At 43.8% G+C, this 228,287-nt stretch overlaps 3 protein-coding genes across 8 annotated transcripts in view; 2 read left to right on the top strand and 1 right to left on the bottom strand.

Moving 5' to 3' along the window:
* The first annotated feature begins 81,282 nt into the window (after positions 1-81,282).
* On the top strand, positions 81,283-204,824 carry LOC115111391 (zinc finger protein 385B-like). Of its 2 annotated transcripts, none has more exons than XM_065013722.1 (8): positions 81,283-81,569; positions 151,764-151,909; positions 160,200-160,310; positions 190,665-190,854; positions 199,576-199,956; positions 200,712-200,896; positions 201,439-201,540; positions 201,792-204,824. In XM_065013722.1, the coding sequence occupies exons 1-8, from the start codon at positions 81,545-81,547 to the stop codon at positions 202,014-202,016; spliced, it is 1,365 nt and encodes a 454-aa protein (XP_064869794.1). In that variant the 5' UTR covers positions 81,283-81,544; the 3' UTR covers positions 202,017-204,824. The 2 variants fall into 2 exon arrangements, with proteins under 2 accessions (XP_064869794.1, XP_029493268.1); XM_029637408.2 differs by lacking the exon at positions 81,283-81,569 and adding an exon at positions 123,279-123,447.
* Positions 203,889-212,597, bottom strand: LOC135563032 (octapeptide-repeat protein T2-like). Its single transcript, XM_065005714.1, has 2 exons — positions 212,521-212,597; positions 203,889-204,672 (listed from the first exon to the last, which is right to left on the bottom strand). The coding sequence occupies exons 1-2, from the start codon at positions 212,595-212,597 to the stop codon at positions 203,889-203,891; spliced, it is 861 nt and encodes a 286-aa protein (XP_064861786.1).
* Positions 212,598-222,831: 10,234 nt separating this feature from the next.
* Positions 222,832-228,287, top strand: part of sestd1 (SEC14 and spectrin domains 1) — a 38,838-nt gene continuing 33,382 nt past the window's right edge. For 3 of the 5 annotated variants that reach the window (XM_065013707.1, XM_029637388.2, XM_029637360.2), the window contains exons 1-4: positions 222,970-223,987; positions 225,508-225,560; positions 225,720-225,797; positions 227,981-228,089. In XM_065013707.1, coding sequence (XP_064869779.1) covers positions 225,743-225,797; positions 227,981-228,089 — 164 coding nt within the window. In that variant the 5' untranslated portion in view covers positions 222,970-223,987; positions 225,508-225,560; positions 225,720-225,742. Of the gene's footprint in view, positions 222,946-222,969; positions 223,988-225,507; positions 225,561-225,719; positions 225,798-227,980; positions 228,090-228,287 lie in introns of those variants that run through there. The other 2 variants (XM_029637378.2, XM_029637369.2) reach the window with 2 other exon arrangements.

Genomic DNA, 228,287 nt, shown 5'->3' with positions numbered 1-228,287 from the left:
GCCTACATTATTTGACCTTCAGCATTCTCCCTAAGGGTGTACTGTATGTATCAAAATACCACAGGGTACCACGAAAACTGGGTCATCTTTCATTTGTGTTTTGGCTAGTAGAATGGAAGATTTCTTCCGTTGGGATAGAATACGGAGTTCTGGGAAATCACTGGAATGAACTGGTGTCTGTCAGTAGAATCCTGCCTAGTGGATGAGAAGTGGATAGGAGGCAGATTCAAGCTTTGCTTTAAGATGTAACTGAAAAGTAGAAGCACAATAGAAATGATCAAATCAGCATAGACTACATATTCTGTTAAAAAGGACTAGCACTGTTAATATTTTAATTCATTTGGTTGGTTCTGTGCTAGGAAGGAAGACTGATGCCAGTGTTTTTGTTTTGTTATGCTGTTAAATTCTTTAACTACCAGTGTTCCTCAATTAAATTTTTCCTTTTCAAATATTAGATTCCAAGCGAAGAATAGGGTTCATTTCAACCGTCTTACGATTAATACAAACGGTTAAGAATTCATGGAGAACAATAGACAAGTTTCCCATACTGCAGATTATAGTGCCTGGTTGAGTCTCAGTGGGTTGTCTTGAAGGAATCTCTGACTCTTTCTCAGTTAATCTTTCCTTGAAATCTTGCATCGACCATCCTCTTCAGAATGCATTGCATAAGAAGGTCTGATAGGAGGGACCTTAGAACTCCAATAAGGTTGAAAAAGAAGCAAGGAGATAAATTGCGAGGAATGATAGGAAACTAATTGAGATAGAACCATGCTTTTCCGTTATCAGTTGCACTGGGTTAAGACTGCTCAACTCCCGAGACACAGAACAGTCTCTTTGGGGGGAATTCCGACCCGAGTTAAGCGCCAGTAAATGGAACGTAATTCCCGTTTGGGATGGTGTATCTACAGATACACTGTATTCTGGTTTTGACTTCATTTCTTCATAATTCCACCACCTTTACTCTTGATGAAACGAATAAGGTCGAGGCAACATCTGTTCCAAGTGGAACAACATTTACTTTATTTTTTATAGATTTTTTATTTTCCAATAATTTTGTTCTGAACTGAACCATTATTTTTTGTTCCGTTCCATTGTTCTGATCAGCAAAATAAAAATTCTGAACGGGTTCAAACACCCAAAAAGTATTGGTTAATATTGTTTTTTTTTCTGTTCCTTTTTAAACCTCTGAAATCGAAATTGTTTTTACATTTAGCTCAACATTAAATTACTTCCCCAATCAGTGCGGATAGAGCAGCGTGCTATGGAGAGGGTAAACTATTTAATCTTTAGAGGAATGTCTTTAAGAGCAAATTGTATATTGCATTAACAGCATGGTTTAATCATAATGAAAGACTATCACACACACTGTGCTGCCAGTAGAGGTACATGGGTCAAATCACTGGGGAAGCCAATCACGCTTGTAAGGTGGGTATGGTAACCTATGCTTCAGAGGGGAGGGGCAGATAAGCCTACACACTATGGTTGAATACTTATTTTCCACCATAATTTGCAAATAAATTCATTAAAAATCCTACAATGTGATTTTCTGGATTTTTTTCTCTCATTTTGTCTGTCACAGTTGAAGTGTACTTATGATGAAAATTACAGGCCTCTCTCATCTTTTTAAGTAGGAGAACCTGCACAATTGGTGACTGACTAAATGCTTTTTTGTCCCACTGTACACTTAGGTTGGAGTCATTAATTTAGGGCTGCAATCCCGTTAACGGGATCGATATGACAACAGCCAGTGAAAGTGCAGGGCGCCAAATTCAAAACAACAGTAGCTGATCGTGGACAACAGGAAAAGGAGGGCCGAACAGGCCCCCATTAACATTGATGGTACTGAAGTTGAGCTGGTCGAGAGTTTCAAGTTCCTTGGTGTCCACATCATCAACCAACTATCATGGTCCAAACACACCAAGACAGTTGTGAAGAGGGCACGACAACACCTTTTCCACCTTAGGAGACTGAAAAGATTTGTCCCCAGATCCTCTAAAAGTTCTACAGCTGCACCATCGAGAGCATCCTGACCAGTTGCATCACAACTGCTCGGCATCTGACCGTAAGGCGCAACAGAGGGTAGTGCGTTCTGCCCAATACATCACTGGGGCAAAACTTCCTGACATCCAGGACCTATATACTCGGCGGTGTCAGAGGAAGGCCCATAAAATTTGATTTGATATAAATCATTTGTTATAATTTACCAGTTTCTCACAGTTGTTTATCCTGGGAAAAGGGAGTGGTTTTGGATGGTAAATCTCGGTAACCGGGTTCCTGCCATTCAACCCTACTACACACACCCACACCCACTGGAAAAGATTTCCAGCTGGCAGGCAGACTGCAATACGTTTCTGAGTGACAGAGCGAGGGCTTTGCATAGGCAATTTTTGTGGGACTGGAAATAAAATGCTTGGAATGTTCCAGAACAGTTTAGATCACTTTCATTTCTGGTTCGTATTATTTTCCTCAAATAATTTAGTTATTGTCTGGTTTTCTGTTCTGTTCCCTGAAACGGTTCCATCCCTTGATAGAAATATCACTATTCTCCATGCACTCTCATTTACTAATTGATAAGAGGCTGAACTATTAATATGGGATTGTAAATATAAATTACAATTGTTTAATTGTATCTATTTAATCTATTTTACCTTATGATCGCTCGTGACAAATGTGAAACCAGTAATGTGGCAGCAAACTAAAGCATATCAACCAAGTTTATGAAATGCTGGCCTTATAACCTGCAGGGAGGAAATTTGGAGTCCCAAGCTATAGGCTTCTGTAGCCATGTGCAAATGACAGTTGAGTGCCAAACCTACCGAGTTGATTTATGATTTCTACAATGTTTTATCAAATCAAATGTATTTGTCACATACACATGGTTAGCAGATGTTAATGCAAGTGTAGCGAAATGCTTGTGCTTCTAGTTCCGACCATGCAGTAATATCTAACAAGTAACATAACCTAACAATTTCACAACAACTACCTTACACAAGTGTAAAGGAATGAGTACGAATATGTACATACAAATATATAAATGAGTGATGGCCAAACTGCATAGGCAAGATGCAGTAGATGGTATAGAGTACAGTATATACATATGAGATGCGTAATGTAGGGTATGAAAACATATAAAGCGGCATTGTTTAAAGTGGCTAGTGATATATTACATCAAAATGGTCAGAGGTGATGGTCGGATTTTTAATAATATGCCTGGACTTCTCTTTGTGTTCTTCACAATTTGTATTGTGTTAAATATTAGTACTATCGGTAGCCACCATCAATTATACCCACATACATTTATAACTGTCACTTTAGTGTTAGTTTCCTTAAATTTGAATCATTGTGTAATGCAGACCATAGGTAGCAGTTTAAATCTGGAGCCTGGCGCACAGTTGTCGATGACTGGACCATTGTCATCACAGTTCTGTGATTAGTGAGGTTTATTAGGTTAGATTTATAGGGCTACTTTTAACCACTATTGAACACTTTCTCACCTTCCAATATTTAATGGATTGAGCAATTGAATATGGCAACTTTCAGGATGAATCAAACCACTGTATTTTTGATTCACCGATATTTTTGGTGTAAAGCCTATCCGAACCTGTCTTTTTAAACTAACCCTAAATAATATACAAGATCAGAATATTTGTAAATCTACCAATTGGTGCTGAAAAGGAGACACTAACAGCTTACATACGGTAGGCAATACAGGTCACAGTTATGAAAACATAGGACACTAAGGAGGCCTTTCTACTGACTCTGAAAAACAGCAAAAGAAAGATGCCCAGGCTCTCTGCTCATCTGCGTGAATGTGCCTTAGGCATGCTGCAAGGAGGCATGAGGACTGCAGATGTGGCCAGGGCAATACATTGCAATGTCTGTACTGTGAGACACCTAAGACCGCGCTACAGGGAGACAGGACGGACAGCTGATCATCCTCGCAGTGGCAGACCACTTGTAACAACACCTGCACAGGATCGGTACATACGAACATCACACCTGCGGGACAGGTACAGGATGGCAACAACAACTGCTTGAGTTACACCAGGAACGCACAATCCCTCCATCAGTGCTCAGACTGTCCGCAATAGGCTGAGGGAGGCTGGACTGAGGGCTTGTAGGCCTGTTGTAAGGCAGGCCCTCACCAGACATCACCGGCAACAACGTTGCCTATGGGCACAAACCCACCGTCGCTGGAACATTTACATTACATTTACATTTAAGTCATTTAGCAGACGCTCTTATTCAGAGCGACTTACAAATTGGTGCATTCACCTTATGACATCCAGTGGAGCAGCCACTTTACAATAGTGCATCTAAATATTTTAAGGGGGGGTGAGAAGGATTACTTTATCCTATCCTAGGTATTCCTTAAAGAGGTGGGGTTTCAGGTGTCTCCGGAAGGTGGTGATTGACTCCGCTGTCCTGGCGTCGTGAGGGAGTTTGTTCCACCATTGGGGGGCCAGAGCAGCGAACAGTTTTGACTGGGCTGAGCGGGAACTGTACTTCCTCAGTGGTAGGGAGGCGAGCAGGCCAGAGGTGGATGAACGCAGTGCCCTTGTTTGGGTGTAGGGCCTGATCAGAGCCTGGAGGTACTGAGGTGCCGTTCCCCTCACAGCTCCGTAGGCAAGCACCATGGTCTTGTAGCGGATGCGAGCTTCAACTGGAAGCCAGTGGAGAGAGCGGAGGAGCGGGGTGACGTGAGAGAACTTGGGAAGGTTGAACACCAGACGGGCTGCAGCGTTCTGGATGAGTTGTAGGGGTTTAATGGCACAGGCAGGGAGCCCAGCCAACAGCGAGTTGCAGTAATCCAGACGGGAGATGACAAGTGCCTGGATTAGGACCTGCGCCGCTTCCTGTGTGAGGCAGGGTCGTACTCTGCGGATGTTGTAGAGCATGAACCTACAGGAACGGGCCACCGCCTTGATGTTAGTTGAGAACGACAGGGTGTTGTCCAGGATCACGCCAAGGTTCTTAGCGCTCTGGGAGGAGGACACAGTGGAGTTGTCAACCGTGATGGCGAGATCATGGAACGGGCAGTCCTTCCCGGGAGGAAGAGCAGCTCCGTCTTGCCGAGGTTCAGCTTGAGGTGGTGATCCGTCATCCACACTGATATGTCTGCCAGACATGCAGAGATGCGATTCGCCACCTGGTCATCAGAAGGGGAAAGGAGAAGATTAATTGTGTGTCGTCTGCATAGCAATGATAGGAGAGACCATGTGAGGTTATGACAGAGCCAAGTGACTTGGTGTATAGCGAGAATAGGAGAGGGCCTAGAACAGAGCCCTGGGGACACCAGTGGTGAGAGCACGTGGTGAGGAGACGGATTCTCGCCACGCCACCTGGTAGGAGCGACCTGTCAGGTAGGACGCAATCAAGCGTGGGCCGCGCCGGAGATGCCCAACTCGGAGAGGGTGGAGAGGAGGATCTGATGGTTCACAGTATCGAAGGCAGCCGATAGGTCTAGAAGGATGAGAGCAGAGGAGAGAGAGTTAGCTTTAGCAGTGCGGAGCGCCTCCGTGATACAGAGAAGAGCAGTCTCAGTTGAATGACTAGTCTTGAAACCTGACTGATTTGGATCAAGAAGGTCATTCTGAGAGAGATAGCGGGAGAGCTGGCCAAGGACGGCACGTTCAAGGGTTTTGGAGAGAAAAGAAAGAAGGGATACTGGTCTGTAGTTGTTGACATCGGAGGATCGAGTGTAGGTTTTTCAGAAGGGTGCAACTCTCGCTCTCTTGAAGACGGAAGGGACGTAGCCAGCGGTCAGGGATGAGTTGATGAGCGAGGTGAGGTAAGGGAGAAGGTCTCCGGAAATGGTCTGGAGAAGAGAGGAGGGGATAGGGTCAAGCGGGCAGGTTGTTGGGCGGCCGGCCGTCACAAGACGCGAGATTTCATCTGGAGAGAGAGGGGAGAAAGAGGTCAGAGCACAGGGTAGGGCAGTGTGAGCAGAACCAGCGGTGTCGTTTGACTTAGCAAACGAGGATCGGATGTCGTCGACCTTCTTTTCAAAATGGTTGACGAAGTCATCTGCAGAGAGGGAGGAGGAGGGGGGGAGGATTCAGGAGGGAGGAGAAGGTGGCAAAGAGCTTCCTAGGGTTAGAGGCAGATGCTTGGAATTTAGAGTGGTAGAAAGTGGCTTTAGCAGCAGCGACAGAAGAGGAAAATGTAGAGAGGAGGGAGTGAAAGGATGCCAGGTCCGCAGGGAGGCGAGTTTTCCTCCATTTCCGCTCGGCTGCCCGGAGCCCTGTTCTGTGAGCTCGCAATGAGTCGTCGAGCCACGGAGCGGGAGGGAGGACCGAGCCGGCCTGGAGGATAGGGGACATAGAGAGTCAAAGGATGCAGAAAGGGAGGAGAGGAGGGTTGAGGAGGCAGAATCAGGAGATAGGTTGGAGAAGGTTTGAGCAGAGGGAAGAGATGATAGGATGGAAGAGGAGAGAGTAGCGGGGAGAGAGAGCGAAGGTTGGGACGGCGCGATACCATCCGAGTAGGGGCAGTGTGGGAAGTGTTGGATGAGAGCGAGAGGGAAAAGGATACAAGGTAGTGGTCGGAGACTTGGAGGGGAGTTGCAATGAGGTTAGTGGAAGAACAGCATCTAGTAAAGATGAGGTCGAGCGTATTGCCTGCCTTGTGAGTAGGGGGGGAAGGTGAGAGGGAGAGGTCAAAAGAGGAGAGGAGTGGAAAGAAGGAGGCAGAGAGGAATGAGTCAAAGGTAGACGTGGGGAGGTTAAAGTCGCCCAGAACTGTGAGAGGTGAGCCGTCCTCAGGAAAGGAGCTTATCAAGGCATCAAGCTCATTGATGAACTCTCCGAGGGAACCTGGAGGGCGATAAATGATAAGGATGTTAAGCTTGAAAGGGCTGGTGAATGTAGGACTGGCAAAATGTGCTCTTCACTGAAGAGTCACGGTTTTGTCTCACCAGGGGTGATGGTCGGATTCGCATTTATCGTTGAAGGAATGATCGTTACACCGAGGCCTGTACTCTGGAGAGGGATCGATTTGGAGGTGGAGAGTCCGTCATGGTCTAGACCGGTGTGTCACAGCATCATCGGACTGAGTTTGTTGTCATTTCAGGCAATCTCAACGCTGTGCGTTACAGGGAAGACATCCTCCTACCTCATGTGGTACCCTTCCTGCAGGCTCATCCTGACATGACCCTCAAGCATAACAATACCATGAGCCATACTGCTCGTTCTGTGCGTGATTTCCTGCAAGACAGGAATGTCAGTGTTCTGCCATGGCCAGCGAAGAGCCCGGATCTTAATCCCATTGAGCACATCTGAGACCTGTTGGATCGGAGGGTGAAGGCTAGGTCCGTTCCCCACAGAAATGTCTGGGAACTTGCAGGTGCCTTGGTGGAAGAGTGGGGTACTTAATGCAGCTGTTGGCCACACCAGATACTGACTGTTACCTTTGATTTTGACCCCCCCCTCCTTTGTTCAGGGACACATTATTCCTTTTGTCATATCTATGGAACTTGTTCAGTTTATGTCTCAGTTGTTGAATCTTGTTCATACAAATATTTACACATGTTAAGTTTGCTGAAAATTAACACAGTTGACAGTGAGAGGGCGTTTCTTTTTTTTGCTGAGTTTATTTATACATGGATTTATTTCATTGATCCCTATTATTCTGAAACATTCTCTCCATAATTCATAGTGAGTCTGTCGAGAAAACTCAATTAAAGGTTCACCAAATTTAACTGGATGGCTTTAAATAATGTGCTGAAAACCCTATTGAATGAACACTCCAAGAAAAAATCTGTTGGCCAGCAAGTGGAAATGTGTACATTTCCTAAGTCTGAGTCGGGCCCTAAATCTGTAGAAGTGAAGGGGCACCAGTATCTGAAAGGAATGTAGCACCTCTGTGAATGGAGGTAATTTTAGATGCAGGAGTTTTAGATGCAGCCTACAGATTTTCACACATTTTCTCATTTGTCTCTTGGATGTGCTGGAGATAAGATTGTAGATCGACTAATTTTGCAACAATCAGGTATCTGTTTGATATTTTAGGCACAAGATGTGTACAATGTACTGTATATGGCATGGGTAACGTGCAATGTATGCATTGTGTAGATGTTTAATTGTGCCATGTACACTGCAGTGAAGGCTGCTGAGGGGAGAACGGCTCATAATAATGGCTGGAACGGCGCAAATGGAATGGCATCAAACCCATGGAAACACGTGTTTGATGTATGTGATACCATCCCACCAATTCCGCTCCAGTCATTATTGTGAGCCGTTCTCCCCTCAGCAGCCTACCACGAGCCCATCCTCCCCAATTAAGTTGCCACCAGCCTCCTGTGGTACACTGTTTTTTTTCTATACAGCAGTACTGTGTGCCTAAGAAAATATTCCCCCTTACGGACATTAACATTAATCCTATTTAACCCTTCAGAATACGTAACATTATAACAACAAGAGATGTTAGTTAGTTTGAGAAGTATTTACAGTGTGCCCTAAAGGATATATATGATATCCAATATATCGTAGTTATGTGATATATAACCTTTATTACCAGTCTCACAGATAGTAGATGTAAAGTGAATGAATGAAAGCAGCTGTAAATTGGTAATGGCTTTCTACTACCTATGAGCTTATTAAGAGGGGCATACTTAAGACAGAGGCACAAAGATACACTACATGGCCAAAGGTATGTGGACACCTGCTCGTCGAACATCTCATTTCAAAATCATGGGCATTAATAAGGAGTTGCTGCTATAACAACCATTTTTATGTGCTACACGCTTCAGCACTTGGCGGTCCAGTTCTGTGAGTTTGTGTGGCCTACAACTTCGCGGCTGAGCCTTTGTTGCTCCTAGATTTTTCCACTTCACAATAACACCACTTACAGTTGACCGGGGCAATTCTAGTAAGGCAGACATTTGACGAACTGACTTGTTGCTGAAGAAGTGTCTCACTGAAGAATGCCTCTACAGTAGGCTAGGTAGAACTAGGGATGTGTGGATGGATGTAGCCTAATTTACTATTTTACTGGAGCAGTGTGCAATTTCATGTACATTTACTGGTGTCCCACTGAAGAATGTTTCTCTCTGTACCGTAGGTCGGGAAGGGATGCATTTGAAGATGGATGCATGTAACTATAGTACCTGTCCGGAACAATTACTAAGTGTGCAAGTTTAATTCTAGATTAGGATTTTTTTTTACCCAAAATATGCTGAATAGGTGGTGTTCTATTAAAGAATGTAAATGTTACATTATAGATAGCCTACTACTAGAGATGCATTTGTGGATGTACAGTACCAGTCAAAAGTTTGGACACACCTACTCATTCAAGGGTTTTTATTTATTTTTTTACTATTTTCTACATTGTAGAATAATAGTGAAGACATCAAAACTATGAAATAACACATATGGAACCATGTAGTAACCAAAAAAGTGTTAAACAAATGAAAATATATTTTAAATTTGAGATTCTTCAGAGTAGCCACCCTTTGCTTTGATAAAAGCTTTGCACACTCTTGGCATTCTCTCAACCAGCTTCATGAGGAATACTTTTCTAACTGTCTTGAAGGAGTTCCCACATATGCTGAGCAATTGTTGGCTGCTTTCCCTTCACTCTGCGGTCCAACTCATCCCAAACCATCTCAATTGGGTTGAGGTCGGGTGATCGTGGATGCAAGGTCATCTGATGAAGCACCTTTGACTATTGGATGATCAAATAGCCCTTACACTGTCTGGAGGTGTGTTTGGGGTCATTGTCCTGTTAAAAAACAATTGAGAGTCCCACTAAGCGCAAACCAGATGGGATGGCGTGTCGCTGCGGAATGCTGTGGTAGCCTTGCTGGTTAAGTGTGCTTTGAATTCTAAATAAATCACTGACAGTGTCACCAGCGAAGCACCCCCACACCATCACACCTCCTCCTCCATGCTTCACGGTGGGAACCACACATCATCTGTTCACCTTCTCTGCGTCTCACAAAAACACGGAGGTTGGAACCAAAAATCTCCAATTTGGACTCATCAGACCAAAGGACAGATTTCCACCAGTCTAATGTCCATTGCTCATGGTTCTTGGCCCAAGCAAGTCTCTTCTTCTTATCGGTGTCCTTTAGTAGTGGTTTCCTTGCAGCAATTTGACCATGAAGGCCTGATTCACGCTGATTCACATAGTCTCCTCTGAACAGTTGATGTTGAAATGAAATGTGTCTGTTACTTAAACTCGGTGAAGCATTTATTTGGGCTGCAATTTCTGAGGCTGGTAACTCTAATGAGCTTATCCTCTGCAGCAGAGGTAACTCTGGGACTTCCTTTCCTATGGCGGTCCTCATGAGAGCCAGCTCATCATATCACTTGACGGTTTTTGCGACTGCACTTGAAGAAACTTTCAAAATTCTTGAAATTTTCCCCATTAACTGACCTTCATGTCTTAAAGTATTGATTGACTGTTGTTTCTCTTTGCTTATTTAAGCTGTTTTTGCCTTAAATATGAACTTGGAAAGAAATTCCATAAATAAACTTTTAACAAGGCACACTTGTTAATTGGAATGCATTCCAGGTGACTTCCCCATGAAGCTGGTTGAGAGAATGCCAATAGTGTGTAAAGCTTTCGTCCAGGCAAAGGGTGGCTACCTTGAAGAATCTCAAATGTAGAATATATTTAGATTTGTTTAACACTTTCTTGGTTACTACAAAATAGCTTCCAACACTCTACTCAGCAAACTGGATGCAGTCTATCACAGTGCCATCCGTTTTGTCACCAAAGCACCTTATACCACCCACCACTGCGACTTGTATGCTCTAGTCGGCTGGCCCTCGCTACATATTCGTCGCCAGACCCACTGGCTCCAGGTCATCTACAAGTCCATGCTAGGTAAAGCTCCGCCTTATCTCAGTTCACTGGTCACGATGGCAACACCCATCCGTAGCACGCGCTCCAGCAGGTGTATCTCACTGATCATCCCTAAAGCCAACACCTCATTTGGCCGCCTTTCGTTCCAGTACTCTGCTGCCTGTGACTGGAACGAACTGCAAAAATCGCTGAAGTTGGAGACTTTTATCTCCCTCACCAACTTCAAACATCAGCTATCCGAGCAGCTAACCGATCGCTGCAGCTGTACATAGTCTATTGGTAAATAGCCCACCCATTTTCACCTACCTCATTCCCATACTGTTTTTATACTGTTTAAAAAAAAATATATATATTTACTTTTCTGCTCTTTTGCACACCAATATCTCTACCTGTACATGACCATCTGATCATTTATCACTCCAGTGTTAATCTGCAAAATTGTATTATTTGCCTACCTCCTCATGCCTTTTGCACACATTGTATATAGACTGCCCATTTTTTTTCTACTGTGTTATTGACTTGTTAATTGTTTACTCCATGTGTAACTCTGTGTTGTCTGTTCACACTGCTATGCTTTATCTTGGCCAGGTCGCAGTTGCAAATGAGAACTTGTTCTCAACTAGCCTACCTGGTTAAATAAAGGTGAAATAAAAAATAAATAAAAAACATGATTCCATATGTGTTATTTCATAGTTTTGATGTCTTAACTATTATTCTACTATGTAGAAAATTGTATAAATAGAGACCAACCCTGGAATGAGTAGGTGTATCCAAACTTTTGACTGGTACTGTAAGTATTCTAACTATTTTACTAGAACACACTAAGTGTGTGCATTTTCAAGTGGCTTTACTCATGAATACATTTTAATCCAGAGAAGGAGAGGGTGTAGAACCACCTAACTAACTCGGCCACAGGAAGTTTATGAGAGGAGAGGAAGACCTCAGTGTGTGGGTTGTGTTCTGAACCCTGCATTTTACTTCTAAAATAGTAGGTTTACAGGATGACCAACACTATAGCATACAATTAAGTCTCATCTCCCAATAGATTGTTAATGTTGATTTTATTATTTTGAATACTTAAATATAGTTTATAACTGTGCGCATTTACGCATGTTTATTATAGTAAACACCAGCGATTAATGTCAAACTATTTTTATTTTTTAAATAAAGCTGAGAGAAATAAAACACTTTTTTTCAGAGCAGGAAGACAGAGTACTGGTAGCCTAATGTAGGCCATAGTCTACTGCGCGGGCTCAGGTAGGTCTGCTATTGCTGCCTCGGCCCCGGGATGAGCATGCGTGAAGGTTTTTTGGTCAAAGCAGAGCAAGCGCATGCAGCTCATCGCAGTCAAACATTCTGAGCGCGAGTCAGTGGAGAAGGCGTTTGGAACAACCCGCAAGAACAAAACGGAGACGGTTTTACTTTCCTGACATCCAAGGGTATCTACAGGTAATGCAATACACTGCAAGACGTGAGTTATTATCAAATGGATTTGAGCGGATTTCCTCATCATTTCACACCGAACCATTTGCAAGGTAAATAGATGGAGTCAACTGGACGTTCCCACTTTAACGAACTCCTTACATTTTTTCACTGAAATAATAGACATGGGGCATTATTCTTTCATTTTACGCGAAGTCTAGTCTGTTTTTGGAAGCAATTTTCTTAGTTGAAAGTTATTTGAAAGTTGAATTGCAATAAAAGTGTTATGTTGTGTCTTCAGAATTTGAAAGCGAGCTTGACTGCGCTGTGATGCGAGAATGTTATGTCAACTGAGCATCGTCGAGCGTAGTTTGTTCTCCTATTTTGCGGACCAGTAATGCACATGTTATTAATTTGTCTTGGCTCTTGCACACATGCCACCTGTTAGGAAATAAATCCATAGCTTCGTGTCAAGTGATGTCATATAATTTCCATGGTGGCTAAACATGGCATGCATTTAATCCAAAAAAGAAAGAAAGAAAATAAAAGGACATCTCCATATAATTATTAGGTTTTAAGGATTTCTGAGTCCGATTCAGTGATCGTTTTCAGGCTGGTCAGTTCACCTTGATTGTAGGCAATGAGTAAGATTGAAGAAATTAATAAATAAGTCCAGGGGAGAAGACTGAGAGTGGGCTAACGGTTTCGCTTTGTGCAGCCTAGTGATAATGCTGTCAATGGGCTACAAGCTTTGTTGTCATGAGATAATCCTTTACAAATCCATTATTCCGACGTAAAGTCTTGTCTTTTGCTGTCTGTTAGGTAAATGTGTTTTGTTTAAAATGAAGAGCTGATCTGCTTACAGTGCCCAGAATGCTGCTTGATAATTTTACAATAAGTGGATGATAAGTCAGTTAAGAACAAATTCTTATTTAGAATGACGGCCTACTGGGGAACAGTGGGTTAAGTGCCTTTTTCAGGGGCAGAACAACAGATTTTTACCCGGTCAGCTCGGGGATTCGATCCAGCAACTTTTCGTTTACTGGCCCGATGCTAGCCTACATTGTTACTGGCCCAACACTAGGCCACCTGCCGCCCGAATGAAAGTATATATCCACTTTTTGGATCTTGTCTGACATTGACAGCTTCTTCTTTATACACATTTTACTGCAGGGCAGAGTTAAGTGACAACCATTTTTCGCATGTTTCTGTCTATTAGTAGACAATACAGCTCTTAGAGCAGAATGCTTATCTTTAATGACATAAGTTTTATGAAGTATCAAAATAATGTCTTCTATTTAGATGTGCTTACTATATTTGGATATTTAGCCTTTATTTATTATTATTTTAAATTTTTATTTAACCTTTATTTAACTAGCCAAGTCAGTTAAGAACATATTCTTACTTACAATGATGGCCTACCAAAAGGCAAAAGGCCTCCTGCAGGGACGGGGCTGGAATTCAAAATAAAAATAAATGAAATAAAAATATAGGACAAACCACACATCACGACAAGAGAGACAACACAATACTACAAAAAGAGAGACCTAAGACAACAACACAGCATGGCAGCAACATATGACAACACAGTATAGTAGCAACACAACATGACAACAACATGGTAGCAACACAACATGGTAGCAGCACAAAACAGGGTAATAACATCATTGGCCACAGACAACAGCACAAAGGGCAGGAAGGTAGAGACAACAATACATCACGCAAAGCTGCCACAACTGTCAGTAGTAGTGTCCATGATTGAGTTGAATGAATGAAGAGATTGAGATAAAACTGTCCAGTTTGAGTGTTTGTTGCAGCTCGTTCCAGTCGCTAGCTGCATCAAACTGAAAAGACGAGGGATCCAGGAATGTACAGGGACTCATGCTGAGACCAAGGTCTCTTTCACATATGAGCACTGTATACACATCAATACACATCTAACACATCAATATACACTGAGTGTGCAAAACATTAAGAACCTTGACACAAACCAGTGCGCCTGGCACCTACCATACCCTGTTCAGAGGCACTTAAATCTTTTGTCTTGCCAATTCACTCTCTGAATGGCACACATACACAATCCATGTCTCAACTTTCTCAAGGCTTACAAATCCTTATTTAACATGTCTCCTCCCCATCATCTACACTGATTGAAGGGGAAAAACAAGTGACATCAATAAGGGATCATACTGTTGTTTTCACCTGGATTCCCCTGGTCAGTCTGTCATGGAAAGAGCAGGTATTCTTAATGTTTTGTACACTTAGTGTACACTATACATATCAATATGCTCATCAACATTCACATAAATTGCCCTAGAGGCACCAATTAATCCAACGTTAGTTTATCTTGAAAAGGGCAAAGCCAACAAATTAGCATCAACATCCTCTTTGATAACACTTGTTGCAGACGCTACACACTTTTAACTAACTTACAACAAAAGCTAGCTAGCTACTAGCTAGACCTTGGGACACCTACTGTTCACAATTGCAGTGACCTGTCTGCCTTTCCATTATTTTTCTTTACAAGTCAAAATGTGATTGGTTGAGACAACTGTTGCTCCAAACTTCTGCACTAATACAGTTGAGTGAGGTGATTCGATTATCTTCCACCGGGTGAAAAGTAATTGGAATTAGTTTTGGAATTAGTTTCGGAACAGGTCTGTCTCTGGGTGTGAAGCCAGGTGCCCTGTTCAAAGTCCACAGCTAAGTCGGCTCAAAACAAAAACATTAAGCATGTAGAGTAATGAATAGGAATCTGTGCAAAAGTGATTGCTTTTGATAAAGATGCTTTATCTGCTTCCCAATGAAAACTGGTTTGACTGAGTGGGGCAGATTACGGTTCGATAAGAGAAGGGTGCCCCTCCCTTACCTCTTTTTCCTGTTCATGTCATGGTCCATAGACCGATGCACCATTTTTCAGGTTAATAGAACTCCCTCAATGGCAGCTGCCTTCTATCTAGCTTCTGAGGGTTTAGCCAATGGCTGATTTAGCTAGCCAGGTTAATCTACCCAGAGACTACCAAAGAAAAATCCTGATTGGATATTTTTTCTCATCACCGTTAACCCTTTCCTTTCCAACGCAAGATTATATCAGAATATCATTGAAAAAATTCACATAATTACAATACCATTGAAAAATTATTGAAAAGATTAAATAGAAATTAAAACAACATTTTATATTTTAAAACTACAACAATTATTTTATAAATCCTTAGGGCTTCTCTGAAGGCGCAGGATGCGCTCACGGTTCCCCACTGGGTATAGTTAATTTAATAATAAGCTATTTTGATTGTGAAAAAATGGACTTGCTTTATTCAGTCAGAAATTATCATGCCAATATGATCCCCAGCCCCATTCCTCAATTCCAAATCAAGTCATGCGGGGCTGTTGTTAGGCTGAAATGAACTCAGGGTTGATTAATCGCCATCTAAGTCATAAGTAATAAGCTATTATCACTGCAAACTTCGCTCTTGTGCAAACAGTTAGGATAGGCCTATATGGTCCCTGTCCCTGTGACTGCTATTGTGTAGTGAGATGAGATAGCTTTTTAGGTGACTGGCAGACCTGGGTTAAAAATATATTTGAAATATTTAAAATACGTTTTAGCATTTGCTTTAAGGGAATTATATAGGGAATAGGGTGCCATTTGGGGTGCAGCCTGTAATTAGTCCCATTCTGTCTGGTATGATTTATAGAGCCTCCAACTCAGTGTGAAGGTGATCTATGGGATGCTTAAGCACTGTGTGTGTCCCAAATGTCACCCTATTCCCTTTATAGTGCACTAATTTTGACCAGAGCCCTATGGGCACTATATGGAGTAGGGTGCTATTTGGGACACAGACACTGTATCTCCTCGTCAGCCGTCCACCTGTCCTGTCCTGTAGCTATGGTTCTAATCATTCTCAGTTTATTGGAAGATAATTGTCTGCCATGTGATGGGGAAACAATGACATTGACACTGTTGACAGTGATATGATGAGCCTTGTCTAGCAGCACAACACTACTGTTTCACACCCAGAAGGAGAACCTGATATCACTGACACTATCTAACTATGATATGAATAAGTGATGCTGACTGTAACCAACTTCTTTGGCATTTATGGATTATATCAGTCAATGCATTTGGCATATTATAAACAGTACATTACTTGCATTAACTAACTGCAAGATGTTTTCTGGTCAAAGGTTACATAATTATATAAACTGTTAACAAAGTAGAATTAGCTAAATCAATTAATTGTTATATATATGAAATATGCCAATTCACACCTCTCTCTATTTCTCTCTCTCTCATTCTCTCTATGTCTCTATCTCTCTATCTTTCTTTCTGTGAATGCAGCAAATATATTCACATTCCGCAAGTAGGCCTATTTCTTCTTTTGGTGGAGCTGAGCCCAGGGGCTGCCTCTTCTAAAGGGGGCAGGAATGGGGCAGAAAGTAATACATTGCCTCCACATCTCTACAGCGCAAATGATAACTGACCGCACCGTGCCCAGGAGACTGGGTCTGTGTCCCAAATAGCCACCTATTCCCTTCCTAATATATCCCTATATAATGAATATGGTGCCATTTGGGTGGAGGGATGAAGAGATGGAGGGAAGGTCAGCTAGTTTTAGTAATTAGCAGGATGGAAGGTAGCGGAGAGGAAGGGGAGGAAGACTCTGATTTCTTTCTAAAGGGGTAATGAATCATATTGTGTTGTTCCTGACAGGACTAGGACGTTAGGTTATATATCAGGAGAAGAAGAAAGAGAGAGAGAACACAGTCTGTCAGAGAACAACCAATAGAGATTGTATGTGCAAAATCCATGCTGCAAACTTTTATATACCATTTAGCTGACTTGCAACTTACAGTTCTGTGAGTGCATATATTTTTATATATACTGTATGTGACACAAGCTGGAATTGAACCCACATCTCTGGTGTTGCTAGGACTATGCTATTATTAGCTGAACCACACATGACTATTCTTTTTTTTTATGCCTTTATTAAACTAGGCAAATTCTTATTTTCAATGTTGGCCTGAGAACAGTGGTTTGTTCAGGGGCAAAACGACAGATTTTTACCTTGTCAGCTCGGGGATTCGATATTGCAACCTTCCAATTACTAGTCCAATGCTCTAACCACTAGGCTACCTGCCACCTTCTTGTGTGTTTGTCTTAGGTACTTCTTCCCAGTGATATAGACGAGTCGCTAAACTTTTAGTCACTAAACTTTTAGTCCAAGTTGAGTCCCAAGTCCCCAGTGCTCGAGTCCAAGTCCGAGTCACCAATGGTCGAGTCACGAGTCGAGTGACGAGTCCCTAAGGCATTTTTTAAAATGAATAAATAATAATAATTTTAAAAATACTTAGCGCCGGTAATATGGGTCATAGCTTTTGAACAGTTAGGGCTAGGGTTTTCTCTGTAGAAAGAGAGAGGCTTGTCAGAACCTGACTATGGAATGAAATTGGGAAAGTGGGAGGGTTGAGCAAGACAGCCTACTTTTCTATACTCAAGGGGGAGAAATACAATCAAAGCTAGAGACTATTGTTTTACTTAATACTATTGTTTTTAACTTCGTAAAGCAGCTTGTGTTCCTTAACCAGACAAACCGGTAGCTAACGACTATGGAAGGCTGGCAGAAGTAGAGTCTGCCTGCCTTCCATTTACCAAACACTCTTATCCTGAGTGACTTACATTAGTAAGTGCATACATTTTCATCTTGTCCCCCATGGGAATTGAACCCACAACCCTGGTGTTGCGAGTGCCATACTCTACCAAGTGAGACACATCACTGCAGCTTCCATTTCAACAACAGCTTATTGCAGCCAATATTTCTTTCCTTCAAGTGGACTTTTAATTCCTCCCCTACATCGGATATTGTCAGTTTGTCTAGTTGTGCTGTGTGGCTCACTGGCATGACACCCTCTAACTAAGCTCTCTTTATGCATGTGTTATTTCTCTGTTTGTTTGTCTCTTAATCAAAATGCTAATCACATGGCACAGCTAGCACACTGCCACGGGCTGCCAGGAAAAATACTAATTTGGCCATTTTCTTCTTGTCAGGAGCTAAAGGTCATTATTCCAATATTTGTAATCTAAAATATTAAGATATGCACTCATTGGAAAAGGCAATATACTGATGATCAGGCGATGGAACTGCATTTCAGTACTTTGTATTATGTAATAAAATAGTGTATCATCAGTTTATCGTGACTCAACACTATTATGGAACGATATGCAATACCTCAAACATGGACATGCCACCAGTAAAAACAGAACAGCAGGTATTGGCACAGGTCAGGGCCGGTATTCACAAAGCGTCTCAGAGTAGGAATGCTGATTTAGGATCAGGTCCCCACTCGTATTCATTATGATTTAAGAGACAACACTGATCCTAGATCAGCACACTATACTATTAGACTCTTTAGTTGACTACCATGTAAATAGTCTGGGTGGCCATTTGATTAATTGTTCAGCAGTCGTATGGCTTGGGGGTCGAAGCTGTTTTTGGTCCTAGACTTGGCACTCCAATACCGCTTGCCGTGCGGTAGCATAGAGAACAGTCTATGACTTGGGTGACTGGAGTCTTTGACCATTTTTTGGGCCTTCCTCTGACACTGCCTAGTTAACTACTCATTCAAGGGTTTTCTTTATTTTTACTATTTTCTACATTTTAGAATAATAGTGAAGACATCAAAACTATGAAATTACACATATGGAATCATGTAGTAACCAAAGAAAGTGTTAACAAATCAAAATATATTTTTGATTTTAGATTCCTCAAAATAGCCACCCTTTGCCTTGATGACAGCTTTGCACACTCTTGGCATTCTCTGAACCAGCTTCAGCTGGAATGCTTTTCCAACAGTTCCCACATATGCTGAGCACTTGTTGGCTGCTTTTCCTTCACTCTGTGGTCTTCATCACTCCTTCACTCTGCAACTCATCCCAAACCATCTCAATTGGGTTGAGGGTGGGTGATTGGGGATGCCAGGTCATCTGATGCAGCACTCCATCACTTTCCTTCTTGGTCAAATCGCCCTTACATAGCCTGGAGATGGGTTGGATAGTCCCACTAAATGCAAACCAGATGGGATGGCGTATCGCTGCAGAATGCTGTGGCAGCCATGCTGGTTAAGTCTGCCTTGAATTCTAAATAAGTCATTGACAGTGTCACCAGCAAAGTACCCCCACACCATCAAACCTCCTCCTCCATGCTTTACGGTGGGAACATGTGGAGATCATCCGTTCACCTACTGCGTCTCACAAAGACACGGTGGTTGGAATCAAAAATCTCACAATTGGACTCATCAGACTAGATTTCCACCGACAATCAGACAATCCATTGCTTGTGTTTCTTGGCCCAATCAAGTCTCTTCTTCTTATTGGTGTCCTTATTGGTGTCCTTCAATTCCACAAATTTACTTTTTATTTTTTAACTAGGCACGTCAGTGAAGATCAAATTCTTATTTTCAATGACAGCCTAGGAACAGTGGGTTAACTGCCTGTTCTGGGGCAGAACGACAGATTTGTACCTTGTCAGCTCGGGGTTTGAACATGCAACCTTCCGGTTACTAGTCCAACGCTCTAACCACTAGGCTACCCTGCCGCCCCAAGGAACACCTGTTAATTGAAATGCTTTCCAGGTGACTACCTCATGAAGTTGGTTGAGAGAATGCCAAGCGTGTGCAGCGCTGTCATCAAGGGTGGCTACTTTGAAGAATAAATTTTTTGTTTAACACTTTTTTTGGTTACAACTTGATTCCATGTGTTATTTCAGAGTTTTGATGTCTTCTCTATTATTCTAATATTCTATTAATATTAGAATAATATTATATTATTCTTATTATTAAAATAGTAGAAATAAAGAAAACCCTTGAATGAGTAGGTGTGTCCAAACTTTTGCCTGGTACTGTAGGTCCTGGATGTCAGGAAGCTTGGCCCCAGTGAGGTACTGGGCCGTACGCACTACCCTCTGTTGTGCTTTACAATCATATGCCGAGCAGTTGCCATACCAGTCGATGATGCAACCAGTCAAGATGCTCTCAATGGTGCAGCTGTAGAACTTTATGAGGATCTGGGGACCCATGCCAAATCTTTTCAGTCTCCGGAGGGGGAAAAGGTGTGGTTGTGCCCTCTTCATAACTGACTTGGTGTGTTTGGACCATGATAGTTCATTGGTGATGTGGATACCAAGGAACTTGAAACTCTCGACCCTCTCCACTTCAGCCCTGTTGATGTTAATGGGGGGCTGTTCAGACCTCCTTTTCCTATAGTCCACGATCAGCTCCTTTGTCTTGCTCACATTGAGGGAGAGGTTGTTGTCCCGGCACCACACTGCCGGGTCTCTGACCTGTCTCATCGTTGTCAGTGCCACTGTTGTGTCGTCAGCAAACTTAATGATGGTGTTGGAGTCATGCTTGGCCATGCAGTCATGGGTGAACAGGGAGTACAGGAGGGGACTAAGCACACAACCCTGAGGGACCCCAGTGTTGAGGATCAGCGTGTTGTTGCCTACCCATACCACCTGGATGCGGCCTGTCAGGAAGTCCAGGATCCAGTTGCAGAGTGAGGTGTTCAGTCCTAGGGTCCTTAGCTTAATGATGAGCGTTGTTGGTATTATGGTGTTGAACGCTGAGCTGTTGTCAATGAACAGCATTTTCATATTGGTGTTCCTTTTGTCCGGGAGGGAAAGTGCAGTGTGGAGTGCGATTGAGATTGTGTCATTTATGGATCTGTTTGGGGTGGTATGCAAATTGGAGTGGGTCTAGGGTTTCTGGCATGATGGTGTTGATGTGAGTCATGACCAGCCTTTCGAAGCACTTCATGGCTACCGACGTGAGTGCTACGGGGCAGTAATAATTTAGGCAGGTTACCTTCACTTTCTTGGGCGCAGGTTAAGAAAAATATAGTTTTTCCCAAACCTTAACCCCAAACCCATAAACCTTACCCTAACTCCTAACCCAAAACCTAATCCCTTACCCATAACCCTAATTCTAACCCTGACCCTAAACCTAACCCCTAAGCGTGAAATAGCTGGCAAAATGTCCACACAAGGATAGTAAAACCAAAACACACACACATAAACACACTGATGTAGGAGTGAGTTTAACTGTACTGATGCAACGTCAGGTTATCTGCTTCTACAGTTCTTTATTTATTTAAGGAATATATGCTTTGTATGTTTTAATTAATCTATCTGTGACCTTGGTTGAACCTTTCAGTTGGTCTGTCTTCTTCTAGGCCCTTACTGATATATTGTTATGAGCCCTGATATCTTCCTCTGGACCCATTACTCTCTTTGAGGTCAATGTTGTTTAAAAGGAAAAACAGCTCTTCTAGTGGGGTTAGAGTGGAGTGAAACCTTTAGTGTTTTAGCATACTCATGCAGAGGTGACCCTGGTTAAATATATATGTGATAAATTATTTAGGGATTTCTAGAAGTAAGAGTTTCAGTGAGATGATCGGTTGAATGTTAGTTACCACTGACAATGAAGCTGTTGTCTTTTTTCACATAAGATTTTAGAATTTCAAAATGTACTTAATCATGTTTCACTTCAGTTGAAATTGCCAAAGGCTACAACTGCACTGTCACACTTATTCAAAGCAGACTTCCTGACTGACAGTGACTGGGTAAAAAAATGCCTCATACATACAAGACTGTTGTCTTTTTTTCTCACATTTGATTTTAGAATTTCAGTGAGTCCTTAATTATTTTCCACTCAATTAAGGTTACCCTAGTTGTAGCAGCAGCCGCTTCTTTTTGTATGGATTTCAGTAAGAGTGATAGAGTCATCATATCAGTTACAAAAGTGTGAATCATTGCAAAAATCACAGAAATCTTGTGGATGCACTGCATGCTAAAAGAACAGGGCTGCAGGCAGCTGAGCAGAAATGGAAGAAAATTCATGAATCGTTCCACTCCCTCCTCGAAACCTTCTCTTCCTCTCTATCTGCTGCTAAAGTCAATTTCTAACACTCCAAATGTCAAGCTTCTGTTTCCAACCCTGGGAAACTCTTCTCCGCGTTCTCCTCCCTCCTCCTTCTTCCACCTGCTACTTCCTCCCTCTCTGCGGATGACTTTGTCAACCACTTTGAAAAAAAGGTTGACGACATCCGCTCCTCATTCACCTGTAGCCTACTGAGCCCACTGATTCCACTCTCACAGAACTACCCTACGCCTTGACCTCTTTCTCCCCTCTCTCTCCAGATGAAATCCTACGACTAGTGGTGTTCACCCAACAACCTGCCCACTTGACCCATTCCCCTCCTCCCTTCTCCAGACCATCTCTGGAGACAACCTCCCATTACTCACCTCCCTCATCAACTTATCCCTGACCGATGTCTGCATCCCTTCTGACGTCAAGATGGCCAGAGTCACTCCTCTCCTCAAGAAACCAGCACTCTGCCACTCTGATGTCAAAAACTACAGAGCGGTTTCCCTTCTTTCCAAAACACTTGAGCGTGCTCTCTCTCACCAACTCACATTAGCTCTTTCAGAACAATCCTTTTGACCCTTATGGTGGAAATTACAAGATTATGTTATAATGCTGTTATTGCATCAAATGGTTGTTTTATGCAACAGAATAAGGGGTTGTTAGAACTCTCATCTGTGTGTATTCTACTGAGGATGGACCTCTAGAAGATTTTCCGATGTCTTAGGGTGATACCGCATTCCAGATCATGAGTTAATGTTTCTGTTCTATAAGGTACCAGGGAGAGATGACTCCAGGGACAGACGCTGGTCTCAGCACAGTGACATACTGTCTGCAGTGAATTATAAGTATCTTTCATACTAATCTTAACCTTGTGACCCATTCCTTAAATCTGTTGTTTGTCATGTAGACTGAAGGAGGATGGACTTTGATATAAAATGCTGTGGCTCAAACCAGCACGTTGCGTTCTCAGTGATCACCTCCACGGGTGATTACCGACCAGATCCATTACTGCACTAATTAAATAATAAAGTTAGATTGTTTTGAACAAATCTAAAAGTCTCTCCTTTTGATTACAATAATTCCACCTCACCCTAACCAGTCAAGGCGGCTCACTCAACTGAGACCACTCTCCTCTGTGTTACAGAGGCTCTCCGCTATGTGAAAGCTGACTCTCCTCTGTTCTCATCCTTCCCAAACTTTTATAGTCCCGTACCCCTTCAAACATTCATACCACCTCTAGCACCAGGGTCAGCGCACTCTCAAATGTTGTTTTTTGCCACCCTTGTAAGCCTGCTACACACACACACTATACAATACATTTATTAAACATAAGAATGAGTATTTGGCACAATCCGGCTCATGGGAAGTGACAAAGAGCTCTTAGGACCAGGGCACAAATCATAACATAATAATCATCAATAATTTTGCTCTTTATTTAGCCATCTTATATATAGAACCTTATTTGTTAATCAACAGTTGTGAATAACTCACCACGGGTTAATGAGAAGGGTGTGCTTGGAAGGATGCACATACAGTTGAAGTCGGAAGTTTACATACACTTAGGTTGGTGTCATTAAAACTCATTTTTCAACCACTCCACACATTTCTTGTTAACAAACTATAGTTTTGGCAAGTCGGTTAGGACATCTACTTTGTGCATGACACAAGTCATTTTCCAACAATTGTTTAAAGACATATTATTCCGTGTATAATTCACTGTATCACAATTCCAGTAGGTCAGGAGTTTACATACGGTAAGTTGACTGTGCCTTTAAACAGATTGGAAAATTCCAGAAAATGATGTCATGGCTTTAGAAGCTTCTGATAGGCTATCATTTGAGTCAATTGGAGGTGTACCTGTGGATGTATTTCATGGCCTACCTTCAAACTCAGTTCCTCTTTGCTTGACATTCGAAAATCAAAAGAAATTAGCCAAGACCTCAGAAAACAAATTGTAGACCTCCACAAGTCTGGTATTTCCAAATGCCTGAAGGTACCAGGTCCATCTGTACAAACAATAGTATGCAAGTATAAACACCATGGGACCACGCAGCCGTCATACTGCTCAGGAAGGAGACGCGTTTGGTGCGAAAAGAGCAAATCAATCCCAGAACAACAGCAAAGGACCTTGTGAAGATGCTGGAGGAAACAGGTATAAAATTATTTATATCCACAGTAAAATGAGTCCTATATCGACATAACCTGAAAGGCCGCTCAGCAATGAAGAAGCCACTGCTCCAAAACTGCCATAAAAAGCCAGACTACGGTTTGCAACTGCACATGTGGACAAAGATCGTACATTTTGGAGAAATGTCCTCTGGTCTGATGAAACTAAGATGGCCATAATGACCATCGTTATGCCACCATAATGTTTGGAGGAAAAAGGGGGAGGCTTGCAAGCCGAAGAACACCATCCCAACCGTGAAGCACGGGGTGGCAGCATCATGTTGTGGGGGTACTTTCCTGCAGGAGGGACAGGTGCACTTCACAAAATAGATGGGATCATGAGGCAGGAAAATTATGTGGATATATTGAAGCAACATCTCAAGACATCAGTCAGGAAGTTAAAACTTGGTTACAAATGGGTCTTCCAAATGGACAATGTCCCCAAGCATTCTTCCAAAGTTGTGGAAAAATGGCTTAAGATTAACAAAGTCAAGGTGTTGGAGTGGCCATCACAAAGCCCTGACCTCAATCCTATAGAGAATTTGTGGGCAGAACTGAAAAGGTGTGTGCAAGCAAGGAGGCCTACAAACCTGACTCAGTTACACCAGTTCTGTCAGAAGGAATGGGCCAAAATTCACCCAACTTATTGTGGGAAGCTTGTGGAAGGATACCCGAAACGTATGACCCAAGTTAAACAATTTAAAGGCAATGCTACCAAATACTAATTGAGTGTATGTAAACTTCTGACCCACTGGGAATGTGATGAAAGAAGTAAAAGCTGAAATAAATAATTCTTATAAATAATTATTATTCTGACATTTCAAATTCTTAAAATAAAGTGGTGATCGTAACTGACCTAAGACGGGGGAATTTCTACTAGGATTAAATGTCAGGACTTGTGAAAACTGAGTTTAAATGTATTTGGTGTAAAGTTCTGACTTCAACTGTAACTCTGCAATGTTAGGTTGTATTGGAGAGAGTCTCAGTCTTAAATCATTTTCCACATACAGTCTTTGCCTGTATTTAGTTTTCATGCTAGTGAGGGCAGTGAATCCACTCTCACATAGGTACCTGGTTGCAATGGGCAATGGTGTCTTAACAGTGCGATTTGCCAAGGCAAGAAACTCTAAGCGCAGCCCTATCCAGAAATCTGGCAGTTGCTTCTGATTCAATTAAATTTTCACAGAACCGCTTGTTGCAATTTCGCTGAGGCTCTCTTGTTCAGATATCAGTAAGTGGACTGGAGGCAGGTCATCAAAGGGATAACGAATCCAGTTGTTTGTGTAATCTGTTTTGGGAAAGTACCCACGTAATTGCACACCCAGCTCACTCAGGTGCTTCGCTATATCACATTCAACATTGTACGTAAGCTTGAGTTAATTTGCACACAAAAAAAACATACATTGATGGAAAGACCTGTGTGTTGTCCTTGTTAATGCAGACAGAGATGAGCTCCAACTTCTTAATCATAGTCAAAATTTTGTCCCCCACATTGAATATAGTTGCGGAGAGTCCCTGTAATCCTAGATTCAGATAATTCAGGTGAGAATAAACATCACCCAGATAGGCCAGTTGTGTGAGAAACTCGTCAACATGCAAGCGGTCAGACAAGTTAAAAAACGTGTCAAGACTTTGCCCCTCGTTATAACCAGCGTACTTCTGTATGTTGTAAGTGTTACATGGTCACTTCCCATATAATTGCATAATGCAAAAAATACACAAGAGTTCAGGGGCCTTGCTTTAACAAAGTTAACCATTTTCACTGTAGTGTCCAAAATGTTTGTCAAACTGTCAGGCATTCCTTTGACAGCAAGAGCCTCTCTGTGGATGCTGCAGTGCACCCAAGTGGCGTCGGGAGCAACGGCTTTCACACGCGTTACCATGCCACTATGTCTCCCTGTGTCACGTTCTGACCTTAGTTCTTTTGTTATGTCTTTGTTTTAGTATGGTCAGGGCGTGAGTCAGGTGGGTTGTCTATGTTCGTTTTTCTATGATTTGGTATTTCTGTCTTTGGCCTGGTATGGTTCTCAATCAGAGGCAGCTGTCAATCGTTGTCCCTGATTGAGAACCATATTTAGGCAGCCTGTTTTCACCCTTGAGTTGTGGGTGATTATTTTCTGTTGAGTGTTTGTATTCTGCACTAGACAGAATTGTTTCGGTTTCGTTCGTTCACTTTGTTGTTTTTGTTCAGTGTACAATTTATTTAAAAAAAATATGGACACTTACCACGCTGCGCATTGGTCCACACCTTCTTCCACCAACAACGGCCGTTACACCCTGTCATGGCTTTTGCGGCATCGGTACAGATATCACCACATCTTAAACACCAAAGTCCATTTGATGTCACAAAGCTGTCCAGTACTTTAAACATATCCTCTCTTGTTGTCCTGGTTTCCAGTGGTTTGCAGAAGAGGATGTCTTCCTTAATTGACCCTCCATAAACATAACGGACATATACCAGGAGCTGTGCCAGGTCCCACACATCTGTTGACTCATCCAGCTGTAAATCATATAATTCACTGGCTTGTATGCGAAGCAGTAATTGTTTCGAAACATCTCCTGCCATGTCACTGATGTGTCGTTTGATGAAGACATTGTCTGTATAGTTTTTTTGGCATTTTCCCCCAGCACTGTCCCAGCCATATGTATTTGACATTATGTTGTTATTTCACTGAAAACTAGATGGTTTAGTTTTATTTTTGGCTGTGAAACGAGGCTACTCAGGCGGGAAAAAACCTCACCCAAATGTATAGCCCCATTGGAAAATATAAATGTACTGTTTGAAAATGTTGTTTAAATACTGTTTAAATGTGGATCACATTTTTATTTGGCGTACCCCCGACAGGCATTGCGCTTACCCCAGTTTGAGAACAAGGGGAAATGCCCCTCCTTACATTCAGGCTATGCTTAAACCATACACCCGAACCTGAGCACTCCATTCTGCCACATCTGGTCTCTTGTCCCTCCCACCCCTACGTCTGAAACCCTACCTCTTTGAAGAGTATCTTAAATTACTTTGCTGTTAAATACTTTGTTGAGGGGAAATTTACTTGATACGATTGTGATGTGTTGCTTTCTCACCCAGCTATCTTAAGATGAATGCCCTAATTGTAAGTCGCTATGGATAAGAGCGTCTGCTAAGTGACTAGTATGTAAATGTAAATATAATGGATTCACTCTGTAAAACCCGTGCAAGAGAGAAGGAGTGAAAATCAGCAAGGCTCAAAGTTAAATGCATTAAAGAGGGGGGTTTCTGCCAAAGTAGGCATTAAGTTACATGTAGAATAATTTGTATGGAGAGAGAGAGAGAGAGAGAGAGAGAGAGAGAGAGAGAGAGAGAGACGTGTGAGTGCCAGACAGATTCCTCATGGGAATGCATGTGGGAAGCAAATTGAGGGTTCATTTGAATATTGAATCTAAATGTGATAATTTTACAGCTTCATCAAACTTGGGAAAGAGAGGTTGTTGACTCAGTTACAGCTGGGAAACATTACAGCACCTCTAATCCTTTTAACACTGACACCACAGAGCCATGCAGGGCAGGACACACACACGATTGAGGTTATGGGATCTCCCTCTTCGAGTGGACCTCCAGTCACAAGCGAGCGGCAGGAATACCTAGGATAGGAATACCTAGGATAGGATAAAGTAATCCTTCTCACCCCCCTTAAAAGATTTAGATGCACTATTGTAAAGTGGCTGTTCCACTGGATGTCATAAGGTGAATGCACCAATTTGTAAGTCGCTCTGGATAAGAGCGTCTGCTAAATGACTTAAATGTAAATGTAAATGTTATAGGGAACACACCACATTAACCAGGTCCTTATATGGGCCGAGAAACTGAGTGAGGGTCAGCTACAGTCAGTGGGCCACACACACACACACACACACACACATGGTCTGCTTCTGTCCCACAGTCCCTAACATCTGCACTGGGTCAATAGAAAAGGCCTTTTTATAGAAACATTCAATTTTGTACATTAAACATACTCCCTTATGGCAAGTGTACCACAGAGGGTTTTAAATAGAGTTTAACATACTGTAGGCTGTGTCTCAAATGACACCCTATTCCCTATATAGTGCAGAGGGCCCTGGTCAAAGTAGTGCTCTATGAAGGGAATAGGGTGCAATTGGGAGGCATCGATTGTCCCGTATGGCTAGTCGGCTACAGAGGGTAGCATAATGGTATCATTCTAATTCCCCTAGCCTGCCCTCCTTCTCTACCCTCAGCCTCAGGTAGGTGTTTCTGTCTGGGAGTAATATTACAGGGATCATGAAGACGTCCATTAGCCGAAGTGCATTGCTGTTGAATTTTTATGGTTCCACTATATAAATGGGAATTGTAGTAATGGTGAATGGCGCACTGCACCTCCTTCCTCTTTGCAAATGTTGTCATTATCCTCTCTGGGCCTGACAGAAATCACACAATCACACATAAATCACGTCTGAAATCACTACAGCCAGAATAGCCTTTATTTCTGTTGTATATGACTAGCCTGGGATATTCTGTTTCATTTTTTACTCTCAATGTTGTGGCTTAATATTTTATGAGGCTTTATTTTCCCTTTTTCATTCTATTTGTCTACTTTGAATCAAAGTGCAGTGCAAAGTGTGGCAGCAGGGCAGTCACAAATGTAGTGGTTAGAAGTCTATAGCTACAGCAGGGTTACCCAAACTCACTTCTGGGGACCCCTGGGCGCACGTCAAATTACCAAGTCATCATCAAGCTTTGATTAGTTCAATCCACTGTGTAGTGCTAGGGCGAAACCTATCTCATCCCCCAACTGACCTCACACTTACATCACAACCAGCTCTGCCATACAATACTACACAGATCTCACTGAACAACACTTGTAACCTGTCTGGTTCTTAGGGATAATCTATCCAGTGAGTGAGGATGCAAGTCAGTTATATTAGACGTAATCTGATTGCAGGGATGTTTAAATTCTAGCACAAAGGGCCCAGCTTGTAGGTTAACAACCAGGCTTGGTAAAGGCTGTGAGTTGATTGGTCCAGGCCAGATTAGGATTACTAACCCAGAGATAATTGTGAGGTTAAATAATCATAATCCTGAATGTGTAACAGCTGTCCGGCTCAACATCTCTAAAGCACGGTTATGATATTGAAAATAATTTCCCTACATTCCGTGGTGTAACGATGTAGCTAGCTACCGTGATAGTAAATCGCTTGTGATCTTTCATCATCTCTAATCCAGTGGGTCTCTTCAGTACACAAAATATGAGCGTAGTGTATTACATTATGTCACAGACTGTGAGTGATCGGTTTCCCCACTTCTGACCCTACTGTTGTGACACTGAGGAAACACAGCACATACCGTAGAGATAGATAATACACTGTTCTATTTCATTCTCTGACACAGCATACCATTGATATTTATGTGTGATAACTGATTATGTACATTCCTGGTATTCTCCCACATTTCCTCCCAGTATTTGAAATGTAGCTTTTTCTAGTATTTGCGTTTGATGGTGGTGTACACATTCAGTTGTTTGCTGTCTGTTTAATCTCCTGTAACTCTGTTAGTTCACTCTCACTTTCCACACAGTGTTCGTCCTGCTCCTTCATCTCTGTAAATAAATTGAGGCAGGACTCAGGACAAGGCAGCACTTGAATAGTGTCCTTAACCTTTTGTTATTTTGCTGCTATCCTGACTGTGTTGTCATCTTTTTTTAAAGCCATTGTAGTTCTCAGTAAATTGGCTTCCTTACACCTGCATCGTTGGTGGAAGCCAGCCAGTTCATTATAAAAGGTCAACCCAAGCTTATAATGTTTTGCCAAAACATGCACAGCACATGGCACACTCTCCTAGTGGCTTGTTCTTGGCCTGTCCCTGATTCAGTAGCTCTGACGCATGCTTCTCCAGGCACCTGCTGAGAGCTGGTCTGTTACCATCTGAGAGCTGCTCTGTTCCCTGAGCAGTAGTCTGTTCTCTAATCTATAGTAATATCAGTAGTGGTAGGATTATTTGTATTCACTGTATTGTCCTAGATGGGTAACTGGTTAGCAGCATACTGTGCACTGGTCTCTTCTTTTGTTCCATGTGCCTTTGTGTTTGGAGCACAACTGACTGACCGATTTTTTTCCATAGAAATATGGTTTCCACCCCCACAACACCCTGCCACCACCACCACCATGCCACCACCACCCCCCACACTACCATCACCACCCTACCACCACCATCAACCCCACCACCATGCTGCCACCACCACCATGTCACCCCCCCCCCAAGTTGCCACCACCACCACCAACACCCTTCCAACACCACCACCACACTGCCACTACCAACCTGCCACCTCCACTACCCTACCACCACAACCTTGGCACCCCCACCCTGCCACCACCACCATCCTGCCACCAGGAGGAATGTGTCCCATTTGAGACATGCAGTGTGATCAGAGCATGTTATGGGACACAGCCATCCATGATGTTAACTCGGATCGCCTGAATTGGTACTTGTCGTCCTCTAGAATGCTACTCTGACAGACTTGTCTCTCTAGAATGCTACTCTGACAGACAGGCAGGCATGGCTGCCCAGGCAATTACTGGGCCTACTGGGCACTATGACTTTCAGGTGTTCTCAGGGGGAGGAAAATCATTCAGAGAAACAAGTCTGATTTCCAACCTGTCAGAAAGCAAATGGAAATGCTTTGCCCTCTTGGTTAGGTTAGTCAGCTGCTTGGGCGAACAGCCTGAAGTTGTCAGGAATGAAGAGAAAAGTTTGAACATGACTGGAGAGTCACTTTCTCTACTCTTAATGAGAGTGCTTTCTCTTTCTTAGGCCAAACAACCGATCTTAATGTTGTTCCTCTTTCTGTTCTTAGTAATAGTGTCACATTCCACTCCTGTCTGTGGTGGGTTATGGTTATGTGCCTCTCATGTTAATAAGCTGCCCCTTAACCTCTGTGGCTTTATTGCCTAGCACCAAGCCATATGGTCCTCACAGCTTACAGGCAGGCCTCTCACTTTCTCTCTCTCCCTCCGTTTCTCTCTCTCTTTCTCTTACTCACTCTCAACTTTTATGTCACTGTGACTAGTACACAGAACCTGGCAACAAAGTGTGGCGTCATCGTTCTAGACAACAAGTAAATAGCTCATAGTACCATTATATATTGATACTTATTCACAGGATGGATGACTTTGTTCAAGGTGACTATGAAATGGAACTCGTTGCACACATATGTCATTACACGCGGTGGCAAATCCAGTGCTACTGGGTGCTATAGAGGAACCCACAGCGGGCCATTATAAATCAAGCAAGGAAACACTGTGGGAGACAGAGAGTTTGATATTCTAGCTTAAACATTGGAATCATCCCGTATGGCTCCAAATGTGGTTACATAAAACATTTGTTCTATTAGAATTCATGTGAAACCTTTGACATGTAATCTGACTCTGTGGGATATTTATCCAGTGTGTTAATGTCAGACTAACTCAGACTAGACCAGACTACAAATCCACCACAGGTCATTGAGCTCTGTTCACATTGTATTAACCTCTGATTCTAGACCAAACAGCTTTTTAACAGCTTGTAACCTGTGATCAAATGCCTTCCTACACTAAACCTGAGTCCTGATGGAAATCTGAACAGGGGTTTAGAAAGCCTGACTCTGCCATGCATAGATGAGAGGATAACTTTGTCTGAAACAATGAATGCACTGTACGACCAAACACGTCTTGATGTTCAATGCCTAGTGATCTCATGCATTTAGCTGATTATATAAGATTATATTAGGCAGAAACAAGCTTAGTGCGTAAATCATTATGTCATAAGCAGTGATGTAACTGTGGACTCAATCCAGGCTGTACCAGCCTAGCCAGTGGATGGACTTCCTCTCTTCAAATAATTTAATGAAGGGAGGGGAGGAGAGAGTATTTCTGTCTTCCTCAAATTCAGAATAGTGACAGGTTTCAGTCAGTGTGATGCAACTTGCCACTGGGAAGTTTCTGTGATTTTTATAGCCTACTTTTTGACACTTGGCAGCATACAGTACATACCATGCAATCCATGGCAAAGTCTACCAGGAAAATGTCCTCATGTTTCCACAGAACCTGAACATCACTTTTTAGAACATCGGTTTTAGTTGTACTATTTCCATCTAGGCCTACATGAATCCTCAACGACCTTGCCCACGCAAACCTGAAAAAGGTGGGAATCAGTGAGTTGGTGTCTGCTCTGCTGTTGACGTGCACTGAGGCTAATGGTCATGCTTTCCATTAAGCCTACCCACATTGAAATCATCACTCAAATACATGTACTGCTGTTTTCATAAAACACACCAAGGTAAAGCTCGGGAGGAAATTACATAATTGTGTAGTTTAGGAAGTCATGTACCTTTTCAGACAGTTAATGTATTCCATATTAAAAAAACGTTGGTCCGATGTTCATAGGTGGAAACACGAAAGCCTGAATCTTTGAGACCAAACGCCGGAATGAAGTCTCAAATTGGATTTGAGGCATGCATTACATGGGATATGTAAGAGAGGGATGTTTATCTCCAGGCCATCAGTCTGTTAAACAGTCATCAGTAGCTGACCTCCACATAGAACTCTGCCCTGCACCTTAGAAACTGCTTTGCCCTACATGCAGTACATACAGTCATTGAACACTGGTCACTTTAATAATGTTTACATACTGTTTTACCCACTTAATACAGTTGAAGTCGGAAGTTTACATACACTTAGGTTGGATGCATTAAAACTCGTTTTTCAATCACTCTACAAATTTCTAGTTAAAACGATAGTTTTGGCAAGTCGGTTAGGACATCTACTTTGTGCATGACACAAGTCATTTTTCCAATAATTGTTTACAGACTATTTCACTTATAAATATCACAATTCCAGTGGGTCAGAAGTTTACAAACACTAAATTGACTGTGTCTTTAAACAGTTTGGAAAATTCCAGAAAATTATGTCATGGCTTTAGAAGCCTCTGATAGGCTAATTGACATCATTTGAGTCAATTGGAGGTGTACCTGTTGATGTATTTAAAGGCCTACCTTCAATCTCAGTGCTTCTTTGCTTGACAAAAATAAAATAAAATAAAAAAGAAATCAAAAATCAAAAGAAATCAGCAAAGACCTAAGAAAATAAATTGGAGACGTCCACAAGTCTGGTTCATCCTTGGGACTCATTTCCAAATGCCTGAAGGTACCGTGTTCATCTGTACAAACAATTGTATGCAAGTATAAACACCATGGGACTTCGCAGCCATCATACCGCTCAGGAAGGAGACGCGTTCTGTCTCCTAGAGATGAACGCACTTTGGTGAGAAAAGTGCAAATCAATCCCAGAACAACAGCAAAGGACCTTGTGAAGATGCTGGAGGAAACAGGTACAAACGTATCTATATCCACAGTAAATCGAGTCCTATATCAACATGAACTGAAAGGCTGCTCAGCGAGGAATAAGCCACTGCTCCAAAACCGCCATGAAAAGCCAGACTACGGTTTGCAACTGCACATGGGGACAAATATTGTATTTTTTGGAGAAATGTCCTCTGGTCTGATAAAACAAAAATAGAACTGTTTGGCCATAATGACCATCGTTAGGGCCACCATAATGCTTGGAGGAAAAAAGGGGAGGCTTGCAAGCCAAAGAACACCATCCCAACCGTGAAGCACGGGGTGGCAGCATCATGTTGTTGGGGTGCTTTTGCTGCAGGAGGGACTGGTACACTTCACAAAATAGATGGCATCATGAGGGAGGAAAATTATGTGGATATATTGAAACAACATCTCAAGACATCAATCAGGAAGTTATAGCTTGGTCGCAAATCGTTCTTCCAAATGGACAATGACCCCAAGCATACTTCCTAAGTTGTGGCAAAATGGCTTAAGGACAACAAAGTCAAGGTATTGGAGTGGCCATCACAAAGCCCTGACCTCAATCTCATAGAAAGTTTGTGGGCAGAACTGAAAAAGCGTGTGCGAGGAAGGAGGCCTACAAACCTGACTCAGTTACACCAGCTCCATCAGGAGGAATGGGCCAAAATTCACCCAACTTATTGTGGGAAGCTTGTGGAAGGCTACCCGAAACGTTTGACCCAAGTTAAACAATTTAAAGGCAATGCTACCAAATACTAATTGAGTGTATGTTAACTTCTGACCCACTGGGAATGTGATGAAAGAAGTAAAAGCTGAAATAAGTCCTTCTCTCTACTATTATTCTGACATTTCACATTTTTAAAATTAAGTGGTGATCCTAACTGACCTAAGATTTTTACTTGGATTAAATGTCAGGAATTGTGAAACTGAGTTTAAATGTATTTGGCTAAGGTGTATGTAAACCTCCAACGTCAACTGTATGTATATACTGTATTCAAGTCATGGCTCATCATATATAACTACTACAGGGACTCTACAAGGTGTTTAAAGCGTGACACAGGGATGCTTGGCCCAAGTTGACTCTAATGACTATCACAGTTGTGTCAAGTTGGCTGGATGTTCTTTGGGTGGTTGACCATTCTTGATACACATGGGAAACTGTTGATCATGAAAAACCCAGCGGCATTGCAGTTCTTTACACAAACTGGTGCGTCTGGCACCTACTGCCATAACCCATTCAGAGGCACTCAAATATTTTGTCTTGCCCATTCACCCTCTCAATGGCACTCATACAGAATCCATGTCTCAATTCTCTCAAGGCTTCTTTGACATGTCTCCTCCCCTTCATCTACACTGATTGAAGTGGATTTAACAAGTGACATCAATAAGGGATCATAGCTTTCACCTGGTCTGTCTATGTTATGGAAAGGTCTTACTGTTTTGTATACTCAGTGTATATTCTGACATTGCTTATTCTGATATTTCGTAATTTCTTTCTTTTTACTTTTTGGATTATGCATGTGTTGTTTTGTGTTGCTGTTGGAGCTAGAATCACAAGCATTTCTCTGCATCTGCAATAACATCTGCAACTCTGTGTACATTACCAATACACTTTGATTTGATTTGAATCAGCAACTAGACGAAAACAAGCAGTCAGCTCAAAAGTTTAACCCCCTCCCTATGCACTATAATGGGATAGGAAACCCCCTCACTAGACATTCCAATGGGATAGGAAACCCCCTCACTAGACATTACAATGGGATAGGAAACCCCCTCGCTAGGCATTACAATGGGATAGGAAACCCCCTCACTAGACATTCCAATGGGATAGGAAACCCCCTCACTAGACATTCCAATGGGATAGGATAACCCATCTCTAGACATTATAATGGAATAGGATAACCCCTCGCTAGACATTATAATGGAATAGGATAACCCTCGCTAGGCATTATAATGGAATAGGAAACCCCTCGCTAGACATGATAATGGGATAGGAAACCCCTCGCTAGACATTATAATGGAATAGGATAACCCTCGCTAGACATTATAATGGAATAGGATAACCCCTCGCTAGACATTATAATGGAATAGGATAACCCCTCGCTAGACATTATAATGGAATAGGATACCCCTCGCTAGATATTATAATGGAAAGAAAATCACCCGCTAGACATTACGCTAGATATTATAATGGGAAAGGAAATCACCTCGCTAGGAATTACAATGGGATAGGAAACCCCCTCGCTAGATATTATAATGGGAAAGGAAATCACCTCGCTAGGAATTACAATGGGATAGGAAACCCCCTCGCTAGACATTATAATGGGATAGGAAATCCCCTCGCTAGACATTACAATGGGATAGGAAACCCCCTCGCTTGACTTTATAATGGGATAGGAAACCCCATCGCTAGACATTATAATGGGATAGGAAACCCCATCGCTAGACATTATAATGGGATAGGAAACCCCCTCGCTAGACATTACAATGGGATAGGAAACCCCCTCGCTAGGCATTATAATGGAATAGGATAACCTCGCTAGACATTATAATGGATAGGAACCCTCGCTAGGACATTACAATGGATAGGAACCACACTCGCTAGACATTATAATGGAATAGGATAACCCCCTCGCTAGACATTACAATGGAATAGGATAACCCCTCGCTAGACATTATAATGGAATAGGAAACCCCTCGCTAGACATTATAATGGAATAGGAAACCCTCGCTAGACATTATAATGGAATAGGATAACCCCTCGCTAGACATTATAATGGAATGGACCCCTCACTAGACATTATAATGGATAGGAAACCCCTCGCTAGACATTATAATGGAATAGGATAACCCCTCTTTACTAGACATTATAATGGAATAGGAAACTTGCTAGACATACTAATGGGATAGGAAAACTAGGACCTCGCTAGATTACATTATAATGGAATAGGATAACCCCTCGCTAGACATTATAATGGAATAGGATAACCCCTCGCTAGACATTATAATGGAATAGGATAACCCTCGCTAGACATTATAAATGCTAGACATTATATGGGATAACCCTCGCTAGACATTATAATGGAATAAGGATAAAACCCCTCGCTAGACATTATAATGGAATAGGATAACCCCTCGCTAGACATTATAATGGAATAGGATAACCCCTCGCTAGACATTATAATGGAATAGGCTAGACATTATAATGGGATAGGAAAACCCCTCGCTAGACATTATAATGGAATAGGATAACCCCTCGCTAGACATTATAATGGAATAGGAAACCCCTCGCTAGACATTATAGAATTGGAATAGGATAACCCTCGCTAGACATTATAATGGAATAGGATACCCCCTCGCTAGACATTATAATGGAATAGGATACCCCCTCGCTAGACATTATAATGGAATAGGATAACCCCTCGCTAGACATTATAATGGAATAGGATAACCCCTCGCTAGACATTATAATGGGATAGAAAACCCTAGACATTATAATGGGATAGACATTATAATGGAATAGGATAACCCCTCGCTAGACATTATAATGGAATAGGATACCCCGCTAGACATTATAATGGAGGATAACCCTCGCTAGACATTATAACCCCTCGCTAGACATTATAATGGAATAGGATAACCCCTCGCTAGACATTATAATGGAATAGGATACCCCCTCGCTAGACATTATAATGCGATAGAAAACCCCCTCGCTAGACATTACAATGGAATAGGATAACCCCTCGCTAGACATTATAATGCGATAGGAAACCCCCTCGCTAGACATTATAATGGAATGGAATAGACATTATAATGGAATAGGATACCCCTCGCTAGACATTATAATGGAATAGGATAACCCCTCGCTAGACATTATAATGGAATAGGATAACCCTCGCTAGACATTATAATGGAATAGGATAACCCCTCGCTAGACATTATAATGGAATAGGATACCCCTCGCTAGACATTATAATGGAATAGGATAACCCCTCGCTAGACATTATAATGGAATAGGATAAGCTAGACATTATAATGGAATAGGATAACCCCTCGCTAGACATTATAATGGAATAGGAAACCCCTCGCTAGACATTATAATGGAATAGGATAACCCTCGCTAGACATTATAATGGAATAGGATAACCCCTCGCTAGACATTATAATGGAATAGGATAACCTGGAATAGCTACATTACAAGACATTATAATGGAATAATGGGATACCCCCTCGCTAGACATTATAATGGAATAGGATAACCCCTCGCTAGACATTATAATGGAATAGGATAACCCCTCGCTAGACATTATAATGGAATAGGATAACCCCTCGCTAGACATTATAATGGAATAGGATAACCCCCTCGCTAGACATTATAATGGAATAGGATAACCCCTCGCTAGACATTATAATGGAATAGGAATAGGACACCCCTCGCTAGACATTATAATGGAATAGGATGCCCCCTCGCTAGACATTATAATGGAATAGGATACCCCCTCGCTAGACATTATAATGGAATAGGATAACCCCTCGCTAGACATTATAATGGGATAGGATAACCCCTCGCTAGACATTATAATGGAATAGGATAACCCCATTATAATGGGATAGGATACCCCCTCGCTAGACATTATAATGGGATAGGATAACCCCTCGCTAGACATTATAATGGAATAGGATAACCCCTCGCTAGACATTATAATGGAATAGGATAACCCCTCGCTAGACATTATAATGGGATAGGATACCCCCTCGCTAGACATTATAATGGAATAGGATAACCCCCTCGCTAGACATTATAATGGAATAGGATAACCCCTCGCTAGACATTACAATGGAATAGGATAACCCCTCGCTAGACATTATAATGGGATAGGAAAACCCCTAAGCTAGACATTATAATGGGATAGGAACCCCTCGCTAGACATTATAATGGAATAGGATAACCCCTCGCTAGACATTATAATGGGATAGGATACCCCTCGCTAGACATTATAATGGAATAGGATAACCCCTAGACATTATAATGAAATAGGATAACCCCTCGCTAGACATTATAATGGAATAGGATAACCCCTCGCTAGACATTACAATGGAATAGGATAACCCCTCGCTAGACATTATAATGGAATAGGATACCCCCTCGCTAGACATTACAATGGAATAGGATAACCCCTCGCTAGACATTATAATGGAATAGGATAACCCCTCGCTAGACATTATAATGGAATAGGATAACCCCTCGCTAGACATTATAATGGGATAGGATAACCCCTCGCTAGACATTATAATGGAATAGGATAACCCCTCGCTAGACATTATAATGGAATAGGATAACCCCTCGCTAGACATTATAATGGAATAGGATAACCCCTCGCTAGACATTATAATGGAATAGGATAACCCCTCGCTAGACATTATAATGGAATAGGATAACCCCTCCTAGACATTATAATGGAATAGGATCGCTAGACATTATAATGGAATAGGATAACCCCTCGCTAGACATTATAATGGAATAGGATAACCCCTCGCTAGACATTATAATGGAATAGGATAACCCCTCGCTAGACATTATAATGGAATAGGATAACCCCTCGCTAGACATTATAATGGAATAGGATAACCCCTCGCTAGACATTATAATGGAATAGGATAACCCTCGCTAGACATTATAATGGAATAGGATAACCCCTCGCTAGACATTATAATGGAATAGGATAACCCCTCGCTAGACATTATAATGGAATAGGATAACCCCTCGCTAGACATTATAATGGAATAGGATAACCCCTCGCTAGACATTATAATGGAATAGGATAACCCCTCGCTAGACATTATAATGGAATAGGATAACCCCTCGCTAGACATTATAATGGAATAGGATAACCCTCGCTAGACATTATAATGGAATAGGATAACCCCTCGCTAGACATTATAATGGAATAGGATAACCCCTCGCTAGACATTATAATGGAATAGGATAACCCCTCGCTAGACATTATAATGGAATAGGATAACCCCTCGCTAGACATTATAATGGAATAGGATAACCCTCGCTAGACATTATAATGGAATAGGATACCCCTCGCTAGACATTATAATGGAATAGGATAACCCCCTCGCTAGACATTATAATGGAATAGGATAACCCCTCGCTAGACATTATAATGGAATAGGATAACCCCTCGCTAGACATTATAATGGAATAGGATAACCCTCGCTAGACATTATAATGCGATAGAAAACCCTAGACATTTGGAATAGGAATGGACATTATAATGGGATAACCCCTCGCTAGACATTATAATGGAATAGGATAACCCCTCGCTAGACATTATAATGGAATAGGATAACCCCCTCGCTAGACATTATAATGGAATAGGAAAACCCCTCGCTAGACATTATAATGGAATAGGATAACCCCTCGCTAGACATTATAATGGAATAGGATAACCCTCGCTAGACATTATAATGGAATAGGATAACCCCTCGCTAGACATTATAATTATAATAGACATTATAATGGAATAGGATAACCCCTCGCTAGACATTATAATGGAATAGGATAACCCCCTCGCTAGACCCCTCGCTAGACATTATAATGGAATAGGATAACCCTCGCTAGACATTATAATGGAATAGGATACCCCCTCGCTAGACATTATAATGGAATAGGATACCCCTCGCTAGACATTATAATGGAATAGGATAACCCCTCGCTAGACATTATAATGGAATAGGATAACCCCTCGCTAGACATTATAATGCAATAGGAAACCCCTCGCTAGACATTACAATGGAATAGGATAACCCCTCGCTAGACATTATAATGGAATAGGAAAACCCCTCGCTAGACATTATAATGGAATAGGATAACCCCTCGCTAGACATTATAATGGATTATAATGGATAACCCCTCGCTAGACATTATAATGGAATAGGATAACCCTCGCTAGACATTATAATGGAATAGAAAACCCTAGACATTATAATGGAATAGGATAACCCCTCGCTAGACATTATAATGGAATAGGATAACCCCCTCGCTAGACATTATAATGGAATAGGATAACCCCTCGCTAGACATTATAATGGAATAGGATACCCCCTCGCTAGACATTATAATGCGATAGAAAACCCCCTCGCTAGACATTATAATGGAATAGGATAACCCCTCGCTAGACATTATAATGGAATAGGATAACCCTCGCTAGACATTATAATGGGATAGGATACCCCCTCGCTAGACATTATAATGGAATAGGATAACCTAGACCAATGGAATAGGATAACCCCTCGCTAGACATTATAATGGAATAGGATAACCCCTCGCTAGACATTACAATGGAATAGGATAACCCCCTCGCTAGACATTATAATGGAATAGATAACCCCTCGCTAGACATTATAATGGAATAGGATAACCCCTCGCTAGACATTATAATGGAATAGGATAACCCCTCGCTAGACATTACAATGGAATAGGATAACCCCTCGCTAGACATTATAATGGAATAGGATAACCCCTCGCTAGACATTATAATGGAATAGGATAACCCCTCGCTAGACATTATAATGGAATAGGATAACCCCTCGCTAGACATTATAATGGAATAGGATACCCCCTCGCTAGACATTATAATGGAATAGGATAACCCCTCGCTAGACATTATAATGGAATAGGATAACCCCTCGCTAGACATTATAATGGAATAGGATAACCCCTCGCTAGACATTATAATGGAATAGGATAACCCCTCGCTAGACATTATAATGGAATAGGAAAACCCCCTCGCTAGACATTATAATGGAATAGGATAACCCTCGCTAGACATTATAATGGAATAGGATAACCCTCGCTAGACATTATAATGGAATAGGATACCCTAGGGAATAACCCCCTCGCTAGACATTATAATGGAATAGGATAACCCCTCGCTAGACATTATAATGGAATAGGATACCCCCTCGCTAGACATTATAATGGAATAGGATAACCCCTCGCTAGACATTATAATGGAATAGGATACCCCCTCGCTAGACATTATAATGCGATAGAAAACCCCCTCGCTAGACATTATAATGGAATAGGATAACCCCTCGCTAGACATTATAATGGAATAGGATAACCCTCGCTAGACATTATAATGGAATAGGATACACCCTCGCTAGACATTATAATGGAATAGGATAACCCCTCGCTAGACATTATAATGGAATAGGATAACCCCTCGCTAGACATTTAATGGAATAGGATAACCCCTAGCTAGACATTATAATGGAATAACCCCTCGACTAGACATTATAATGGAATAGGATAACCCCTCGCTAGACATTATAATGGAATAGGATAACCCCTCGCTAGACATTATAATGGACATTATAAGATAGGATAACCCCTCGCTAGACATTATAATGGAATAGGATAACCCCTCGCTAGACATTATAATGGAATAGGATAACCCCTCGCTAGACATTATAATGGAATAGGATAACCCTCGCTAGACATTATAATGGAATAGGATAACCCCTCGCTAGACATTATAATGGAATAGGATAACCCTCGCTAGACATTATAATGGAATAGGATAACCCTCGCTAGACATTATAATGGAATAGGATAACCCCTCGCTAGACATTATAATGGAATAGGATAACCCCTCGCTAGACATTATAATGGAATAGGATAACCCCTCGCTAGACATTATAATGGAATAGGATAACCCTCGCTAGACATTATAATGGAATAGATAACCCCTCGCTAGACATTATAATGGAATAGGATAACCCTCGCTAGACATTATAATGGAATAGGATAACCCCTCGCTAGACATTATAATGGAATAGGATAACCTCGCTAGACATTATAATGGAATAGGATAACCCTCGCTAGACATTATAATGGAATAGGATAACCCCTCGCTAGACATTATAATGGAATAGGAAAACCCTCGCTAGACATTATAATGGAATAGGATAACCCCTCGCTAGACATTATAATGGAATAGGATAACCCCTCGCTAGACATTATAATGGAATAGGATAACCCCTCGCTAGACATTATAATGGAATAGGATACCCCTCGCTAGACATTATAATGGAATAGGATAACCCTCGCTAGACATTATAATGGAATAGGATACCCCCCCCTCGCTAGACATTATAATGGAATAGGATAACCCTCGCTAGACATTATAATGGAATAGGATAACCCCTCGCTAGACATTATAATGGAATAGGATAACCCCTCGCTAGACATTATAATGGAATAGGATAACCCCTCGCTAGACATTATAATGGAATAGATAACCCCTCGCTAGACATTATAATGGAATAGGATAACCCCCTCGCTAGACATTATAATGGATTATAATGGATAACCCCTCGCTAGACATTATAATGGAATAGGATAATGGAATAGAAACCCCTAGACATTATAATGGAATAGGCTAGACATTATAATGGAATAGGATAACCCCTCGCTAGACATTATAATGGAATAGGATAACCCTCGCTAGACATTATAATGGAATAGGATACCCCCTCGCTAGACATTATAATGGAATAGGATAACCCCTCGCTAGACATTATAATGGAATAGGATAACCCCTCGCTAGACATTACATTATAATGCTAGACATTATAATGGAATAGGAACCCCTCGCTAGACATTACAATGGAATAGGATAACCCCTCGCTAGACATTATAATGCGATAGAAAACCCCCTCGCTAGACATTATAATGGAATAGGATACCCCCTCGCTAGACATTATAATGGAATAGGATAACCCCTCGCTAGACATTATAATGGGATAGGATAACCCTCGCTAGACATTATAATGGAATAGGATAACCCCTCGCTAGACATTATAATGGAATAGGATAACCCCTCGCTAGACATTATAATGGATATAATGGACATTATAAGGATAACCCCTCGCTAGACATTATAATGGAATAGGATACCCCTCGCTAGACATTATAATGGAATAGGATAACCCCTCGCTAGACATTATAATGGAATAGGATAACCCTCGCTAGACATTATAATGGAATAGGATAACCCCTCGCTAGACATTACAATGGAATAGGATAACCCCTCGCTAGACATTATAATGGAATAGGATAACCCCTCGCTAGACATTATAATGGAATAGGATAACCCCTCGCTAGACATTACAATGGAATAGGATAACCCCTCGCTAGACATTATAATGGAATAGGATACCCCCTCGCTAGACATTATAATGGAATAGGATAACCCCTCGCTAGACATTATAATGGAATAGGATACCCCTCGCTAGACATTATAATGGAATAGGATAACCCCTCGCTAGACATTATAATGGAATAGGATACCCCTCGCTAGACATTATAATGGGATAGGATAACCCCTCGCTAGACATTATAATGGAATAGGATAACCCCCTCGCTAGACATTATAATGGAATAGGACCCCTCGCTAGACATTATAATGGAATAGGATAACCCCCTCGCTAGACATTATAATGGAATAGGATAACCCTCGCTAGACATTATAATGGAATAGGATAACCCTCGCTAGACATTATAATGGAATAGATAACCCTCGCTAGACATTATAATGGAATAGGATAACCCTCGCTAGACATTATAATGGAATAGGATAACCCCTCGCTAGACATTATAATGGAATAGGATAACCCTCGCTAGACATTATAATGGAATAGGATAACCCTCGCTAGACATTATAATGGAATAGGATAACCCCTCGCTAGACATTATAATGGAATAGGATAACCCCTCGCTAGACATTATAATGGAATAGGATACCCCTCGCTAGACATTATAATGGAATAGGATAACCCTCGCTAGACATTACAATGGAATAGGATAACCCCTCGCTAGACATTATAATGGCTAGACATAGGATAACCCCTCGCTAGACATTACAATGGAATAGGATAACCCCTCGCTAGACATTATAATGGAATAGGATACCCCTCGCTAGACATTATAATGGAATAGGATAACCCCTCGCTAGACATTATAATGGAATAGGATAACCCCTCGCTAGACATTATAATGGGATAGGATACCCCCTCGCTAGACATTATAATGGAATAGGATAACCCCTCCTAGACATTATAATGGCTAGACATTATAATGGAAAACCCTCGCTAGACATTATAATGGAATAGGATAACCCCTCGCTAGACATTATAATGGAATAGGATAACCCCTCGCTAGACATTATAATGGAATAGGAATAACCCCTCGCTAGACATTATAATGGAATAGGATAACCCTCGCTAGACATTATAATGGAATAGGATAACCCCTCGCTAGACATTATAATGGAATAGGATAACCCCCTCGCTAGACATTATAATGGAATAGGATAACCCTCGCTAGACATTACAATGGAATAGGATAACCCCTCGCTAGACATTATAATGGAATAGGATACCCCTCGCTAGACATTATAATGGAATAGGATAACCCGCTAGACATTATAATGGGATAGAAAACCTCGCTAGACATTATAATGGAATAGGATAACCCCCCTCGCTAGACATTATAATGGAATAGGATAACCCCTCGCTAGACATTATAATGGAATAGGATAACCCCTCGCTAGACATTACAATGGAATAGGATAACCCCTCGCTAGACATTATAATGGGATAGGATAACCCCCTCGCTAGACATTATAATGGAATAGGATAACCCCTCGCTAGACATTATAATGGAATAGGATAACCCCTCGCTAGACATTATAATGGAATAGGATAACCCTCGCTAGACATTATAATGGAATAGGATAACCCTCGCTAGACATTATAATGGAATAGGATAACCCCTCGCTAGACATTATAATGGAATAGGATAACCCCTCGCTAGACATTATAATGGAATAGGATAACCCCTCGCTAGACATTATAATGGAATAGGATAACCCCTCGCTAGACATTACAATGGAATAGGATAACCCCTCGCTAGACATTATAATGGAATAGGATACCCCCTCGCTAGACATTATAATGCGATAGAAAACCCCCTCGCTAGACATTATAATGGAATAGGATAACCCCTCGCTAGACATTATAATGGATAGGATACCCCCTCGCTAGACATTATAATGGAATAGGATACCCCCTCGCTAGACATTACAATGGAATAGGATAACCCCTCGCTAGACATTATAATGGAATAGGATAACCCCTCGCTAGACATTATAATGGAATAGGATAACCCCTCGCTAGACATTATAATGGAATAGCTAGACATTATAATGCGATAGAAAACCCCCTCGCTAGACATTACAATGGAATAGGATAACCCCTCGCTAGACATTATAATGGAATAGGATAACCCCTCGCTAGACATTATAATGGAATAGGATAACCCCTCGCTAGACATTATAATGGAATAGGATAACCCCTCGCTAGACATTATAATGGAATAGGATACCCCCTCGCTAGACATTATAATGGAATAGGATAACCCCTCGCTAGACATTATAATGGAATAGGATAACCCCTCGCTAGACATTATAATGGAATAGGATAACCCCTCGCTAGACATTATAATGGGATAGAAAACCCCCTCGCTAGACATTATAATGGAATAGGATAACCCCTCGCTAGACATTATAATGGGATAGGATAACCCCTCGCTAGACATTATAATGGAATAGGATAACCCCTCGCTAGACATTATAATGGAATAGGATAACCCCTCGCTAGACATTATAATGGGATAGGATACCCCTTCGCTAGACATTATAATGGAATAGGATAACCCCTCGCTAGACATTACAATGGAATAGGATAACCCCTCGCTAGACATTATAATGGAATAGGATAACCCCTCGCTAGACATTATAATGGATAGCTAGACATTATAATGCCCCTCGCTAGACATTACAATGGAATAGGATAACCCCTCGCTAGACATTATAATGGAATAGGATAACCCCTCGCTAGACATTATAATGGAATAGGATACGCCCTCCCCCTCGCTAGACATTATAATGGAATAGAAAACCCCCTCGCTAGACAATGGAATAGGATAACCCCTCGCTAGACATTATAATGGAATAGGATACCCCCTCGCTAGACATTATAATGCGATAGAAAACCCCCTCGCTAGACAATGGAATAGGAACACCCTCACCAGGAATTACAATTGGATTTTTAATTTTTTTAATGTTATTTATTTCACCTTTATTTAACCAGGTAGGCAAGTTGAGAACAAGTTCTCATTTACAATTGCGACCTGGCCAAGATAAAGCAAAGCAGTTCGACACATACAAGACACAGAGTTACACATGGAGTAAAACAAACATACAGTCAATAATACAGTAGAAACAAGTCTATATACGATGTGAGCAAATGAGGTGAGATAAGGGAGGTAAATGTAAAAAAAAGGCCATGGTGGCAAAGTAAATACAATATAGCAAGTAAAACACTGGAATGGTAGATTTGCAGTGGAAGAATGTGCAATGTAGAAATAAAAATAATGGGGTGCGAAGGAGCAAAATAAATAAATAAAATAAATACAGTAGGGAAAGAGGTAGTTGTTTGGGCTAATTTATAGGTGGGCTATGTACATGTGCAGTCATCTGTGAGCTGCTCTGACAGCTGGTGCTTAAAGCTAGTGAGGGAGATAAGTGTTTCCAGTTTCAGAGATTTTTGTAGTTCGTTCCTGTCATTGGCAGCAGAGAACTGGAAGGAGAGGCGGCCAAAGAAAGAATTGGTTTTGGGGGTGACCAGAGAGATATACCTGCTGGAGCGCATGCTACAGGTGGGTGATGCTATGGTGATCAGCGAGCTGAGATAAGGGGGGACTTTACCTAGCAGGGTCTTGTAGATGACATGGAGCCAGTGGGTTTGGCGACGAGTATGAAGCGAGGGCCAGCAAACGAGAGCGTACAGGTCGCAATGGTGGGTAGTATATGGGGCTTTGGTGACAAAACGGATGGCACTGTGGGATAGACTGCATCCAATTTGTTGAGTAGGGTATTGGAGGCTATTTTGTAAATGACATCGCCGAAGTCGAGGATTGGTAGGATGGTCAGTTTTACAAGGGTATAGGAAGGATAGGAAACCCACTCGCTAGGCATTACAATGGGATAGGAAACCCCCTCCATTGGCATTATAATTGGATAGGAAACTCTTCACTAGGCATTACAATGGGATAGAAAACCCACTTGCTAGGCATTATAGTGGGATAGGAAACCCCCTCGTTTGGCATTATACTGGGATAGGAAATCCCCTCGCTAGACATTATAATGGGATAGGATACCCCCTCGCTAGACATTATAATGGGATAGGAAATCCCCTCGCTAGACATTATAATGGGATAGGAAACCCCTTCACTTGGCATAATAATGGGATAGGAAATCCCCCTCGCTAGACATTATAATGGGATAGGAAATCCCCTCGCTAGACATTATAATGGGATAGGAAACCCCTTCACTTGGCATAATAATGGGATAGGAAATCCCCTCGCTAGACATTATAATGGGATAGGAAATCCCCTCGCTAGACATTATAATGGGATAGGAAACCCCTTCACTAGACATTCCAATGGGATAGGAAACCCCTTCACTTGGCATAATAATGGGATAGGAAACCCCCTCACTAGGCATTATAATGGGAAAGGAAACCCCTCACTGGGCATTATAATGGGATAGGAAATCCACTTGCTAGGCATTATAGTGGGATAGGAAACCCCCTCGTTTGGCATTATAATGGGATAGGAATCCCCTTGCTAGATATTATAATGGGATAGGAAATCACCTCGCTAGACATTATAATGGGATAGGAAACCCCCTCGCTAGACATTATAATGGGATAGGAAACCCCCTCGCTAGGCATAATAATGGGATAGGAAACCCCCTCGCTAGACATTATAATGGGATAGGAAACCCCCTCACTAGACATTATAATGGGATAGGAAACCCCTTCACTAGACATTATAATGGGATAGGAAACCCCTCACTAGACATTATAATGGGATAGGAAACCCCTCACTAGACATTATAATGGGATAGGAAACCCCTCACTAGACATTATAATGGGATAGGAAATCCTCGCTAGACATTATAATGGGATAGGATACCCTCGCTACCCCTCACTAGACATTATAATGGGATAGTATACCCCCTCGCTAGACATTATAATGGGATAGGAAACCCCTCGCTAGACATTATAATGGGATAGGAAACCCTTCACTTGGCATAATAATGGGATAGGAAACCCCTCGCTAGACATTATAATGGGATAGGAAATCCTCGCTAGACATTATAATGGGATAGGAAACCCCTTCACTAGACATTCCAATGGGATAGGAAACCCCTTCACTTGGCATAATAATGGGATAGGAAACCCCTCACTAGGCATTATAATGGGAAAGGAAACCCCTCACTGGGCATTATAATGGGATAGGAAATCCACTTGCTAGGCATTATAGTGGGATAGGAAACCCCTCGTTTGGCATTATAATGGGATAGGAATCCCCTTGCTAGACATTATAATGGGATAGGATACCCCTCGCTAGACATTATAATGGGATAGGAAATCCCCTCGCTAGACATTATAATGGGATAGGAAACCCCTTCACTTGGCATAATAATGGGATAGGAAATCCCCTCGCTAGACATTATAATGGGATAGGAAACCCCCTCACTAGACATTATAATGGGATAGGAAACCCCTTCACTAGACATTATAATGGGATAGGAAACCCCTCACTAGACATTATAATGGGATAGGAAACCCCTCACTAGACATTATAATGGGATAGGAAACCCCTCACTAGACATTATAATGGGATAGGATACCCCCTCGCTACCCCCTCACTAGACATTATAATGGGATAGTATACCCCCTCGCTAGACATTATAATGGGATAGGAAATCCCCTCGCTAGACATTATAATGGGATAGGAAACCCCTTCACTTGGCATAATAATGGGATAGGAAATCCCTCGCTAGACATTATAATGGGATAGGAAATCCCCTCGCTAGACATTATAATGGGATAGGAAACCCCTTCACTAGACATTCCAATGGGATAGGAAACCCCTTCACTTGGCATAATAATGGGATAGGAAACCCCCTCACTAGGCATTATAATGGGAAAGGAAACCCCTCACTGGGCATTATAATGGGATAGGAAATCCACTTGCTAGGCATTATAGTGGGATAGGAAACCCCCTCGTTTGGCATTATAATGGGATAGGAATCCCCTTGCTAGACATTGTAAATGGATAGGTAACTCCCTCGCTAGTCATTATAATGGGATATTAAACCACCTCGCTAGACATTATAATGGGATAGGAAAACCCCTCGCTAGACATTATAATGGGATAGGAAACCCCTTCACTTGGCATAATAATGGGATAGGAAATCCCCTCGCTAGACATTATAATGGGATAGGAAATCCCCTCGCTAGACATTATAATGGGATAGGAAACCCCTTCACTAGACATTCCAATGGGATAGGAAACCCCTTCACTTGGCATAATAATGGGATAGGAAACCCCCTCACTAGGCATTATAATGGGAAAGGAAACCCCTCACTGGGCATTATAATGGGATAGGAAATCCACTTGCTAGGCATTATAGTGGGATAGGAAACCCCCTCGTTTGGCATTATAATGGGATAGGAATCCCCTTGCTAGACATTATAATGGGATAGGATACCCCCTCGCTAGACATTATAATGGGATAGGAAATCCCCTCGCTAGACATTATAATGGGATAGGAAACCCCTTCACTTGGCATAATAATGGGATAGGAAATCCCCTCGCTAGACATTATAATGGGATAGGAAACCCCCTCACTAGACATTATAATGGGATAGGAAACCCCTTCACTAGACATTATAATGGGATAGGAAACCCCCTCACTAGACATTATAATGGGATAGGAAACCCCCTCACTAGACATTATAATGGGATAGGAAACCCCCTCACTAGACATTATAATGGGATAGGAAATCCTCGCTAGACATTATAATGGGATAGGATACCCCTCGCTACCCCTCACTAGACATTATAATGGGATAGTATACCCCTCGCTAGACATTATAATGGGATAGGAAATCCCTCGCTAGACATTATAATGGGATAGGAAACCCCTTCACTTGGCATAATAATGGGATAGGAAATCCCCTCGCTAGACATTATAATGGGATAGGAAATCCCTCGCTAGACATTATAATGGGATAGGAAACCCTTCACTAGACATTCCAATGGGATAGGAAACCCCTTCACTTGGCATAATAATGGGATAGGAAACCCCCTCACTAGGCATTATAATGGGAAAGGAAACCCCTCACTGGGCATTATAATGGGATAGGAAATCCACTTGCTAGGCATTATAGTGGGATAGAAACCCCTCGTTTGGCATTATAATGGGATAGGAATCCCCTTGCTAGACATTATAATGGGATAGGATACCCCTCGCTAGACATTATAATGGGATAGGAAATCCCCTCGCTAGACATTATAATGGGATAGGAAACCCCTTCACTTGGCATAATAATGGGATAGGAAATCCCCTCGCTAGACATTATAATGGGATAGGAAACCCCCTCACTAGACATTATAATGGGATAGGAAACCCCTTCACTAGACATTATAATGGGATAGGAAACCCCTCACTAGACATTATAATGGGATAGGAAACCCCTCACTAGACATTATAATGGGATAGGAAACCCCCTCACTAGACATTATAATGGGATAGGAAATCCTCGCTAGACATTATAATGGGATAGGATACCCCTCGCTACCCCTCACTAGACATTATAATGGGATAGTATACCCCCTCGCTAGACATTATAATGGGATAGGAAATCCCCTCGCTAGACATTATAATGGGATAGGAAACCCCTTCACTTGGCATAATAATGGGATAGGAAATCCCCTCGCTAGACATTATAATGGGATAGGAAATCCCCTCGCTAGACATTATAATGGGATAGGAAACCCCTTCACTAGACATTCCAATGGGATAGGAAACCCCTTCACTTGGCATAATAATGGGATAGGAAACCCCCTCACTAGGCATTATAATGGGAAAGGAAACCCCTCACTGGGCATTATAATGGGATAGGAAATCCACTTGCTAGGCATTATAGTGGGATAGGAAACCCCCTCGTTTGGCATTATAATGGGATAGGAATCCCCTTGCTAGACATTGTAAATGGATAGGTAACTCCCTCGCTAGTCATTATAATGGGATATTAAACCACCTCGCTAGACATTATAATGGGATAGGAAAACCCTCGCTAGACATTATAATGGGATAGGAAACCCCTTCACTTGGCATAATAATGGGATAGGAAATCCCCTCGCTAGACATTATAATGGGATAGGAAATCCCTCGCTAGACATTATAATGGGATAGGAAACCCCTTCACTAGACATTCCAATGGGATAGGAAACCCCTTCACTTGGCATAATAATGGGATAGGAAACCCCCTCACTAGGCATTATAATGGGAAAGGAAACCCCTCACTGGGCATTATAATGGGATAGGAAATCCACTTGCTAGGCATTATAGTGGGATAGGAAACCCCCTCGTTTGGCATTATAATGGGATAGGAATCCCCTTGCTAGACATTATAATGGGATAGGATACCCCCTCGCTAGACATTATAATGGGATAGGAAATCCCCTCGCTAGACATTATAATGGGATAGGAAACCCCTTCACTTGGCATAATAATGGGATAGGAAATCCCCTCGCTAGACATTATAATGGGATAGGAAACCCCCTCACTAGACATTATAATGGGATAGGAAACCCCTTCACTAGACATTATAATGGGATAGGAAACCCCCTCACTAGACATTATAATGGGATAGGAAACCCCCTCACTAGACATTATAATGGGATAGGAAACCCCCTCACTAGACATTATAATGGGATAGGAAATCCCCTCGCTAGACATTATAATGGGATAGGATACCCCCTCGCTACCCCCTCACTAGACATTATAATGGGATAGTATACCCCCTCGCTAGACATTATAATGGGATAGGAAATCCCCTCGCTAGACATTATAATGGGATAGGAAACCCCTTCACTTGGCATAATAATGGGATAGGAAATCCCCTCGCTAGACATTATAATGGGATAGGAAATCCCCTCGCTAGACATTATAATGGGATAGGAAACCCCTTCACTAGACATTCCAATGGGATAGGAAACCCCTTCACTTGGCATAATAATGGGATAGGAAACCCCCTCACTAGGCATTATAATGGGAAAGGAAACCCCTCACTGGGCATTATAATGGGATAGGAAATCCACTTGCTAGGCATTATAGTGGGATAGGAAACCCCCTCGTTTGGCATTATAATGGGATAGGAATCCCCTTGCTAGACATTGTAAATGGATAGGTAACTCCCTCGCTAGTCATAATAATGGGATATTAAACCACCTCGCTAGACATTATAATGGGATAGGAAAACCCCTCGCTAGACATTATAATGGGATAGGAAACCCCCTCACTAGGCATTACAATGGGATAGGAAACCCACTCGCTAGGCATTATAGTGGGATAGGAAACCCCCTCGTTTGTCATTATAATGGGATAGGAATCCCCTTGCTAGACATTATAATGGGATAGGAAACCCCCTCACTAGGCATTACAATGGGATAGGAAACCCACTCGCTAGGCATTATAGTGGGATAGGAAACCCCCTCGTTTGGCATTATAATGGGATAGGAATCCCCTTGCTAGACATTATAATGGGATAGGAAACCCACTCGCTAGGCATTACAATGGGATAGGAAACCCACTTGCTAGGCATTACATTAGGATAGGAAACCTCCCCACTAGGCATTACAATGGGATAGGAAACCCCCTCTCTAGAAACCCCCTTTAGGAACCATTCTAGATTGTATTGGAGAGCAGCCCTCAAGGCAAATGAATGACAGATAGATTGCTTGGAAATCTTATCTTTATCTGTAGTGCTGGGTTTTGTTTTGGGACTTTGCACCTGCTTTGTTCTCTAAGCTGACAGGATGTCCCTGTAAGACCTGCTATGTTTGTGTTTGTGTGTGTTTATGTGTGTGTTTTTGTGTGTGTAGTGGCCCTCTAAGAACCTGCCATGTGTCCACATCTCGGATCTCTTATTGAAGAGTACATCTGACACCAGCTGTGACTCAGACACTAGAGAGTCTCTCTGAGGGCTTCTGGGGGATCTCTGGGGTGAAGAGGAAAACAAACAGTCAGGATTGAAGTTGATCTAAGCTATTGATAATTTCCCGAATGTGTGTGTTCTGAGTTCTCTTCTCCGCATCTTTCAGAACACATAAACATCCTGTGTCATCTGCCACACACCCTCAGATAAACATTGAGATAGAGAGAGATTCTGTCAAATAGTGTATTTCTAGGAACTAGCTGCAGTGGCATGATGTACTGTAACTCGGCATAACATCTCCATTTTTTTGCCTGTTGTTATTATACTTCTTTAAAAGATAATTCTCCCCCCATTTCATGTCAGTGGTATGTCAAAGAGACTTATAAATTCCATTCAAACATATCAGTATAGTGTTATGTTGTTTGTGTGTGCATTGTGGAGGCCAGATCAGTATAGTGTTATGTTGTTGATGTGTGCATTGTGTAGGCCAGATCAGTATAGTGTTATGTTTTTTGTGTGTGCATTGTGGAGGCCAGATCAGTATAGTGTTATGTTGTTGGTGTGTGCATTGTGTAGGCCAGATCAGTATAGTGTTATGTTTTTTGTGTGTGCATTGTGTAGGCCAGATCAGTATAGTGTTATGTTTTTTGTGTGTGCATTGTGGAGGCCAGATCAGTATAGTGTTATGTTGTTGGTGTGTGCATTGTGTAGGCCAGATCAGTATAGTGTTATGTTGTTGGTATGTGCATTGTGTAGGCCAGATCAGTATAGTGTTATGTTTTTTGTGTGTGCATTGTGTAGGCCAGATCAGTATAGTGTTATGTTGTTTGTGTGTGCATTGTGGAGGCCAGATCAGTATAGTGTTATGTTGTTGGTGTGTGCATTGTGGAGGCCAGATCAGTATAGTGTTATGTTTTTTGTGTGTGCATTGTGTAGGCCAGATCAGTATAGTGTTATGTTTTTTGTGTGTGCATTGTGGAGGCCAGATCAGTATAGTGTTATGTTGTTGGTGTGTGCATTGTGTAGGCCAGATCAGTATAGTGTTATGTTGTTGGTGTGTGCATTGTGTAGGCCAGATCAGTATAGTGTTATGTTGTTGGTATGTGCATTGTGGAGGCCAGATCAGCATAGTGTTATCTTGTTGGTGTGTGCGCTGTGGAGGCCAGATCGGTATAGTGTTATGTTGTTGGTGTGTGTAGTGGAGGCCAGGTCAGTATAGTGTTATGTTCTTGGTGTGTGTAGTGGAGGTCAGATCAGTATAGTGTTATGTTGTTGGTGTGTGTAGTATAGGCCAGATCGGTATAGTGTTATGTTGTTGGTGTGTGCACTGTGGAGGCAGGACCTCCACCACTGGCTGGGTCTGGAAACGTCCAGGATTACTCACTTGCCTGTTTCCACTTCCATTAGTATTAGGCCTACAGTGCATTAGGGCCAACACAGCTAAGGGTTTCCCCTGTGCTGTAGGACATAGCTGAGAGTCCTACACAGTGCATTAGGCCTGCAGTGCTTTAGGCCATAGTGATGGCTTTCCCTCTGTATTGTGTATTGTGTACTGTAGGACCTTCAGAGCTTCAGGGGAGAGTGGGAGCAGGGAAGAGTAAGTGCAGAGCACTCTATCTGCCATGGAGCTCTAGAGATGCAACCTGGACAAAAGAGTGTGGGGAGAGTGGGGAAGGAATGCAACACTGATAGTACAGTAGGCCTCCCTTAATGCTACAGACAGGACATGTCCCGAATTATACCCTATTCCCTACGTAGTGCATTGATTTTGGCGAAGGCCCATATGTCCCTGATCAAAAGTACTGCACTATGTAAGGAATAGGGTACAATTTGGGACGCAGAGACAGTGTTGGGTTGATTAATGATTGACTCCACCTCAGATACATCTCTTGTATACTACATTATTTGTAGCCTGCTGAATTATGACTTTTGACAAACGGACATGCTCTTATATGATGTATTATTTTTCTGAACCCCCTTACGATTTTAAATGGATGCATTATCAGGCTGAACATCTTTACTTGGTTCAAAGAGGAAGTATAAAGATTATGACATGGTAGTTGATGTCGTAAGGATTGTTATAATACCAATGCAATGCCATACCAATAACTCAAAATACTCAGGGAGTGGAGTACCATTTGAAGTTGTAGTGGGCCCATTTCCTAGTTGCTAGAGAGGCTTTTTATTTCTCTATTTGGCTAGGTCGGGGTGTGATTTGGGTGGGCATTCTAGTTTTTCTTTTTCTTTGTTGGCCGCGTATGGTTCCCAATCAGAGGCAGCTGTCTATCGTTGTCTTTGATTGGGGATCATACTTAGGCAGCATTTTTCCCACCTTAGTTTGTGGAATCTTGTTTTTGTGTAGTGCCTGTGAGCACTCCAGTCGTTACGTATTGTTTGCTGTTTATTGCTTTTGTTGGTGAGTTTCATTTTAATAACATGTGGAACTCTATGCACAAAGCGCATTGGTCCGCTAATTTCAACGAACGTGACAGAAGATCCCACCACCCACGGACCAAGCAGCGTGCCCAAGAGGAGTGGAGGACATCCTGGACGTGGGACGAAATCATGGCAGGAGACAGAAGCCTGCCGTGGAAGCAGGCGGAGGCAGCGAAGGAGCAACAGCGACAACAGCGGCGGCCAAAAAGACAGCCCAAAGGACAGCACACGGGGTGGACACACGGGGTGGACGGCAGTGCCGAGGTGTGAACCAGAGACAATCTGGGAGGAGGTAGAGAGGTGGTCGGTCGACCCAGTGAGAGTGCTAGAGCCCGCCTGGGATTCAATAGAACAGTGCGAGGAGGGATACCGGAGAATGGAGTTTGCGAGGAGTATGCAGCAATGTAGGCGTTTGGAAGAGCGTGTCACCAGTCCAGTGCAATCTGTGCCAGTCCCACGCATCAGGCCTCCAGTACGCCTCCCCAGTCCGGTATGTTCTGTGTCTCCTCCCCGCACTCGCCCTGATATACACCTACACAGCCCAGTACGTCCTGTGATACCTCCCCACACTCGCCCTGAGGTGCGTGTCACCAGCCCGGTGCCACCTGTACCGGCCCCACGCATCGGGCCTCCAGTGCGCCTCCCCAGTCCGGTATGTTCTGTGTCTCCTCCCCGCACTCGCCCTGATATACACCTACACAGCCCAGTACGTCCTGTGATACCTCCCCACACTCGCCCTGAGGTGCGTGTCACCAGCCCGGTGCCACCTGTACCGGCCCCACGCATCGGGCCTCCAGTGCGCCTCCCCAGTCCGGTATGTTCTGTGTCTCCTCCCCGCACTCGCCCTGATATACACCTACACAGCCCAGTACGTCCTGTGATACCTCCCCACACTCGCCCTGAGGTGTGTGTCACCAGCCCGGTGCCACCTGTACCGGCCCCACGCATCGGGCCTCCAGTGCGCCTCCCCAGTCCGGTATGTTCTGTGTCTCCTCCCCGTACTCGCCCTGATATACACCTACACAGCCCAGTACGTCCTGTGATACCTCCCCACACTCGCCCTGAGGTGCGTGTCACCAGCCCGGTGCCACCTGTACCGGCCCCACGCATCAGGCCTCCAGTGCGCCTCCCCAGTCCAGTACGTCCTGTGCCTGCTCCTCGCGCTCGTCCTGCGGTGTGTGTCACCAGTGATGATCCATGGCCCAGAGCCTCCAGTGATGATCCATGGCCCAGAGCCTCCAGTGATGATCCATGGCCCGGAGCCTCCAGTGATGATCCATGGCCCGGAGTCTCCAGTGATGATTCATGGGCCAGAGTCTCCAGCGACGGTCCACAGTCCAGAGTCTCCAGCGACGGTCTACAGTCCAGAGCCTCCAGCGACGGTCTGCAGTCCAGAGTCTCCAGCGACGGTCTGCAGTCCAGAGTCTCCAGCGACGGTCTACAGTCCAGAGCCTCCAGCGACGGTCTGCAGTCCAGAGCCTCCAGCGACGGTCGGCAGTCCAGAGTCTCCAGCGACGGTCGGCAGTCCAGAGTCTCCAGCGACGGTCTACAGTCCAGAGCCTCCAGCGACGGTTGGCAGTCCAGAGTTTCCAGCGACGGTCTGCAGTCCAGAGCCTTCAGCGATGGTCTGCAGCCTAGAGCCTCCAGTGGTGGTTCCCAGCCTAGAGCCTCCAGTGGTGGATCCCAGTCCAGAGCCACCTGCGAGGGTTCCCAGTCTGGAGCCTCCGGCGACGATCCACGGCCTGGTTCCTCCGGCGACGATCCACGGTCTGGTTCCTCTGGCAACGATCCACTGTCTGGTTCCTCTGGCAACGATCCACGGTCTGGTTCCTCCGGCAACGATCCACGGTCCGGAGCCTCCGGCGACGATCCACGGTCCGGTTCCACTGTCTTCCTCGCCCTCCGTGGTCCCCTAGCTCCGTCAGGCCCCCTGTCCCCCTTTAGCTCCCCCAGCTCCCTGTCTTCCTGGTACTCTTGGGCCCCTAGCTCCGTCTGGCCCCCTGTCCCCCTTTAGCTCTCGCAGCTCTCTGTCTTCCTGGCCCTCCTTGGTCCCCTAACTCCGTCAGGCCCCCTGTCCCCCTTTAGCTCTCATAGCTCTCTGTCTTCCTGGCCCTCCTTGGTCCCCTAACTCCGTCTGGCCCCCTGTCCCCTTTTAGCTCCCCCAGCTCTCTGTCTTCCTGGCCCTCCTTGATCCCCTAACTCCGTCTGGCCCCCTGTCCCCTTTTAGCTCTCCCAGCTACCTGTCTTCCTTGCCCTCCTTGGTCCCCTAGCTCCGTGGCCCCCTGTCTCTCTGTCTGATGGAATGACCATGTAGGACCTCACACTCAGTCAGATCTGTCTCTTTCCTCGACCCTGCAGCAAGGAACACTGCTCTCTCTGGTAATCTCATCTGTTAGGGGGGGCACACACACACACACACACAATATCTTTCCACAGAGTCAGCCCCAACAAAGCGCTGCAGCATCCCTTCCTTCTCAGTGTGTTCCCCTTACTTCATCTAACTAGGCCAACCACTGAATACACCAACTTTGCTTTTACAGAGAAAGTTCGGGATATTTACACAACCTATTGAATGGTGATCATTTTCGCTGTGCTTGCCTTGCTTACTTGACTGTGGTGTAAAATGAAAAGTATGCTGAGGGAAGGGGTTGGTAATAAATTAAGCTGAATGGCCACAGCACTGAGCCCTGAGGAAGTTTGTGAAGGAAGTTTATCTGTCAGTATTAGAGGCCTGCAGCTGCCCATAGAGATTACCCAGTCTGTGTCAGAGGGATTGTTGTGTGTGTGTGTGTGTGTGTGTGTGTGTGTGTGTGTGCGTGCATGTGTGTAAGACGGATTATCTTACTGTCCAGTGAGAGGGACACGTAACATGGCCACACTGCACGAATACTTCACCCTCATAATACAGCCTTCCTATTCATTACAGCCTCACAGACACAGGCTGTGTCCCAAATGGCACCCTATATCCAATATAGTGCATTACTTTTGACCAATAGGGAATAGGGTGCTATTTTGGACGTGCCCATACAGTATCATACACAGGAAGCTACTGCAAGGGGAAGTTCCGGTCAATCAGAAGCTTCTGCTGCTTTTCCTTTTCATCCAGACATCATATCCATGGATACAGATTACCCTTGTGCCTGGCCAGATACCATACAAAAAGTATAGTATGTTTAGATTTGCAAACATTTGCAAAGATTTGCTGCTGAAAATGCAGTATTAATGTGAACGTAAATTATTTTCTTTGCGCTTACAAAGGGATATTTTGTGGGTTTTAGGTATACAGTAATTGCCAGTTCAATACAGCAAGACATTTTTCATCCTCTCGTTGCCTATGTCAGCACTCCGGAGCTGTAGTACCGCTGCGATGTCCAGAGTTGCAACTCATTAATCAACCATGACAAATGTAATACTATATGGGGATAAAATTCACTTCACCTAGTTGAAATATTTCAGCTTTGAATGCTGATAGAAGTAAATGTATGCTGTCTGTTGCTGTGTCTGGATTGGATGGGGATATATACAGAATTCACCATTTGAAATATTTAGCTTCAAATGTGGATCTAAGCTGATGGGTTGTTTTGTCGTGTCTGGGGATTGAGAGACTGCCCGCTCTGTCGTATGTCCCGTCCCGTGTCTGTGCTGCAATTGAGGGTTGTGTAACACCCATGGGCAGTGGACATGTGAATTGGGCTCTATCCCCCTCTGCTTCCTCTGTGAGGGCACACATACACACACACAGCGCGAGGGAAACAGATGGGCACAGGAGGTCACTTACCAGCAAAGCTGTATTCACATAGTATTCGAAATCTCTCAAATACTTTCAGCGTTTCTTTGAGCCTGCCTTGGAGTGCCAGATAGGCAGAGATTGCAGTCTGTAGACTATTCCATTGGTTCCATCGTGTCAGTCAAGCTCAATCAAGTGCAGATCAAATATTTGAATGATTTCATATACTATTTGAACCCAGGTCTGGACAGCAGCCTCGCCCCGGCCCCATCCCGGCTCCACAGGTAGAGAGGCTGAATGATGCTGTGGCACCAGACTGTCAGACAGTATAGCTACACTATCAGAGGTGGACCTGAGTTCTAGCTCTACAACAGGAAAGAATAGAGATTCGGAATCAGACACCCGCTTAGTGTCTACTGCTCCTCTAACACAGTCACAGTTGTCTGTTGCTTCCACAGGAGAGGGAGACCCTGATTCAGCACTGTATTTTACAATCTGTAGAATGTAGCCTAAACATCAATTTATTTATGTTTAATTGGAGAGTGATGTTACAAGGAGGATGTGAGTATTTGCCATGGCTGTGTATGTGTGTTTTGCACGTCAGTGAGTGTGTGTGTCCGTCCGTCCGTCTGTCCATGTGTGTGCGGGCAAGTGTGCGTGCCTGCACCATGCTTGCTTTCCAGTAGCAAAGTCTGTCATTCTAATCCACTGTTGTCATTGTTTTCTGCAGGTATGAAGACACCGCTCAGTCCGGCCCACTTCATAGAGCATGGCCGGATGGCCTTTCCGTTCGGAGGCTGTCTGGAGCTGAATCAGCTCACAGGGATGGAGCCTACCACCAACGGCCAGGGTCAGATAAACATGGACCTACAGCAGCAGGAGAAGAAGAAGCTGTTCTACTCGATGTGTGAGGTGTGTAACATCCAGCTGAACTCCCAGGCTCAGGCCCAGGTGCACTACAACGGGAGATCCCACCTGAAGAGGGTCAAACAGATGAACAATGGGGAGGCTCCGGCACCAGCTACTGGGTCTCTACCCACCTCTACGCTGAGCTTCAGTAGAAGCACCACCAGCAGCAGTACAGGTAGGCCTGCAGTGAATTTCTGTCAATGTTTAAAAAATATTTGTTTGGTTACATTTCTCGAGCCCAATCCCTCAGCTGTTTACCAACACAATTGACGCCTGTAACCAGGGAGTCCCATTAAGGTCAGACGAGAGACCCCCTTGAAGGAAGACCTGACTAAGAGGTCTGTAGTGACTAACCCTGGCTCACCCAGGGAGAGGGAGCACTCTCCTACACCCACAGATAACTCTGTAGAAATAGCAGGGCTTGGACGGTAGTACTCTCTTCTAGAGGCATAAACAGACTAGAGGTGATGGTGATGCATGCTGAGTTAGTTTGCAGCATTTGACTCAGAGACATATCTATGTCCCAAATGGCACCCTATTCCCTATCTAGTGCCTATGGGCCCTGGTTAGTAGTGCACTAAATACATAGTAGGGTGCCGTTTGGGATGCACACATGGCTTCGTCATCCCTCTCAGCCATTTTGTTGTTTTCTTTCACTGCTCGGTTTAACAAACTTTGCTCAGAGGCCCTTTTATATTATATTAGTTGGGAAAATGAATATTAATGTTAAGCTTTCTATGTCTACAGTGGCTGGCGATAGAGGGAAATAAATCAGTCCGTTTGCTGGGAGTTTGAGGTGTCTATTATGAAATACTTTAGTCCTTTGCCATGGCAGTCAGTGTGTGTATGTGTGTTGTTTTCAGTAGCACTGCTCTGTTTACTAATGCTGTAATCTTTGCCTCCACACTCTCACCAGTAGTGGCCTAAGGATTTTCATATCCTTTTGATTTTACATATTATTTGACTGGGGGCCAAATTCTCTGTGTTGACCTATGCGTGACGTTTGCTTTTGCATAAGTTGTTTGTAGTTGTTAAAACAGAGGATTTCATATAAGATAGGAACACGCTCATTTCATGAAACAGTGCTTAGTGATTAGTGCTTGGTGATTAGTGATTAGTGCTTGGTGATTAGTGTTTGGTGATTAGTGCTTGGTGATTAGTGATTCGTGCTTGGTGATTAGTGATTAGTGCTTGGTGATTAGTGATTAGTGATTATAGCTTAGTGATAAGTGATTAGTGCTTGGTGATTAGTGCTTAGTGATTAGTGCTTGGTGATTAGTGATTAGTGCTTGGTGATTAGTGCTTGGTGATTAGTGCTTGGTGATTAGTGCTTGGTGATTAGTGCTTGGTGATTAGTGCTTGGTGATTAGTGCTTGGTGATTAGTGCTTAGTGCTTGGTGATTAGAGCTTAGTGATTAGTGATTAATGCAATGCCCAGGTTTTTTACTCCTTGTTTAAATACAATCATCTTGACTGTTTAGTGCCAGGCTGTAGAAATGTTCTGTTGACTTGATTCTGTTCTGGTCAGACTGGAGCAAAACAAATTGTTATGACTTCTATGATTGGTGGGTGGAGGAGTCAAGCGCAGAGTGCAGGTAGTTCCGTACGTGGATTTTTTATTCCAATGACAGCGGAAAAACGGACATGCAGAACACAAGGGCGCATGAAACAACCCGTCCAAATAAACAGGACTAAAACTGTCCGGAAAAATAGAGATCACAATAATCAACTAACACCATAAAACAGAGAACAAGCCCGCACAATAACCAGAGGGCCTAGAGCCCTTAAATAGCCTAAAAACAAAACCCAATTAACAGACCCAACTAACAGAAACAAAAGGAAAGGGAATCGATGGCAGCTAGTAGGCCGGCGACGACGACCGCTGAGCGCCCCCCGAACAGGAAGAGGCACAATCTTCGGCGGGATTCGTGACACAAATGCTCCGTAGGCAGAGGATAAAGATAGTCTGTCCAGACTGGCTTAAAGAATGTGTGGAACTTAAATTGCATTGCAATTTAAAAATCAAGACTTGAACAGACAAAGCAAATTCATTGGTAAATAACAACTATGTTGTTTTAAATGCCTGAGTTGTAATATAGTGATAGTGACATTTTATCTGAAGTTTGGTTAATAATCCAAGTTTATGCAATATGGCCATGAAAAACATGTTGACAGCTGGTGTTCAGACATTTAACACACTGTAGTTGAATGGTTTACAATGCAGTGAGTATGATTCTTGAATGATGTACATGCCTTGAGGTTGAATTCGGATTGATTTACAGATGTATAGATGGAGTCAAACACGTTATCTCCTCTATATCCTCCCAGGCTGACAGGACAGAGTGATGGAGTGGGTCACAGTGTCAGTGATAGTGACAGTGGTGCTTAGAGTAGTAGAGGAAGGTTTGAGTGTGTACTTTCCCTACCAGGGGAGCTTATCTGTGCTTCCATCATAGTGGTGTGTGTGTGTGTATGTGAGACAAGGTCTGTGGAATGTCCCAGCCATGACAGCTGGTGCCCCTGGGAGATCGAGGGAGGGGGGGGTTAGGCGTCACATGGCCTGGGTCCTTCCTGCTGTAACACCCCACCCCCCTCTACATACAGGCACGCATGCACGCATGCAAACATGCACACACACACATACACACCCCACAGCAGCAGCAACATCAACTCTCTGTGCTGGTGCCCCACATACTCTCAATAAATAGCAATTAGAGTGAAAAGTGCTGCAGGCCTCACAGGCAGCTCATGCGAGAAAGCTTTTCATGCTACAGTACAGCAGCCAGTTAATGTAGTGAATACCGGTCACAATAACATCTGAGTGTGTAGGGGGGGGTTAATGTAGTGAATACCGGTCACAATAACATCTGAGTGTGTAGGGGGTTTAATGTAGTGAATACCGGTCACAATAACATCTGTGTGTGTAGGGGGGATTTAATGTAGTGAATACCGGTCACAATAACATCTGAGTGTGTACCGGGGGGTTAATGTAGTGAATACCGGTCACAATAACATCTGAGTGTGTAGGGGGGTTTAATGTAGTGAATACCGGTCACAATAACATCTGAGTGTGTAGGGGGGGGGTTAATGTAGTGAATACCGGTCACAATAACATCTGAGTGTGTAGGGGGGGGGTTAATGTAGTGAATACCGGTCACAATAACATCTGAGTGTGTAGGGGGGTTAATGTAGTGAATACCGGTCACAATAACATCTGCGTGTGTAGGGGGGTTAATGTAGTGAATACCGGTCACAATAACATCTGAGTGTGTATCTGTGTGTGGGGGGTTAATGTAGTGAATACCGGTCACAATAACATCTGAGTGTGTAGGGGGGTTTAATGTAGTGAATACCGGTCACAATAACATCTGAGTGTGTAAGGGGGGTTTAATGTAGTGAATACATCGGTCACAATAACATCTGAGTGTGTAGTGTGGGGGTTTAATGTAGTGAATACCGGTCACAATAACATCTGAGTGTGTAAGGGGGTTTAATGTAGTGAATACCGGTCACAATAACATCTGTGTGTGTAGGGGGTTTAATGTAGTGAATACCGGTCACAATAACATCTGAGTGTGTAGGGGGTTTAATGTAGTGAATACCGGTCACAATAACATCTGTGTGTGTAGGGGGTTTAATGTAGTGAATACCGGTCACAATAACATCTGTGTGTGTAGGGGGTTTAATGTAGTGAATACCCGTCACAATAACATCTGTGTGTGTAGGGGGGTTAATGTAGTGAATACCGGTCACAATAACATCTGAGTGTGTGGGGGGTTAATGTAGTGAATACCGGTCACAATAACATCTGAGTGTGTAAGGGGGTTTAATGTAGTGAATACCGGTCACAATAACATCTGAGTGTGTAGGGGGGTTAATGTAGTGAATACCGGTCACAATAACATCTGTGTGTGTAAGGGGGTTTAATGTAGTGAATACCGGTCACAATAACATCTGAGTGTGTAGGGGGGTTTAATGTAGTGAATACTGGTCACTGTGTACTCTGTGTGCGTAGGGGGTTAATGTAGTGAATACGGTCACAATAACATCTGTGTGTGTAGGGGGGTTAATGTAGTGAATACCGGTCACAATAACATCTGAGTGTGTAGGGGGGTTTAATGTAGTGAATACCGGTCACAATAACATCTGAGTGTGTAGGGGGGTTTAATGTAGTGAATACCGGTCACAATACCATTGTGTGTTTAGGGGGGGTTTAATGTAGTGAATACCGGTCACAATAACATCTGAGTGTGTAGGGGGGGTTTAATGTAGTGAATACTGGTCACTGTGTACTCTGTGTGCGTAGGGGGGGTTTAATGTAGTGAATACCGGTCACTGTGTACCCTGTGTGTAAGGGGGGGTTTCATGTACCGGTCACTGTGTAGTGTGTGTGTGTGTGTGTGTGTGTGTGTAGCAAGGGATCATAGTGTAAAGTGTGTGGCAGGGAGGTTAATGAATGGGACATCATGGAATGTTATGTAGGGCCTTATAAAATCTGTAAACGTTTTGCCAGTTTATTTTATTTTTCTCCAGTTTTCTGTTTCTTCCCTCCCTCTCAAAATCACACTTTTTAAATAGAAAAACAACTAAATTTGATGTTCTAAGTCCACAACAATTCTTAAACCACACCAGGAGACTACTTTTAAGGTCTGGGAAAAATCTAAGAAAAGCTCATTTTTGGGTGTATATACCATGTAATTCACGTGTGCACCAGGAAGAGACTTGTTTGGTTAGCAGTGTTTCTGTAGCACACATGTAATTGCAGAGCTGCAAATAATCATGATATCATTCTGATAGGTAGGCTACTTTGGGAAAGCCTTTCCATCTACCAGAAGACGGTGATCATTATTAGCATCATCACTAACGGAGCACATGATAGACTAATACGCATGATTTGTCTGAGTAAAAATAGGAGATTTTGACTCCTTGTCAGTCGACACACAGCTGTTCTTTTTTAGTTAGATCAGAGTGGATGTCCTTTTATCGAGCTGGATGTGATGAGTGACGAGCTGGATGTGACGATCACATGGCAGTTAGGCGGCAGTTGAGCCTCAGCTACATTTTTAAACACATCAGGAGTGTCTGTTGTTTCACTGAAACTTTAAAGAGTCATGACATTATTTGGGTAGTCTGAGCCAGACGTATGTAATTACAGCTGGTGGACTGGAAACAGGCCTATGGTGTTGGTGTGGAGGGACTGATGATACACACACTCACACACACGCATGCATGCACACAGGCACACACTCACACACATACACCGTCTCTGGTGTGGAGGGACTGATGATGCCCTCACCTCTTCTACAGTTTCTCTGTGTATCACAGTGTCTCACATTTCAACTAACTGGGTCAACTCGGCAGCCTCCACAGCAAGGCTTCATGGCTTCATGTAGATGGGTCTCTTCTCACTCATCATCACAACAGCCTTTTGATAACTTAATCACAGTATGTACCCCTTTCCCTTAGACATGGACTTGTTGTTCACTCATATTCAATTGCATAAACTAGAGTGGAACTTTTATCCTAATGCCCTCACTCCCCAAACCAACTGCTAGCCCCTACTGCCTAGGAACTTGTGTAGATTTGATAGGATCGCATAGGTGTTAACAATATAATGGTTGCCCCATCTTGCCCTCTGCTAGGCCAGATGGAATAGTTGGATGAGGGCTGGGGTTCATTTTGGATTCGGGGTCCGTGAAACAAACCTTAAACAAGCATTCCACTAGATGGCAGTATTCACATCTTCAAAAAATATTTTTCTCTCAAAATGTTGTTCATGCGATTACAGCAACTGCGCTCAAGTTCATTGTAGGTAACCAAACTCGATTAACTTCTCTGTGCAGTCACTCATATTCATTCAGGGTTGTTTTAGGCCAGAATATGTTTAGCATCATCTTTTTGGGGGAAGTTTGTTATTTACTCTGAGTGAGTAATGTTTTCTGTTTGAGCCAGGGGCCACATGACATCCTGTTATGTATTCATATTTGGCAGGTCGGTCTAAAATGATATTTGTTTGAATTAAGTTATCAGGGAGTTGTTGGCAAACCGTCCTCACAACATCCCAGCCGTGGGTGATGTAGCTTTGTTTAGTTGTATTATGTATACATTGGCAGTTTAAAGCTGAATTGCAGTATACAACAAACAAGCACACCAACAAACATAACAGAAATCAGAGAGTCACAAAGCGAAGCAGAATGTTGCTGATGATGAGTGGACTGGAAAACCCATCACAATCGCATTATTCAGATGAACTGCCTGTTTATTTCGTTTAACCATCCTGGAATTCATCTGTTCAAATGTCAATTCAGTGGGATTGTTTTTCAAAAGGTAAAGTGCTGTGTAATTGCTACAAAGTAAAATGCAGATTACACACCTGGAATTTTCAAAGCGACGCTCAAGTCTTCTAAATCAAAATGTAATGGCATCTGTTGAAAGTAGTAAATGATGAATAGCCAGACAGTCTCTGATTTATAAAGTGGTGGTGCCTCTTACCCTGACACCATTTTGCATATTTGACTGTGGCTGCCTGGGAGAACATACTTTGCGTGTGCGTGTGTGTGTGTGTGTGTGTGTGTGTGTGTGTGTGTGTGTGTGCGTGTGCGTGCATAGCACATGGGGATGTGTGAAACTTACTCCTCAGCCTTAAGTGTCCTGCTTTGGTCGCCTCATTAGCTAACTTTTGAGGTGGTGCGCTCTGCTTTGACGGTTGAGGAAGATGGTCACGTGTGTTTGTGAGACAGAGAATTTGCGCCAGGTATGGGCCAAATCGGAAGTGGTACTCGTTAAGCAAGCAGCGTGACGTCCTTTACACCTGCACGTATACATGTCTGTGTGTGTTCCGCACCATTACAACTTTCTCCAAACAGACGGTGATACCAACAACACCTCTCCTATTGTCCAATTATGTCCAGAAATGTTCTATTTACTTTTCTCCCTCATAGAAACAACTCCTGTTTGTGCAATATAAATTATGCAAATAAGAGATCACATTTTTCATATGAGAGCAGCTCTGCACGGGAGATTTGGTATTTAAACAACATCAAACGTTGTGTGTCTGTCAACCAACCAGGCACCAGGTTGTTAAGTTCCTCAGTGAGTTTTCTGATGAGCTGGCTCGGAATAGGACAACGTCAGTTAGTAGATACTCGACCAAACCTGTCAACCCAGCACCCTGCAATGCCACGGTTGTGGTTATATTCCTGCAGGGATGGGGCAACCTTCAGTGGATTTACTAAACTCTATGGTCCCTGTGGCTCAGTTGGTAGGAATTGATTCCCTAAGAACTCACTATACTGTATGTGGCTTTGGATAAAAGTGTGATCTTAGTGGCATATCTGTCTTCTCCGTCTCTTCACTCAGCTCGCTGTCATGAGCCAGACTAGTAGAAGGACAACTTTCAGTGCCATGTCTGTCTGTGGATACTAAACCCAAAACTCTGCTCTGTCCTGTTTTTCCACCCAGCTTCTAGCACACTTTCATTACCCCAGGCCCTGATCACAGGTCACATCACCAGTCAGCCTATAACCAGATATAACCAGATTATATTACTAAGTCATTTAGGTGAGTCATGCGGTCTGCTGGTAGTCTTGCTACACACTCTAAGGACATGACCAGGTCAGGTCAGGCATGTTACACCAGGGCAGCAGTTAACTCTAAGGTCAGAGTAGGATATCATAGGGCCAGGGCAATTAAGGCAGGTCAGAGTAGGGAATGATAGGGCTAGGGCAATTAAGGCGGGTCAAACCTTCAGTTAAGGATCCACCTAAAGTGAAGTGTTGGTCCCATGTTTCATGAGCTGAAATAAAAGATCCCAGAAATGTTCCATATGCACTAAAAGCTCATTTCTCTCAAATTGTGTGCACAAATTTGTATACATCCCTGTTAGTGAGCATTTCTTATTTGCCAAGATAATCCATCCACCTGAAAGGTGTGGCATATCAAGAAGCTGATTAAACGGTATGATCATTACACAGTTGCTCCTTGTGCTGGGGACAATAAAAGGCCACTCTAAAGTGTGCAGTTTTGTCACACAACACAATGCCACAGATGTCTCAAGTTTTGAGGGAGCACACAATTGGCATGCCGACTGCAGGAATGTCCTCCAGAGCTGTTGCTAGAGAATCAAATGTTAATTTCTCTACCATACTCCGCCTTCAACGTCGTCTTAGAGAATTTGGCAGTACGTCCAACTGGCCTCACAACCGCATGGCTTTGTGTGGGTGAGCGGTTTGCTGAGGTCAACGTTGTGAACGGATTGCCCATGGTGGCTGTGGGGTTATGGTATGGGCAGGCATAGGCTACGGACAACGAACACAATTGCATTTTATCGATGGCCTTTTGAATGCGCAGAGATACCATGATGAGATCCTGAGGCCCATTGTCGTGCCATTCATTCAGCAGCCATCACCTCATGTTTCAGCATGACAATGCACATCTCCGTCTCGCAAGGATCTGTAAACAATTCCTTGGAAGCTGAAAATGTCCCAGATCTTCCGTGGCCTGCATACTCATCAGACATGTCACCCATTGAGCATGTTTAGGATGCTCTGGATTGACGTGTACCACAACGTGTTCCAGTTCCCGCCAATATCCAGCAACTTCGCACAGGCATTGAAGAGAAGGGTGACAACATTCCACAGGCCACAATCAACAGCCTATATGTGAAGGAGATGTATTGTGCAGCATGAGGCAAATGGTGGTCACACCAGATACTGACTCATTCTCTGGCCCACGCCCCTACCTTTTTTGTGACCAACAGATTAATATCTGTATTCCCAGTCATGTGAAATCCATAGATTAGAGCCTAATGAATGTATCTAAATAGCTGATTTCCTTACATGAACTGTAACTCCATAAAATCTTTGAAATTGTTGCATGTTGCATTTATATTTTTGTTATTATTATAGGCTAATACACTACATCATCCCCCTTTTAATCTGAGATTCAGTAACAAATGATCCCCACTAAATACGTATACTGTAAATAGGGTTTGGCGGTTTCCAGATTTTCATATTGTCATACCATCCTTCTCTCATCCCAGGATTTACAGTATTACCGGCTTAGTACAAAAGGGGGCGCAGAAAATATTATTGGGCGTCTGTTACCAGGATGCTAGAACAATTAGCACAAGTAATAGTGAATCTCCATGGGGAGACAGGTAGCCTAGTGGTTAGAGCATTGGATTAGTAACCGAAAGATTGAATCTCTGAGCTGACAAAGTACAAATCTATTGTTCTGCCCCTGAACAAGGCAGTTAACTGACTGTTCCTAGGCCGTCATTGAAAATAAGAATTTGTTCTTAACTGACTTGCCTAGTTATATAAAGATTAAATGAAGGCTGCTAGCTAATGAGTGCAATCCAGCTCATCAAATTATACATATATAGGTAGGAGCTACCAAATGTCATTTATGGTGAGTTTGGACATTTACAAGCGAATGCCAACAAGAGACATTGTGTGAAGTGAAAAATGTTTTGATGCATGCTTGTCTGAAGGAAGAACAGTACTGGTACTGAGGCAGCTGTGTCTGTGTGGAGTCTGGAGTTGCTAGGGCAACGGGCCTGCCTGCTCTGCTCCGAGAAGATGGGGGAGGAGCAGATGGGCCAAGAACAGAGAGGAGACAAAGCGTAAGGATATCAAAAGAAGGCAGTGGCAGCTGTACAGAAAACTTATCCAAGGGCTTTGACAACCCAAACATGGTAGAAAGCTTAAACAATATGATGCCCCATCACATTATTCATTCAGTAACTTAATTAGATACCTAGACAGTTAAACTTATGGGTCGCGTTAACGCATAATAATAGAAAACACGTAAGGATTCTCTTTCTGCGTTTTGTAAAAGCAGATCTAATGTAATTTCTGCTCGGTATCAGACTCATTTTGTGCTTCTTTAGCACTTCTCCACTGGAATGAGTGAACAGGCATTCTGTCAGCAGACAGTGCTCTGACTGATGAGTGAACAGGCATTCTGTCAGTAGACAGTGCTCTGACTGATGAGTGAACGGGCATTCTGTCAGTAGACAGTGCTCTGACTGATGAGTGAACGGGCATTCTGTCAGAAGACAGTGCTCTGACTGATGAGTGAACGGGCATTCTGTCAGTAGACAGTGCTCTGACTGATGAGTGAACGGGCATTCTGTCAGCAGACAGTGCTCTGACTGATGAGTGAACGGGCATTCTGTCAGTAGACAGTGCTCTGACTGATGAGTGAACGGGCATTCTGTCAGTAGACAGTGCTCTGACTGATGAGTGAACGGGCATTCTGTCAGTAGACAGTGCTCTGACTGATGAGTGAACGGGCATTCTGTCAGCAGACAGTGCTCTGACTGATGAGTGAACGGGCATTCTGTCAGCAGACAGTGCTCTGACTGATGAGTGAACGGGCATTCTGTCAGTAGACAGTGCTCTGACTGATGAGTGAACGGGTATTCTGTCAGTAGACAGTGCTCTGACTGATGAGTGAACGGGCATTCTGTCAGCAGACAGTGCTCTGACTGATGAGTGAACGGGCATTCTGTCAGCAGACAGTGCTCTGACTGATGAGTGAACGGGCATTCTGTCAGCAGACAGTGCTCTGACTAATGTTTAGCTACTTTTCTCTGTGTAGCCAACCTACTTTTTTCTCAGGTAAAATTCAAGACTAACTTTAAGCAAAACATTTGGAAATGTAGCTGACTACATTATTTCTATGATAAACATTAGTAATAAGAAGGCCAAGCATGGTTTTTGCAAAAAATACCTTGCTTTTTCATTGTAAGCTCATTTACTTGTGTGGCTGCCAGCCAAATAGCATTGCACTTCTGTTGTCATCTGATGAAAATTAAGCAATCTTCTGCCAAATGTGTTGGACTAATGTATTTTCTGTGAAGGAAAACTATAGTTGCAAGTCCCTGATCACTCTATTGAAGCAAAAAAAACACTGTTGACTTTCAATATAAAACGCAACCCCTGTCAATACACAGCTGGTCTCACTGCTCCCACTTTCTCCCATTGTGCTATTTGCAAAGAAACAAGTGACTGGCTGAACCGTTCTGGGGGACTATGGTAAGCTTCATAATGTAAAATAATGTGACAGGTGAAATGAAGAACACAATTTGCTTCATCTGCTAAAGTATTGTACAAGTTGACTGCAGATATTTTCTTAAAAAGTAGCTACAAATATTTGAAAAAAATGTTTTACTTGTACTGAAAAACCATCCTGTGGCTATTTCCAAATACCCCAGTACACGGTATTACGCCCAAGTCTAAGTGTAAACAACTAAAAGAGGTTGCCTCGTGGTTAGAGCATTGGGCCAGTAACTGAAAGGTTGCTGGATTGAATCCCTGAGCTGACAAAGGAAAATCTGTCGTTCAGCCCCTGTACAAGGCAGTTATCCCACTGTTCCCTGGTAGGCCGTCATTGTAAATAAGAATGTGTTCTTAATTGACTTGCCTAGTTAAATAAACACACCTGTCACACAGAGAATGTTCCAGTGTTTCCCCAAACTCACAATGCACTGCACACTGTTTCAACTGAGTAACTCACAATGCACTGCACACTGTTTCAACTGAGTAACTCACAATGCACTGCACACTGTTTCAACTGAGTAACTCACAATGCACTGCACACTGTTTCAACTGAGTAACTGTACCTGATTTTTTCAAATACAAAACCTTTCGCCAATGAGAAATGGCTCAAAGTGTCCCTTTAGAATGTCATTCATCTCGTCAAAAGTTTAATCCTTAGGTTTCTGTGGTTGAAATAGATTCCGTAGTACTCCAAACATTTGTGAACACATCACACTTAGCAATGTGGATCAATTGTTAGTCATCTTCAATGTGTTGTTCCATGCATTCAATATACGATGACCACAACCCAACGTTGTTTTTAAATTCACCCCATTCGTCGAAACTGGGCCATTGTACTCACTGTACCAACAACATTTGTGTCTTTTCTCCCAAGTTTAGTCCATTTTTGTCGCTCGTCACCAATATTTACTGTGGTATATTAACGAGGCAAGACGCTGCCATGCTGTTCAGCGTCAAGATTAATACAGAATGAATTCACATGTGCGTTCCCATAATGTACTTTGACCTTGACTATGCTACGGCAACCTACGCATACTAATATTACTATTAACATTATAATGTAATGCTGTAATTAACCATGTATTTTTTATAGGCTAATACACGACAGCATGCTAAAGAAAGGAACGGGTAGGAAAACACACACTAAGGACAGGTCAGGGCAGGGCAACCCTCCAGTTACTGGACCACCTCTCTAACCTTGATGCTACAGAGACTGGCAACACATGCTAAGGACATTCCAGAGCAGGAAAGGACAGAGTATAGTATGACAGGGCAGTGACAGGCCGGGCCAGGATAGTACTGCTTGGGTCAGGTCACTTGTCTACATATCGTGGGTGAACAACTCTGTCACGGTTGAAAGAGTAAGGACATCTCACTACTAGCGTGTTGGCAGGGTGGCTTTCTGCCAGACTATTTGTATTTAAGGCAGCCTGCACACCTTACCATGGGTTGCCTCAGCAGACTGGTATTTCATACTGTTTTGACTGTAAGTCTTGGGTTACTATGTAGACACACACTGACTAGAGTGTACTGAACTGGTTGAGGCTTTCTGGGAATTCAGTTGTATATGTCCTTGGATTAAATATTCATTTGAATAAAAGCTTTTTAGGGTTTTTTAATGTTTGGAAAAATAACAATACTGTATTTCTCTCTCCACACCATTGTAAAAAAATAAGTATGTTTTTATGTACAGTACTCATTACTGCTTAAGGCCTATGCACCCTCCATGTGCTTCACATTATGTGTAATGTACATATTCACATTCACACAGTATGCCAATGTATAAAACCTTACTTTGTTGTAACATATTACCATTGCACACAATTTGTAGTAGGATATTACCATAACACACATTAGAGAGGGGGGAAATTCAACATTTTGTTGATTTACTAATACCGTCATCCATCTATTTTGGCCTGTTTATCAAAAGTGTTGGAAAAACTTGTCAATAATCAACTGACTGGCTTTCTTGATGTCTATAGTATTCTCTCTGGTATGCACTCTGGTTTCCGCTCAGGTTATGGATGTGTCACCATTGCCCTTGATTCTAAGCAATGCTGTGCTGCTATTTTTATTGACTTGGCCAAAGATTTTGATACGGTAGACCATTCCATTCTTGTGGGTCGGCTAAGGAATATTGGTGTCTCTGAGGGGTCTTTGGCCTGGTTTGCTAACTACCTCTCTCAAAGAGTGCAGTGTATAAAGTCAGAAAATCTGCTGTCTCAGCCACTGCCTGTCATCAAGGGAGTACCCCAAGGCTCAATCCTAGGCCCAATGCTCTTCTCAATTTACATCAACAACATAGCTCAGGCAGTAGGAAGATCTCTCATCCATTTATATGCAGATGATACCGTCTTATACTCAGCTGGACCTTCCCCGGATTTTGTGTTAAATGCTCTACAACAAAGCTTTCTTAGTGTTCAACAAGCTTTCTCTACCCTTAACCTTGTTCTGAACACCTCTAAAACAAAGGTCATGTGGTTTGGTAAGAAGAATGTCCCTCTCCCCATAGGTGTGATTACTACCTCTGAGGGTTTAGAGCTTGAGGTAGTCACCTCATACAAGTACTTGGGAGTATGGCTAGACAGTACATTGTCCTTCTCTCAGCACATATCAAAGCTGCAGGCTAAAGTTAAATCAAGACCTGGTTTCCTCTATCGTAATCGCTCCTCTTTCACCCCAGCTGCCAAACTAACCCTGATTCAGATGACCATCCTACCCATGCTAGAATACGGAGATAGAATTTATAGATAAGCCTCACTCCCCCGTATCTGAGATATCTACTGCAGCCCTCATCCTCCACATACAAATCAAATCAAATCAAATGTATTTATATAGCCCTTCGTACATCAGCTGATATCTCAAAGTGCTGTACAGAAACCCAGCCTAAAACCCCAAACAGCAAGCAATGCAGGTGTAGAAGCACGGGGGCTAGGAAAAACTCCCTAGAAAGGCCAAAACTAGGAAGAACTAGAGAGGAACCAGGCAAACTCCTCTTCTGGCTGTGCTGGGTGGAGGTTATAACAGAACATGGCCAAGATGTTCAAATGTTTAAATGACCAGCATGGTCCAATAATAATAAGGCAGAACAGTTGAAACTGGAGCAGCAGCACAGCCAGGTGGACTTCATGTCAGGTAAGGCATGGAGGGCTCAGGTCCTCGAGAGAGAGAAAGAAAGAGAGAAAGAGAGAATTAGAGAATACATTCACACAGGACACCGAATAGGACAGGAGAAGTACTCCAGATATAACAAACTGACCCTAGTCCCCGACACATAAACTACTGCAGCATAAATACTGGAGGCTGAGACAGGACGGGTCAGGAGACACCGTGGCCCCATCCGAGGACACCCCCGGACAGGGCCAAACAGGAAGGATATAACCCCACCCACTTTGCCAAAGCACAGCCCCCACACCACTAGAGGGATATCTTCAACCACCAACTTACTATCCTGAGACAAGTCCAAGTATATCCCACAAAGATCTCCGCCACGGCACAACCCAAGGGGGGCGCAACAACACCCATTCTGCCAGTCATGTTCTGTTAAAGGTCCCCAAAGCACACACATCCCTGGGTCGCTCATCTTTTCAGTTCGCTGCAGCTAGCAATTGGAAAGAGCTGCAACAAACACTCAAACTGGACAGTTTTATCTCAGTCTCTTCATTTAAAGACTCAATCATGGACACTCTTACTGACAGTTGTGGCTGCTTTGCGTGATGTATTGTTGTCTCTACCTTCTTGCCCTTTGTGCTGTTGTCTGTGCCCAATAATGTTTTTTCCATGTTTTGTGTTGCTACCATGTAGTTGTTGTGTTGCTACCTTGCTGTGTTGTCATGTTTTACTGCATTGCTCTGTTGTTGTCTTAGGTCTCTCTTTATGTAGTGTTGTGTTGTCTCTCTTGTTGTGATGTGTGTTTGTCCTATATTTATATGTTATTTATTTTAATTGTATTTAAAATTCCCGTCCCCGCAGAAGGTATTTTGCTTTTTGGTAGGCCGTCATTGTAAATATGAATTTGTTCTTAACTGACTTGTCTAGTTAAATAAAGGTTAAATAAAATAAGAAAAATTAAATGCACGTATACCTATGGAAAACTCCCGATGGCGCATTAAGCCGGATGTATTTGAATTTGAAGCACGCTGTTACGTCCGTCGTTCAATGAATGAGACCAAAGTGCAGTGTGGAATGTGTTCGTGATATTTAATACTGAACACCGAACAAAACAACAAATTACAAAACCGAACGTAACGTTCTGCAGCGCTAGACAGCAACTATGCAAAAACATGATCCCGCAATTTAAGGTGGGAAAAAGGGCTGCCTAAGTATGATCCCCAATCAGAGACAACAATAAACAGCTGCCTCTGATTGGGAACCATACTAGGCCAACAAAGAAATAGAAACATAGATTTGCCCACCCAAGTCACACCCTGACCTAACCAAATAGAGAATAAACAAGGCTCTCTAAGGTCAGGGCGTGACACGCGCCATATTTCTGAATGATGCTGAATGGCACTCAAAAATCGCTAGGATCATGGTGAAAGTGGCCGTAAGTAGCAAAGGATCATGGTCAATTAAGTCGTTTTCATTCTGCCTGAGAGTCAACCCATTGCTGCTAAATCCTGAAGCCTTGGTTCTCTGTCAGGAGTGCAAGCCTTTGGTTGTGTTTATCCTGTTTCATATGGATTAATCACATCGTATGTGGTATGAGTTACATTGTTCAACAGATGTCACCTGCGTTACAATTTATAAAAACATTTAGCTATATCCTATATTGTCTCAGGTTTTTAGTTTATTTGTGTATCGGTTCTCCCTTAATGATACTATCTCTTTATGCATCCCCTAAAGTTCAACCAGGCCTACAGTATACTGTATAGTCTTATGTACTTAATCCCTTTTCATTTATAACTCCATTGACTATTTCCTGCAAATTGTTGCTGTTCAGATAAATTGGATACAATTTTTTACCATCTTTTTCGTATAATGTCTGGCGATCTAATAGAGATCTGGTCCAGTTTTGTCTAGTAGCCTAATAGAACATTTTGTCTGCTCAGCTAACTTAATGCAGTCATGTCATTTTAATTTGATCTAGTTATGCAGTAAAAACGTTTGAAAGCAAATAGGCTACTAGATGCACTAAGACCAGGACTATAAGTTATATTTAAACCTCCTTGCTATAACCAGGTTAAATTGGATGAAATAAGATTGAGACGAAGAACACTGGCATATGCATAATTCAATAGTATTTATTACAATATCCTGTCTGTAATGAAAGGTCACAATAAAACATATTTCACAGAGGTATCTAACTGCCTGTCCTAAAAAAATAACCACAAACCTAATAAATACAACCGGTATACACAACAACAACAAAAAGATTCCATTCTCTCTCTCTGTCTGTGTGTGTGTGTGGGGGGGGGGGGGGGTGTTCGTGTGGGAGAGTTTGTGTGCAAGAGAGAGAGCATGTGTGTTACAGCTGAGAAGTGGGCCAGAGGAGGTCAGCCGTATCTTTTCAGTCCCAGGTGAATGGTATTCAGAAAGATGAACCCCATCCTTCAGAAATTGCCCTCAGTGACTGTGTTTAATGTCTGTGTGCTTTATTGCTGCTCCCCCAATCGCCTGACAAAGACTGTCATCACTTTGTTGACCCAGATCCGTGCCTTGTTGATCTTCACATTCCTCCAATGCATGCGTTGAATGCTACAGGAGAAGAGGATCTTCATGGAGGGGAATTCTGCATGTCTCTCTTTATTGTTCTCTCTGCTAACCAGCGCCACACGCTTATTCCAGCTTGTCATGAAAACGAAGACGACCAAATGAAGTTAGCTAAGTCGATCAGGTATGATCATAACCTGAATTATCATGCAATAACCTGATGTTAGCCTACTGTTAAACCTTTGCAACAGAAGGTTAATTTGAAAGCTCAGCATTACTTAGAACCCAGCCAGGTCAACATTTGGAAAACAAAACGGACAGCAAATATTAACTATGATAATCAGAATTACAACTGACTTATCGAGAAAAAAAAATGAAGATTAGAATCTCTGGAGTGATAATTAGTACAGATAAATACAGAACATATCGGCATGGCGACTCTCTTTGTAAAAATCAAACTCAAATTGATGCCATGTGCGCGAGTACCCTATCTAGTCTATATATCATATAATATGACAATGATCCATCCACCTGATAATAAAAAGTGAATGGCGCTACCATCACAACAACCGGTCACAACTCGGTTAGGCTAGATTGGATTACCCCATGAGAAAAAAGGGCCAGTAACCCAAAGGTGGGCCAGTAACCAAGAGGTGGCAAGAACAAATCCCCGAGCTGACAAGGTAAAGATCTGTTATTTTGCCCCTGAACAAGGCAGTTAACCTGCTATTCCTAGGCTGTCATGGTAAATAAGAATTTGTTCTTAACTGACTTGCCTAGTTAAATAAAAAAATTGTGCAACTGCATAATTTTGTTATCATAAAACACTACCTCAGACATGATGAACTGTAGTTTGAGATTCAAAATGTATTCCTTTTTTTTTGTTGAATTTTACCCCTTTTTCTCCCCAATTTCATGGCTTCCAATTGTTTAGTAGCTACTATCTTGTCTCATTGCTACAACTCCCGTACGGCTCAGGAGAGACGAAGGTTGAAAGTCATGCGACCTCCGATACACAACCCAACCAAGCCGCACTGCTTCTTAACACAGCGTGCATCCAACCCGGGAAGCCAGCCGCACCAATGTGTCAGAGGAAACACCGTGCACCTGGCAACCTTGGTTACACACTGCACCCGGCCCGCCACAGGAGTCGCTGGTGTGCGATGAGACAAGGATATCCCTACCGGCCAAGCCCTCCCTAACCCGGAAGACGCTAGGCCAATTGTGCGTTGCCCCACGGACGCGGCCGGTTACGGCAGAGCCTGGGCGCGAACCCAGAGTCTCTGGTGGCACAGCTGGTGCTGCAGTACAGCGCCCTTAACCACTGCGTCACCCGGGAGGCCTGTACTCAATTATAATTGCATACTAACTTGATATTTCAAAGATAGTATGAGTGCAATCCTCCATCTCCATGACCATCCTCCATCTCCATTGTATCATCCTCTGTCAGCCCCATAGACATTGGTCAGGCCATCTGTCTTCACTTGACAGGCTCGTTGACTCCGCGTTCTCATCTGGATTGCACATCACACCCCCTTAGGTTGACATACAAAGAGTATGGGAAAGCCTCCTTGTAGCCTACCAGCCTGTGATTGGTCTGTGCCAGCACGTGGTCCTGTGTGACGACAAATGTACTAGTCAGAATGGATTACTATTTAATTAAATATCTTGATTTGTAGCGAACTTTAAACTACTTCACTGTGGGGGTTGAACTTGATCATAAGAAACTAAATTTAGAGCCTAAAATCTCAGTCTGATTTTGTTTTGGCACCACTAGGTTGCTAGGTAGCAGCCGACCAACAGAGCTCGTGCCTTCACGCTCCAGACCGGACACTGGGGGCCTGGTTGGCACATACTCTGGGAATGGCACACTTTACTGATCTGGGCCTGACTCTCTCTCTCTCCACAGAATTGATTTATTTGCAGCGGCCATGCCAAGACAAACAGACAACCCACAGACAACCCACAGACACTCCTTCTTACCCAGTCCCCAGACAGTCTGTGGTTGTGCCTGTGCCCCCGTGTTCCCACCTCCATCCACCCATCTGTCCATTTAAACATCTGTATATCCTCACCTGATTACACACAACAAACAAACAGTTGTCTTTTATTCAGTTGTTTGCTAGTCTCGTGGTGCAAGCCCAGACATCACTTTGTATTCTCGTTCACAAATCAGAGGGGTGACTTAGTACGGCTGGGGTCGAAGCTAGTAGTGTGCTAACCTAGTTTTGAAAGTAGATTTTATGTAGTTTTATGCAATTATACTTCTTGATACAGTACTGTATAGGAATGTAGTTTAAATAGCTCTTTGAGATAATGGTTTTTGACACAAAAGAGTTTGATATTGTAGCCTATTGACAAGTCTTTACTGAAGGATATTACTGTATGTGACCATGTTGGCCACTCCTAACTGGTGAACCATGTTATCAGACACTACACCAACAAAAAAAGTTGTTAGCTCAGTGGCTGGAACAAAGATAGAATTTCCTTATCTCCTTTATATTCACTGCAGAGAGAACGATTGGAACAAAATCATGTTGAAAGCTTCATGACTCCCTGTTTCTTTTACTCTTGTCTATCATCATACTTAGTTTCCTTTCAACTTGCATCACATTAATGCACTGACATTGATTAACAGATTTATTTCAGACCTTTGTTTTAATATGTGCTATGTAGGACACATATATTATGACGATATATCTGATGACAGCATACATGTTCCTGAAAAGCCTCTCTTAAACGTCATTTAAATAAATGCTGAATGAGCAGGTGCCTGCCACACCTTCACGCACGCACAAACACGCACGCACGCACAAACACGCACACACACACACACACACACACACACACTAACTCACACTTCTGTGATCAGCAGCAATGTCCCTCTTAGTCACAAGTGTCACTTTGTGCAAGCCACTTCTCAATTCATTTTGTCACCCCTGTTGGCAGGCCTCTGTTTGCTCCATATAGTATATAGCCCTGTCAGTGATTCACTTCAGCCTCTAGCCTAACTACTAATAAGAATTCATTCCTTTGGTTATTTCACTGTTTCCATTGTGTGCCATTTTAATTTTGTACAACTTGTCCGTTTAGCTTGCCTGCATCCCAAATGGCAACCTGTTCCCTACATAGTGCACTATTTATGGAATAAGTTGCCATTTAGGCAAGTCCCCTGGTCTCACCTGTTTAGAGCTGAAATTGAAAGCATTATTAGCTGCTGGCTGGCACTGTGACAGTATTGTGTTGTATTTTGTGTGAATTCATATTCACAAAGTTGAGAGGAGAAGCTGCAGAGCCATTTATCAAAGTACATTCGACTGGTTTGGTTTAGCTGAGTTTGTGCATGAGAGAAGAAAGAGAGTGAAAGAAAACAAAAGAGAGAGAGTGAGAGAAAGAGGGAGAAAATAAATGAGAGAGCAAACAATAGAAAAAGATTGAGTGAGTCAGACCCTGTGGTTCGCTTCATTACAATGAACATCAAGAACTACAAGTGAAATCACCCACTCATGCGCGCATTATTTTTTCACTCCTCTTCTCTCTTCCCTACTTCCTTTTCCTCCTCCTCCTCCTCCAATTCCTCCTCTTTCTCATCTTCCTCCTCTTCTCCTCCCCTTCCTCCTTCTCCTCACAAATGGGTGCTTCTTCCGTCTGTCTGCTGCTTTAACTAGCATGCTGCCGGAGTGTCAGGGCTTTCCACTGATAGGGGGAATGAGGCAGTGTCTGGGGAACTGTGAAGGTGCTGCATTCATCTTAAAGTCTATTGTCACATAGAGGATAAGAGCCTGAGTCTGAGGCGCACAACCAGTACTACACTCTGCACACACAGAGCTCCACGTTACACGCTCTTTCTCTCCTCCGGGATTCTCCTTCTCTGGCGTTTATTTTTTTATTATCTCTATCAAACAGTCTGCAAATAGAAGAGGTTGCTTTTAGTGAAAATGTGGACCAGCTTCCTCAGCAGAGGTAAGGGTTTTTACTATACGGTATATGTGGCTTATGTGTGTTGCAGATTACGACTAGTACTATGATTGTAGTTTGTGTTTTTAGCTTATGCCTTGTAAATATAAAAGATGATATCTTACATGTATAATATGATGCGTGTAGAGCTTTAACAGTATGTTGAACCCCAGACATTTTGTTGGTGGGATTTTAAGTGTCCACGCTTGATACTTTTTGTTTCCCCTTCTTGGCACAAAAAGTTGTCAAAGAAGACTAATGAGGATGAAACATTCCATCCATTCTTATCGTGCTCTTTTGTATCGGTAGCTTAACAACGTCTTACAGTTTAGTCTTGCAGGGAGAAGGAGAAGATTTGACACGTTGTGTCCCAGGTTCTGGGTTCTGAAAACAGCTGGCTAGATGGGGAGAGGGAGAGGCAGGGAGCTGTCCATAGGGGACAGAGCTGTCTGTCTGTGTCTGTCTGTCTATGACCGTGGGGGACGCAGAGTAGACCTGCTGTATGTGTGTGCGCGGGTGCACACTTGCTTGTGTCTGCGGGGGACATAGCAGACATAGCCCATAGGGGACAGAGAGTTGTCTGTCTCTGTCTGTCTGTGACCGCGGGGGATGCAGAGTAGACCCGCTTTGTGCGTGTGCAAACTTGCGTGTGTCCGCGTGGGACATAGCAAACCCATTATGTGTATCCTGGGTTGTGTATCCTGGGTTATCCTGGGTTGTGTATCCTGGGTTATCCTGGGTTGTGTATCCTGGGTTGTGTATCCTGGCTTATCCTGGGTTGTGCATCCTGGGTTGTGTATCCTGGGTTGTGTATCCTGGGTTATCCTGGGTTGTGTATCCTGGGTTGTGTATCCTGGGTTATCCTTATCCTGGGTTGTATCCTGGGTTATCCTGGGTTGTGTATCCCTGGGTTGTGTATCCTGGGTTATCCTGGGTTGTGTATCCTGGGTTGTGTATCCTGGCTTATCCTGGGTTGTGCATCCTGGGTTGTGTATCCTGGGTTGTGTATCCTGGGTTATCCTGGGTTGTGTATCCTGGGTTGTGTATCCTGGGTTATCCTGGGTTGTGTATCCTGGGTTGTGTATCCTGGGTTGTGTATCCTGGGTTATCCTGGGTTGTGTATCCTGGATTGTGTATCCTGGGTTATCCTGGGTTGTGTATCCTGGGTTGTGTATCCTGGGTTGTGTATCCTGGGTTGTGTATCCTGAATTGTGATGTGTGACCAGCACTGAGTCCTCCATGTCCCCATACACACACAAACTGATGCACACACAAACACACCGCTGCCCCGTCACACACGCACCATAGCCCCGTCACAAACACACACACACACATACACACACACACGCACGCGCGCGCGCGCACGCACGCACGCACACACAAAAAGGGCGGCCGGTAGCCTAGCGGTAAGAGCCGAGAAGGTAAAGCATCTGTCAATGTGCCTTTGAGCAAGGCACTTAACCCTAATTGCTACTGGGTTACTGTTGATAATGGCTGATCCCTGGCCGTGACCCCACTCTCTGAGGGTGTCTCAGTGGGAGTGGGATATGCAAAAAAACACATTTACAATGCACACATGCGTATAATACACACTTGTACATGTGTAAAATAGGACAAATATAAGCACCCACCACACAAACACACTGGTTCACTCCATAGCTATGCTGTGAACGCACTCTTTGGCACTGTAAGCTCCTGGCTATGGAAGGAGGGGGGTTTGTATGGGTATTGAGGGGTAGTATTTTTTTATGTGTGTCTTTGCCGGAAATCTGAGGTTATTTTGACGGATTTAGGGGCTCCCAGGGGGTGGAATTATTTAGTTAATTCACTATGGGCATGTGGATTCCCAGCTTCAGAGCCTGCAATGGTTTCTCTTATCATCAGGGAAGCATTGATGGTGGAAGCGGTGTGTATGACGCTCATTATGAACGCTGAATAGATGAGTAGAATAATAGAAATGTGGGCCAACTGTTTGCATTTTCTCGTATTGCAATCAAGTCCTTTAGATCTGTGTTCATATTCAGGTATTGTGGGTTTGGTTGACCACACTTTGACACAAATATTATGTAGCTGTAGTGTGTGTGTGTGAGTGTGAGTGTGTGTGTGAGTGTGTGAGTGTGTGTCTTTTGGTCATTACCCTTTGAGGTCCAGCTTTATACTGCCCCCATCACACACACACACACACACACACACACACACACACACACACACACACCGCTGCCCTTGTCCCCTGTAGCCCCTTTCCATGATTTGCTTTGAAAGCATGGAATTAGGTTTGTACCAGCACATGCTCTCTCATTCTCTCTCTTTCTCTGGTAATGGTCAGTGTAGGGTTCACTGCAAAGATAAGACATTTCTCCTGTCAGGGGTTGTTCCCCAAACGGCACTCTATTGCCTATATAATGCACTACTTTTGACCAGATCCCTATGAGCCATGCTCAAAAGTAGTGCACTATATAGGGAATATGGTCCCATTTGGAATACTGATGGGGAGGTTGATGCAGTATCGGCCCAGTCAAGGTGTCCCTTTGAGATAAAACGGTGTAATGACACCCCAGAGAGTGGGCCAGGCCACTGAACTGGAACACCAAGGGCATCCCTGCATTAATGCACTGGGATCATTGTCAATGATGGGAAAAGCTCTCAATTTATTGCTCGCACCTAATTCCATACAATGGCTCTTTTTATGTACTCTGTAAGTTATTGATGGGGATGGGGACAGTGTGTGTGGTTGGGGGAGGGAGAGTGTGTGTAGTGGGGGGAGGGACAGTGTGTGTGGTTGGGGGAGGGACAGTGTGTGTAGTGGGGGAGGGACAGTGTGTGTAGTGGGGGTGGGACAGTGGGAGGGGGAGGGTGTGTGGTGGAGGGAGGGACAGTGTGTGTAGTGGGGGGAGGGACAGTGTGTGTAGTGGGGGGGGAGGGACAGTGTGTGTGGTTGGGAGGGACAGTGTGTGTGGTTGGGGAGGAACAGTGTGTGTAGTGGGGGAGGGACAGTGTGTGTGGTTGGGGGAGGGACAGTGTGTGTAGTGGGGGAGGGACAGTGTGTGTAGTGGGGGAGGGACAGTGTGTGTAGTGGGGGGAGGGACAGTGTGTGTAGTGGGGGAGGGACAGTGTGTGTGGTTGGGGAGGGACAGTGTGTGTAGTGGGGGAGGGACAGTGTGTGTAGTGGGGAGGGACAGTGTGTGTGGTTGGGGGAGGGACAGTGTGTGTAGTGGGGGGAGGGACAGTGTGTGTAGTGGGGGAGGGACAGTGTGTGTGGTTGGGAGAGGGACAGTGTGTGTAGTGAGGGGAGGGACAGTGTGTGTGGTGGGGGAGGGACAGTGTGTGTGCTGGGGGAGAGGCAGTGTGTGTGCTGGGGGAGGGACAGTGTGTGTGGTGGGGGAGGGAAAGTGTGTGTGGTGGGGGATAGACAGTGCGTATAGTGGGGGAGGGACAGTGTGTGTAGTGGGGAGGGCCAATGTGTATGGTGGGGGAGAGATGGTGTGTGTAGTGGGGGAGGTACAGTGTGTGTGTAGTGGGGGGAGGGACAGTGTGTGTAGTGGGGGAGGGACAGTGTGTGTAGTGGGGGAGGGACAGTGTGTGTGGTTGGGAGAGGGACAGTGTGTAGTGGGGGGAGGGACAGTGTGTGTGGTGGGGAGGGACAGTGTGTGTACTGGGGAGAGGGACAGTGTGTGTGGTGGGGGAGGGACAGTGTGTGTAGTGAGGGGAGGGACAGTGTGTGTACTGGGGAGAGGGACAGTGTGTGTAGTGGGGGAGGGACAGTGTGTGTAGTGGGGGAGGGACCGTGTGTGTAGTCGGGGGAGGGACAGTGTGTGTAGTGGGGGATTGACAGTGTGTGGGGTGGGGGAGGGACAGTGTGTGGGGTGGGGGAGGGACAGTGTGTGTGGTGGGGAGGGACAGTGTGTGTAGTGGGGGAGGGACATTGTGTGTTGTGGGGGAGGGACAGTGTGTGTGGTGAGGGGAGGGACCGTGTGTGTGGTGGGGGAGGGACAGTGTGTGTAGTGGGGGAGGGACAGTGTGTGTGGTGGGGGAGGGACAGTGTGTGTGGTGGAGGGACAGACAGTGTGTGTGGTGGGGGAGGGACAGTGTGTGTAGTGGGGGGAGGGACAGTGTGTGTAGTCGGGGAAGGGACAGTGTGTGTAGTGGGGGAGGGACAGTGTGTGTAGTGGGGGATCGACAGTCTGTGGGGTGGGGGAGGGACAGTGTGTGTGGTGGGGGAGGGACAGTGTGTGTGGTGGGGGAGGGACAGTGTGTGTAGTGGGGGGGATCGACAGTGTGTGGGGTGGGGAGGGACAGTGTGTGTAGTCGGGGAAGGGACAGTGTGTGTAGTGGGGGAGGGACAGTGTGTGTAGTGGGGGATCGACAGTGTGGGGTGGGGGAGGGACAGTGTGTGTGGTAGGGAGGGACAGTGTGTGTAGTGGGGGAGGGACAGTGTGTGTAGTCAGGGAAGGGACATTGTGTGTAGTGGGGGGATCGACAGTGTGTGGGGTGGGGGAGGGACAGTGTGTGTGGTGGGGGAGGGACAGTGTGTGTGGTGGAGGGACAGACAGTGTGTGGTGGGGGAGGGACAGTGTGTGTGGTGGGGGAGGGACAGTGTGTGTAGTGGGGGAGGGACAGTGTGTGTGGTGGGGGAGGGACAGTGTGTGTAGTGGGGGAGGGACAGTGTGTGTGGTTGGGGGAGGGACAGTGTGTGTGGTTGGGGGAGGGACAGTGTGTGTAGTGGGGGGAGGGACAGTGTGTGTAGTGGGGGAGGGACAGTGTGTGTGTAGTGGGGGAGGGACAGTGTGTGTGGTGGGGAGGGACAGTGTGTGTGGTGGGGGAGGGACAGTGTGTGTGGTGGGGGAGGGACAGTGTGTGTGGTGGGGAGGGACAGTGTGTGTGGTGGGGGAGGGAAAGTGTGTGTGGTGGGGGAGGGAAGTGTGTGGGGTGGGGGATGGGGACAGTGCAGTGTGTGTAGTGGGGGAGGGACAGTGTGTGTAGGGGGAGGGCCAATGTGTGTGGTGGGGGGAGGGACAGTGTGTGTAGTGGGGGAGGGACAGTGTGTGTAGTGGGGGGGGACAGTGTGTGTGGTGGGGAGGGACAGTGTGTGTGGTGGGGGAGGGAAAGTGTGTGTGGTGGGGGATAGAAAGTGCGTGTAGTGGGGGAGGGACAGTGTGTGTAGTGGGGGAGGGCCAATGTGTATGGTGGGGGAGGGACAGTGTGTGTAGTGGGGAGGGACAGTGTGTGTAGTGGGGGAGGGACAGTGTGTGTGGTTGGGAGAGGGACAGTGTGTGTAGTGGGGAGGGACAGTGTGTGTACTGGGGAGAGGGACAGTGTGTGTGGTGGGGGAGGGACAGTGTGTGTAGTGAGGGGAGGGACAGTGTGTGTACTGGGGAGAGGGACAGTGTGTGTGGTGGGGGGAGAGACAGTGTGTGTAGTGGGGAGGGACAGTGTGTGTAGTCGGGGGATGGACAGTATGTGGGGTGGGGGAGGGACAGTGTGTGTGGTAGGGAGGGACAGTGTGTGTAGTGGGGGAGGGACATTGTGTGTAGTGGGGGGATCGACAGTGTGTGGGGTGGGGGAGGGACAGTGTGTGTGGTGGGGAGGGACAGTGTGTGTGGTGGAGGGACAGACAGTGTGTGTGGTGGGGGAGGGACAGTGTGTGTGGTGGGGGAGGGACAGTGTGTGTAGTGGGGGAGGGACAGTGTGTGTGGTGGGGAGGGACAGTGTGTGTAGTGGGGGAGGGACAGTGTGTGGTTGGGGGAGGGACAGTGTGTGTGGTTGGGGAGGGACAGTGTGTGTAGTGGGGGAGGGACAGTGTGTGTAGTGGGGGAGGGACAGTGTGTGTAGTGGGGGAGGGACAGTGTGTGGTTGGGGAGGGACAGTGTGTGTGGTGGGGGAGGGACAGTGTGTGTGGTGGGGGAGGGACAGTGTGTGTGGTGGGGAGGGACAGTGTGTGTGGTGGGGGAGGGAAAGTGTGTGTGGTGGGGGATAGACAGTGCGTGTAGTGGGGGAGGGACAGTGTGTGTAGTGGGGAGGGCCAATGTGTATGGTGGGGGGAGGGACAGTGTGTGTAGTGGGGGAGGGACAGTGTGTGTAGTGGGGGGACAGTGTGTGTGGTTGGGAGAGGGACAGTGTGTGTGGTGGGGAGGGACAGTGTGTGTGGTGGGGGAGGGACAGTGTGTGTGGTGGGGGAGGGACAGTGTGTGTGGTGGGGAGGGAAAGTGTGTGTGGTGGGGGATAGAAAGTGGCGTGTAGTGGGGGAGGGACAGTGTGTGTAGTGGGGAGGGCCAATGTGTATGGTGGGGGAGGGACAGTGTGTGTAGTGGGGGAGGGACAGTGTGTGTAGTGGGGGAGGGACAGTGTGTGGTGGGAGAGGGACAGTGTGTGTAGTGGGGAGGGACAGTGTGTGTACTGGGGAGAGGGACAGTGTGTGGTGGGGGAGGGACAGTGTGTGTAGTGAGGGGAGGGACAGTGTGTGTACTGGGGAGAGGGACAGTGTGTGTGGTGGGGGAGAGACAGTGTGTGTAGTGGGGGAGGGACAGTGTGTGTAGTCGGGGATGGACAGTATGTGTGGTAGGGAGGGACAGTGTGTTTAGTGGGGGGAGGGACCGTGTGTGTAGTCGGGGGAGGGACAGTGTGTGTGGTGGGGGAGGGACAGTGTGTGGTGAGGGGAGGGACAGTGTGTGTGGTGGAGGGACAGACAGTGTGTGTGGTGGGGAGGGACAGTGTGTGTGGTGGGGGAGGGACAGTGTGTGTAGTGGGGGATCGACAGTGTGTGGGGTGGGGGAGGGACAGTGTGTGTAGTCGGGGAAGGGACAGTGTGTGTAGTGGGGGAGGGACAGTGTGTGTAGTGGGGGATCGACAGTGTGTGGGGTGGGGGGAGGGACAGTGTGTGTGGTAGGGAGGGACAGTGTGTGTAGTGGGGGAGGGACAGTGTGTGTAGTCAGGGAAGGGACATTGTGTGTAGTGGGGGATCGACAGTGTGTGGGGTGGGGGAGGGACAGTGTGTGTGGTGGGGGAGGGACAGTGTGTGTGGTGGAGGGACAGACAGTGTGTGTGGTGGGGGAGGGACAGTGTGTGTGGTGGGGAGGGACAGTGTGTGTAGTGGGGGAGGGACAGTGTGTGGTGGGGGGAGGGACAGTGTGTGTAGTGGGGGGAGGGACAGTGTGTGTGGTGGGGGAGGGACAGTGTGTGTAGTGGGCGAGGACAGTGTGTGTAGTCGGGGAAGGGACAGTGTGTGTAGTGGGGGGAGGGACAGTGTGTGGTGGGGAGGGACAGTGTGTGTGGTGGGGGAGGGACAGTGTGTGTAGTTGGGGATGGACAGTATGTGTGGTAGGGAGGGACAGTGTGTGTAGTGGGGGAGGGACCGTGTGTGTAGTCGGGGGAGGGACAGTGTGTGTGGTGGGGGAGGGACAGTGTGTGTGGTGAGGGGAGGGACAGTGTGTGTGGTGGGGGAGGGACAGTGTGTGTAGTGGGGGGAGGGACAGTGTGTGTGGTAGGGGAGGGACAGTGTGTGTGGTGAGGGGAGGGACAGTGTGTGTGGTGGAGGGAGGGACAGTGTGTGTGGTTGGGGGAGGGACAGTGTGTGTAGTGGGGGTGGGACAGTGTGTGTAGTGGGGGAGGGACAGTGTGTGTGGTTGGGGGAGGGACAGTGTGTGTGGTTGGGGGAGGGACAGTGTGTGTAGTGGGGGAGGGACAGTGTGTGTAGTGGGGGAGGGACAGTGTGTGTAGTGGGGGAGGGACAGTGTGTGTGGTTGGGGAGGGACAGTGTGTGTGGTGGGGGGAGGGACAGTGTGTGTGGTGGGGGAGGGACAGTGTGTGTGGTGGGGGAGGGACAGTGTGTGTGGTGCGGGAGGGAAAGTGTGTGTGGTGGGGGATAGACAGTGCGTGTAGTGGGGGAGGGATAGTGTGTGTAGTGGGGGAGGGCCAATGTGTATGGTGGGGGAGGGACAGTGTGTGTAGTGGGGGGAGGGACAGTGTGTGTGGTTGGGAGAGGAACAGTGTGTGTGGTTGGGGAGGGACAGTGTGTGTGGTGGGGGAGGGACAGTGTGTGTGGTGGGGGAGGAAAGTGTGTGTGGTGGGGGATAGACAGTACGTGTAGTGGGGGAGGGACAGTGTGTGTAGTGGGGGAGGGCCAATGTGTATGGTGGGGGAGGGACAGTGTGTGTAGTGGGGGAGGGACAGTGTGTGTAGTGGGGGGAGGGACAGTGTGTGTGGTTGGGAGGGACAGTGTGTTTAGTGGGGGAGGGACCATGTGTGTAGTCGGGGAGGGACAGTGTGTGTAGTGGGGGGAGGGACAGTGTGTGTGGTGGGGGAGGGACAGTGTGTGTGGTGAGCGGAGGGACAGTGTGTGTGTTGGGGGAGGGACAGTGTGTGTAGTGGGGGAGGGACAGTGTGTGTAGTGGGGGAGGGACAGTGTGTGGTTGGGGGAGGGACAGTGTGTGTAGTGGGGGAGGGACAGTGTGTGTAGTGGGGGAGGGACAGTGTGTGTGGTTGGGGGAGGGACAGTGTGTGTGGTTGGGGGAGGGACAGTGTGTGTGGTTGGGGAGGGACAGTGTGTGTGGTGGGGGAGGGACAGTGTGTGTGGTGGGGGAGGGACAGTGTGTGTGTGGTGGGGGAGGGACAGTGTGTGTGGTGGGGGAGGGAAAGTGTGTGTGGTGGGGGATAGACAGTGCGTGTAGTGGGGGGAGGGACAGTGTGTGTATTGGGGGAGGGCCAATGTGTATGGTGGGGGGAGGGACAGTGTGTGTAGTGGGGGAGGGACAGTGTGTAGTAGTGGGGGAGGGACAGTGTGTGTGGTTGGGAGAGGGACAGTGTGTGTAGTGGGGAGGGACAGTGTGTGTACTGGGGAGAGGGACAGTGTGTGTGGTGGGGGAGGGACAGTGTGTGTAGTGAGGGGAGGGACAGTGTGTGTACTGGGGAGAGGGACAGTGTGTGTGGTGGGGGAGGTACAGTGTGTAGTGGGGGAGGGACAGTGTGTGTACTGGGGAGAGGGACAGCGTGTGTGGTGGGGGAGGGACAGTGTGTGTAGTGGGGGGAGGGACAGTGTGTGTGGTGGGGGAGGGAAAGTGTGTGTAGTGCTGGGGGGAGGGACAGTGTGTGTGGTGGGGAGAGGGACAGTGTGTGTACTGGGGAGAGGGACAGTGTGTGTAGTGGGGGAGGGACAGTGTGTGTACTGGGGAGAGGGACAGTGTGTGTGGTGGGAGGAGGGACAGTGTGTGTGGTGGAGGGACAGACAGTGTGTGTGGGGGAGGGACAGTGTGTGTAGTGGGGGAGGGACAGTGTGTGTGGTGGGGGAGGGAAAGTGTGTGTAGTGGGGGGAGGGACAGTGTGTGTAGTCGGGGGAAGGGACAGTGTGTGTAGTGGGGGGAGGGACAGTGTGTGTAGTGGGGGAGGGACAGTGTGTGTAGTGGGGGATCGACAGTGTGTGTGGGTAGGGGAGGGACAGTGTGTGTGGTGGGGGAGGGACAGTGTGTGTGGTGGGGGAGGGACAGTGTGTGTGGTGGGGAGGGACAGTGTGTGTGGTGGGGGAGGGAAAGTGTGTGTGGTGGGGGATAGACAGTGCGTGTAGTGGGGGAGGGACAGTGTGTGTAGTGGGGGAGGGCCAATGCGTATGGTGGGGGTGGGACAGTGTGTGTAGTGGGGGAGGTACAGTGTGTGTAGTGGGGGAGGGACAGTGTGTAGTGGGGGAGGGACAGTGTGTGTAGTGGGGGGGGGGAGGGACAGTGTGTGTGGTTGGGAGAGGGACAGTGTGTGTAGTGGGGGAGGGACAGTATGTGTGGTGGGGAGGGACAGTGTGTGTCCTGGGGAGAGGGACAGTGTGTGTGGTGGGGAGGGACAGTGTGTGTAGTGAGGGGAGGGACAGTGTGTGTACTGGGGAGAGGGACAGTGTGTGTGGTGGGGGGAGAGAAAGTGTGTGTAGTGGGGGAGGGACAGTGTGTGTAGTGGGGGGAGGGACAGTATGTGTGGTAGGGAGGGACAGTGTGTGTAGTGGGGGAGGGACCGTGTGTGTAGTCGGGGGAGGGACAGTGTGTGTAGTGGGGGAGGGACAGTGTGTGTAGTGGGGGAGGGACAGTGTTTGTGGTGAGGGGAGGGACAGTGTGTGTGGTGGAGGCACAGACAGTGTGTGGTGGGGAGGGACAGTGTGTGTGGTGGGGGAGGGACAGTGTGTGTAGTGGGGGGGGAGGGACAGTGTGTGTAGTCGGGGACGGGACAGTGTGTGTAGTGGGGGAGGGACAGTGTGTGTAGTGGGGGATCGACAGTGTGTGTGGTGGGGGAGGGACAGTGTGTGTGGTGGGGGAGGGACAGTGTGTGTGGTAGGGAAGGGACATTGTGTGTGGTGGAGGGACAGACAGTGTGTGTGGTGGGGGAGGGACAGTGTGTGTAGTGGGTGGAGGGACAGTGTGTGTAGTGGGGAGGGACAGTGTGTGTGGTGGAGGGAGGGACAGTGTGTGTGGTGGGGGAGGGACAGTGTGTGTAGTGGGGGGAGGGACAGTGTGTGTAGTGGGGGAGGGACAGAGTGTGTGGTGGGGGAGGGACAGTGTGTGTGGGGGGAGGGACAGTGTGTGTGGTGGGGAGGGAAAGTGTGTGTGGTGGGGGAGGGACAGTGTGTGTGGTGGGGGAGGGACAGTGTGTGTGGTGGGGGAGGGACAGTGTGTGTGGTGGGGGGAGGGAAAGTGTGTGTGGTGGGGGATAGACAGTGCGTGTAGTGGGGGAGGGACAGTGTGTGTAGTGGGGGAGGGCCAATGTGTATGGTGGGGGGTGGGACAGTGTGTGTAGTGGGGGAGGTACAGTGTGTGTAGTGGGGGGGAGGGACAGTGTGTGTAGTGGGGGAGGGACAGTGTGTGTAGTGGGGGGAGGGACAGTGTGTGTGGTTGGGAGAGGGACAGTGTGTGTAGTGGGGGAGGGACAGTATGTGTGGTGGGGAGGGACAGTGTGTGTCCTGGGGAGAGGGACAGTGTGTGTGGTGGGGAGGGACAGTGTGTGTAGTGAGGGGAGGGACAGTGTGTGTACTGGGGAGAGGGACAGTGTGTGTGGTGGGGGAGAGAAAGTGTGTGTAGTGGGGGGAGGGACAGTGTGTGTAGTGGGGGAGGGACAGTATGTGTGGTAGGGAGGGACAGTGTGTGTAGTGGGGGAGGGACCGTGTGTGTAGTCGGGGGAGGGACAGTGTGTGTAGTGGGGGAGGGACAGTGTGTGTAGTGGGGGAGGGACAGTGTTTGTGGTGAGGGGAGGGACAGTGTGTGTGGTGGAGGCACAGACAGTGTGTGTGGTGGGGGAGGGACAGTGTGTGTGGTGGGGGAGGGACAGTGTGTGTAGTGGGGGGAGGGACAGTGTGTGTAGTCGGGGACGGGACAGTGTGTGTAGTGGGGGGGAGGGACAGTGTGTGTAGTGGGGGGATCGACAGTGTGTGTGGTGGGGAGGGACAGTGTGTGTGGTGGGGGAGGGACAGTGTGTGTGGTAGGGAAGGGACATTGTGTGTGGTGGAGGGACAGACAGTGTGTGTGGTGGGGGAGGGACAGTGTGTGTAGTGGGTGGAGGGACAGTGTGTGTAGTGGGGAGGGACAGTGTGTGTGGTGGAGGGAGGGACAGTGTGTGTGGGGGGAGGGACAGTGTGTGTAGTGGGGGAGGGACAGTGTGTGTAGTGGGGGAGGGACAGAGTGTGTGGTGGGGAGGGACAGTGTGTGTGGTGGGGGGTGACAGTGTGTGTAGTGGGGGACGGACAGTGTGTGTAGTGGGGGAGGGACAGTGTGTGTGGTGGAGGGACAGACAGTGTGTGTGGTGGGGGAGGGACAGTGTGTAGTGGGGGAGGGACTGTGTGTGTAGTGGGGGAGGGACAGTGTGTGTGGTGGGGAGGGACAGTGTGTGTGGTGGAGGGACAGACAGTGTGTGTGGTGGGGGAGGGACAGTGTGTGTGGTGGGGGAGGGACAGTGTGTGTAGTGGGGCGAGGGACAGTGTGTGTGGTGGGGGAGGGACAGTGTGTGTGGTGGGGGAGGGACAGTGTGTGTGGTGGGGGAGGGACAGTGCGTGATGCAGTGTTTTGTGGTGATGCTTTTGGAGTTTAACTACACTGTGCGATCGATACAGATCCCGCCAGAGGAGGTGTAAGTCACATTTTACTGTGAGAGGCAGGATGCCTGGCTCCCTTTTAGCCTGAGAATCAAATGCACCCTATTCCCTACATAATGCACTACTTTTGACCAGGGACATAGGGAGAATATGGTGCCATTTGTGACTCAGATTTAGACTGGCTGTTTATAATCTCTCAAGGCTCTTCCATGTCTAGTTCACCTTCAGACCACATCAACGCATGTCAGCAATTCCTCTGTCCCTCTGCCTGGTATTATTACAGCATGCTGTGTATTTTCTGTTGGCCATAATTCCTCTGTTCCCCTGCCTGGTATTATTACAGCATGCTGTGTATTTTCTGTTGGCCATAATTCCTCTGTTCCTCTGCCTGGTATTATTACAGCATGCTGTGTATTTTCTGTTGGCCATAATTCCTCTGTTCCCCTGCCTGCTATTATTACAGCATGCTGTGTATTTTCTGTTGGCCATAATTCCTCTGTTCCTCTGCCTGGTATTATTACAGCATGCTGTGTATTTTCTGTTGGCCATAATTCCTCTGTTCCCCTGCCTGCTATTATTACAGCATGCTGTGTATTTTCTGTTGGCCATAATTCCTCTGTTCCCTCTGCCTGGTATTATTACAGCATGCTGTGTATTTTCTGTTGGCCATAATTCCTCTGTTTCTCTGCCTGGTATTATTACAGCATGCTGTGTATTTTCTGTTGGCCATAATTCCTCTGTTCCCCTGCCTGGTATTATTACAGCATGCTGTGTATTTTCTGTTGGCCATAATTCCTCTGTCCCTCTGCCTGGTATTATTACAGCATGCTGTGTATTTTCTGTTGGCCATAATCCCTCTGTGCCCCTGCCTGGTATTATTACAGCATGCTGTGTATTTTCTGTTGGCCATAATCCCTCTGTGCCCCTGCCTGGTATTATTACAGCATGCTGTGTATTTTCTGTTGGCCATAATTCCTCTGTCCCTCTGCCTGGTATTATTACAGCATGCTGTGTATTTTCTGTTGGCCATAATTCCTCTGTCCCTCTGCCTGGTATTATTACAGCATGCTGTGTATTTTCTGTTGGCCATAATTCCTCTGTTTCTCTGCCTGATATTATTACAGCACGCTGTGTATTTTCTGTTGGCCATAATTCCTCTGTTCCTCTGCCTGGTATTATTACAGCATGCTGTGTATTTTCTGTTGGCCATAATTCCTCTGTCCCTCTGCCTGGTATTATTACAGCATGCTGTGTATTTTCTGTTGGCCATAATTCCTCTGTTTCTCTGCCTGGTATTATTACAGCACGCTGTGTATTTTCTGTTGGCCATAATTCCTCTGTTCCTCTGCCTGGTATTATTACAGCATGCTGTGTATTTTCTGTTGGCCATAATTCCTCTGTTCCTCTGCCTGGTATTATTACAGCATGCTGTGTATTTTCTGTTGGCCATAATTCCTCTGTTCCCCTGCCTGATATTATTACAGCATGCTGTGTATTTTCTGTTGGCCATAATTCCTCTGTTCCTCTGCCTGGTATTATCACAGCATGCTGTGTATTTTCTGTTGGCCATAATTCCTCTGTTCCTCTGCCTGGTATTATTACAGCATGCTGTGTATTTTCTGTTGGCCATAATTCCTCTGTACCTCTGCCTGGTATTATTACAGCATGCTGTGTATTTTCTGTTGGCCATAATTCCTCTGTACCTCTGCCTGGTATTATTACAGCATGCTGTGTATTTTCTGTTGGCCATAATTCCTCTGTCCCCCTGCCTGGTATTATTACAGCATGCTGTGTATTTTCTGTTGGCCATAATTCCTCTGTTCCCCTGCCTGGTATTATTACAGCATGCTGTGTCTTATATGTTGGCCATACAACCCTCCTTATCCAAGGTGATGTACACTGATCCACCAATGATGTCCAACCAGACACACACAGAGAAAAAAATTGATATATCCTAGTGCTGAGCGATTAGTGCTGTTTGAGGTCAGTTCGGTTTTGGGTTGATTGCTAAAAATCAAATCAAATTCTCTTCTCTTCCCTTACTTTCTTTTCTTCTCTTTTCTTCTCTTCCCTTTCCTTACTGTCTTCTCTTCAAATCAAATTTCAAATCAAATCAAATGTATTTATATAGCCCTTCGTACATCAGCTGATATCTCAAAGTGTTGTACAGAAACCCAGCCTAAAACCCCAAACAGCAAGCAATGCAGGTGTAGAAGCACGGTGGCTAGGAAAAACTCCCTAGAAAGGCCACAACCTAGGAAGAAACCTAGAGAGGAACCAGGCTATGTGGGGTGGCCTTCAAATGTTCATAAATGACCAGCATGGTCCAATAATAATAAGGCAGAACAGTTGAAACTGGAGCAGCAGCACGGCCAGGTGGACTGGGGACAGCAAGGAGTCATCATGTCAGGTAGTCCTGAGGCATGGTCCTAGGGCTCAGGTCCTCCGAGAGAGAGAGAGAAAGAAAGAGAGAAAGAGAGAATTAGAGAGAGCACACTTAAATTCACACAGGACACTGAATAGGACAGGAGAAGTACTCCAGATATAACAAACTGACCCTAGCCCCCCGACACATAAACTACTGCAGCATAAATACTGGAGGCTGAGACAGGAGGGGTCAGGAGACACTGTGGCCCCATCCGAGGACACACCCGGACAGGGCCAAACAGGAAGGATATAACCCCACCCACTTTGCCAAAGCACAGCCCCCACACCACTAGAGGGATATCTTCAACCACCAACTTACCATCCTGAGACAAGGCTGAGTATAGCCCACAAAGATCTCCGCCACGGCACAACCCAAGGGGGGCCAACCCAGACAGGATGATCACATCAGTGACTCAACCCACTCAGGTGACGCACCCCTCCCAGGGACGGTATGAGAGAGCCCCAGTAAGCCAGTGACTCAGCCCCTGTAATAGGGTTAGAGGCAGAGAATCCCAGTGGAAAGAGGGGAACTGGCCAGGCAGAGACAGCAAGGGCGGTTCGTTGCTCCAGAGCCTTTCCGTTCACCTTCCCACTCCTGGGCCAGACTACACTCAATCATATGACCCACTGAAGAGATGAGTCTTCAGTAAAGACTTAAAGGTTGAGACCGAGTTTGCGTCTCTGACATGGGTAGGCAGACCGTTCCATAAAAATGGAGCTCTATAGGAGAAAGCCCTGCCTCCAGCTGTTTGTTTAGAAATTCTAGGGACAATTAGGAGGCCTGCGTCTTGTGACCGTAGCGTACGTGTAGGTATGTACGGCAGGACCAAATCAGAGAGATAGGTAGGAGCAAGCCCATGTAGTGCTTTGTAGGTTAGCAGTAAAACCTTGAAATATAATCACCGTTTCGATTTCATTTTCAATTATTATGTGGGTTGTAACAACACAGAATACAACAATGAATAAAAGTCCCGTGACGGTAGTGACTGCCCATTAATGCTTATCACTTATTAACCATCATTTATTCACATTACTTTAGTCAGCTATTTCATTTGTGTATGTTACGTTTGCTTTATTTGATGACTTTATTAATTAATTCCCAGTCATCATCTTATCTCTACTAAGCTGCTGCATATGCTGTGACAAAATCTAAATTTTTGTAGTTCTTCAAAGCAAATAAGGCATACTTTTATGATCGCTGAATATTAACTGTCTATCAATCACTTAGATCAGGTATTTGTATTTGTATTTATTATGGATCCCCATTTAGCAGCAGCTACTCTTCCTGGGGTCCAGCAAAATTAAGGCAGTTTTAACAATTTCAAAAACATTACAATACATTCACAGATTTCACAACACACTGTGTGCCCTCAGGCCCCTACTCCACCACTACCACATATCTACAGTAAATCCATGTGTCCTATATGTACAGTGTGTATGTTACTGCGCGCGCGTGTGTGTGTATGCATGTGTCTGTGCCAATGTTTGTGTTGCTTTACAGTCCCCGCTGTTCCATAAGGTGTTTTTTTGTCTGCTTTTTATATCAAATTTTACTGCTTGCGTCAGTTACTTGATGTGGAACAGAGTTCCATGTAGTCATGGCTCTATGTAGTACTCTGTGCCTCCCATAGTCTGTTCTGGACTTGGGGACTGTGAAGATACCTCTTGTGGCATGTCTTGTCGGGTATGCATGGGTGTCTGAGCTGTGTGCCAGTAGTTGAGACAGACAGCTCGGTGCGTTCAACATGTCAATACCTCTCATAGATAAAAGTAGTGATGAAGTCAATCTCTCTTCCACTTTCAGCCAGGAGAGATTGACATGCATATCTATTCCATGAAAAAGAAAAACCCTCTGGGTTTCTTTTAGGATGAAATGGAAAATATGGTGCTGTACAACGTGAAGTGGCAGTACAGTACTGGGCTATTTAGCTAAAGAATCCCTGTGTCGTGCTTGTCTCAGAGAAGTGCGAAACGGTGCTAAAATAGTTGTAGTCTTTTGCTTCTAACTTCAATATGCTCTTTAAATAAATAAGACCTAAATCATTTTTAACAGCACATTACTCAACACTCGACTCATTTTGCCTATGGTAGGCCTACAGTATATTGAAAAAAGTTTTTTTCAATGACGTGACTGTCCGCCAATAATTACATTTAGAGGATGGGAGGACTGTATATTAATATCTAAGGGGCATTTATATAATTCTAATTAATTAGTAATAATAATCACTTTGTTTAAAGAGTAACAATATTTTGGAGATTTTGTTTTTCATTTAACCTAGAGTGAGCGAGAAAAAAGCAATTCTTGAACATGGGGTGAGACATTCTCACTAAATTGTAAATAAAGTCAGTAATTTAGAATGATTTATTTCTGGAGAAACCTTGATTATTTAGCAGACATCACTTGCTTATATTCAGTCAACACATATCTTTAGAATATCATGGAATATTTTAACATTTTCGTTTCTCCATCCTTGTCTCAGAGCAGCGCGAAACGGTGCTGAAATAGACGGCCACAGCGGGAACATTTATTTAACCAGGTAGGCCAGTTGAGAACAAGTTCTCATTTACAACTGCGACCTGGACAAGATAGAGCAAAGCAGTGCATTACACATAAGTTACACATAAACAAATGTGGAGTCAATAACACAAAAGAAAAGAAAAATTGAAAAGCTATGTACAGTGTGTGCAAATGTAGAAGAGTAGGGAGGTAGGCAATAAATAGGTCCTAGAGGTGAAAATAATGACAATTTAGCATTAATACTGGAGTGATAGATGTGCAGATGATGATGTGCAAGTAGAGATACTAGGGTGCAAAAGAGCAAGAGGGTAAGTAATAATATGGGGATGAGGTAGTTGGGTGTGCTATTTACAGATTGGCTGTGTACAGGTATAGTGATCGGTAAGCTACTCTGACAGCTGATGCTTAAAGTTAGAGAGGGAGATATAAGACTCCAGCTTCAGAGATTTTTGCAATTCATTCCAGTCATTGGCAGCAGAGCTGGAAGGAAAGGCGGCCAACGTAGGTGTTGGCTTTGGGGATGACCAGTGCAATATACCTGCTGGGGTGTTGCTATGGTGACCAATGAGCTGAGATAAGGCAAAGACTTATAGATGACCTGGAGCCAGTGGGTTTGGCAACGGATATGTAGTGAGGGCCAGCCAACGAGAACATACAGGTCGCAGTGGTGGGTAGTATATGGGGCTTTGGTGATGAAACAGATGGCACTGTGATAGACTACATCCAGTTTTCTGGGTAGAGTTTGGGGGCTATTTTGTAAATGACATCGCCGAAGTCAAGGATCGGTAGGATAGTCCGTTTTACGCGGTTATGTTTGGTGGCATGAGTGAAGGATGCTTTGTTGCGAAATAGGAATTCTAGATTTAATTTTGGATCGGAGATGCTTAATGTGAGTCTGGAAGGAGAGTTTACAGTCTAGCCAGACACCTAGGTATTTGTAGTTGTCCACACATTCTAGGTCAGAACCATCCAGAATAATGCTAGTCGGGCGGGAGGGTGCGGGCAGGAATTGGTTGAAGAGCATGCGTTTAGTTTTGCTAGCATTTAAAAGCAGTTAGAGGCCACGGAAGGAGAGTTGTATGGCATTGAAGCTTATCTGGAGGTTATTTAACACAATGTCCAAAGATGGGCCAGGTGTATACAGAATGGTGTCGTCTGCATAGAGGTGGACCAGAGAATCACCAGCAGCAAGAGCGATGTCATTGATGTATACAGAGAAAAGAGTCGGCCTGAGAATTCTGTAAAAGTATTCTGTGCCCACTCGTGGTATCTTTCTTCGGTGACACATCCTTGGAATAGCAGAAAAGCATAATGGTCGGGTGGTCCGTGCTGTGCCCGGTGAGCAGTTGGTCAAGTTCTGTTGTCAGAAGAGGAATGGAAATGTCAGGGTGAACTGAAAACCTGACGAACCCGCCACGTATGTTGACTCTGCCTGTTGGAGGTGGAGTTCCAGAGCTTACAGGTGTGCCTGGCATGGAAATATATATATTATTATTTTTAAATTCTCAGATCATTAATCATGTGTGTTCACTTGTTTTGTACTGTTCTGTAGTTTCGACACAATGATTAGTCTGACAAACAAAGAACTTTACGTCCTGCAGGCCCAGGCATGGATCAAAGCTGACGAGACATTCAATAACGTCATCTTCACAGACGAATCAACCGTGGCCCTTGAGTAATTTGCTCAAAATTGCACCCGGGGTAGAAATGTAATGTTTTAGGTCATTAAAAGAACAGCATAACGGTACTGCGACTCGATAATCCCTGTCATTACTTCTAATTTAACTTTTATGCTCACTGATTCTCTGTTTGAGAGAACGAGAGGTTTAATTTACAGTTGAAGTCGTAAGTTTACATACACTTAGGTTGGAGTCATTAAAACTTGTGTTTCAACCGCTACACAAATGTCTTGTTCACAAACTATAGTTTTGGCAAGTCGGTTTGGACATCTACTTTGTGCATGACACAAGTAATTTTTCCAACAATTGTCGTAAACAATGGAAAAATTACTTATGTTGTGTATTGCACAAAGTAGATGTCCAAACCGACTTGCCAAAACTATAGTTTGTGAACCAGTAATTTTTCAAACAATTGTCATAAACAATTAATTACTTGTATATTGCACAAAGGAAATGTCCACGAGTAGTTGAAAAACTAGTTTTATTGACTCCAACCTACGTGTATGTAAACTTCCAACTTCAACTGTACCTCTAGGCTGTGTAAGGGCTATTTTACCAAGATGAAGAGTGATGGAGTGCTGCATCAGATGACCTGGCCTCCACAATCCCCTGACCTCAACCAAATTGAGATGTTTTGGGACGAGTCGGACCGCAGAGTGAAGGAAAAGCAGCCAAAGTGCTCAGCATATGTGGGAACTCCTTCAAGACTGTTGAACAAGAATTCCAGGTGAAGCTTGTTGAGAGAATGCCTGGAGTGTGTAATGCTGTCATCAATGCAAAGGGTGGCTTTTTGAAGAATCTCAAATATAAAATATATTTTGATTTGTTTAACACTTTTGATTCCATATGTGTTATTTCATAGTTTTCATGTCTTTACTATTATTCTACAATGTAGAAAATAGTAAAAAATAAAGAAAAACCATTGAATGAGTAGGTGTTCTAAAACTTTTGACCGGTAGTGTAGGTCAATTAGTTGTTTAAAACCCCCAAAATAATCGGATTCTTAACTCTATTTGAAGCGTATAAAGATTTGTAACACAGTCATAATCCATACACACGGCATCTGCATTCCTAAGCAGGTCATAAGCATTTACAAAATACAATGTTACTGTATTTTGCTTGTGGAACAGATGCTGACCCTGTAACTTTGAATTCCTGTCCTCAGATGGCTTTGGGAGAGTGATATGAAATGGGCCCTTTAGCCATGACCGCCATTGTCCAGGATTTCCAGTTACACTCCCTATGGATATACACACACACACACGCACGCACGCACGCACGCACGCACGCACGCACGCACGCACGCACGCACGCACGCACGCACGCACGCACGCACACACACACACACACACACACACACACACACACACACACACACACACACACACCAACACACTCCCTGTGGATTTACTCTGATTCGTTCACAGGTTCAGGGCAGCTGCATTGATGTTGTCACCGCTGGCAGACAGCACTATCACAGCAAAGGAAATAGGGAAATGGTATTGATTCAAACGGAGATGACAGTAGTCGTTTATAAAGACAAGTGTTGATACAAATTGAATTTACACTGGACGGAATGACAGCGAGTAGATTGAAATGGGACTCGGCAGCAATGGAGGTCACACTGCTTTCATTGCAGTTTGTTATCGTATCATTTCACTTGCTTATCGTATAAAAAATTCTAAAAGGCACTCACGCATCTGAGCTATCTTGTTGCAGGTGCATGGGAACAATTAGATTAAAAAAAAGAGAAACCCGCACACTGCTCTTGGTAGTATCACTTATTTTTATTCAATCTTACGTGTCGGTCTCTTGGCCTTCGTCAGATATAGAATGTAGAAATATACGATGTAGAAAAAACAAGTGTGATACAGTATGTGAAAAGACGGCACATTGCAAAGTTAATTCAGGAAAAAAAGAATATGATGGTGTCTGTTGACAAAGATTTCTTCAACAACAACAACAATAACAACAAGCAGGACTCAAACGATATTCTCCAAACACCCCACAGGGCAGACATCCCAATTATTCGCAAAAGGAAGCGACACAGAGGGCGAAGAGCCGGATGCCTCGTCCAGACCCACAGAAGACAACTAGGAAAGCTGCCGTTACCATCAATATTACTCACCAACATGCAATCATTGGACAATAAACTAGACGAGGTAAGATCACGAATATCCTACCAACGGGACATCAAAAACTGTAATATCCAATGCTTCACGGAATCGTGGCTGAATGACGACATGGATATTCAGCTAGCGGGATACACGCTGCACCGGCAGGATAAAACAGCACACTCTGGTAAGACGAGGGGGGGGGGGGATCTGTGCATATTTGTAAACAACAGCTGGTGTACGAAATCTAAGGAAGTCTCTAGATTTTGCTCGCCTGAAGTTGAGTATATTGTGATAAACTGCAGGCCACACTACTTTCCTAGAGAGTTCTCAGCTATACTTTTCGTGGCTGTTTATTTACCACCACAGACAGATGCTGGCACTAAGACCGCACTCAGTCAGCTGTAAGGAAATAAGCAAACAGGAAACCACTCACCCAGAGGCGCCGCTCCTAGTGGCCGGAGACTTTAATGCAGGTGAACTTAAATCAGTTCTACCAAATCTCTACCAACATATTAAATGTGCAACCAGAGGGAAAAAAATTCTAGATCACCTGTACTCCACACACAGAGACGTGTACAAAGCTCTCCCTCGCCCTCCATTTGGTAAATCCGACCACAACTCTATCCTCCTGATACCTGCTTACAAGCAAAAATGAAAGCAGGAAGCACCAGTGACTCGGTCTATAAAACAATGGTGAGATGAGGCAGATGCTAAACTACAGGACTGCTTTGCTATCACAGACTGGAGCATGTTCCGGGATTCTTCCGATGACATTGAGGAATACACCACATCAGTAACTGGCTTTATCAATAAGTGCATTGAGGACGTCGTCCCCATAGTGACTGTACATACATACCCCAACCAGAAGCCATGGATTACAGGCAACATTCGCACTGAGCTAAGCTTACAAGAAATCCCGCTATGCCCTGCGACGAACCATCAAACAGGCAAAGTGTCAATACAGGGCTAAGATTGAATCATACTACATTGGCTCCGACGCTCGTTGGATGTGGCAGGGCTTGCAAACTATTACAGACTACAAAGGGAAGCACATCCGCAAGCTGCCCAGTGACACGAGCCTACCAGATGAGCTAAATCACTTCTATGCTCGCTTCGAGGCAAGCAACACTGAGGCATGCATGAGAGCATCAGCTGTTCCGGACGACTGTGTGATCACGCTCTCTGTAGCCAACGTGAGTAAGACCTTTAAACAGGTCAACATACACAAGGCTGCGGGGCCAGACGGATTACCAGGATGTGTGCTCCGTGCATGTGCTGATCAACTGGCAGGTGTCTTCACTGACATTTTCAACATGTCCCTGATTGAGTCTGTAATACCAACATGCTTCAAGCAGACCACCATAGTCCCTGTGCCCAAGAACACAAAGGCAACCTGCCTAAATGACTACAGACCCGTAGCACTCATGTCCGTAGCCATGAAGTGCTTTGAAAGGCTGGTAATGGCTCACATCAACACTATTATCCCAGAAACCTTAGACCCATTCCAATTTGCATACCGCCCAAACATATCCACAGATGATGCGATCTCTATTGCACTCCACACTGCCCTTTCCCAAAAGGAACACCTGTGTGAGGATGCTGTTCATTGACTACAGCTCAGCGTTCAACACCATAGTACCCTCAAAGCTCATCACCAAGCTAAGGATCCTGGGACGAAAAACCTCCCCCTGCAACTGGATCCTGGACTTCCTGACAGGCCGCCCCCAGGTGGTGAGGGTAGGTAGCAACACATCTGCCACGCTGATCCTCAACACTGGATCTCCCCAGGGGTGCGTGCTCAGTCCCCTCCTGTACTCCCTGTTCACCCACGACTGCATGGCCAGGCACGACTCCAACACCATCATTAAGTTTGCTGGAGACACAACAGCCTGATAACCGACAACGACGAGACAGCCTATAGGGAGGAGGTCAGAGACCTGGCCGGGTGGTGCCAGAATAACAACCTATCCCTCAACATAACCAAGACTAAGGAGATGATTGTGGACTACAGGAAAAGGAGCACTGAGCACGTCCCTATTCTCATCTACGGGGCTGTAGTGGAGCAGGTTGAGAGCTTCAAATTCCTTGGTGTCCACATCAACAACAAACTAGATTGGTCCAAACACACCAAGACAGTCGTGAAGAGGGCACGACAAAGCCTATTCCCTCTCAGGAAACAAAAAGATTTGGCATGGGTCCTGAGATCCTCAAAAGATTCTACAACTGCAACATCGAGAGCATCACTGCCTGGTACGGCAATTGCTCGGCCTCCGACCGCAAGGCACTTCAGAGGGTAGTGCGTACGACCCATTACATCACTGGTGCAAAGCTGCCTGCCATCCAGGACCTCTACACAGGCGGTGTCAGAGGAAGGCCCTAAAAATTGTCAAAGACCCCAGCCACCCCAGTCATAGACTGTTCTCTCTACCTCCGCATGGCAAGCGGTACCGGAGTGCCAAGTCTAAGACAAAAAGGATTCTCAACGGTTTTACCCCCAAGCCATAAGACACCTGAACAGGTAACCAAATGGTTACCCGGACTATTTGCATTGTGTTCCCCCCCACCAACCCCTCTTTTACGCTGCTGCTACTCTCTGTTTATGTTATATGCATAGTCACTTTAACTATACATTCATGTACATACTACCTAAATTGGCCCGCCCAAGCAGTGCTCCCGCACATCGGCTAAACGGGCTATCTGCATTGTGTCCCACCACCCACCAACCCCTCTTTTTACGCTTCTGCTACTCTCTGTTCCTCATATATGCATAGTCACTTTAACCATACCTACATGAACATACTACCTCAATCAGCCTGACTAACAGGTGTCTGTATATAGCCCTGCTACTCTTTTTTCAAATGTCTTTTTACTGTTGTTTTATTTCTTTACTTACCTACACACACACACACACACACACACACACACATACCTTTTTTGCACCATTGGTTAGAGCCTGTAAGTAAGCATTTCACTGTAAGGTTTACACCTGTTGTATTCAGCGCACGTGACAAATAAACTTTGATTTGATTTGGAATTGTAACTTTTTCAACACACCAGTTCTGACCCTAATCATTTCCATTTGTGGCACTGATTGAGAGGACAGACAGTCGGATATATTTGGACCCAATGTATGGAAATGTGCTTCCGAGCTGTTGAAACCTCCAGTAGACCTACTGTCAGCTGTACGCTGTATAGACTGGAGATCGTCATTAATAACATGCATTTGGAAACATATATTTCAGATTAATGCCTCAAAAGGATCATAAAGGATAGCCACACCTGTTGACTGTTTAATACCTGTACAATTTGTACATTTCAATAGAGAATCAAATAATAGATCTTTATCAAGGTGCAGAGCGTTTCGATTTGCCTGCTGGGGGTCAAGGAGAACACAAGCTCCGCTAAAATCATTGACAACTACGTGCCGTTTTCAAAGGATTGTTAAATAAGTGTTAACTATTTGGTTCTAATAGTCAGAACTACACATTTCAGATTATTCAGTGCAAAACAATTGCACACATTTTTCTCTAGGCCTACCATCAGAGTTGTACAGCGAGTAACTGCATGCTTTTCATGATCAGTAAACATCAATTGATCATGTAATTTCAGATACATGAGGGTAGCCTCACCATATCTCTCAATATTGGCCACCATTACTTAGAGATTTGAGTGATATAAAATTAAAGTGAACTATACCTGACAGATATGAGTGGTTTTAGGTTAATTTCCCATCCTTTGTGGGCTCTGCCTGTCAAGCACCAGAAGGGCTCATTTTCCGAAGTACTGTTAGCTAATAATGTTTACTTTGCAAGCTACCAGTAGAACTTTATAAAGTTGGCTATACATAGTGGTAAGTAGACCTAATGTACTTTTTTCTCCAACCAACATAGGCCTACTGTCACGCCCTGAGGTCAGGGTAGGTCAGGGTGTGACTAGGGTGGGAAATCTATGTTTATATTTCTTTGTTGGACATATGGTTCCCAATCAGAGGCAGCTGTCTATCGTTGTTTCTGATTGGGGATCATTCTTAGGCAGCCCTTTTTCCCACCTTCTGTTGTGGGATCTTGTCTTTGTTTGGTTGCATGTATTTATGCACAACAAAGATTTTTGTTCGTTGTATTGTTTATTGTTTTTTTGCTGGTTCACATGTTAATAAAATATGATGAACCCAAATCACGCTGCGCCTTGGTCTACCCTTAACGACGGACGTAACAGAAGATCCCACCGCCAACGGACAAAGCAGCGTGGTCAGGAAGACCTGGGAGGAAATCCTAGAGGGGGGAGGAAATCCTGGAGGGAGCAGGACCCTGGACAAGGGCCGGTTACATTACAGTTACATTACATTATCCCCTTTTCAACATTGTGAGTGTTTAATCACGATTTCTGCTGACATACATGATAGGCTACATTGATTGATGGACCATGTCAAATTGGCTAGCTAGCTAGCTAGCTAATAACAGATCACGTCCATATGACAAATGTTGTATTTTGTTACTTTGTTTTTACCCTTATTTTACCAGTTAAGTTGATTGAGAACACATACTCATTTACAGCAATGACCTGGGGAATAGTTACAGGGGAGAGGAGGGGGGATGAATGAGCCAACTGGAAGCTGGGGATGATTAGGTGAACATGATGGTATGAGGGCCAGATTGGGAATTTAGCCAAAACACTGGGTTAACACCCCTTACGGTAAGTGCCATGGGGTCTTTAGTGACCACAGAGAGTCAAGCCACGTTTTAGTTGATAAACTAGATGGCTATGTATGCTTGCAGTTTATAGTGGTGATGACAGTAGTCCAACTGACAACTTTGCCAAGACAAGGTTGATGTGAAGCTCTTTCCAAAAGCCCAATCTCGGATGAAGCTAAATTACACATGTTGTTTGCTTAGCTAGCTACATGCCATATGAATAGGCCCTCAAGTATCTGAAAATACATCATCATTTGATGTTTACTGATCGTGAAAATAATGCAGTTACTTGCTGTATAACTCTTATAATAGAGCTAAATGTAGAATAATCAAAAATGTGTGGTTCTGACTATGCTCTTCAAGAGGTGATGATATTAAAACCAAATAATTAGAAAATGTATTTAACAATCCCTTGACATAGACATAGACTGACCAGGTGAATCCAGGTGAAAGCTATGATCCCTTATTGATGTCACTTGTTAAATCCACTTCAATCAGTGTAGATGAAGGGGAGAAGACAGGTTAAAGAAGGATTTTTAAACCTTGAGACAATTGAGACATGGATTGTGCATATGTTCCATTCAGAGGGTGAATGGGCAAGACAGCATTTTTTTTTTCATGCTCAACAGTTTCCCCTGTGTACCAAGAATGGTCAACTACCCAAAGGACATCCAGCCAACTTGACACAACTGTGGGAAGCATTGGAGTCATCATGTGCCAGCATCCCTGTGGAACGCTTTCAACACCTTATAGAGTCCATGCCCTGACAAATTGAGGCTGTTCTGAGGGCAAAAAGGGGTACAACTCAATATTATTAAGGTGTTCCTAATGTTTTGTACACTCAGTGTAGTTGTCAATGGTTTTAGCAGGGCTGGGGGTCTCCTAGTCCACCAGCAGCCACATTGAACGCCCTGCAACGTATTGTGACTTTTTATTGATAATGACCTAAAAAGGGATTCTTATACTCCCAGAACTACTCAATTTCTATAACTCTCTAACTCTTAAAATTAAAAGGATTTGCCTGCAGGATAAAGACAGATCAGACTCGGATTTGGGAGTGTGTGGTGTGATTGTGCAGTGGATATATTAAACATGCTTTGCCTCAGTGAAGTTGACATGCCATCCGATCCATCCGAGGGTGAAAACTATTCCAAAGCAGTAAACCATATGTGAGCCAAAGCAGGCAGCTGTGTAGAAAATCAAGTCATCACACAATCTTGTTTTATTCTCTAGCGATACATATCAAAATTATGCCTCTGATGAATGGACATCAATATTGTCTTTAAGAACCGTCTGTGGGGCTTCCTTGGTTCAGTGAAACACGGCGGCTGCTTATTGGTTTCATAGAGACCCACTGGAGCGATGTTTCCTTTGACGAGGTATGACATGGAACAGTTTTATCTGCCCACACTTCTGTCAATATGTTTTGGATGATTCCCACCTCAGTTCACACATACAGTACAGTACCAGTCGAAAGTATGAACAAACCTACTCATTCAAGGGTTTTTCTTAATTTTTACTATTTTCTACATCATAGAATAATAGTGAAGACATGAAAACTATGAAATAACACATATGGAATCATACAGTAAGCAAAAAAAGTGTTAAACAAATCAAAATATATTTTACATTTTAGATTCTTCAAAGTAGCCACCCTTTGCTTTGATTACAGCTTTGCACACTCTTGGCATTCTCTCAACCAGCTTCATGAGGAATGCTTTTCAACAGTCTTGAAGGAGTTCCCACATATGCTGCTTTTCCTTCACTCTGCGGTCTCATCCCAAACCATCTCAATTGTGTTGAGGTCAGGTGATTGTGGAGGCCAGGTCATCTGATGCAGCACTCCATCACTCTCCTTCTTGGTCAAATAGCCCTTACACAGCCTGGAGGTGTGTTTTGGGTCATTGTTCTGTTGAAAAATAAATTATAGTCCCACTAATCGCAAACCAGATGGGATGGCGTATCACTGCAGAATGCTGCGGCAGCCATGCTGGTTAAGTGTGCCTTGAATTCTAAATTATTCACTGACAGTGTCACCAGCAAAGCACCCCCGTATCATCACACCTCCTCCTCCATGCTTCACAGTGGTAACCACACATGCAGAGGTCTTCCGTTCACCTACTCTGTGTCTTACATGGCGGAATCAAAAATCAAAAATCTAAGATTGGACTCATCAGACCAAAGGACAGATTTCCACTTGTGTTTCTTGACCCAAGCTAATCTCTTCTTCTTATTGGTGTCCTTTAGTAGTGGTGTCTTTGCAGCAATTCGACCATGCAGGCCTGATTCACACAGTCTCCTCTGAACAGTAGATTTGAGATGTGTCTGTTACTTGAACACTTATTTGGGCTGCAATAACTCTAAGGAATTTATCCTCTGCAGCGGAGGCAACTCTGGGTCTTCCTTTCCAGTGGCGGTCCTCATGAGAGCCAGGTTCATCATAGTGCTTGATGGCTTTTGCGACTGCACTTAGAGAAACTTTCAAAGTTCTTGAAATGTCCCTATTGACTTTATGTCTTAAAGTAATGATGGAATGTCGTTTTTCATTGCTTTTTTGAGCTTTTATTGCCATAATATGGACTTGGTTTTTTAACAAATCTCCTGTATACCACCCCTACCTTGTCACAACACAACTGATTGGCTCAAATGCATTAAAAAGGAAAAAGATTCCACAAATTAACTTTTAACATGGCACACCTGTTAATTTGAAATGCATTCCAGGTGACTACCTCATGAAGCTGGTTGAGAGAATGCCAAGAGTGTGCAAAGCTGTCATCAAGGCAAAGGGTGGCTACTTTGAAGAATCTCAAATATAAAATAAAGTTTGGTTTGTTTACTACATGATTTCTTGTGTGTTATTTCAATGTTTTGATGTCCTCATTATTATTCTACAGTGGATAAAATAGTACAATTAAAGAAAAACCCTTGAATGAGTAGGTGTGTCCAAACTTTTGAGTGGTACTGTGCATGCACATTCAACAGCGTTATGCCATTGAGACTGTAGGCGGACTGAAAGGTAAGGACGGGAGAGGGACATACAATCTCTCTGATCTGACCAGCTTTTTCTATGTAATCCTACACACACGTCAGTTAACACAAACAAAGCATAGGAGGTCCCATAAGCAATGAGTCTACTCTGGATAAAACATGTATGAGGTGTAATTTCTGCTATAGCTTATGGTGGTTATGATCTGGTGATAATGGCGCCGGAGGCGATGTCTGCCTTTTTACGGTCCCCTAACCAATTGTGCTATTTACTTGTGTTTTTTCTCATTGTTTGTAACTTATTTTGTACACAATGTTGCTGCAACCGTCTCTTATGACCAAAAATAGCTTCTGGATATCAGAACAGCGATTACTCACCTCGAGCTGGACAAAGATTTTTTTTTCTATAATGAGTCTGACTCAAAGGATATACTGTTTCTCCCGGACAGCCTATAGGGAGGCGTTCAGAGACCTGGCAGTGTGGTGCCAGGACAACAACCTCTTCCTCAATGTGAGCAAGACGAAGGAGTTGATCGTGGACTACAGGAAAAGGAGGGTAGTGCGTATGGCCCAGTACAGTGCATCACTGGTGCCAAGCTTCCTACCATCCAGGCCCTATATACTAGGCCCCAAAAATTGTCAAAGACTCCAGTCACCGAAGTCATAGACTGTTATCTCTGCTACCGCACGGCAAGCAGTACAGGAGAGCCAATTCTAGGTCCAAAAGGCTCCTTAACATCTCCGATCCCCAAGCCATAATACTGCTGAACAATGAATAAAATGGCCACCTGGACGATTTGCATTGACCCCCCCCCCCCCTTGTTTTTACACTGCTGCTACTCGCTATGTACCGGTATGTCCTATATTTAGCCTCCTTATTGTTATTACATTGTGTTATTTAAAAAAAGATACTTTAGTTTATTTAGTAAATATTTTCTTAACTCTATTTTCTTAAAACTGTTGGTTAAGGGCTTGTAAGTAAGCATTTCACGGTAAGGTACATATGACAAATACAATTTGATTTGGTTCATCATAGCCTTCCTGGGATTTTCTGACAGCAAACTACTAAGATATCCTCCACTGAGACCCAATGCATAGTTCTGCAGTCAAATGGGGCTTTTTCAGTTCTTCTTTTAATGTGCACATCTGAGATGGTTTGTATGCTACAGTGGTGTCTCTTGGAGGCACAGTAACAGACATCCACAGGACATTCATGTTGACAAATAAGGTCCCATATGTGTAACTAATATCTTGTTGTCTCAACACGTTACTATACCATATTTACTGTTTGTATAACAGTGTGAGCTCCGGCCTCGTGTTCCCAAAACAGGACACAAACTCACATTGCTCTGAACAATAACACACTGAACTCCATCAATACAACTGACCCAGAAAAGGCATTTCTTCCCAACGTGAGTTTATTCCAAAATCAGAATGCGAACTCAGAACCCTCTGCACAATTTCACAACACTGAGGCAGGCAGTGCATGTTTTGACTTGTGTTGACATGTGTTGACGTCAGCTATAAGCTAATTTATTGTGGTAAGTTTAATAAATCATATAATATCTGTTATTATAGCTCTGATATATGTGACTCTGGATGCGTCCCGACTGACACCCTATTCCCTTAGGGCGCTGGTCAAAAGTAGTGCACCACATAGGGAATAGGATGCCATTTTCAAATCAAATGTATTGGTCACATTCACGTGTTTAGCAGATGTTATTGCAGGTGTAGCGAAATGCTTGTGTTTCTAGCTCCGACAGTGCAGTAATATCGAACAAGTAATATCTAACAATTTCACAACATATACCCATTACACACAAATCTAAGTAAAGGAATGCTATTAAGAATATATACATATTTGGACAAGCAATGTCAGAGCGTCCATAGATAGAATAGAATACAGTATATACATATGAGGTGAGTTATGTAAAATATGTAAACATTATTAAAGTGACTAGTGTTCCATTTATTAATGCCTAACCTTAAGATTTCGGACTTAATGCCTAACCCTAACCCTAACCTTACAAATTAGGAGTTAATGCCTAACCTTAACCTTAAACACTTTGAAATTTGATGTTTGAGAAACATGGATGAAACATCTAATTCTGACGTGAGACTGTGAGAGCTAGTTGCAATACTATCTGAAATGTTTCCATGCTAATGATTTTGTTACGTGGATTGGAACACCTTTAGTCCAGCATCTCCATTTACAAACTCTGTACATTAAGTATCTTATATCACTATGAATGGCATAGAATAATAGAGTGGGACCTGTGTCTGTAACCCTGCATATATGTATGTCATAGCACCTAGGATCCTTTGTTCTGCTCTTTAACTATGCCTGAGACCGCAGGCTGTCATGACTGTCACTCAGACAGCTCTGAACATTACCAATATGTCGCATGGTACAAAAGCGTTCTCTGGGTGACACGTGGCTTTCAGCACAGGGAGTCCATGGACATAATACTGTGTTTATTGGTTCTTCCATTCTTTATTGGCATTTCTTTTTGTTTTCTTTCTGACACAAAATTGCGCCTGAATGGCTTTATTTTTTGTATTTTCTCCGAATTTAAGGCTTGTCATTTGTGTATGTGAGTCATTTCATGTCTGTGACTTTTTCTATTTCATTTGTGAGACTGTGTTGGTTTTGGTTGTTGTAGCATAGAGCACACTGAGAGATGTCCTGCAGAGATTGTTGTGGTAAGTAGAAGCAATCTATTAAAGTGGGTCACGGTTCGGTTACTGTTACGGTATTGCGGACATTTTTAATTCCAACAGTTACTGTAGTTCATTTTTGTTTATTGTTCAAAATACGAAAACATTTAAAGCACCCTATTTGTGGCCCAAGTCCAGTTTCTGTGACATCATTCACAATGTTCCTGGCATTGTCTGTTGTGACAGGGATTGTTATGTTGGGCCTCAAGTAGAGGTCTAAAAGTTGGACCCGTACTGAAATGGACCTGCGGCTTTCCCACCCGGACAAATATGCATAAATTCATTTTTCAATATAGATATATATTTCATATATCATTTCTCCGCATAGACTTGGTCGGATCCGAGTGAGGGAAGCACCAGAAAAATCCATTTGTAAGCTATTTTATTAACCAAAGCTGATACAGCGCGAAGGAAAGCCGGACGAGCAGGGGCCATGCGGTGTGTGTACTGTGAACTAGTGAAATGGGAGCAAGGAGGGAGGGAGAGGCATCAACTTGCACTAGTAGACTAACTTCTAGTTTATCATAGCTAAGATATTTATTATCCAATATGATTACATACAGTTGAAATCGGAAGTTTACATACACCTTAGCCAAATACATTTAAACTCAGTTTTTCACAATTTCTGACATTTAATAATAGTAAAAATTCCCTGTCAGTTAGGTTCACCACTTTATTTTAAGAATGTAAAATGTCAGAATAATAATAGAGATAATTATTTATTTCTGCTTTTATTTCTTTCATCACATTCCCGGTGGGTTAGAAGTTAACATACACTCAATTAGTATTTGGTAGCATTGCCTTTAAATTGTTTAACTTTGGTCAAACGTTTCGGGTATCCTTCCACAAGCTTCCCACAATAAGTTGGTGAATTTTGGTGAATTTTGTCCCATTCCTCTTGACAGAGCTGGTGTAACTGAGTCAGGTTTCTAGGCCTCCTTGCTCGCACACGCTTTTTCAGTTCTGCCCACAAATTTTCTATGGGATTGAGGTCAGGGCTTTGTGATGGCCACTCCAATACCTTGACTTTGTTGTCCTTAAGCCATTTTACCACAACTTTTGAAGTATGCTTGGGGTCATTGTCCATTTAGAAGACCCATTTGTGACCAAGCTTTAACTTCCTGACTGATGTCTTGAGATGTTGTTTCAATATATCCACGTAATTTTCCTTCCTCATGATGCCGTCTGTTTTGTAAAGTGATCCAGTCCCTCCTGCAGAAAGCACCCCCACAACATGATGCTGCCACCCCTGTGCTTCACGGTTGGGATGGTATTCTTCGGCTTGTAAGCCTCCCCCTTTTTCCTCCAAACATAATGATGGATAATTATGGCCAAACAGATCAAATTTGTTTTCATCAGACCAGGGGACATTTCTCCAAAAAGTACGATCTTTGTCCCCATGTGCAGTTGCAAACTGCAGTCTGGCTTTTTTATGGCGGTTTTGGAGCAGTGGCTTCTTCCTTGCTGAGTGGCCTTTCAGGTTATGTCGATATAGGACTCGTTTTACTGTGGATATAGATACTTTTGTACCTGTTTCCTCCAGCATCTTCACAAGGTCCTTTGCTGTTGTTCTGGGATTGATTTGCACTTTTCGCACCAAAGTACGTTCATCTCTAGGAGACAGAACACGTCTCCTTCCTGAGCTGTATGACGGCTACGTGGTCCCATGGTGTTTATACTTGCGTACTATTGTTTGTACAGATGAATGTGGTACCTTCAGGCATTTGGAAATTAGTCCCAAGGATGAACCAGACTTGTGGAGGTCTGCAATTTTTTTTCTGATGGCTTGGCTAAGTTCTGTTGATTTTCCCATGATGTCAAGCAAAGAGGCATTGAGTTTGAAGGTAGGCCTTGAAATACATCCACAGGTACACCTCCAATTGACTCAAATGATGTCAATCAGAATCTTTTAGAGCCATGACATCATTTTCTGGAATTTTCCAAGCTGTTTAAAGGCACAGTCAACTTAGTGTATGTAAACTTCTGACCCACTGGAATTGTGATACAGTGAATTATAAGTGAAATAATCTGTCTGTAAACAATTGTTGGACAATTTTTTTGTGTCATGCACAAAGTAGATGTCCTTACCGACTTGCCAAAACTATAGTTTATTATCAAGACATTTGTGGAGTGATTGAAAAACAAATTTTAATGACTCCAACCTAAGTGTATGTAAACTTCCCACTTCAACTGTTGTACCTGTCTTGACTGCATCAAACCGAGAAAACTAGTTGGCTTAGATAGTTAGCTAAGTTAGCTAGCCAGCTAGCTAGGCTAATTGAGTCGGCATGTGGTTTCTTCCTGTCCTACAATTAGAAATAACTCCTCCTCCATTCAGGTTATTAAATAGCAGCCTTCCTGTTGGCTCTTGTTCGTTGTAGCATATACTTTTCATTTAACTTTTAATTCCATCATGTTTTACTTTTGATTTGCAGACAACAATAAACATGCTACACGCGCCACTCTGCATAGGCTATTCTCGTTGAGCAGTGGCGAACATACTGTTAACTTTTTATCCACAGTTCCCTGTCCGTCGCCATTGTAATCAACTGTGATGTGATGCCAAAATGTTCCCAAACTGGAGACGTAAACGATGATGGAGTATCCTCCAATTATGGTTTATCGATCTCACCACTCACCATCTACAAAGTTCCCAGCTGCGCCTCACAAAATGATAGTTTGAAATCCGCCAGTTGAGATTAGAATTTTGATTACAATGTGCGCATAGGCTGTAGTTTTTCAACGGAATAGCCTGTAATGTTTTTTCAGCTCGGATTAACTCATGAGGCAATGACATACAACGCAGCGTAGGCATAGCCTACAGGCCTAGTATTAGTATTATATATATGTATTAATTTGGGTTCACAGTGCGGATTGAACCGAGGTCACCATACTGAACTGTTTGGTATGACGACGTGTACCGTTACAGCCCTAGGGATATAGATATTTCACTGTACAAACTAGAGATTGTTGCTGTTTGTTTATTTAAAAGCTATATATATATATTCTTTTTTTTATTTACATATTTTCTTTGCCAAGAGTTTGAAGGAAGCGTTATTGATTTGTCCCCATGATTTGGGTAGACAGACAGACCACCTGCATCAGATGGAGAGAGAGCTACAGTATTACATTTGGACTGGGGGGAATAAATGGAGGTCTTCAACATTTGACATGGGAGGAAGGTAGGATAGAAAGACCACCCATATCAGATGGAGACGGAGCTGTCACTTTTGGACTGGAGGATGGATGGAGACAGATCAGGACAGAATGTGTGTCTCACTATCCCCTTAGTACTGTGGGTGAGTCTGGTCTGTGGTTTATGGGGACATTAACTAGGGATGAGTGGAGACTGATCAGGATAGGATGTCTGTATCCCTCACTGTCCCTCTGGAGCCCTCAGTGCTGTAGGTGGGTGACGCCAGCCCAGCATTTGTTTGTTTTATGGTTATGGGGACATTAGTTTGACATCGGGGGTGAAAGGGAGTGAGTAGTGCTCCCCTCTCCATAGAGGACAACTGGCAGTGTATGGGCCAGGGCGGCAGGGCAGCAGGAAGGGAGCTAGAGGCCGCAGATGGGAAGTGATGGCTCCCTTTGTTAGCCTGAGCAGGACAGATTGATGTTAAACGAGCCACATAGCTCCACATTATGTCCATGCAGGGCATGGTTATAGGTTGCATTCCAAAGGGCACCCTATTCCCTTTATAGTGCGCTTCTTTTGACTAGGGCCCATAGGGTTCTGGTCAAAAGTAGTGCACTATATAGGGAATAGGGTACCATTTGAGACATAGGCATTGTCAGCATTTGGGACAGGGATAACTTCCCTTCATGTGCTTCTTCAACCCTGAGCCCTGCTGTCATTCCGTCCATCTCTCAAATTCAAGAGATTACAGTACAGTTCAGTGATCCCTAAAAAATGGCAGCACAAATCTAAGTCTAACTGGATTTATTTAGGATTCTTACAGTTTCTCAAAGTCTTCTTGCTTCCAAGTGTTTATTTGGAGGTCATTATGATACAGTGTCACTGTCCTGCCTATCTACAGTATTGTTGATGATGCAGGGTCACTGTCCTGCCTATCTACAGTATTGTTGATGATGCAGGGTCACTGTCCTGCCTATCTACAGTATTGTTGATGATGCAAGGTCACTGTCCTGCCTATCTACAGTATTGTTGATGATGCAAGGTCACTGTCCTGCCTATCTACAGTATTGTTGATGATGCAGGGTCACTGTCCTGCCTATCTACAGTATTGTTGATGATGCAGGGTCACTGTCCTGCCTATCTACAGTATTGTTGATGATGCAGGGTCACTGTCCTGCCTATCTACAGTATTGTTGATGATGCAGGGTCACTGTCCTGCCTATCTACAGTATTGTTGATGATGCAGGGTCACTGTCCTGCCTATCTACAGTATTGTTGATGATGCAGGGTCACTCTCCTGCCTATCTACAGTATTGTTGATGATACAAGGTCACTGTCCTGCCTATCTACAGTATTGTTGATGATGCAAGGTCACTGTCCTGCCTATCTACAGTATTGTTGATGATGCAGGGTCACTGTCCTGCCTATCTACAGTATTGTTGATGATGCAGGGTCACTGTCCTGCCTATCTACAGTATTGTTGATGATGCAAGGTCACTGTCCTGTCTATCTACAGTATTGTTGATGATGCAGGGTCACTGTCCTGCCTATCTACAGTATTGTTGATGATGCAAGGTCACTGTCCTGCCTATCTACAGTATTGGTGATGATGCAAGGTCACTGTCCTGCCTATCTACAGTATTGTTGATGATGCAGGGTCACTGTCCTGCCTATCTACAGTATTGTTGATGATGCAGGGTCACTGTCCTGCCTATCTACAGTATTGTTGATGATGCAGGGTCACTGTCCTGCCTATCTACAGTATTGTTGATGATGCAGGGTCACTGTCCTGCCTATCTACAGTATTGTTGATGATGCAGGGTCACTGTCCAGCCTATCTACAGTATTGTTGATGATGCAGGGTCACTGTCCTGCCTATCTACAATATTGTTGCTGGTGATGAACCCTGCTGGTGAGTTTGTATTGACAGGCTTTTGTTGAAGGACAGGTCCAGTAGTCAGGACGACAATGTGTAATGGATGACAATATATTTCACATTGTACGTCGATATAAATCCCTTAATATTTAGATTGAAGATTGAATCCAAAGGAACTTGTAATGTAAGAATACATATAAAAACCTTGTCAAATCAGAGAGATTGTATGTCCCTCTCTCTCCACTACCCCCAGCCGTCTCAATGTCATCATATGTTGTTGGAGTTGGTGTTTGTGTGTGTGTGCGTGTGCATGTGCATGCATGTGTGTTTGTCTTTTTGAGTGTATTGTATTACGAGTCAGGCTTGATGCTGCAGGAAATTGCAGCAGGATTAAGCAGTTGTGCTTCACCTGACACTGGTGATCATCCCAATCAACAGCTGGCGACAGGCTCGGATGGCCATCACCATGACAAATGCCAAAACTCCCTCTGGTAATGTGAGCAGACCCAGCCCAGAAGGAAAATGAGCTCTCTCACACACAGTCAGGCAGTCACCTGCCAAAGATTGAGATGAGAAGCTTGTTGTCCAATGAGCAACTGAACCCCCTCGGATTCAAAACATGAGAATTGTTAGGGTTAGAGCAAGTGTTAGACAGGGCTGCGGGAAGGGAGAGACAGGGAGACAAAGAGAGAAGTGTTAGACAGGGCTGGAGGAAAGAGAGATAAGTGTTAAACAGGGCTGAAGGAAGGAGAGAGATAAGGAGAGAGAAGTGTTAAACAGGGCTGAAGGAAGGAGAGAGATAAGTGTTAAACAGGGCTGAAGGAAGGAGAGAGATAAGGAGAGAGAAGTGTTAGACAGGGCTGAAGGAAGGAGAGAGATAAGGAGAGAGAAGTGTTAGACAGGGCTGGAGGAAGGAGAGAGATAAGGAGAGAGAAGTGTTAGACAGGGCTGAAGGAAGGAGAGAGAATGAAAGATCTATGAAAAGAGTAAAGAGCAGTCATATTAAGGAATATTAAATTGAGCGCAGACAGACAGACAGACAGGCAAACAGACGGTCTACATTCCTGTGTTTTTCTCTCTAACATGTGGAAGAAGTTTGTGAGGGCCAACTCTTGGAGAAGAGGCTGAGTCTGGAGCTCTGCTGTCTTATTGGGGTATGGAGATTGAACACAGCCATCAGTAGTGCAATGTGGTTCACATCTCACATCAACACACTGTTAAGAAGGTTAATTTATTCGCTTAGTGGCTGGCTAATATGCAATCTAGTCCTTCAATAAATGATAAAAGGATTGGTGTAGACTAGGGTCCTGTGCTAATGTGGTTGGAGAGATGCCGTTATACTGTATAGTAAAATACCTTGACTATGAAATGCGGCTAGGGTTTTATTATGTAAAACCTTTTTATGTAAAGCATTCTAAAAGTCCTTTATACCCTTAAGTGAAATGCTTGACTGAAATAAACCTACATGCAGTGCAATGCGTGATTGTTGTGTAACCCCTTTCAAGAGGATTTATGATGATTTATGATGCCATTCGTGCTGACTGACCAAATATATAACCTGTAAAGCTGTTATACTCTTCCTATTGACAGATAGACATTTAAATGCATTTGTCTTAAGTACTTACTGAAGTACTGTATGTGTTTCTACATCCTAGGGAAATGGGTGAGGCAGATAGAGGCTCTGTCTCAAATGGTGCCCTATACCCTTTATAGTACACTACTTTTGACCATAGGCTCTGGTCAAAAGCAGTGCATTATAATAGGGTGCCATTTGGGATGCGGAAAGAGATTTCACACAGTAGTCAGACAATACTGTTAGTTAGCCTGTTATCGTGATACTGTTGACTCTTGGGGCAGTGTGGCTTTTTCCTCCCTCTGTTTAATCTCACGTCAGCTATATTTTAATCAGTTCCAAATTGCCTCTAAACTCTGTCATGCGTGTCTGGCTTTAATTTGTAAACATGGAGATGCGTCCAAAATGACACCCACTGTATTCCCTATGTAGTGCACTACTTTTGACCAGGGCTCATAGGACTATCGTCACAAATAGTGCACTTCATATGTCAGCCTACAAGGTATTAAAAACCTCTTAAGGACGAGACCCTTTTTTTCAATTTTCTCCTGAAATGACATGCCTAAATCTAACTGCCTGTAGCTCAGGACCTGAAACAAGGATATGCATATTATTGATACCATTTGAAAGGAAACCCTTTGAAGTTTGTGAAAATGTGAAATTAATGTTGGAGAATATATCACATAACACACAAGTACATTAGTGTCTAGTTTGAGAAACAGACGCCTCACAAGTTCTCAACTGGCAGCTTCATTAAATAGTCCCCACAAAACACCAGTCTCAACGTCAACAGTGAAGAGGTGACTCCGGGATGCTGGCCTTTCTAGGGAGAGTGCCTGTGTCCAGTGCCTGTGTTCTTTTGCCCATCTTAATCTTTTATTTTTATTGGCCAGTCTGAGATATGGCTTTTTCTTTGCAACTCTGCAACTGCAACGCTGCTGGGTTTTTCACCCTTAACAGTTTCCTGTGTGTATCAAGAATGGTCCACTACCCAAAACACATCCAGCTAACTTGACACAACTGTGGGAAGCATTGAAGCCAATGTGGGCCAGCATCCCTGTTGAATGCTGCAACTCAATATTAGGAAGGTGTTCCTACTGTTTGGTATACTACACAATCCACAATGTCTACAAGGTGAAACTTATTTTCCGTGGCAGTGTGCTTTTTAACCTTTTACTGCGGTGGGCAAAATCAGAGTCACACTGAGTGTGTTGCTAGTCTTAAACAAATCTACTTTGAAACAAAATTATACACCTCATACACATGGTTAGGGGATGTAAGAAGGAGACACCAGATATAGTTGAAATGTATAAAATTTTTAGTTTGCATCCAAATATTACACTTTATATACATCATAGAATATTGAAATATAACAAAACCGTTTGACATAAAAACACCAGATTTTCTGCATAAAAATAATTTGATGTTTAATAATGATGAAATTATGAAAAATATGAATAACATTCCACCCATGAGCCCACTAGAGGGGACAATTTGGTCATTTGACTGCATGAAGTGTGTCAGTGTTGTGGTGTGGAGTTTATTTTATTGCTGTCGCGTTTACTCTTTCATATGAAACTCAAGACAAGATCCTGTGGAATGTAAGACACCATGTCAGACAGTGTGCCAACGCCAGGAAGCATACATTTTATAGTCAGTTGGAAGGAATCCCGAGATATATTTATATTTCCACGCTTAGCTTTGCATCTTGTTGTAAAGGGAGAAAGGTTAAGGCAATGTTCCCCATCGGTGCATCTAGAGATCTAGTGTGTGTGTGTGTGTGTGTGTGTGTGTACTGCTGTGGGCTAAATCAGAGTCACACTGAGGGTGTGTTGCTAGTCTGTAACCAAAGAAGTGGACAAGCTTGAGCTGCTGAGTAGCAGCATGCAGGCGACACTGTCCCCAGAACATCAATCATGTCAACAGGTTGGGGGGAATGGCAGTAATAACCCATAATGACCTTTACCGAGACATGAGAACACACTGGGCTAAACAGACCTGGTTTCTTATAGTATTCAAAATCATTTTAAATACTTTACCTGTGCTTGATTGATCTTTCCTGGCTTAATGGACCCAATGCAATTGTCTGAAAAGTGCAAAATGTTGGCCTTCTGGCAATCGAGGCAGGCTTGAGCAAACATACAAAGTATTTGAAAGATTTTGAATAGTATTTGAACCCAGATATGTGGGCTGGGCAACAAACCCACCATGGTGAGCAATATTTGGACTGATCAGGAGTCTACTACTGGCAGCATATCAGTGAATTGCCATTCTCTGAATTGCCTCTGGGGAAATAGACAGAAATATTGTTTGTGATGAGAGAGAAATCGACACCATTGTTGTTGGTGGAGTAACTACAGTTCAACTCTTCCACGAATCCTTGGCCAGCGCAGGATAGTGAGTGTCTGAAAGGGAAGACATCCAGAGTGATCAGTCAGGGAATTTGATCAATCAAGCCTACAGTAAGTCAAAGGGCTTTTAAACACTTCACCAGTCTAAGTGTGTTTGATAATGTTATTTTGTGTGCTTCAGCATTCTGCTATTTTTGGTGGAGTGTCCTCTTTCTCCTTCTCTAGTGCCCTGTCCTTACTTCTAGTGTTCCAACCTCTACTGTCTGCTGTAGTGACTGATGGTAAGGCTAAGCCCAGGCCTGACTCTTGGAAACCAACCGCTTTCTCCCTCCTCATTCTAAGCTCTAGGCTTTACACACCATGTGCTGCTGTTGTATTCTTGGATGTTGCGGGTCTTGTATTTCTCACGAGCCAGGAGTGTTTTGTCAGGTAACACAATCTTAATTGCAGTTTAATTTTAGGAAACAAGGTACAGCTGTGAGTATAGAAAACCTGCACAAATGTGTTGCCTCCCTTCACCCTTCCTCACCCTCCATCCCTTTCCTTTCCTTCCTCCCCTCACTCTCCTTCCCTCTCTTCCTCACCCTCCATCCCTTTCCTTTCCTTCCTCCCCTCACCCTCCATCCCTTTCCTTTCCTTCCTCCCCTCACTCTCCTTCCCTCTCTTCCTCCCAGGGCTCTTCAGTGATTTTAAGTCATTTAAGTGTTCTCTTTGTAAGTGTTCCCTTGAGATACAATATAATGTAGTCACCACAGTGGATGCGTGTTTTTCACCCTGACTTAACTGAGGGGGCTACATTATTAAGGGGGGCTACCTCACAGTTCAACACAGCTGATGACATGGTATCATGTTACAATCTCTCAGTGTGTGAAGTTCAAACGTGTAGTTAAGTTTCCCTCTGTCCTATGGACCGCTCCATGTGAACTGAGCTCAGACAAGGTGTCTGATCTCTCTCTTGTTTCTGTCTCTCTCTCCCCCTCCATCTTCTCTCCTCGTCTCTTCCATCCTTTCCCTCTCTCCCTCATTTCCCCCTCTCTTTATCTCTTTCCCTCCTTTTCCATCCTCTCTTTCTCTCTCCCTCCTTTTCTCCCTCTCTTTCTCTCTCTCCCTCCTTTCCCCCCTCTCTTTCTATCTATTTGGTGGTGATCACTAGCTGCCTCCTGACAAACCCATGAATCACTGGGGGCTGATTCCTTCTGCCTGAATCCTGAATCGCAGCCAGCAGAGGCAGACTTGTAAAACTGATTGATTCAGACCGCCTGGACTGGGGGAGCCCATCCTGATGAGATGAGGAGGATTTGATCGGCTCGATTCAGGCTTGGTGTTTTTCGTGGTTTCCTCACTCAGAATGAGTGGTAGCCTGACCTAGATTTGTGGCTGTTTGTGACCGTGCCACTGCTCGGTTTGGGTCGACAGGCGTTGTGGGGGTTGCAGCTGCCTCTATTTTTCTCATTCTCTCTCTGCTGCTCTCTGTGGCACCTCCACTCAGCTCCCACCAGGCAGGGATCTCTCTCTCTCTTTTCATGTTACACACAACACATCCCTCCCTTCCTCCCTCCTCCACCATCCCTTCTTCCGTCATCACTCGCTCTGTCACTCCTTCATCAGTCTGCCGTCAGTCAGTCAGCAGCAGATCAGATCACCAGGAGGACAGGTCTACTCAGAGCTTTTACAGTACTGAGGGATTATTTCTCCACTTAGCTGTCTATAGTCCAAGAGATCGACTTTACATGCTACATGGTTCAGTTATCATGTTTCTGGGTGAGTAGTAGGGCATTTATCCATGGCTTGACTTGATCCTTTCTAGTGCAACTTGCTCAAATTCAACTAACTCAAACTGCTCATATTGCCTGTGTTGCACACCAGTGCTCTGAGGTATTTGGTGATTGTTAACCCTTTTTGCAGCCTCCTATTTACAAGGTAGCTACTAAGAAATTACTTGTTAAAAATAAAGTGTTACCAAGGATGTAGCGGCAGAGTGTGTGTGTGTGTGTGTGTGTGTGTGTGTGTGTGTGTGTGTGTTTGTGTTTCTGGGTATCAGGTGCATCTCAATAAAGTTAGTACTGGCTAAAACCCTGTATGGAGGTTGACTCGACGGGAAGGAGAGAGATTTCTTTTTTTTTCTCCTTCATTTCATCTGCTTCGTTTGCTTGCTCTGTGGGAAAAGGAAATGTGAACATATTTGAGTGATTTTTATGTAACAATCTTATCGTCTCTGTGTCCTTTTAGCAAAGTTAGGCCTACGTCTAATCCGAGGTGGCATTCTCTATCAAAACAGAAATACAGCCTAAATCCATTTCATTGCTGTTGCTGCCATGAAGGGAATTGAACAAAGTACTTTAACTCCCCTCTGTTCCTTGGTTGTATGTGGGTGTGAGTTGTGACATTCTATTAAACAGTTCACATGACAGTGTGGCACCATACTGCTAAAAGGCATAAAGGCATTTAGAAGGGCCGTTGGTCATTGGGTGGTGTGACATTTCAGATGTAAAGCCTCCGTGGCTCAGTGGTTGTGAAGTGTAGTGTGTATAGCAAGCTGCTTTCTCTAAACCCCCTATTGATGTGAGTATACTAATAGCCCATCCTCACAGCACTCTCTCTGAGGAGTTATAAGTTATATAATGAAATGATCATTTTGCAGCGTATCTGAAATAGAGGCTGAACTTGAGAGAAAAGCACATTTAGAGAGGAAATGAGGAGGGCTGGCTTAACGTTCCATCAGGCTTCTCCTGAGACCAGTTTCCCTCAGCTCAGCTGTTTATGTATTTATTGATATTTTTATTTAACCTTTATTTAAAAAGGGGAAACCCATTGAGACCATGGTCTCATTTACAAGGTTACCCTGGAGCAATAAATCAACGTGATCAGTCTCAATACAACACTATCAAATTACAGTTACACATTAAAACTAATCAAATTGAAAAAGGACAAATAAAATTACACACAAATAAAAACTTCAATCAAAACAAGTGCAGTTCTCCTTCACCCGATTCCTCATCAGAGTCCCGAACTGACCCTTTGAGACAAGAGTCAAGGCTCAACCTGTCCTGCAGGTCTTTCCATGCGCTAGGGGCATAATAACTAAAAGCAATCTTCCCGAACTTTGTGGAGACCCACAGAACCTCTAGAACCAGCCAGTCTTGAGAGTGAGTCTGATGGTGGTTGGATTTCAAATTAAGCTGTGAAGCTGTGAAGGGAGCTCTGTTCCGAGGGAGCTATCTCTCTCTCTCTCTCTCTCTCTCCATTTCTCTCTCTATCTCTCCCGTCTCTCTCTCTCTCTCTCTCTCACCATTTCTCTCTCTATCTCTCCCGTTCTCTCTCTCTCTCTCTCCATTTCTCTCTCTATCTCTCCCGTTCTCTCTCTCTCTCTAGTCTGATCTGGTGTTGTTGCCAACCCTCAGCAGGGAATTAGATAAGGCGTGAAAATATGGCGAGATAAACTGGGCTGGCATTCTTCAGCGGGAAGAACAGACTTTAGACAGACTAAACATGTAGGCCTACTTCTGTCAGTGAATGTTCTTTTCTGGAAAGTGGCTTTTTGTGAAATAATTCCCCCAGCTTTGACATTGTGTGCCTGATTAGAAACATTAAATAATGAACATTGCTCATATAAAACAATGTTGTAAGGTTGGGGATAGCAGAAATCTGAATTTAGCAGCTCTGTGTAGAATATACCTTCGTACTCGAAATAACGTAGCCTAGTGGTTAGAGCGTTGGGCTAGTAACCGGAAGGTTGCGAGTTCAAACCCCCGAGCTGACAAGGTACAAATCTTTCGTTCTGCCCCTGAACAGGCAGTTAACCCACTGTTCCCAGGCCGTCATTGAAAATAAGAATGTCTTCTTAACTGACTTGCCTGGTAAAATAAATTTAAAAAAATGTATGTTGCACAACATTTTCTATGGAAGTAACAACAAAACAGCCATGACCTGGTGTGTGTTGAGTACAATGTTGTTTGCAGCAGTGACGGTGAACCACAAAGCTCTGCAGCAATCAGAGGTCGCTGCCTGCTTCCCCAGTCTTTAGCTCTAATCTGTTATCTCTAATTATACTGTAGCCTCTACAAACTGCTCCTCTGTTCCTGCTGGAACGACTTTGTAATTACAGTACAGGGGTTTATAATGACACCAATTCTGGCAACAGTAACTATGATCATCTACAGGCCTCTTCTGTGTTGACCTGATGCTTTATCTTTCATATAATGTCTGCATAATACACACAGAACTACATTCAACACTATATAATACTGTATATCATATTACTTGTATTGTATCCCTATGTTATTATATGCTTTTTAGCAGACAATTTTATCCCAAGCGACTCACAATCATGCATACATACATTTTAGTATGGGTGGCCCCAGCAGGAATCGAACCCATGAACATTGGCATTGCACGAGCCATGCTCTACCAACTGTGCCAGACAAGACCACATTTTTAATACCTCACAACCCATTTGTACCGCAATGAACTAAACCAAATATGTGAGAGATCACTGAAAACTAGATAACAATCCTCTAGACAGACTTTGCGATCTTTATTATTACATCCACTATGGAATTTACCAGCGGGCTGAATGATAATGTCCATTAGGGTTGATAAAGTAATAGCAGCAGTAAGTACATTTGGAGGAAGCTGAGGCACAGCCACTTAATGCATAAAGCCCACGCACTGGGAGACTGTGGAGAATGATGTGCCTGGGTATGTCTCAAATCCTATTCCCTATATAGTGCATAGGGCTCTGGTTGAAAGTAGTGCACTATATAGGGAATAGGTTGCCATTTCGGAGGTAGCCCCTGCCTCCAACGGCTCTAAAAGCATCTTGTAAAATAAAATCTGGTGCCGACTGTTGTCTGCCGGAGCGCTTTTATAGGAGCTGGAGGGTTTGTAGATATTCGTGCCAGTGCCACGGGAAGTGTTTCAGCAAACATTAGTATTTATTTGACAAACAATAGTAGGACTCAAGTATGGGGCTATATGGAGCTACGGAGAGGCTAGAGAAAGTGGTTTCTGCTCCTTCGAGGATGAGGGAAGAATAATGCTTTACAGTTGCAGTGTGTGTCAGTTAAAGAAGAAGAGTTGTATTTTAGATAGCGTGGGAGGGGGATATCTGGAGGCTCCCCCTTACTTCTGTTCCTAAATCTCCATAGAAACGGTACAGCTAAAACTACAATCATTTGCATATCAAGGGACAAGGTATTATGATATGAATTGATTGATTACAGCTAACACGCGGGTGTGTGTGCTGAGAAGGAATTGGACACCACTATTGTAACGCCGCTCTTTCTCAGAGGAAAAGCATACCTTGATTACACAAGCCACATTCACATACAGCTTCATTGTAAAACGATATACAGTGCATTTAATGAATACACTCTCAGAAAATTGACTGGGGTACAGTACAGGCGCTCTAATTTGTTTGGGCATGTAGGGATCATGTACAGATGCCATACAGTATTACACAACGGAATGTTAAGTGTTACTGTATTACAAAGTCATTGGCAGTATTAGATAAACCACAAAGATAACAATAAGAGACTGCTCGTCTTTTAACTCTCAGGATTCTCATGTTTATATTTCAAATCAAATCAAATGTTATTTGTCACAAGCGCTGAATACCGTGAAATGCTTACTTACAATCCCTTAACCAACAATGCAGTTAAGAAAAATATTTACTAAATAAACTAAAATAAAAAAATAAAAGAGCAACAATAAAATAACAATAACGAGGCTTTATACAGTGGGTACCGGTACTGAGTCAGTGTGCCGGGGTACAGGTTAGTCGAGGTAATTGAGGTAATATGTACATGTAGGTAGGGATAAAGTGACTATGCATAGATAATAAACAGAGTAGCAGCAGCATAAAAAAAGGGGGGGGGGGGGGTCAATGCAAATAGTTTGGGTAGCCATTTGATTAGGTGTTCAGGAGTCTTATGGCTTGGGGGTAGAAGCTGTTCAGAAGCCTTTTGGACCTAGACATGGCACTCCGGTACCGCTTGCTGTGCTGTAGCAGAGAGAACAGTCTATGACTAGGGTGGCTGGAGTCAGACCATTTTTTAGGGCCGTCCTCAGACACCGCCTGGTATATAGGTCATGGATGGCAGGAAGCTTGGCCCCAGTGATCTATTGGGCCGTATGCACTACCCCCTGTAGTGCCTTGCGGTCGGAGGCCGAGCAGTTGCCATACTAGGTGGTGATGCAACCAGTCAGAATACTCTCGATCGTGCAGCTGTAGAACTTATTGAGGATCTAAAGACTCATGCCAAATCTTTTCAGTCTCCTGAGGCGGAATAGGCATTCTCGTGCCCTCTTCACGACCGTCTCCCAAATCGCAACCTATTCTCTATATTTAGACCCGATATATTCTCTATAGGCCTTGGACAAAAGTAGTGCACTACATAGGGAATAGGGTGTCATTTGGGAGTAACATGTTTGTCAGGTTTTATTCCTAGAGCTGTTGACAATGCGGCATGTCAGACCTGCTCCCCGCTGTGAACCAGAGAAAGGAGGGTTTGATGCTGTTGTTACTGTGTTGTTACAGTGCTTTGATGAGCAGATGGTGTCTGTTTAATAAGCAACTGGATTGCATGTTCTTTCTTTTTGGGGGGGCTCCCGAGTGGCGCAGGCACTGCATCTCAGTGCAAGAGGTGTCACTATAGTTCCTGGTTCGAATCCAGGCTGTATCACATCTGGCCGTGATTGAGAGTCCCATAGGGCGGCGCACAATTGGCCCAGCGTCACCCGGGTTTGTCCAGGGTAGGCCATCATTGTAAATAATATTTTTTTCAGAGTTAAATTGCCTAGTTAAATAAAGGTTCAATTTAAAAATAATAATAATAATTTATATATCCCTATGTATGTCTTTCTTTTGTATATCGTTATGTATATGTTTCTTTTATATATCCCTATGTATGTCTTTCTTTTATATACAGTATTCCTATGTACTGTATGTCCTTTCTTTTATGTTCTGCTTTATGTAAGTGAATGAATGGTGTGTGTTAATGTCATGTATGATAGTAAGTCATGTATGTGTGAGTCACACTATCACACACAGTTTGATACTGACTTGAGATCTTGTTTGAGCTTGGATATGAAAGGAAACTTTGGTTATCTGATTTCATGTAGTATCTTGTGTAGGTTTTTCCCCAATTATATGTTGTTTAGCTCAGTGGGCTAACCTGGTATTGAATCCCACAGACAACCGGGTTCCATTAATAGTTCAGTCACATGAGCACATTTTGTTACGTTATTATCTGACAATTATCTGATTTATTTATCCATACATTCATACATTCCATGCCCTTTTTCAATAATTTTCACATTAGAGATGTTAACATAGAGACCGGAGGGAAGGTGAGAGATTGAATGGTGCCATTTTTATTTTCTTGTCTCTGTTGCAACAACAACAACACATCTGACATATTGCGGTTCTCTTCAATAGTTCAGGGGAATATCCCCACTCCGCAGGAAACCATAGCAATGCATCATGTTCTCTTTTTGCATTCACATTCCGATAGCGATCTAATAGCGGCTGCTAGTGGTTGCTCACCTCCTAGTGTCTTAGCACTAGTAGAGTTCACAGGTGCACAGAAAACATCAGGGATTATTGAAAGGCTCTGGCTGCTGGTCTCACAATCATTGTCCTTCCAGTAGGCCCATAACAACAGTGAAATCATCTCTGTGACTTCTTGGAAGAAAGCCCTCCTGTAGTTAAGGTTGGAGAGGGGTTCTGATTCCATTCCAGAATGTTTTGCAAACATTTAAACATTAGTATTTTGGCTCAGGTACTGTACATTCTGGAGTGGAGTACTCCACCACCTCCTCCTCCTCTTCCTCTGCCTCCTCCTCTCTCCCACACCAAATGCAGCAGGATTGAGTCACAACCCTTGTGAGTCACTCTACACACAGATATAGAAACAAAGATAGATTGGCCACCCACTCAGAGAGTGTGGTGAAAACAGAATAGGCCTAAGCATAACTGGTTGTGCAATAGGTGCTTAGTTCCCACTACTGTCCATAGACATAGGATGCGTCCCAAATGGCACCCTGCGTCCCAAATGGAACCCTATTCCCTATGTGGGCCCTTGTCATGAGTAGCGCACTATTTGGGAATGTGAATAGGGTGCCATTTGGGATGCAACCATATATCCACTCAACAAATGGCAGCTTGAGACCTCAATCCACCTCAGATACAATATGTAACATATGCCTACTCTACTCAGTACTGTATAGTACATGACAGAAATTTAGAGTAAACCTTTCTGAACCAGTTTTTTTCATGTTTAAAAAAAATCAAATGAAATCCTAATTCGCAGTATGCGGTTGTGATTCAGTCAGTGGCTCCCTTGTTCCTGTGGAGCCTATGAAAACCAAAATGCAAATGCACTAATTTATCTTTAAAGAGCTGTACCTGTGGCTGCATGTGATTGATATTATGGTCAGAAATCACAAATTGCTCTCAGACTGTAGGATTCACCATGCCTATTTTAACAGATTAAGCCAGTGTGTGTGTGTGTGTGTGTGTGTGTGTGTGTGTGTGTGCGTGTGTGTGTGTGTGTGTGTGTGTGCGTGTGTGTGTGTGTGTGTGTGTGGTTATCTAGATTTTTCTTCACACTGCCAGCACTAGGGCAGAGAAACACACACATACACACACATATACACACATATTTACACACACACACACACACACACACACACACACACACACACACACACACACACACACACACACACAGAGAGAACTCTCTTCATGTTGTGGTGCAATATAAAGCCATTAATTTATTTTCATCTGTAATTAAATTGTCCCTGTTCATCAGGTGATTTTCTTTAGAGAGAAAAAACACAATGTTTGCAAATAAATTGAGTTCAAAAGCACAAAGATCCAACTTGTTTTACCTAACTCAGAGCACGAGGTATACTGACATGACTGGCTGACTTTCCCAAATCTGCATTTAAATTGAATTTGGTCTGTTATTAGATTTTCTTCCTGAAATGTTTGGTGCATGGCTGAACATGAATCAATGGTTGTGTCCCAAATGGTCACCCATAGGGCTCTGGTCAAATGTAGTAAACTACATAGGAAATACAGTGCCATTTGGGATGCATACTACTATGTCTGTCCTCTAGTCTGTCATAATAAATAGTTGGAACATTTCATAACCTTGTAATAATCACAGAGTTGCCCATAGACGAGTGTCTAATATCTCGTTAGCCGGTTGGGAGGGGCAGGAATGGACAGCTGAAGTCTGAGTTCCAAAATGGCACTCTATTCACTATGTCGTGCCCTACTTTTGACCAGGGCCATTGCAGACCCAGCCGATGTCTTTTGTCACAGACCCAGACAGGGTGAGAATGTGCTGAGCATTATGTTCTTTATTTATGTGGATTAACTAAACTGTACTGTAACCTAAACCCTGATAATCGTTTTGCTATTTTAACCAGCATCCGAATTCACTCACACCATTTAATTATAGTCATTGTGTTCTGTTCTGTAGGTCAACTACAGTATGTTAAAATGTTAAACCAAATACTACTCTATCATAAATACATAATTCAACTTTTTGTATTGGGTGTAAAGAAGAAGGTCCTCCATGGACGTATTTAAAGTGTGAAATCCGTCATTTTCCATGGAAATGGAAAGACAAACCAGGTCTAGAATAGCACTGAATTAACTATTTATATTCTGTAACTCTAAATCTATTCCATGATAGAATAATCTAATATTAATGAGAAAAAAATATGAGAATTCACAAATACTTTTTTATTATCTCTTAGTGTGCATTCCAAATGGCACCCTATTCCCTACTGTACATAGTAAACTGGTTTTGACCAGGGCTCATAGGGCTCTGATCAAAAGTAGTGCACTATATAGGTAATAGGGTGCCATTTGAGTGGGTAAATATCCTAACCAGAAGCCATGGAATACAGGCAACATCTGCACTGGGCTAAAGGCTAGAGCTGCCGCTTTCAAGGGGCGTAAATACTAAACCGAACGCTTATAGCAAATTCCGCTACGACCTCCGACGAGCCATCAAACAGGCAAAGCATCACTACAGGACTAAGATCGAATCCTACTATGCCGACTCTGATGCTCGTAGGATGTGACAGGGTTTGCTAACTATCATGGATTACAAAGGAAACCCAGCCGCTAGCTGCCCAGTGAAATGGGCCTACCAGACAAGCTAAATGCCTTCTATTCTCGCTTCGAGGAAAGCAACACTGAAACATGGGGGCTCCTGAAGGGTGCCTGCTTAGTCCCCTCCTGTACTCCCTGTTCACCCACTACTGCATGGCTGCGCATGACTCCAACACCATCATTATGTTTGCTGACGACACAACAGTTGTAGGCCTGATCACCGACAATGATGAGACAGCTGGGAGGTGGGAGGTGGTCAGAGACCTGGAAGTGTGGTGCCAGGACAACAACCTCTCCCTCAATTTCAGCAAGACAAAGGAGCTTATTGACTACAGGCCGAGCACGCCCCCACTCCGACAGGGCTGTAGGGTAGCAGGTCGAGAGCTTCAAGTTCCTCGCTGTTCACATCACTAAGGATCTATCATGAGCACTCATGAGCATGAGCACTCAGATCCTCAAAAGGTTCTACAGCTGCACCACTGAGAGCATCTTGACTGGCTGCTTCACCGCTTGGTTTGGCAACTGCTTGGCATTCGACCGCAAGGCGCTTCAGTGCGTTTGGCCAAGTACATCACTAAGGTCGAGCTCCCTGCCATCCAGGACCTCTATACCAGGGGGTGTCAGAGGAAGGCCCAAAAATTGTCAAAGAATCCAGCCACCCAAGTCATAGACTGTTCTCTCTGGTACCACAGAAAGAACTAAATAAATATTCCAAACATAGTCTGGGACAGGTGTGGGATGCATTAGATCCCAAATTAATACAACCCCTAGCATCCCAAAAACGTAACCGAAAGGTTGCTGGATCGAATCCCCGTGCTGACAAGGTAAAAATCTGTCGTTCTGCCCCTGAACAAGGCAGTTAACCCACTGTTCCCAGTAGGCCGTCATTGTAAATAAGAATTATCAAAAGTGACTGCACCATTATCACAAGTGACTGCAAATGCTATTACGCATGTAATGCTTTTATGATAAAGGTGCATTTTTATGGGGAAAAATGATCTTCACCAAACTTGAAACTCAAGCGCTGCTTATGTATGTATGCCAGATAGGCTCTTACACCCCTTGCAAAGCGGATTAATGTGCCTAATTTGCCCACTTTAGTTGTGATACAACACTTATCAAAACATATTGGCCTATGGGCTAGGCTACATGAGGTGTGCGACTATGATTAGAAAAAGTCACGAAAAATACATTGTTTCTTGGCTTAAGCTGGGCATTACATTTACATTACATTTAAGTCATTTAGCAGACGCTCTTATCCAGAGCGACTTACAAATTGGTGCATTCATCTTATGACATCCAGTGGAACAGTAGTGCATCTAAATCTTTTAAGGGGGGTGAGAGGGATTACTTTATCCTATCCTAGGTATTCCTTAAAGAGGTGGGGTTTCAGGTGTCTCCGGAAGGTGGTGATTGACTCCGCTGTCCTGGCGTCGTGAGGGAGTTTGTTCCACCATTGGGGGGCCAGAGCAGCGAACAGTTTTGACTGGGCTGAGCGGGAACTGTACTTCCTCAGTGGTAGGGAGGCGAGCAGGCCAGAGGTGGATGAACGCAGTGCCCTTGTTTGGGTGTAGGGCCTGATCAGAGCCTGGAGGTACTGGTCTCACAGCTCCGTAGGCAAGCACCATGGTCTTGATGCGGATGCGCTTCAACTGGAAGCCAGTGGAGAGAGCGGAGGAGCGGGGTGACGTGAGAGAACTTGGGAAGGTTGAACACCAGACGGGCTGCGGCGTTCTGGATGAGTTGTAGGGGTTTAATGGCACAGGCAGGGAGCCCAGCCAACAGCGAGTTGCAGTAATCCAGACGGAGATGACAAGTGCCTGGATTAGGACCTGCGCCGCTTCCTGTGTGAGGCAGGGTCGTACTCTGCGGATGTTGTAGAGCATGAACCTACAGGAACGGGCCACCGCCTTGATGTTAGTTGAGAACGACAGGGTGTTGTCCAGGATCACGCCAAGGTTCTTAGCGCTCTGGGAGGAGGACACAATGGAGTTGTCAACCGTGATGGCGAGATCATGGAACGGGCAGTCCTTCCCCGGGAGGAAGAGCAGCTCCGTCTTGCCGAGGTTCAGCTTGAGGTGGTGATCCGTCATCCACACTGATATGTCTGCCAGACATGCAGAGATGCGATTCGCCACCTGGTCATCAGAAGGGGGAAAGGAGAAGATTAATTGTGTGTCGTCTGCATAGCAATGATAGGAGAGACCATGTGAGGTTATGACAGAGCCAAGTGACTTGGTGTATAGCGAGAATAGGAGAGGGCCTAGAACAGAGCCCTGGGGGACACCAGTGGTGAGAGCACGTGGTGTGGAGACGGATTCTCGCCACGCCACCTGGTAGGAGCGACCTGTCAGGTAGGACGCAATCCAAGCGTGGGCCGCGCCGGAGATGCCCAACTCGGAGAGGGTGGAGAGGAGGATCTGATGGTTCACAGTATCGAAGGCAGCCGATAGGTCTAGAAGGATGAGAGCAGAGGAGAGAGAGTTAGCTTTAGCAGTGCGGAGCGCCTCCGTGATACAGAGAAGAGCAGTCTCAGTTGAATGACTAGTCTTGAAACCTGACTGATTTGGATCAAGAAGGTCATTCTGAGAGAGATAGCGGGAGAGCTGGCCAAGGACGGCACGTTCAAGAGTTTTGGAGAGAAAAGAAAGAAGGGATACTGGTCTGTAGTTGTTGACATCGGAGGGATCGAGTGTAGGTTTTTTCAGAAGGGGTGCAACTCTCGCTCTCTTGAAGACGGAAGGGACGTAGCCATCGGTCAGGGATGAGTTGATGAGCGAGGTGAGGTAAGGGAGAAGGTCTCCGGAAATGGTCTGGAGAAGAGAGGAGGGGATAGGGTCAAGCGGGCAGGTTGTTGGGCGGCCGTCACAAGACGCGAGATTTCATCTGGAGAGAGAGGGGAGAAAGAGGTCAGAGCACAGGGTAGGGCAGTGTGAGCAGAACCAGCGGTGTCGTTTGACTTAGCAAACGAGGATCGGATGTCGTCGACCTTCTTTTCAAAATGGTTGACGAAGTCATCTGCAGAGAGGGAGGAGAGGGGGGAGGGGGAGGAGGATTCAGGAGGGAGGAGAAGGTTGCAAAGAGCTTCCTAGGGTTAGAGGCAGATACTTGGAATTTAGAGTGGTAGAAAGTGGCTTTAGCAGCAGAGAGAGAAGAGGAAAATGTAGAGAGGAGGGAGTGAAAGGATGTCAGGTCCGCAGAGAGGCGAGTTTTCCTCCATTTCCGCTCGGCTGCCCGGAGCCCTGTTCTGTGAGCTCGCAATGAGTCGCCGGGCATCATTCACAAGTAATATTGTCACCCATCAGACTATTCTTGATTTAATCTTTTCTTTACATATACTAAATAATATATGTGTGAAATTCGTTTTGATTTAGAATGGACCATTATCATGCATCTGTTTCAAAACATATCAGGGGGAAAAACATGTGATCTATGCACTTAAATAGCGAATGGAGGACGCTTTTCCTGTGGTTAATTTTCATGCCAGCCAGGTAGGCTATACTCTTGTGGTAAAGATAAGTAATGTGCTTAATATTTGCTTAATGAAGCCTAATTACCGTAACTCAGTGGTAACCGAAATTTGACTGTCTTTATGACTCGTGACTGCTGGTGTGGCGATAATACGGTCACCGCAACAGCCCTACCTCTGATCACACGCAAACAGTTTGTTGTATTCCTTCTCGCATCTACGCGTTCTCTTCCTCTCACCTTTTCTTTTCACTTGTGAATTTCAAGGCACAACACATCAGCTGTCTGTGACCAGGCAAAACATTTCCAAGCTAAGCCTTCATATCATAACCACTACACACAGCCTACATCGTTGTCACCATATTAGCTAAAGTAACGTTATATTCAACATAGCTAATTGAACTAATGCGTCAGTAAACCAGCTACAATCATGCAGTACAGTGTATAGTCAGTAAGCAGTTTAGCAGTTACACCGGCGGGCCCTAGTGGAAATAAATTAGTCAAACCAAAAGCTTACTTTGACTTGGAAGAATTCCAGTGTTGGATAGTCATAGGCAGCTAGCTAACATAGCAGCCCTCTGTTTGAGCCGGATGTTTTAGAAGGCTAAACTAGCTAGCTGTATTTGCTACCTAAGTACAGTTAGGTATCTCTCTCTCTCTCCCTCTCGCTTGCTCCTCCTTAATTTTTAAAGAAATTAATTTGTTCAAAAATGTTAATCTATTGTCTTTCTCTCTCTTTGAGTCGACTACTCATCACATTTTATGCACTGCAGTGCTAGCTAACTGTAGCTTATGCTTTCAGTACTAGATTCATTCTCTGGTATTTTGATTGGGTGGACAACATGCCAGTTCATGCTGCAAGAGCTCTGATAGGTTGGAGGATGTCCTCCGGAGGTTGTCATTATTACTGTGTAAGTCTATGGTAGGTAGTGAGAACCATGAGCCTCCTAGGTTTATTATTGAAGTCAGTGAACCCAGAGGAGGATGGACGCTATCTGTCCTCCAGCTACACCATGGTGCTACACTACAGAGTGTTTTTGGGGCTACTGTAGACCTTCATTGCAAAACAGTGTGTTTTAATCAATTATTTGGTAACGTAAATATATTTAGTATAGGATATTTTTTAAATGTTTCACTATTTTTATGAAATTCACTGAGGAGTATGGTCCTCTCCTTCGTCCTCTGAGGAGCCTCCACTGGTACCCAGACACATACACACACTCAAAGCCAAAGCAATGACGTCTCCGAAATGTATCTGCTCAGTCCTTAACCTGTAGTTGTTAATCATGTTGGAATAGCCACAAGCATCAATAGTTGCCCTGATCCACATCTAAGAGGTGTCATCACTAATTGGTCAATGTCTAGGGCTGTGGAGGGACTCGATGGTAAAGCCTCGAAAGAACACAAAAACGTTTTTCTTTTCCCACTGAAAGAACACTCGATGGAACAGAGAATGAGAAGCATTTGGCTTTTTTACCACTATTGCAAGCCAGGGTGAGAGTGAGCCAACCAAGAAGATTATTGATAGGCAACGTCCCTTTCCCCATAAAATTCCCGTTATACACAACTGGTCCATAGGTTGTGCTTCCAAGATAGTGAATTAGAGTTGTGATTCAATCTCACTTGGCAAAGACAGATTCTTAGACAGATCATTTTGCCCATTGAGAAACAAACTATGTCACCATCTGTGTGGGACTGTGTCACACATATACATGTTTTGCCCCTGGAGCCCTGACAACAGCCAAACTCACTATTAAACACATGAACTGTTTATAAAAGGAATAGATGCCTGGGTCGACAGCCTTCCAATAATAGCTGTGTGTAGCTGTGTCCTGACCAGAGTAAAATAATGTTGCCCCAAGACACTGATTTAAGGTCAGATTTGATTTTCTACTCTAATGGTTAAGGTTCGGATTTGGGGAGGGCAAGCTGATTCTAGATCAGTGCCTAGTCGAAACTTCTATCCGAAGATGGCTGGCCATGAACCTTAGCTAAAGTGTAATACATGAGGACTGTAAATCCTATGATTTTATTTTCCCTCCTTAGTGATATGATTTCACTGGCCGTGGAAAAACAACTGAAGGTTGAAAATGAATATGATACGCCTAACGGCTTGCAACCATAAAGGCACATTTCCCTTCTCACAATGGGATGAGATTAGATCCCTATTTATGTTCTCCTATTACTATGATAATGCTATTCTTGTTTAGAACAATTATAAGCTTAATTTTTTTGCCATAACATAAAAGCATTTTCATTTTATACTTACTTATATCCCTATTTCAAATGGATCTGTGTAGTATTTTCTTGATATCAAATGCTAGAGGGTCTTATTGTTGAAGCCTAATTGAACATCTACAGTCTGCATAATGTATAATGATAAATAACCATTCATGTTTCCATCTTGTCTTTAATTTGCCAGAGTCACAGAGAATATGTGCTCCCAGCCGTGATAAGGAGGGTGGAGAGGATATGGGGTTGGGTAGCCTTTCGGGAAAAGAGCAATTTCACAACACGCTCCATTTTATTTGGCATTGTCAACTGTAATCAGAGTGGAGTGGAGGAGAGCAGGGAGGGAGGAAGTGATGGCTAGTTTGTGAGGTGTGCCAAAAGCACCCTTAAAGCACCACAGGAGGGTCAAACCCTTCACTCCATCAGAGCAGAAAATGTCACAACTCTCATCTCTCAACCATCATGTAGTTTTTTCCTACTTGGAAGTTTTATGATGAGATCAGAGCTTTGAGTGTTACAACTCAAACACGTAACAAGTCTACAAACCCCAAGTACCCCAATACAACAGGTATACATAACACAAGGGGGGTTTGCAAGGCAAGGCAAGGCAAGGCAAGGCAAGGCAAGGCAAGGCAAGGCAAGGCAAGGCAAGGCAAGGCAAGGCAATGAAAGACAGGATAGTGGGGTTGCTCTGAGACTCCCTCCCAGGACCCAGACAAGAAGATGAAACAGACATGAAGCTTGGGTCAGGCTGATTTAAATACTGTATCTAACTCTCTTTCTGACTCTGACTGACTCCAGTTCTCACTCCCTCTCTCTTTGACACTCTCTTTCTCTCGATTTCAATTTAAGGGCATTGCAGGAAAGTGGGGTTGCTCTGAGACTCCCTCCTCTATGTTTTCTGTCTCACCCCCCGGGCCTGTGAAAAGAAATGTGTGTGGGTTTTTTGGGCCAATTTTAAACGTGCACTTGATGTTTGTGTACATTAATTTTTATAATGTCGTATGTTTTTCCCCCAACACCACTTTCCGTCAATTTGTATAGTAGGCCCTCATGCCAAATTGAGTCTAAAGATTTTTTGAAACCAACAAAGCATGAGAAGACTTGCTTTTGTCTTGTTTTGTTTGTCAGTTAGGGTTTGCAGGGTGAATACGTGGTCTGTCATAATGTAGTTTGCTCACTACATTGCTTTCACTGAGGAAATGTAGGAGTCAGCTGTTAATGATAATGCAGAGGATTTTCCCAAGTATTTGTGGATTGGAGTGATCAGTCCCTGGTTCCAAATATTGGGGAATATGCCAGAGCTGAGGATGATGTTAAAGAGTTTATGTATAGACATTTTTTATTTGTGGTTTGTATATTTTATAATGTAATTTAGGATACCATCAAACCCACAGGCCTTTTTGGGTTGGAGGGTTTGTATTTTGTCCTGTAGTTCATTCAATCAATCAACGTTATTTATAAAGCCTTCTTACATCAGCTGATGTCACAAAATGCTATACAGAAACCCAGGTGTAGAAGCACGGTGGCTAGGAAAAACTCCCTAGAAAGGTCAGAACCTAGGAAGAAACCTAGAGAGGAAGCAGGCTATGGGGAGTGGCCAGTCCTCCTCTGGCTGTGCCAGGTGGAGATTATAACAGAACATGGCCAAGAGGTTCAAATGTTCATAGATGACCAGCAGGGTCAAATAATAATAATAATAGTGGTTGTCGAGGGTGCAACAGGTCAGCACCTCAGGAGTAAATGTCAGTTGGCTTTTCATAGCCGATCATTCAGAGTATCTCTGCCGCTCCTGCTGTCTCTAGAGAGTTGAAAACAGCAGGTTTGGGACAGGTAGCACGTCCGGTGAACAGGTCAGGGTTCCAGCCGCAGGCAGAAGAGTTGAAACTGGAGCAGCAGCACAGCCAGGTGGACTGGGGACAGCAAGGATTCATCAGGCCAGGTAGTTCATTAAATGTAATTGGAGAATCCAGTGGGTTCTTGTAGTCTTTATAAGTTGATTCTAACATTTGTATTTGATCATGTATATGTTTTTTCTGTTTGTTCTTTGTTCTATGTTATAGAGCTAAAAAATTGTAGAAGTGGTTTATCCGTACATCTCCATTTTGGATAGATAACTCTTCGTGCTGTTGTTTGTTTAGACTCTAAACTTTAGAGTATTCCATATTTCCCAGAAGTGGTTAGATTCTATGGATTCTTCATTTACATTGAGTTGATTTCTGACGTGCTGTTTCTTCTATTTCCGTAGTGTATTTCTGTATTGTTTTAGTAATTCACCGTAGTGAAGGCGTAGACTCATGTTTTCTGGTTCTCTATGTTTTTGATTGGACAGGTTTCTCAATTTCTTTCTTAGGTTTTTGCATTCTTCATCAAACCATTTGTCAATCTTTTACATTTATTTAGGTTGTATGCTTGACATTTTTAGATTTGATAGAGAAGCTGAAAGGTCAAAAGTTCTGTTTAGATTTTCTACTTCTAAGTTTACACCTTCACTATTACAGTGAAACATTTTGTCCAGGAAATTGTCTAGAAGGGATTGAATTTGTTGTTGCAGATATCCACACTACTTTCCTTCCATCTATAGCATTTCTTAATATTTTTTAGTTCCTTTCACTTTGATGCCTCATGATTGAGCATAGCTCTGTTCAAGTAGGGCGTGATTTTGCTGTGATCTGATAGGGGTGTCAGTGGACTGACTGTGAACACTCTAAGAGACTCTGGGTTGAGGTCAGTGATAAAGTAGTCTTAAGTACTACTGCCAAGAGATAAGCTATAGGTGTACCTACCATAGGAGTCCCCTCAAAGCCTACCATTGACTATGTACATACCCAGTGTCCGACAGAGCTACAGGAGTTGTGACCCATTTGTGTTGCTTATGTTGTCGTAGCTGTGTCATGGGGGGCATATCGGGAAGGGAATGCTGTCACCTCCAGGTAGGTGTTTGTCCCCCTGTGTGCTGAGGGTGTCAGGTTCTTGTCCAGTCATGGCATTTAGGTCGCCACAGACTATTACATGTCCCAGGGCCTGGAAATCGTTGATCTCACCCTCTAGCGGGGAGAAGCTGTCATTATTAAAGTATGGGGATTCTAATAGGGGGAAATAGGTCGCACACATGAGGACATTTTTCTCTGTTGAGATCATTTCCTTATTATTTCTAGCCAGATGTAAAATGTTCATTTTTTGTCAAATTTAAGAGAGTTGGTTAGGTGTGCTCTTTACCAAATTAGCAGTTGTGCTGGTCTGTTTTGTGGGTTTGTTCTGTCTGGATTGTGTGTACTAGCTCTCTGAGCTCCACCATGTCTCTCTCCAGCTCTGTGAATGTATCCCTCTCAGTGATGGAGGAGCAGTGCAGTTGTGGACCTGGGTATGTTCAGTGCTTGGGGGTTGGGGGGAGGGGTGACTATCCTCATCTGCAGGACAGTTTGAAGAGGTGTGATCAGACTCACTCAGGGTGGGGGAGTCATCACAGAGAAAGAGCTTTTCCTGCTGTGCTCTCTCTCTCTTTGATCCCGTAAAGGTCCTGCTGGAACTGCATGAGGAGGCCCTGCACCATTACTGTACCAGACTTGTACATGTTGACAGAGGTTGTTTCAATTTCCTCAATGTCTAATATTCTGAGTTTCCACCCTGGGCCAATACCCTCTCTCTTGATATAGGGGTAATGTGCTCTTATAGCACTGTGCCATGTAAGGGGATGGTCTGTGTGGAAAATGAAGTTGCCCTCTTTGTAGCATTCAGCAGATAGTGTCTCTGGACTGTCCTTGAGTATATTTTTTTGTACTTATTTTGTGCAGTGTTATTTTTAATATATATGGAGTACTGCATTGTAATGACAGGGATAATAGATAATCCATGGGGGCTTCAAATGCCTCTGCATTTGGGTGGGGGGGGCTGTGAAACTCTCCTGCCATTGTTTGGCTCAAGAATTTTCACACCTCTCACTTCACACTTCAGTGCTAATTGAAGTGGCAGCGAGGTCAGTTCTGTCCTAGCAGCTTGGTAGCTTAGTAGCCTTATTTATTAAGATTTATATAACATATAATTTACCTAGAGATTGTCTTTTACTTTTTAGCTCCAGAAGTAGGTTCAGACTGAACAATACTCACTAAGTTTTGTGTTGGATGTTATTTTCTTTTCATGTTCCGCTGTGTTTCTTCTGCAGGTTTTGGTTTGTTCAATGTTTTTTCTTAATAGTCCTTGGTAGTAATAGTCCATTCAAGTAGTTTTGTCCAAAATCAAGGTTTTAGGTCTGGAATTTTGATTTGTATTGAAGGTTGTGATGTTGAGTTTAGTATCCTGAAGTCCTTGCAAAAAATTCAAGTTTATACACATTTATTCAACTGTAATCCTATCTTTTTGCAGAAGAACTCAGGAGCCCATGAGCTCACTCAATTCAATTCAATTCAATTCAAGGGCTTTATTGGCATGGGAAACATGTGTTAACATTGCCAAAGCAAGTGAGGTAGATAATATATAAAGTGAATATATAAAGTGAAATAAACAATAAAAATTAACAGTAAACATTACACATACAGAGGTTTCAAAACAATAAAGACATTACAAATGTCATATTATATATATACAGTGATTTAACAATGTACAAATGGTTAAAGGACACAAGATAAAATAAATAAGCATAAATATGGGTTGTATTTACAATGGTGTGTGTTCTTCACTGGTTGCCCTTTTCTCGTGGCAACAGGTCACAAATCTTGCTGCTGTGATGGCACACTGTGGAATTTCACCCAGTAGATATGGGAGTTTTTCAAAGATGGATTTGTTTTCGAATTCTTTGTGGATCTGTGTAATCTGAGGGAAATATGTCTCTCTAATATGGTCGTACATTGGGCAGGAGGTTAGGAAGTGCAGCTCAGTTTCCACCTCATTTTGTGGGCAGTGAGCACATAGCCTGTCTTCTCTTGAGAACCATGTCTGCCTATGGCGGCCTTTCTTAATAGCAAGGCTATGCTCACTGAGTCTGTACATAGTCAAAGCTTTCTTTAATTTTGGGTCAGTCACAGTGGTCAGGTATTCTGCCGCTGTGTACTCTCTGTTTAGGGCCAAATAGCATTCTAGTTTGCTCTGTTTTTTTGTTAATTCTTTCCAATGTGTCAAGTAATTATCTTTTTGTTTTCTCGTGATTTGGTTGGGTCTAATTGTGCTGCTGTCCTGGGGCTCTGTAGGGTGTGTTTGTGTTTGTGAACACAGCCCCAGGACCAGCTTGCTTAGGGGACTCTTTCCTCCAGGTTCATCTCTCTGTAGGTGATGGCTTTGTAATGGAAGGTTTGGGAATCGCTTCCTTTTAGGTGGTTATAGAATTTAATGGCTCTTTTTCTCTCTCTCTCTCTCTCTCTCTCTCTCTCTCTCTCTCTCTCTATCTCTCTCTCTCTCTCTCTCTCTCTTTCTGTCTCTATCTCTCTTTCTGTCTCTCTCTCTCTCTATCTATCTCTCTTTCTATCTCTCTCTATCTCTCTCTTTGGCTCTCCCTTTCTCTGACTAGACTCTTTCAGTCTGGCTGTTTGAGAAAGCAGCATCAGACTTAAAGATTAAATGAGCCATTAAGGATCTCTGCAGTGGACCTCTGAAGTCTTTCCATAAGGCATCATAACACTAACAGCAGGAGGAGGATTCTCCTAATTTATTTTTTACATAAGCATTTTTGTACAGCAGTGGGCTAAATCAGGGTCACACAGAGTGTTTCTTAGTAGACTTATATAAATCTACTTTGAAACAAAAGTATACACCTCACACACATGGTTATGGTCTTACATATCAGATATAGAGTTGAAATGTATTCAATGCTGAGTTTACATCCCAATATTACACTTTCAATATATCACAGATAACTGAAATATAACAAAACTGTTTATCATTGAAACACCGTTTCAAAAAAATCATGGTTATTATTTATGAAATTATGAAAAATGTTACATTCCACCCACGAGACAACTAGGTCATTTGACTGCCGAACATAGTGTTCTCTGAAAATACAGGATGTGACCAAAATGGCACTGCATTCCCTATATAGTGCCCTACTTTTAACCAGAGGGCTCTGGTCAAAAGTAATGCACCAAATAGGGAATAGGATGCCATTTGATATCCAACCACAGTTAAGGTCAAATATACACAGGTAGGCTGGATGTTGATCAAACAGACTTACACCACCTGTATTGGAGAGGGGGCATAGATTTGAACGCTCTCGATCTCAGACTGAACACCTCAAGGAAGTAGCATCTCATGGCGCTGCACTCTAGTGAGATTTTCTCACTAGAATCGAATGTGTTTTTCACAGCATCTGACAGCATTCAGACAAGCATCTGCTCTTGTGTTTTAAGTCAGTACAGTCATCGATCCCAAGCATACAGTACCAGTCTAAGGTTTGGACACACCTACTCATTCAAGGGCCTTTCTTTATTTTTACTATTTTCTACATTATAGAATAATAGTGAAGACATAAAAACAATGAAATAACACAAATGGAATCATGTGTTAACCAAAGAAATGTGGTCTAATGTGTTATATTCTCCTACATTAATTTCACATTTCCACCAACTTCAAAGTGTTTCCATTTAAATTATATCAAGAATATGCATATCCTTGCTTCGGGTTCTGAGATACAGGCAGTTACATTTGGGTATGTCATTTTAGAAGTAAATTGAAAAAAACGGTCCGATCCTTTTAGACAAATAAACAAATGTATTTCAAATTTGAGTTTCTTCAAAGTAGCCACCCCTTGCCTCGATGACAGCTTTGCACACACTTGGAATTCTCTCAACCAGCTTCATTCAATTAACAGGTGTGCCTTGTTAAAAGATCATTTGTGGAATTTCTTTCCTTCATATTGCGTAGTGCAATCAGTTGTGTTGTGACAAGGTAGGGGTGGTATACAGCAGATATCCCTATTTGGTAAAAAGCCAAGTCCATATTATGGCGATAACAGCTCAAATAAGCAAAGAGAAACGACAGCTATCACTTTAAGACATGAAGGTCAGTCAATGTGGAAAATTTCAAGAACTTTGAAAGTTTCTTCAAATGCAGTCGCAAAAACCATCAAGCGCTATGATGAAACTGGCTCTCATGACGACCGCCACAGGAAAGGAAGACCCAGAGTTACCTCTGCTCCACAGGATAAGTTCATTAGAATTAACTGCACCTCAGATTTCAGCCCTAATAAATGCTTCACAGAGTTCAAGTAACGGACACATCTCAATATCAACTGTTCAGAGGAGACTTCGTGAATCAGGCCTTCATGGTCAAATTGCTGCAAGAAACCACTATTAAAGGACACCAATAATAACAAGAGACTTGCTTGGGTCAAGAAACACGAGCAATGGACATTAGATCGGTGGAAATCTGTCCTTTGGTCTGATGAGTCCAAATTTGAGATTTGGGGTTCCAACCGCCAAGTCTTTGTGAGACGCTGAGTAGGTGAACGGATGATCTCTGCATGTGTGGTTCCCACCGTGAAGCATGGAGGAGGAGGAGTGATGGTATGGGGGTGATTTTCTGGTTACACTGTCAGTGATTTATTTAGAATTCAAGGCACACTTAACCAGCATGGCTACCACAGCATTCTGCAGTGATACGCCGTCCCATATAGTTTGTGCATAGTGGGACTAACGTTTGTTTTTCAACAGGACAATGACTCCACACACCTCCAGGCTGTGTAAGGGCTATTTGACCAAGAAGGAGAGTGATGGAGTGTTGCATCAGATGACCTAACCTCCACAATCACCCGAACTCAACCCAATTGAGATGGTTTGGGATGAGTTGGACCGCATTGTGAAGGAAAAGCAGCCAACAAGTGCTCAGCATATGTGGGAACTCCTTCAAGACTGTTGGAAAAGCATTCCAGGTGAAGCTGGTTGAGAGAATGCCAAGAGTGTGCAAAGATGTCATCAAGGCAAAGGGTGGCTACTTTGAAGAATCTCAAATATATTTTGATTTGTTAACACTTTTTTGTTTACTACTTGATTAGATATGTGTTATTTCATAGTTTTGATGTCTTCACTAGTATTCTACATTGTATAAAATAGCAAAAAGTAAAGAAAAACCCTTGAATGAGTAGGTGTCTCCAAACTTTTTACTGATACTGTATATATAGACCACTGGCTGTCACTGGTGTTCACCACTGGTTGCTCGGTAATTATTTTGGTTGTTGGCTATTTGTGGCAGTCTCTCATCATTGTTTTTCTGTGGAGAAAAGGCTGCTGATTTACCCCCCAAAATTAAGCTTGTGTTTCAAAGTAAATATCAACAACTAAGAATACTATCCTCTCGAGGCTAGGGGGCGGTATTTAAACTGTAAACTGCCCGCTACTCAGGTACAGAAGCTAGGATATGCATATTATTAGTGGATTTTGATAGAAAACACTCTGACGTTTCTAAAACTGTTTGAATGATGTCTGTGAGTATAACAGAACTTGGCAGGCGAAACCCAGAGGACAAACCATCCAGGAAGTTTATTTTTGAGGTCACTCTCTATTTCAATGGGATTTCTATGTGTATCTAGATTATTAAGTCACTTGCTTGCAGTTCCTATCGCTTCCACTGGATGTCAACAGTCTTTTGAAATTGGTTGATGTTTTTTCTTTGAGAAATTAAGAGGTAGGGCTGTTCAGAACGAGGGTCGAGTCTACTGTACTGTTGTGGTTGGGGCGCACGACCTGAAAGCTCACTCCACATTGTTTTTATCCGCTATCGAACACAGTTTATCCCGTCTTAAATTTTATCGATTATTTACGTCAAAAAATACCTAAAGTTGTATGAGGAAAGTTGTTTGAAATGTTTGGACAAACATTACAGGTAACTTATTAGATATTTTGTAGTTGTGTGGCGTGGGTTGGAACCGGTGTTTTTCTGGATCAAACGAGCCATATAAATGGACATTTTGGAGATATAACGACGGACTTAATCGAACAAAAGGACTATTTGTGATGTTTATGGGACATATTGGAGTGCCAACAGAAGACGCTCTTCAAAGGTAAGGCATGAATTATATGGTTATTTCTGAGTTTTGTGTCGCGCCTGGCGGGATGAAATATGATTGTCTGTGTTTGTTTGATGGGGTTCTGTCCTCAGATAATAGCATGGTTTGCTTTCGCCGTAAAACCTTTTTCAAATCTGACACCGTGGCTGGATTAACAGGAAGTTAATCTTTATTTTGACATATTGCATGTGTAATTTAAAAAATGTTAAATATTTACAATTTTGTACTTTGAATTTGGCGCCCTGCACTTTCACTGGATGTTGGTCAGGTGGGATGGTAGTGTCCCATCTAGCCTAGAGAGGCTAACAGGTGTTTAAAATTCTCCGCTTATGAGCTCGCTGGTATTTAATAACCATCGGCAGTACAGTTTCCCAGGTAACAGGGCTGTATTCATTCTGTATTCTGAATATTGATGAGTTATTTTGAAGGGATGTGAGTTCTACAGCAATAGTCAATATTTATCTTGTCTCGAGTACATCTCTTTCAAATGACATTCTAATGACTAGAACTGCAGAACCAGGGAAATTGGACAACCATGCAAACATATTTACGGTACATATGATTTGGATACGTTGAATTCTCGACGGTTATTGTCACAGCCGTGTATATCCCCCCTCAAGCCGATACCACGACGGCCCTCAAGGAACTCCACTGGACTATGCAAACTGGAATCCATATATCCCGAGGATGCATTTATTGGAGCTGGGGATTTTAACAAAGCAAATTTGAGAACAAGGCTATCTAAATTCTATCAGCATATTGATTGTAGTACCCGGGCTGGCAAAACACTGTATTTATTAAAAAGCAGGAGAGGAGATGGGATGCAGTCCAGAGGAATCTTGGGCGGGCAGTAGGGAATCCGGACTGAGGCTGAGGGAAAGGAGATTAGGAACTGGAGAAGCAGGTCTGGAGCGGAATCCAATGAAGCAGTAGAGCGGGGATCCAGGGCAGGGAAGCAGGACTGAGGAGACAAGAGACTGGAGATAGGTACCAGAGAGCAGACGGGACTGTAGCGGAGAGAAAAAGCAGTGTGGGGCTAGGGAAAAAAGGCACAACAGAGGCTACGATCTGGCAGCATGGAAGTGGCAGAGCTGAGTATTTGTAGGGTTCTTGATTATGGAACAGGTTGCAGCTGGTGGGAATCTGCTCTGCTTCCAGGACACCTGTCTCCACTCACACAATCACATACACAGAGAGAGAGGGAGAGAGAGAGAGAGAGAGAGAGAGAGAGAGAGAGAGAGAGAGAGAAAAGAGAGAGAAGAGAGAGAGAGAGAGAGAGAGAGCACTGGGGTGTGGTGGCAGGTTAGGGAGGTCCAGGATGAGAAGTATAGGGGCGTGGCAGGAGCAGATGTAACGCGCGATGGATACAAGGCCCTCCTTTGCCCTCCGTTCGGCAAATCTGCCCACAATTCCATTTTGTTTCTCCCCTCCTATAGGCAGAAACTCAACCAGGATGTGTCCGTGACAAGGACCATCCAACACTGGTCTAACCAATCGGAATCAACGCTTCAAGATTATTTTTATCACGCGTATTGTGTGTAGATTGATGAGGGGGAAAAAAACAATTTAATCAATTTTAGAATAAGGCTGTAACGTAACAAATGTGGAAAAAGTCAAGTGGTCTGAATACATTTCGATGGCACTGTATATCTATTACATTGTGTTTTCAGATCTATAAAATGTTCATAACGACATAATTGTGTTTGTTCTCATAAGAAAGAAATCAACAAGTGTTATTGGAACAGTGCCATGTTCTTTTGTTGCTTTGTTGTTGCTGGTACGGCTTTGTAAACGTTAGCTCCAAAAACATCGCTGCTATGAACTGGGGTGCCTGTTTCAAAGGTCTCGCATGTGTTTCTCATCAAAGTCTTTATTATGGGTTAGCAAAATAACCATGTTTGAGTCATCAGCACAGATAAAAAATCTGTTTTCGCTTCCAAAGATACACATTTTCATTGTGCTAAGTCATTTAGATGGGTATCTGTACAAGTTCAGACTGATGCAATAAATAATAATAAATAGCAATAAAACCAACCCATGAATTTTAACACTGAAAGTCAACCGTTTATATAATTTCTTCCTGGGAAAAGGGATTTCATCCTTTACTGTTTCATGGCATCAGACATAGTATTCTACCCAATCTTTTTAATGTGTTGTGGTGTTGGATTCAAGTGAAGTAAACTACAGAATGTGTGGACATCAGTGATTTAAGGACATAACAAGTGTGTGTGCCACAGCGTAGAAGGCCTTATAGAAGAGGTTTCATTTTGACAATGAGAAGCCTATGGTATGAAGTTGGACAAGCCAGTCTGGGCAAAATGTTTGAGATGATTTACTTTTACATCACATGAGCAAAGCATGAGTTACTGATTGTCTGATGCTAATGTTTATTGGTTTCTTGGTCCTGGGATGATATGATCACACATGATATTATACATTTTTTCTATCATAATGTTGGGGGTCGGTTGCCAATGTAAGACGTCTGTTCTCGTGCTCATGCAGTTATAATGAATTGGCACCCGACACATTGACAGCAGACACATACAAATCGAATTACAAACTAAATTCCAAACAATTTCACTCCTGTCAACACTAGAAATATCTACACAAAGAGGTTCTAACCATCTGTCTTCTATGACAACATGATCACAAGACATATCTTTTCCAGTATATATTGCAGTATTACATTACATCTCTATATACTGTACAATATAAAGTCAAGACCCTCAGTAGATCTTTATCTCCATGTTAAACATTGGTTTCATCACAGTGATCTCCTGCATAGCTTTATTAAATCACAATGTCTCTTGATGGATGATCTAATTTCTATGAAATTAGCTGGAAGAGTTTCCCTGCTGTGTCAGCTACTAACACAGATGTCGTAGATAGACATGTTATACTCTCTTGGCGTTGTACACAGTATGATTAAGTCTTTTTGAGTTTTTTAGTTAACCTTTATTTAACTAGGCAAGTCAGTTAAGAACAAATTCTTATTTACAATGACGCCCCACCCCGGCCAAACCCGGACGACGCTGGGCCAATTGTGCGCCGCCCTATGGGACTTCCAATCATGGCTGGATGTGATACAGCCTGGATTTGAACCAGGGACTGTAGTGACACCTCTTGCACTGAGATACAGTGCCTTAGATACAGTGCAACTGTGCCACTCAGGAGAATGAAGGGAGATTTGAAGCAATAGCTTGATTTTGTTCTCCTTTTTGAAAAATGTTGTTCCTTTTGAATATCTGACAATAATATTAGCACCTATTTGTTGGTGTGTTTGTGTGTCTGTGTGTGTGTGTGTGAATGAGTCCTTGTGTGTGTGTGTGTGTGTGTGTGTGTGTGTGTGCGTGCTTGCTTGTGTGTGTCAGCACTCAGATGTCTGCTTGTGGGTTTCCGAGAATTAAATATTGTTACTCATCCTCTCACCTGCTATTAAATCTCTCCTGAGATGAGCTCCTGTACACATACACAGAAACACACACACACACACACACACACACACACACACACACCAACAAACATGCATAATATGCAGTGAAGACGGAGAGAAGAGCACTTTGAATTCTGTGTGGATTATCTACTGTAGTTAAGATCATTTTTTTATTTTGGTCTGGGATCCATAGATTTTCTTTGGCCATTAAGCTTTTATATAGAATAATATATACAGTATGCAAGTCTGAAGTAAACCAGCAATAACATTTATTTAACTTTGACATATATAAAGTAGATATATGCAGATATAACTATGTTACCAATGAACTGCCTTGTATCAGGTATGATCTGTTTATGGTCTGGACAGGATTACAGATGAGGGTATCAGTGTGTTTATAATACTATTAATATAAGTGGCAGACAGAAAGCCGTAATGATAAAAGCTTATATACCCCTTTACGGGAGAATAATCTAGGTTATTATAGGTTCTATTCTATGTTCATTGTGAGGTTAACTTTGAGTTCTGTGAGGGAGCAGGATATAACTAGCCTGCTGTGTGATTTATCAGGTAAGCAGCAGAGTTTAGTTGGGAAAATTCTGAATAAACTCCCTGCAGGTGTACATCTGCAGCATCCTCTCTCACAGAGCCCGGGATAATGCAGGCAGGCATTAGGCAGTTCACAGAGCCCAGGATAATGCAGGCAGGCATTAGGCAGTTCACAGAGCCCAGGATAATGCAGGCAGGCATTAGGCAGTTCACAGAGCCCAGGATAATGCAGGCAGGCATTAGGCAGTTCACAGAGCCAAGGATAATGCAGGCAGGCATTAGGCAGTTCACAGAGCCGTGCTCTCAGCCCCAACCTCTTTCCCCAGCCAGCCCCATCCCAAGCAAGCCCCAGCCCCAGCTCGAGCTCGCTGCTCTAGCCCTATTTCCATTCCCATCCTATGCCCCAGATCATCTCCCCAGTCCCAGACTCATAATTATTCTCCTAGATCCATCCCTTTACACCAACATACTACCCCATTCCTCCAGCCTACCTGCAGGGCGACTCACATCACACCATACCATGTCCATACACACGCACACCAACTTCAAATAGGTGCTCATATTCTTGTCACATTCACACCACTTCTTAGCCTTGCCTATGAGACAGTGGAGATGTTGATTCTGCTTAATTTAAGACATGATGAGTTACTTTCCACTATTCTCTGCCACAGCGCTCCCCACAGCCACAGTGTGTGCTGCTCTTTTCTCTGCATGTTAGCTTCTTATGTATGTCATGTATAGAAACCCTGCATCCCACCACCCTCAAATGTGTTAATGTTTCTCTCTCTCCATTTTCCCTTTACCCACACTCTTTCTCTCTCCCTCTCTCTTTCCATTTCTCTTTCCATCTCTCTCTCCTCTCTCTCTCCATGTTTCTCTACATCTATCTCCCTATTCAACTCTCTGTCTCCTCTCTCTCTTTCCATTTCTCTTTCCATCTCTCTCTCCTCTCTCTCTCCATGTTTCTCTACATCTATCTCCCTATTCAACTCTCTGTCTCCTCTCTCTCTCTCCATTTCTCTTTCCATCTCTCTCTCCTCTCTCTCTCCATGTTTCTCTACATCTATCTCCCTATTCAACTCTCTGTCTCCTCTCTCTCTCTCCATTTCTCTCTCTCCATCTCCCTCTTTCTCTCTCCCTTTCTGTCCATTTCTCTGTCCCTCTCTCTCTCCTCTCACTCTCCATGTTTCTCTCCATCTATCTCCCTATTCATCTCTCTGTCTTATCTCTCTCCATTTCCCCCTCTTTCTCTCGCTATCTCTCCATCTCCACAGGAAGTTCATGTCATAGCAACACGCTGCCTGCGCTGGTGCGGACTCCGTCTCTGATGATGCAGTCCACTCTGGATATGAAACCCTTTATGCCCTTCCACCAAGTGGACACGTCCTCTGCTGTGGGACTCTTCCCTAATTTTAACACGGTAAGAAATCGCTGCTTTCATTTCTTGTAAGTAATGCTTGCCCGAGCCAGAATGTCCCATAGGACAGGAGACCATCTCCTGTTTCTGTAGTTTGAGGCAGATTGATGCACCCCCTGGATGCTAGTCCTTTCATCTTGTGTACTTGTAGTTTATTGATCTTAGATTTCAGTGTTCTTGTTTGAATCCTAAGAATCTTAACGGCAAATGCACAACAGAAGTGTGAGTGAGACAGAATGAGAGAGAGAAAGAAGGAAAGAGAGAGAGAGAGAAAGCACTGCAGTCCACCGTCAAGGCATCGATTTCACTCCTCCAAAAATTAAAGAGGAAACAAAAATCGATTCTTTCTTTTATCTTGCCAAAAATACATCTCACTTTGACAGTTGATGTGGCAGGTGGAAATATGACATATCATGAAAATTCGACTGAGAGAGTTAGAGAAAAAAAGGTGCTATTTAGAACCTAAAAGGGTTCTTCAGCTGAACCCTTTCCCCAGAGGGTTCTACATGGAACCAAAAAGGGTTCTCCTATGGGGACAGCCAAAGAACCCTTTTTGAACCCTATTACCATTCTATTTATATGTCTTCTCCAACCTGCAGTCAGACAGAACACTGTTCTGATGAGAGGGACTGAGAGGCAGGCAAGAGGACTCGCCAGCTAATGCCTGTGTTCCCAGACCTGCCATGGACCGATGTGACAACACTCTTTAGCAAAGTTAGTGAGATCCTCGCCTGTGGTCATGGCAAACTGTCAGGAACACTCTGCCTCACAGCGCTGGTCTCCAGCTCAGACCTGGATTTGAACACTACTCTAAATCATTTAAAACACTCTATCTGTGCTTGATTGAGGCTGGCTGATTCCATAGAACCAACAGAAACATATGAAACATCCCAACCCTGTCCACCAGACAAGGCTAGAGCAAACACACAATAGTATTTGAAATATGTTTAATAGTATTTGAACCCAGGTCTTGCTCCAGTTTATCTCAGCACAGTCCAGCGTGTTTCCACGAGCTGAGACAGACCCATCTAAACCTGACATAATGGCTCTACTGCTGTCATTGACTATTAAGCGGTAGTGCACTGAGTTGATGAGTTCATGTTGGTGGGAGTGATGTTGATTATACAGTGTGACTATAATGATGACACCAACATGAAATATTTTCCACAAGTTATTCCAGGGACATTTATTTTTCAAGACATTTCGAAGTAAAAACTAATTGCAAAATATAACACACTGATGGTGTCCCATATGGCATCGTGTTCCCTATGAAGTGCACAACTTTTTAACCAGGGCCCACAATGCTCTGGTCAAAAGAAGTGCACTATATAGGCAATGTCATGCCATTTAGGAAGCTACCATGTTTGCCATTAGCTTTACTGTAGCCAAGTTCTGTTCCATTTTACAGACAGCTATTCAGCCCAAGATATTTACAGCACACGTGCTGTTGGCGGTAGCCTGTTCTGTTCCATTTTACAGACAGCTATTCAGCCCAAGATGTTTACAGCACACGTGCTGTTGGCGGTAGCCTGTTCTGTTCCATTTTACAGACAGCTATTCAGCCCAAGATGTTTACAGCACACGTGCTGTTGGCGGTAGCCTATTCTGTGGAAACAAAAGTGATTTGACAAGCATGAGCTCTCAGGGTAGATGAAAAAAGGTTTTCAATATTTCCCAGTGTAATGAATAATATACGATACAAAGTGACAGAACAGAACAGAAACACAAGTATTTAGAATGTGTTTTGTTTATTGAGTGTTCTGCTGAGGTTTTGTTTGGTTGGAAACAATGGGAAGACACTAGAAAACCACAGTGACAACAAAACAACAATATGCTCCAAAGCCTGACTATGACATTAGAATTTGAGCTATAGTCTCGCTGCGGCTCTTTTCCGTATTCTGCCTTTCAGAAGTATGATTACTACACCCTAGGTTCCCTCTTGAAAGGGCTACAGTAATTGCCTGATCCCAGATCTGTTTGTGCTGTCTTGCCAACTCCTATGGTCATTGTCACACCATGCACAATGACATAGGCATTGGTGAGACAGTACAAACAGATCTGGGACCAGGCTACTACAGCACAGAATCTAAAGGCTTTTCCTGTCCAGGCATTCACACTCTAAGGTTTCGTCCCAAATGGCACCCAATTCCCCATGTAGTGCACTACTTTTGACCAGAGCCCTATGGGTTCTGGTCAAAAGTAGTGCACTGTCAATGGACTAGGGTGCAATTTGTGAAGCAGAATCATGTTTATTTTGGTCATGTCACCGAGCGGGTGTCTATTTATAATTAGTGTCTGTACCCATCAACTCAGCGTGAAGAACAGTGAGGCTCCACACAAAAATACACGCAGACACGAACCCACACATGTGCGAACACAAACATCAAATGTGCTCTATAACCCAATCCAGACAGGCTGTTATTAGCACCATTGGGATAAACAGGTTCAATTCTAATTATGTAACATTGTTTAAATACAGGAACTGTATCAAGTGCTGCATGCATTAGACTGATCCCAGATCTGTTTGTACTATCTTGCCAACTCATTAAACATGGCAATGACCATAAGGAGTTGACAGGACAGGTGTAGCATACAGACCTAATACAGGACATTCCAAGCCATTCCAAGTCATAATGGTAATATAAGGAATGGAGGTTTAACAGTGGTGGACAGATCTCTCTCAATGTTTCCAAAAAAATTTAACATTTAGTATCAAATAAATGTTTTGCTTCCAGCAGCCTTTAGGGTTCTGTTGTTAAGAGATGTATTTTCATATCGAGGAGGGAGTATGGTGTTGGAACATATCCAGGGTGATTTCTTCATTGTTGCAGCATCACTGTTCAGTTCTGTAGTAACTGTATTACTGTGTGTTCTGAATCAATAAACCTGTTGAGAACAAACCGCTCTGCAGGTGTCAGAAACTCAGTGTTTTCAGGAATACAAAACCCACAGATGGTGAATCGATGTCTTTGTTTACCTCTGCAGCTGCTTTCATTATATAATCCATGAAACACAATATTTAGGCTACTGAAAGAAAAACTGGCAAGTGGGAAAAGTTTCTGCACATTTCATCAGATGCAATTTCTTTGTTTTAATTTGCTAAGCTTTCAGTCTGTGATTACCTTCATCAGAGAAGGTGCACTTGGTAAGAGACACGTCAACCACAATGAATTAGTGCATTTTCTTTCCCACACTAAGTCTGATCCTCAGTCTTAGTTAGTCAGGCCTGTGACACTGGCACACTGAGTGCCTTATCGACATGCTGAATTGATGATTATTTATGATAGCATACTGTATCTACTCTACACTGTAGTATGTTTTACCTGCTGTATTGAACCTGTATAGTGATAGAGTGAGAGGGGTTGTGCGCTGTAGGAAGATGTTTGGTGGTGGCGCTGATGCACTGTTTTTATTGCCTGCTATATTGGTCCGCTTTTTTGTTTGTTTATTTATTGTAAAAAAAATATTCCGATTTTTCCCGCAGCTATGGTTGTGAGGTTTATTAGTTAACTATTTGTTTACCAGAAGTGATTTCCTATTATTTGCGTTGATGTGGTGAACAAGGGATGACAACAAGGTGTAATTGAAATTCCTTGGACAGTGACAGCCATCTGAACAGCCTGACTCTGGCCTTACCCCTGCAGCTCTCTCTCCCTGCTTATCGCTGGAATGTAATTATCAGTCACTGAATGATAGATAAAGTCACTTTTCTAGGGTTGTGTTGTTGTAATGTGGCATGGTGTTGTGGTGTGAGTAGAGCAGTGGCGGTCATGAAATTTGTCAGACAGTTATTGTCATGCAAATTACTGCCGGTCTCATTGTAATTGCCCGTTAATTAACAAAAACATGTTTAGCATCTCCAGGCCTCCACGCATACAAGCCACAGATGTGTGCCTTTGGAACATCTACAGTACATTTGAAAAAGTATAATACATCCAAACACCATCACAATAAATCCATAATTTATTTTAGGCATGTCTAAAGAAACAATATGATATGAAGAAAATGTATTTCAGATGAACGGAATATGAGTCGGCCTGTATTGTACTGTATGTTATCTGGCTGAATTCCATGCCATAGGCTGTACATTAAAACAATTACACCAGGCAAGTCAGTTAAGAACAAATTCGTATTTACAATGACGTCCTACACCGGCCAAACCCAGATGACGCTGGGCCAATTGAGCGCCACCCTATGGGACTTCCAATTATGGCCCGTGGATTCAAACCAGGGTGTCTGTAGTGACGCCTCTAGCACTAAGACGAGGTGCCTTAGTGCTAGCCACTTGGGAGCAGCGGTCTGTAGGCTAGTTCATTTAGCAGACAGGATTTGCTTATAAGTCTGTGCCATTATTTTATATTATAATTATATGGTTTTATTGTAAGAATTCTATAATTGAACTTAGCTGAATAAAATACAAATAATATTTTTCAGGTGCGAGTGCGCATATGAAGTAGCTGTGTTGAGCGTAAAAGTGATCATTTGAAACATGTCCTATACACTAGATTTAGAGTTATATGACTAATTTAGTTGTGAATTATCCAAAATCAAAAAATATATGATGTGACTATAGGCTATTGACTATTTGAAAAAGTTACCAAAAAATATTGAGCTCTGTTCTTTGCCTCAAGCTGCACACCCTGTTCTCTCATGAGGTGATCATATTTCCACCCATCACAGTATTCTCAATTTAATCTTGTTTTTACTAATATGTCAAATTTGGTTTCGATTTAGAATGGTCATTATCAAATGGGTAGGAACAGGGGCAGAACAGGGGCACTCGTATAGCTAATGGAGGCCACTTTCCTGCAGTTTAAATCATGCCTGTTAGGCTACACCGGTTTTATACAGAAAGAACAACTGAGCAATACATTTAGTAAGAGCTGGGATCCTCCTCTTTGCATATACTGTAGAAATGTCTGGGTTTATAAGAACACTTATTTCACTTCACGCTTCAACCACTTTTTGAGGAGCATGCAGCCTCTCGCTGTGCGACAGGTGATATTCCACCTAACTCTGTATGGCAGGTGCTCTCCAACCCTGTTCCTGCAGCTACCCAGTGCTTACTTTGGGAAACCAGGTGAAATATGTTTGGGAACATCAATACAACAAAAATCACAACCAAACATATTTTATTAAACTGGCCCCTATCTTTGCGCGCTCGAGAAAGGAATGAATGGGAGAGAAGAGATTGCTATAAGAATTCCCTATTACTTGGCGATTCAAAATCAAATACAAATTCACTATAATTGTAGGCTAAATCCGTAAGGTGACCTGCACAATCAATGAACCAACAGCATCGCCTAGGCCAATACGTTCTCTCCCAGACTCATGGATAGAAAGCATAGCATACGGTAACCAGTCCCAGTCCATCCAGTATGCATAATAATGCAGTCCACATTCAAAAGCTTCTGCATTGCTTGCTGTTTGTGGTTTTAGGCTGTGTTTCTATACAGCACTTTGTGACATTGGCTGATGTAAATACATTTGATTGAAAGGTGATTACTTGAATTTGTTTAATTTTGGAGTATAGACTAAACCAATTATGTACCAAAGACATCTCAAATAAAAATTTAAAAATGTTTTTTTCTGACATATGTGGGTAGGCTATTAGGCTATATATTGAATAATGGCACAATCATTATTATTATACTTTTTAACATTTTTAATCGTGCTTGGGCTCATATAGGCATATTCGAATGCATAAAAAATACACAGCTGGAAGGTATACAAGCAGGCATACAAACAGCAGGCAAACAATTAGCTTTGATCTACTCAGAAGAATCAAAAGCAGGTGTATTTATGACCCTGGAGAGAGAACAGGGTGCATATAGCTCAGACCCCCACATGCAACACGCACTCTCTCTCTCTCTCTCTCTCTACAAACTGGAAATCCCTCATGAACTCCAGGAGCTTCTTCTTTTTGTTTCTTCAACTATATAATGGATTTAGCCCCTGCCTGACTCATGTCTTTTCATGTCTCTAATTGGATAGAATAACTAATGGCATAGATAGAATGGTAGAATAACTGACTCTCTGGCCAAGAACGACTTGCATCTCGACAGATTTTTGGATCTGTTCTCTCTTCTGTGTAATCCAGATTTCATAATATTCTATGTGAGCTAGCAAGAGGTAGGAGAGAGAGCATCAAATACAATGCATTTGGAAAGTATTCAGACCCCTTGACTTTTTCCACAAATAGTTTTTCCCCCTCATCAAGCTACACACAATACCCGATAATGACGAAGCAAAAACAGGTTTTTAGAAATGTTTGCATATTTGCACATTAAGTCCGGGCTCTGGCTGGGCCACTCAAGGACATTCAGATTTGTCCCGAAGCCACTTTTGCGTTGTCTTGACTGTGTGCTTAGGGATGTTGTCCTGTTGAAGGTGAACCTTCGCCCCAGTCTGAGGTCCTGAGCATCCACACAGCATAATGCTGCCACCACCATGCTTCACCGTAGGGATGGTGCCAGGTTTCCTCCAGATGTGACGCTTAGCGTTCAGGCCAAAGAGTTCAATCTTGGTTTCATCAGACCAGCGAATCTTGTTTCTCATGGTCTGAGAGTCCTTTAGATGCCTTTTGGCAAACTCCAAGCGGGCTGTCATGTGCCTTTTACTGAGGAGTGGATTTCCATCTGGCCACTCTACCATAAAGGCCTGATTGGTGGAGTGCTGCAGAGATGGTTGTCCTTCTGGAAGTTTCTCCCATCTCCACAGAGGAACTCTAGAGCTCTGCCAGAGTGACCATCAGGTTCTTGGTCAAATAAAATCAAATCAAATGTTATTGGTCACATACATATTGTTATCAGATGTTATTGCGAGTGTATGCTTGTGCTTCTAGTTCTGACAGTGCAGCAATATCTAACATGTAATCTAACAATTCCACAAAAACTACCTAATACACAGAAATCTAAGTAAAGGAATGGAATAAGAATATATACATAAGTATATGGATGAGCAATGACAGAGCGGCATAGGCAAGTTGCAATTGATGGTATAAAATACAGTACAGTATATACTGTACATATGACATGAGTAATGCAAGACATGGAAACATTATTAAAGTGGCATTATTAAAATGACTAGTGATCCATTTATTAAAGTGGCCAATGACTTCAAGTCTGTATGTAGGCAGCAGCCTCTCTATGTTAGTGATGGCTGTTTAACAGTCTGATGGCCTTGAGATAGAAGCTGTTTTTCAGTCTCTCGATCCCAGCTTTGATGCACCTGTACTGACCTCGCCTTCTGGGTGGTAGCGGGGTGAAAAGGCAGTGGCTTGGGTGGTTGTTGTTCTTGATGATCTTCTTGGCCTTCCTGTGACATCAGGTGCTGTAGGTGTCCTGCCGTACCAGGCGGTGATACAGCCTTACAGGATGCTCTCAATTGTGCACCTGTAAAAGTTTGTGAGGGTTTTAGGTGACAAGCCAAATTTATTCAGCCTCCTGAGGTTGAGTAGGCGCTGTTGTACCTTCTTCACCACACTGTCTGTGTGGGAGGACCATTTCAGTCCTCCCTGACCGTGGCCCTTCTCCCACGATTGCTCAATCTGGCCGGGCAGCCAGCTCTAGGAGGAGTCTTGGTGTTTCTTCCATATAAGAATGATGGAGGCCACTGTGTTCTTGGGGACCTTCAATGCAGCAGAAATTTGTTAGTACCCTTCCCCAGATCTGTGCCTCGACACAATCCTGTCTCAGAGCTTCTTCGATCTCATGGTTGGGTTTTTGCTCTGACATGCACTGTCAGAATTTACCACAGGTAATAAAGTTAAAGTTGTGGAAACATCTCAAGGATGGAAACAAGATGCACCTAGGTCAATTTCTAGTCTCATAGCAAAAGTTCTGAATACTTATGTAAAAAAGGTATTTCTGTTTTTTATTTTTAATACATTTGCTAAAAAAAATACAAATATGTTTTGTTATTGTGGGATATTGTGTGTAGATTGCTGAGGAGTTGTTTTTATTTAATCAATTTTAGAATAAGGCTGTAATGTAACAAAATGTGGAAAAAGTCAAGGGGTTTGAATACTTTTCGAAGGCACTGTATGTCTTTAACACCTTTCTCTGTAGATGAGCGTCACTGGGTAGTGAACACTACCAGGCTACCATCTGTCCTCCTTCAAGGTGTTCACTCTCCACTGATCTTGGGGTGCTGCTAGTCTGTGGAAGCCAGCTAATGTGTTAGTTAGATGGAAGAGAGCTCTCTATATCTCCCCCTTCCCGTCTCTCACTCTCTATCTCTCCAGTGTCGGTTCGACACTTAACAGTGGCACTCCTGTCTTCTTGTCTTCCAGATGGATCCCGTGCAGAAAGCTGTAATAAACCACACATTTGGGGTCCCCATCCCTCTGAAGAAAAAACAAGTGATTTCCTGTAACATCTGTCAACTACGCTTCAACTCAGATGTAAGTACAGAACAAGACACCCTCTGGAAAAGAGACAGTGTGATAACGTGTGACTATGTACAGTACGTCATTATTTATTTTGTATCTTTTTCTTGTAGAAAAATGTACTAATACATTCAGGAGAAAGTTCAGATAAAATGATTCATACAGTATAGAGTAGTAGTAAAAAGCATTCAGATGAAATATTACATTAAAACAGGATCAACCCCATGAAAAAGACTTCTTACTTCTTCATCCAAATTACAAAATGACACATTGGTTTCCTTACCATGTAAGCAGTCTATGGCATGATCCATTTCCTTACCATGTAAGCAGTCTATGGCATGATCCATTTCCTTACCATGTAAGCAGTCTATGGCATGATCCATTTCCTTACCATGTAAGCAGTCTATGGTATAATCCATTATTTGGTTTAGTTTCCCTGACACATCCCATTCAAGTCATGGTACCAGTATTAGCATTTTTTGCGCATCATGTCCACATCATCCGAAAGTATCTCAAATTTAATGTGAAGCTCAACAAATATAAGTTACTTTGTTGAGCTTCACAGTTAATTTTAGATACTTTCGGATGATTTTAACATGATGCGCGAAAAGTGGTAAAATCAGTACCATAACTTGAATGGGATTTGTGCCACAAATGCTAAAACATTAGAATGGATTGCTGTCATACCTTGTCCATAGACTGCTTACAGGGTGAGGAAACCAATGTGTCATTTGGGTAAACTATCCCTTTAAACATAAGTGAAGGCATATCTTCAGCCTAATTAAGTCAGACATACTGTATATAAATATCTGAGATTTTGAATAATAAAGAAGTAAAAAATAATAATGTACTGTAATGTAGTGTATATCCTTTGGGTCAAGCTAAGAGGACATATTAGTTTACAAGCTGTTGACTGCCCATTACTTGTTTCAATGGCTGCTGTAGTATAGTAGTTGTGCCTCCAATCGTCTTACAAGTCTGTATTCCCCTTCCAATCAATCAATCAATGGCCAATCCTGAAAGCGGTTTGAACACAGCTGATGACGCATTGTGTACAAAATGGTTCAAAGTTGTTTTGTAGTGCAGACCAGACTAGTACTGGAAAGGTGGATATTTTTTGACAAGGTAGACCACAGTATGGGCTATTATAGAGAGACTGTTGTAATCTATAATAGCCCATACTCTGTTGTGCCTGACAGTACAGATGGCTAGTTTTAGTTTAGACACAACCGAATCAGTAGAGACTGGTGACTTGAAAAATTGAGGAGGATGGGAGACCAACTGTATAACTGTGTAACGCACAGAGATGACAACGTGTGTTTCAAAACTCGTCAAAGACTAATTCTTTTAACCTAAAGCATTTAATAAATGCATTTATGGTACAATATTATGGGGAATGGGAATGAGAGGGCTACATACACTGTGTGTGGGAAAGGGATCACAGCAGTGATTGAATGAGGTAATGAGGCATGAGTTGAGGTGTTCAGAGGCTTGACCAGTGCAGGGCAGGATTTGACTGGGAAGACAAAAAACAATAACACAACACTCTACACAATTAGACAAAAGAGCTAAGAATGAGTTAATCCAAGCAAGGAGTAAAATCATTGCTGTGTAATAATGTGATTGTGTATGTGATCGACTCCACATACAGGAATGAGAGAACATTTATAGCGGTACTCAGTGCTGGGAGGAGAAACATTCAATGTGCCAGTGGATGAGTGGGCACATGAGACAGGGCTTCAGTTCATGTCAGGAGAAAGTTGACAAAGGTCGTGGAGTGGAGTGGAGTAGTCATCCCCTCTGAATCAGGGAACAGGAGGGGACTTAGCGGTAAATACAAATAGCAGATACATTCCATTACAGCTGCTCCATCGTAGGTTTGGACGACAAGTTTCTCTATGAACTTAAACTCAGATATCTCAAAATGCATAAAGTCAACCACAGACTGCACATCTCACCCACTTGACACATTAAAGTATCCCAAGAAACGTTACTGAATAAAGCCTTGATTCATCCACATACCTGACGATAACTGACAACTGCAAGCAGACAGGTGGCACCATAGGTCCCAGAGCGGTGGGGCAATTTTTATCCCCTGGGGCCTGGAGTTTTTCCTTATATGTTAACCTAACTAGGAAAATTCTGGACACTATAAGGTATGCCAGTGATGAATCAGTTGTTAAAAGGTTATATATGGGCTTTGATGGAACCACTTTTTCCTAATCAGGTCACATGATTTTTAAAAACTCCTGATAAAACTCCTAGCCCTGGGGGGATGAAAACCCTGTCAAACTGCAGCTACCTTATATTTGTTCATATTAATTATATTTAGACTAGATTAGCAGGGGGATTTTCTCTACCCAGACACATAGACAACAACTGATAGACAATATAACTCACAGGGCTGAGCTTGCTTTATGCATGTTTGCATCATGCAGGCTTATGCAACTGTAGGGCTTACAAAACATTTACTCACATCAGTCATCACTATTATGTTGATTCATTCATTCCAGTTAATCATTATGGATTAAAAACGTATAGGCAGCCTAGCCAGCCCAATTTTGAATATGAACTCAATTTGATCACATTTTCTCCTGACACTCAAATGCACTACAAATACATAATGTTACCAATTAGTTTACCCTGACCAGATGGACAGGGCACATAGGCTGTATGCAGCTGCTCTTATTAATAGCCTACAGTTGATCAGTCTGAAAAATAGTCTCGTTTTCATCCCATACAGTGTGTCAGATCTCTAATGTTTAAGTGTAGCCTAGGCTGATGCAACATTTATATCATGAGTTTTTGCTTGTGTCTCTCCGGAGTGATTATGTGTTATCATCTTTGCTAAATAAATAACCGGTGGAGGAAAGTGGAAAGCCTAACAGGCTGACTACACCGCTCGCGTCGCATGCTAAAAATACATTTAGAAATCTATATTATTCAATTGTTACACCCACACTGCTCACGCGTGCCAACGAGCATCTGCGTTGCCAAGGGCTAAAATAGAAGTCAGGTCTTTTTGTGATGCAGATCGCGCTGCAAGTCCTGCCTCTCCCATCTCCTCATTGGTTTATAGAAGCAGATACCCAAGTGCCAATCTCCTCATTGGTTATACCCACGTGGGTGACTGAAAGACGAACGAGGTCAGTGGGGATAATGCACCTAATTTATGAAAGTTGCCAATCGCAATATAAAGTCAAGAGAAGAAAAGGCCTGGATGGAGGAGAGATGACTAGAAACGATTCGGTTGACCATTTTATGTGTCGATTAATTGTCGGAGTAGAGGACCTTATACATTTAATGTAAAATAACAACTCAATGTTTATATCCCAGGACAAATTAGCTAGCAACAGCAAGCTAGCTAAATAGGGAAAATTAGCTAGCAAGTGCAAGCTAGCTAGCTAAATTGCCATAAATACTTAATGCTTTTCGACCATGTCCTTGTGTCCTCTAAAAGCAAATGATTGCATGCCCAAAAACGAAGGCAAGGCCAGCAATACAGACGGCTTGATGAAAGGCTCCCTGTTAACCAGCTATACTTTTGATACCAGTTGTTATTGAACACCCTCACCTTTCATCCTTCTTCATGAAACTGATCTCAGGCAAAGGTCGAGCCTCACTTTTAATTCTCACCTTTTCTGTGTACCCCAGAGAATGTAAGGGGTTCTTCAACAAAAAGTCCACAATATTTTAGGGCAGCATTGGCCATTCTGCCGCAGAAAACTGCACACTCACGCTGGTAGCTATCTAGCTACTGGAGATAGCAAGGAACATTTTTATAAATTGCACTAAATGGACACAAAAATAAAGTTCTAAAACCAAGAAAACTATTTATAATATACCTCCTCAGCCTCCTGTAATTTTATTAAATTTGGTTTTTATTGAATAATATCCCAAAAATGCTCAACTATCACTTTTCACTTAATCTGTGGCACAATCCCAATACCACTCAATAGGTTAATTCTCTGACCATAATTATATGATTGGATGGACACCATGTCAGTTCATACTGCAAAAGCTTTGATTGGTTGGAGGATATCCTCCGGGGTTGGACATAATTACCATGAATGTCTATGGAAGGGGGTGAGGCCTACGAGCCTCCTAGGTTTTGAATTGAAGTCAATATAGCCAGAGGAGGACAGACGCTAGATGTCCTCTGGCTGCACAATGGTGCTACCCCATACAGTGCTGTTGAAGTTACTGTAGACATTAATTGCAAAACAGTGTTATTTAATCAATTATTTGATGACATAATATATTTAAAGTTTTATCTAAAAACGATAACATTTTTACTCTTTTTATTTTTATGAAATTTCACTGAGGAGGATGGTCCTCCCCTTCCTCCTCTGAGGAGCCTCCACTGGACATTACATAGCCTTCTGTGTGACCATTCTGTTTGAGCTCTGTTGTACCCGACAGCGCAGGAGGATATTTTTAATTTAGACAACCACCGTGTGTCCTACTGTGCGGCCAGACTGTGGTAGTCTAGCCTTGTTTATACCTGGTTCTAACATGCATATTTTTTCCTGATCTTGTCCACATTCTGATCGTGCCCACATTTTTAGACTGGTGTAGATGATTAAAAGGTGCATTATGAACTGTTTGTGATCAGATCTTATAAGTGTAAATGGGAAAGATCAGCACAAGATGAGGACGAAGGACACATGTTAGCAGCAGGTATAAACAGGGCTTCTGTAGTATCCCATTGGAAAAGTGTTGAAGACCAAATAGTACAGATGGACACAACCAAACAAGGCCTATTATGTAGTATCCCATGACAGACAAAACATTTTAATCTACGAACTGTCCAGAACACAGGAGATTTGGTTCTGTGTGGCCAGTCTGTTGTGGTCTGTTCTCCCCCCATAGGGAAGTGGTAATTACTTCCTGTATTGCCATGTTGTTTCCCTCTGCTGGCCTTGATTAAGGTATTATAATGGGAGATTAATGATATTGTGGTGGCAGAGAGCCCAGTCTGATAGAGGGGTCCCACTGTGAAAAGTAATTGAGGAAAGGTTTCCTCAAAGCGATGAAACAAGACACAGGGTTTATCCCCAATGGCGTCCTATGCCATATAAAGTAGATTACTTTTGTCCAGGGCCCATAGGGCTTGTTCAAAAAGAATAAAGACATTTCAAATGTCATATGTACAGATGAAGTCAGAAGTTTACATACACTTAGGTTGGAGTCATTAAAACGTGAGTCAATTAGGTCAGTTAGGATCACCACTTTATTTTAAGAATGTGAAATGTCAGAATAATAGTATGGAGAATTATTTATTTCAGCTTTTATTTCTTTAATCACATTCCCAGTGGATCAGAAGTTTACATACACTCAATTAGAGCTGAGCTGGTGTAACTGAGTCAGGTTTGTAGGCCTCCTTGCTTGCACACGCTTTTTCAGTTCTGCCCACAAATGTTCTATAGGCTTGAGGTCAGGGCTTTGTGATGGCCACTCTAATAACTTGACTTTGTTGTCCCTAAGCCATTTTGCCACAACTTTGGAAGTATGCTTGGGGTCATTGTCCATTTGGAAGACCCATTTGCGACCAAGACTGATGTCTTGAGATGTTGCTTCAATATATCCACATAATTTGTTATTGTGATACAGTGAATTTAAGTGAAATAATCTGTTTGTAAACAATTGTTGGAAAAAATGACTTGTGTCATGCACAAAGTAGATGTCCTAACCGACGTGCCAAAACTATAGTTTGTTAGCAAGAAGTTTGTGGAGTGGTTGAAAAATGAGTTTCAATGACTCCAACCTATGTTTTATTTACTTAACCAGGTAGGCTAGTTGAGAACAAGTTCTCATTTACAACTGCCACCTGGCCAAGATAAAGCACAGCAGTTCGACACATACTACAGAGTTACACATGGAATAAACAAACATACAGTCAATAATACAGTAGAAAAAAGAAAAATCTATATAGTGAGTGGAAATGAGGTAAGATAAGGTAAGGCAATAAATAGGCCATGGTGGCGAAGTAATTACAATATAGCAATTAGACACTTGTCACGCCCTGGCCATAGAGAGGCTTTTATTCTCTATTTTGGTTAGGCCAGGGTGCGACTAGGATAGGCATTCTAGGTTCTTTATTTCTTTGTTTTCTATTTCTTGTTTTTGGCCGAGTGTGGTTCCCAATCAGAGGCAGATATCGTTGTCTCTGATTGGGAGTCATACTTTGGCAGCCTTTTTCCCACTTGTGTTTTGTGGGTAGTTTTTTTCTGTTTAGTGTCTGCACCTGACAGAACTGTTTCGTTTTTTTCAATTTGTTATTTTTGTTCGAGTGTTTTTGAGTAATAAAGAATCATGAACACTTACCACGCTGCGTTTTGGTCCGATCCTCATCCCGACGAGAGCCGTGACAACACTGGAATGGTAGATGTGCAGAAGATGAATGTGCAAGTAGAGATCCTGGGGTGCAAAGGAGCAAGATAAATAAATAAATAAATACAGTATGGGGATGAGGTAGTTGGATGGGCTGTTTACAGATGGGCTATGTACAGGTGCAGTGATCTGTGAGCTGCTCTGACAGCTGGTGCTTAAAGCTGGTGAGGGAGATATGGGTCTCGGGCTTCAGTGATTTTTGCAGTTTGTTCCAGTCATTGGCAGCAGAGAACTGGAAGGAAAGGCAGCCAAAGAGGAATTGGCTTTGGGGGTGACCAGTGAGATATACCTGCTGGAGCGCGTTCTACGGGTGGGTGCTGCTATGGTGACCAGTGAGCTGAGATAAGGCGGTGCTTTACCTAGCAAAGACTTGTAGATGACCTGGAGTCAGTGGGTTTTGCGATGAGTATGAAGCGATGGTCAGCCAACGAGAGCATACAGGTCGCAGTGGTGGGTAATATATGGGGCTTTGGTGACAATGGATTGCACTGTGATAGACTGCATCCAATTTGTTGAGTAGAGTGTCGGAGGCTATTTTAAAATGACATCGCCGAAGTCGAGGATCGGTAGGATGGTCCGTTTTACGAGGGTATGTTTGGCGGCATGAGTGAAGGATGCCTTGTTGCGAAATAGGAAGCCGATTCTAGATTTAATTTTGGATTGGAGATGCTTAATGTGAGTCTGGAAGGAAAGTTTATAGTCTAGCCAGACACCTAGGTATTTGTAGTTGTCCACATATTCTAAGTCAGAACCGTCCAGAGTAGTGATGCTGGACAGGCGGGCAGGTGCGGGCAGTGATCGGTTGAAGAGCTTGCATTTAGTTTTACTTGCATTTAAGAGCACGGAAGGAGTGTTGTATGGCATTGAAGCTCGTCTGGAGGTTAGTTAAAAGTGTCCAAAGGAGGGCCAGAAGAATACAGAATGGTGATGTCTGCATAGAGGTGGATCAGAGAATCCCCAGCAGCAAGAGCGACATCATTGATGTATACAGAGAAAAGAGTCAGCCCGAGAATTGAACCCTGTGGCACCCCCATAGAGACTGCCAGAGGTCCGGACAACAGGCCCTCCGATTTGACACACTGAACTCTATTAGAGAAGTAGTTGGTGAACCAGGCGAGGAAATCATTTGTGAAACCAAAGCTGTTGAGTCTGCCAATAATAATGTGGTGATTGACAGAGTCGAAAGCCTTGGCCAGGTCGATGAATACTGCTTAACAGTAATGTCTATTATCAATGGCGGTTATGATATCGTTTAGGACCTTGAGCGTCGCTGAGGTGCACCCATGACCAGCTCTGAAATCAGATTGCATAGTGGAGAAGGTACGGTGGGATTTGAAATGGTCGGTAATCTGTTTGTTGACTTGGCTTTTGAAGACCTTAGAAAGGCAGGGTTGAATAGAAATATGTCTGTAGCAATTTGGGTCTAGAGTGTCTCCCCCTTTGCAATTCTCCACTCATTACCTGTATCAACTGCACCTGTTTGAACTCGTTACCTGTATAAAAGACAGCTGTCCACACACTCAATCAAACAGACTCCAACCTCTCCACAATGGCCAAGACAAGAGAGCTGTGTAAGGACATCAGAGATAAAATGGTAGACCTGCACAAGGCTGGGATGGGCTACAGGACAATAGGTAAGCAGCTTGGTGAGATGGCAACAACTGTTGGCGCAATTATTAGAAAATGGAAGAAGTTCAAGATGACGGTCAATCACCCTCGGTCTGGGGCTCCATGCAAGATCTCACCTCGTGGGGCATCAATGATCATAAGGAAGGTGAGGGATCAGCCCAGAACTACACGGCAGGACCTGGTCAATGACCTGAAGAGAGCTGGGACCACAGTCTCAAAGAAAACCATTAGTCCTACTGCTCTCTCTTCGTCTGCCCACGTGTTCTCGCACACCCCGAGAGCTTCTGGTCAGCGGGGTGCTGGCACCGGGATCCTCATCTCTCCCAAGTGGTCATTCTCTCTTTCTCCCCTTACCCATCTGTCTATCGCCTCCTTTGAATTCCATGCTGTCACAGTTACCAGCCCTTTCAAGCTTAACATCCTTATCATTTATCGCCCTCCAGGTTCCCTCGGAGAGTTCATCAATGAGCTTGATGCCTTGATAAGCTCCTTTCCTGAGGACGGCTCACCTCTCACAGTTCTGGGCGACTTTAACCTCCCCACGTCTACCTTTGACTCATTCCTCTCTGCCTCCTTCTTTCCAATCCTCTCCTCTTTTGACCTCACCCTCTCACCTTCCCCCCCTACTCACAAGGCAGGAAATACGCTCGACCTCATCTTTACTAGATGCTGTTCTTCCACTAACCTCATTGCAACTCCCCTCCAAGTCTCCGACCACTACCTTGTATCCTTTTCCCTCACGCTCTCATCCAACACTTCCCACACTGCCCCTACTCGGATGGTATCGCGCCGTCCCAACCTTCGCTCTCTCTCCCCCGCTACTCTCTCCTCTTCCATCCTATCATCTCTTCCCTCTGCTCAAACCTTCTCCAACCTATCTCCTGATTCTGCCTCCTCAACCCTCCTCTCCCCCCTTTCTGCATCCTTTGACTCTCTATGTCCCCTATCCTCCAGGCCGGCTCGGTCCTCCCCTCCCGCTCCGTGGCTCGACGACTCATTGCGAGCTCACAGAACAGGGCTCCGGGCAGCCGAGCGGAAATGGAGGAAAACTCGCCTCCCTGCGGACCTGGCATCCTTTCACTCCCTCCTCTCTACATTTTCCTCTTCTCTCTCTGCTGCTAAAGCCACTTTCTACCACTCTAAATTCCAAGCATCTGCCTCTAACCCTAGGAAGCTCTTTGCCACCTTCTCCTCCCTCCTGAATCCTCCTCCCCCCCTCCTCCCTCTCTGCAGATGACTTCGTCAACCATTTTGAAAAGAAGGTCGACGACATCCGATCCTCGTTTGCTAAGTCAAACGACACCGCTGGTTCTGCTCACACTGCCCTACCCTGTGCTCTGACCTCTTTCTCCCCTCTCTCTCCAGATGAAATCTCGCGTCTTGTGACGGCCGGCCGCCCAACAACCTGCCCGCTTGACCCTATCCCCTCTCTTCTCCAGACCATTTCCAGAGATCTTCTCCCTTACCTCACCTCGCTCATCAACTCATCCCTGACCGCTGGCTACGTCCCTTCCGTCTTCAAGAGAGCGAGAGTTGCACCCCTTCTGAAAAAACCTACACTCGATCCCTCCGATGTCAACAACTACAGACCAGTATCCCTTCTTTCTTTTCTCTCCAAAACTCTTGAACGTGCCGTCCTTGGCCAGCTCTCCCACTATCTCTCTCAGAATGACCTTCTTGATCCATATCAGTCAGGTTTCAAGACTAGTCATTCAACTGAGACTGCTCTTCTCTGTATCACGGAGGCGCTCTGCACTGCTAAAGCTAACTCTCTCTCCTCTGCTCTCATCCTTCTAGACCTATCGGCTGCCTTCGATACTGTGAACCATCAGATCCTCCTCTCCACCCTCTCCGAGTTGGGCATCTCCGGCGCGGCCCACGCTTGGATTGCGTCCTACCTGACAGGTCGCTCCTACCAGGTGGCGTGGCGAGAATCCGTCTCCACACCACGTGCTCTCACCACTGGTGTCCCCCAGGGCTCTGTTCTAGGCCCTCTCCTATTCTCGCTATACACCAAGTCACTTGGCTCTGTCATAACCTCACATGGTCTCTCCTGTCATTGCTATGCAGACGACACACAATTAATCTTCTCCTTTCCCCCTTCTGATGACCAGGTTGCGAATCGCATCTCTGCATGTCTGGCAGACATATCAGTGTGGTTGACGGATCACCACCTCAAGCTGAACCTCGGCAAGACGGAGCTGCTCTTCCTCCCGGGGAAGGACTGCCCGTTCCATGATCTCGCCATCACGGTTGACAACTCCATTGTGTCCTCCTCCCAGAGCGCTAAGAACCTTGGCGTGATCCTGGACAACACCCTGTCGTTCTCAACTAACATCAAGGCGGTGGCCCGTTCCTGTAGGTTCATGCTCTACAACATCCGCAGAGTACGACCCTGCCTCACACAGGAAGCGGCGCAGGTCCTAATACAGGCACTTGTCATCTCCCGTCTGGATTACTGCAACTCGCTGTTGGCTGGGCTCCCTGCCTGTGCCATTAAACCCCTACAACTCATCCAGAACGCCGCAGCCCGTCTGGTGTTCAACCTTCCCAAGTTCTCTCTCACGTCACCCCGCTCCTCCGCTCTCTCCACTGGCTTCCAGTTGAAGCTCGCATCCGCTACAAGACCATGGTGCTTGCCTACGGAGCTGTGAGGGGAACGGCACCTCAGTACCTCCAGGCTCTGATCAGGCCCTACACCCAAACAAGGGCACTGCGTTCATCCACCTCTGGCCTGCTCGCCTCCCTACCACTGAGGAAGTACAGTTCCCGCTCAGCCCAGTCAAAACTGTTCGCTGCTCTGGCCCCCCAATGGTGGAACAAACTCCCTCACGACGCCAGGACAGCGGAGTCAATCACCACCTTCCGGAGACACCTGAAACCCCACCTCTTTAAGGAATACCTAGGATAGGATAAAGTAATCCCTCTCACCCCCTTAAAAGATTTAGATGCACTACTGTTCCACTGGATGTCATAAGGTGAATGCACCAATTTGTAAGTCGCTCTGGATAAGAGCGTCTGCTAAATGACTTAAATGTAAATGTAAATGTAGTAACACACTAAGCCGTCATGGATTAAAATCCTGCAGCGCACGCAAGGTCCCCCTGCTCAAGCCAGTGCATGTCCAGGCCCTTCTGAAGTTTGCCAATGACGATCTGGATGATCCAGAAGAGGAATGAGAGAAGGTCATGTGGTCTGATGAGACAAAAATAGAGCTTTTTGGTCTAAACTCCACTCGCCGTGTTTGGAGGAAGAAGAAGGATGAGTACAACCCCAAGAACACCATCTCAACCGTGAAGCATGGCGGTGGAAACATCATTCTTTGGGGATGCTTTTCTGCAAAGGGGACAGGACGACTGCACCGTATTGAGGGGAGGGTGGATGGGGCCATGTATCGCGAGATCTTGGCCAACAACCTCCTTCCCTCAGTAAGAGCATTGAAGATGGGTCGTGGCTGGGTCTTCCAGCATGACAACGACCCGAAACACACAACCAGGGCAACTAAGGAGTGGCTCCGTAAGAAGCATCTCAAGGTCCTGGAGTGGCCTAGCCAGTCTCCAGACCTGAACCCAATAGAAAATCTTTGGAGGGAGCTGAAAGTCCGTATTGCCCAGTGACAGCCCCAAAACCTGAAGGATCTGTATGGAGGAGTGGGCCAAAATCCCTGCTGCAGTGTGTGCAAACCTGGTCAAGAATTTCAGGAAACGTATGATCTCTATAATTCCAGACAAAGGTTTCTGTACCAAATATTAAGTTCTGCTTTTCTGATGTATCAAATATTTATGTCATGCAATAAAATGCTAATTAATTACTTAACAATCATACAACGTGATTTTCTGGATTTTTGTTTTAGATTCCATCTCTCGCAGTTGAAGTGTACCTATGATAAAAATTACAGACCTCTACATGCTTTGTAAGTAGGAAAACCTGCAAAATCGTGAGTGTATCAAATACTTGTTCTCCCCACTGTATATACGGGAAAAAAACGGGGGGGGGAAACAACAATGTTTACAAGGAACAGGAAGGGACAAGGCAAAAACACACGTCCGACTGCTACGCCATCTTGTATGTAAACTTCCGATTTCAACTGTAAATGCCAGAACCAGACACGGACCTGACACCCTCAGCACACAGGGGGACAAACACTTGCCTGGAGTTGACAGTATTCCCTCCCCCATATGCCCACCGAGGCACAACTATGACAACATAACCAACAAAAACGGGTCACAACGCCTGCAGCTCTGTCGCATCCTGGGTATGTACATAGTCAACGGTAGGCTTTGAGAGGCTCCTATGGTAGGTACACCTATAGCTCTGTTACATCCTGGGTATGTACATAGTCAACGGTAGGCTTTGAGGGGACTCCTATGGTAGGTACACCTATAGCTCTGTTACATCCTGGGTATGTACATAGTAAATGGTAGGCTTTGAGAGGCTCCTATGGTAGGTACACCTATAGCTCTGTTACATCCTGGGTATGTACATAGTAAATGGTAGGCTTTGAGAGGCTCCTATGGTAGGTACACCTATAGCTCTGTTACATCCTGGGTATGTACATAGACAACGGTAGGCTTTGAGAGGCTCCTATGGTAGGTACACCTATAGCTCTGTTACATCCTGGGTATGTACATAGTCAACGGTAGGCTTTGAGGGGACTCCTATGGTAGGTACACCTATAGCTCTGTTACATCCTGGGTATGTACATAGTCAACGGTAGGCTTTGAGAGGCTCCTATGGTAGGTACACCTATAGCTCATCTCTTGGCAGTAGTACTGTAGACTACTTTATCACTGACCTCAACCCAGGTTCTCTCAGAGCGATCACAGTCAGCCCACTGACACCCCTATCAGATCACAGCAAAATCACAGTTTACTTGAACAGAGTGATACTCAGTCATGAGGCATCAAAGCCAAAGGAACTGAGTAATATTAAGAAATGCTATAGATGGAAGGAATGTATTGTGGAAACCTACCAAAAACCGATTAGGCAACAACAAATTCAGTCCCTTTTAGACAATTTCCTGGACAAAACGTTCCACTGTAATAGTGAAGGTGTAAACTTGGCAATATAAAATATATATTTGACCTTTGATAGCTTCCCAAACAAATCTAAAAATTTCAAACAGAAAACCAAAGAATATGAACAATGACAAATGGTTTGATGAAGAATGCAAAAACCTAAAAAAGAAATTGAGAATCCTGTCCAACCAAAAACAGAGACCCAGAAAACCTGAGTCTACGCCTTCACTACGGTGAATCACTAAAACAATACAGAAATACACTACGGAAAAAGGAGGAACAGCACGTCAGAATTCAGCTCAATATAATTGAAGAATCCATAGACTAACCATGTCTGGGAAAATTGGAAGACACTAAACAAACACAAGGAATGATCTATTCAAAATGGAGATGTATGGGTAAACCACTTCTCCAATCATTTTGGCTCTATAACAAAGAACAAACAGCAAAAACATATACATGATCAAATACAAATCTTAGAATCAACTATTAAAGACTTCCAGAGCCCACTGGATTATCCAATCACCTTGAATGAACTACAGGACAAAATACAAAACCCTCCAACCCAAAAGAACCTGTGGTGTTGATGGTATCCTCAATGACATGATAAAATATACAGACAACAAATTCCAATCTGCTATACTTAAACTCTTTAACATCATCCTTAGCTCTGGCATCTTCCCAATATTTTGAAACAAGGATGTCACGCCTTGGTCAATATATTTTGTGTTTTCGTTATATGTTTGGGTAGGCCAGGGTGTGACATGGGTTTATATGTTGTTGTCGTATTGGGGTTTGTAATATTTGGGATCGCGGCTGATTAGGGGTGTGGTAAAGGATTGGCTGCCTGAGGCGATTCCCAATCAGTCAGGTGATTCTTGTTGTCTTGGATTGGGAACCGTATTTAGGCAGCCTCAGTTTCGCTTTGTATTTCGTGGGTGTTTGTTCCTGTCTCTGTGTTGTAGTCACCAGATAGGCTGTAATTAGTTTCACGTTCTGTTTGTTGTTTTGTATTCTGAGTTATTTCATGTACCGCATTTCATTCATTAAAGTCATGAGTAACCAACACGCTGCATTTCGGTCCGACTCTCTTTCCACAAACGAAGAACGCCGTTACAGAAACACCCACCACTCACGGACCGAGCAGCGTGTAAACTGGCAGCGACAGCGACAGCTTCAGCAGCGAAAGGAGGACGTTATGGACGGTAGAGGCATGGAGTATACAACGTGGGAAGAAATCGACAGGTGGGCGGCCGACCCGGAGAGAGTGCAGGAGCCCGCCTGGGATTCGCTTCAGCAGTGCGAAGAGGGCTACAGGCTAATGGAGTCAAAGAGGAAAACACGGCGACGCAGAGCGAAAACCGAAAGTAACGGGGGAGAGCGCAGAGAGAGAGTAGCTGAGTCAGGAGTCAGACCTGAGCCTACTCTCCCTGTTAATCGTGAAGAGCAGTTGCAGTGGGAGAGGCTGCACCACTTGGAGATTTGGACATGGGAGGAGGAATTAGACGGTAAAGGACCCTGGGCTCAACCTGGAGAATATCGCCGTCCCAAGGAAGAAATAGAAGCGGATAAAGCGGAGAGGCGCAGGTATGAGGAGGCAGCACGGCAACGCGGTTGGAAGCCGGAAAAGCAGCCCAAAAAAATGATTGGGGGGGAGGCTAAAAGGGAGTATGTTTATGCCAGGTAGGAGACCTGCGCAAACTCCCTATGCTCACCGTTGGGCTAGAGAGACCGGGCAGGCACCGTGTTATGCTATGGAGCGCACGGTGTTTCCAGTGCGGGTGCAGAGCCAGGTGCGGCACATACCAGCCCTTCCTATTGGCAGGGCTAGAGTGGGCATCGAGCCAGGTAAGCTTGGGCAGGCTCGGTGCTCAAGAGCTCCAGTGCGCCTGCACGGTCCGGTCTATCCAGAGCCACCTCCACACACCAGTCCTCCGGTAGCAGCTCCCCGCACCAGGCTTCCTGTGCGTGTCCTCGATCCAATACCACCAGTTCCAGCACCACGCACCAGGCCTTCAGTGCGCCTCGCCTGTTCTACACAGCCAGAGCCTTCCTTCCCTTCTACGCTGTCGGAGTCTCCTGCTTGTTCAACACAGCCAGAGCCTTCCTTCCCTCCTACGCTGTTGGAGTCTCCCGCCTGTTTAGCGCAGCCAGAGCCTGTCTCCTCTCCTGCGCTGCCGGAGCCTCCCGCTTGTTCAGCGCAGCCAGAGCCTGTTCCTCTCCTGCGCTGTCGGCGTCTCCCGCCAGTTTTGCGCAGCCAGAGCCTTTCTCCTCTCCTGCGCTGCCGGAGTCTCCCATCTGTCCAGCACCGCCAGTGCTCCCAGTCTGCCCAGCGCCGCCAGTGCTCCCAGTCTGCCCAGCGCCGCCAGTGCTCCCAGTCTGCCCAGCGTCGCCAGTCTGCCCAGCGTCGCCAGTCTGCCCAGCGTCGCCAGTCTGCCCAGCGCCGCCAGTGCTCCCAGTCTGCCCAGTCTGCCCAGCGTCGCCAGTCTGCCCAGCATCGCCAGTCTGCCCAGCGTCGCCAGGCTGCCCAGCGCCGCCAGTCTGCCAGGATCCGCCAGAAGTGCCAGTCAGCCAGGATCTGCCAGTCTGCAGAGAGCTGTCAGCCTGCATGGAGCAGTCAGAGCTGTCAGTCTGCATGAAGCAGCCAGAGCTATCAGTCTGTAAGAAGCAGCCAGAGATGTCAGTCTGCATAGAGCAGCTAGATCCGCCAGTCAGCCATGATCTTCTAGATCTGCCAGACAACCAGTCTCTTCCAGATCTGCCCGACAACCAGTCTCTTCCAGATCTGCCAGACAACCAGTCTCTTCCAGATCTGCCAGACAACCAGAATCTTCCAGATCTGCCAGACAACCAGAATCTTCCAGATCTGCTTGTCAACCTGAATCTTCCAGTTCCGCCAGCCAGCCAGGATTTACCGGAGCCTACTACCTGCCTGAGCATCATCTCAGTACTGGGCTGCCTCTCAGTACTGGGATTCCTCTCAGTACTGGGTTTCCCCTCAGTCCCGGGTTTCCCCTCAGTCCCGGGCTGCCCCTCAGTCCCGGGCTGCCTCTGTCCCGAGCTGCCCCTCTGTCCCGAGCTGCCCCTCTGTCCCGAGCTGCCCCTCTGTCCCGAGCTGCCCCTCAGTCACGAGCTGCTCCTCAGTCCAGTGGGGATCTGGGTGAGGACTATTAGGCCATGGTCGGCGGAGAGGGTGGATTATCCCAGGACGCGAAGGGGAGGAACTATGACATTAATGGAGTGGGGTCCACGTCCCGAGCCGGAGCCGCCACCATGGACAGGCGCCCACCCGGACCCTCCCTATGGTTTTGAGGTGCGTCCGGGAGTACGCACCTTAGGGGGGGGGGGGTTCTGTCACGCCTTGGTCAATATATTTTGTGTTTTCGTTATATGTTTGGGTAGGCCAGGGTGTGACATGGGTTTATATGTTGTTGTCGTATTGGGGTTTGTAATATTTGGGATCGCGGCTGATTAGGGGTGTGGTAAAGGATTGGCTGCCTGAGGCGATTCCCAATCAGTCAGGTGATTCTTGTTGTCTTGGATTGGGAACCGTATTTAGGCAGCCTCAGTTTCGCTTTGTATTTCGTGGGTGTTTGTTCCTGTCTCTGTGTTGTAGTCACCAGATAGGCTGTAATTAGTTTCACGTTCTGTTTGTTGTTTTGTATTCTGAGTTATTTCATGTACCGCATTTCATTCATTAAAGTCATGAGTAACCAACACGCTGCATTTCAGTCCGACTCTCTTTCCACAAACGAAGAACGCCGTTACAAAGGACTGATCAACCCAATCCACAAAAGTGGAGACAAATTTGACCCCAATAACTACCGTGGGATATGCGTCCTCCTCTCTGTCCACAATATCATGGGGTTATGCAACTGTAACCAGGGGAAACCTAAAACTACGGAGTGTGCAGGAGAGTCTAAGATGAGGAAAGTTATGTGTTCATTGTGGTTATGAGCAACTGTGAGGGAAATGGGAATTGTGGTCTGGCACACCAGTCCGGTTCCTAGAGGACGGTTGTCTAGGGCATGGACTGGGATAAGGGGTTGTAAAGGGACTAAAATAATGCATAATGATAAGGCAACTGACTAGTTTAGGAAATTGCCTGCAGAACTTGAGTCCACTAGGGCAGGACTCAGTGGTGGGCTAGGATAGTCCAGGAAGGTGACCGGAAGGATGATGGGCTGGGTGGACAGAGAGGAGCAAGGCACGTCCACGCCTACCTGGGGCGGTGCAGGAGCACTCCTCGGCCTGTCGCTTCCTCGCCTGGTTCTCCTTCTGCGACAGGTGTTCCAGGGGAGGTCTGACTCCCCGCAGTAGGAGCAGAGACCCTGTTGACGTTCCCCTCAGTCTCGCTGGAGGTTCCTGGGAGAGACCCGAACCCATAGGATGGGAGACGACGGGAACGCAGGAGATTATCCTGGTGGATGGCCATGGCGATGAGCTGGTCCAGCTTGAGGTCCTCATTGCAACAGGGCCAGATCAGGTCTGGACGTCCGCCTGTAGCCCGCTGCAGAAAACCGTCAACAGGGCCTAGTCGTTCCAGCCAGTGGACGCAGACGTTGTCCTGGACCCCTGGCGTAGACGGAGGAGACGCTCACCTCCCTCTCGGCCCTCTGTAGGGTGGTCGAAAAAGGCACGGAAGAGTTGGGTGAAGCGCTCATAGGACTGCACTTCTGGACCGTCCCTCTCCCAGATGGGAGAGCTCGGCCTGTCAGCACAGAGATCACCAAGGCCAACTTGTACCTCTCAGAGGCTGTCCCGGCATGACGGGCAAGGTGGAGGTCACACTGCAGGAGAAACCCGCTACAGTGAGCTGGGGTGCCATCAAACCACTCTAGGAGGGGCAGGTGGACGTTGCTGATCGGATCAGGTGATGTAGATGGTGGTGGGGTGGCTGGACCGACCGCGGGGAGCTGGGAAGGTGGTGGTGTAGCCTGCAGCTGGCTTACTGTCCGGGGCACCTCATAGTTGCTCCAGGCACGGGTCGTGGTATAAGCTTTGCTCCTATAGCGGAGAGGTCGGGATGTCCTGCTGCTTCCTATTCTCTTGGATCGGTCATTCTGTCACAAGTGTAGAGAGGAGCAGGCAGGAGGCAGTCGCAGGTTTAGAACTACTGAATTTATTAAAGCAACATATATAAAAGCGGGACGAATCCAAATGTGCAAAATAATAAAGTACTCAGGAAATAGTAGGAGAGATTCCTCTCAGGAAAACAAGTAACATTTACAATGACTGACAAATACAAATAACAGAGGGAGTATATATACAGTGATAGAGTGGGGATTGGAACCAGGTGTGTGTAATGATGACGAGACAAGTCCAGGGTTGATGAGTGAAGGGCGTTTGCCAGCAGCAGGTTAGGCAGCAGCTAGATGGCCGGTGATGCCGAATGCCTGAGCTGGACAGGAGGGGGAGCCAGTGCGAAAGCTGATGTGACAGCTACCTGAGCCTGACGAGCCAAACATTATAAATAAAAGAGAGCCGCACACTCTAGGAACTCAAAAGCAAAAAATGAATGAGTGTGCGGCTCTCCTTTATTGTTAACCTCTCTGGGATATGTGGGACAGTAGCGTTCCATCTTGCCAACAGCCAGTGAAAGTGCAGGGCGCCAAATTCAAAACAACAAAAATCTGAGAATTAAAATTCCTCAAGCATACAAGTATTTTACACCATTTTAAAGATACAATTCTCGTTAATCCAGCCACAATGTCTGATTTCAAAAATGCTTTACAGCGAAAGCACTACAAACGATTATGTTAGGTCACCACCAAGTCACAGAAAAACACAGCCATTTTTCCTGCCAAAGAGAGAGTCACAAAAAGCACAAATAGAGATAAAATTAATCACTAACCTTTGATGATCTTCATCAAATGACACTCATAGGACTTCATGTTACACAATACATGTTTTGTTTGATAAAGTGCATATTTATATTTAAAAAATCTCAGTTTACATTGGCGCATTAGGTTCAGTAGTTCTAAAACATGCAGTGATTGTGCAGAGAGCCACATCTATTTACAGAAATACACATTATAAATGTTGATGAAAATACAAGTGTTATACATGGAGTTAGAGATATACTTCTCCTTAATGCAACCGCTGTGTCAGATTTAAAAAAAAAACTTTACGGAAAAAGCCAACCATGCAATAATCTGAGTACAGCGTTCAGACAACAAAGCAGCCAAAAAGATATCTGCCATATTGGGTGGTCATCATTAGTCAGAAATAGCATTATAAATATTAACTTACTTTTGATGATCTTCATCAGAATGCACTCCCAGGAATCGCAGTTCCACAATAAATGTTTGTTTTGTTCGATAATGTCCATCATTTATGTCCAAATAGCTTCTTTTGTTAGGGCGTTCGGTAAACAAATCCAAAAGCGCGTTCAGGTCCAGCCGAAAGTCTGGCGAAAAGTTTAAAAAGTTCCGTTACAGCCCGTAGAAACTTGTCAAACTATGTATAGAATCAATCCTTAGGATGTTTTTATCATACATCTTCAATAATGTTCCAACCGGAGAGTTCCTGTCTGTAGAAAAGCAATGGAACGAGAGCTAACTCTCTCGTAATCACGCCTCAGAACCTGTGGCACTCTGCCAGACACCTGGCTCATTCCTCTCTCATTCGGTCCCACTTCACAGTAGAATCCTCAAACAAAGTTCTAAAGACTGTGGACATCTAGCCTTAGGAAGTGCAACATAACCAATATCTCACTGTATCCACAATAGGGGCTGAGTTAAAAAACTACAAGCCTCAGATTTCCCACTTCCTGGTTGGATTCTTCTCAGGTTTCCGCTTGCCATATGAGTTCTGTTATACTCACAGACATCATTCAAACAGTTTTAGAAACTTCAGAGTGTTTTCTATCCAATACTACTACTAATATGCATATATTAGCATCTGGGATAGAGTAGCAGGCAGTTTACTCTGGGCACCTTATTCATCCAAGCTACTCAATACTGCCCCCCTGTCTGATGAAGACAGCTTGCCTGTCGAAACGTTGGATATTACATTTTTTGCATCTGAGCTCCTAGAGTGTGCGGCTCTCCTTTATTTTTAAGTTTTCTACTCCGCCAGCCAGAACCTCTCCTATATAGGTGTGCGTTTCATTTTCTTCTAGAGCCAAACATTATGGACATTTTATGAGCCCTACATTAAAGACATTTTATGAGTCCAAGCCCAAAAAAAGCCCAAATGATTGTGCCACCATCCAGTACATAGCCTATGGTGACTCCCTGCTTAAAGAAAGAAAAAAATGACGCACGACAGAAAAATATAAAAGGCCATAGAAGTGGCTATTCTGTCTTGGGTAAATAAATGAAACAAGCTTCAGTAGGCTAATACATTTGAGTGTGTACTGGATTAATGTAGTGTATTGTATTATACGGACTGGAATTACGCACCTCGTTCAAACCATGAAGATGGGAGAAAACATGCAATGCTCTGTTTACATATATAATATATATCTAAATCTCGAACAGGATTATTTTGGATTCAATTTGAATGGAGTTGATGGAGAGAGAGAATAACAGAGTGCTCAAGTACGCACTCAGTTGAAGCAATGATACTTGAGTGGTATATTGTTATATAACTCTTCAGCTGCAAATATTTTAAAAAGTATCTTTACAATAAAAAAATTAAGTGACAGATGGAGATGTGTATATTAGACACGCATTCAGTCCTTATATTATCCTACTGTAGCATAGGCTATGCTGCAGCAAATGTAGGCCTACCTGTGACGAGAAAAAAGAGGATAAGATGATAGTTGCATTGTGGACTGCGCTCCATAGCCTACTAAGATGCGCTGTCTGTCCCCAACCTGAGCGTTGATGATGGATCATGCAGATAGCAGAGCGAAGGCCATAGAGAAAGCAGATTTAGAGAGGCATATCATTTAACAGTTCCATTTCACGTCATGCTTTTAATTGTGTTACCTTTTATTTGGTCAATATTTTTCTTAACTCTTCTTGAACTGCACTGTTCGTTAAGGGCTTGTAAGTAAGCATTTCATGGTAAGGTCTACACTTGTTGTATTCGGCGCATGTGACGGATAAAGTTTGATATGATTTAACCCAGTTCCTTCTATTCAACCCTACTCTCACCACTCTGTTAACCTAAAGAGAAGGCCCTGTTGAAGTGTCAGATCGATTTGGCCCTGTGTCACTAACCCTGACACATTTAATATGAAATTAATCCTCTGTCAAACTTATGCCACTCTCTGTACTGTATAAAGGCACAGCATACCTGTTCTTGTTATTCTTTTGTTGGTCATAACACACAGGAATTATTTGGGCCCAGTACATTGAAGGTGATGTGCATTGGGATTTCCTATGCACTCGTCATCACACATTGGAGGAAATAGAAAGTGCTTTAAGTAAAGCCTTGGTCTGTCTCCCAAATGGCACCCTAATCCAAATATAGTACACTACTTATGGCCAGAGCCCTATGGGCCCTGTTTTGAAAAAGGTGCACTATAAAGGGAACATGGTGCTATTTGGAATGCCCTCTTGGATTAGATAACAAAGTGGCTTAAAGGAAACATGATTACCCACACTGTACTTTCTTCTGATGGTGTTACATTAAAACCTCATGTCCTCTTAGTACTGTCACTCTGGTGGTTGTCTGCCTTGTTGCTTATGCAGTGCAGGAAAGACTGATGTCTCAAGCAGGGCTCATTAAAGCACCAACGCCTCTCCATCCCCATCCTGCTGCTGCTGTGAGTGTAAAACTGAGGAGTGTAATTTAAGACCTTGTATTATTCGGAGTGCTGTAGCTGTAGCTGTTATAGCGTCTCTGTGTCATCCAATCCTGGAGCCAGAGGGGCAACGAGAGGAGAGGAGCAGACGCCTACGGGCGCCGGAGCACCTCCATGATGAGATTCTAATGGAGTTTCAAGTGAGGAACAATTTCTCATAGTGTCTGTCCCAAATGGCACCCAATTCCCTGCCTAGTACACTACTTTTGGTCAACGCCCTATGGTGCAGTATATGTGAGTACGGTGCAATTTGGGATGCAGCCACAGAGCTTTTGTTTCCAGCTAAGGAGCGATATAATTATACAATAGAATGAGAAAACAGCTGTTAAATATACAGTACTGTTCTGTATTCAGGAAGGCCTGTCGCTAGGTAACCGTGTAGTGAGCACACAGCACAGCAAATAAAATGCACTCACTAGGGGTGCATTGGTAAATTCACTCTGGCTATCTACTCCGATTTCAGAACACTTGTCTAAGAGAGCAGAATTACTGATGAATATGACCGGTGTCAGTAAACATCGGCAAAACATTTTTTATTAAATTGTTGCCAGCAGCACAGTTACAGTCACCAATGCTGTAGATAACACGAAAACATCTTGAAATATTAAGAGTAAACTGTTCACAAGTTTTTTTATTGCTTAAATGGAAAGGCATTTAGAATTGCCACCATCTTTAAACCCAATTTATTATATATTTAAGATACATTGTCACCTGACAATGTTTACAGTGTGGTAGCTATCTCTGATGTTTGTTAGGTTTTTAGTGGATTGTTATTGTATTTCACATCAAGCCTTGCTACCCTTTAAGTACATTTTTGACCCTGAATACACAGATTTAGAAATTGAGTTTAGGCCTATTACGTTTCCATACAAGCTTAGTTAGCCCTTATATTATGACTGTAAAAGAACATTCAAGTCAAAGTCTGTGGTACTTAACATCCTCAATTACAGATGTAGGATCTGAATTGGAGCAGTTTTCTACAGCAGAAAAATAATCTTACTGCAACAGGAAATGTAAATTACTGTGTGGATTATAATTCATGGACATTTCTGTAGGGGTTGATACATTTTCCATAAGGGAAAATCAAGTCTGAAATTTCAAAGTGTAAATCCCAAACTTTTTAAACCTCAACAACACTAGAAGTTTGACATTTCCTGCATTTCAGAAATGTTCTCCTGCAACAGTGTAATCAAATGAAGATTCTACATCTGTAGGACATTTTATGAGCCAGAGGTTTAGGCAGCGTCTGAAATGGTACCCTAAACTCTTCATAGTCAACACTTTATAGGGAATAAGGTGCCATTTGGGACACACATTTAGAAATTACTCATATTAGTAAGGGCTTCTGATTAATGTGTCCAGCAGTGGTTTATGTGCAGCCTCTATAAAATAAATATGTCTTTTTTATTTAATGAATCATTTTAATTGAGTAGTTATGCTTGAGGTTAAACCCATAGGCAAACTGACAGGTTTATAAAATATTTATATATTCTGTTTTTTTCCTTACTTTGTTAAAGAGCCTTTCGATGCAGTATTTTGCAATAGAAATTAAACATGAACAGATTGGCTACCAACTTTACTGACATAACCCTATCTAGACTACACTCACCAGTATGTTGCACCATGTTCCTTTTTAGTTCTCTACCAACTTTACTGACATAACCCTATCTAGACTACACTCACCAGTATGTTGCACCATGTTCCTTTTTAGTTCTCTACCAACTTTACTGACATAACCCTATCTAGACTACACTCACCAGTATGTTGCACCATGTTCCTTTTTAGTTCTCTACCAACTTTACTGACATAACCCTATCTAGACTACACTCACCAGTATGCTGCACCATGTTCCTTTTTAGTTCTCTACCAACTTTACTGACATAACCCTATCTAGACTACACTCACCAGTATGTTGCACCATGTTCCTTTTTAGTTCTCTACCAACTTTACTGACATAACCCTATCTAGACTACACTCACCAGTATGTTGCACCATGTTCCTTTTTAGTTCTTTACCAACTTTACTGACATAACCCTATCTAGACTACACTCACCAGTATGTTGCACCATGTTCCTTTTTAGTTCTTTACCAACTTTACTGACATAACCCTATCTAGAATACACTCACCAGTATGTTGCACCATGTTCCTTTTTAGTTCTCTACCAACTTTACTGACATAACCCTATCTAGACTACACTCACCAGTATGTTGCACCATGTTCCTTTTTAGTTCTCTACCAACTTTACTGACATAACCCTATCTAGACTACACTCACCAGTATGCTGCACCATGTTCCTTTTTAGTTCTCTACCAACTTTACTGACATAACCCTATCTAGACTACACTCACCAGTATGTTGCACCATGTTCCTTTTTAGTTCTCCCGCTGTTGTTTCAGATTGGTTACTGGTAGTTGAAGAAACTTAGAGAGAAGGAGAGAGAATATCATAAGAAGTGTATGTTTGAAGTCGGACCAATATTAAATTAGTACAGTTAAGCTTCAGGGAAGAGAGAAGACATGAATATAATGGTCAGTACCTCTTGATGATACCCTGACATCTTTTCCTCAACCATTTTGGGCTAAATTGAAGAGACAGATACATATAATCGAGATGAAAGCAAAGCAGCCAGGCAGGCTAAAGCAAACACTTAAAGTATTTGAAAGTTTTCAATAGTAGTTGAACCCATGTCTGCTAGTAGTATTACTGCTGCTGGGTATTGTCAGTGTAAAGATTGCTTAATGTTGTGTGTTGGTGCTTTGCCTCCTACATTAACATGATTACCAAGGCCAAGGAGAGCATTAGAAGAGTTAAAGGTAACAAGATAAGTGGAGGAGGCTGGAAAACGAGAGGTGATACCTACGTCCCAAATGGCACCCTATTCTCTGTAGAGTGCACTATTTTTCACCAGGGCCCGTAGGACTCTGTTCAAAGGTAGTGCACTATGTAGGGAATAGGGTGCCGTTTGGGACATATACAACGTCTTTCTGTCCTTGTTTCAGAGGTTTCCTTCCCGTGAGCAATTCATTTTAATTAGCTATGATTAATTTAGTGGGTGTTTCTTAACACTTAACAGGATGATATTTGGTTTCTGAGGAAAACATAGTGGAGTAAAAAAAGACCCAAACGCCAGGCCACTCCAGATTAAGCCTATCTTTAAAGATCCAATGTATCCATTTTTATCTCAATATCAAATCATTTCTGGGTAACAATTAGGTACCTTACTGTGATTGTTTTCAATTAACATTTTCTGGGAGTGGGATGAGTGGAGAGGGGAAAATGGACAACTAGCGAGGTTGGGAACTGTCTTTCTTATTGACCTATTAGGCCTAATTTACTACATTTACCACCGTTGATGTCACCAGGCAGGCCAAAACTCCATCCCAACAAATCAGGCTGAAATGTCAAGCGATCTTTTCAAAGTGCTCTTACACTAAAAGGGGTTTATCATAATTTTCACAATTTCACAGTATTATTCCAACCTCATAGTGTGGGAATATAAAACATAGGAAAACTGTGCCACAACACAGCATCTGCTCCTCAATTATAGCCTCAATGGGTCTGGGAAAGAAACAGACAAACACACCAATAATATATCCCACGTAGAGAAACCAAGTTTCAAGTGTATGTTTTTATGTGTAATGCATACTCACTGGAGTTCTCATCATAATGAATATGTCCAGATTAGTTGTTGCTGAAAGCCCAACTTAACTAGGCCACAACACCACACACATCTGCCGACCCTATCTAGTTGCCTCACTAAGAGTGGAAAAGAAAACAGCTATAATACCATAACACACTGCAAATGTAGAAATCATCGCACATTCTTTTTTCAATTAACTTTTATTAAGTCTATCAGGTTTTATTTTATATTTATTTGGTCAAGCAGTAACAGTTATTGAGTAACCAATACGTGTTTAGATTGACATGGAGCCTGCCAGGGCTAAAGTCTACACCAATATTACAGTATCTAGACCAACAGTTTTTGGGAAGGAGTTATGGCACCAAGGTGTGGTTAGATGACTGGATATGCTCTGTGACTGTGACAGTGGTGAACTGAGAGAGAAAGGTATAAGTTGTGACAGCTGGCGTGAAAACCTGAACACTCATAGTGCATAATTGGCTGATTCATCTTAGATAGTCAGTGATTCAGTCTGGGGATATAGGGCTGCACACATACACACACACACACACACAAACACACATACACACACACAAACACACATACACCCACCCACACACACACACACACACACACACACACACACACACACACACACACACACACAGCAAAGGCATCCGGAAGCCACTGCAGTACAGGAGTGAGTGTGTCATGAGCATGCAAGGAAAGCAGCAGTACTGCAGAACAGAACAGTCATAGGATAGCTGTCACTGACTATTTAGCAGTACCATGTAGGAAACATGGACTAGACAGGCGTGGGGGGAACAATGTAGTGAAGCAGACAGGAAAATAGAGAAAGAAAGAGAGGGGGAGGGAGGGATGGAGGGGGAGTGGAGGGTGGGGGGGTTTGGAAGAGAGGGTATGATAAGTGAAAAAGAATGGGGGTGCGTGATGCAGAGAGCGAGAGAGAGACAGAGAGGCAGAGAGAGAGAGGGGTGCAGAGAGAGCAAGAGTGCAAGAAAGAGAGAGAGAGAGAAATGCTGAGAAAGAGGTTGGTTTTCAAGAGCATCGGGCCAACTCCATTCATGAGACTGGCGCTCAGCCCTCAAGCTATAAATGTCTCAATAAAATCTGTCTGCTACTCCTCAGATTGCTGACATAATGTACTGTATATTGAACCTCAGGTGTCTGTAATGGAGAACAAACGCAAACACTAGTCATTGTGATCCAAAGACAGGTTGTAATAGTGTGCCAGTGTGTTTCTCTCTTAGACAGCACTATGTGTACAATAGATGAGCATAGCCTGGAGGAGCAGCTGTTGAGTAATACACTGATATCATTAACATCACCACCTACTAAAGGTAGCAAAAGAAAGGTGTTTACAATACTGTATGTTAGCCTTTTTTCCATGTGTACTCACTTCTTGTACTCCAATCAGGAATTTGATGCCATTGACAACTACAGTACATCTACTGTAGGTAACAGACAGGTTTACTCGCTCTCTGTATTGACAGTATATTAGCCTTTTTCTAGTGTGTACTCTCATCTGGTACTCTTTCAGTTGTTAATTATCTTATCTTTGCAAAATATCTATTATTAAAGGATCGTTCCACTATATCTATTCATAAATGCTTTCTTAGAAAAAAATATGAGAATGAGGTGAAAATAACACTTATCAGGAAAGCAGATCTTTAAACCCTTCTCTCATTCATACACACACCATATCCCACACACACACACACACACACACACACACACACACACACACACACACACACACACACACACACACACAGTGTTCCATCTGACTTGTGGTCACCCCGGGAAGTATGGGTGAATCATCTTGTTTACATCCCCAATGGCACCCTATTCTCTATATAGTGCACTACTTTTGACCAGGGCCCATAGGGTGCCATTGGGGATGCAACACTTGAGTCACAGCAATAATCTAATTTCACAAGTGACTCATGTGCTCACAACTCAATGACTTTCTCGAAAGATAATTCTTACTCCTGGTTGGAGGTTCTGAATTTCCATGGATACCTATGGGTTTTCTGTAAATGTTATAAGCACAGGGATATCTTCACTTCAGTTTGCATCCTCAAATTATGCAACTTGGTTTGAGAGCAAGGTAGCGGCAGTAATCCTTTCCTATAGCCACAGGGATTTGAAAGATATACGTGTGATGACTAGGATCATATACCTTTAAAAGTAATTGAGGCCGTAGTCTTCCATCTCATAGAAGAGGATCATGGTTCAAGAAAAATGCCATGACAAATATTGTATTTGACTAATAATTCAACCGAGGCCCAACAGATTTTTTTCTTGACCGATTTGTCCATCAAAATCAATTTGCAGGGCCTCCCAAGTGGTGCAGCGGTCTAAATCACGGCATTGCAGTGCTAGAGGCATCACTACAGATCGAGGTTTGATCCCGGGCTGTGTCGTAGTCGGCCGTGACCGGGAGATCCATGAGGCAGCACACAATTGGCCCAGCATCGTCCGGGTTAGGGGAGGGTTTGGCCGACTGGGATGTCCTTGTCCCATTGCGCTCTAGCGACTCCTTGTAGTTTTCTCCGACACATTGGGGCGACTAGCTTCCGGGTTAAGCGGGCAGTGTGTCAAGAGCAGTGTGGCTTGGAGGGGTCGTGTTTCGGGAGACGCATGGCTCTCGACCCTTGCCTCTCCTGAGTCCGTATGGGAGTTGCAGCGGTGGGACAAGACTGTAACTACCAATTACAGCGATGGACACTCCTACTCATTCAAGGGTTTTTCTTTATTTTTACTATTTTCCACATTGTAGAACAATAGTGAAGACATCAAAACTATGAAATAACACATGGAAACATGTAGCAACTAAAAAAGTGTTAAACAAATACAAATATACACTTGAGATTTTTCAAAGTAGCCACCCTTTGCCTTGATGACAGCTTTTCACACTCTTGGCATTCTCTCAACCAGCTTCATGAGGAATGCTTTTCCAGCAATCTTGAAGGAGTTTCCAAATATGCTGAACACTTGTTGGCTGCTTTTCCTTCATTCTGCGGTCCAACTCATCCCAAACCATCTCAATTGGGTAAGGTGATTGTGGAGGCTAGGTCATCTGATGCAGCACTCCATCACTCTCATTCTTGTTCAAATAGCCCTTATACAGCCTGGAGGTGTGTTTTGGATCATTGTCCTGTTGAATTTTTTATTTTTTATTTTACCTTTATTTAATTAGGCAAGTCAGTTAAGAACAAATTCTTATTTTAAATGACGGCCTAGGAACAGTGCCTTGTTCAGGGGCAGAACGACAGATTTTTACCATGTCAGCTCGGGGATTTGATCGTCCAACGCTCTAACCACTATGCTACCTGCCACCCACCCCACTAAGCGCAAACCAGATGGGATGGCGTATAATTGCAGAATCCTGTGGTAGCCATGCTGGTTAAGTGTGCCTTGAATTCTAAATAAATCACAGACAGTGTCACCAGCAAAGCATCATCAAACCTCCTCCTCCATGTTTCACGGTGGGAACAACACATGCAGAAATCATCCGTTCATCTACTCTGTGTCTCACAAAGACACGGCAGTTGGAACCACAAATCTCAAATTTGGACTCATCAGACCAAAGGACAGATTTCCACCGGTCTAATGTCCGTTGCTTGTGTTTCTTGGCTCAAGCAAGTCTCTTCTTCTTATTGGTGTCCTTTAGTAGTGGTTTCTTTGCAACAATTCAACCAAGAAGGCCTGATTCACACAGTCTCCTCTGAACAGTTGATGTTGAAATATGTCTGTTACATATTTCAGGTGTGTCAAACCTTTGACTGGTACTGTATATATATATATATATATAGACATATATTTTCAAATAACTGCCCTTTTTCTGGCACACATTGATATATATATATATATCAATGTGTGCCAGAAAAAGGGCAGTTATTTGAAAATATATGTCTATTTATCATTTCTACATACTTTCTATCTAGTATGCCCCTCCCCCTGTAGTTTACCCACCCCTGAAATACACTGAGTGTACAAACATTAAGACCACCTGCTTTGAACAGGGTATGGTACTAGGTGCCAGGCGCACCGGTTTGCCAGGTGTAAGCTCACTCCACTGCTAGCTTGAAATGTCACGGATGGAGCTAGCTAATTAGATGTTTTTCAATAGCTCAAATGGTTGGTACATTGTCAAGGAGGGCGGTCACGTGTGCTAGCAAGGATCAGGAGGAAGCGGTACTCCCTAAGCAAGCAGAGTGTCTATAATACTCATTCACTAGATTGCATTTAATTTATTTTCTTACCAAGAATACATTTAGTCTAAAGCTCTCTCTCTCTCTCTCTCTCTCACACACACACACACACATATATACACACACACACACACACACACACACACACACACACATACATACACACACACACACACACACACACACACACACACACACACACACACAACTTCCTCCCATCGGCTTTATGAAAATCATAATATCCTGATCCGCTCTACAAATCAAACACTTTCAAGCATCTCTCTCATTTTCCCTCTGATTGGGCCTGCCTATTGAAAGCTGTGTTTTTCCTCGGACTGATTGAAGAGTGTGTGTGTTAAGGTTACTCCCCCAGAGACTTTCAGCTTGTTCTTGTTTAGTCTCTCCTTAACTCTCATTAACACCCATCTCACAACAATGTCCATAAATACCTTCACACAGCACTCTCCCTAAACAGTGTATACTACACATTGTAATAATTTGGTTGTAAACTGGTTTTACAAGGTTTGTGTGTGTGTGTGTGTGCGCCTGCGTGTGTGTGTGTGTGTGTGTGTGTGTGTGTGTGTGTGTGTGTGTGTGTGTGTGTGTGTGTGTGTGTGTGTGTATGCCCCCGCGTGTGTGACTGCAGTCCATGATGTAAGACCCGTTGTGTGAGAAACGAGCCTGATTGCATGGTTCATTTGTTCTCCTTCTAGAGCCAAGCCGAGGCGCACTACAAAGGCAGTAAACATGCCAAGAAGCTCAAAGCACAAGAGAACACCAAGAATAAGCCGCCCAAGAGTTCCCCTCCTCCTCCTACTCTTCCTCCTTCCCTGGACAGTGCAATGAAAAGCACCACCACCACCTCACCCAACTCTGTCATGGCCAGCAACTCTGACAAATCAGGTATATGGAAACCTTTGGTCTTGTATGTCATCCATTCCTCTCCATGATTTAGTCTTGCATGTCATCCATTCCTCTCCATGCTTCAGTCTTCTATGTTATCCATTCCTCTCCATGCTTCAGTCTTGTTTGTCATCCATTCCTCTCCATGCTTCAGTATTGTATGTCATCCATTCCTCTCCATGCTTCAGTCTTGTTTGTCATCCATTCCTCTCCATGCTTCAGTCTTGTATGTCATCCATTCCTCTCCATGCTTCAGTCTTGTTTGTCATCCATTCCTCTCCATGCTTCAGTCTTGTATGTCATCCATTCCTCTCCATGCTTCAGTCTTGTATGTCATCCATTCCTCTCCATGCTTCATTCTTGTATGTCATCCATTCCTCTCCATGCTTCATTCTTGTATGTCATCCATTCCTCTCCATGCTTCAGTCTTGTATGTCATCCATTCCTCTCCATGCTTCAGTCTTGTTTGTCATCCATTCCTCTCCATGCTTCAGCAGTCTTGTTTGTCATCCATACCTCTCCATGCTTCAGTCTTGTATGTCATCCATTCCTCTCCCTGCTTCAGTCTTGTTTGTCATCCATTCCTCTCCATGCTTCAGTCTTGTATGTCATCCATTCCTCTCCATGCTTCAGTCTTGTTTGTCATCCATTCCTCTCCATGCTTCAGTCTTGTTTGTCATCCATTCCTCTCCATGCTTCAGTCTTGTTTGTTAGCCATTCCTCTCCATGCTTCAGTCTTGTATGTCATCCATTCCTCTCCATGCTTCAGTCTTTTTTGTCATCCATTCCTCTCCATGCTTCAGTCTGGTATGTCATCCATTCCTCTCATGCTTCCGTTTGTATATCATCCATGCCTCTCCATGCTTCAGTCTTGTATGTCATCCATTCCTCTCCCTGCTTCAGTCTTGTTTGTCATCCATTCCTCTCCATGCTTCAGTATTGTATGTCATCCATTCCTCTCCATGATTTAGTCTTGCATGTCATCCATTCCTCTCCATGCTTCAGTCTTCTATGTTATCCATTCCTCTCCATGCTTCAGTCTTGTTTGTCATCCATTCCTCTCCATGCTTCAGTATTGTATGTCATCCATTCCTCTCCATGCTTCAGTCTTGTTTGTCATCCATTCCTCTCCATGCTTCAGTCTTGTATGTCATCCATTCCTCTCCATGCTTCAGTCTTGTTTGTCATCCATTCCTCTCCATGCTTCAATCTTGTATGTCATCCATTCCTCTCCATGCTTCAGTCTTGTATGTCATCCATTCCTCTCCATGCTTCATTCTTGTATGTCATCCATTCCTCTCCATGCTTCATTCTTGTATGTCATCCATTCCTCTCCATGCTTCAGTCTTGTATGTCATCCATTCCTCTCCATGCTTCAGTCTTGTTTGTCATCCATTCCTCTCCATGCTTCAGCAGTCTTGTTTGTCATCCATACCTCTCCATGCTTCAGTCTTGTATGTCATCCATTCCTCTCCCTGCTTCAGTCTTGTTTGTCATCCATTCCTCTCCATGCTTCAGTCTTGTATGTCATCCATTCTTCTCCATGCTTCAGTCTTGTTTGTCATCCATTCCTCTCCATGCTTCAGTCTTGTTTGTCATCCATTCCTCTCCATGCTTCAGTCTTGTTTGTTAGCCATTCCTCTCCATGCTTCAGTCTTGTATGTCATCCATTCCTCTCCATGCTTCAGTCTTTTTTGTCATCCATTCCTCTCCATGCTTCAGTCTGGTATGTCATCCATTCCTCTCATGCTTCCGTTTGTATATCATCCATGCCTCTCCATGCTTCAGTCTTGTATGTCATCCATTCCTCTCCCTGCTTCAGTCTTGTTTGTCATCCATTCCTCTCCATGCTTCAGTCTTGTTTGTCATCCATTCCTCTCCCTGCTTCAGTCTTGTTTGTCATCCATTCCTCTCCATGCTTCAGTCTTGTATGTCATCCATTCCTCTCCATGCTTCAGTCTTGTATGTCATCCATTCCTCTCCATGCTTCAGTCTTGTATGTCATCCATTCCTCTCCATGCTTCAGTCTTGTATGTCATCCATTCCTCTCCCTGCTTCAGTCTTGTATGTCATCGATTCCTCTCCATGCTTCAGTCTTGTATGTCATCCATTCCTCTCATGCTTCCGTTTTGTATATCATCCATTCCTCTCCATGCTTCAGTCTTGTATAGGGGAAAGCCTATAATATGTGATGTCTAATGTATAGGTGAATATAGTCAGAATATACCAGATGTGTGGTAAGCATGTTACCAACCAAGGAAGAAAAGAAAGCTTCAAATTCAAAGCAAAGTGTTGTAAAATGTACATTTGCAGTTATTTCTGTTGAGTCTTGATTTTTAAAAAGTCACACTATCTGGCCTCACACCTGAGGAGAAATTTCAAACCCATGGTCAAAAGTAGTGCTCTGTATGGGTGTAGGGTGCCATTTGGGACACAGGCAGAAACTCGCTGCTCAGCCCTCTAATGTAGAGTTACATCTTCAGAGATTAGGTAGAAGTTATTTAACGTACCAGCACTGACTTTACTGGAAAGGAAAAATGAACTTACTATGACTGTGATATGGGGTTATCTCACCTAGCTATATTAAGATGAATGCACTAATTATAAGTCACACTGGATAAGAGCTTCTGCTAGATGACTAAAATGTAAATGTAAAATATAATGAGCCAGCGATGCTACTCGTTAGTATTCTTTGTCTGCATGCCATGGCACCTTAAAAAACATGAATTTAATCAATTTAATAATAAGGCTGTAATGCTATAATATGTGGAAAAGGGGAAGGGGTCTGAATACTTTCCGAATGCACTGTGCATTCATGTTTTTCCTCATCAATCTACACACAATACCCCATAATGATAAAGCGAAAAAAATATATATACTTATTTACATAATTATTTTGACCCTTTGCTATGAGACTCGAAATTGAGCTCGGGTGCATCCTGTTTCCATTGATGATCCTTGATAGGTTTCTAGAACTTTATTGGAGTCCACCTGTGGTAAATTCATGATTTGGAAAGGCACACACCTGTCTATATAAGGTCCCGCAGTTGACAGTGCATGTCATAGCAAAAACTAAGCCATAAGGTTGAAGGAATTGTCCGTAGAGCTCCGAGATAGGATTGTGTCGAAGCACAGATCTGAGGAAGGGTACCAAAAACTGTCTGCAGCATTGAAGGTCCCCAAGAACACAGTGGCCTCCATCATTCTCAAATGGAAGAAGTTTGGAACCACCAAGAATCTTCCTAGAGCTGGCCGCTGAGCAATCGGGGGAGAAGGGTCTTGGTCAGGGAGGTGACCAAGAACCCGATGCTCACTCTGATAGAGCTTCAGAGTTCCGTTGTGGAGATGGGAGAACATTCCAGAAGGACAACCATCTCTGCAGCGCTCCACAAATCAGGCCTTTATGATCCAGTCGCCAGACGGAAGCCACTCCTCGGTAAAAGGCACATGACAGTCTGCTTGGAGTACGCCAAAAGGCACCTAAAGGTCTCTCAGACCATGAGAAACAAGATTATCTGGTCTGATGAAACCAAGATTGAACTCTTTGGCCTGAATGCTAAGCGTCACTTGTGGAGGAAACCTGGCACCATCCCTACGGTGAAGCATGGTGGTGGCAGCATCATGCTATGGGGATGTTTTTCAGGGGCAGGGACTGGAAGACTAGTCAGGATCGATGGAAGATGAATGAAGCAAAGTACAGAGAGATCCTTGATGAAAACGAGCCCCAGAGTGCTCAGGACCTCAGACTGGGGCGAAGGTTCACCTTCCAACAGGACAACGACCCTAAGCACACAGCCCAGACTTAAACCCAATCGAATATCTTTGGAGAGACCTGAAAATCCAAAGCTGGGACCGAGAGACTGAAAAACAGCTTCTATCTCAAGTCCATCAGACTGTTAAATAGCCGTCACTAGCACAGAGAGGCTGCTGCCTACATACAGACTTGAAATCATTGGCCACTTTTAATAAATGGAACACTTGTCATTTTAATAATGTCACTTTAATAATGTTTGCATATCTTGCATTACTCATCTCATATGTATATACTGTATTCCATACTATCTATTTCATCTTAGCCTATGCTGCTCTGAAATTGCTCATCCACATATGAATATATTCTTATTCCATTCCTTTACTTAGATTTGTGTGTAGTAGGTAGTTGTTGTGAAATTGTTCGATATTACTTGTTAGATATTCCAGCACTGTCAGAACTAGAAGCACAAGAATTTCACTACACTCGCAATAACATCTGCTAAACACGTGTGTGTGACCAATAACATTTGATTTGATTCAGCAATGTACTGAGTAAAGGGTCTGAATACTTATGTAAATGTGATATTTCACCTTTTGTTTAGCTAAATTATGGGGTATTGTGTTTAGATTGATGAGGGGGGAAACAATTTAATAAATTTCAGAATAAGGCTGTAACCTAACAAAATGTGGAAAACGTTAAGGGGTCTGAATACTTTCCGAATGCACTGTAGTGCACTACTTTTGACGAGAGCCCTATGTAGTGCACTGCATAGGGAATAGGGTGCCATGTGGGACACAGTCTATGTCTTTTCACACAATGCGTGTCACAGACTATCTAGTTGTATGTCTGGGATGGTTCTCTTCTCTCTGATCGTCGCTGCCATGGTGCCATATTAATACAAGCCTCTGTTTAGACCCACTTTGCGTACCATTTGGGATGCAGACCCACTCTCTGTCGGGGGGGATGCTGTTGTTGACCTCACTGGGTTTCTGGCAAACAAAGAGGCTGAAGTCAGATTCAGTTTAACTAGAGAGAGTTGAAGAACTAAATCAGGGGTCGGCAACAATAGTCAATTATAGTCATATACAACATTAACAATGTCTACGCTGTATTTCTGATCAATTTGATGTTATTTTAATGGACAAAAAAATGTGCTTTTCTTTAAAAAACAAGGACATTTCTAAGCGACCCCTAACTTTTGAACGGTAGTGTATACTGTATATTTTTGTTGAATTCCTGGTGTTTTTTAAAATCTCTCTTAAAACTGGCAGCATCATTAAATAGTACCCGCAAAACACCAGTTTCAACGTCAACAGTGAAGAGGTGGCTCCGGTATGCTGGCCTTCTAGGCAGAGTTCCTCTGTCCAGTGTCTGTGTTCTTTTTCCCATCTTAATCTTTTCTTTTTATTGGCCAGTCTGAGATACGGCATTTTTTTTCCATCTCTGCCTAGAAGGCCAGCATCCTGGAGTCGCCTTTTCACTGTTGACGTTGAGACTGGTGTTTTGCAGGTACTATTTAATTAAGCTGCCAGTTGAGGACCTGTGAGGCATCTGTTTCTCTAATGTACTTGTCTTCTTGCTCAGTTGTGCACCAGGGCCTCCCACTCCGTTTTCTATTCTGGTTAGAGACAGTTTGCACTGTTTTGTGAAGAGAGTAGTACACAGCGTTGTACGAGATCTTCAGTTTCTTGGCAATTTCTCACATGGAATAGCCTTCATTTCTCAGAACAAGAATAGACTGATGAGTTTCAGGAGAAAGTTATTTGTTTCTAGCCATTTTGAGCCTGTAATCAAACCCACAAATGCTCATGCTCTAGATACTCAACTAGTCTATAAAAAAAAGGCCAGTTTTATTGCTTCTTTAATCAGGACAACAGTTTTCAGCTCTGCTAACATAATTGCAAAAGGGTTTTCTAATGATCAATTAGCCTTTTAAAATTATTAACTTGGATTAGCTAACACAACGTGCCATTGGAACACAGGAGTGATGGTTGCTGATAATGGGCCTCTGTACGCCTATGTAGATATTCCATTAAAAATCAATTCCAGCTACAATATTAATTTACAACATTAACAATGTCTACACTGTATTTCTGATCAATGTTGCTTTGGGATGCTAATATAACTAATCCCTCGTTAGCTCCTGCGCTGTAGACCCAGTTGGACCTAGTTGGTGCAGATTAGAGGTCGACCGATTATGATTTTTCAACGCCGATACCGATACTGATTATTGGAGAATCCAAAAAAGCTGATTCTGATTAATCGGCCGATTTAAAAAAATATATATTTGTAATAATGACAATTACAACAATACTGAATTAACACTTATTTTAACTTCATATAATACATCAATAAAATCAATTTAGCCTCAAATAAAATGAAACATGTTCAATTTGGTTTAAATAATGCAAAAACAAAGTGTTGGAGAAGAAAGTAAAAGTGCAATATGTGCCATGTAAAAAAGCTAACATTTAAGTTCCTTGCTCAGAACATGAGAACATATGAAAGCTGGTGGTTCCTTTTAACAGGAGTCTTCAATATTCCCAGGTAAGAAGTTTTAGGTTGTAGTTATTATAAGAATTATAGGACAATTTCTCTCTATACGATTTGTATTTCATAGACCTTTGACTATTGGATGTTCTTATAGGCACTTTAGTATTGCCAGTGTAACAGTATAGCTTCCGTCCCTCTCCTCGCCCCTACCTGGGCTCGAACCAGGAACACATAGACAACAGCCACCCTAGAAGCAGCATTACCCATCTCTCCACAAAAGCCGCGGCCCTTGCAGAGCAAGGGGAACAACCACTCCAAGTCTCAGAGCGAGTGACGTTTGAAACGCTATTAGCGCGCACCCCGCTAACTAGCTAGCCATTTCACATCGGTTACACCAGCCTAATCTCGGGAGTTGATAGGCTTGAAGTCATAAACAGCTCAATGCTTGTAGCACAGCGACGAGCTGTTGGCAAAACGCACGAAAGTGCTGTTTGAATGAATGCTTACGAGCCTGCTGGTGCCTACCATCACTCAGTCAGACTGCTCTATCAAATCATAGACTTAATTATAACATAATAACACACAGAAATACGAGCCTTAGGTCATTAATATGGTCGAATCCGGAAACTATCATCTCGAAAACAAGACGTTTATTCTTTCAGTGAAATACGGAACCGTTCCGTATTTTATCTAACGGGTGGCATCCATAAGTCTAAATATTCCTGTTACATTGCACAACCTTTAATGTATGTCATAATTACATACAATTCTGGCAAATTAGGCGGCCCACACTGTTGCATATACCCTGACTCTGCGTGCAATGAACGCAAGAGAAGTGACACAATTTCACCTGGTTAATATTGCATGCTAACCTGGATTTTTTTAGCTAAATATGCAGGTTTAAAAATATGTACTTCTGTGTATTGATTTTAAGAAATGCATTGATGTTTATGGTTAGGTACAGTCGTGCAACGATTGTGCTTTTTTCGCAAATGCGCTTTTGTTAAATCATTCCCCGTTTGGCGAAGTTGGCTGTCATTGTTAGGAAGAAATAGTCTTCACAGAGTTCGCAACGAGCCAGGTTAGCAGGCAATATTAACTAAATATGCAGGTTTAAAAATATATACTTGTGTATTGATTTTAAGAAAGGCATTGATGTTTATGGTTAGGTACACATTGGAGCAACACAGTCCTTTTTCGCGAATACGCACTGCATCGATTATATGCATAGCAGGACACTAGATAAACTAGTAATATCATCAACCATGTGTAGTTAACTAGTGATTATGATTGATTGATTGTTTTTTTATAAGATAAGTTTAATGCTAGCTAGCGACTTACCTTGGCTTCTTACTGCATTCGCGTAACAGGCAGTCTCCTCGTGGAGTGCAATGTAATCAGGTGGTTAGAGCGTTGGACTAGTTAACTGTAAGGTTGCAAGATTGAATCCCCGAGCTGACAAGGTAAACATCTGTCATTCTGCCCCTGAACAAGGCAGTTAACCCACCGTTCCTAGGCCGTCATTGAAAATAAGAATGTGTTCTTAACTGACTTGCCTAGTTAAATAAAGGATAAATAAAGGTGTAAAAAAAATATAAATAAATTGGCCAAATCGGTGTCCAAAAATACCGATTTCCAATTGTTATGAAAACTTGAAATCGGCCCTAATTAATCGGCCATTCCGATTAATCGGTCACCCTCTAGTGCAGATAGACATTTCGACCCAAATGTATTTGATAACCTTATTTTAGGATATTTCATGTTAAGTTTAAAACTGGCTTCAAAGAGTACATAGAAGACTTTTAGTGGAAATCAGACTTAATGAAGCTAGGCTTAATGAAGCTAGGCTTACTGAAGTTTCAAACAAATATAGACCAGTGTAGTAACGTGTAGCTTTTAGATGTCATAGAGTCAGCCATTGTAAAGTGCACACTATTCTCAGAAGAGGAATGCAGAATGACATTCATAGAAAGCTACGTGCAGGGTTCCTAATGCAGGGTGTTGGATCATGGGTTTGGAGGGTGGGTGTGGTGTGTGGGAAGAGGTGTAAGGGTGGCATGGTAGAAGGGTGGAGGGATCGTGTGGGGGTGCGGGTGTTGGTTCAGGCAGCCTTGCCTTGTGACCCTGTCCTCCATGGTGTTGTGGTACAACATAGTTATGAGTGGGTGGGGGGGGGACTAGGCTCTGTAACATAGACACAGGGACACATGGACACACACACACGCAGATAGGGGTACAGAAAACACTGCCCAAAAGCTCAGTCCTGCTTCTACTGCTACTGAGCTGCTGCTGTGTGAAAAGGAACTCTCCCTCCTCCAGGGATCAGACTCTTACACAATGCACCAAAATGAAAATATGCAGAAATGTGTCACTAAAAGTTGTAATATTCCATAGCGCTCCCGGACTAACTGTCAGATGTTGTGTGTCTCTCTCTACCCCCCCTCCCTCCCTCCCTCCCTCTTTCTTGATCTCAGAGCAAATCACTGTGCCTCCCAGTGAGGCAGATAAAACCTTTGCTTCTCCAAATGATTTCGTCCCCATCATCTCCACCTCCTCCTCCCTGGCAGCATCAATGGCCATGTCTGTCCACAGCCCCTGTAATCCCGTCCTGTGTGATCCCACGCCTGCCAGCCCCCCATCAGCTACGCCAGCACAACTACAGGGGCATGTTATGAAGACTAGCAGCAGTGGTGGCAGCAGCACCAAGCCTGGGCTCATGTCCCTCACCACTGCTGCTGCTACAGCAACTCAGCCCACGCCAGAGTCGGAGGAGGAAAAAGCCAAAAAGCTCCTGTATTGTTCGCTGTGCAAAGTGGCCGTCAACTCTCTGTCGCAGCTGGAGGCCCACAACATAGGTGTGTTCCAGCATCTGTTTCTATTTCATCACCGCCGGGTTAACGTTAGTGTTACTCCCTCTGAGGAGGGTGTGTGTGGTTCTGTGTGTGTGTATTTTAAGGTTACTCCCCCGAAGACTTTCAGCTTGTTCTTGTTTAGTCTCTCCTTAACTCTCATTAACACCCATCTCACAACAATGTCTACAGATACCTTCACACAGCACTCTCCCTAAACAGTGTATACTACACATTGTAATAATTTGGTTGTAAACTGGTTTTACAAGGTCAACACTCTGTTACAAGGTAAAGAGGTTTTTGTCATGAAGATATCAAGACGTCATGGGAAATATGTCATATTTTGGTTGTTATATGGACATGTTTTTTCTGGTTGTTAAAAAGACAACAAAACGTTTCCAGAACATATTTATACAACGAGTATACAACTTGACCACAACATCACAATAGACGCCATATTGACCTTATTGTAAAAAAAAAAAAAAAGCATCATTGCTTTGAAAGCAGAAGGTCACAATATGTCAGATGTTTGTTATGTAAGCTAACATTGACATGTACGTTGTTATGTAGTTATAGCGAGGTCAGAAAAAAAAACAGTTGGAACTCAAGCTGACCAATATGAATTTTGGATCTGAAAACAAAAGCTGGTTTACTTTTAATCTTAACAAATTAGATGTTGTTATTTTTATGTTTTACCTATGGTTATTTTCACTGCTCAATGTACTAAATTATGTTTTTGACATTTATTTTGTCCCCTGAAGGTTCCAAGCACAAAACTATGCTTGAGGCGAGAAACGGAGCCGGTCCAATTAAGGCCTATCCCAGACCAGGCTCGAAGCTCAAAGTACAGGCCACCAACGTGCTAAAAGGTTCCGGACTACAGAACAAAACGTTCCATTGTGAGATCTGTGATGTCCACGTCAACTCAGAAATACAACTCAAACAGGTAGTCTCTCATGACAGGCATTTATATACCGTGCTTGTTGTCTTGTTACAGCTTGAAGGGACCTTACAAGCGTGTTAATATTGGCTCAACATAATGTGTCCCAAATGGCACCCTTTAACCTTCCTAGTGTACTGCTTTTGACCAGGGCCCATGGGATTCAGCCATGGTAACATCACTGATCTTTAACCTTCCTAGTGTACTGCTTTTGACCAGGGCCCATGGGATTCAGCCATGGTAACATCACTGATCTTTAACCTTCCTAGTGTACTGCTTTTGAGCAGGGCCCATGGGATTCAGCCATGGTAACATCACTGATCTTTAACCTTCCTAGTGTACTGCTTTTGACCAGGGCCCATGGGATTCAGCCATGGCAACATCACTGATCTTTAACCTTCCTAGTGTACTACTTTTGACCAGGGCCCATGGGATTCAGCCATAGTAACATCACTGATCTTTAACCTTCCTAGTGTACTACTTTTGACCAGGGCCCATGGGATTCAGCCATAGTAACATCACTGATTTTGGTTGTTATATTTTCTTAGCACATCTCCAGCAGAAGGCACAAGGACAGAGTAGCTGGGAAACCGATGAAGCCCAAATACAGCCCTTACAACAAACAACAACGCAGCTCCACAGTCCTGGCCGTATGTATCATCTATGTTCCTAATCAAAGCCTCGCAGAAACCGTTGCTTAGACTTCAGGGATTAATAGTTAATACATTTATTGGCAGTTTCTTAAAACTGTTTAGGAATATTTATGCATCAGTGGGTTTAAAGACGCCTTCGTGCTCATGGAAAATAATAGCTTGTTTTTTTTGTAGCTAATCAATAAGAATAATTGCTTTATAAATAGATTTGCTCCCTCATTAAACCTTTGTCCTCTCCTCTCCTCAAGGCCAAGCTGGCTCTTCAGAAGGACCTGGTGAAGCCTATCTCCCCTGCTACGTTTCTCTCCAGCCCCTTCTGCCCCACCACCCTCCCCTCCATCTCCCTGCATCCGCGGCCCAACGCCTCCATCTTTCAGACTGCCGGCCTGCCAGGCTGCATGCCCTCCTTCCTCCGGGCTGCTCCAGGGCCAGTCCGGCCCACCACCGGCTCTATCCTCTTCACCCCATATTGATTCCTGGGTTTTGACACAGGGGTCGTGTTTAGTAGGCAGGGAATGGAAGAAAATGGACAGAGCCTGAGTGCAATGGGGAGGAAACTGAGTAAAACGGTGAGGTACTATCTGAGCTCGTCCAATAAGAAATGCTTGTTTTTGTCTCCCATTGCGAAAATATTTTGCTACGGTGTACCCTAATGAACACGACCCAGTGTATCGGTAGAGAGGGCACCAGAGGCAACACGGAGGGAACCTGACATGAGCAGAGAACCAGGGGACCTCTGACCTTGTGGAGCAGTGAGTGCACTGCATACTGGATGATGTCCTATTACATACAATACCCACCCAATGCACTGAACTGAGAGGACTACTGCACTGCGAAGCTTCAACAAACAACAGTGTATTTATTTGATTGAACTTGTTTACCTTTCTCTGGCTGCGTGCGGTTCGTGAGGTTCAGTGGGCCCGCTAAGACCACTGAGGGTCTAAGTATTGGATTCTTGTGGTATAATAAAGAGAATCAAACTGCTTCCTGAATGACTTGAATACCCATAGTCTTCCTATTTGATGAAATGAATGGACAGTTCTAGCTGCGTGTGTTTGACAGTGTTTATCATAACAGCCCCCAGACAGAAGGACAGTCATACCTGATTCACACTATAGAGCCGACCTGAACCATACTGAGCTGGCTTGAATATTTTCTTCTCACATTGTCCTTTCCAGCACGGTTCCAGCAACTAACGGTGGATACATAACCAGACCCGAGCAGTATAGCTTGGATCTGCTTGGTCTGGCCCAGTAGTGTGAAATCAGTCAAATGTTTCAGTTGTTGCTTGATGTCAGTGACTGTAACACAGTAATGCAGTTTTGGTCTCTATTCTGTCTGGATTATGTAAGTCAATAAGCTGAATCTCGACACCACAACTCTTCTTATCATCAAACAGTCTGTATTATTGGTTTTACTTTACTTCGGATGCAGCAACTTACAGTAGATAGCCATAGTAACAAACCATTTAGTAACAGTGTTCTCATTGCCCCCACTTCAGAGAGAGAAACCATTCTCTTGGTTTCTTAATAAGGGCCGAATCTTAACTTGAGATGCATTGATGTCAACAGGAGACTTCAAGTCTCTTCAAGAACATGTTAGTTAAGTGTGCAGAGCTCAAGTCAGGATTAGACCCTTACAGTACTTTGTTTCTGCAGTATATTATGTAATCATCGGTCACTATTTTCTAAGAGGAAAGGTAGAATCTATTAGTGTTCATCATTTGTATCCAGGGATGAGGTCTGTTCCATTTCAAAACGGTGAATTCAGGAATTAAACTTCAGTTCATTTCAGTTTGCTGACTGAATTGACTGAATTGAAATGAAACTGATGTTAACCTGTTTGCATCACCCTGTTGTTTACCATGGGCCTTTCATTTATATCTATGTAATATCCCTAGTTTTAAACGATGCTGCAATATGTTGTGGCTTTCTGATGCAATAATGTACAGAGCATTGAATTGGTACAGTTTATTCTCTGTAGTGTATAATGTATTGTTTCCCTTTCCACGTTAAAATACTAGTTATGGAGAGCGACAGAGAGACAGACTATTTTTTAAGTCAAAGAAAACAACAATCCCCTCGAACATGAAAGAATGACAGTTGTTTTCAAGATGGTGGGATGTCTTCTGAACCAATATAGGAGACTGTACATTGAAATTGAAATCTACCTTTTAAAATAAAGTAATATATTTGGATGATTTGCTTCCATATTGAAATTGTATTTTAAACAAATGAAAAATAACTTTAAATTATTTAATTATGAACTGAATTTAGTTTATAGAGGAGACCTGATGAAGATATTGTCAATAAAAGGCATGTTGAAATGAAAGAGATATAAGATCCTCATATCGTCTTCTGCTCCCTGCCCTTTGCTCCCTGCCCTCTGCTCCCTGCCCTCTGCTCCCTGCCCTCTGCTCCTTTCCCTCTGCTCCCTGCCCTCTGCTCCCTGCGCCTCTGCTCCCTGCCCTCTGCTCCTTTCCCTCTGCTCCCTGCCCTCTGCTCCTTTCCCTCTGCTCCCTGCCCTCTGCTCCCTGCCCTCTGCTCCCTGTCCTCTGCTCCTTTCCCTCTGATCCCTGCCCTCTGCTCCCTGCCCTCTGCTCCCTGCGCCTCTGCTCCCTGCCCTCTGCTCCTTTCCCTCTGCTCCCTGCCCTCTGCTCCTTTCCCTCTGCTCCCTGCCCTCTGCTCCTTTCCCCCTGCTCCCTGCCCTCTGCTCCCTGCCCTCTGCTCCCTGCCCTCTGCTCCCTGCCCTCTGCTCCCTGCCCTCTGCTCCTTTCCCCCTGCTCCCTGCCCTCTGCTCCCTGCCCTCTGCTCCTTTCCCTCTGCTCCCTGCCCTCTGCTCCCTGCCCTCTGCTCCCTGCCCTCTGCTCCTTTCCCTCTCCTCCTGCCCTCTGCTCCCTGCCCCTCTGCTCCTTTCCCCCTGCTCCCTGCCCTCTGCTCCTTTCCCCCTGCTCCCTGCCCTCTGCTCCCTGCCCTCTGCTCCTTTCCCTCTGCTCCCTGCCCTCTGCTCCTTTCCCTCTGCTCCTTTCCCTCTGCTCCCTGCCCTCTGCTCCTTTCCCTCTGCTCCCTGCCCTCTGCTCCCTGCCCTCTGCTCCTTTCCCCCTGCTCCCTGCCCTCTGCTCCCTGCTCTCTGTAAACATGTACAGTATTTATTTTCAGATGATTTTCTATGATGTGATTGAGGCATAAATTAAGTTTTATTTGATATATGTGGTTGTATTATCATTTGTTTGTTTGTTAAACATTTTGTTTGTCTTATTAAATACCCAAACTTATCACTTATATTGAGTTATTGATTAATCATTTGTAGGACTAATAACTTAATCAGTCTATATGTTTAAGATATTTGTAAACATTTATAAAAGCATTACTCTCAATTGAAAAACACATTTTTAGGGAAGACTGATTACTCAGTTAGTCGACGTTTAAGGCATTATGAAAGGTTTATAGAATAAAGCACAACTCTTAATCATTTACATTAATTATATACAATTTAGGTTTTTATATCATGCCCTATTCATACAATTTTAATGATTAGATTACATAGATATTGAAGTTAATATTCAGAATATGAAGTTATCTAATCTGGACCATATTGTTCACTATGCCAGAGGCAGCATACAGTATGTCCAGCTATATTAAATTTGCCTAGTTTAGATGTTGTTTGAATCTGGTAATAAACAACACTGTCTAACATATGTTAATTTGTTTACATTTTATTTTTATTTATTTTATCTTTATTAAACTAGGCAAATCAGTTAAGAACAAATTCTTATTTACAATGACGGTCTACCCCGGCCAAACCCTAACCCGGACGTCGCTGGGCCGACGCTGGGACTCACTATCACGGCCGGTTGTGATACAGCCTGGAATTGAACCTTTGTCTGTGGTGACCACTCTAGCACTGATATGCAGTGCCTTAGACCGCTGAACCAGTCGGGATCCCGTCATCACTTATGCATCAATAGATTTCCGTCTATATCAATTCATACATTTTATTTGTTTGTTATTCATAATGGTACAATTTAAATCATTGCAAAAGTACCAGTTTTAGTTAGTAATATACTTTTACAGATATGTACAGTCACAAGCTTTCACCTATATAAACTACCAACAATAAGGATTAGCCACAATAGTTGAATTTGCTGTTTGCCTAAATGAAACCCCCAAAAATTACGAGTTAATTTGTGCTTATTGACATTCATATTGCACTGTATAGTGATTTCCCACAGTCAAAGTTCAGCAATAAGAGCTACGACGCTGACATTTGTGTAATCTCTTCACCGTTGTGTTCTGTGGGTGTCAATGAGTAGACTGATACCCCATTTAATGGATCCACAATCTATAGGTAAGGCTGAACAGTGAAATATAAGAATGCGGAAGTTTACATATCCATTTTAACGGATTGTTACTTTTTTTGTTAAATTAACTAATTATTGTCTTTTGTTGAATTTATATAAAAACCATCCATCCTTGTTTAGCATTATCTAGTCCAAATATGGCATGATTCCACTGTTTGTATCCGTTTGCATCTCCTTCAATAAGGGGCTTTTATTTTGAAGGTGAAGTGCAAATTCCGCTATAGTGGATAATGGCTTTTGCTATGAGAATTGATACTACCCAACCCTTCCATTTCCTCAGTGATGTCTGTATCAGACTGTCATTCTGGTATGTTTATATAAGTTATAATAAGTACACATATGTCATGAGTTCATTTAGGACTACCAAGGACAGCTGCAACATGACACTGATGAATAAGCCTGGTCTTATTACATGGCTTTAGCTCACATATGACACAGGGTAAGTATAACGATAACTGATTGATGGCTAACCCATCCTTGGCTCTGAGGGAAAGGAGAAAGATAGTGCATTTAAAATGACAGACTGCTCTATGAGCGACCTGTCTTCTATGTAATTATAGAAAGATGTCATACATCAAGTATCAATTCCATATAAGGTGTTCTCTGGTACTAAACACACATGTTGTCAGGTGATGATTTGTAACCGATACAGTAGGGATTTACGGCATGATGACAAAGCTTCAGAGTATCAATGTCAAGATCATCAGATGCTAGCCTACGTACATTATCCTAATTGACACTTCATATCCAATCAACATCATTTCACCATTATTCTTCCACTATTCTTTATCTTATTACCATGTGGGGTGGCATAGTAAACCGAAGTTACTCATTCAATGAAACCTCTTGTTGAATTAAGATAATAATTGTATGACTCGCATGGGTGCCAAATTGAAACAGACACCATTCGATTCTGTCACTTCCTTTGTCCTTTTGTCTGTGCCAGTAATACCAGGTCAACCGTATCAAATGTGACATAGTCAACACTGCTTCCATAAATACCCACAGACACCCAGCGCCTCTGAAGTAATGCCTCAGGAACATTATCGACCATAGAACCCAGTCATCCCGATGCCAGACGTGAGTGTATGAGGGCTGGAAATCTTGCAGTCATGGACATAGGGATTTCATCTGCCAAATGAATACTGTTGATATCTTCGAAATCACACACACACACACACACACACACACACAAAACACAAGACTTGTACTTGAACTGTCCCTGGGTAGATTGGATAGAGATCCCTATAACTGTAATTATGATACATGTACTGTATAGGGAATGTGGCTACTTTATCAAAACATGCAAGGTGTCGTTACATAATGTTTGCTCAACACTGCATATTTAGTCACTTCTCCCAATTTTTTATTTATTTATTTATTTATTTATTTCACCTTTATTTAACCAGGTAGGCTAGTTGAGAACAAGTTCTCATTTGCAACTGCGACCTGGCCAAGATAAAGCATAGCAGTGTGAACAGACAACACAGAGTTACACATGGAATAAACAATTAACAAGTCAATAACACAGTAGAAAAAAAATGGGCAGTCTATATACAATGTGTGCAAAAGGCATGAGGAGGTAGGCGAATAATACAATTTTGCAGATTAACACTGGGGTGATAAATGATCAGATGGTCATGTACAGGTAGAGATATTGGTGTGCAAAAGAGCAGAAAAGTAAATAAAAAAATAAAAAAAACAGTATAAAAACAGTATGGGAATGAGGTAGGTGAAAATGGGTGGGCTATTTACCAATAGACTATGTACAGCTGCAGCGATCGGTTAGCTGCTCGGATAGCTGATGTTTGAAGTTGGTGAGGGAGATAAAAGTCTCCAACTTCAGCGATTTTTGCAGTTCGTTCCAGTCACAGGCAGCAGAGTACTGGAACGAAAGGCGGCCAAATGAGGTGTTGGCTTTAGGGATGATCAGTGAGATACACCTGCTGGAGCGTGTGCTACGGATGGGTGTTGCCATCGTGACCAGTGAACTGAGATAAGGCGGAGCTTTACCTAGCATGGACTTGTAGATGACCTGGAGCCAGTGGGTCTGGCGACGAATATGTAGCGAGGGCCAGCCGACTAGAGCATACAAGTCGCAGTGGTGGGTGGTATAAGGTGCTTTGGTGACAAAACGGATGGCACTATGATAGACTGCATCCAGTTTGCTGAGTAGAGTGTTGGAAGCCATTTTGTAGATGACATCGCCGAAATCGAGGATCGGTAGGATAGTCAGTTTTACTAGGGTAAGCTTGGCGGCGTGAGTGAAGGAGGCTTTGTTGCGGAATAGAAAGCCGACTCTTGATTTGATTTTCGATTGGAGATGTTTGATGTGAGTCTGGAAGGAGAGTTTGCAGTCTAGCCAGACACCTAGGTACTTATAGATGTCCACATATTCAAGGTCGGAACCATCCAGGGTGGTGATGCTAGTCGGGCATGCGGGTGCAGGCAGCGATCGGTTGAAAAGCATGCATTTGGTTTTACTCGCGTTTAAGAGCAGTTGGAGGCCACGGAAGGAGTGCTGTATGGCATTGAAGCTCGTTTGGAGGTTAGATAGCACAGTGTCCAATGACGGGCCGAAAGTATATAGAATGGTGTCGTCTGCGTAGAGGTGGATCAGGGAATCGCCCGCAGCAAGAGCAACATCATTGATATATACAGAGAAAAGAGTCGGCCCGAGAATTGAACCCTGTGGCACCCCCATAGAGACTGCCAGAGGACCGGACAGCATGCCCTCCGATTTGACACACTGAACTCTGTCTGCAAAGTAATTGGTGAACCAGGCAAGGCAGTCATCCGAGAAACCGAGGCTATTGAGTCTGCCGATAAGAATATGGTGATTGACAGAGTCGAAAGCCTTGGCGAGGTCGATGAAGACGGCTGCACAGTACTGTCTTTTATCGATGGCGGTAATGATATCGTTTAGTACCTTGAGCGTGGCTGAGGTGCACCCGTGACCGGCTCGAAACCAGATTGCACAGCGGAGAAGGTACGGTGGGATTCGAGATGGTCAGTGACCTGTTTGTTGACTTGGCTTTCGAAGACCTTAGATAGGCAGGGCAGGATGGATATAGGTCTATAGCAGTTTGGGTCCAGGGTGTCTCCCCCTTTGAAGAGGGGATGACTGCGGCAGCTTTCCAATCCTTGGGGATCTCAGACGATATGAAAGAGAGGTTGAACAGGCTGGTAATAGGGGTTGCGACAATGGCGGCAGATAGTTTCAGAAATAGAGGGTCCAGATTGTCAAGCCCAGCTGATTTGTACGGGTCTAGGTTTTGCAGCTCTTTCAGAACATCTGCTATCTGGATTTGGGTAAAGGAGAACCTGGAGAGGCTTGGGCGAGGAGCTGCGGGGGGGCGGAGCTGTTGGCCGAGGTTGGAGTAGCCAGGCGGAAGGCATGGCCAGCCGTTGAGAAGTGCTTATTGAAGCTTTCGATAATCGTGGATTTATCGGTGGAGACCGTGTTACCTAGCCTCAGTGCAGTGGGCAGCTGGGAGGAGGTGCTCTTGTTCTCCATGGACTTCACAGTGTCCCAGAACTTTTTGGAGTTGGAGCTACAGGATGCAAACTTCTGCCTGAAGAAGCTGGCCTTAGCTTTCCTGACTGACTGCGTGTATTGGTTCCTGACTTCCCTGAACAGTTGCATATCACGGGGCTATTCGATGCTATTGCAGTCCGCCACAGGATGTTTTTGTGCTGGTCGAGGGCAGTCAGGTCTGAGTGAACCAAGGGCTGTATCTGTTCTTGGTTCTGCATTTTTTGAACGGAGCATGCTTATCTAAAATGGTGAGGAAGTTACTTTTAAAGAATGACCAGGCATCCTCAACTGACGGGATGAGGTCAATGTCCTTCCAGGATACCCGGGCCAGGTCGATTAGAAAGGCCTGCTCACAGAAGTGTTTTAGGGAGCGTTTGACAGTGATGAGGGGTGGTCGTTTGACTGCGGCTCCGTGGCGGATACAGGCAATGAGGCAGTGATCGCTGAGATCCTGGTTGAAGACAGCGGAGGTGTATTTGGAGGGCCAGTTGGTCAGGATGACGTCTATGAGGGTGCCCTTGTTTACAGAGTTAGGGTTGTACCTGGTGGGTTCCTTGATGATTTGAGTGAGATTGAGGGCATCTAGCTTACATTGTAGGACTGCCGGGGTGTTAAGCATATCCCAGTTTAGGTCACCTAACAGAACAAACTCTGAAGCTAGATGGGGGCGATCAATTCACAAATGGTGTCCAGGGCACAGCTGGGAGCTGAGGGTGGCCGGGAGCAGGCGGCAACAGTGAGAGACTTATTTCTGGAGAGGGTAATTTTCAAAATTAGTAGTTCGAACTGTTTGGGTATGGACCTGGAAAGTATGACATTACTTTGCAGGCTATCTCTGCAGTAGACTGCAACTCCGCCCCCTTTGGTAGTTCTATCTTGACGGAAGATGTTATAGTTGGGTATGGAAATCTCTGAATTTTTGGTGGCCTTCCTGAGCCAGGATTCAGACACGGCAAGGACATCAGGGTTAGCAGAGTGTGCTAAAGCAGTGAGTAAAACAAACTTAGGGAGGAGGCTTCTGATGTTGACATGCATAAAACCAAGGCTTTTTCGATCACAGAAGTCAACAAATGAGGGTACCTGGGGACATGCAGGGCCTGGGTTTACCTCCACATCACCCGCGGAACAGAGAAGGAGTAGTATGAGGGTGCGGCTAAAGGCTATCAAAACTGGTCGCCTAGAGCGTTGGGGGCAGAGGATAAGAGGAGCAGGTTTCTGGGCATGGTAGAATATATTCAGGGCATAATGCGCAGACAGGGGTATGGTGGGGTGCGGGTACAGCGGGAGGTAAGCCCAGGCACTGGGTGATGATGAGACAGGTTGTATCTCTGGACATGCTGGTTGTAATGGGTGAGGTCACCGCATGTGTGGGAGGTGGGACAAAGGAGGTAACAGGGGTATGCAGAGTGGGTCTAGGGGCTCCATTGTGAACTAAAACAATTATAACTAACCTGAACAACAGTATACAAGGCATATTGACATCTGAGAGAGACATACAGCGAGGCATACAGTAATCACAGATGTTGAATTTGGAAAGCTAGCTAAAAACAGTAGGCGGGGCTAATCCGCTAGCACAACAAACAGCAGGTAAAATGGCGTTGACTAGGCAACGGGGCCGACAGGTAAGACAAACAAGCAGAAAGGAGTACCGTGATTAATGGACAGTCCAGCGTGCGTCAGCTATGTAGCCAAGAGATCAGTGTCCAGGGGGCAGCGGTGGATGGGCAGGGGGCTGGTCTGGCGAGTGTTATCCAGGTTTTTTTTTTTTTTTTTTTTTTAACTAACAATGACTAACTAGCTTGTAGCTAGTTAGCTGGTTAGCGTCTGGAGGTTCTTGAGTGTGTCATAAAAATAAAAGTAAAAGTAATAGCGATTCCGTATCACATTGGGTGAGGCAGGTTTCCGGAAGGTATAAACCAATTAAAAATCAAAAAGAGATAGAAAGTAAATGGGGTCAGAGAGTGATTGGGACGCGGTGGTTCAGACGGTTAGCAGGCCTGTGCTAACAAGCTAACAGTTCGTAGGCCCGAGCTAGACAAGGTAGCAGTTAGCGGACCGGAGCTTGACAAGCCGTTAGCAGGCCGAATTAGCAAGCAGGGAGATAGCGAGGGCTAGAGAGTTAACCTTTGGGGGACGTTGCGATGGGGGGAGTCTGTTTATTCCTCTTCATGCGGTGAGCTGGAGATACAGCGATTCAGAAAGCTCGCGGGCCTTGGCCAGCAGATGGATCTTTGGCGATGTCGCAGCGGAAAAGCCTGTTGAAACCCCCTCGGACGATTATGTCGGCGGACCAGTCGTGATGGATCGGCGGGGCTCCGTGTCGGCAGCAGAGGGTCAGTAGAGGGTCCAGGCCAATTGGCAAATTAGGTATCTTTGGACCTCTTCGGCTAGTCGGGAGATGGGCTTAGCTCGAGGCTAGCTCCAGGCTAACTGGTGCTTGCTCTGGGACAGAGACGTTAGCCAGGAGTAGCCACTCGGATTGCAGCTAGCTATTTACGATGATCCGGTATAAAGGTTCAGAGCTTGCGGTAGGAATCCGGAGATGTGGTAGAGAAAAAGCAGTCTGATATGCTTTGGGTAGATGTCGCGCTGGTGTCCTAGTTAGCGTTGAAGACCGCTAGCAGTGGCTAGCTAGTAGCTAGTTAGCGGCTAGCTTCTGATGAGGGTTCCGATTCTAAAGTATAGAAAAAGCAGATCCGTACCACATTGGGTGATGCGGGTTGCAGGAGAGTATATTCAGCCTGTAGTTGGAAAGTGAGATTAAAATATGTACGAAATATATACAGAAAAAAAACGAGGAAAAACTATATTTACACTATACAGGACGGGACAAGACAAAACACACGTCCGACTGCTACGCCATCAATACAGCGATATATAATTCTAGCTTTCTGATCAGTGTTGAAAATGTTGTATAAAGCCTAGTTTGCTTGGCAGGTATTACTCATATGAGTTGAGCCTACTGCCTCATCTGTCACGACTTTTTACATTTTTACATTTAAGTCATTTAGCAGACGCACCCCCCTATCCATGGGACAGTAGTGGAGAGGGTAGTAAGTTTTTAAGTTCCTCGGTGTACACATCACAGACAAACTGTCGGGTCCTCTCCTTGTTCGGACGGCGCAAGGCGGTCGGCGTCGCCGGTCTACTAGCCATCGTCGATCCACTTTTCATTTTCCATTTGTTTTGTCTTGTTTTTCCTCACACCTGCTTTCAATTCCCTCATTTACTTGTTGTGTATTTAACCCTCTGTTCCCCCCATGTCTTTGTGTGGGATTGTTTATTGTAGTGCTTGTGCACGTTCCCCGTAAGAGCACGACGGGTTATTTTTGTGTCTATTTATCTTGTTGTTCTTGGTTTTTGCTTAATAAATCTACAGTTATTACCCAGTTCTGCTCTCCTGCGCCTGACTTCTCTGCCGCTAATTAAGCACCCCGCTACATCATCTGAGATAACTAAGTAACTACAAATCAAATCAAATCAAATGTATTTGTCACATACACATGGTTAGCAGATGTTAATGCTAGTGTAGCGAAATGCTTGTGCTTCTAGTTCCGACAATGCAGTAATAACCAACGAGTAATCTAACCTAACAATTCCAAAACTACTACCTTATACACACAAGTGTAAAGGGATAAAGAATATGTACATAAAGATATATGAATGAGTGATGGTACAGAACGGCATAGGCAAGATGCAGTAGATGGTATCGAGTACAGTATATACATATGAGATGAGTATGTAAACAAAGTGGCATAGTTTAAAGTGGCTAGTGATACATGTATTACATAGAGATGCAGTAGATGATATAGAGTAGAGTATATACAAATACATATGAGATGAGTAATGTAGGGTATGTAAACATTATATTAAGTAGCATTGTTAAAAGTGGCTAGTGATATATTTTCCATCAATTCCCATTATTAAAGTGGCTGGAGTTGAGTCAGTGTGTTGGCAGCAGCCACTCAATGTTAGTGGTGGCTGTTTAACAGTCTGATGGCCTTGAGATAGAAGCTGTTTTTCAGTCCCTGCTTTGATGCACCTGTACTGACCTTGCCTTCTGGATGATAGCGGGGTGAACAGGCAATGGCTCGGGTGGTTGTTGTCCTTGATGATCTTTATGGCCTTCCTGTGACATCGGGTGGTGTAGGTGTCCTGGAGGGCAGGTAGGTTGCCCCCGGTGATGCGTTGTGCAGACCTCACTACCCTCTGGAGAGCCTTACGGTTGTGGGCGGCGCAGTTGCCGTACCAGGCAGTGATACAGCCCGACAGGAGGCTCTCGATTGTGCATCTGTAGAAGTTTGTGAGTGCTTTTGGTGACAAGCCAAAATCAGCCTCCTAAGGTTGAAGAGGCGCTGCTGCGCCTTCTTCACAACGCTGTCTGTGTGGGTGGACCAATTCAGTTTGTCTGTGATGTGTACACCGAGGAACTTAAAAACTTACTATCCTCTCCACTACTGTCCCATGGATAGGGGGGTGCTCCCTCTGCTGTTTCCTGAAGTCCACAATCATCTCCTTTGTTTTGATGACGTTGAGTGTGAGGTTATTTTCCTGACACCATACTCCGAGGGCCCTCACCTCCTCCCTGTAGGCCGTCTCGTCGTTATTGGTAATCAAGCCTACCACTGTAGTGCCGTCCGCAAACTTGATGATTGAGTTGGAGGCGTGCATGGACACACAGTCATGGGTGAACAGGGAGTACAGGAGAGGGCTGAGAACGCACCCTTGTGGGGCCCCAGTGTTGAGGATCAGCGGGGTGGAGATGTTGTTACCTACCCTCACCACCTGGGGGCGGCCCGTCAGGAAGTCCAGTACCCAGTTGCACAGGGCGGGGTCGAGCCCCAGGGTCTCGAGCTTGATGACTAGTTTGGAGGGTACTATGGTGTTAAATGCTGAGCTGTAGTCGATGAACAGCATTCTCACATAGGTATTCCTCTTGTCCAGATGGGTTAGGGCAGTGTGCAGTGTGGTTGAGATTGCATCGTCTGTGGAACTATTTGGGCGGTAAGCAAATTGGAGTGGGTCTAGGGTGTCAGGTAGGGTGGAGGTGATATGGTCCTTGACTAGTCTCTCAACACACTTAATGATGACGGAAGTGAGTGCTACTCAGTTACCTTAGCTTCGTTTTGCTCAGTTACCTTAGCTTTCTTGGGAACAGGGACGATGGTGGCCCTCTTGAAGCATGTGGGAACAGCAGACTAGGATAAGGATTGATTGAATATGTCCGTAAACACACCAGCCAGCTGGTCTGCGCATGTTCTGAGGACGCGGCTGGGGATGCCGTCTGGGCCTGCAGCCTTGCGAGGGTTAACACGTTTAAATATTTTACTCACCACGGCTGCAGTGAAGGAGAGTCCGCTGGTTTTGGTTGCGGGCCGTGTCAGTGGCACTGTATTGTCCTCAAAGCGGGCAAAAAAGTGATTTAGTCTGTCTGGGAGCAAGACATCCTGGTCCGCGACGGGGCTGGTTTTCTTTTTGTAACACCTCTTGTGTCTGAGCCGTTTGAATTGTGACTCTACTTTGTCTCTATACTGAAGCTTAGCTTGTTTGATTGTCTTGCGGAGGGAATAGCTACACTGTTTGTATTCGGTCATGTTTCCGGTCACCTTGCCCTGGTTAAAATATGGGCTTTCAGTTTCACACGAATGCTGCCATCAATCCACGGTTTCTGGTTTGGGAATGTTTTAATCGTTGCTATGGGAATGACATCGTCAATGCACGTTCTAATGAACTCAGCGTATACGTCAATGTTGTTGTTGGAAGCAATGTAGAACATATCCTTCTCTGTCTGATCTCAATTCTCAAACCCAACACACCTCCACGTTTAACATTCTGAGACTCTGAAACGACGTCAGGTTTAGCTAAACATACAGCTCACACAACTCCATGTTACATTCCATCTGTTTGGTCGACACAGGGGATTGACAGCAATTAAAGTATCTACAGTACACATTCAAACAACCATAGGAGACTGCCAGAGGAACAATAGTCACAGTGGGCCTTGTCGCTTCATCTCATCATTACCATTTATACAAACTAGTCTCTCTATCAAATGTAGTCAAAAATCAGCAAGTCTTATTTTATACACTGCCCTTCATATCAAAAGGAATATGTCATGATATAGATGTGTAGATGTAGTATTTAAAGCACTAATACTGCTTTTGTAAGTTAGGTACTTAGGGTCAGAATAACAGTCAGCATGTTGCTTCATAAAAATACACAACAAGATAAGACAGTGAACAAATCTATATGTCTGCCCTGAATAAGATCTGCAACGGCTACTGAATTACTGCATGTGAGCAGGGAACATTTTGTCACAGCTTTTAATAGAAATTGGACAGGCAGAGACATCTAGTGGTTCTTCTTAGACACATTCACTCTTAATGAGTAAGAGTATTACCATAGAAAACACATATAACATTGAATTGATTTAAATTAAGGGACCATATGCCAAGAATCAATATTTTTGGGACAAAGTTTGATTGTTGGGAATTGGGAGGACTTTTTCAAAACATACATTTTCATTATGTATCAGAGGAAAACACTTGTCTCTGTGTTTCTTATTTTCAATCAGTTGCATCTGAAAGACGAATACACAATTACACATTAATTAATGCATTTATAATTATTACGATAGTAATTATTATTACTGTTTATTAGAGATAAAACAATCTATTAATCACGATCTATAGATCACTATATTAATAGAGGCAAACTTTGCTTACCCACTGGTGATAGAACTAGCTGCAGTTTATAACTATTTACAGTTGAAGTCGAAAGTTTACATACACTTAGGTTGTAGTCATTAAAACTCGTTTTTCAACCACTCCACAAATGTCTTGTTAACAAACTATAGTTGTGGCAAGTCAGTTAGTATGCTGTTTCCTCCAGCATCTTCATAAGGTCCTTTGCTGTTGTTCTGGGATTGATTTGCACTTTTCGCACCCAGGTAAGTTCATCTCTAGGAGACAGAACGTGTCTCCTTCCTGAGTGGTATGATGGCTGCGTGGTCCCATGGTGTTTATACTTGCGTACTATTGTTTGTACAGATGAACGTGATACCTTCAGGCATTTGGAAATTGCTCCCAAGGATGAACCAGACTTGTGAAGGTCTACAATTCTTTTTCTGGGATATTGGCTGATTTCTTTTGATTTTCCCATGATGTCAAGCAAAGAGGCATTGAGTTTGAAGGTAGGCCTTGAAATACATCCACAGGTACACCTCCAATTTACTCAAATGATGTCAATTAGCCTATCAGAAGCTTCTAAAGCCATGACATAATTTTCTTGAATTTTCCAAGCTGTTTAAAGCCACAGTCAACTAAGTGTATGTAAACTTCTGACCCACTGGAATTGTGATACAGTGAATTATAAGTGAAATGCTGCAACATCGAGAGCATGGTTGCATCACTGCCTGGTATGGCAATTGCTTGGCCTCCGACCGCAAGGCACTACCGAGGGTAGTGTGTACGGCTCAGTACATCACTGGGGCTAAACTGCCTGCAATCCAGGACCTCTACACCAGGTGGTGTCAAAGGAAGGCCATAAAAATTGTCAAAGACCCCAGCCACCCCAGTTATAGACCGTTCTCTCTACTACCGCATGGCAAGCGGTACCAGAGTGCCAAGTCTAGGACAAAAAGGCTTCTCAACAGTTTTACCCCCAAGCCATAAGACTCCTGAACAGGTAATCAAATGGCTACCCAGACTATTTGCATTGTGTGCCCCCCCAACCCCTCTTTTACGCTGCTGCTACTCTCTGTTTATCATATATTCACATTCACTTTAACTATACATTCATGTACATACTATCTCAATTGGCCCGACCAACCAGTGCTCCCGCACATTGGCTAACCGGGCTATCTGCATTGTGTCTCACCACCCATCAACCCCTCTTTTTACGCTTCTGCTACTCTCTGTTCATCATATATGCATAGTCACTTTAACAATACCTACATGAACATACTACCTCAATAAGCCTGACTAACCAGTGTCTGTATGTAGCCTCGCTACTGTATATAACCTTGCTACTGTATATAACCTCTCTACTGTACATAGCCTCGCTACTGTACATAGCCCCGCTACTGTATATAACCTTGCTACTGTTTTTCACTGTCTTTTTATTGTTTTTTATTTCTTTACTTACCTATTGTTTACCTAATATCATTCTTGCACTATTGGTGAGAGCCTGTAAGTAAGCATTTCACTGTAAGGTGTACACCTGTTGTATTCGGCGCACATGACAAATAAACTTTGATTTGAAATAATCTGTGTAAACAATTCCTGGAAACATTTCTTGTGTCATGCACAAAGTAGTTGTCCTAACCGACTTGCCAAAGCTATAGTTTTTAACAAGAAAAAAACGAGTTTTAATGATTCCAATCTAAGTGTATGTAAACTTCCGACTTCAACTGTGTATACCTGATTTGATTCCCTTCAATTCAAATGTATGCCAACCCTGAGGCCTAAATCCAACCCTAAAATGAGATGAGGATCCCACTGCATTCAATGCATAGGCGATCCAATTAACTTTAATTTACAGTTTTACTCTGTGTTCAAGTAGACATAGTTATCAATAGTTTGTTTCTTTGTTGCTATTGTTACGTTTCGAACACACCGACAGAAAATAGTACTCAGCATCATCTGGATATGTATGCAACAAAGAAATCAACATTCACCTTCTGCTGCCATTTCTGTCAAGCCGTATACACATAGTTTGACGCATGCGTTTGATAAATCCAACATCTGCACCACACCGAACGCACTGCAACTGCCTCTGCAGCGCAATGCTGCAAGGCAAACACAGTGTTACATTGTAAATGAATGTACCAAAATGCAATGATGCTGTCAGTGTGTTCGAAGCATTAGCCATTCAAAATGTACAGGCCGACAGTGTTAATTTTGTTGTGAGGTAGCCTTAATATAAAAAGTCTAAGCCATTGGGGGGAGGGTTCTACAAAGCTAACATATGGAATTGTTTTAAGACGGTCATGCCATCGATCATTTAGCTATTTGATTTAGAATTTTAGGACCCCTTTAGGTATCCCAAAAAAGGAAATGATTTGATAAAATCTTGAATTTGCCCTTTACTACTATAGCCCATAGACCCACATTGAATTACACAGGAGGTTGGTGGAATCTTAATTGGGGAGGACAGGTTTGTGGTAATAGCTGGAGCAGAATCAGCGGAATGGTATCAAATACATCAAGCATTTGCTCCGTTCCAGCCATTATTATGAGCCGTCCTCCCCTCAGCAGCCTCCACTGATTGAATAACAGATTCAAAAAATGTATCATAAGGAATAAGATTTTGAAGTGTCTGTCCTCTAGGAGATATAATAAAGCTCAATTATTTTTTAATATTTTTTTTACACATAATTAACTCCTTATTTTTGTTGGCACAAAACTACCTCCATACTTCTATTAATTTGTATTGGTTAGCTTCAGACGACAGTCTCATATTTCCTTTGTGAGATTATCATCTTCCCATAGAGTGGTCATATTAGTTGTGTAGGCCAAACCATTCGGACGGTACAGTTGTTTTCCTGAGAAGACCCATTTTCAGGATGGCTCATGGTCTGACAAATACTACTGTAGCTCAGCCAACTTCCTCCGCAGATGAGGAAGGCTGACATAGGCGGATGCAGTGGATTGCGACACAGCCCATGCAAGAAAACAGATACTGTATCTTACAACAGGTGTAAACCTTTTTTATTTTTTATTTTATTTCACCTTTATTTAACCAGGTAGGCCAGTTGAGAACAAGTTTTCATTTACAACTGCGACCTGGCCAAGATAAAGCAAAGCATTGTGACAAAAACAACAAACACAGTTACACATAAACAAACGTACAGTCAATAACACAATAGAAAAAGTAAAAAATCCATGTACAGTGTGTGCAAATGTAGAAGAGTAGGGAGGTAGGCAATAAATAGGCCATAGAGGCGAAATAATTACAATTTAGCATTAACACTGGAGTGATAGATGTGCAGATGATGATGTGCAAGTAGAAATACTGGGGTGCAAAAGATTAAGAGGGTAAGTAATAATATGGGGATGAGGTAGTTGGGTGTGCTATTTACATATGGGCTGTGTACAGGTACAGTGATTGGTAAGCTGCTCTGACAACTGATGCTTAAAGTTAGAGAGGGAGATATAAGACTCCAGCTTCAGTGATTTTTGCAATTCCTTCCATTCATTGACAGCAGAGAACTGGAAGGAAAGCGGCCAAAGTACGTGTTGGCTTTGGGGATGACCAGTGAAATATACCTGCTGGAGCTTGCTAGCGTGCTACGGGTGGGTGTTGCTATGGTGACCAGTGAGCTGATATAAGGCAAGGCTTTACCTAGCAAAAACTTATAGATGACCTGGAGCCAGTGGGTTTGGCGACGAATATGTAGTGAGGGCCAGCCAACGAAAGCATACAGTTTGCAGTGGTGGGCAGTAAATGGGGCTTTGGTGACAGAACGGATGACATTGTGATAGACTACATCCAGTTTGCTGAGAAGAGTGTTGGGGGCTATTTTGTAAATGACATCGCCGTGAAATGAAATAAAATCAAATGTATTTATATAGCCCTTCTTACATTAGCTGATATCTTAAAGTGCTGTACAGAAACCCAGCTTAAAACTCCAAACAGCAAGCAATGCAGGTGTAGAAGCACGGTGGCTAGGAAAAACTCCCTAGAAAGGCCAAAACCTAGGAAGAAACCTAGAGAGGAACCAGGTTATGAGGGGTGGCCAGTCCTCTTCTGGCTGTACCGGGTGGAGATTATAACAGAACATGGCCAAGATGTTCAAATTTTCATAAATGACCAGCATGGAAAAATAATAATAATCACAGTAGTTGTCGAGGGTGCAACAAGTCAGCACCTCAGGAGTAAATGTCTTCATTAAGAGTATCTCTACTGCTCCTGCTGTCTCTAGAGAGTTGAAAACAGCAGGTCTGGGACAGGTAGCACGTCCGGTTAACAGGTCAGGGTTCCATAGCCGCAGGCAGAACAGTTGAAACTGGAGCAGCAGCATGGCCAGGTGGACTGGGGACAGCAAGGAGTCATCATGCCAGGTAATCCTGAGGCATAGTCCTAAGGCTCAGGTCCTCCGAGAGAGAGAAAGAAAGAGAGAATTAGAGAGAGCATACTTAAATTCACACATGACACCGGATAAGACAGGAGAAGTGCTCCAGATATAACAGACTGACCCTAGCCCCCCGACACATAAACTACTGCAGCATAAATACTGGAGGCTGAGACAGGAGGGGTCAGGAGACACTGTGGCCCCATCCGATGATACCCCCGGACAGGGCCAAACAGGCAGGATATAACCCCACCCACTTATCCAAAGCACAGCCCCCACACCACTAGAGAGATATCTTCAACCACCAACTTACCATCCTGAGACAAGGCCGAGTATAGCCCACAAAGATCTCCGCCACGGCACAACCCAAGGGTGGGCGCCAACCCAGACAGGAAGATCACGTCAGTGACTCAACCCACTCAAGTGACACACCCCTCCTAGGGACGGCATGGAAGAGCACCAGTAAGCCAGTGACTCAGCCCTTGTAATAGGGTTAGAGGCAGAGAATCCCAGTGGAGAGAGGAGAAACGGCCAGGCAGAGACAGCAAGGGCGGTTCGTTGCTCCAGAGCCTTTCCATTCACCTTCACACTCCTGGGCCAGACTACACTCAATCAGATGAGTATTCAGTAAAGACTTAAAGGTTGAGACCGAGTCTACGTCTCTCATATGGGTAGGCAGACCATTCCATAAAAACTGAGCTCTATAGGAGAAAGACCTGCCTCCAGCTGTTTGCTTAGAAATTCTAGGGACAATTAGGAGGCCTGTGTCTTGTGACCGTAGCGTACGTGTAGGTATGTACGGCAGGACCAAATCGGAAAAATAGATAGGAGCAAGCCCATGTAATGCTTTCTAGGTTAGCAGTAAAACCTTGAACTCAGCCCTTGCCTTAACAGGAAGCCAGTGTAGGGAGGCTAGCACTGGAGTAATATGATCACATTTTTGGGTTCTAGTCAGGATTCTAGCAGCCATATTTAGCACTAACTGAAGTTTATTTAGTGCTTTATCCGGGTAGCCAGAAAGTAGAGCATTGTAGTAGTCTAAACTAGAAGTAACAAAAGCATGGATGAATTATTCTGCATCATTTATGGACAGAACGTTTCAGATGTTACGTAGATGGAAAAAAGCTGTCCTTGAAACAGTCTTGATATGTTTGTCAAAAGAGAGATCAGGGTCCAGAGTAACGCCGAGGTCCTTCACAGTTTTATTTGAGACGACTGTACAACCATCAAGATTAATTGTCAGATTCAACAGAAGATCTCTTTGTTTCTTGGGACCTAGAACAAGCATCTCTGTTTTGTCCAAGTTTAAAAGTAGAACGTTTGCAGCCATCTACTTCCTTATGTCTGAAACACAGGCTTCTAGCAAGGGCAATCATGTTTCATTGAAATGTTCAGCTGTGTGTCATCCGCATAGCAGTCCATCCATCGCGCAGGAAAATAGTTTAAAGAACTCCTCCATGGGCATCCTGAGTGGCACAGTGGTCGAAGGTGCTGCGCTGCAGTGCTAGCTGTGCTCCTAGAGATTCTGGGTTCGAGTCTAAGCTCTGTCGCAGCCGACCACGACCGGGAGACCCATGGGGCGGTGCAAAATTGGCCCAGCTTCGTCTGGTTTAGGGGAGGGTTTGGCCGGCAGGGATGTTCTTGTCCCATCACACACTAGCAACTCCTGTGGCGGGCCTGCCTTCTATATTAAGCGGGCATTGTGTCAAGAAGCAGTGCAGATTGGCTGGGTTGTGTTTCAGAGGACGCACGGCTCTCGACCTTCGCCTCTCTCTCTCTCGAGTCCTTACGGGAGTTGCAGCAATGGGACAAGACTGTAACAACCAATTGGGTAGAAAAAATATATAATATTATATAAAAGATATATTAAAACAAAAAAATAACTTCTCCATGCCTTAGGTTGTCTGTTGAAGTGGACTCAGATAAATGCTTAAAAAAGCATTACTAGTTGCATAAACACATGACATAAGTGATATTCACAATTTGAAGATTATCTTTAGCAAATTACTAAAACCATGTCACTTTCGGGTCTTTGTAATGCACTTCCCACATCGCAATGACTGGGTAAAAGCCAATTTATGCTTGATCCAAAATGTTTTTGGAGGCTCCATATGGAGTGTGACACAATTGGAGTCTGGTGGCATGCGGAGGCCAAATTGAGCTCCATACCGCATTGCCGTGCGCCTCCCATTTTTTTTTAGAAGGCTGAGTGTCTGCATAGCTCAGTGTAGTTCCGCATTGACATGATTGGTTGACGGTAGGAGTGGGTGGGGATTCTGTATAAACACAAACTCACTTCCTTGACAACTTCCTTCACAACAGCTCCGTACTGTTCGGCGAAGCGCACGAAATATGAATGCCCCGACATCTGCAAAGGCCATATCACCATAAATGCTACATGGCCAATGCACACCTGGGATTGACCATGTGGTGCGTTTTATGCTTGATCCGAAAATGTGTTCGGAAAAGGGTGCGACGCAATGGCGGAGTCTCCATAGTCACACAGATGTCAAATTGAGCTCCGTACCCCATCGCCGTGCAAATTTTGCAGCGCCCTTTAAGGACCTAAAATACCAGGAGCAGCTGGCATTGGAGTATGAATGCCAAGCATGGGAGCTGGTGTGACTGACATAGGGCTCCGTTCAACTCCTTCTCGCCCTTCCACCTGTTGTAAACTCTTCACAATTGTGTTATGTAGTTGTCGCTGAGTAGACTACTACTCTGAAGATTTGTATTTTTTCTCTCAAATTAACTTTTGATTAAATAATATAACATCTTCCCAACGTTGTTTAGCATTATCTAGTCCAAATATGGCATGATTCCACTATCTATCTATTTGCATTAACTTTCAAATAGTGCCTTTTATTTTGAAGGCGAACCACAAATGCCACTATTATGGATCATCTTTATTGTGGCTAGCTTCACATATGTCGGAGGGCGCTCTATTGCATGTATTGTCCGTTTGGGAGTTGCCTCCGTAGTAACAGTCCAGCCCCCTGAAAACAAACCATATTTGAATAACAATCCAGTATAGATATGGCGGAGTTGTAACTTTTGACTATACAATGTTTTTTCTAACGAGTTCTAAGCGTTGAAAGATGTTACAGATGTGATCGCCTACCGTCCAATAAATCAGTGGAGCTCGGTCAGATAAACTGGAATTTTTCAATAGAAACTCCTCCTACAGACTACATTGATTCAACGTCGTATAATGATACATACATAATTCGTCCTGTTTCGTCTGAGGTACGAAGGAAATCGTCCCTTTGGCCGCAACAAACGGTATAATTTTCATACAAGGATTATATTGCGAACACGGGATTCAGTTTCAGGAATATAGGTCATTGTGTCTGCATAATAGCCTGCTCACTATAACAGTTTAGCGTTGCTTCCATTGGAAGTGTAGTCAGTTGGGGAAAACCTCGTGCTACCGCTACAAAGTGATACGAACGCGGATTTTTATTCAGCACGGGTAAGCAAATGGGACATAGATTATCATTTTCATACATTACAATATGTATAAAGGATTTTACAATTACGATTTGTTTTAAAGAGCTCTTGTGATGAGAAGGCCAGGGATGTGGGTCCTTCGATTTTAGGGCTTTTGTCTCGTGCCTGCTGTGTGCCTACTATAAAAACAATTGTAATGATTTGCCACCACATAAGGATAATATCGAGCATATCGGAACTTGGAATTTAACCTAAATGTATGAAATATAGTTATGTCTGTTGATTATTGTCAACCATACCTAGTGTTGTCCTCGCTCCTAAATTCCCTTTGCATACGTAGCCTATGCATCGTGGCCATGTCATTGAAAATGTCACCAATATCAAATTACTCTACTTTCGAAGCATGTGAAAACTATTGTAGCCACATATTCGCAATGCTTTTGGAGTAGTCTAATGTTGAAATATAATAAATAACATAATTTTTGTCCATCACAATAAGTAGCATTGTTATTGTCATCAATTACAGCCTCCAAATAGGAATACCTATTTATTCCTGGAGTGTGAGAATGGGTACATTTGAGTAATTTAGCAAACACTCTTATCCAGAGCTACTTACAGTAGTGAGTGCATATATTTGAGTACTTTTTCGTACTGCGTAAGACTATTCACCAGTGGCTAATTACAGTAGCCAGTTTGAACTACACATCATAAACATATTTGATCTAGAATAGCTCAAAGACACCAACTTTCCAGGAAAGAAAAGCAACCCTAACTTTTCCTACAAATATAGCTACTTAGTCATGACTCCAGGATAAGGTTATTGAATAATAGATGGTTATTATGGTTTGTATAATTGCCTGAATAACTCAGATGCACTACATGAAAGCTTGTGAGAGATATGTACACTAAACCAGGGTATCCCAAGTGGCACCCTATTCACTATGTAGTGAACTACCTTGACAAGTGCACATAGGGCTCTGGTCAAAAGTAGTGTGCGTTGTAGGTAATAGGGTGCAGTTTGTGACAATCAATGCTAATATGCCAGTGGGTGGCTCATTACTGTGCAGTAGGTCAGAGTTTGCTGCATTGCAATCTACTAATGGGTTTCAAATGTTTCCCCACACTGTTTTGGCCAGCGACCATGTAAATCTATCATTCGGCTGTGTTTGGAATTCAAAAATATGCTGAGAACAGATTTGACCAAAATGATATGATGATGTACTGCAGTGGTTTATGTATCGTTCAGTTAAGACAAGACAGTCCAGATGGGTAATCCTCCCAATACTGCAAAACAAGCCATTTTATTACTGTGTTTAAGGCTAATAGAATATATTACAACAGTTCACACGTCATTCTTCATAGCCTCATACCATAGACTAACAAAATGGTTCTTGGACATTATTTTTGTTCTGACATAGTAATAAGGTATGTCTTGATTCCTTATTAGTGGATGATTTGTTTGTCAATACGATTGTCAATATTGAGCTAGTTGCTACTTATCTATAGTGTTGACTTGTTCTTATATCTTTGTCCTCATTACAGAACATGGGCCCAGAAGGAAATGTTTGAGAGAGGTACCTTTGATTTCTAGAAAGGTAAAGCATCTTGGTGTTTCGTTGTGTCAGTTGGCTTGTAATTGACAGGGATGACAGTGCTGTATGCTAATTTGTATGCGTGTGTGAATTGTGTGTGATCATCTAATGATTATTATGTGCATCACCTGCTTTGCTATAACCTATATGTTTACTTTTCAGACTGCAGGGGGGAACTTGCCAGTATGGAGGCTACCAACATACTGCCCATTCTGAAGAAACGCCTAGCCTTCTTGTCAGGTAATAATATCCTCCAGTCAGTCAAAGCTGTTTATCTTTACTGTTGACAGAGATGGCTTCTTGGAATGATCCGCACTGCATTTACATTGCTAAGCTTAACATTACATTTACCAGTGATCATCTTTACATAGAAATGCCCAACAGTAGTGCCAGAATCTACTATTACTACTTTACCTTTGTCCTCGTGCAACTGGCTCAAGCACTATTTGTGCTGCTTATTGAACATTCCCAGTCAGTGAAATAAGCGTACAGCAGTGAGAGCCAGCATTATCAAGGAAGTGGAGGCAGGCAGAGTTCACTAAAAAGTAACTTGAAGTTATGCATGCTCGTATAATTCCCAGGATTGTGAAGCTTTGTGTGTACCCCACATCTAGCTCTCATTTTCACCAAGTTGCTTAATCATTATAGGTGTGCAAGGGAACAACCATTTGAAGTTGCTGTGTTATTGGTGTGCTCATCATCCCTCTCTAGCCTCTGAAGGGAGTGTAGTGTTAGTCCTTGGTCTAGGAGTGTAGTGTTAGTCCTTGGTCTAGGAGTGTAGTGTTAGTCCTTGGTCTAGGAGTGTAGTGTTAGTCCTTGGTCTAGGAGTGTAGTGTTAGTCCTTGGTCTAGGAGTGTAGCTAGTCCTTGGTCTAGGAGTGTAGTGTTAGTCCTTGGTCTAGGAGTGTAGTGTTAGTCCTTGGTCTAGGAGTGTAGTGTTAGTCCTTGGTCTAGGAGTCTAGTAGCGAGTCCTTGGGTGGTCTGATAAACCCCCCTCTCTATTCTTGGCTCTGGCAGGCAGTGTGTCGTGATAATAGCCTGTTGTTCTGTTCTGTCCTGCCTGCTGCTGACAGAATGAGGTTTCTCATCTTGTTGATGATGCTGATTTGAAGGTCACAGCACCAGGGCTGCGTCAGGGAGGGACTCTGTGTTCAGATACTGTTGAAGGTCTCATTGACTTACTAGGTACTAGATACACAACAAAATGAATGCTTGTGGCATTAGAATAGATCTTTATTCTTGTTACACTAAAGTCTAATGAAATACTAGCTAATAGTTAATTTCACAAATTGATAAATATGGATTTTCTTTCTTGTTTGCTTCAAAGAGAACAATGTTTTGGATTGAGCTGCTGTACTGCATACACTCACACACGTTTAGTTTGAGAGTAAATGGGGTTTCTCTTGAGATCCAATTTCACATTTTGGCAAAATAATAGTTTAGACAATAAAATAAAGAAATGTGCCGGTGAGCATAATTTAAAGACTTCTGTTAGTTAGTTTTTTTCTAGACTAGTAAAAGTCTCCAATAGACACAGATTCCTGTCAGGAAAATCACAACAATCAACTATGTGGTTTCCTGTGTTTAGAGTCTTACACATATAAAAGAAAGAACAAAGCAGCTACTTTGTCACTTCCCTGAATGAAATCTGACTACCTGACTAACACTGGCTTGAAAGAAGACTGACTTTGACAAATAGTTGTTGCTTTTATGTCACTGACTCCTAGTGGACACAAAACTAAGTTTGACGAGAATACTGTTGCTTTTGCTCCTTTAACCCTGACATGTGGCACTAGAGACTCCTTTGGTTCATCCCCTTATCATTATACAGATGTGTTACGAGGAACAAAACGATGTAGCAGGAGCTTTTGAGTCAGAGGGTATGTCCCAGATGGGACCCTATTCCGTATATAGTGCACTACTTTTGACCAAGGCCAATAGGACTGTGGTCAAAAGTAGTGCACTACATAGAGACTAGGGCATAATTTGGTACACATCCAGGGGCAGAGCTCCCTCCATCATTACCGCTGTCCGTGGCGTTTACAAGACACTACTCCTTTAACAGATGATTCTTGGCCGGCCGTACTTGGAATACTTGGTTCTGCCCGACCTTCTCCAAAGTCTACCATTATATGACTGTTATTTACACACAGTCCTATTTATACACACTTTTTAGTGTGCATTCTTTGAAAATTGATTGTTTAATGACTTGTACGGTGAATCAGTGTAGATACCATAGAATTAGAAGGAATAAAATGGCCTTGGAACCTCTGACCATGGAAATTTGACTGGCACACTCATGGGTACGCCCACTACGGTAGATACACTAGGTCTCTCTTGCAAAATAACATTTATCTCAGTGAGACTAATCTGTATAAATAAAGAGGAATAACAGTTATTGTTCTGGTTGTTTCACATTCACAGGAGGCAAGGACAGACGCAGTGGACTGATCCTAACCATTCCACTATGTACAGAACAGACCAGTATGGAGGAGCTCAGCTCCACGTTGGACTATCTCCTCGGCATCCCCAGGCAAGAATCAATCACTGGCACACACTGTATTATCACCACTGACTTATAAAGATCTAGATACATTCAACTGGGGTTTCAATTGGATAGCATGCTTTTTGGGAGCATGTTCTAGTAGATCCTTCAAACAATCCTTAAAAATAAATAAATAAATCATGGTCCTTTATTATTTACAGTTCAATGGATCATTGTATTCATCAT

The sequence above is a fragment of the Oncorhynchus nerka genome, linkage group LG3 (assembly GCF_034236695.1).
Source record: "Oncorhynchus nerka isolate Pitt River linkage group LG3, Oner_Uvic_2.0, whole genome shotgun sequence".
Lineage (NCBI taxonomy): Eukaryota > Metazoa > Chordata > Actinopteri > Salmoniformes > Salmonidae > Oncorhynchus > Oncorhynchus nerka.
Note: the sequence above shows the minus strand (reverse complement) of the source record. Positions and strands in the feature narration are given on the sequence as shown.

Bases quoted from the DNA above. Each gene is read 5' to 3' on its own strand.
- LOC135563032 (XM_065005714.1), bottom strand. From the start codon at position 212,597: ATGGCTAGTAGACCGGCGACGCCGACCGCCTTGCGCCGTCCGAACAAG. The intron at 204,673-212,520 runs GTACACCGAGGA...ACATGTTTACAG, and splicing joins CGACAGTTTGTCTGTGATGT to AGAGCAGGGAGCAGAGGGCA.
- LOC115111391 (XM_029637408.2), top strand. From the start codon at position 123,417: ATGCTACATGGTTCAGTTATCATGTTTCTGG. The intron at 160,311-190,664 runs GTAAGTACAGAA...TTCTCCTTCTAG, and splicing joins AACTACGCTTCAACTCAGAT to AGCCAAGCCGAGGCGCACTA. The intron at 200,897-201,438 runs GTAGTCTCTCAT...ATATTTTCTTAG, and splicing joins CAGAAATACAACTCAAACAG to CACATCTCCAGCAGAAGGCA.